The sequence below is a fragment of the Sus scrofa genome, chromosome 14, assembly GCF_000003025.6.
Source record: "Sus scrofa isolate TJ Tabasco breed Duroc chromosome 14, Sscrofa11.1, whole genome shotgun sequence".
Taxonomy (NCBI): domain Eukaryota; kingdom Metazoa; phylum Chordata; class Mammalia; order Artiodactyla; family Suidae; genus Sus; species Sus scrofa.
The window spans coordinates 101,023,822-101,267,614 of record NC_010456.5 but is presented as its reverse complement, the minus strand read 5'-3'; the positions used below and the strand labels follow the sequence as shown (position 1 = coordinate 101,267,614).

General features: G+C 40.8%; 6 protein-coding genes and 1 long non-coding RNA gene across 17 annotated transcripts; 2 read left to right on the top strand and 5 right to left on the bottom strand.

Annotated features, from left to right (window-relative positions):
- LOC100151816 (interferon-induced protein with tetratricopeptide repeats 5) lies at positions 1,510 to 12,797 on the bottom strand. Its single transcript, NM_001315572.1, is given in 2 exon segments — positions 1,510 to 2,992; positions 12,777 to 12,797. Coding segments are annotated over 2 exon segments (1,449 nt in total). The 5' UTR covers positions 12,782 to 12,797; the 3' UTR covers positions 1,510 to 1,548.
- LIPA (lipase A, lysosomal acid type) lies at positions 12,876 to 136,243 on the top strand. 4 transcript variants are annotated; one of them, XM_021071782.1, is made up of 10 exons: positions 12,876 to 13,097; positions 105,497 to 105,608; positions 107,537 to 107,654; positions 119,099 to 119,297; positions 120,372 to 120,481; positions 121,983 to 122,119; positions 124,310 to 124,456; positions 125,551 to 125,622; positions 133,924 to 133,995; positions 134,772 to 136,242. In XM_021071782.1, exons 2-10 carry the CDS (start codon positions 105,498 to 105,500, stop codon positions 135,003 to 135,005), a joined length of 1,200 nt encoding a protein of 399 aa, XP_020927441.1. In that variant the 5' UTR covers positions 12,876 to 13,097; position 105,497; the 3' UTR covers positions 135,006 to 136,242.
- On the bottom strand, positions 18,129 to 30,212 carry IFIT1 (interferon-induced protein with tetratricopeptide repeats 1). Its single transcript, NM_001244363.1, has 2 exons — positions 29,995 to 30,212; positions 18,129 to 20,007 (listed from the first exon to the last, which is right to left on the bottom strand). Exons 1-2 carry the CDS (start codon positions 29,997 to 29,999, stop codon positions 18,576 to 18,578), a joined length of 1,437 nt encoding a protein of 478 aa, NP_001231292.1. The 5' UTR covers positions 30,000 to 30,212; the 3' UTR covers positions 18,129 to 18,575.
- On the bottom strand, positions 42,446 to 52,885 carry IFIT3 (interferon induced protein with tetratricopeptide repeats 3). Of its 2 annotated transcripts, XM_021071929.1 has the most exons (3): positions 52,726 to 52,885; positions 50,165 to 50,276; positions 42,446 to 44,442 (listed from the first exon to the last, which is right to left on the bottom strand). In XM_021071929.1, the coding sequence occupies exons 2-3, from the start codon at positions 50,167 to 50,169 to the stop codon at positions 42,918 to 42,920; spliced, it is 1,530 nt and encodes a 509-aa protein (XP_020927588.1). In that variant the 5' UTR covers positions 50,170 to 50,276; positions 52,726 to 52,885; the 3' UTR covers positions 42,446 to 42,917. The 2 variants fall into 2 exon arrangements, with proteins under 2 accessions (XP_020927588.1, NP_001191324.1); NM_001204395.2 differs by lacking the exon at positions 50,165 to 50,276 and having other exon boundaries at positions 52,726 to 52,838.
- Positions 63,323 to 74,194, bottom strand: IFIT2 (interferon induced protein with tetratricopeptide repeats 2). 2 transcript variants are annotated; one of them, XM_005671264.3, is made up of 2 exons: positions 73,914 to 74,194; positions 63,323 to 66,574 (listed from the first exon to the last, which is right to left on the bottom strand). In XM_005671264.3, the coding sequence occupies exons 1-2, from the start codon at positions 73,967 to 73,969 to the stop codon at positions 65,173 to 65,175; spliced, it is 1,458 nt and encodes a 485-aa protein (XP_005671321.1). In that variant the 5' UTR covers positions 73,970 to 74,194; the 3' UTR covers positions 63,323 to 65,172.
- LOC102164066 lies at positions 130,163 to 172,926 on the bottom strand. Of its 4 annotated transcripts, none has more exons than XR_002338591.1 (6): positions 172,093 to 172,926; positions 152,444 to 152,549; positions 139,844 to 140,041; positions 138,776 to 139,007; positions 137,406 to 137,461; positions 130,163 to 130,309 (listed from the first exon to the last, which is right to left on the bottom strand). It is a non-coding gene; the product is annotated as an uncharacterized LOC102164066 (long non-coding RNA). The 4 variants fall into 4 exon arrangements; XR_002338590.1 differs by lacking the exon at positions 130,163 to 130,309 and having other exon boundaries at positions 136,484 to 137,461; positions 172,093 to 172,244; positions 172,368 to 172,926; XR_002338589.1 differs by lacking the exon at positions 130,163 to 130,309 and having other exon boundaries at positions 135,941 to 137,461; positions 172,368 to 172,926.
- Positions 138,993 to 145,297, top strand: CH25H (cholesterol 25-hydroxylase). Of its 3 annotated transcripts, XM_005671263.3 has the most exons (3): positions 141,382 to 142,086; positions 142,180 to 142,395; positions 142,948 to 145,297. In XM_005671263.3, exons 2-3 carry the CDS (start codon positions 142,367 to 142,369, stop codon positions 143,717 to 143,719), a joined length of 801 nt encoding a protein of 266 aa, XP_005671320.1. In that variant the 5' UTR covers positions 141,382 to 142,086; positions 142,180 to 142,366; the 3' UTR covers positions 143,720 to 145,297. The 3 variants fall into 3 exon arrangements, with proteins under 3 accessions (XP_020928748.1, XP_005671320.1, XP_020928747.1); XM_021073089.1 differs by lacking the exon at positions 141,382 to 142,086 and adding an exon at positions 138,993 to 141,358 and having other exon boundaries at positions 142,180 to 144,235; XM_021073088.1 differs by having other exon boundaries at positions 141,383 to 142,086; positions 142,180 to 145,297.

The window sequence follows — 243,793 nt, the reverse complement described above, 5'->3', positions numbered from 1 at the left end:
ATTTATGTATGTTTGAATATGCATAGAAAAAATATCTGGAAGGATACATATCAAATTATTAACATTTTACCTTGGGTGTGCGGAAATGGGTTAGGGTGAGGGGAGTGCTCTTACTTTTAAATTCATATACTTCTTTATTGTTTGAGATTTTACAATGAGAATTACTTTTATAATAAAGCCATAATAAAAATTAAAAAAATAAAAGCAAACAAAAAGTAAAAACCCACACACATATACACAGTAGTTTTAAGAGCTACACTGGTGGTATGGAGAATTAAATCATATGGCACATTTTTCCACTAATACTATGGTGGTAAATGTAATTGTGTAATCTATAATCAAAGAAATAACATTAACGAAGCCACTTTTAGTAACATCCCAATGTAAAAACTCCTCTGGGATATAAACCCTTAAAGCAGTGACCCTTCAAGGTGGATATTAAAAGTCAAAACAGGGCTAAACTATCCTAGAGGACCTAAAGGAAAACATGTCAATCTGAAAACTTCAGACAAAGGAAAAGCCTCACAGAAGTAAACTTTAGAATACTAAAGCAGTTAACCAAAGGCCAGAAATTGTAGGCAAGAAAACTCTACTCAGTTCAGACCCCAAACTAAAGCACTGAGATCTTGGTAATCTAGGGATATAGGTTAGGGACATCTACCTCACCCATCTGACTATCATTTCTCCCAATTTCGCAACTGGTATGCTATTTACCTCAATGATTTTAACCCCAAAATACTGCAATTTTAATTGGAAGGAATGAAATTAATTCCACCTAGATTCACTTCAGGTTTACTCTTCTAGTTAAAAGAACTAGTAAAATTTGAGACCAATGATTTTCCATTATTCATTTTTTTCTCATCACTATTTCTATCTACTTAATGAACATTCTAGCAGATAATACTTGAGATTTCTCACAGGTCCCTTAAGTTCTATATCTGGGGAAGTTTTTTTTCCCTCATTTTCTAGTCTTTTCTCCTTTTACTGAAGTCATCAAAGATGACAAAGTTATTATTATGAACTTTTTTCTTCCAACAAAGAATATTTTTTAAGTAACTGTCACATTGATGGCTAAATATCTTCATCAAAGTCAGAACATCTGTAACTAGAAGTTTCCATCTTTTGCAAGCTACATAGTTAAATGCTTAATAATATAATTTTGCACTCCTGAAAGAGTGTTTCTGGCTTAGATGTCAAGGGATTATGCAGGATTATACTCATGGCATAAGTGAGTAATATGGAAAATATGACAAAATTTAATCAGGAAATTATTATGAATAGGAGAGAAAAAGGATATAAAGTCATGACCATATGATTTTAAAAAGTTACAACAGCTGGAATGTTGCAGTTTCTCAATGGATTATTGTGTTTTAATTAAAAACAATAGAAGAGTCACCATAATGTATATATTTAGCCATGATGCTTGGTACACAATAATCATTCAATAAAAATGAACTTTATAATGAAGAATGGGTTAAAACAATAAACAAAAATGTAACAACCCAAAATGGAGAGAAACGCTCAGAACTAATTTCCTAGAATATGTATTTAAATGGAAAGTCGAAGCTCACAGAGAGCAGTAAGAAATTCTGCATTTTCTGGATCTATCTTTTGGGCCCGCTCATAGTACTCAGCAGCCTGCCTTTTTTCTCCTTCCAGCTTGTAAACAAACCCTAGGGCACTTAAACTCTGCACATCTGAAGGATTGTGAGCAAGTCTCTTGGTAGCCAGTTTCTTCAGAGCACTTGTCAGTTTGGTACGCAGAGAAGACCTGTCTTTGACTTTTAAGGCTTCTAAATAATGGTGGATGGCTGTATTTTCTGATTTACGGTGAAATTCCTGAAAGCGACCATAGTGGTAGTGGATTTGATGTTTGTGATCATCAGTTATGTTCTCCAGACGAAGGGCTTTCTGAAAAATGTCTTCAGCATTGTTGTACTGGCCTCCCTCAGCATACATGTTGGCCAGGTCCGTGTAGGCAAATGCAAACATAGAGTCTCGCTCCACGGCTGCTTTGAAATGAGATATAGCAGATGTAATCAGCTCATCCACTTTCAGTTTATCCTTTCCTTTAGGTCTGTTTCGAGTGGCCTTCTTGATTTGGATCATTTGTGCCCTATAGCAAAGTCCCATTTGGTGATTCAGGAAAGAAGAGGTTGGTGTCACCTCCAAGGCCTTTTTCAAAAGTTCAAGAGCTTTGTCCCAGGAATTTTTTCTCCTATAGAATTTGGCTGCATAACGGAGGACATAAGGTTGGGATGATATCTGGTCCAGGATTTCTTCAATATACTTTTCCCCTTCAGCTTCTGCATGCACATCTTGAAGCTTCAGCGCCAGAAAAACCTTGATGTAGGAATTATCTGGATTCAGGGTAACAGCTTTCCTCAGGGGGCCCAGAGAGAAGCTCTTTATAGACCCTTCTCTATCAGAATCATCCAGCCGATACACTGTGATGGCATAGCCAATGTTAAATTCTGGATTGTCAGGTTCCACTTCCAGAGCCTGCTCAAAAGCTGCTTTAGCCTTTTGGTAATACTTTCCTCCAAATTTCAAGAGTGCCCACCCTTTCTCACAGTCAATCTCTGGACGCTCCAACTTGTAGTTAGAAGGACTGGAAAACTGCTTGCAGACATTTCCTACCTTTTCTATATAATTCTGAGTTTCTTTAAGCTGGTCCATATGATAATACACCCAGGCATAGTTTCCCCAAGTGACCAGACTTCGTACTTCTTCTTTATCCGAGTGTTCCCGCTGTATTATTTCTTCTGCTTGTTTCAAACAATCTAGGGCATCTTTATTTTGGCCCTTTAGGTGTTTCACATAGGCCAAGAGGTTATAGAGAGTGAGTCTGGATTTTGTGGTAAGAAATTCAAGCTGTTGCCCAATTGTATCTTCCACATCAAACAGATCAATGTCTTCCTTAAGTAAATTCCATGTAAAGTGACATTCTAACTCCAACAGAATGGCCTTCAAGGAGTCCTTAGGAATTTCACTGTCAAAGATAAAATACTTTAATTTTTGAAGAAAAACAGGAAATAATAAATTTTTAAACCTTAAATACAGTTCTTTGCTTATCAATTCAATTGTATATATCCGATCTTACAGTTAAAGCACTAGGCTCCTATAACTTCATACTAGTTTCTTTTGTGTATAGTTAAATCCTAGAAATATTTCATTAAATTCACATTATTTATTATAAAACCAATTCTGGAAAGTTGATGGTGTTTTCTATATTACAGAGTACCTATTTCTTTTGGCAGTTACTACCCCACAAGGACCAGCTATTTTTAGAGGGGGGGATTTAAAATACTGTATTTATTAGCTTTGAAAATTAATAGATATATGCAAGGTAATAAATAAAATTAAAATTTCATTTCTGTATTATGAGCAGTGAAGGGAAAGAAAAAGTGAGAAATGAGAGAAAGAAGTACACTGAAGAAGACAGAGAAGTCACATGAATATATAATTTTTGCAGAGAAAGAAACAAATAAACAAAGGAAACCCTACAGAGAAAAAAGAGTCAGACAGGAACAAGTATACCAAGAGATGGGGAGAAGTATATGTTTGAGATATATATATATATACATATATAGAAAGTAACAAAAAGATTTAGAGAAAACAGGGCAAAGACCAAAGGAAGTTTAGCAGGTTTTGAGGTAAATGCCACATCCTTCTGACCTTTAGGGCTGTGGGCAACAATAAAGGCTAACACCTATTATTAACTCATCACCGCCCTTAATATTCAGTTTACAAATATTTGTTGAACTCCCTTTGTGTGAGGCACAATGTGACCTCTGCAGGACCCACTGGAACCACTGTCTCTGAAATTAGGAAGATGAAGGGGGAAGGAAGGGATAGGAAATTCATTACTGAGAGGCTTTTGTGTGCAAGATCTTCTGAATAACCTTGGGAATGTTAACTATGAAGAAGACACAGCCCTACTTATACAGAGCTTGTAAGTACACAGTCACTTACAACTCAGCATTCCAATAAAGTTCCATAGAAGTGACTCAGGAAGGGCACACAGTCCAGAGCTGTGCACTTGGTGGAGCAACATTTCCCTCTACTCTCAGTCCATGTGATTTGAGACAGGCCGTCTGTGCTTTCCTCTGGTCTGTGGGAAGGCACACAGCATTCCACCATTCCCTGGCCCCAGTGATTTATTCAGAGATAATCTAACTATAATATAATTTTGCTAAAATGAGGTTTTGCTGGAACTATCTCTCTTCATTCTAAAATTTTTAAGCTGGTTAAATATAAGCTGGAGTTGCTGGTGGCCATCTTTCCAAACTCTTTTGAGGAGAAACTGCTGGAGAAAGAATCAAACATAGAGGAAAGCAGAGCTTAGGAATAAAGACAGTTGCTTATGATACTGACTAAATATCTGGATCCAGGTATTGCCTGGATCACCCTGTCCAACCCTGGACTTCTATTTTTTAAGGAAATAATCTTTCTCTTTTTGCTTAAGCTAGTTTGAATTGGGCTTTTCCTGTCTACAGCTGACAAAATCCTGGTCAATACACCTAGTTTTGTTTGTTCTGCTGATGGTAGCAAGGAGGCAGTTAGGAAAAACTTTCTTTATCTACTATTGGCCATTATTAAGGGTTACAAGAAATTTGCAGGGAAAAAAAAAACCCTACTTCTCTTAAATAGGGAAATGTTCCAATTATGGAATGAACAGCATAATTTCCCTTTCTGCTGCACATAGGACCGTCCTCCTTGTATGTATGTATATACATATGCATATTTGTGTAAATGTTTAAGGAAACTACAGTAATATTTCTATCAATAAACATTTACTGATCACCTCATGTCACACATGTCAGGCAATATGCTAGCTGTAGTGGATACAGTGGTGAGCAAGATAGATAAAGGAAGTTGGGAAACTGGGCGGAAGTTATTTATTCAAAAATATTTATTGAGAACCTCATAAATGCAGAGCACTGTTTTAAGTGTTGGGGATATACCAGTGAACAACACAGGAAAAAAAAAAATCCTTGATTTCATGTAGCTTATATTCTAACAGGGCTACAATTGTGTCATAAAAAGACTCCCCCCCCCAAAAAAAAAGCAAAGAAAGACTATATGAGATTATATATAATAAGTGCTAAGGAGAAAATAAAGCATGATAAAGGAGTGGGAGGCTAGTAGGGGATCTGGGAAGTAGTTAAAATGTAAATAGCATGGCTAGAGCAAATCTCCCTGAAAAAAACATGAGGGCAGCAACTGCTGAAGGAGTCCAGAGAAAGAAGATGCAAGATTACACTCAGGTTGTAGCAGAGGGTTAGTGAGGACTGGATGGTTATATTTTGGAGGCAGAGCTGACAGGTCTTTCTAATGGATTGGTTATGGGGACAGCCATGATGGAAAGAGGGAATCAAGGGTGATTCCCATGGTTTTTTGACTTTAGGAACTGAGTGAATAAATGTTAATTCTGAGGTGTCTATTAGACATGCAAGTGAAGATGTCAAGTATAAAGTTGGATACTAATGAAGAAAATTCTGGAGAAGAGGAGTGAAGTTAGAACTAAGGATATAAAATTTAGAGGCATTAGCATGCAAATGATCTTGAAAACCACGAGATCTAGAATGAAATTACCTAAGGAGTTAGCATAGACAGAGAAGGTTAAAAAACAGTCCAGGTCAAGTAGAGTAGAAGGACCAGGAGAGGAGACCAAGAAAAAATAATCAGTGAAGGGTAGCTAAACCAAGAAACCTGATATCATGAAGGCCTAAGGAAGAAAACATTTATGTCAAGAGAGATGAATGTTCAATGTGCACAACAATCTTAAGAGAACAGACAAGAGGTCACTGTTTGGGGAGAAGTAAAGTTCAGGGGGATCTTGATAAATGTTTTAATAGAATGGAGGGATAAAAATATTACTGGAGTGGGTTGAGGGGATAATGGGAGGAGAAGTGGACACGGACAATACAGGCCACTGTTTCAATGAAGGGAGTAAAGAAGTGGAGCTAAACCTGGAGGGAGGAAGTGGGGGAACTGTCAAAAAATTAATCATAATATTTTCAATGACTTACTGATATGCCAATGTGAATGGTCCAGTATCAAGGGAGAAAATGATGCTTGTTGGAGAGGGAGGGATAATTGTGAGAAAGATGGAATTCAAAGCAGAATGGTACTATACATTGTTAATACGCAAATCTTTATTTCCAGCCCCAAACTCTTAACCTTGATTATTTTGCCTTTCATCATCTGGCCCATGTTTACTTTTCCAACGTTATTTTGTAACACTGAACTCTTGCTCACTGCACTTCAGTCATACAGGACTTTAAAAAAATTTATTGTTTATTATTTCTTATGCCAAGTATAAACCTACGTCAGGGTATTTGTCTCTGCTTTTTATTCTCTCACTCTGTGAACTCTCTCTAAAAGAGTACTAGGAATTACTTACTCTTATAATTCTGTTCTTGGTTCAAAATTCAGCTCTTCAAAGCTCTTCTACCCCAACCACCTTAGCTTAAGCTGTACTTCCACCTTGCCAGTGATCCTAAAGTCTAGTCTATCACATTTTCCTATTCTTCACAGTACTTATATCAATATTTTGGGGGAGGCTGGGAAGGAGAAGAGTGCTTTGAATCAAATATGAGATTGCGGTTTTAAAATGAAATGGGCTGAGTCTTTAGAAACTGAAACAAGGCTGTCCTAATAGGTAAAATTGGCAGAAGAGTTAGAGAACTGGATTAACTACATAATTAAAAGCAGTGACTAGAAAAATAAAACCATTTTGCAGCAACATGGATGGAACTAGAGAATCTCATACTGCGTGAAATGAGCCAGAAAGACACAGACAAATACCATATGATATCACTTATAATTGGAATCTAATATCCAGCACAAATGAACATCTCCTCAGAAAAGAAAATCATGGACTTGGAGAAAAGACTTGTGGCTGCCTGATGGGAGGGAGAGGGAGTGGGAGGGATCGGGAGCTTGGACTTATCAGACACAACTTAGAATAGATATACAAGGAGATCCTGCTGAATAGCATTGAGAACTTTGTCTAGATACTCATGTTGCAACAGAACAAAGGGTGGGGGAAAAATGTAATTGTAATGTATACATGTAAGGATAACCTGACCCCCTTGCTACACAGTGGGAAAATAAAAATTAAAAAAAATATATCAAAAAAAAAAAAAAAGAAAGAAAAATAAAACCATTTTGGAGTTACCATTGTGGCGCAGTGGAAACAAATCTCGCTAGTATCCATGAGGACACGGGTTCAATCCCTGGCCTCACTCAGTGGGTTAAGGATCTGGCATTGCCATGAGCTGTGGAGTAGGTTGCAGACGCCACTTGGATCCCACGTTGCTGTGGTTGTGGCGTAGACCAGCAGCTGTAGCTCCAATCAGACCCCTGGCCTGGGAACTTCTATATGCCATGAGTGTGGCCCCAAAAAAGCAAAAGAAAAAGAAAACCATTTCTCATTTATAATCTAACATACTACTCCATGAAATGTTTTCCAATTTTTATAAATACTAAATTTAAACATTAACAGCTAACTAATATTTGGTAGACATTTGTTCACTTCTAATTACTAACTTTAATTTCATAATTTTTCATTATTCTTTCTCTTGTCTGTGTATATACATAAACACATATATAGAGATCCCACATTTTAGTGATTGCAGGTTCTATACCAGAGCATTCCAGCAGAACTTCGTGCCATGATGGAAATGTTATTACTGTGCTGTACAAAATAGTAGACACTAGCTAGCCACATGTGGCTACTGATCACTTAAAATGTGGTTAGTATGACCAGAGAACTGAATTTTATATTTTATTTACCTCTACTTAATTTAAATAGTAACACATGATAAGTGGTTACTGTATGGGACAGAAAAGTTGAAGACATGTTTTTATAACAACGCCTTATTATTTTCACAATTTTATGGATGGGTACTGGAAAAGAGAGTTTAAACTATACGTCCAAGTAGGAGTTCCCATTGTGGCTCAGAGATAAGGAACCCGACTAGTATCCATGAGGATGTGAATTCGATCCCTGGCCTAACTCTGTGGGTTAAGGATCCAGCATTGCCATGAGCTGTGGTGTAGGTCACAGAAACGGCTCAGATCCTGAGTTACTGTGGCTGTGGTTCAGGTCAGCACCTGCAGTTCTGATTCCACCCCTAGCCTGGGAACTTCCATATGCCATGGGTGCAGCCCTAAAAAGACAAAAAAAAAAAAAATTATACATGTATATGTTCAAGGTTACACAACTATAAAATGGCTGAGCATGGATTCAAACCTTGTTCTGCCTAACTCAAACAAAAGCTTATGCCTTTTAACCATAATGCTATACTACCTCTTTAATATAAAAATTGGAAGGTTTTATTTTTTAAAGATAGTTTGCTTTAAAATATAGGATATGGACAACCTTAGAAGAAATGGACAAATTTCTAGAGACATACAGCCCCTCAAAACTGAATCAAGAAGAAACAGATCAACTGACAAACCGATCACTAGAAATGAAATTCAATACTAATTAAAACACTCCCTACAAACAAAAGTCCAGGACCAGATGACATCACAGGAGAATTCTACCAAATATACAAAGAAGAACTCATACCTACCTTTCTTAAGCTTTTCCAAAAGGTTGAAGAAGGAACACTCCCAAAGACATTCTATGAAGCCACCCATCACCCTAATATCAAAACTAGATGAAGATATTACCAAAAAAGAAAATTATAGGCCAATATCTTTGATGCGTATAGACGTAAAAATTCTCAACAAAATTTTAGCCAAGTGAATCCAAAAACTATAAAAAAGATCATACAGCATGACCAAGTGGAATTCATCCCAAGTTCACAAGAATGATTCAACATATGCAAATAAATTAACATCATACAGCACATTGACAAAAGAAAAGTTGGAAACTACATGATCATCTCTAAGGATGCATAAAAAACATTTGATAAAATCCAGTATCCATTAATGATAAAAACTCTTACCAAAGTGAGTATAGAGAGAACATACCTTAATAAAATATATTTAAAATCTTTAGGCTGTGTCATACATGGCTTTTATTATGTTAAAGATATGTTACTGTATTAACAGAGAGAAGCTGAAAGCCTACATACATACACACAATGGAATACTACTCAGCCATAAAAGAACAAAATAAAGCCATTTGCAGCAACATGCATGGCACTAGAGACTCTCATACTAAGTGAAGTAAGTCAGAAAGAGAAAGACAAACACCACATGGTATCACCTATACCTGGAATCCAACATAAGGCACAAATGAACCTACTTACAGAAAAGAAACAAACTCATGGACATGAGAACAGACTTATGGTTGCTAAGGGGGAATGGTAGGGAGTGGGATGGACTGGGAGTTTGGGCTTAGTAGATGCAAACTATTGCAACTGGAGTGGATAAGCAATGAGATCCTGCTGTATAGCACAGGGAACTATATCTAATCACTTGCGATGGAACATGATGGAGGATAATGTGAAAAATAATGTGTATATATATATGTATAACTGCATCACTTTGCTGTACAGCAGAAATTGACAGAATACTATAAAATTTTTTTAAAGATAAAATAAAATATAGGATATGTCTAATGTATGTAAAATTCACTTTGCCTGGGAAGGCCCTAAAGGAAAGCATTATGGGATTTTAAAGCAGCTTAAGAAGCAGGTCAGAGGTGTGTGACTGTCCATTGGAAAAGACATGCCAGATAGTTAAAGGTCTCAGTTTAAGAAAACTATTTCAAATATAAGCCATCAATCTAAAGTCACAGCACTCCACATTGCTGCAGCTGTTTTGAGATGGAGCTCCTTCTTCCTGGGACATGCTATGGAGCTGTAGAGAGATTTATTTAAGGATGATTAATGATTCTTTCAAATAACAACATGGCTACGTAGAAATGTATTAGAAGTGATCCGAAGGAAGGATGACGATCTTAGTTATCAAAGATATAATTATCATCATTATTAATGTAAGGGATTTAAAATACTTTTTTCCCCCATAATCCATTTAAAGACTTTCTGGTATATATCCTGATGATCTTCCAAAGTATTTCCTCTATCTCTATCTTGCCCCTGAATTCCACATTTACCTATTTTTTTAGTTTACATCTTCAATTAGAAGTTCAAGTAAATATATCCAATACAGAATGGGTTCCTTGACTCTGTTCATCCCTTAGTTTTCCCCACTTTGTTTGGTATCTCTTAGTCCCATAGGCCAAATAACCTAGGAGTAATCTTTGACTCCTTTTTTTTCTTTCAAGCCCTCATCCAATCCAATAGGAAGTCCTATTTAGTCTACCACCCAAATATATCTCAAATCCATCCATTTTTCTCCATTTCCACTGCTGTTATCCTGGTCTAAACCACTACCTTTCCTTTGAGCTGGGGCAAAAATATGGTCTCCCTGTTTCCACTCTTGTTCCTCATAGCGTATTGGTAAACTTTTTGAAAACATAAACCAAATTATGTCAGTCTCCTTGTTTAAAATCTCCCAATGGCTTCCTGACACTCTTAGATCTTAACCTAGCCTTTTCCATGTCTTACAATTCCTAAAGGAGATTAAACTTCTCTACCCATCCAACCTTCTCTCCTACTCTCCTCTTCATGCACTACGTTTAAGACATACTGACCTTCTTCCTATCTTGAACATACCAAGTTCAAGGACTTTTACACTTGTTTTCAATTCTACTTGGAAAGCTCTGCTCCTTAACCTTTGTATGAGTAGCTCCTTCAACTCAGCTCAAATATTTCCTACCCAAGAGGTCACCTGTGGCAGACCTATCTAAAATAAGCCCCTCCCTCCATTCTAGGTTGCTCTCTTAATTCATCACACTGTTTTATTTTCTTTATGGCTCTTATCACTTCCTGAATTATATTATTTACTCATTTATTTCTGGTTGTCTATTCCCCCATTTAAATGAGAATAGGGACCTTGTTCTGGTTTTATATTTTCACCCCAGAATTTATTATTTCAGGCATATAATAAATATTTGTTGAATGAATGAATGAATGCAGTTACATACTAGTAGCTTCTGGCATTTCCAGCCCAGAGGCATGGGCCTGGCATGAAAAAAAAAAAAAAAAAAAAAAATCACCTGAATTTCAATTCCTGCTAGTTCCTCACATCCTGCTAATGGCTCCAAACTTTCTGCCACTTCATTCTTCCTATTCTACTTGTTTTTCCATCTTGGCATGCTCTCTCTCTCTCTGGCTCTGTTTAGATTTTGACAGATTCTGAAAATAGGTTTTGAACTATTTCCTAGAGTCCTGACTGGGAAACCTAGTTATAACTGTCCCTTGATAGTTGTTCCTTTCGCCGGTGTAAAGGCACCAAAATCAAAGGCAAGACATGCCATGCCCTTAACAGCCTGGCCAGATCCACGACAATATGGGCTTCTCAGCCCTCTGCCCATCCATAGAGTAAAATCTGCTTCTGCCCAAGGATAGTGAGGAGGGAGGGCTGCCCCAGGCATTAGGAACCTGGTTGTGAGATCTCCAAGGGACATTCAGTCAGCCACTCAAGTGCTATGCCCACACTCTGTAGAATTTATGCACAACTGGATACTATGGGAAGTTTCACTTTTTCAAAAGCTTTGTCCACTTAATTTTTTAACTTTATCTCTGGGAAACTAGCAGAGAGAGGCTACTGTGTTTGAGGATGGAACATTTATCTTCAGATGACTTTGAGGGTTTTGTTTTGTTTTGGCGTTTTTTGTTTTTTTTTTTTTTGGCCAGGAAGGAGCGGTCTTTCATTTTCCTTGGGAGAACAGTTAGTCCCCAGTGGAGTCCACCCCTCTTCCACCCCATCCTGCATACATAGACAGTGCACCTAACTTTCCCTCCTTGTCTCTTCAGGCCCCTTCCTGATACCTCTCACCTCCCTCCCTTCTTAAAAATGGTAGAAGTGAGGCACTTATTACATTTTTAAAAAACATATAATGATAGGCAACATTTTTGCAAATATCGTGTGCCAAGCAGTCAACGGACCCTGTTCACACTCCTAAGAGATGAAGCCATCACCTTTCACAGATAAGAAACAGACTCGCCGAGCTTAAGAAACTTTTGCTTTGGGTTACCCAACTAGTACGTGGTCAGAATCAGGATTTAGAACAAAGGGCTCCACTGGCTTCAGGTGCCCAAGATCCGAGCCTTCCACTCCTCAACGTCCTAAATGCGGACGGTTCCTTACCCAGGTGCAGGGCAGGAGCCAATAAAACGGGTGAGCCAAGGTCCCCCCCACCCCACCCCATCTTCCTCTGAGCAAGAAAATCTCAGAAAACGTTGGATGGGGTGAAACAAGAAATATCCGTCTGCGGTACAAAGGAAGTGGGGAGAAGTCTGACCCAGGAATCAGAAAGGCAAAATGGCAGGAGCCGACGCGTGTGACGCCGGGGGGCTGAGGCCTGCGGGGACCCGGCCACGCCGAGGCCAACCGCACCCGCCCGGGGACCGCGGCGACGGGAGCCCCAGGGAGGTAAGAGGCCCAAGAGGCGCGTCGCCTGCCCCCCACCCCCCACCCGGGGCCAACGGTCCGGACTACAGACGCCCGGGACTCACGGGTAGGGTCCGCTCGGCCAAGCTCCCGGGGAGGCCCGCCCTCGGCCGCCCCGACCAGGACGGGGCTGCCCGGGAGCATCCCCAACGCAGACGTCCGCCCGCCGGGCTCAAGGGGCTCCGAGCCCATTCCAGGGCCGCAGCGCAGCGTTGCAAATGGAATAAGAGAAACACGGGTGGGAAACAAAGGCCACAAGTTGCTGGGGAGGAAAAGAGGGGAGAAGCCCTTACCTCATGATGGTTGGGTTCCGCGGCCGTGCAGGAAGGCGCCGGTCCCCTCGGGCTTTCTCCTCAGCACTCGGTTCCTGCGCGGCCGAGCGGCGGGCTCGCGGGCGCGTGCTCGTGCTGTACGCGTGCGCGTGGTCATGAGGGGACCGCGGCGCTACCTCCGCTCTTAGGCTGCAGTCATTGTCAACCGCGGACCGAGCGGGAAAAGGAAACTAGAAAGTGAATCTGATCCCCGGACAGGCGGAGTCCAGCTTGGGAAACAGAAAGTTCTGGAAGCGCTGAGTTGGGGGGGCCCCCGACCGGGCTGAGGAACCGAGGCAAGAGGTTTGCGCAGCGCGCGACGGGGTGGAGTTCATCCAGGGTGAAATTTGCAGCTGGGCTTTAGGACTTCTCTCTTCGCTCCTACCTGCCTCATTAAATTCGCGTGTCTCTCGATAACGTTTTTTTTTGTTTTGTTTTATGTTTTTTTTTTTGGGGGGGGAGGTGTTTTACCTAAAATGGAGATTGTTAAGCGTTATTTTTGTTGGGGAACGGCGATGCTCTTGACAGCTTTGTGCATCCTAAGCTGAACTGAAATCTTGATTCAGCAAACATAGGTGCAATGCTGTGCACTTGAGCCATAATTTCTATTGGGTAAATCTAGAGAAATTGTGGGATCAAAATGTGTAAGCATTCAGAGTTTTAGTAGCCATTGCTGAAAAGCTTTGTGAAGACATTTCTGCACCCCCACCCAAAATTGTGTGAAAGTTCCTTTGCCTTCCATGTCCTTGCCAACTGTGTTTCTATAATAAGGTCCCAGTAAAGATGGGGTGGTATTAGGAATCTAAGTAGAAAGTATCAAATGCCCATACACTAAAATTTTTGTCCCTTTCAAATTCAGTCATTCATTCAAGTTTTATTAAACAACTGCTAAGAGCCAGACATTGTTCAAGGTCCTGTCAATACAGCAATGAATAAAACAGACAAGCGACAAGTCCTGCCTTCTGTCTTCTGCATCTTGTTTCTGGTTATGCAGAGGGCGAAGACAACTCTCAAACCTTGAGAAAAAGTATTCATCATCAAAAAGACACTTATTACCACTTTTTTTTTTTTTTTTTTACCATTTAGTGACTTTGATTTTTAAATGAATGGGCAACGATATATAGTTTTTACTATTTGGTTAATTAAGAAACACTGACTTTGATTTTTCATTCAGTTTTGCTAGAAAAAATGGCTTGTAGGTCAAGTCAGTTTCTGCTCCTCGAGAATCATGTTAAATGTGGCTAACATTTAGGTACAGAACTGGCGTTAGTTGTGCATTTGGGACTTTATTATTCTCTTGTTTGGAATTAATTTCTAGTGTGAGAAGTAAAGATAAAGGGAGTTCCTATTGTGGCGCCGGGCAAACAAACCCGACTAGTATCCATGAGGATGAAGGTTCGATCCTTGGCCTTGCTCATTGGGTTAAGGATCCAGTGTTGCCATGTGCTGTGGTGTTGGTTGCAGATGAGCCTCAGATCTTGAGTGGCTGTGGCTGTGGTGTAGGCTGGCAGCTGTAGCTCCAATTTGATACCTAGCCTGGGACCTTCCACATGCTTCAGGTGTGGCCCTGAAAAGAAAAAAGAAAAAAAGAAAAGAATGAATAAAACATTTTGTCAGATGGCACTATGGAGAAAAAGCAGAGAGAAGTTTGGAGTGCAGTGTGTTTTGTGTTTTAAATTTTTTGGTGAGGGAAGGTTTCACTGAAAATGTGGCCATTGAGCAAAGATCTGAAGGGGATGAAGGAGTGAGCACTGTGGATGTGGGGCTAGGAAAAGGGTTCCAAGCAGGGAAGCAGTTAAGTGCAAAGGCCTGGAGGTGGAAGCATACTTGGCATGCATAGATGGTGTAGTTGGAGTGGAGAGAGCAGGGAAAAAAGTCATGAGGTTGGAGAGGTAATGTGGCTGTGGTAGGCCTAGACGCTATTGTAATGTTTAAGTAGGAAACCGCATTTTAGAAAAAGTACTGAATGGTTTATTTGGTGGTAGGAAAAAAGCTCAGAATTCCCCCCTTCCTACAGATGTAGAACAATTTAATAGAGCTCTATTTGGAAACATTTGCAGTATATCAATCATGTTTTTTTCTTCCTTGTTCCTACTTCTTTCCTTTCCTTTCTTTTAGCTGTATCTGGGCCAAGAGATAGTCTTTGCTTATTATGATTTGGATGGACCGCAACTAAACAATCAATGGTAAAAATCAAAGGGACAAAATCCTGGTTATCTCCCTATATTATTTAGGAATTCAAATTCATCAGAAAGACAAAACCCATCTGTAAAAATTTTAAAGAAATATACATTTTCAGGATTGAGTAGAAACAAGGACCCAACTGTTGAGTAGGTGTTGAACATGCTGAAGTTACCAGATGGAATTTGAGTGTCACCCTTTTTGTCACAGACTGTCAGATTGGGTGCTTCTTGGGAAAATTAATAGTGTATTGTCTTTTGAGTTTATTTTTATTAACATGTAAAACACAGCAACTAGAGACAAAGAGAAATAGAAAAAATGAACCATGGAAACTGATTGAAAATATGCTTGGGAAACTGAAGCTTACTTAACTCTTCCAAGGATTAGGTATAAGCCAGACTTTCTCAACTTTGGCCCTATTGTCATTCAGGCTATGGGAAACTGTCCAGTGCATTTTAGGATGTTGAAGCAGCAACCTTGGGTCTGTCCACTAGATGTCAGTAGCACCCTGCAGTTGTGGCAAACACAATTGTCTCCAGCTGTTGCCAAATCCAACTTTTTTTTTTTTTTTTTTTTTTTAATCCTAAGGAGCAAAATCCTCTTCTCCCCTCTGCCCCACAACGGAGAATTATGTAAGTAATACCCTCATGTAGCTAACCTAATTTATTTGAATTAGGCTTCACAGCATAGCCTGCAAGCAATAGGAGGTGAACTTCAGGTAGAAGAGGAAAAGTTGAATACAGATCAAGGGAAGTGAGGATGGTACTGGAGTTCAGGAGGAAGCCTGGGTAAAAGGGTGGATATCCAGGGGAATGTCAGAGAAGGCCTCCTCCTTTTAGCAAGGGCTCCAGAGTGGAGGTGGCTGTATCACAGTTGGTCAGGCTGGGGACAAGATACAGAGCTGTGGACACAGACTGAGAGTGGGCAGTTCAAGCTGGGGCAGTCTGTAGGGTAGAGGCTCTTAGTCCCAATGCAGTTCCAGCTCTAGAAGTATCATGCGAATGGAGACATTGGTGGCCAGGATGATCCTCAAAGAGATGGATCTTGTGGTGGCGTGTAGACTGCAATTAGCAAAGACCTGGGCTGGGGCACCTATAAGAGTAGTGAATGGCTGTGGCTGTGGCTGGGCCTGATCTAGGGTACATGAGGGTCACTCCCTGGGCACTTGGGGGGAACTCTAAATAAGGCCACCAACTGAGGTTCTGTCAGTCATTTACATAGGGAGTAATAATTGCCTGAAATTCAGCTGTCAATTTAAAGAGTTTTGGTAATGCCTGGGGATATTCATTTATAAGTTCAGCAGCAGTATTTTCAACACCAAGAATATCTCTTTTCCTGGATTTCCTGCCTGTTGTTTTTCTCTGCAAACATCCAGGCTGTCCCACATTTTAGTTTTTCTGAGCTCCAGGAAGTGCAGAGATCTTTTCCAGAGTTGGGAAAGATGGGTGAGAGAGATGGTATTACATTATAAGACACACTAAGTAAATATGCTTTCTGGAGATTGTCAAACCTACCTCACACAAATATATTACATAATCCAAAAATTTATTTTTCATAAATGAGCTCTGCCTTCTGGGTACAAATGATATTTAACAATACCTGGGAAGAGTTTCCTAATAGAGAATCCACCAACTATCCAACAGTTATTTACTTGCAATATTTCTGACTCTCAGGGAAGTTGGCAGTGGTTAGACTTATTTTGGTACCATATAGTTTCCTCCCTCAAACATAAGTACTTTAAATTATATTTTTGTTACTCTAACAAATCTCTTGTTTTAGTGATAAGTTGGGCAGATTGCTTCTATGTAACTGGTGCCTGCTCCTCAATGATATAAATTTCGCTCACTTCAATTCCTATAGAATTTTAGTAGGAACCCAAGCGTTGACCAATATTTCTGTGAATTCCTTGGGGATTTATTTGTGTTTTCTGTGGATTAAGGATCCTCATCAGGAAATACAGGCAGCCTCCAGAATCTGGAAAAGATACCAAAAGGACTATCCCCTAGAACCTCAGGAGGGAATTTGGCTGTACCAACACCTTGATTTCAGACCAATGAAACCCACTGCTGATTTCTGATGTCTAGAACCATAAGCTAATAAATTAGTATAGTTTCAAGCCACCAAGTATGTGGTTATTTATTAGAGCTACAATAGGAAATTAATTCTCCTCCAAAACACATACAAGAATGAAAAAACAATAATATTTTTCTTTATATTTTCTTTTAAAATTATTTGCCATGCATTGCCCTTTAATGCATCATAACCGAGTGATTGCTACAGGTGGTCTCTCAGCTCATTTAGCATCCTTTTCATATTTATTGATCTAACTAAATCACTACCAGCAAATGACTAAATAAATAGTGCTTCAAACAAAATGTCATAAAGCAAGAGAGACTGCTTAAACTGACAGTGGATTAAATTTCAAACATCTTCATGGAGAAAGCAGACTGTGTACTTGCTTTACTGCTTGTCTCTCACTAGATTGTAAACTGCATGAGGTTTAGGGAAAACATCTGCTTTGTTTACTGAAAGGTAGCAGAATATGCCACCCTCAACTATGTCACCTTGGCACGAGTATTGTTTTGAGCTGAGAGCAATTAAGAAGGAGCAGATAGAAGAAAAACTCTGGGCCCTCCCCTTTCTGCCTAAAAAAAAAAAAAACTGTCTCCCTTTCTCCCAGCAAGGATAGATGTTAATCAACCAAGACAACTCTAGGCCCTAATCGCCCCAAAGATACTAACAGGAAAATGTACATAACCAACCTCATTAACTAGCTCTTACCTTCCATTAGGTTCCCCCCTGTATGTGCCTTCCTACAACTTGCCACTTAGAAACTCAAAAGTTCTTTCCCTTTGCCTTATCACTTCTCTAAAAATGTATTCTTTGTTTGTTAAGATGCTGTATAGGCCCAAGTTCTAACTACCCTTTTGAGTTACTCAGCACTGGGTACCCCCATGTGTATGCACCATGCCTATGTTAATAAACTTGTTAATTTTTCTCTTGTTAATCTGTCTTTTGTCAGTTTAATTTGTGGCCCTAGCTAATGACCCTAAGCTGCATAGAGGAAAAAGAATTTTTCTTCCCCTTCATCACCATAGTATTTTTGGTACCTAGCACTGAAAACTACTTGTTGATTAATGAATGAATTAAAAATTTTATTTTATGTAAGTCCAGAGTTTTATTTGCCACACAAATATGTTCAACAAACTATTTTTTCTATTCAATAGTGTAACATTCACAGAGAAAGTTCTTCTTTCTTTTCCTTTTTCTCACACACAGAAATATACACTGTTTTCCTATTTTCTAAATACAACCAATGTTTTTTTTATCAGGTTTGAAAAATTGTCCAAAAATTACATCATTGCAGTGAATTACATAGTATGTTTCTGAAAGCAGCTAGCAGAAAAGATGATTAGTATATATCCACCTAAAATCAAATGAGGAGTTTCCACTGTGGCACAGCAAGTTCAGGATTCAGCGTTGGCACTGCTGTGGCCTAAGTTCGATCCCTGGTCTGGAACTTCCGTATACCACGGGAGTGGCCAAAAAAAAAAAAGAAAAAAATCAAATGAAGTGTGAGAGTGGTCCACATTTTGGTGCTTAGGGATCAAGTCCCACAGATTTTTCCGAGTTAGAAGCCAGCCTCAGGGCCTGCTCATAATACTCCAGGGCTTCATTCATTTGTCCTTTCAATTTATAGACAAACCCAAGGATGCTTAAGCTTTCTGCATCTGACTCATTTCTTCGAAGTTTCTTTAAAACCAATTTCTCCAAAGAAAGTATACTTTTATCCCTTTCGAATGATGCCGTTTCTATTTGTACTGCTTTTAAATAATGACTAATCGCATCCACTTCAGATTTTTTTTGAAATTCCAGAAATCGGCCATAGTGGAAATGTATCTCTTGCAGTATCTCTTTTTCAAGTGATTCCATACACAACACTCTTTGAAAAGTATCTTCTGCTTTGCTGTGGTCGCCTGCTTCTGCATACATTTTTGCCAGGTTTATATAAGCAATCTCAAATGTGGGCTTTTGTTGCACAGCAAATTCAAAATGACCTGTGGCTAATTTTATTAGTCTGCTGATGTTTTCTTTGTCCTCTCCTTTAGGCTGCCAATTTGTAGCTTTCATTATTTGGGTAATTTTTGACTTGTAGCAAAGCCCTGTCTGGTGATGCAGGAAAGAAGAGAAGGGTGTTGCCTTCAAGGCCAGTTTTGAGAACTGAAGAGCTTCATCCAGAGAGCCCTTTCTTCGGTAAAACTTGACTGCGTGTCGGAAGACGTAGGTCTTTGAGGACTCCTTGGTCAGTGCTTCTTTAATGTACTTTTCTCCTTCATCTTCTTGTCCTAATTCTTGAAGCTTCAGGGCAAAGAGAGCCTTAATATATGCATCTTCTGGATTTAGCCTGACAGCCTGTTTTAGAGCATTCAGACAAAATGGCCCATCGAAACCTGCTACTTTGTTAAGGTGGTCTAGGCGATAGATGGTGATTGCATACCCAGTGCTGAATTCAGGATTTTCAGGGTCTGCTTCCAGAGCTTTTTTGAAGCAGACCTTGGCCCGTTCATAATTCTTTCCTCCACATTTTAGCAAGGCCCATCCTTCCTCACAGTCCATCTGAGGACACTCCATTCTATAGCTGGAGGGATTTGCAAGCTTCCTGCAAGTGTCCTTCACCTTGTCCAGGTAAATCTGGGCTTCTGCCTTTCGATACGTAAGGTAATACAGCCAGGCATAGTTGCCCCAGGTAACCAGCCTTCTCACCTCTGATTGGTCAGTATGTTCTTGTTGGGTTAAATCTTCAGCATCTTTCAAACTCTTCAGGGCTCCCTCATTCTGGCCTTTCAGGTGTTTCACATAGGCCAGTAGGTTGTGTATTCCCACATTGTATTTGGTGTCGAGGAACTCAATCTCCTCCAAGACCCTGTTTTCTAAATCAGGTATTTCAGTGTCTTGAATGACCAACTCCCATGTAAAATGACATTTCAACTGTTCCAGCTTATCCTTGATCTGATCTTCATCAGCATTATTACTGTTTAAAAAAAAAAAAAAGCAGATTTTCTTTGTTAGTGACAAACAGCCAATAGAAAGAAGCCAGATAAAACACCTCATATTTAGAGCTTAGCCTTGAAAAAGGTATACCTGCTTTCATTTTCCTTCACGTTCCTGTATTTCTAAGATTCATGTGGCCTTTGAACGCAGTTTGCTTGGCCCCACACACCAGCACTAGCACTGTCTAACCATACCATCTCTCCATGCTTCAGAGCCTCCTTTGCAAAATGGAGGTAATAATAGACTCATCACCCTGGGTTTGGTGAGGATTCCGAAGCCTGTATGTGTAAGGCACTTAAAGCATACATATTTCATGCTATATAAGAGTCTCCTATTTTCCTATTACTATTATTAGGACAGAGACCAGTTAGAAATGCAGAGCCAAAAAAAAAAAAAGGAGTTCCCATTGTGGCTTAGTGGTTAACAAACCCAACTAGGATCCATTAAGATGAGGGTTTGATCCCTGGCCTCACTCAGTGGGTTGAGGATCTGGCGTTGCCGTGAGCTGTGGTGTAGGTCGAAGATGCACCTCGGATCCCATGTTGCTACAGCTGTGGCATAGGCTGGCAACTGTAGCTCCGACTGGACCCCTAGCCTGGGAACCTCCATATGCCATGGATGTGGCCCTAAAAAGCAAAAAAAAAAAAGAAGGCAGAGCCTGAGGAAATAGTGTTGACTTCAGGACCTTAGTCTACAGATTATGCAACAAATTAAGACCAACTAAATGAGATAATATCTGAACAATTTTTTTCACTTATTATTTGGAAATAATCATAGATTCACAGAAATTTGCAAAGGTCCAGTGTACACTTTACCCAGTTTCTCCCAAAGGTTGTATCTTCTCCAAGTGTAGTAATATGAAAACAGGAAATTGGCAGTGGTACACTATGCATATAGCTTTATGTCATTCTATCACATGAGTAAATCCATGGAATCATCATGTCACCTTGATCAAGTTAGAGAATCACTCCATCATCACAGACATCTCCCTAATACTATTTCTTTATAGTCACAATTCTTACCTCCCTCTCCAAACATCCCTAGCTTCTGGTAATATGTTCTTCATCTCTCTAGTCTTACATTTCAAGAATGTCATATACATGGATTCACATATTATGTAATCTTTTGAGATTGCCTTTTTCACTCACTGTAGTGCCCTTGACATCTATCCGAGTTGTTGAGTTTTATCAGTAGTCCATTCCTTTCTTTTGGGGAGTCATTTCCCACAGTGTGTGAGTATCAAGGTTTATTTACCTGTTCATCTATTGTAGGACATTTTAGTTATTTCCCATTTTGGCTTATGACAAATAGAGTTGCTGTGAACAGCTGCGTACAAGACTTTGCATATAGACATAAATTTTCATTTCTCTGGGATAAATGCCCTGGAGTGAAATTGCTAGGTCATATGGTAAGCGTGTGCTTATGTTTTTAAGAACTGCCAAACTATATTCCAGAGTAACTGTATCATTTTTCATTCCTACCAGTAATGTATGAATGATCTATTTCTTTGCATTCTTATCAGCATTTAGTATTTTCACTTTTAAAAAAATGTTAGCTCTTTTAATAGTCATGTAGCGGTATTTCATTATGGTCTTAATTTGTATTTCCTTAATGGCTAGTGGTGTTGAACATCTTTTTGTGTGTTTTTTCATCATCCACATATACTCTTTGGTGAAATATCTCTATATCCTTTGCCTTTTTCTAATTAGATTATTTTTTATGGTTGGATTTCAGTAATTCTTTATAGATTCTAGATATGAGTCCTCCGTGAGGTATTTGGTCTTCAAATATTTTCCCTCAGTGTGTGCCTTGGCTTTTTATCCTCTAATAAGGTCTTTTGAAGAGCAAAAGTTTTTGTTTTGATGAAGCATAATTTATTGATTTTTTTCTTTTTTCTCTTATGGATCATGTGTTTGGTATCATGCTTGGGAATGCTCCACCAGGCCCAAAGTCCTGAAGATTTTCTCCTATGTTTTTTTCTACAAGTTTTATAATTTTACATTTAAATCCGTGATCCATTTTGAGGAGTTTCCCTCATGGCGCAGCGGAAATGAGGTTGCAGGTTAGATTCCTAGCCTTCTTCAGTGGGTTAAGGATCCACGAGCCTTGGTGCAGGTTGGCGCGAGCTGTGGTGTAGGTTGCAGACATGGCTCGCATCCCACATGGCTATGGTGTAGGCCGGTGGCTACAGCTCTGATTCAACCCCTAGTCTGGAGACTTCCATATGCTATGGGTGTGGCTCTAAAAAACCAAAAAAAAAAAAAAAAATATATATATATATATATATATATATATATATGTTATCCATTTTTAGTTAATTTTTGCAGAATATATGAAGATTACCTCATATATGTGGTTCATTTCTCAGCCTATTGATATTCAATTGCACCGTTTGTTGAAGACTATTCATCCTCCATTGAATTACCTTTGTACCTTTATCAAAAATCAGTTGCGTGGGATTATTTCTGGGTTCCTTGTTCTGTTCCACTGATCTATATGTTTATCCCTCCACCTTACAATCGTGCTTACTGTATATAATCAGTCTTAAAACTGGGTAGGGTGGTCCCTCTCTAGTCTTTTTTTTCAAAATCATTATGCTAGTTCTTATGCTTTTTCATTTAAATTTTAGATTAATATTTTCTATTTCTCTAAAAAGTCTTGCTGGAGTTTTGATAGGAATTTTTTATCAATTAGGGGAGAATTTGCCCTTTCTGCTGTGTTGAATATGCTATATCTGTTTATTTAGATATTCTTGAATTTCTTTCATTAGCATTTTGTAGTGTGAGACATTCAAGTCTAATATAACATGTTATATTAGATTTACACTTAAGGACACTTAGGTGTTTCTTTTTGAGCCATAAAAATTGTATTTTTAACTTAATTTTCACATGGTATTGCTAGTATGTAGGAATACAATGGACTTTTATATGTCAGCCTTGTATTCTGCAACCTTGATGAACTGACTTCTTAGTTCTAGGAGTTGTTTTATAGATACCTTGGGGTTCTCTGTGTAGACCATCATGGCATCTGTAAATAGGGATGGTTTTGTTTTTTCTTTCTGTTTGTATTACTTTTATTTCCTTTTTTGCTCACTGGAAAAATTCCTTTAGCTATTCCTTAAAGGTTGGTCTGCTGGTGACAAATTCTCTTAGTTTTCCTTCATCTGAGAATGTCTTGATTTCCTGTTAATTCCAGAAGGATATTTTTGCTGGATATAGGACTTTAGGTTGAAAGATCTTTTCTTTCAGCACTTGCAAAGTAGTTATGCCCCTTCTTCTAGACTCCCTGGTTTCTTTTTCTTTTTTTTTTTTTTTTTTTTTTTTTTTACTTTTTAGGGCTGCACCCATGGTGTATGGAAGTTCCCGGGCTAGGGGTCTAATCGGAGCCACAGCTGCTGGCCTACACCACAGCCACAGCTCATGGCAATGCTGGATGCTTAACCCACTGAGCAAGGCTAGGGATCAAACCCACATCCTCATGGATGCTAGTCAGATTTGTTACTGCTGAGCCACAGTGGGAACTCTGACTCCCTGGTTTCTAATGAGAAATAAGCTACTATTAGAATTGCTTGTATGTTCCCCATCTCCACCCCCCTTATAGCTAAGGTGTCATTTCTCTCTACTAGTTTCATGGGGTTTTTTTGTCTTTAGTATTCAGAATTTTAACTGTGATGTGTCTTGGATTTCTTTGGGTTTATCATATTTGCACTTTGGTCAGCTACTTGAAATTTGTATCACATTGGATAATGTCTATCTTCTTTCTTCAAGTTCATGAATTCTTTCTTTTGTTCTCTCCATCCTGTTTTTCAGCCCATTCATTGAGTTTTCATTTTGGTTATTGTACTTTTCAACTCTGAAATTCCCATTTGGTTCTCCTTTACATCTTCTTTTCTTTGATGAGACTTCCTATATTTTCATTGGTTTCAAATGTGTTTGTAATTGCCCACTGAACAATTTTTATGAGGGCAACTTTAAACTCCTTTTTAGGTAATACTGATTAATATTTGTGTCTTTTCAGTATTTTGGTTTTTCTTTCTCATTCAAGTTGAGATGTTCCTGGTTCTTGATATGAGTTTTTAATGGAAATCTGTACATTTAGGTATTATATTATGGGACTCTGAGTCACATATTAGTCTGTTTTAGCAGGCCTTCTGTGATATTGTTGTTCTAGAGAAAAGGGAAGGACACCTCCTTCCACACTGCCAGATCAAGGTGGAAGCCTGTTTACCCACCTGTCTTTTGATAGCACTTTATGGGGAACCTGGGCTCTTCATTACTGCTGGATGGGGATGGGGGTTCAGGCTCCTTCCAGCCTCTTCTGATACCACCCTGGCTGGGAGGGGCAGGTATGACTTGTTACTCTTTTCTGTGTGGCCTATACTGATGCTGGGAAGGGAGGTGAGTGGGGAAGAGTGGCCTTATTACCTGTTGATGATGGTGAAAACCCTGAACTTGATGGGATCTCTCTGACAGCACCTCAATGGGGAATTGGGGGGGGGTACCTCATTACCACCAGGTGGGGGCTGATGTCCACACACCCTTTGTGGTCCTCACTGACACTATAGAGAGAGGGACCTTTGTTACCACCCTAGAGGGAATGAAAGTTTGTACATTCCACCTGGTCTTTTCTGGCATCATCTGTTGGAGTGGGATGTGGAAGAGAGTTGGGGTGCCTAGCAGTAGCCTGGTGAGGGTAGAAGCCTAAGCTACCCACTTGGCCTTTGCTGGCAGAGTTTGAAATGGGGCTACAGTTTTTGTTTGATTGTTCCTGTGGCATTTGGCTGAAGTAGAATGGTTGTTTATTAAGTTTTGTTTTGTTTTGTTTTTTGCTAGGCTGTCCCTTTCTTGGTCCTTTGGCCAGAGAGAGCAGGCTTTTCTATCTATGCCTGCTGGCATTTCTAGGTTGTTGGTTCCTCCAACACCCAGTCTGAGACATATGCAGAAAAGAGGAAGCCCACAGAACTCACTACAGTGTTGTTCCTGGAGTCCCAAGTATCTTAGCTAGTCTGCCTTTTATCTAACATTCATTGTGTTCTTATATTTGTTTTATATTTTACATATAGGGTTTTAAACTGTACTTAGTATGAGGAAAAGAGAAATAACATCTACTCTGTCTTTCTGAATTAAGAAGTCCTTGGCCCAAGTATTACTATGGTTTATCCCACTCCCATCACTATAATGGTGTCAAGAGAAATGAGAGGAGTTCCTGTTGTGGCTCAGCGGTAACAAACCTGACTAGTATCCATGAGGATGCAGGTTTGATCCCTGGCCTCACTCAGTGGGTTAAGGATCTGGCATTGCCATGAGCTGTGGTGTGGGTCACAGATGTGGCTCAGATCCTGAGTTGCTGTGGCTGTTGCATAGGCCGGCACCTGAAGCTCTGATTCCACCCCTAGCCTGGGAACTTCCATGTGCTACAGGTGCAGCCCTAAAATGCAAAAAAAAAAAAAAAAAGAAAGAAAGAAAGAAAGAAGGGCAGGAAGGAAGGAGGGAAGAAAGGAAGAAAGAAAGGAGCATAACAGTCTGCTTGAAGGCATGTGTGTGTGTGTGTGTGTGTGTGTGTGTGTGTGTGTGTGTGTAGTAGCGTATTTTCCATTTGGTCCGTTGGTAAGGCAGTTTCTTTTGTAACTCAAGAGGAAAAACACTTCCTCTTACTCCTTCTCTCTAAGATACTGATTTCCTGTATAAAGAGTTGGGCCTAACCAAGGTTTTAAATGGTGGCACTGGATCAAGGAATGTAAGATGCAGTGATCTGACATGTCCTATTGAATTGATCCAGCCAGTCTTTGGACAGGGTACGGAAGAGTGGTGGAGTTCTCTCAGCATAGGCAGGCACTGCCCCAACAGGCCTGCTGCGCTGGGGAGAGGAGACTGAGGAGAGCAAAACATTCTGCATGTCCAAGTCAGAAATAGTTGCCTTTTACTGAGTAAAAAATTTGGCCCCTATGGTGGTTTCTGACCATCTCGATTACATTAGTAATTCCACACTTCCAATAGGAAAGAGGCCGACAGGGTGGAGTACCTTCCTCTCAAATGAAATGACGCAAATGCAAAAAAATCAACAATAAAACAGATGCTTATCTAGGAGATACTAGATATATTACTATATAAAGCTTTAAAACCCTTTCCACAAAGAAAAGCTCAGGACCAGGTGGTCGCACCAGTGAATTCTATACATTTTCAGTGTCAGGAGCACAGATGAGCTATAAGATAGAGAGCTGAGCTACCAGGTGTCAAAGCAGCCAAGTAAAACAACATGTCAAAAATAAGAGTTAAGCCTTTAATTATTACAGTAATGATAGAAGCAAGAGGCTAAAACTGGAAAAAATGCTGACTCTCATGCTCTGTTTTCCCCCACAGAAAACACCAGTGCAAGGTCAGGTAGATCAGTATAGATTTGGCTGAAAGTCCTAAACAAAACTCTCTTGGGCTTTATGGATCCTGGAGTAGAGGGGAAGGGTAAGGGGAAAGGGTAGGAGGGGAAAAGTACTGGATAATGAGTCAGAGTGGGGAAAAGTGTCTTCAAATTTTCCCTCTCCTTTCCCTTGTAAGGAAGTCTCAGCAGAGGTGTTTAAAGAAGACCTCTGCCCATGGACTCAGAGAGACCAAGGAATGAAGGCCTCTGGGCTAGGAAGCAAACACGTGAAGAGTGTGATGACAAAAAAAAAGGTGGTGGGGATGGCTAAGTCCTTGACTACAAGTCCTTTCAGACATTGCAGTGTATTGGCTGTGCACCAAGTCTGGTGTAAGGAAGACACTTTCTCCTGTGAGGCCTATCAGGTAAAGTCATTGTAATTTGCTGTGGTCAAGCCTGAAAAATCATGTGTAGATTTTAAACCAGGAGTTGGACTTCTTGCAAAAATGAATTAACACTAATTCTTCTAAAACTCTTCCAAATAATTAAAGAGGAAGAATACTAAACTTCCAAACTCATAAATTCTGTGAGGCCAGTATTACCCCAGTACCAAAACCAAAGACAAAAATTAAAAAGTTAGGGAGTTCCTGTCATGGCGCAGTGGAAACGAATCTGTCTAGTATCCATGAGGATGTGGGTTTGATCCCAGGCCTCACTCAGTGGGTTGCCATGAGCTGCAGTCTAGGTCACAGACACAGCTTAGATCCTGAGTTGCTGTGGCTGTGGTGTAGGCTGGCAGCTGTAGCTCTGACTCGACCCCTAGCCTGGGAACTTCCATATGCTGCTGATGCAACCCTAAGAAAAAGCAAAATAAATAAATAAATTTTAAAAAATATATGGTAGTTCTATGTATAGATTTCTAAGGTATCTCCATACTGATCTCCAGCTGTACCAGCTTACATTCCCACCAACTACCATATGACCCAGCAATCCCACTCTTGGGCATATATCCAGACAAAACATTCCTTAAAAAAGACACATGCACCCTCATGTTCATTGCAGCACTATTCACAATAGCCAATACATGGAAACAACCCAAATGTCTGTTGGCAGATGATTGGATTAGGAAAATGTGGTGTATATATACACAATGGAATACTACTCAGCCTTAAAAAAGAACAAAATAATGCCATTCAGAGCAACATGGATGAAACTAGAGACTCTCATACTGAATTAAGTCAGTTAGAAAGGGAAAGACAAATACCATATGATACCACTCATATCTGGAATCTAATATAAGGCACAAATGAACCTTTCCACAGAAAAGAAAATCATGGACTAGCAGAATAGACTTGTGGTTGCCAAGGGGGAGGGGGAGGGGGAGGGAGTGGAGTGGTTGGGGAGCTAGGCGTTAATAGATACAAACTATTGTACAGTAGAACAAAAATTGTATTGGGGAAATAACTATTAGAAATAATAATAATAATAAATTAATTAATAAAATTAAAAAATAAAAAAGTTAAACTATAGGCCAGTTTCTCTTATGAATAGTGATATAAAATCTTCAACAAAATACTAGCACACCAAATTTAACAGCGTATTAAAAGGAATATATGCCATGACCAAGTGGGATTTTTTTTCCTGGAATGCAAGAATGGTCAGTGTATGAAAATCAACCAATTTAATATATCATATTAAGAAAAGAAGGGAAAACCCCTTACATTCTTATCTCAATGGATATAGAAAGCATCTGGCAAAATTTAAAATGTTTAATGTTTAAAAAAAAAAACACTCAATAAACTAGAATAGAAGGAAACTACCTGAAGGTACTAAAGTCCATCTATTGAAAGTCCATAGTTTGGTTCATGCTCAATGGCAAGAGATTGAAAACTTCTTCTCTAAGATCAGGAGGTGGGCAAGGGTGCTTGCTTTTCTATTCAACGTAGTTCTTTCTTTTCTAGCCAGGGCAGTTAGTCAAGAAAAGGAAATAAAATATATTTAAATTGAAAAAGAAGAAGTAAAATTATCTCTGTTCACAGGCAATATGGTTTTGTGATAGAAAATCCTAAAGTTTCACGCAAAAAAACTGTTAGAACTAATTTCAGCAAAATTGTGGTATACAAAATCAACACACAAAAATCAGTTCTGTTTTTCATACACTAACAGTGAACAATCTAAAAAGGAAATTGAGAAAACAATTCTATTTGCTATAGTATCAGAAAGAATAAAAGACTTAATAAACTTAACCAAGAAGGTGAAAGACCTGTGCACTGAAAAGTACAAAACATTGCTGAAAGAAATTTAAAAAGACACGAATAAAGGGAAAAGCATCCTGTGTTCGTGGGGTGGAAGACAATATTGTTTAGATGTTAGTATCATCCAAAGCAATCTACAGATCCAATGCAATCCCTATCAAAATCAAATGACTTTCTTTTTTTTTTCTTCTTTCTTTCTTTCTTTCTTTTTTTTTTTTTTTTTTAGCAGAAGTAGAAAAAGCCATCTGAAAATTCATATGGAATCTCAGGGGATCTTATATAGCTAAAATGATCTTGAAAAAGTACAAAGTTGAAGGTTTCACACTTTCTGATTTAGAAACTTGCTACAAAGCTACAGTATCTGTGGCTGTGTCATAAGCCAGTCACAAAAGCCATGTGTTATATGCTTCCATATATATGAAATATCCTCAACAGGCAGATCCATAGAGACAGAAAGCAGATTAATGGTTGCCAGGACCAGGGATGAAGGATGAGTAGGAAGTGACTACTTAAGGGTATGGGATTTCCTCTCAGTGTGATGAAATGTTCTTAAGATAGATAGCGGTGATGGTTGCACAACGTTGCAAGTGCACTAAATATCACAAAATTATATACTTAAAAATAAAGTAGTAAATTTTATCTTACATGTAATTTAATCACAGTAAAAATCATATTACTACCCTGACTAGAAGTTCTACAAATTATGTGTACGTATATATGCATATATATGTGCATATATATGTGTGCGTGTGTGTGTGTATATATAAAATTACATCCAGACAGATTGACAAGACCTGACGTAGGAACCTGTGTCAGTGCAGATCATGAAACTGGAAGCTGGCAGAGAAAGGTCTTGTTCTCTAAGCAGTGAGCTTGTCCTATTCATCCCCCCACAGTATTTCCCTCAAGACATCTGAGAGACCCCACAACTGTGGCTCACACAGCTGTGTGGGTCCTACTTTCCCTCCTGGTGGGGAGCTGGAAAACAAATATCTCTATCTAGGAAATTGTCCATCCTCCTAGGTCAGACAGAAGTGAGGTTGGTAGAAAATTATTTCAGAGATTGGAATCCTTTTCTCCCATTTCTTTCTTCCTACTTCCCTGCCCTTCTTTGGGCTTTAACATGAGGTAAGCTTCCTCAGGGCAATGCTAACAAAAGTAAAAATGTCTGAATTAGTAAGACAGTTTATGTATGTGTATGAATGTGCATGAGCACACACACACACTCAGTCTAAAGAAGATGATCAAATAGAAGAGTATGGAAATGATATCGCTGAAACTAAATCTGTTGAAATAGTATGATTAACATTTTTAAAAAAACTTTACACCGAAAGACAGAGAAGCAGAGAAATCCTTACCTCATGGTTGCTGTGAGTCAGGCAGCAGTTCTGCGGTGTTTGGTTTAGCTGGATGGGCTCCTCTGTGATCTGTCTAGTCTGTCTTGTGGATTTCCAGATAAATTTAAGCCCTAGAGCAGGGCTGTACGTATAAGTGGGGTAAACAAGAGCTAGTGATGTAATCTGTGGGTGTGTTGTTGCAAAGATAAATTGAAAACCAAGATGAAAACTGAAAGTAGAAAGTGAAATTAAAGTAGGCAGTGTTGTGAAAAACGAAACTTAACAGGCATTGCTTCCTTTGCTGTTTTGAAAGCTGATTTAGAAGAGGCTGGTGGAAAGCAATTTAATTGATATGCTAATTCTGCTCTCAAGGTCATTAAGGCCTTGTAGGAACCTGAGAGCCAAGAGGTGCCAGTAATGTGGAGTCTATGGAACCTGCAGCCAGGGACACCTGTAAAACTTGGCTATGTGAACTTGCCAAGGTCATGCCCCCAATCTGTGCCTTTGTTTGCTCATCTGGAAAGAAAAATTGTTCTTTTTATGGTATTAAAATTCTGCAAATCACTAAACTGGTGTCTTAACCCAAATTTGTTTCTGGGAGGTTGTGTCTTGCTAATTATTTTGTGCCTTTGCATACCCTTCTTTCTGGAGAATGGTCTGTGATAGTAAAAATCCTATAATCTCTTCTTTATTCATAGGAACAAAGAAAATGTAAGTGCTAGCATTCTAAGACTTCAAACAAAACATGATAGGACTTAATGAAAATATTTCCTTTTTAAAATATTTTAATATTTTATTTACAAAATATTTTCTCTAAACTTAAATATTTTAACAGTCTCTATTATAGTCATCTAAAGTGTTCTTATTCACTAGATGTGATTATTATACCTGTGCAGAAGTGTTGTCCTTTTGGTGCCCATGGCATCCAGGTTTGGCCTACCTCAACCTGGTCTGTATTGTGTAGTCATGGTACTTGTGGTAAGAGGTTGAGAAGAATAAGAGATGAGACTAAGGTCCTGGGTATAGATTAGGCTCCTGTTACTGATCTGCCAAGCTGTTGTTGGTGTCTGCCAAGCTCTTGTTTTCCATACTTTGTGTTGGAAATTGCCCCACTCTCCCGATGCATGTAATAAAGTGGTGATTTCCAGCAGCTTTTACAAAGCAAATTTCTCCCCAATCATGGTTAAATTATTTATTTATTTGTTTGTTTGCTTTTTAGGGCCACACCCGCGGCATATAGAGATTCCCAGGCTAGGGGTCAAATTGGAGCTGCCCCGCCAGCCTACGCCACAGCCACAGCAATGCAGCATCCGAGCTGCATCTGTGACCTACACCACAGCTCACGGCAGTGGTGAGATCCTTAACCCACTGAGTGAGGCCAGGGATCAAACCCGAGTCCTCATGGATACCAGTCAGGTTCATTACTGCTGAGCCATGAAGAGAACCCCCATGGTTAATTTAATTATTGGAAAGCCCCCTCCCCCTTATTGAGAGGAGACTGTTAGACTTGCTTCCTGGCAACTGTTGAGCCTGAAACATATATATTTGGCTACCACTGTCATCTGTGTTTTTCCATGGGGTCTGGCAATAATAAAAACAGACGAAGCTTATTCACAGAGAATAATATCCAGTGGTTGAGATGAGAGAAATAGGGCATTTGAGATAAGAGATGGAAAGTTCTGATGGTGCCTTCTGTCCATAGCTTCAACATGAGGAGTCAAGGGGTAAGCAGTATCTAGGGTTTCCAGGTGAGTACTGAGTTGCATAAGCCCACACTGCCCATGACTGTGGACCTGGGACCAAATTGAGGGGTGTTTACAGAATTGCAAAAACCCAGTGACTATCAAGGGCTTAGAACCAGATGTGCCTCCTACCCTAAAGGAGAGCTTAAGCCCATTGTTGCCAATCATGGAGGTTGGTGGCTGGGTTCTAGATGACTGTACAGAAAAGGGAGAATGGAAGGAGGTAGCCTCATTTTTAGTTAGCCTCCTGTATATAGAAGACTAGGAAATACAAAAACCTACTCCTAATTAAGTGACTAGAATTCTGGTTGTTAATTTTGGTTTCAGGTTGACAGAAATAAATAATCTACCTAGTTCAGGAATAAAGGAAATATGCCAAATATGAAGAAAGCTTCCTAATATCTGATCACTTGGGCAGGAGGTAAAAGCAAGATGCTGTAGTCTGGTATAGAGAGCCTTCTATGGCCCTAGCATAGACACTCGAGTCAAATTCCAGCTCAGTCTTAACTGTATGTAGTTCATGGAACTTGAGTTCAAATATTTAGCAACTACTGGGCACATAGAGGCATGCAAATAAAAGGTGACTATTGTTAGTAGTAGTAGTAGTAGTAGTAGTATTTTCAGTCATCAAGTTTAAACAGAGCTTTCTTTTATAAGAAAGCTGCCTATATTTGGTCTTTTAAAATAAAAAGCAGAAGGAGTTCCTGCTGTGGCGCAGTGGGTTAAGGAGCTGGCATTGTCTCTGTTGCAGTGCTTGTTTGATCCCTGGCACAGTGGGTTAAGAATCTGGCATTGCCACTTCTGTGGTGTAGGTTGCAGCTGCAGCTTGAATTCCATCCCTGGCCCAAGAACTTGCATATGCCACAGATACAGCCATAAAAAAAATTAATAATAATAATAAATAAGCAGAGGAAGAGCAGCTGCAAGAGAGTTTTCCTGTTAGAAACACTTTATCAAACACTGCCAGATCTAAACAGTTTCTGCTCAATCCCTCCTGTCCAGCTCACTTCCCATTTCAGCCCTTACCAATTCTCTAAGCTTCCACTGTGACATACTAAACTAGTTAGACGTCTCTGCACAAATAAATTTTTTTTTTTTTGTCTTTTTGCTATTTCTTGGGCCGCTCCCGTGGCATATGGAGGTTCCCAGGCTAGGGGTCGAATCTGAGCTGTAGCCACCGGCCTACGCCAGAGCCACAGCAACGTGGGATCCGAGCCGTGTCTGCGACCTACAGCACAGCTCACGGCAACACCAGATCGTTAACCCACTGAGCAAGGGCAGGGACCGAACCCACAACCTCATGGTTCCTAGTTGGATTCGTTAACCACTGCGCCACGACGGGAACTCCACAAATAAAAATTTATGAATAAATAATACAGTTTTATCCATGTATTCTAATATATTTCAGGCTCTAAGAAACGCTGAAATAAATGGATTAGAAACCTCTTTTTTGGGGGGAGCAAGATGTATTTGGAATACTTATGAAGAAAAGTAGTTGGATTTGTAATTTTCCAGTGCACTGGATAGAAAGTAGAGAAGTAGACGAAATGTTTATCTTGTTGTTGCTGTGAACCTGGCAGGGGTCCTGGTTCTATGGGGCTCTGGCTTGAGCTGATTAGGTATTCGGTATCTTGCCCAGTGTCTCTATGGGATAAACAGACCTATGAGCAACACAGGACAGAACAGCATTAAGGAAAGAGGAAATAGCCAGCAAATTGTGTGTGTGTGTGTGTGTGTGTGTGTGTGTGTGTGTGTTCGTGCTCGTGCGCACACACAAGTGCACTCACAGAAAAAAACAAGAACTGGAGAAAATGAAACTTAAAGAAAATGAATTTTCAGCAGTAGGCTATTAAGTCCATTCCCAGGATTCTAGGACCAACTAGCTCCTTGAGTGACTGGCCATCTGTAAAAAGCTACTTCACCTCTGTGTGCCTCAGTTTCCTCAACTGATACATTGCTGGAGGCCAGCTCCGGGGGCCAGGAAGTGTACACTTTTTCCCGACAGGGGAGGGACGCGCATCAGCAAATGTACAACACGGAGACAACCTCTTTGTCCCTTCTTTCAGGGTGCTGGACTGCTCAAATTTTATTGGCATAAGTGGTTGATTATATAGACAGCTTTTTGCTACAGATTACATCACAGTGTTAAAAGTACATTGGTTAACTATTACATGGTATAGCAGCTATACATCATGTTTTAAGATCTTTGTTTTAACTAAACTTAGTGGGTACAATTTAGGGGCAATTAGGTACAATACATCATGTTTTAAGATTGCTATCTTAACTAAACTTAGTACAATTTAAGGGCAATTAGGTACAATACATCATGTGGAAAGGAGGAGACAGAACAAATCATCCCATAGCCAGCCAGTCTTTACAATTTGAAGAGTTTATAGACACAAAAATTTGGCATTCACAAACCTTGTTGTAGACTGGTGCTTATCTTCAAAGCGTTATGGCAGGGAGATAGTGTAAGTAAGTATAAACCCCAACTTAACTAAACTAGCTATCACTTAAAAGCTTTTAAAATCAAGGACAAAACTCACAGCTAGGTTTCTTGGATAATATATGTCTAACTTCTATGAACCTCATTAAAATCCTAACTCTAAAGTTTACTATATAATTAGTTAATAGATAGGCACTATGTTTTAACTAAGTTGGATTTAAATAAAGGAAAAGTCCTTCAGGATGAAATTCTTATTATATTATTGTTGTAATTTTGTTAAGTCACAAATCACTACAGGAAAATAAGAATGGGAAATAAGAATAATAAGTAAATAATCAGAAAAGACTGGGTAAAACTGAATAGCAAGTGAATAACAGAAAATACTAAGTTATCCATGGAACAATCCCCACTCAGCAACGCAAAATGGAAATTATTTCCTGGGAAATTTAGTTTTCCACCTATGTCAGCAGGCGAGCCTTATTGTCTTCTGGGGCCTGTCCTCGGAATTGTACCATTCAGACAGGTCCCTTTTCTTTATTAGGAGCTTGTCCTCAGAACTGAACCGTTCAGGCAGGCCTCTTTTTCTGATTAGGAGACTGCCTTCGGAATTGCACCGTTCAGACAAGCTCCCTTCCTTGGCTTCTTGTATCTTCTCGGCTCCCCGCAATACATAGTGATTTGGAATGGATTATTGAACAATGGGTGGAAACACCTCACAAAGATGCACTCACTTATATGGGATCAGAAGTATAGGAATAGTGAACATAGTGTGAAGTCAGATGTGTCTATGCAAAGAAGCAGTATGTCTTGACCTGAGTGTTATTGCTTCAGAGCGTGACTGTGGTTTGACTGCTGAGGTGAGGTGTTCCATGACCTTTCATTTCACTACCCAACCATGACCCAATGAAACGTGTGTGTTGGGGGGAGGGGGGCGAGATCAGACATGAGTAAAATCAATACTGTTCCTGAGAATGCTCACTGAAAACAGTCACTAGCCCAAAGGAGATGGAATCAGGAAAAACTTTGGATCCATATGTTCTCCTCTGCCCACTGCAGTCCATGCTGTGATGAGGACAGTCATTGCCCAGGAGAGATGGACCACACACTATGACCTGACCTCTGGGACCTGCTAGAATATTTGAGGATGAGTCATTTCTGGTTTTTAAAACTTGTACTCCAATCTCTACGCCTCTGCCCAGCCAGAACATTTTGAGAAGTAGAAAGGGCTTTTCTTCTTCGGAATCATCTCCTCAGGGCCAGGGTGCCATGCATTAATGGATGTAAAGTGTGCTGGATTTCAGCCTCTATGGCATTGTAGAACTTTGAATGCTCAACTAACAACCTTACAGAGCTGCCCTGCCAACCTGCTAGAAGAGAATTCTTGTTATTTCTTATACATAGTTGGTCATCAGCCTGTGTTATTTTTCACTTTCTTCTTGGCTTGAGGTCTAGGCAGACTGGAGTAGAATGTCACCACAGAGTTATCCTCACTGAAATAGGATACTGAGTCCCCAGAGTCCTTCTGTTACCTGGTGAACACACAGGGTGTACTGATAATGGTCATATGAGTATGATTATGAAATAATAAATACGTGTGTGTGTGTGTGTGTGTGTGTGTGTGTGTGTGTGTGTGTGTGACCTAACCCTCCTTTGGGTGTGTTTAGTTGTCAGGCATTTTCCTAGATCCCTTTTCTTTAAGCTATTTTGATCGGTGGGCACGAGTGCACAGAACTGCTCTATATGATTCTCTGTCCCTGTCCCACTGGGATGGGGGCTATTTTCTTTTTCTTTTTTTTGGCCACGCCCATGGTATGTGGAAGTTCCCAGGCCAAGGATCAAACCCACGCCACAGCTGTAGCTAGAGCCTCAGCACTGACGATGCCAGATCCTTAACCTGCTGAGCTATTAGGGAACTCCATCAGGGATACTTTAACGTGGGTGTTGTTCTAGGATAATCCAGAGCCCCCTTAGGCTGTCTTAGGTCAGGAGGGTCTAGAAACATAACTAAAACCACTGCAAAGTCTCTTTGGGAGCCTTGCTCCTAGGGCTGGGGGAGAGGAGGGGCTTGCTTTCTGTCAGCCTTGCAGATTCAGACATCACTAACATCATTTCAGGACCAGAAATCCATTTTATTAAAAGAAGGGATCTGGAGACTCTCGTGGCGAACTCCATTGCATTCCCTCACTTGCAGTCGCTTCACCAGCCAGGTACAGGTGTGTTCTAGAAGAAGAATCCTGACACAGGGGCTCTTGTCTTACATTTAAGTCTTTAAGCCATTTTGAATTTATTTAAGTGCATGGTGTGAGGGTATGTTCTAGTTTCATTGATTTGCATGCAGCTGTCCAGGTTTCCCAGCAATACTTGCTGAAAAGATTGTCTTTTTCCCATTTTATGTTCTTGCCTCCTTTGTCAAGGATTAATTGACCATAGATGTCTGGGTTTATTTCTGGGTTCTCTGTTCTGTTCCACTGGTCTGTATGTCTGTTTTGATACCAGTACCACACTGTCTTGATGACTGTGGCTTCGTAATATTGCCTGAAGTCTGGGAGAGTTATGCCTCCTGCTTGGTTTTTGTTCCTCAGGATTGCTTTGGCAATTCTGGGTCTTTTTGTTGTTCCATATAAATTTTTGGATTGTTTGTTCTAGTTCTGTGAAACATGTCCTAGGTAATTTGATAGGGATTGCACTGAATCTGTAGATTGCTTTGGGTAGTATGGCCATTTTTACAATATTAATTTTTCCAACCTAGACGCATGGAATACCTTTCCATTTCTTTACATCTTCTTTAATTTCCTTGATTAATGTTTTATAGTTCTTGGCATATAAGTCCTTTACCTCCTTGGTCAGGTGTATTCCTAGGTATTTGATTTTTGGGGGGTGCAATTTTAAAAGGTATTGTATTTTTGCATTCCTTTTCTAATATTTCATTGTTAGTATACAGAAATGCGACTGATTTTTGAATGTTAACCTTGTATCCTGCTACCTTGCTGAATTTGTTGATCAGTTCAAGTAGTTTTTGGGTCGAGTCCTTAGAGTTTTCTATATATAGTATCATGTCACCTGCATACAGTGATAGTTTTACCTCTTCTCTTCCTATTTGGATGCCTTTTATTTCTTCTGTTCATCTGATTGCTGTGGCTAGGACTTTCAGTACTGTGTTGAATAACAGTGGTGAGAGTGGGCATCCTTGTCTTGTTCCAGATTTTAGTGGGAAGGTTTTCAGCTTTTCTCCACTGAGCATTATATTTGCTGTGGGTTTGTCATAAATGGCTTTGATTGTGTTAAGGTATGTTCCCTCTATATCTGCTTTGGTAAGAGTTTTGATCATGAATGGATGTTGGACTTTGTCAGATGCTTTCTCTGCATCTATTGAGATGATCATGTGGTTTTTGACTTTGAATATGTCATAAAAACATTCCCTACAAATAAAAGTCCTAGACCAGATGGCTTCAGAGGTGAATTCTACCATACATACAAAGAGGAACTTGTACCCATCCTCCTTAAACTTTTTCAAAAGGTTGAAGAAGAAGGAACACTTCCAAAGACATTCTATGATGCCACCATCACCCTAATTCCAAAACTAGACAAAGATACCACCAAAAAAGAAAACTACAGGCCAATATCTTTGATGAACACAGATGCAAAAATTCTCAACAAAATTTTAGCCAACCGAATCCAACAACATATAAAGAAGATCGTACACCATGACCAGGTGGGATTCATCCCAAGTTCACAAGGATGGTTCAACATACGCAAGTCAATCAACATCATACATCACATTAACAAAAGTCAAAAACCATATTTATAGACTTTTGATGATACCCATTCTGACCAGTGTGAGGTGGTACCTCATGATAGTTTTGATTTTCATTTATCTAATAATTAGCGATGTGGAGCATCTTTTCATTTACCTGTTAGCCCTCTGTATGTCTTCTTCGGAGAACTGTCTATTTAGGTCTTTTGCCCTCTGTGTCGGTTCTTGCTTGCCCCTCTGGATCTACTTTTCTACATCTTTCTCTGTTCTGTGTTCTCATGGAAGCTGACTGTATGGGTTTCATTAACTGGACCTCTTCAATTTTTTTTTTTTTTTTTTTAACTTCCTTTTGTATCTGGCCCACTAGGGGGCACCAGCCAGAAGTTAGAAGTGGGGGAGGAGGGTGAAGGTCATTGTGTTAATTCCCAGGCTCCCACTGTGCCAGGCTTTGGATTTTTAGTGGTTGCAGTTTTCATCAAAGGCCTCTTGAGTAGCCCTTTCCCTACAGCTACTACTCTTTCCAGGTCTGGTGACTGACTGCCTGGAAAGCACATTTCATTGAGGAGCATGCAGTACTTGTGGGTGTTGCTTTCATGTTCTGGGACAAGTGTCTCCACCTGCTCAGTGGCCAGTCTGTAGTGACCTCCAGCCAAAGCCCTTGCCTATTATAATTATTTTTTCTTTATTTATGGCCGCACCTGTGGCATATGGAATTTCCTAGGCTAGGGGTCAAATCGGAGCTACAGCTGCTGGCCTGTGCCACAGCCACAGAAATGCTGGATCTGAGCCAGATCTGCGACCTACACCACAGCTCAAGACAATGTGGGATCCTTAACCCACTGAGCAAGGCCAGGGGTGGAACCTGCATCCTCATGGATACTAGCCAGATTTGTAACCTGTTGAGCCACAACAGGAACTCCTTGCCTGTTAAAATTTTTCCAAGTGGGCATTGAGGGCTGCCTCATGTCATGATTTAACTGTGCGGCCTCTGAGACAGGGTGCTCTGCTGGGAATTTCAGGCCAGGGCAACCTAGATACTCCCACCTTAAGGCCCAAGTCAGGGATCCCTGGACATGCCTATGCCCAGAGCCTGGCAGTAGGCATCTAGCCCTTCCCTAGAAGGGACTGAGAAGGGATTTTGGAAGGGGGATCATTTCCTCTCAGCCCTCTGCCTCTAGTTCTGTATCAGATGGAAGGCTTCTAGCAGGCAAATTGCGTTTTCAGGTGAAGATATTTTCTGCAAGGCACCAGCCCTAACCCAACTCTGATAAAAGGGAATGGAAACGCAAGCAAATACTGAGATGAAGTTTAGGAGAAGTTTGCAAATACTGATATGAAGTTTCCCCACACAGCAGTATGGCTTTGGACTTTTTGTGCATAAAGTTAAAGCTTAGTCACCATGTGTCAGAAAACATGATCACCATGAATTTGGCTCTGGCGCTGGTTGTGTGAGGCTCTGGCTCAGCTGATAAGGTAGTCAGAATTTTGTCCATTGTGTCTCTGGTATAAACATAACCATGAACCATACAGGACAGAGCAGCATTAAGGTGAGAGGAAAGAGCCAACAAATTGTGTGTGTGTGTGTGTGTGTGTGTAAAAATAAAAAAGAACAGTGGAAACTTCAGAAGGAGGCATTTCTAATGGATGGCATTCCTGCTCAAAGAGATGAAACTTAAGCACCGAACTGTGCGTTTGGTATCAGGATTTCAGGACCAGCTCTGTGTTTAACAAGCTGAATTTGATTTAATTTAATCTCTATTAGTTTCCTTATCAGATAAGCACAAAGATTGACTTTGGACAGTGGTTTGCAATCCTGGCTGCAAACTGGAAAATCCCATGACAATCTTAAAAATAATACTGATATCTGAGCTAATCTCTAGTCCAGTGAATCAGAATCTGTGAGAGTGAGCCCCAGACATCAGAATTATCATTACTTAAAAAAAAAAAAAGAAAGCCCAAGTTAATTTTATTGTGCAATCATGGTTTAAAGCCACTGAGCTAGGTTTTTACTACTCAGAGTATTGGTCTTTGGACCAGCAGCATCGGCTTTAACTAAAACCAATTCGAATACAGAATCTCAGGCCCCTCCACAGCCCTTCTAAATTAGAGCCTTACTTTTAACACGACAGCCAAGTGATTTGTTGCCGTGTGAAAGTTTGAGAGCTACTCTCTTATATGATTTCCAACTCTCATATGATTTCCAGGTCTTTCTCAAATCTAAATAATACGGGAGCATGGACAGGGACTCATTCCCAATATATAGCTATCTTTCTGTGAGGCTCTGAGACAGTAAGTTCATTTCTCTGCACCTTGGTGTCCCCGTGTGCACCTTGATAATCCACACAATATGATAAAGGAGTGCAGGTCAAAGTGCCTTGACCTCTACACAGAGTGTCTGATGTTTCTTTGAGAAGACTCATGTTCGCAAGCCTGTGCCAGTCACATCCTTAGAGAAAATATGCAGCCACCAAGAACTGCTCTGCTTTAAGTTCCAGTCATTTTCATTCCATCTCAGGGGTCTTGATGGCTGTCTTTGACCCACTGTGACGTACATTTCTTGCTGTATTCCAGTTCTAACTGAATTTTCATGGTTTCATTTTTACATGTCAATCATTCATTCACTTGGAATGGTCAGTGTAAGTTCTCAAGGAACATGTACGAAGCTCCAGACCTTGCATAGCCTACTTCCGTAATGGGTATGAGGAAAGTTCCCAGGTTCCTGGGAGGCTAGTCATGTTTAGGCTTGTCTGAAATATCTTGGGACTCGGAGAGTTCATTTCTACTAAGAGAAATGAGAAGAGGTGAAGATAGTTTCTAGTTGCAGTGGTGGATTCTAAAGTGAGCTGAAAAAGTAAGTTCCACTCTTCATGTCGTTTCCATGGAGATGGAGTCCCTGCCTCCTTGGGCAGACACACTTGAGGGGAGAAGCCCCTGGTTTCTCTTGTGGAGACTTATCCCCACTTCTCCAGCTATCTTTTTGTGGACAGGCCTGGACTCTCCTGGGACATGCTGTGTGGCTACAGGTCAAACCTGCTCTACAGATATTCACGGCAGCCAGGATGGTGAGAAAGTGGAATCGAGCTGGAAGCTCTAATTAGTAACCACTGGGTTACTAATTGGGTAAGGCTGGGTATGGCCCTGGGTGGTAAAAAGGAATAGATGACTGTGGAAACCAGCAATTCATGTGGGTCCCTCTGAGTCTTCAGAGGCAAAGCTGAGTGAGATCAGAGTTACACACCAGGAAATGCAGATTGGGGCTGTTCTCTCAGGCAAGGGTAGGTGGTAAATGTACAGGCATCTTTAAAATAAAATTGTCCAGACAGAAAAATAAACCACAGCCTAGGTGTGTATGACAGAATCCGTCAGCTGCATCTTCCGGGAAGCCTCAGCGCCAGGTGAAGGGTGGATGGAACTCTGAGTGTGGAGGGACAGGGTTGGGCAGGGTTCATGATCCTTCTGTGAGATAGCTGTTTGTATTTCTAGGGATGGGACCAGGTACCCTTGTGTAGAAAATCTCCAGTTTCCCCCTAGTACTCAAAATCTTTGTGTCCTTGGGCATGTATATTTGCCTAAAAATAGTAGTTCCTCACCTACCCCAGAGCTGTGGCTGTCTTTGAGGGTAAGAAATAGCCAGTCCCCCACCATCACCCCATACCACCCTCTGCCTCAGCCAGGCTTTCAGTATTGGTTTTCATGTTAGTATCCCTTATAGTGACGACTCTGGAACTAGTCGCAAGAGGCAGTGCTACTCCAGATCAAAGCTGGCAAGGAGTCGAGAATTCACTGCTGGCCACCCAGTGGCTCCTCAAGCCTTGCTGGAGCTAGCAGATAACTCAGGGGTGGGGGCACCTCACCAAAGTCCGCTGCTCTTACAGCCAATGTAGCTCATTAAGCAACTTTTTGGGATTCCTCTGTTGCATGAGAGTCAAATTTCTGGCTCTCTGTACACCAGCTAGATGGAAATGCCAGTCCCTCTGTCTTCTCTGGGATCTGGTGTACAACAGTTTTCACCTACACACAGACAATCCGATGATATCACTAGAAAAGCATATGAGTGCAGGCCTCAGAGTGGGTTGAGTAGAGGTTGATAGGACTCTTGATGTACCACTTGGTTGCACAGAGCAAACAAGCCTTGTGGATTTCCCCAGCTGAGAGGGACTACTTGAATATTTTTATTTGCCCTGGAGGGTGAAGATCTTTGTCTCTATGGCCAGTCTAGTGCCGGTGCTCCTTACACTCTGTCTGGGAGGCAGATGCCCAGGTATTCCTAAGTGCAGGGCAAGCCTGGTTACCTGCAGCAGCTACTAACTGGGCATTGGGCTCAACTGAGGCCCCTGGTCAGGAATGGGAGTCATAGTTCCTGGGGCCCAAGGATGGGCTGGCTGCAGGGTCGGGGTATTAGTGCCAAGGAAGAGCTCCAATGGATATGTTGAGAATGGCATGGTATGGCTGTAACAATTACCCATCCTCCCCACCAAGAGAAACTTTGGGAATTAATCTTATTCTTAGATATACAAGTCACACGATTAATTCTGAATTGAAATTTTAGAATTTATTGTAGCATTACTGTAAGAATATTTATTGTAATATCACTATCAAAAATACATATACGTACATGGCTGAAGCCAAGGATAAGACTTAGGGAATATTCCAGGATTCCCCAAAAGCTAGTCTTCCAGAAGGCGCAGAAGGCTGGAGAACAGTTGGGTGAAAGACATGAGATTCTGTTTGTTGGTAATCTCCAGTTATGACCTTGGCAAGAAGGGCAGAAATGAAGGCTTTCTGGAGAACTGAGTGCATCATGCAGACCTGAAGCACTGATTCTAGTAGTAGTTCTTTCTAAAACCTGCAGACTAGAGAACTGTGTAGTGGCTGATAAGGACAGGGAAGACAGACATGAGAAAACAGCTCTCTAAAAATATGCCTCAAAGCAACAAGCAGGACCCTCTTGCTTGGCAATTTCAGACTGGGGAACTCCTGCCTTCCCACTCTCCTCCCCTTCTCAGCCACTATTCCAGGCGCCCTGACTCTCTGTTCCTTTCCTTTCCTTCCTGTCTCTGTCAGCCCCAGGGTCAGGAAGCTCCCTGAGAGTAGAGCCATCTGCACCCTGGTCCATTTCCTCAGTGCCTTCTTCCAGCTCAGATGCTGGCTGGAAAATGCTGCCTATGCCTGAAGGGCTGTTCCTTAGTAGGTAGCCCAGTTCCTTCTCATAGCATGCGGCTGCTTGCAGCAGGTCTCCATTCATCTTGTGAATTAATCCTCGGAGATACCATGAATTTGGTGCACTTTGTGGAAGCTGATTTGCAGCTCCATTCTGTAGTTGGTATTTCATCTTTTCCTTCTCAGTTGATTTCGTGTTTATGGACAAATTTTCTAAAGACTGTTGGGCTGCAGTGTCTTCAGACTTCTCGTGATACTCCTGAGAGTTGCAAGAGCGCTGATGAAGTTGTTGCGCCTCAGTGCTAGGGAGCTCCTTACTGAAAGCTGTCTGATGACATTCTCCTATTTCCAGGAGCTCAGTGCTATCAGAATATGCATACAGAGGATTTAGTCCCTTTTCAATAGCTTTATTCACATAGTCCTTGGCATATTTCCGTAGTTCTTCAATTATCTCTCTATTCCTGCTAGCTTCAGATTCTCCTGCATCCAGAAGTTGTTTGACTTTTGCCCTATAGCAGCATGCAATCTGGTGATAGAGGTAGCCATTGTTTGGTGTGGATTCCAGTGCCGTTAGAAATAGTTCAATAGCTTTGTCTAGATCACCCTTTACTCGGTAAAATTTGGCTGCACTGCGGAGGACATCTGTTTGGCGAGGAGCTTTTTCCAGGGCCTCTACAACCAACTCTTCCCCTTCAGCTTCTTCATTCATCTTCTGCAATGTCAGGGCCAAGAGAACTTTGATATACTGATTGTCAGGGCTCAACTCAATGGCCTCCTTGAGAATATCCACGGAGGACTGCTGCGCTGGTTTGCCATTCAGAAAGTACATCGCGATGGCCAGTCCAGAGGAGAATTCTGGGTTGTCGGGTTTCTCTTCCAGAGCCTTCTCAAAATACACCTTTGCCTTTTCAATTTGTTTTCCTCCACACTTTAGCAGTGTCCATCCTTCTTCACAGTCAAGCTCCGGACACTCAATACTGTAAGGATTTGAGAACTTCTCACATACTTGTTTCACCTTGTCTACATAAATTTGAGCTTCTGAGAGTCTTCCCAGGTGATAATAGACCCAGGCATAGTTTCCCCAGGTAACCAGGCTTCTGATTTCTGCCTGGTCAGTGTGTTCTTGCTGGATAAACTCTTCAGCTTGCTGTAAGTATTCCAGGGCAGCCTCATTTTGACCATTTAAATGTTTTATGTAAGCCAACAAGTTGTACATTGTCGCTTTGAACTCAGAGTTTAAAAGTTCAGTCTGGTTACACACTCTGTCTTCTAGATCATGCCAGACATGTTCTTCCTTAGGTAAGTTCCATGTGAAATGGCATTTCAGCTGTGGAAGGATCTTCTCCAGAGAATTCTTGTTGACCTCACTGTGGAGAAAATAAACATAGTCACTGTGATGTGCCCCTGCCAAGCACTGTTTGCTGTGATGCAGTTTCAGGTTATTTTGTATGTCAACCTGCCTGAGCCACAGGATGTCCCGCTATCTAGGTAAACATTAGTTCTGGTCATATCTGGAGTGGTGTTTCTAGAAGAGATTAGCATTTGAATCGGTAGACTGAGCAGAGCAGATTGTCCTCACTAGTGTGAATGGATACCATCCAACCTATTGAGGGCTGAATAGAACAAAAAGTGCAGGAAGGGCAAATTTGCTTCCTCTGCCTGGCTGCTTGAGCTGGGACACTGGTCTTCTCTTCTCCTCAGACTGGGAGTGACACTGTCAGTCCTCTAGTTTTCAGGTCTTTGAACTCAGGCTAGAATTATGCCACTGGCTTTCTTGAGTCTGCAGACAGGGGATCATGGGACGTCTCAGCCTCCATAATCACGTGCACCTCTGTTTCTCTCATTCTGTCTCTGACATTGTGTGTGTGTGTGTGTGTGTGTGTGTGTGTGAGCAACAGGTAAGTCTCTATTTTAACAAATAACTGTAGTATAAAAAATCTGACCTAAAAAGTAAAAAAAAGCAGATAAAAATAAATGTTTACAAATTTTTGTAGAAATAATGCAAAAGAAGATTTAAATTGTGCATGAGGAAAAACCAAAATGTGTCCAATTACATGAAGGCTCTTCCCTTACAAGAAATTGGGATAAAGCTGAAGACCCATTTTGGTTTCACTGTTGAAAAACATACAGAATAACTTAGAAAAGCTAGTTGAGGTCAAATGTTGGGAGCTCATTTCCCAATACCTTCCTACTTTTTGCTCTGGGGAAAGTTGACGACCACAGTGCAAGGCAGAGCTGATAGTAGAGCATCTGAGAATTCTCCATCTAGGAGTCCATCCTACATTAACCTTTAAGTGAAAGCTGAAGAAAATAAACCTTTAGTGAGGTTGGCTGAATGAATTTCTACCATTGCAGTGCTGAAAATAGTTGACTTCTTAGCCAGCCAATGCAGGGAAGAGCCTGGAACAACTTCTCTTCACAAATACCTCCTGCCTCTGCCCAGCCTTCATGGGTTGGGCCTGATGTCAACCAGCAGTGTGTGTGTGTGTGTGTGTGTGTGTGTGTGTGTGTGTGTGTGTGTGTATCTACTATTGGTTTTGTTTCTCTGAGAACCCTCACTAATGCACACCTCTAAATTTTCCTAGGCAGAGGAGGAGGTACCTTCCTCTTGCTTCCTGGGTTCACCTTTCTGTATCTGTGGTCTATGCAAGAAACCCACAAAGCACATCCCTTCTACTGTGTGGGCAGATATGCAGCAGGTGAGGTAAGGTGCATGAGGAGAGCACGGCAGTGGGAGGAACTGGGATCTCTCTTGTCCGGTTCAATTATGAAGTCAGGTTTATTTAGCCAGCCAGTGACCCTTCATAAAGCTACTTCTTTGTCTCACGTTGTTAGGTTTTAGAGATACTGAGAAAAATATAGGTTATCTTGGCCCTCCCTGACCCCCGGAGCCCACAGTCTGGTTAGGAGCCATGTAAAGAAAGAGATGGAACCCCAGGGGTGTTTGTCGCTGAGCTATGTGATTTAGTTCCTTTCCTCTCATCTTCTCCGCCTGTCCCTACAGTCACGCATATACTCATGAAGGCTCAGTTTCAACTGACTGAAGCAGTCACCCTGACCTAGGCCAGATCCCCAGAGAGAGTGAATTTGTTTCAAGAAATGAACAAACATGAGTTCCTATCGTAGCTCAGTGGAAACAAATCTGACTAGCATCTATGAGGACACAGGTTGGATCCCTGTAGCCTTGCTCAGTGGGTCAAGGATCCGGTGTTGCTATGAGCTGTGGTGTAGGTTGCAGACATGGCTCAGATCCTGCATTGCTGTGGCTGTGGCATAGGCCAGCAGCTACAGCTCCGATTTGACCCCTAGCCTGGGAACCTCTACATGCCACAGGTGTGGCCCTAAAAAGCAAAAAAAAAAAAAAAAAAAAAAGGAAATGAACAAACAAAAGGGATATATTTGTGTTTTGTGGTTGGAAGATACCAGGGGAAATCACTTGCCATATTTAAATAAGTTTCATAAATTCCTCAAGTGTGTTCTCATATCTGCATTTGCCTGGGCTTGCTGATTTTGTGTTCCTCCTTATTAGTAGATTCTTGGCACCATAAGAAAGAACCTCCTGTTGTCCATATTTTTGGATTTCATAGGCTTGCAGCAGTTTCAGAAAAATGTTATGAGCCAAATAGGGCTGCCAATTTATTTGGCAGTACAATGACATGGGGGGAAAATTCATCTCAAAAGATAACAGTCTGTTTTTACCAACATTTTATTTAAAAAAAGAGAAAAAGAATCATTTTTTTAATCACTGAAGAAGTAAAAAGAATATAATCTTAGAATAAAGGAAAGCTCTTTCATTGTCAAATATGTTTTGCTCAGAGGAACCCCTCACTTTATTTGCAGTTTACCATGGACCAGCACCAGGCACTGCTGCAAGTGCCCTGATCTACTTCCTGTCTCTTTCTCTGGCAATGCCCAACTAAATCATTTCTGATACAGTGTGATTGGATGTCAAATGCTTTATAGTGAAAGATGCAGAGGCAAGGGAATCAACCCAAGGCAAGGAGAGAGGGAGAAGTTGTCTATGCAGATATCTCTTTGTGTGTGTGTCTCTTTTCTTGGTGGTCTTTTTCATTCTCTTGGTGTGGCTAGAGTACCGCAATGCTAATAAAGTCTTTCCTCTCCATTTAGGGTTTTTCAGTTTTGCCTATCCTGGGGATTCTAGCTGCCCTGTGTGAAGAACAAGAGGTCAAAACTCAAACAATGTTGTGAAATAAATACTAGGGATAAGTTAGAAAGATGATCACTAAACAAATCTATAACTGTTGTAGCTAAAAATGTCACAATGGCATTTCTGTGTTTCAACTCATGTTAACTTTGCTGATTTCCCAATTAAGAGGTTGAGAAAGAGAAAGGAAATCATGGGTTTCAGATCAGTGGACTGTGTCTGTAGATATGTGGGTGTATATAGGTGCCTGAAAATAATAAACACTCTAAGGATTGATAGAGAGTATTTGTCCAGCTTCTCAGTGAGTCTGCAGAAAGACAGGCAAATTTGGATGTTTTTACTTCAACAAAATCAGAAACCACCTTGCCAATTTAATAACACTATCTTTTTTTCTAAGGGGGTTGGTGAGGAAAGGCAGGTCTTATCAATGAACTGGAAAGAACTTTGCCAACAAACTTTTAAGCACTTATTGACAAAGATTCTTCTTCCAAGATGAAACACATGCCAACCCTGTCATATATAAGCTTCAGGAGATGTCAGTTGCTCAAGAAAGTGCAGGGCAAGCAGAAAAGTTCTCAACATTCCTAAATCTGTGAGAGAGCCCTTAATATGGTACTCCTGGGGACATTCTATCTATGCCACCAGTTCACCAGTGCTAGAACTGGCCATGCTAAGAAATGTATGGTAATGCTGAACAATTTATTCAGGAAGATAGCCAGCTGTGTAAGTGGTGTCAAGATTGTAACACCTATTGAAAATTGGTGTTTTGTTTTTTTAGGGCCGCACTCACAGTATATGGGGGTTCCCAGGCTAGGGGTCTAATCAGAACTACAGCTGCCGGCCCATGCCACAGCCACAGCAACTCGGGATCCAAGTCATGACCCGTGACCTGTGACCTACACGACCACTCAATGCAATGCCGGATCCTTAACACACTGAGTGAGGCCACAACCTCATGGTTCCTAGTTGAATTTGTTTTCTCTGCACCACAACGGGAACTCCCATCTTAGTGATTCTTGTCACCTTCTAAGTAGTTAGAGTATATAAATTACTATGTTTTTCCACTCCTTTGGATTTTCATTACTGATTTAATGTATACTAATTGACAATTAAATGCATCATATGTAATTGACATGTCTATAGTAATGTTAACATATTTGACTCAGTAGATCAAAATGAAACGTGAAGATAATGCTGATCTAATAAAAAATTTAAAAAAGCTATTGCCTTTTTAAAAACCAGTGCTCCACTTGACAGTTTCCTCGCTGAGTAATTTATCTCCTATATGCTTTTGAAAATTGCCCTACATACTCTTTAAATGCATAAAATTTAATAAATTATTGAATAATAATTATGTTTAGAAATTTCAAGGGAGGACAAGCAGGTAGGACGATGGATTCAGTAACTTGATAAGAGAATGTCTAAGTTAAGGTGGGAAACTTGGGGAATTGAACGCTCTTCCTACCTGGAGATTTGGTATCTAGTAGAAAATATGGGGAGGGATTGATTGTTTCATGACCGTAAGTTATAGCCATGAGGTTTTTGCTGACCAAAGTAGATAAAAACCAGCACTGCTAATCCTTGGGACATATCCAGAATCAACCCATTTCAGTCTTTCCCCTTCTCCTGCTGATCTGGAGGGTGACAGCCTATTGCCACATCTCCTTCCTGGGCCTATTCAAAGCCAGGTCTAGAGTAGAATCTTGAAATTTTGCAGAAAGAGGCGCTGTTTAAATGGTAAGCATAGGAGCTTCCAGGGAAACCTCTGAGACAGCTTGACCCTGGGTGTTCTGGTTATGCTCCAAGGGAGCAAATGACTGTGAAGGGACAGGCAGACCTCATGCCCAGTTAGCTGTTCAGAATAGGCACAACCTGAGGAGCCCATCACTTCAAAAGTGAGCCAGGGAACCCACTAGAACAGTTCTTCTCACCCTTAAGTGTGCACAAGGACCATCACTTGAGTATCTTGTTGGAATGCAGATCTGGATTCAGCGGGTCTGCAATGCTGCCTTTGTAGCAGCCTCCTTGGGGTGTTAGATTCAGACCACACCGTGAGTAGCAGGGTGCCAGGAGGACTTCATTTTTTGGCAGTGATTTCCAATCTCCAGTTTCTCATCCCTAAAAAACCCTTTAAAGGGGCAAGCCCCAGCCAGCTTTGGGCTTCCTCCATTCACATTTACACGCAAACAGTGCAGGTAACATTTAGTGTGTTTATGGAGTACCTTTCAAATTTAAATTGGTATTTTTTTCTAGGCCTTATTTCAGATCTATTCAATTATGATTTCAGAATGCAGGACCTGGGAATTTGCATTCTGGTAGCACACTCAGGTTAGGTGTAGTGCACGGTGTCTGCCACCCAGTTTGAGAGACCTTGCAAAACCTGCTCCCTGTTCATAGTTCACACAGGAGGGCCAGCAGGTCAGTAAGAAGATGGCTTAGGTAGACATGTTCCCCACTTCTGAAAGAACAGATTTCAAGGCAAAAGCAACCTCATTATGAATCCAAGTTTTATAGTGCTGAATAAATCCTTAGCAATCAGAACAATACTCGCAAACCTCAGATTTAGTCCTTTCACATATAAGAAACAAAAGGGGAACTGGGACCCCCAGCAACTTTCCTCTAGTCCCCAGCTTTCATTGACCAAATTTTGCCTGAACAAAACCTCCTGGGCTCTCCCAACATCCCCCATCTCTTCCAGCTGCCAGCAGCCAGCTCTAGATCAGTGGCTGTGACTCTAAATCAGCAAGAGCCACAGAACTAAAAACGCATGAGTCAGTAAGATAGATTTATGATCAAATTAACGAAATGCACATTTAATCAATCTATCAGCAAACACTGAAAGGACACTCTTCCGGAAGCTGCACTCAAGAACGAGATTTTTGAGAGAGTCTCAACTTTCTATTAGAGAAGCAGTGAGTATTTACCTCATGATAGCTCCTTCCCTGCAACCTGAAAAGCTGGGATTCAGGCGGATTTGTGGATCAAAAGCAAATGCAGAGGAGGTTCCCACTCAGGATTCTAGCCGTCAGGTCTTTGCTTTTAAAAGGAAAACAAAACTGAGGCAATGCTGCCAAGATTCCTGCCGAGGAGAAACTGAAACTGAATGTGTAGCCCTGAGCTCAGTTCTCTGCTGGGAGTACCGTTCTACACAGATTCCGCAACTGTGTTTGCCAGTGTGAAAGAAAGCATTAGGGATGTAGTACATATAGGCCCTCCTCCCGGAGATTCAGATGCAACCTGGGGGTGGGCTTGGACTCAGGAATCTGCATTTTAACAAGCACCCTGGATAGTCTATTGTAGGAGTTCTTGTGTCACATTTGAGAAGCACAGTCCTGGAGGTATGCTGAAAAGCAGTTTCCCATTTACTTGTGAGACATGCTGTGGTGTACCACACAGTACCACACAGTGAGTCAGACAGTCTGGAGTAAAGGAAAATAACCGCAGAAAACCTGCATTTGATTATTGCTTTGATCAGCTCTGGGATGTTTCTGGAATCATATCACTTAGCCGCATGTCCTCACTTCTGAAATGGTCTGGAATAAATTGCCTTTTCCCTTTCACCCAAGTGATAGGAAACTGTGCCCTAAGGAGATCCACTTTTACGTTCATCTTGGGTGTGGCTCTGGGCACTCTAAGGAGGGGTCCTCACTGTCTAAATAGGGGCTCCGAGGCCTGAGTCTTTCCTGTCTCTGTCTCTTCTCTCTAATGAGAGTGTAATTAAAAGCCTCAGGATATTTTGCCCTTTGGACCTTTGTACCCAGAGCCAACACTGGAGATTGGCATCTTAGTAATGACCCTGCTCTGACACCTACTTTCTATATGACCTCTTGGCCAAGTAATTTGCCTTTTGAGCCCCATTTTACTCATTTAGAAAATGAGGCCGATAAAAGCAATAGGTTCCTTCCTAGGGCTGCTGGGAGGCTGATAGAATATATGACAGAGTGTGTCTCCAACTACTGATCACACAGGAAATGTTACTGCCATGATTACTGGTCTCTTGGTATTGTAATTTTAAGTGAATTCTGAGTGTGTGAAGGGGCAACAGAGTGTTTGAGTGGATGGGTCAGAGAAATGCACTCATCACCCAGCCAGCAGGTATGAGAGGTTTCCCGAGGTGGCTTCCCCCTTTGACAATGCTTAGCACAGCTGGGGAGGGGCAGCCCAACCTGCCTCTGTCCCTATAACCTCTGAGAGCAGGGCACCTTGATGTGGTGTCAGGACAGTGACTCTGGACACAACCAAGCACAGGTCATTGCCAAACTCCCTAGACAGGCTAGCTACCAAGATGCTGGGCAGAGCTAGGTTTTTCTGGTCAACCTACTCATGCAGACACAATTAACATCATTTGTAACCAGGAGACTATCATACAGGAAAGGGTGACCTGAGGCACTTGGCAGTGAATTCTTCCTATCCATCCTATCTTCAGATACAAGCCTGCAGAGCATTTGGGAGCCCTTGAGTCTCCCTGTCCTCCCTCCCCCAGTGATCACTAGGATGCTCCCTCTCCAGGCAATCAACCCCTCAGTCCCCATAAGTGTTTGATGGGAAAGTTTTCCTTTTCTCTCAGCTCTGTCTTTCCTGAGGCTCTATCTGATGGTAGAGCTGGAGCACATCTATGTGCATCTTTTGAAATCAAGTTTTCTAAGATTATGCTTTAGATTCTAACAAAGTGCACCCATTTAAAGAATAGCTTGATGAATTTTGACAAATGTATATACCCATGTAACCACCACCACCATCTCCTCTTTGCATCATCCCCAAAGATTTTCCTGTGTGCCTTCCTAGTTAAGCCCAATCCCACCCTCCACCATCCCATCCCCAGGCAACCACTGCCCATTGCTCTGCTTTCCTTCACTAGAAATTAGATCAGTATTAGGAAAGAGATTAGGTCGTTATGTTTTGAAGAGATATGATTTTCTGCTGCTCACCAGCCCTCATTACAGCAAAAATAAGAAGAAACACCAAGCTTTGGGTTTGTTTTCATATGAGAAATGGAAAAAAAAAGTCCATTTGTAAAAATGGTTTTTTCCACTTCCCATCTTGAAGTGATCAAATTTTCAAGGCAAAATTCCCAACATGAGTTGGCTTTGTACTACTAATTTCATCTTTAATAGCATCTGCTAAAAAGAAATGCTTACTTTTAAAATGGTAAGAAGAAAGCCTCTTAGTCCTTCCAAAGAAAACAACAACAGAAACTCCTCCTCCCCACAAGAGTAAGTCCTTTAGATCTAACTTTGACTCAGCAAATGTTGTGCCCAACTGGATATGACCACTCCTGCCAAGCAGCTCTTTCATCCGGTTCCTGGCTCCCACCTCCACCTGGGAATCTTAGGGAATTTGAGTCCATACACCAGAAAAAGTCACAAAAATAGCAAGTGCCCATATTGAAAAGGCACGTTTAGCCCACAAGCAGCAGGACGCACCGGAGAGGCTCGGCTTACAATTTGCATTGGAGAAAAAGGATGCTCGCTGTTATCTCACTCACCTCATGATGGCGGTCTGTTCTCTGCTGTTCTGAAAGCTGGGGTCCAAGCTGATTTGCCCTTCAGAAACGTGCCTCAAGTAAATAGGAAGGAGCTATATAAAAGGGAAATGGGGCGGGGAGGATGCATCAGCTGATGCTTTCTCCCTGTGTGTGAGTGATTGCCTTTATGAAAGGGAAGAGGAACTGGAAAGTGAAACTGCTTTAACATCAAGAGGAAGAAAAGGAAACTATGGTTGAGATCTGCCATGACTCAGTAGAAGAAAATTGTTTATTTATTTTTTGGGGGTAGTTTTTAAAAAATTTTTTATTACTCAAATGAATTTATCACATCTGTAGTTGTATAATGATCATAACAATCTGATTTCACAGGATTTCCATCCCACAGCCCAGGCACATCCCCCCACCCCCCAAACTGTCTCCTCTGGAGACCATAAGTTTTTCAATGTCTGTGAGTCAGCATCTGTTCTGCAAAGAAGTTCAGTCTGTCCTTTTTTCAGATTCCACATGTCAGTGAAAGCATTGGATGTTGGTGTCTCATTGTACGGCTGACTTCACTTAGCATGATAGTTTCTAGGTCCATCTATGTTGTAAAAAATGCTGGTATTTCGTTCTTTTTAATGAATGAGTAATATTCCATTGTGTATATGTACCACATCTTCTTGATCCACTCCTCTGTCGATGGACATTTAGGTTGTTTCCATGTCTTGGCTATTGTGAATAGTGCTGCAATGAACATCAGAGTACATGTGTCTTTGCGAGTCGTGGTTTTCTCTGGGTAGATGCCCAGGAGTGGGATTGCTGGATAAAATGGTAGTTGTATGTTTAGTTTTCTGAGGAATCTCCATACTGCTTTCCACAGTGGTTGCACCAATTTACAATCCCACCAACAGTGTACTAGTAGAAGAAAATTGTTTAAACTCATGACTCTGAAACTACAGCTTGAGGTGGAAGCAGTCCCAGAAATCTGACCCTAACTCCAGGGTGGATCCTGGGAAACTGCATTTTTACTAAAGTCTGCAGGAGATCCTGAAGTCAGGGTTTCTGGGAGCACATGATGTGGAAGACTGCTCCAGAAATACGTCATAAAAAGTAGCTCATCAAGTAAATTTACTATAGAGAGACAGTTTGCACCTTGAGACCTGGGTTTAATTGTGTGTTCACTTTGCTAACTCTGGAATTATCTATGAGTCAAATTCCAGAGCCTAAATTTTTTTTCCCCTGGTGCTAAATATAGGAAGCCAAGCCCTGGAGTGACTCCTGAGCATGTTACCTCTCTGAAGTCTAAGGAAATCATTAGTTTGTCCAGCCGGAAAAGGGGAAATAGTAACATGGATAATATTGTTGGCTAGCTGCCTCGTTGATAAATTTATGTATTTAAACTTTGAACTCTGAAGGAATGATAATACCCGGAGAGATTTTTTAAAAATAAACATTTCTATGATGTAAATAGCCATAAAAACATCCAGAGCCACCATCTGGCATCTGCCAATTTTTCTAGCTGACCCATTTCCTACCCAGCACTTCCCTTCCCCCTTTCCCAAAATCTTGACGTCAAAACAGCAGCTTTCCCCCATTTTCTCTGAGACCCAGGAGGGCCAAAGCAACAGCCTTTTGCTTTTTTTCTGCCTGCCTTACCCAGGGTTGAAGGAAGGGATCCATCCTTATTGTTCAGAGGCAAAAACTCCCTCCCCTAAATCAGGTTGAGAAGGAACCAGCCAGCTCTTACATACTCCTGACTGTTTTTCTCTCCCACTGCAGTTTATTTTTTGTTTCCCTGCTTCCTCCTACCTCTGAAGTCATTTCATGTACTGTCCTGTGCCACCTGAGCCTCGCATAAAAACAAACAAACCAGCAAAACACTATCATGGCTGATTTGAAGATGACGGAATTGTCATTAATAGGAGAAAGGCTCCCTTCATTCTGAAACTCAGAAAGTAGAGACTCTTGAGTAACAAAACTGACAGTTGTACACCCCCCCCCCCCCATAATGGGGGTATCATAAGATACTTTAAGTTCAGAGATTGTGTTATGTCTGGTGAAAGTAACCTATGACTGGGAAAGTCTGTAATTCTTTTGGCTGTCTTAACATTTGATACCCTGTTAGTAATAAAGTGACCTACCTTTATATCTTTTATAGTATCACCCAGGTAAGAGGGGCCTCCACTTTGGGCCATGTGCTTTAATGGACCCCACATTCCATAGACACAAAATGTAAATTTTTAAAAGAACAAATGGCATCTCTGTTACTGAGAATCAAGTGCTTAATCCTGGCATAGTAGAACTTGAAACCCTAAACATCCTACCTTCTTCCCTCAAAGAAAAGGAGAGCGTATAAGCGTGAACTGGAGATGGGCACTTGCCATCTGCCTCTGCATGGATTGAATCATGAACCACTGCAGCTGCCGCCCCTCACCACTCCCTGAAAGGAGCTCAGGGTGGGGGTCAGGAGTGAGGCATGCTGTGCTCTGGGAAAACTGGCAAAACAGGTCTTCGGATATATATTTTCAGGAGACGATTTTATGAGCCCAATTCTTGCATCTCCTCATATCTTGAAAAGCGCTAAAATCCTTCATGGTGACCTCTTCTTCTTGGGACTGGCAGTAACGTTCTGTTGACCAGCAGTGACTTTCTGTAAAAATGTGTGCTTGGTTGCATGTACCTCTCCTTCACCAAAATCACATATATGCTGACATTCCCCCCTACCTCAAAGGAGAGGTATTTTAGAGCTATCTGAAATGCTGCCTCTGTAGTCCTTATTTTGCTTCGGATAAAACTTAACTCTCAACCTTTAGGTTGTGCATATTTAAGTTGACGTAAGTTTCTGTGTTGTGAGGGTGTTGATTTTACAGATTCACAGTACACTGGAATGCAGAAAGAATCAGAAGTGGTTAAATCAAAGAAAAGGCAAATATACTGAACTGGTCAAAGCCTTCATCTCAGCCTGAATGCAATGCATTCTTACATTAAGAAGTTATTTTCCAGTATAGCGTCGCCAGCTGTCTGCTTTCTTGCTTCTCTTCTTGTTCTAATTCCTGGCTTATGAAGCACTCAGGAATTAGCGTGGTATTTGCAACAGCTGCATAGAGTGGTTGAATAACATTCTGTGTAGTAAGAAATTCATAATGTGCTTAAACTTGTACACATGTAGTTTTAGACTTACAGTTTGAGTCCAATTTTCTTCTGCTTTTGAATGCTTCCTTTAAGATAATTTGCTAATGAATGGTTATTTGGAATGAGTATTTAAAAATAAAATCAAGGAGTTCCCATTGTGGCGCAGCAGAAATGAATCCGACTAGGAACCACAAAGTTTCAGGTTCGATCCCTGGCCTTGCTCAATGGGTTAAGGATCTGGCATTACCGTGAGCTGTGGTATAGGTTGTAGGCACTGCTCAGATCTGATGTTGCTGTGGCTCTGGCGTAGGCCAGCAGCAACAGCTCCGATTAGACCCCTAGCCTGGGAACCTACATATGCCGTGGGTGCGGCCCTAAAAAAGACAAAAATAAAATAAAATAAAAATAAAATCATGAGGAACCAGATTTTCATATTTATACCTTACTTGGAAAATAGAATACGGAATTTCTCTAATATGTGTCTTGAGTGCAAAAGTAATGACTATACTTAACATGCTAGTATTAAAAAGGGCATAGCAGTACAAACAAACTGAGCTTAAAAATAGGAGGTGGTAGGGAGCTCCTGTTGTGGCTCGGAGACAATGACTCTGATTAGTAACCATGAGGACACGGGTTTGATCCCTGGCTTTGCTCAGTGGGTTAGGGATCTGGCATTGCTGTGAACTGTGGTGTAGTTTGCAGATGCAGCTTGGATCTGGCATTGCTGTGGCTATGGTGTAGGCCAGTGGCTACAGCTCTGATTCTGTCCTAAAAAGACAAAAATAAAATAAAATAAAGAAGGTGATGAAAGAAAAACTCTTTTTTTCATTTTAAAAGTTTTATTGAAGTATAGCTGATTTACAATGTTGTGATAATTTCTGCTATACAACAAAGTTATTCAGTTATACATATACACACAAACATTCTTTTTCAGATTCTTTTCCCCCATTGACCTTCACAGACTATCGATTGGGTAGAGTTTCTTGTGTTGTACAGCAGGTCCCCATTGACTTATCATTCCATATACCATAGAGCGCATATGCCTATCCCAAACCCCCGGTCCATCCCTCCTCCCACTACCTATCCCTTTTGGTAACCATAAGTTTGTTTTCCAAGTCTGTGAGTCTGTTTCTGTCCTGTAGATAAATTCATTTGTATCCTTTTTAAGATTCCACATGTAAGTGATATCATACGGTGTTGTCTTATTTCACTGTCTGACTTCACTTAATATGATAATCTCTAGGTCCATCCATGTTGCTGCAAATGACATTATTTCATTCTTTTTCTATGGCAGAGTGATACTCCATTGGATATATGTACCACATCTTCTTTATTCCTCTGTCAATAGATGTTAATATTGCTTCCAAGTCTTGGCTATTATAAATAGTGCTGCAATGAACATTGGAATCCACATATCTTTTTGATATGTTTTCTCTGGGTAGATGCCCATGAATGGGATTGCTATGTCATATGGTAGGTAGTTCTATTTTTAGTTTTTTGAGGAGCCTCCATACTGTCTTCCATTGTGGTAGTAACAATTTACATTCCCACCGACAGTGTAAGAGGGTTCCCTTTGCTCTCCATCCTTTCTAGCACTTATTGTGTGTAGACATTTTCATGATGGCCATTCTGACTGGTATAAGGTGGGACCTCATAGTAGTTTTGATTTGTATTTTCTCTAATGATTAGTAATCTTTTCTTTTCTTTTTTTCTTTTTTGCCTTTTCTAGGTCCGCTCCTGTGGCACATGGAGGTTCCCAGGCTAGGGGTCCAATCAGAGCTGCAGCCCCTGGCCTATGCCAGAGCCACAGCAACTCGGGATCCGAGCCGCGTCTGAGACTTACACCACAGCTCACGGCAATGTTGAATCCTTAACCCACTGAGCAAGGGCAGGGATCGAACCTGCAACCTCATGGTTCCTAGTCAGATTCGTTAACCACTGTGCCACGACGGGAACTCCTTCATGTGTTTTTTTTGACATCTGTTTGTCTTCTTTGGAGAAATGTCTCTGTAGGTGTTCTGCCCATTTTTTTATTGCGTTGTTTTTTTGATATTGAGCTTCATGAATTTTTGTATATTTTGGAGATTAATCCCTTGTCAGTCCCATCATTTGCAAAGATTTTCTCCCATTCTGTGGGTTGTCTTTTCATTTTGTTTATGGTTTCCATTGGTGTGCAAAAACTTTTAAGTTTTTTAGATCCCATTTGTTTATTTTTGTTTTTGTTTTCATTACTGTAGGAGGTGGATCTGAGAAAATATTGCTGCAGTTTATGACAGAGAGTGTTCTGCCTATGTTTTCCTCTAAAAGTTTTATATCATCTGGTATTATACATAGGTCTTTAATTCATTTTGAGATTGTTTTGTGTGAGTGTATGTGTGTGTTTGTACGGGGTTAGAGAGCATTCTAATTGCATTTTTTTTTTTTGCATGTAGCTGTTCAGTTTTCCAGTCACCACTTATTAAAGAGGCTTTCTTTTCCCCATTGTATATTCTTGCCTCCTTTGTCACAGATTAGTTGACCATGAGTGCATGGGTTTATTTCTGGGCTTTCTATCTTGTTCCATTGATCTATATTTCTGTTTTTGTGCCAGTACCATACTGTTTTGATTACTGTATAGCTTGGCAGTATAGTCTGAAGTCAGGGAGCCTGATTCCTCTAGCTCCAGTTTTCTAAGGACTTCTTTGACTATTTGAGGTCTGTTCTGTTTCCATACAAATTTGAGAATTTTTTGTTCCAGTTCTGTGAAAAGTGCCATTGGTAATTTGGTAGGGATTGCATTGAACCTGTAGATTGCTTTGAGGAGTATAGGCATTTTGACAATATTGATTCTTCCAATTCAAGAGCATGGTGTATCTTTCCATCTGCTTATGTCATCTTTGATTTCTTTTATCAGCATCTTGTAGTTTTCAGCATACAGATCTTTGGTCTCTTTAGGTAGGTTTATTCTTAGGTATTTTATTCTTTTTGATGTGATGGTAAATAGGATTGTATCCTTAATTTCTCTTTCTGATCTTTAATTGTTAGTATATAGAAATGCAGTAGATTTCTGTGTATTAATTTTGTATCCTGCAGCTTTCCCAAATTCATTGACAAGCTGTAACAGTTTTCTGATAACAACTAGGATTTTCTATGTGTACTGTCATGTTATCTGCAGACAGTAATAGTTTTACTTCTTCTTTACCAATTTGAATTCCTTTCATTTCTTTTTCTTCTCTGATTGCCATGTCTAGGACTCCAAAAGTATATTGAATAAAAATGCTGAGAGTGGATATCCTTTTCTTGTTTTTGATCTTAGTGGGAAGTCTTTCACTATTGAGAATGATGTTCTCTGTGGATTTGTCATATATTGCCTTTATTATGTTGAGGTAGGTTCCCTCCATGCCCACTTTCTGAAGGGTTTTTATCAGAAATGGGTATTGGATTTTATCCAAAGCTTTTTCTACACTTATTGTGATGATCATATGTTTTTTTATTCTTTAGTTTGTTAATGTGGTGTATCACACAGATTAATCTGTGGATATTGAAAAGTCTTTGCATTCCTGGGATAAATCCCACTCTTTCATGGTGTATGATCCTTTTAATGTATTGTTGGATTTGGTTTGCTAGTATTTTGTTGAGATTTTTTTTTCCCTTTAGTCTTTTTTTGGGGGGCCACATCAGCGACATATGGAAGTTCCCAGGCTAGGGGTTGAATTGGAGCTGCAGCTGCTGGCTTACACCACAGCCACAGCAGTGCCAGATCTGAGCCATATCTGCACCCTACACCACAGCTCGTGGCAACACCAGATCCTTAACCCACTGAGTGAGACCAGGGATCAAACCTGTGTCCTCATGGATGCTAGTCAGATTTGTTTCTGCTGATCCATGATGGGAACTCCTGTTGAGGATTTTTGCATCTATGTTCATCAGTGATATTGGCCTGTAATTTTCTTTTTTAGTGGTATCTTTGTTTGGTTTTGGTTATCAGGGTGATAGTGCCCTCATAGAATGAGTTTGGGAGTGTTCCCTTCTCTGCAGTTTTTCTGAAGAATTTCAGAAGGATAGGTGTTAACTCTTCTCTAAATATTTAATGGAATTAACCTGTGAAGCCATCCAGTCCTGGACTTTTGTTCATTGGAAATTTATTTATTTTGTCTTTTTGCCTTTTTCTAGGGCCGCACCCCGTGGCATATGGACTTTCCCAGGCTAAGGGTCTAATCGGAGCTGTAGCTACCTCACTGGCCTATGCCACCGCCACAGCAACCTGGGATCGGAACCACGTCTGTGACCTACACCACAGCTCATGGCAACACTGTATCCTTAACCTATTGAGTGAGGCCAGGGATCGAACCCGCAATCTCACAGTTTCTAGTCGGATTCATTAACCACTGAGCCATGACAGGAACTCCTGTTGGAAGTTTTTAAATCACTGTTTCAATTTCAGTACTTGTGATTGGTCTGTTCATCTTTTCTGTTTTTTCCTGGTTCAGTCTTGGAAGATTTACCTTTCAAAGACTTTGTCCATTTCTTCTAGGTTGTCCATTTTATTGTCATATAGTTGTTTGTAGTAGTCTCTTAGGATCCTTTGTATTTCTGTGATGTCCATTGTATATTTTTCACTTATAATTTTATTGGTTTGAGCCCTCTCCTTTTTTTTTTTCTTGATGAGTCTGGCCAAGGGTTTATCAATTTTGTTGATCTTTTCAAAGAACCAGCTTTTAGTTTCTTTGATCTTTTCTATTGTTTTCTTTGTTTCTATTTCATTTATTTCTGCTCTGATCTTTATGATTTCTTTCCTTCTAAGCTTGCTTTCTTGATATACATTTAAGCAAGTATATATGAGCAAGAGTGTTCATTCTTTTTAAAAATAGCCATGATTAAATGTAATTCACATAGCATACAATTCACGCATTTAATCCATTCAATTCAGTAGTTTCAGCATTTCACAAAGCAGTGCGAACATTACCCCGGAAAGAAACCCTCTACCCTTTTGCTATCACCTTCAAACCTCTCATCCTTCCCAGCCCTAGGCAACCACTAATCTACTTTCTGTTTCTTGTAGATGTGCCTACTCTGCACATTTCATATAAATATATATTATACATGTCCTTTTTGTGACTGTCTTCTTTCATTTAGCATAATGTTTGCAGATTTCATCTATGTTGTGGTAGGTTATCAGTAAGTGCTTTATTTTTGTTGTCAGTAATATTCTACTGTGTGGATGTACTTTATTTAATACCTCAATTCATTATTTGATAGATCCACCTCTTGGCTATGGTGAATAACACTGCTATCTACATTGATACAAGTTTATGTGAATGTGTGTTTTCATTTATCTTGGGTCTATGCTAGGAATAAAGTTGCAGGGTCACATGGTAACTTTCTGTTAAAGAATTTGAGCAACTACCAAAGTGTTTTCCAAAGGCACTGCACCACATTTACAGTAAGGATTTTAGTCAATTTTCTTCTGTGTGGTCTCCCAAGAAGATGTAGATTATCAGCAATAAGGCAGCTGTGCTGTAACTTATTTTTAAAAATTTGTAATTCATCAAATCAGGTTACTCCCTTCACAAAAAAAGGTGATGGGGGAAACGAAACAGGAGCCTGTGGAGCATGAAACAGGAGCCTGCATTTTCCAGGTTGGCATCCAGAATTGATCATGCACATGGTAGGGATCCTAAAACAGTTATTGTGTGTGTGTGTTTATCTTCAGGAAACTAACACTTCCATGCTTCCTGTTGTGCTGGACATAGGTTGTGAAAGTCACAGCATGAAGTGGGAAGAAAGATGAAAGCTCTATGGAAAAAAAGGGGCTGGGAGCAGAACCTGATAGATTTTTCACTGAGGACTCTGAGAATGAGAAATTATTAGTACTAATTAGAACCCACACAGGAATGAGAGAAGTTCTCCTCACTCCTTCATGGGCACCAAAACACTTGAGAACATCTTTGGCAGGGTTATTAGTACTTACCAGGTGGCAATTAAATGTGGAGAATGATGAGATGTGTGAAAGCAGTCTTTTAGTGGGCAGAGGACATTGAGGGGTGTGGGTGCTGGAGCAATACAAACAGCAGGTGTGGTCAGATAATTCTGACAGACTTGGCCCCCAACACTTAGGAGACACCTGTTGGGGGCTTGTTATTTATCTGCGTGAGTGTTTGATAGGAGGGAGATGCACTGAGAGGTGTCGTTAAGGGCCAGGGAATTCTAAGTCATTCCAAATAATATGGCTTCATTTGTTATTCCTGGAGAATGAGATTTCAGGAAACATGAGCTACATATGTAATTTTCTTTATTGGTTTCCAATAATTTCCGTTAGCTTTAAGTCCTCAAATAAATGCTAAGTGTAATATGACATACATCTCATCCTTACCTTTTCTACCTGTTTCTGTTTGGTCTCCTGTTCCAGCAAGGGTTTGGGTGGCATGACATGCAAGGTGTACCTTTCTCTGTAAGTGCCCATGGTCCTCTCTCAAGGTCAGTGTACTTGCCCATCTTACCTTCCATTTATAACATTCCTGGTTCTTCTCCCCAAGTACAAGATCCAATAACAGGTTACTCAGGCAAAATGAGCTAAACTTTCTCTTGAAATGGATACTTGTCCAATTCATTCCAATAGAATGTTTACCTTTGTAGCCAGTGTGAGTTATAGCTGTATAACTACATAGATAATCATAACTGTTATATATATTATGTATATATATGTTATGTATATATATACATACACACACACACACTCTACATCCATTATTGATGTCATTTCCCAAGATAACTGTATCTCTTAACCACCAACTAATTCCCCTGTCCTGCCACTTCCCTATTACCTTGAACCTGGGTTCATCAGAGCACTTATGAATAATGCAGGTCTGCATATTATAAAGAAATTTTCCCAATAATGGCTAAAAAAATGAAGTTTTCTCCCTATGACTATAATCTATGGTGACAAAGCAGCATTCTTCTCACCTTCTCTTTTGCCTACTCTTTCCCCATCCTGCTGGTGAGACATTTATTTTCCCATACAAGTTTTAAAGAGATGTATTATTTTGGCTTCTAGTATGTTGTACAGAATCCACTTTTTTTATCCTCCACATGCTGTGTCATGGTTACAGGGAGGGCAGAGAGGAGATGAAGTCTCCCCACGTGTCTCCTAAAACTCTTGGACTATGGTTGCCTGACCCCATTGCTTCTCCTAGATGTGCTCCTTCTAGATTTGACCTATTCTTCACTCTTTTTTTTCAAACTATCTTCCCCTCTCAGTTAATGGGGCACTGAATACATGTTGTATAGAGTTTTTATAGACAATCCTAGATTCAGGTTTGTCTGGGGAGAGGCAGGGAGAAGGCAGAGGGAGAAAGAGAAGATACCCAGCCCTGGTAGGCTTTGGTCCCCCAGCCTTTGGGTGGACACAGCACATTAGTGTCTACACAGGTGTTGGGGAGGAGAAAATTTCCCCTTCCCCTTCTGGGGACTTCCGGCTAATGGCATAATTAAATTGACACAAGACAAATTAACAGGAGAAAATCAAATTTAATTTCATACATACAGAGATCTCATAGATACAGCCTAAGAAGTGACCAAAAGCAAGCACTTTTTATACCTTATTTTAGGTAAAGAAATAATAAATGTGTAAGGAATTGACAAGATAAAGCAACAGGTTTGGGTACTAATTAATTAGTGGAGAGTGTAAGCAGAGCTGTTTACATAGCCATCTCAGCCCTGAGTTCCCCATCTCTAGCCACAAGGATTCTCGATTTCCTGGTGCGGGGAGTGCTGGAGGCCAGCTCTGGCGGCCAGGGAGTGTACACTTTCCCAAAGAAGATGGACGGCGTTGGCGAAAGAATGGAGACAGCCTCTTTGTCCCTTCTTTCAGGGCGCTGAACTGCTCAAATTTTATTGGCTTAAGTGGTTGATTATATAGACAGTTTTTTACTACAGGTTACATCACAGTGTTAAAAGTACATTGGTTAACTATTACATGGTATAGCAGCTATACATCATGTTTTAAGATCTTTAGTTTAAATCTAATGAGTACAATTCAAGGACAAACAGGTGTAGCATATCATGTGGGAAAGAGGAGACTCAGCACAAACCATCTCATAGCCAGCCAATTCCCACAAGCTGAAGAGGTTACAGACACAAAAATCTGGCATTTACAAATCTTGTTTTTAGACTAATGTATATCTTTAAGCATTATGGCAGGAAGAAAGTATAAGAAAATATAAATCAACTTAATCAGCTACCACTTAGAAGCTTCTAAAATCAAGGACAAAACTCTTTTGATCAAGAATAATATATGTCTAACTTTTATGAACCTCATTAAAATCCTAACTCTAAAGTTTACTGTAACTAGTTAGTAGATAAACACTATGTTTTAATTAAGTTGGATATGAATAGGGAAAAGTCCTTCAGGATGAAATTCTTATTATATTATTGTTGTAATTTTGTTAAATCACAAATCACTACAGGAAAATAAGAATGGAAAATAAGAATAATAAATAAACAATCAGGAAAGACTGAGGAAAACTGAATAACAAGTGAATAACAGAAAAGACTAAGTCATCCATGGAACAATCCCCATTCAACAACACAAAATGGAAATTATTTCCTGGGAAATTTAGTTTTCCACCTATGTCAGCGGGCGAGCCTTATTGTCTTCTGGGGCCTGTCCTCGGAATTGCACCGTTCAGACAGGCCCCTTTTCCTGATTAGGAACCTGCCCTCGGAATTGCACCGTTCAGGCAAGTTCCCTTCCTTGGCTTCTTTTATCTTCTCGGCTCCCTGCGGGGGAGGGTACCTTTCACATGGGATATTTATTTCCTGCTTTCAGAAGAGAGTCAGAGTGTTCTTCTTGCACTGGCTGTTTCTCAAGTAACAAAATCAGAATAATCAATATGCCACTTTGGCATATTTAGGGGCAGCCTGCTCTGAATTCCAACACAGAAGCTAAGATGACTCCAAGGATGGAAAACCTTTGCAAAAATGGACCACTGTGTTACAGGTGTGAGATATCTGGCTGCTTTAGGGAAACTTAGAAACAAAGCCAAGACATCACCCCTCAGAAGATGGCTAAGGAAATGTCACCATGCAAACTGCTTTCAAGAGATCGGTTGGAAAACAGCCCCTTTACCAAACCTCAGAACTTACCCCCCACTCTAGTCCCTCTCCCAGAACTCCCTTGAGCAATTCAAATGTTAACACTTGGCCATAGTGTTCCTCTATAACCCGATGCAGTTCTGTGGCCGGAGTCTTAGTATACCTCGGTCATACCAGTTGTTAAATGTTTTGAATACCAACTCGGTTGGAGGGGTTTCAGCTCCATTCCAGCAGTAGCCATATGGGCTCCATAATTCTGATTCTTTATTCCTCAGCTAAAGATACTAGAGGAATGAGGTTTCCAGAGTCCAAATCCCTCTCAGAGTTTTCCTCTGCTGGCTGCATCTCTCCATTCAGATCCTGAAGAAACTCCAAGAGGTGCAAAGCCACAGAATCTGCTTCATCTTTAGACAGCCTGATTTTGACAATTTTTTGCAGTTTGTTTTTCATCTTTTCGCTCTCCTTTGATTCCTGGTTTATTTTCACACCCTCTACAAAATGGTGGATGGCCTTTTCTTCACACTTCATATTATACAACTGAAAGTTGCCGTATCGCAGATGGAGCACTTGTTTGGCTACAGGAGGAAGCTCTTTGCTGAATTCTTTTTGAAAGTAATACTCTGCTTCTTCATACTGACCAGCTTGCACACAGAGGCAGGCGAGATAGGAGCAGACAAGGAACAAATTTCCATTGATCTTTTCAGCTCTCCTTAAATGATGGAGAGCGTGTCCTATTAGTTCCTGTAACTTCTCTCTTTTCCCACACATTTCATTCTCTGCCGTCTTCTGCGTCTCGAGGACTTTGGCCCTATAGCAGGACCCAATATGGAAATGTAGGTGGGCATTATTTGGCATGAATTTTAGAGCCTGTCTAAGGAGTTCTATAGCTTGGTCCAGGTCACCTTTACTGCGATACAGCTTTGCTGCCCTGCGAAGCACATCTGTTGCAAACGGCGCTTTCTTCAAAGCTTCTTCAACTAACCTCTCTCCTTCATTTGCTTCATTCATCTTTCGAAGTTTCATAGCCAAGAGGACTTTGACATATTGGTTGTCAGGATTCAGGCGAACAGCTTGCCTCAGAGGGTCAATGGAATTCCGAGGAGGTGGCCAGTTATCCAGACGGTAGCTTGCGATGGCCAGACCAGAGGTGACTTCTGGGTCCTTAGGGCTCTTTGCCAGAGCCTTCTGAAAACACATCTTTGCCCTTTCATTTTGGTTTCCTCCACACTTGAGCCGGGTCCACCCTTCCTCACAGTCCATCTCAGACCTCTCAATTCTGTAGGGGCTGGAAAACTTCTTGCAAACTTGTTTCACCTTGTCTACATAAATCTGAGCTTCTGCAAGTCTTCCCAGGTGATAGTAGACCCAGGCATAGTTTCCCCAGGTGACCAGGCTTCTGATTTCTGCCTGGCTAGCGTGTTCTCGCCGGATGAACTCTTCAGCTTGCCGTAAGCATTCCAGGGCGGCCTCATGCTGGCCCCTGCAGTCTTTTATGTAGGCCTGTATGTTGCACATCGTGGCTTTAAATTCGCTGTTCTGAAACTCAGTCTTGTTACACACTCTGTCTTCAAAATCATCCAAGGAACTTTCTCCCTCTACCAAGTTCCAGGTGAAATGGCATTTTAGTTGCTGTAGGCAGCTCTCCAAGGAGTTCTTTGTGGTCTCACTGTGGGCAGAAAATGGAAAGATGAACATTTTGAGCCCTAGGACAGACTCACGAGGCAAGAAACAGGGAGCATAACAAATAGGATTCTCCTCCTCCTGCAGGGTGTTAACCCCGATTCCAAAAGATTATCCTTTTTTTTTTTTTTTTTTTTTTTTTCTTTCTATATTTTGGAGTATGTGTAAAAAAACACCAGGAAGCACAAATTGGGTGACTGCGGGGAGCAGAAGAATTAGGGAGAGGGCGGTGGGCAGGTCTCTGAGTGAGAGGCTAGGTTCCCCTGACCCAGGCAGTTTTTGTTAGGTGTTCTGGCCCCCTTACTGTGTGCTTGTGAGGGCCTCTGCAAGGGCAGCCAAATCCCTGAGAACTGAATTCAGGGGAGGTTTGATTTTTTAATTTAATTTTTAAGAACCGAGACATTGAATTGATTTTCATCTCTGTTTTTCCTTCTTACCTAGCACTTACTTTTGCATTTTTAAATTTTAGATTTATATTGTTTTGCCATCCTGATTTTCATCTCCTTATTGTCCTTCTGAACTTCAATTCCATTTTATCGTCTATGTTTTAAATTCCTTAGTTCTCCTTAAAATTTTAAAAAATCTTATATACATCCTATTTCCTGCCTAATTATCTGAGCCTGTCATACAGCCTTAATTTATTTTTTTTGTCCATCCAAACTTTTGGGGCTTTTCTCAAATCAGTTTTGTTGGGTCTTTTTGTTATTTTGACAGTCTATATTCTCTTCTTTTTTTCTGATCTTCTCTATTTTAACCATTCAGATCTTGTTTTCAACCATTCTTAATTACTACCTATTTCCCCCTGTTTTTTTTTTTATTATTCTGCCTCTTAATTTTATTGTTACGATTATGTATATTAGTAATGTCTTAAACTTTTATTTTGGAGTAAAATGCTACCGTTCTCCCCCAACCCTACTTCTTATGAAACTGGCATGCATTTATCACTTGGACCTAGCCAGAACCCACATGCCAGGATTCGAATACAGCCTAAATCCAGATTGGGACTTGAAAACACGGTTTTTAAATGAGAATCACTCACCCGATGTCTGGACTTATTGAGGTTCAGGTTCTTTGTGCCTTAGCACAGAAGGAATTCAATGAAAGACAAAGTGTTATGCAAGAAATAGATTTATTAGGATAAAGCACTTGTGAGAGATACAAGTGGGCAGGCAAGGAGCTCTGCCCTGAGGATTAGGTGGGCTACAGTTTTATAATCAAAGGGGAGTGGGAGTAGGAAAAGACTGCCTCTTCCTCTTTCTTGGTATCCAGTAAGAGAGTATTTGACTCTATAAGGTCAAACTAGGACTGTCTTGGGGCTTATTCAAATCAGCAGAAGGGTGGTCCTTAAACTCCTGCCCTTGGTCTGAACCTGAGTACAGGCCTCACCCCATCGCCATCCAGTGACCTGAGGCATATCGCACGCCTCCACTAGTCAAGCCAGCCTGCCTTGTTCTAATGGCCCTCGTGAGCAGTTATTAATTTACAGTGATCTTCCAGAGTTCCTGGGTTTCCCTCTCTGTCTATGGTCCCTTAATGGGACTCCTACAACTACCTGTGTAACCGTCCTACTCCATGCCTGTCATTTAGACTGGTGATATCTGTTCTTAACGTGTCTCACTGAGTTGATGTATTAATAATTTTTTCCTTGTTTTTTTTCTTCTGAAATTTGACTTTTCCCCTCCTATGGTTTGCTTTTGAAAGAGCTCAGAACAAGTCTCCCTCAAATGTGCCACTTTGACAAGTGGACTCTTTTAAGCCGAAAGCAATTAAAACCCAGTAGCTTCAAGAAAAACTTTGACCTTTCCTTCAATTGCCCAGAAGAATTTAAATAGAGAGCCTAGTTCAGGAAGTGAACTATCACCAAAGATAACTGCAAAGAATATGGGCTAGGTGTGGTGAGCTGAGGGGACTTTAACAGGCCTGAAGATCAGATTCCTCTCTGTGTCCTATTATCTCTGATAACATGGCAGTCATTTGTTTACCTAGTTTTTGCTCTTCTCATCTTCCTATGAATTTCTTCATCTCTTTTGAAGTCCGACCCCTACCTCCTTCTCCTTAGCTCAGAACAGCATATAAGCCTCATTTGCCCGAATGCCTGTGGATCTCATGTTCTTATGGGATCCCCATGTGTCTGTAATTAAATTTGTTTTTCTCTTGCTACTCTGTTTTATGTTAATTTGATTATTAGACTGCCCAAAGAACCAAGAAGGGTATGAGGAAGAAATTTCCTCCCCTACACTTTCACCAAAAGGGACAAGAAGTACAGGTAGATAAGGAGGCCCACAGGGCAGCTAGCCTCTTTCCTAATGGAAAGTGCTCTTTGGAGTTCCCTTCATGGCTCAGTGGTTAACGAATCCAACTAGGAACCATGAGGTTGCGGGTTTGATCCCTGGCCTTGCCCAGTGGGTTAACGATCCGGCATTGCCATGAGCTGTGGTGTGGGTAGCAGACATGGCTTGGATCCAGTGTTGCTGTGGCTCTGGCATAGGCTGATGGCTACAGCTCCGATGAGACCCCTAGCCTGGGAACCTCCATATGCCGCGGGTGTGGCCCTAGAAAAGACAAAAAAAAAAAAAAAAAAAAAAAAAAAAAAAAAGCTCTTTTCCCTTGAGGGTGCCTTTGCAACTCTTCTGGAAAGATTTTTCATCCTTTCTGTTGGTCTCCTAAATAAATAAGCAAAAATACAACCAACAGAAATAGCAAACAGACAAATGAAACATCTATGTTATTTGGAAATGAGTAGATTAAAAAACATTCATTGCTCAAAATTGTTTTTCAACATTGCCTTTGTGAACTGGAGTTTGGCACTTGCCATCAGCCTCTACGTGGATTAAATCATGAGCCACTGCAGCTGTCAACCTGCAGCACCCCCTGAGCAGAGCTCACGGTGAAGACCAGGAGTGAGGCACTCTGTGCTCTGGGAAAAGTGGAAGAACAGGTCTTCAGATAGTTAGATATGTTTAGGAGAAGATTTTATGAGCCCACATCTTACATCTCCCCATATCTAGAAAAACACTAAAACCCTTCATGGTGGTGTGTGCTCTTGGTGACTAGTAGTAACCTTCACGAAATAAGCAGCAAACTTTGTAGACTGTGTGCATGGCTGCATGCATATCCCCCTTCACCTTTATCAGTTATATTTTGTTATTTCCCCTTTTCTCTTTGGGACAACTATCTGAAATACTGCCTCCTGGGCTGTAGTTAAGTGGACAGACCAAAAGATGTCACGGTCATCTGTCAATGCAGTGACTCCCAAGGGTGGGCTGGTGAGCCGCAAGGGAACTCAGGAAAGAAACATAGAACACTGGCCCATAGCTAAGGTGCATATCAAAGGAGGGATTCCAGTGAGCCCAGACCTTTACATCCTCCCATAGAAACTTTTTCTGTAAATCTTTTTCCATAAATCTTTTGTTCCTACTACCTTCCCTTTGTTGCAAAAACTTATATATCCTAGCTCCCACCTCACCTCCTGTAAGCAGTTTCTCAGGGCTACCTGAGATGCTGTCTCCCAGGCTAAGTCCTAATTTTGCTTCCTTCCCTGCCCCCAATTTAACTGTCAACTGTCAGGTTGTGCATTTTTTTCAAGTCAATACCTATGTATTGGAGTCCCTGAAATATTGCTTTTTGCTCACTTAAACATTTTTTTTTCATGGTATACACTGATTGGCTTTTTTCGGCAGGGGGTTGTACCAGCAGCATATGGAAGTTCTCCAGCTAGGAGTCTAATTGGAGCTGTAGCTTCCAGCCTAGGCCATAGCCACTGCAACACCAGATCCAAGCCACATCTGAGACCTACACCACAGCTCACAGCAATGCTAGATTCTTAACCCACTGAGCGGGTCCAGGGAATCAAACCCATACCCTCATGGTTCATTTCCACTGAGTCACAATGGGAACTCCTTGACGGGCTTTTTTTTTTTTTTTTTTTTTAATCAGGAGCTAACATCCTACATATTATGGAATCTGACATAGACAACCACTAGAAACCTGGGAAGTGGCAAGGATCACTTTTGAAATACTTGTCTAAAAGGAAGGTTCTATTCCCTCATTTTCTTCCTGCCCCCTATCACTTTTTATACCTCTCTCGAATTTGATTAGAGTGGGACTGGGCATCCAAACTCAAGTGGAAGTTGGAAATGGAACTGAGAGAGAGTGAGGGAGCCAGACCGAGTCTTCATATCCTAAGAAGAGGGCTGTGTATGCTGGCGTCTGATGGTCGCCGTATTCTGTAGCATACACAGAGAGAGTGACACAGATGCACATGGAAAAGACTCAGAGAATGGGTCCCCAAGCTCCCCAGTGTCCTGTTCTCCCTGGGTCATTATTATCCTGTGCATGGGTCCTGTGAGCCATTCTAGGAACTTTAAATCAGTTCCTGCTGATTTCTGTCACTTGTAACACATGGAAATGTCATTACCTCAAGTGGAATAAACAAAAAATAAGAGGGAAATTACGTAGGAATTTCTGCTTGGGGTACGGGTGGAGGGAACACTCTGTCCTTTCCAAGCCCAGGCTGGTCTTAGGGAAGAGTCAGGTTATCTGAGCCTCTTGATGTAACATGGGGGCAGGCGGTGTGGGCCAGGAGAGTGCTCCACTTGGTATCTGACATTATAATGACAGCAGCCTCCCCTTGAAAAATTCATGTCCGATTTGGTCACTTCCTTCTCAGCAAGGTTACAGGAAAATTCCCTTAGCACATGAGCTCTTTAGCTCCTCTCTCATTGTACAATTGTACAAGGAACAGAGAAAGTGAACACAGTTGAGGTTATCTCCAACATAGAAAGCATATAGTCAGTTATACATTTGCAGGAAAAAAATATTTAATAGGCACATTGTGTAAAAGTCCTTTGAAAAGTCATTCAAAAGGCATCCAATTTTACTGTATTTCTATTGGTAAATCAGAGACCGATCCCAGGTACTTGCTTCCTAGACTCAGACTTGTGAGATTTGTCCTCCTAATGAAATCAGACATGGCCCTGTGGGGCTCCTGGGCACAAGAGCCTTTCTGTGTCCCCTATTTCTTGTTTTTAGGTGGGCCTCATTCAGCCATCATGATCTTCCCTGAATTCCTAGGGACGGTTTCAGACAGTTGCTGATCAGGGAAGGGAAGAATAGTCAAGCAACAATAGTACACCCTTGGGCAGGATCCTGGTTCCCTCTCAAGAAATACACATAATAATAAAGGCATCTTAAACACCTAAGAGAAGAGTGGTATTCCTTATGCTTCTTTTAGAAATGAATACGTTAAAACTGAACGGCTTAGAGTCCTTCCTTGTTCTTCTCCCTGGCTTAATTGCACCCTAAACACAATCACCCATAAGCTAAAGATTAGGCACCCTGAGCATAATTGCCTGTGGGTTGAAGATTATCAGCACATGGTGTTTCAGGAACGTTCCTAGTTTGTTCTGCTCTCTGATCAATATGCCCTTTTTGCAAGTATTGTTATTCTAGGCAATTACCCAGGAGACCACCATCATGATCGTCTCCTGACTTCAGCTTCGATAAGCTTCCCCCAAAGAAGGAAGAATGCATGTTTGTCCCAATCCTGATTCCTGTCTGAAAACCTGTTTTTCTCCTTTTTACTATAAAACTCCTCACAATTCTTTCTTTTTTTTTTTTTTTTTGCTATTTCTTTGGGCCGCTCCCGCGGCATATGGAGGTTCCCAGGCTAGGGGTCGAGTCGGAGCTGTAGTCACTGGCCTACGCCTGAGCCACAGCAACATGGGATCCGAGCCGCGTCTGCAGCCTACACCACAGCTCATGGCAACGCCGGATCGTTAACCCACTGAGCAAGGCCAGGGATCGAACCCGCAACCTCATGGTTCCTAGTCGAATTCGTTAACCACTGCGCCACGACGGGAACTCCTCACAATTCTTTCTAAAGGGGGAGGGGGGTGCACAGTCTTTAAGGCATTAACCTGCTGTGACCCTCCTTTGCCTGGCAAAGCAATAAAGCTATTTTTTTTTTCCTTTACCCCAAACTCTGTCTCTGTGTTTCACTTTGCCACCAGCAGACAGAGGCTGAATCCCAGCAACACTAGATACCTCTAGAAATTCCAAATGTTTACACAGAAAACAATTTCTTCCCTTGCCTCTTATCTGGATGAAAGCCACAGTCACACTCTCTAGCAGTCTCAGAGCCAATGCTCCTGCCACAGGGTCTTAGAACAGTACCAGCACTACTGGGGAGCCTGGTAGAAATGCATGTCCTTTGATATCAAGCCAGGAATACCATATCTGAATCTTGGGGTCTGGGGAGTGGTATTTGAGCCCAAGTATCTATCTTTAACAAGCTCTCCGGGTAGATTGTATGTGTGTTCAAACTTGAAAACCGCTGTCTTTGAGCACAAGGGCAACACCTGATGACAATCCCTATAGCTAAAGAATAAGAGAAAATGAGAAGGACTGGATGGGTCTGTATTATTGTGGGAAAGATTCTAAGAGAAGGCCTTGCTAAAATTCTAACACACAGGAACAAGCTTCCTAAAGATTCTAAGTTACCATAGAAACAGACATCTGAAAATATCTCAAATTATTATTATTTTTTTCCTATCAGGCAGATGTGCAGACTGGCAGAAAAAATAATCATACTTCCTCTAGGAAGTAAGTAGTGAGGCTGGTACCCCTGGATTCTGGAGCTCCCAGGACTGAGGCTTAGGCATCCAGGCTCACCACTATACCCTTTAGCTGGAGAAAAGATAATAGAAAGCTCCCTTCTCACTCAATGAGCTAACACTTCCTCCTCATGGAAACCTTCTATTTCTGGGATATGAGAGGCGGGGATTATTTTCTCCAAGCCCTCCATCTCCAATTCATATTTAAGATAAGAGTAGAATTTTGGGGTGAAATATATTTCTGTTATTTTATCACCCTAATGCAAATCTGCGATGAATGAACACATTAAAAGTAAAACCCACCTTAGCATGAGGTGAGGTTGCTATCCTGAGTACACTTTTAACAGTACTTGCTAAAAAGAGATCCTTTATTGAGTAATAATGTTGTTAAAAAGCCCCTCACTTACTCCTTTCAAATAAGAAACAAAGGAGAGACAGTCTACAGGAGCAATTCCCCCAGTCCCATTTTTAAATAAAGCACCTGCCTGATAAAACATCTCTCTGCTCTCTGCTTTCCTGTCTCACTCTTCTCTGACGACCTCCGTGCTCAGCTTCCTGGTGAGAGATGTCTCGGTAGGAAGCTTGACTGTGTGAGGCAGGACATAACTTAGGAGTAAACAAGCCAACAAAAAGACAAATAAACCACCTACAGAGATAGATGCATTGTAAGGCTACAAATAAACACTAAAGCAGAACAATTCAGAAACTTGCCTTTTAGGTACATGACTATTTAGGTCTTGCTTTCCCCGACAATCTTGATTAGACATTTTCAGCACAATCAGAGGAGAGTCTTACCTCATGATTGCTGTGCACATCTCAGCTGTTCTGAAAGGCTGCAGTTCCAGCTACTGTGCTCTTCAGAAATCCTCCTCTGTCCCAAGTAAATATTAAAGAGACCTATATATGGAAGCAGCACCTGATTTCTTTGCCTAAACAGGCTTTAGGAAAGAGAAATTGAAACTGGAAAGTGAATTGGCAGTACTCTAAGAGGAAATGAATCTTAGTAAGAGCTGAATAAGAGCCAAGCCCATGGGTTACCCTCCTCCCCCACCCCCTGCAGTGAGTTAGAATTTCTTTGTGAATTTCCTCTGCCATCAAGGGAGCCCAACTGGAAGAAGGATACTTTTACTAAGCACTCTGCCTCATTATTGCAATGTTAACCCATCTTTACTCTGTCCACCCTTACCACCAAGGTGACCTGCAGGCACCTGTGAGGAGCAGTTATATAACTTCTACACAGCAGGGGGTTTTCATCTGTTTCACTTACTGCTGAATTTCCAGTCCCCGCAATAATAATACTTGGCACATGATAGGCATTCAAAAAGTCGTTGAATGAATACATACATGATTAGAACCATGGACTCTGATGCCAATCAATCTGGATTTGAAACCAGGCTCCGTTTATATGCTGTGACACTAGAAATTACTGAAGGTCTCCCTGCTTTAGTTTATTCTGTGAAATGGGAATCCTACCACTATGTATGTGGTGTTGTGAGGATCAAAGGGGTTAATACATGAAATGCCATTAGAATAATGCCCAGAACATAGTTAAAAAGTTAGTTTTTATAATAATTAGTGACTAAAGTCATTAACACAAGGGGGCCAGAAGGTTTGCTTGTGATATTTGCCTCTTTCAGAACTTTGGTTGACATTCCACAATCTCTCATGATCGCTAACCTAAGCCAAACATTCCTAACATCTCTACACATTCTTGGCTTCCCTGAGCTCAACTTCTTAAATTCCCGTGGGTCACCTTGGGATTTAGCATCTGCACACCACCATCTGCAGCCATAGTGGTTTGTTTGATAGAGGAAATTTGCCTTATCCTTATTTATATCCTTAATCACAAGGGGATTGTGATATGCATAGATGCAAGAGAGAAGAAGTAACCACACCAGGTGTCTTGGAGGTCAAGAAATTACACAGAGTGTAGGCTAAACATAGTCTCTGTAAAAGTGAGTTTCTAAGGCAAATTATTCAGTGTTGGGAAAAGCATTATTTATCATGGATTTTTACAGGTTCTATGTACAAGTTCTCTGATGTATTTATAGAAATGCAAGTTAGGTGTACAAGAAGTGTTGAAATAGGAAACTAGAACACTGTGGGATTTGTTTTGTTTTGGGGAATGCACACTCACTCAATAAGACTATTGGTTAGAAATGTTTAAATTTTGTTAATAAAGGTTCTGGCTGGGGAGCACAGAGAGAGAGAGAGCCTGGTCACTGTGTTTTGAAGTGCACAGAGATATTGATTTATTCTTCAGAACTTTGTGTGGCCAGTGCCTGTGTATGATGTGTCCACAATAGGAATGAATCAGCTGATCTGGTAGCTGGGCTGGTTTGAGAATACAAAGTGTAATTGCAAAATAGAAACTGGGAAGGAAAATCAACTTACTCCTAACGGTTTTCTATGAGAGAATTGAAACTTACTCAGTGAGAGTTCTGATTACTCTGCTTATTACCAGTATTTATGTGTCTGTGTTCTAAAATATGGGCCTGAAACTGCCCCTGTTTCAGTCCAAACTAAGGGAGAGTCCTTACTTGCTGTTCTCTGAGATGAGGAAAGCCACCTTGAGGGGCTGCATCAGTTGCAAAGTAGTTTAATGTGCTAGTTCTCACATTGTCATCAACCACCAGCAGTATCAGCATCACCTGGGAACCCACTAGAAATGCAAATTCTCAGGCTCCATTCTATACCCAGTGAATCTGAAATTTTAGAGGTGGGGCCAAGCAATTCATGGCCCAATTAGATGTAAGGGGAGGTTGGGAAATGTAGTTCCAGACTGGGAAGCCCCTTCCCAATGACAGCTTCATAGTACGGAAGAGGGAGCACTAATTTGGGTGAGCCAGGAGCTATTTCTATCCCAACATCCTACTCTGGCCCCAAATATCTACAACGTAACGTTCTTCCCAAACACAGAGCATACTCAGAACTTTCCCAAAGGAGTCATCCCAGAGGCAAGGCAATAGTTGCACCCAGCTCATGATTAGGGATTTCTGGGTGATATACTGAAAGACTATATAAGACCAGATAACATATATGTACCACATGCCATTGTGGGGTGTGGTAACTGTAATCAATACTCTCAATTGAAAAAATAGAACATGGAGGAATCCCAGAGGTCTTAAGTCTGTAGCCATGATGAAATTCTGCTGGATAGGCATTTTGAAGGTCCTCTACTCTGACAATGGTGGCAGTTTCTTAGATAACTCTGATTCGTTCTCTGATGGGAACTATTTTGTCATTGTTCTCCATATCCCTGCCTTCATTCTCCACGAGGGTTTTTTTTTTTTTTTTTTTGACATTTGCTCTCTTATCCTCATCTCTTCCGCCATGGGCCAGTTCTGTTTTTACCTTGTTCGTCCCAGAGATAATAGTGCTCATATAGCATCTTTTGATCAAAACCTTTTTTGATAGCATCTCTTAGGAGAGTTGCCATAGTGCAGGTGAGTGCTTGTCTCTCCTCAGGAGGGACATATTTATTGAATTTTTTCTGGAAGTAATACTCTGCCTCATCATACTGACCCATTATGGTGTGGAGGCAGGCAAGGTTCAAGCAGGTACAAGAAAGTTAATATTCAACTCAACAACTTCCTTAAAATGATTCACAGTGTTTTTCATCATTTCCTGTAGTTGTTCATCTTCATGATTTGAGCACTTTGTTGATTTCTGTGCTTATCTGACTTTTGCTCTGTAATGGCATCTAATTTGGAGGTTGTTGGTTGATGTTTTTTGGCACTGATTCTAAAGCCTTTTAAAGTAGCTCTATAGCTGTGTCCACAGTGCCTTGGTTTTGGTAACATTTGCTGCACTGCAGAATACATCTGTTGGGCTTGGTGTTCTCGTCAAGGCTGCTCCCACTGGCTTGTCTCCTTCTGCTTCTTTCTTGATCTTTTGAAGATTCAGAGCCAGGAGAACTTAATATACCAGTTGTCAGGATTCAGCTGAATGGCCTGCCTCGGAGGGCAGATGCTTGTCCTCTGCTGGTGCTTTGTCACCCAGGCAACAGAATGTGATGGCTAGTCCCACGGAGAACTCCATGTGATGGGTTTCTTTCCCAGAGCCTTCTCAAAACATTTCTTAGCCTGTTTGTGATGCTTTTCTCTCCATGTTGAAAGTGCCCATCCCTCTTCACCATCATCTCAGGGCATTTAATTCTATAGGAGCTTGCAAACTTCTTGCAAAGTTTTCTCATCTTGTCAATGTAAGCCTGTGCTTCTGGAATCCTGCCCAGGTGATAGTAGACCCAGACATAGTTTCCCCAGGTGGCCAGACCTCTCATTTTGCCTTGGTGGTCTGTCCTTGCATGATAAACTCCTCCGCTTCCTCTAAGTATTCCAGAGTCACCTGGTGCTGGCCTCTGAGGTGTTTAACATAGGCAATTGGATTGTACACGATTGCTTTGAATTCTGTGTTTAGAAACTCTGATCATGCACTCTGTCTTCTAAATCATCTAAGGAATTTTCTTCATCATATAAACTCCAGGTAAAATGGAATTTCAATTTTGGTAAGATATTTTCCAACCAATGTTTGGTGATTTCACTGGAAGGGCAGAAGAGTGAACATTTGGGGATGGGAGTGAGCAGACATAAAAAGTAACAGGTTTAGGGTTTGGAAGTTTGATCACTTCTGAGAATAGGTCAAACATACAGAAAAGGCACCAGTTCACAATCCTTTAGAGTTGTAACATAAGCCATGAGCGTTGTGGCCTCTTTTGCAGGCTGTTTCAACCTGTCCTAGAGGAGGTAGTGTACAGATATTACCTGATGGACCAGACATGGGAGAAGGATAAATCCTTGCCGTACTGATATGGGGAGCTGGTACTCATCCCGAACCACACTGGCTAAACATTAGCTCAGCAGGACTGCCCAGACCAATCTATGTGCAAGAGACCATTAGACCTTTTTTTTTCCCACCCAGATTTGATTCATTCCTAGATTTGACTGAACAGTTAATTATTCCTGTCAGTCTTTCAAAATGCATGTGTATCAGTCCAGGGTCAAAAGAGGGAGAGAGAAAAAAATGGGAAACAAACACATGTTCTTACAGAGTAAGGAAGAGAGGAAGGAAAGGGGAAGAGGGCGAGAGAGAAGCATTTGCTTTTGGCAGGTGATCATTCCCAGGGGAGATGAGCATATTTATCTTAAAGAGAAATAGCTCGCAGGCTCATTCTATGCCTAGTAAAGATTTTGATTTTTAATGTTATTGTCAAATCTAGTATGTTTTATAGTGATTTTGAATTCTTTCACCTCCTAAAGTTACCCAGTGTGGTCTCTTCTCACCAATAGCAGGTATGCTTTTCAAAGATATTTATTAACCATGCAAAATCATGTTAATTGGTGTGAGGAAATGATCAAGGTCTGTAGCTAAGAAAATTCAGTCTATTATGTGTTCTATCATATTTAAAATATAATAGGACCTTGAGAAAGAAGATAATGCTGTTTATGATTCTCTTCTTCGGCTCCTGTAACTTCCCCTTTGTCTTGCCCTTTTGTGCCTAGTGGTTTTTAGTCCCAGGATATTACAATATCTATTCCTATCTCTAAACCCAATCTACTTCCTTATTCTTTAATTACACAACTTGAGTTCAATATCAGTTTCCTGCTAGGATCATGACTTGCACAGAAAGAGAGGGGAAACTTAAAAATCAAAACTCAGGACCTGAGAACTAATTGGCAAGTGAAATTAGAGCATTCTTTTTGTGACCATGTGCAAGTGTTTAGCCTTTCTGAGTTAGATTTCTCATGGCTTTCGTGAGGATTCAATGAGATACCTTAAAAAGTGCTTATAACATTGCCTGGCACACAGTTAGCATCTTTAAATGTTATTTGTTATCATTATGTGTAACAATAACCTAAACTAATCAAGTGAGGCCACTCACAGGGATCATCTTATTTAGTATTCATAGAAGCTCCAGGAGGTAGGTGGTTAGGATCCCTGTTTACAGATGAGGAACTGAAAGAGCTAGTTCTGTACACAATATCACATTGCACTCACTATCAATTAACCAAATGTCTATATATATTTCTGTGTGTGAGGCTGTACTCCCTGATCCTTTAACCACTAAAATTTTAAACCATTAAATTTTAAACTTATGGTCTCTAAAAATATTTAAAGAGGGAGTTCTCTTTGTGGCTCAGTGATTAACGAATCTGACTAGAATCCATGAGGCTGCATGTTCGATCCCTGGCCTCGCTCATTGGGTTAAGGATCCCGCATGGCAGTGGCTGTGGCGTAGGCCAGCAGCTATAGCTCTGATTGGACCCCTAGCCTGGGAACTTCCATATGCCATGGTTGCAGCCCAAAAAAGCAAAAAAAATAAAAAAAATAAAATAAATAAGATATTATGAGACTATCAGTTGAACACATTGAGTCTGTTTTGGCTCTCTCCTCAAATCCTACTAATATGACAAAGTTCATGAAGGTTTACATCTGTAGGAGAATAGAAGACAACACGAAGGCAATACATTTTTGGAAATTCTGAAAGAACTGAACAAGTAGTAATTGCTCATACCTACACCTGAGAAAGTCAAATCTATTAGCAGTGAGTTAAATCCAAGAAGCCACCTAGTTTAAGATGTAGAATTCCCCAAAGACTCAGAAATTAGTGACACAGGGTGCTGCAGAAGTGTGTGTGTGTGTGTGTGTGTGTGTGTGTGTGTGTGTGTGTGTGTGGTGGTGTGACCTAGAGCTAAGAATAGGAGGGTTGATGAAAAGTTAGTTTAAGAAAAAACTATACCTATGACTCTGTCTCTAGTCTTTGCAACTCTCACTCCCCAATCTAGGTAGAATATGGTAGGTTTATTCTAGAAAGAAGATAAAATGGAGGGACCTGGACTGGGGTTATAGGCAGTTGAAAGTCTAGGGTACTACACTGAAAACAAGAGTTAATGTTTGCATACTGAATTTTGAGACCACATCTTCTTCCCAAGTCAACTTCAAAAATGTCACAGCCAAGCTTATTCCCTCCAGGCAAGAAATTAGAAGACATTTATGAAGGAGATCAAAGAAGGCCAGGAGAAAAAGCCTGAAGATGCTGACAGCAGGGTGTCCTCAATAAAATGGTGCAGTGAGATCACCTTCTAAGGAAGCCCACATCAAGCCCCACACCTGCACTTCAAACTTCTGGTCAGTATTTTAATATTTCACTCTTACTAAATAACTGGAGTCAAAAAAGCCCCAGATATTTTAGGAAAGCCTCTAACATGGAGGACAGGAGCCAAAACAAGCAAATGGCAGAAGTGATTTGAAGGGAGAAGAAGAGTTAACACAACAAAACAATAAACTATCATCAATAAATTGAGATATTGGAGAAGACATTGCATTTATAACAAAATCAGATACTATAAAAAAACATTTAAAGAATTTGGAAGAACTCTTGGAATTTAAAACAATTAAGTGGAAATACTTAAAGATTGGAACCAAAAATAGAAAAAAACATTTCTTTCAAATAGTAGAATAAACAGATAAAGAAAGGAAAATAGAGTGTATAAAATAAATATAAAATTAAAGGATCTGTCTATGAGGATCAGCATCCAAATAATAAGAGCACAAAAGAAAGTGAAAGGGGGAGAATTATTCAAGAAAAATCCAATGATAAGTAAGATAGAATAATCAGACATTGATTACAAATTATAAAATTTAAAGTTTATTGCTTTGCCTATTTTTATAAGCTATACAACTAGAACTTTACATCATGTTAATAAATGTGTTCATTTTAAAGTGTAAAAAAAAAAAAAGAAAAATTTTAATGAAATTTCCCTAAAGTAAAAGTGATGGTTTCTAAATGTATAAAAATAAACCTTTACCAAGTACATGATTGTAAACCTTTAGAACATTGATGACAAAGAGAATTCTACAAGTTCTAGGAAGGAATATGATTTATATAAAAAAACAAGTACCTAAATATTGTTGGACCTCTCAACAACAACCACTAACAGTTAAAAGACAGTGGAGAAACACCTTCAAAATACAGTGAGGAAATACAACTTCTTGTTGGTTACGCAATAGACAATGTGAATTTTCCCCCTTGTACCAGTTGGTATTTTTCCAAAGTTGTTTATTATGCTGATAGCATTTTTATCCTGAAAAAAGTCCTTCATGATCCTAGTTGGTTTTTGTTGTTGATGTTTGGTTTTTAAAAGAGCGCTAAGGATTAAAATCAAAACAAAAAAGGCGAGGGTGAGTTCAGAGGGTGAGTCCAGAGAAGCCTAGCTTCTCTGGAGGCTTTGTGGTCTTGGAGATATCGATTCTAGTTTAGATCCTGACTGTGGTTCTTTAGAAATCAGTTAGCTAACTCCAGCCCATCCTTTACCAGGATAGTTCTGATAAAGAGTATGCTTCCCTTAAAAATTATAATTAAATAATGTCAAGCTCCTGACTTCCTTTCAAATGAAAAACAGGAAAACAAAGCCTTGTCAGGACATTTCTGCATGGTTTGCATTCTTGACTGATGAAAATTTGCCTGCCACAGAATGAAATAAATTTGCCTCCTCCCCATCCCCCAGTGCCTCCAGTGTCCTTCCTTCCTTGCTCCAGCCTCTGGCCACTTCCTGGCCAGGATTTCTAAAAGCTTCCATCAGGGAGAGCCTTTCTGAGTCTGGAAGTGCTACAGAATTTAAAATGCCTGAAATAATTATTATCTAGATTAAGGTATGTTATATATTTAAGCAGGTGCCCAAATCTACCACTTCAGAAAAATCTGCTTTGAGATTTCCAAAGAAATAAGACACAATTTCAAAGGATCAATGCAAGAAAAACCCCTTTACCTCATAGTTGTAGGCTGAGTCCTGCCCAGGAGTCCTGCAGTATTCCGGCAAAGGCTGATTTGCTGCTCAGGAATCTGCCTATGTGGACTGCAGATTCTTGAGAAGAAGATGCATGGGGCTGTTGATGAAGAGCACTTTTATGTGCACTTGCAGATATGACATGGAAGTGTGTCTTGGCAAGCACAGCCAGCTTTCAACTATACTAGTTTCCCGCTAGAGGAAAAGGAGACTTTAGCAAAGAAAGCTTTCACCTTTCTGATTGGAAATTCAAATGGGATGAAGTGTTCTGGACAAAGCATGTACTAGGAGGTTCAGGGTAGAGGAAAATTTACTAGAGGGAGGACCAGAAATGTAGCAGTCAAAGAACTAGAAATCTAAATGACCAACTGGATGTGGGTGACTTTAAGTGAATTGCTGTCATCAGTAATACCACTAGCTAATACTGATTGAGAATCTTTGATCCAGGCTTTATGGAACTCATCTAATTTATTCCATTTTACAGCCATATGAGAGAAGGCCATTTACCAGATGAATAAGAGAAGACTCAGAATTGCCTTAAAGGGGCAAGTCCAGATCCCACTTATTAAATTGTGGAGCTTAAGAACAAGGACTCTGGACCTCAACTGCATGGGTTCACTTGTATAATGATGGGAATGTAAACTGATACAGCTATTATGGAAAACAGTGTGGAAGTTGCTCAAAAAATTTAAAAAATGAACTATGATGATTCAGCAGCCCCACTTCTGGGTATTTATCCAAAGGAATTGGAATCAATATTCTTGAAGGAATATCTGCATACCCATGTTCATTGCAGCATTATTCACAATAACCAAGATATGGAAACAATGTTAGGTGTCCATCATTGAAGAATGGATAAAGAAAATGGAATATTAGTCAGCCATTAAAAAGAAAGAAGTCCTAATATCTGGAAAAATAGTTGGATCTTGAGGGCATTATGCTTAGTGAGATAAGTTGGACAAAGAAAATTACAGTATGATAATACCTGTATGTGAAATTAAAAAACAGAATTCATAAAAACAGAATAGAATTGTGGTTAGCAGTGTCAAAAAAACAAAATTCAACTGAGTAAATTTTAAAGATCTTGTTAACTTTATTCAATGATTCATGAATCAGGCAGCATTCTGCCTAGCATATAAAAATGAATTCTAGAGAGCTGTACAAAATGAAAGACTTTTGTAGGCAGAAGGTGGAAGGACAAGAAAGTTACTAATAAAGAATAGATTGTTTCAGGCAAGGTCATCTTCCTTTGGGGGACTTTGGGGAATGTCAAGGTCAATCAGGCAGATTGCCTCACGAGTGCTACCAAGTAATTTCAGACCCACTGATTAAGATTATATTCCTAGGAAAGCCTGAGACTGCAATTAGGTTAGATATTAAGAGTGGATTTGGTGATGTGGGTTTAGCACAAGTGACTCCTTTGGGCCTATTGTCTCTTTTTGAACACCAGAGGATGGAAGTGTGGAGGAACTGGGGAGATGTTGTTTAAGGGCACAGACCTGCAATTAAGTAGTTAAATATATTCTGGAGACCTAGTGCACAGAATTGTGATTGTAGTCAACAATACTGTATTATTAACTTCATGGTTGCTAAGAATTGAGGGTTTTAGTTGGTTAAGAATGTGCTTCTAGAGAAAGAATGTAAAAGATATTATCTATCAAATTGAGGAGAGTTACACTGTGATCTGTGTTTTCTTTCTGAGTTCTCACATAATAGAACTGGTCTTGGGAGTTCCTGTTGTGGCTTGGCAGTAATGAACCTGACTAGTATCCATGAGGATGAGGGTTCAATCCCTGGCCCGGCAGAGTGGGTTAAAAATCCAGCATTGCCATGAGCTGGGATGTAGGTCACAGACCTGGCTCAGATCCTGAGTTGCTATGGCTGTGGCACAGGCAGACAGCTGCAGCTCCGATTTGACCCCTAGCCTGGGAACTTCCATATGCCATGGGTACGACCCTAAACAGCAAAATAAATAAATTAATTAATTAATAGAACTGGTCTTGCTGAGCAAAATAAGACTTGGCAATAGAGCATCTCAGTTCAAGGCATTTGTGTATGTGTGTGTGTAGAATTACCTACCTACCATCATCATGCTAACTGAACTATCCATGATACCCAAGAGTATATGAAGAGAGTAAGACAGGTACTATATATATATCATATATCTTTGTTTCTTGCTCTCTGAGAAACTTTAGCTTAAAGTCAAGTAATTCTTCCAGTAAATTACTGGACATCTTTACCTGGGTAGTGACCTAATTTTAGTGATTAGGAAACAGACTCAAAGGGATTAAATAACTTGCCAAAGATTGCACACTTGCAAGTGGTGGATATTTTCTTTCACCTTTGGTAGTTTGGCTCCAGAACCAGAGATAGGACTAGCGTGAGGTAAGTGAAGGATCTAGGACGTAAAACTTAAAGAGACACCTGCTCTCAGGGTGTATCAACACTGACCCTGCATTTGCATATCTTGAGAGTGAGTATCTCTTTAAATGAGGTGCCCTAGGTGCCAGATTTTCTTACCTGCCTTGTCTCACTACAGGTGACCTACAGCTCAGGAATATCTCACTCAACATGCCATCCCCTTCTTTACATTGGATAAATCTTTTGACTAAGTTATCAGTAAAGTCCTGACAATTATGGCTTACTCCTCTCCTTAGTAGTTTCCTTGCTGCTCCCCACTTTACAGTGTTTTTCTTAGAAGACCTCTTTCCTGGGTGTCAAAAATGTTATTAGTCATCAGCTCTGTTTTCTTAGAGTCTTTATTGATACTTCAAAGAAGTATAAGTGAATTGGGGCGGACATAGTTTCTTAAACAGGAAACAAAAAGCATTAACCATGGAAAAAGTCTTGGTGGCAAAACTTGCTACAGTTGATTATAAGGTGCAGAGTTCTGTGAAGTTTTAAATGAAGAAGCGATCACATAAAATTTCTGTGAAGCATGAAGGGTTAGAAGGCTTTGCTATAGAAGCAGCTCTTGGACCCTCACTGAAGGATGCTGGAATGTTATTGAGGTGGGAGCAACGCTGGAGACGTCCAAAGACTTACAGGTAATGCGAGAATGGTGAAGGCTATATTGGGGACCAGAGGTCACTCCATTTGGCTGCTTATCATTGCTTAGAGCTAGAGAGAAAAGTTGGAGCAAAGGTGGGAAGCCTTGAATCATCCATCAAAAGCATTACGAGAAGATTGGCCATAAGCCAGAATGAGCAGAAAGTTTCATCTTGAGTATTCAACTCCCATGAACTCCCAAAGGATTGGATTGGTTTGCTGGGAAGTGTTCTGAGCTCATGTCTGCACAGTGGAAAGAATACTGCAATCAGTTAGTGATGTCTGCCATGGTCACTGGAAGGAGTAATGGTGTACATTTCCTGAGTGTTTGGATAAGTGATCTCTGTGGGCCCTTCAGGTTATAAGATTCTAAGATTCAACACACCTGAAAAGCATGTGTTTTTGTTGACATCATTTGTTTCTCTATTCTTAAGGTTAGTTTCCATTTTTATTTTGTTGAAAGTATAATAGCCATGCAGTTTGTTTTGTCTTGAGTATCTTAACTCATTGAAATTCTGTTACAGTAAGAAGAAGGAGAAAAAGAGAGAGAGAGAGAAAAATTGGGAAAGGCCAACTTGGGTTGAATGAAATATCTAAAAGCACTCATGGTTTCCTTTCTTTCTGAGCTTACATGCATTGCATTATCTTCTGCAAGTGGAAAAAAAGGAAGATAAAAAGAATCACTTTACTTAGTGGCCACTCCCTTTATTCTGCTTGCTACTGAAAGAAACCTACATGACACAGTTACCAGGCTTCACCTTTTCTAACAGACTTCTAAGGAAAAAAAAAAAGCAAAGGAAACACTTATTTCCCACATAAAGGATGTCCTGGTTCTAGAAGGTACTTAGCTGCCAGTAAAAAAGCATATATTTATTGAACAGCTAGATACTTCATTATCAGAAATGTTAGAGACTATAAAATCTGCAAACATGGACTAGCTGAAACTGTGTGCATGGGCATTCTTTTAATCACTCAAATTCAAAATAGCAAGGCATGGGTTTTGGTTCTCACACTTTTCCTCTAGAGGTCTTAAGTTCTTCTAGAATTGGAATGTGATCTTTAAAGTACCCACTGAAAGTCAAAATAATAATCATACATCAAGGTAGGCCAGGGAACAAGCTCAGCATGTCCCCTCTTTCCTCATCTCCTCTACCCCTCACTTTCAGCTTCAGAAAGCAGAACAGTGGACAACACAAAATACTCTTGGGAAAACTCATTGGATGTCACATATGAAAAGAATCTATGTAACCAGTTACCTGGATGCAGGAATCATGAAAGCTCACCTCCTCAGGGCTCATCTAAGCCATGTAGGAGCAGACTGAACTGTCAGCTTAGAATGCCGCTTCACCGGAATGGGAGAAACGTATTGGGGGTGTGTGTCCGCCAATGATTTGGAAGAGGGGATTGTATGCTTGTTGACTCAACACTCATGTTTATTTAAAACACGTCCTGAACCTACACAGCATGCTTGACATGGTGCGGTGAAGGTGAAACCTGAGGTGACCTGAGATCAGGGAGCTCCTGGTGTAGTGGAGGAAGTGGAAACACACACCTGAAATAGCCCAGTGCAGTGCTAGAATGTCACCGCTGTGCCTGGGCACTCCAGGATAGTCTTTGGGGTCAGGAAAGACTAGAGCTGTAGAGGATATTTCAGAAGTGAATACCCAGCCCCTCTGAACTCAAAATCAGGTTGGGAAGTATTCTTTAATACTCACTGGCCATAAAAACATGCTCAACATCCAAGCTGTGGGATCAGAATTTCATCTACATGGTGAATGATGGCAGTTTTTGAACATTTTAAGTTTTATATATGTAAATATAAATATATATATTTACACGTGTATATATGTTGTATGTAACAGGATAAAAAAGGTTAAGCTGTAACCCCCACACACAGTTTTTATCCTGTTATATACACAGTTTTTATCAGGTTATATATCACACACACACACATATATATATATCATAATGACAGTATGATCCCACTGATATGTTTCCAGCATGACACTTAGAGCTGCCCAAAAGCCAGGTCATCCAGCTTCCCCCAGCCCTGGGGAAATCCCTTTTGTCAGAGGACACCCCACCCTCACACCCCATTTCTCTCTTTCCTATACCCAAAGACAAGATGTCCTCCCACACTGAATCCAGAAAATGTACCATTTTATTTTTCTCAGAAAAAAAGAGAAGGAAATCCCAAGGGGGATTGTGATGCCAGTTGTTACTTTACAAAGGAAAATTCAGCTCATTCCATACTGAAGTGCTAGTGGACCCAGTGTTGTGAGACTATGGATAATTTTTTGTTCTCTCTACTTTTCTGTATTCATTTTATGAGTATTCCTTTTCAAGTTAGTAAAGAAAACAGCAGTATTTTTCAAGCACTCATTTCTGAAGGGGATGTGGAAACCTTTGTAGGGAAAGATGTAGGGACCGCCACAGTCCAGCTTAGACGGGGCGGGTACTTTGGCCAAGCCTGCCTCCTAGTGGGGAAACCTAATAATGCCCTCTATTCCCAGGGTCTGTTAAAATTGCCCTTGCAGAAAAAGCTCCTTGACATCAGTCTTGACAATGATTTTTTGGATAGACACCAGAAGTGCAAGCACTAAAAGCAGAAATAAATGAGACTACGTCAGGACATGGACACTACATGACACTGACCTGTTTTTTTTTTTTTTTTTAATTTCAATGTGTGTTCTCTCTCCTCAAACACACCTGAGGGTGGAGGCAGTGTATGGAGCCCTGCAGATTTCCCCAGTCTTCCCAGCACAGTGCCTGGTCCGTGGTAGCTCAGTAACCACAGTATTTGATTGAAAAGCCAGAACATGTACCCACCATAAAGATGACCCAGTGAGAGTCCCTGATCCCCAGTATTCCCAGCTGCTCCAGGAAGGGAGCAGCTAATGGGTCAATGGAGACCTGAGTGGAGATGCTGAGATGATCCCAGATACTGGACACCTCCTCACTAATAGGTCTAAGATGGATGAGAGAGACAGAGGGGAGGGGGGAGGGCCATCCAACCACAAGTTTATGATGGAAATAGAAGCAAGGATACTCTTAATGGAGTCTAATCCTGGAGATTTCATAGTTCAAATTTATTATCCACATTTATGCAAAGTGAATTATTTTTATTGATCTATTTCATTAAATTATAACAAGTCTTGTAAATTATTTTCATTGGCTTTGTAAAATAAGCTTGTTTTCAATGAGTTCCAGTAATGACAGACTTTCAATAAATGTAACTCGGAGTTCCCGTTGTGGCTCAGTGGTTAACGAATCCAACTAGGAACCATGAAGTTGCAGGTTCGATCCTTGGCCTTGCTCAGTGGGTTAAGGATCTGGCATTGTCATGAGCTGTGGTATAGGTCACAGACGTGGCTTGGATCCCGTGTTGCTGTGGCTGTGGTGTAGGCTGGCAGCTACAGCTCCGATTAGACCCCTAGCCCGGGAATCTCCGTATGCCATGGGAGTGGCCCTAGAAAAGGCAAAAAGACAAAAAGACAAAAAAAAAAAAAAAAAAAAAAAAAAGAACGTAACTTGTTTCATAGTCTTACTGTCACAGTGTTTCCCAGATCATTCCAATCTGGAGTCAAAACCAGCATCTTCATAAAAGAAACAGAAGTAAAACATAGTTTCTCCGGCTCCATCTCAACTCACAAGAAGTAAAACATAGTTTCTCCGGCTCCATCTCAACTCACAATAGCAGAACCCAGACCTGCCCGCATCCACTCTCCACTCCCAAATATGTCTGGAAGCTCCATGGGGTGTCCATGGGGGTTTCTTCTTCCTGCTCCATGTGCCATGGTGACACTCCTGCCACAGCTCCCTCCAAAGCCCAAGCCATACATAGTGTCAACTGTCTTGTCCTTGGCCAGGCTGTCTGCTCCCCAGTGAACTGGGACAATGGTCTGCTTGGGTCCCTGCATTATAGCCAGGTTACCACATATGGAAACTGCAGCGACTGTAGGCTACAAAGTGCCTAGGATGGGAAGGGAAGGGGGATAGATCTAGAATGAAAAATACTCCTAAAGCCTCCCCTCCCTGTCTCACTGAGTCATGCTCCCCAGACCAAATTTGCATTTTCCCATTCCCTTCTCTTGCCTTAATTCTTTCCTGAGACTCCTAGTCATTTCTGTGAATGGCCCCCTGAAGGGCACCACCCCATACAGTGACACACCAGTAACAATTGGTCCCTGAATGCTCCAATGGCATGGTGGAGTCAAACTCAGCCTAGTACCACTTAAGTTTTGAAACTGAGATCCTGATTCTCTTGCCTAGAGACACCTGCACATTCATACATATCAGGACACACATGCGCGCGCACACACACACACACACACACACATGCACATACACAAACAAGTGTATACACACACACACACACACACTGATTTGTCTCCTATTTGAAATATTTCTGTTGTCAATCAGTCTTGACATTTCTGTTTGTCACTCACCAGTCCCACCCTCTGACCTTTCACAGGCTGATGGAAATGTTTTTGTACAGCATCAAATCAGATAAGTGGAGTCACTCCAGTTGATTTTTGTCCCATTGCCACAACTCTCTGAATGAGCCAGAAAGAAATCATTAGATCGTTTGCTGCCTCTGGCTCCATCATAAAAATAGGAGAGTGGGGTGAGAGATATATCTAGAATAGTAAGAGAGATAAATGAAGATCGAGAACCCATTTGGGCTGGACTTCAAATCAATTGAAAGTATGAAGCTGCTCCCAACTGTCAGATTGGTTGAGCCCAGGCACGGTACTCACGGTACTGGGTCAGAGTGGGAGGAATGTGTGTTAGGTCCCGGTGGCCGTTATTACAGATTATCCCACCCTTGGTGTGAGACAGAAATCCCCAAACAACAGAAATGTGTTCTCCTCTGTTCTGGAGGCTGGAAGTCCAAAATCAGCATGTTGGCAGGACCATGCTCCCTCTGAAGGCTGTACGGGAGAATCCATCCTTGCCTCTTCTGGCTTCTGGTGGGTCCTATGTCACTCAATTTGTGGCTGCATTACTCCTATCTCTGCCTCTTCTTCGCATGGTCTTCCTTGTGTCTCCCTCTGTCTTCTATTTTCCTCTTATAAGGACACTGTCATAGGGTTTAGGGCTTACCTTAAATCCAGGATGACCTCACTTCAAGATCTTTAACTTAATGAAAAATAAAAAATAGTGTCTTCACAGAGAGTGGGCTGCATGCTGAGCACTGTACACATATCTTTTCTATTTCTCACAACAACCTTGCAACCCTGCAAATAGCCCTGGAAAGTTGATATTATTAGTCCCACTTCACAGATGGAAAAACTGAGGCTTGGAAAAGTTGTCTAAAATTTCAGAGGTAGAAACTTACAGATCTGACCAGGCTTATGCAGCATACCCCTGGACTGTCACATCCTTGTTGCCAACTCCATTCATTCATTCCACAAAACCTTTCTAGATGCTGAAAATACTGAGAACAAAGAACAAAACAAAAATCTCTGCTTGTTCAAAGTTAAAATTCTAATTGGAGAGACAGACAGGAAGCAAATATGTAAAATGTATAGTATTTTACATGGTAATATAGCTATGGAAAAATTATAAGGCCATGTGTTTACTTTGTCAAAGATGTCAACTGTAACAAGACATTTTGGAAATAACTGGAAGATTTGAATATATACTGGTTTATGATACTGTTAGATTTGATAATGGCTGTGTTTCTAAAATACAAGTATTTATTTAAAGATACAGACTGAAGTGTTTACATATTATCTAAGGTTGCAAAAGTGTTGTGAATTATTGATATTGTATGATTGGATAATACATGAAGAATATACTTTAAAATTTTTACGTATGTTTGAAAATTTCCATAATACAATGTTTTGAATAGGGATGGCAGATAAGACATGCAAAGGGTTTTGTAAGCCCCAATAGGTAAATCAGGGAAGGTCTCACTAAGAAGTTGACATTGGAGCAAAATTTGAATGAGGTGGGGGAGGGAGCTGTATGGATTTCTGAGAAAGAACATTCCGGGCAGAAGTAGAAGCTAATACAGAGCCCTGAGTTGGGAGTATGGAATGGAAGAAGTGTACTGCGGGGAGCCAAGAAAACGCAGGGACTCTAAAAAAGGACGTTGCCTGATGGCAGAAAAACCTGAAGGTGGGTTCCTAACCAAGGAAGAGAGCTCACCTGAACGGTACAAGCCGAAGGTGGGCCTCTGGTCAGGATGAAAGCCTGCCTGCACGGTACAAGCTGAAGGCAGGCCTCAGGTTACACAGCTCTCACTTTGATGTTGATGGGGAAGAATTGGGGCTTTCCTGGGAAAACAATTTCCATGTTTGTGTTGGAGAACATGGGTTGTTTCTCGGGTGACCGAGACTTTCCTGTTGTTTTATTTGTTACTCAGTTTTCCTCAGTCTTTCCTGATTATTTACTTATTATTCTTATTTACCATTCTTATTTTCCTGTGGTGATTTGTGATTTAACAAAGTCGCAACAATAATATAATAAGAATTTCATCCTGAAGGACTTTCCCCTATTTAAATCCAACTTAGTTAAAACATAGTGTTTATCTATTAACTAGTTATATAGTAAACTTTCGAGTTAGGAGTTAGGATTTTAATGAGGTCCATAGAAGTTAGCCATATCTTATCCAAAAAACCTAGCTGTGAGTTTTGTCTTTGATTTTAAAAGCTTTTTAGTGATAGCTAGTTTAAGTTGGTTTATATTTACTTACACTGTCTCCCTGCCATAATGCTTTGAAGACAAGCACCAGTCTACAAACAAAGTTTGTGAATGCCAAATTCTTGTGTTTTATGGCCTCTTCAAAGTACTCACTAAGTTTAGTTAAGATGGAGATCTTAAAACAGGATGCATAGCTGTTATACCATGTAATAGTTAACCAATGTACTTTTAACACTGTGATGTAATCTGTAGTGAAAAACTGTCTATATAATCAACCACTGTTGCCAATAAAGTTGGAGCAGTCCAGCGCCCTGAAAGAAGGGACAAAGGGGCTGTTTCTGTGTTGTACATTCGCCGACGCCGCGTCCCTCTCCGATTGGGATGTATACTCCCTGGCCGCCGGAGCTGGCCTCCGGCAACAGTGTACTCCAGAGAAACTAGGCAAAACTACGATTAAGAAATCAAAATCTGATGACTGCTAGCTTCTCCTCAGCTTTATAGATATTAATAGATATTAATAGTATTTATTGTGTCTTAGGCAACAGAACATTTTGTATAGTATCATAATGCTAATTAAGTTGTGACATCATCTTGAGACCATTCAGATTGTGAAGAAAGAATGTTAAATATTTGAAGTGTAGACTTTATGAAGTTTCCAGAAGCCAAAAAACTTTGCACCTTTCCAAATGAGAAAAGGCCACTGAAGCAGTTTTCAATTTCTAATAAGGAAATGTTACTTGCTATAACCTGCATAAAGTGCTCTCTAGGGTCTTTAATATTTTTAAAGGAGTAAGTGGGTTTTGAGATTAAAATAATCACAATGGATTATCTGTAGCCTTGTTGATAGGTTCATTTCTTCCCATGACTTCATATGAAACTCCTGCTTTGGAGTTCCTAGCACCTAGGTCCCTGGCTGGCCTAAATTGTAAGCTTCTTTCCAGTTCTTCCCAAATGCAAGCCAACCTTGTGACACCTTGACTCCAAGCCCAGCAGCGAGTCCAACATGCTTCAGGGACTCAGCCATCTCTGCCAAGGAAAGCCTCAGATTTACAGTCTCTTCCAGTGAGAACGCACGGCTGTTTACTCAAACCTTGCAAGAGGAGTCACCTCCAACACTTGAGTTTTGCATGGACCCCAGGCAGGCAGGGTGGTGGGAAGCTTCCAGTGGAAAGGAAAGGCTTGGGGTGCAAGGACTGGAGGCTCTTGGTACCAGGAAGCTGGAGGAGGGCTAACTAGAGATGGACACCTTATGTGATTGGTTTGAGAAGCATATTTGGCTTTCTCTGGTTGGACTTGAGTTGAAAGGGAAGTGTAGATGTGTGAAGAAAAAGAAAAGCTGGCAGTCATTGACCCAAATTCTGATGTCTGTTGCTTTACTGGAATAAGGAGCCCAAAGTAGTGACTCATCAATTTCAGCTGCCAGGTTAAAGGAGCCACAATCAATGTAGATCCATTAATTCTGGACATCTCTCCTTCTTATAAAGATTAACATATAGGTTAGCTATTCAAAGCTGTTCCACCGGGGGAACTTCGCATAATCACTGTCCTTCATAACCATCCCTAAATGGAGCTAGAGTACAGTTGTCTAATTTTGGAAGGTATCAAGCATATCATGCAGAACCATGTATAAACCTGTCCAAATTGTCTCTTCTCAGTCAGCTAGTCACATGGAACCCCCCCCCCCTCCATGAGGACATAGGTAAGGACTGAGAGAGAAAAGGCAAAGTAGAAAAAATCTGGGTCATGGAAATCTTGCTTGTGGGACTTCCTTGAGTCTTTAGGTCCTACATGGCCTCAATTTCATCTACAGCACTTCTCTTGATGGACAGTTCCTGTGCACACCCAACTTTATAGTTTGATTGATCTTGCTACACCCAATTTGTGATGGGTAGTCAAGTCATATATAGCTTGGTGGCTCATTGTCAAGTATTCATTCAATCTCCACTAAGAGTTCTGAACAAACTATTGTTCCTCAAAGGAGAATGGTCATTTGGAGAAGATGACATAGCTGTTCTCCAAGATACTACGACCAAGTCAGCATCGTACCATCAGCATCAGAGTGGACCAGTTCAACTGTCAGAAGATGACTTTCATGTGCTTGAATGTTTAATATTTGAATTTTATGTTTAACTACATTGTGTTAAAGTTTTGCACTATGTCATGCATCGGTCTGAGTACTCCTTATAGAAGAGCACTTTCCTTTTTTCTTCAGGCCAGATGAAAGCGGGTGACTCCTTTCTTGTCTTATTCTTAGCTCTACCAAATAATACTTGCTACCTGTCTTTCAGTGAAATACTAAGTTGTGCCAGGCATCACCTAAAATGAATTAAGGAAGACATGCATCCTTCTTTTTTGGATAGAGAAGTGAGCTGTCTAGAGAATTTTATGCTTATTTGCAAGGGAGTATTGAAGTACTGAATGTGAAGTTCTTAGGAAGACATTAATAAGAAATGTTTAACCAATTTGTGTTTCCTCCTTCTGCTTTCCTTTCAGAAGAATGTTATCTTTCATCTTGTTGGGAATAAGGAGTACTAGAAACTAGAGGGGAAGGGTCTTTCTAGGTGACCACATTTTCCTAGAGCGACCTAGGGTCTAGGAATAGTCTCAGAAGTTGGATGGGGGTGAAGGGAATATCCATGCTTGTACTTTTCCTGTGTTGAGTTCTTTGATCTAACAGGAAATATGTTCATTTATCCAAATGGATAATAACATTTGGAAAGAAAATATTTTCCAAAGCTACAGTTGAATTGTCATCTTGTCAATATGTCCCTTTAAGATTTCCCCAAAGAGGCAAATATTTGGGCTTCAGAAACCTCAGTGTCATTTGTACACATTTTCATGCAATCTTAAAGGATTATATGGTTGTCTCTAGAGAAGTTAACACTTACGTTACCAAAGATTTCTTTGTCTAATATGTTGGCACCTTTAAACAATATTGAAAGAAGGATAAAATATTGATTAGAATAAGAAAAATCCTCAAAGAGAAGCTATGTTAGATCTACAAGTTTTTTATTTCAATAATTTTATCTTAATGGAATTACCATAGGTATATAACTGATATTGGTTTAAAAAATGGATATAACCTAAACATCCAACAAAAGGGATTTACTAGTAAAGTATTGTACCTCCAAATGACAAAATCATAAATGTACCCACTAAAAACTATTTTTTAAATATTGAATGACATAGAAAGATTTCCAATGTTAAGTGAGAATAAAGTAGACAACCAAATAATGTATATAATATCAGCCCATTTTTTTGTAAAATTATGTATACAGAGGAGAATAGGGCTGGATGTATACACCCCAAAGCAGAAATTATGTTTAATCTATGTAATAAATAAAGTCATTAATAATAAGAAAATAAATTGAATTTATAGAAAGGAATTTACTATATGGAAAAAATGTTAAAAAAAAAAAAAACCAACACATTTATTGAGTACTATGTGCCAGGCCTATTATAAGTGCTTTACACATATTATCTTGTCTAAACTTTCAAATGGGCTTAGATACTACTAATTTTATTTTACAGATGAGAAAACTGAGGCATAAATAAGGTAAAAATGTTGGGAGTTCCCATCGTGGAACAGCAGAAACAAATCTGACTAGGAACCATGAGGTTGCAGGTTCGATCCCCGGTCTGGCTCAATGGGTTAAGGATCCGGCATTGCCATGAGCTGTGGTGTAGGCTGCAGATGCGGCTTGGATCCTGCGTTGCTGTGGCTGTGGCTATGGCTGTGGCTGGCAGCTTTAGCTCTGACTGGACCCCTAATCTGGGAACCTCCGTATGCCACAGGTGTGGCCCTAAAAAGCAAAATAATAATAATAAATAATAAATGAAAAAAAAAGTTAAAAATCTTGCCCAAGTTCTCATTTTCACAGCTAGCAAACTGTAGATACTGGCTTGAACTTGGGTGGTGTGACCCTAGAGTCTGCCCTCCTAACCACAATTTTGGACTTCCTCCTACATCCCTCTGCCAACACTGAGTGTAGGAAGATCATGTGAACATTATCTTGAACTTCCCCTTCTGGATCCATTGTTTATCTTGTTACATCCTTCCCTAAGAAGGGTGAGGATTATGAAATAGACTACATGAGCAGATTCCTCTGCCCTCCAGCTACTGGTTAGGTTTTATACATGGGGAAGGAGCATGGAGGGAGGGAGACAGTGACGGTAGAGGGTTTATTTCTCTGGTTCTCTCCCTGATGAGAGGCTGTAGACTGTGTCACTCTACTGAAGGGGATACTGCTCCTTTCAAGAGGACTTCTATGAGACTCCTTCCTTCCATTTTCCGGTAACCATCTCATCTCTTTGGGCCTAGGGGTGGTTAACAGCTGTGCTATCATGTGATTCCCCTACCCAACAAGTGTCAAATAGTTCCTTTGTAAATCAGCTCTCTCAATCATCTCACTCCAATTCTTGTGTCCTTATTAGAGTCCTGACTGATACGAGTTGCAATTCCTCTTTTCAAAAAGCTGACATTGAGCATTTTGAGTACTCACCACATGAACAGGAAAGTTGAAGATAATATAAAAATACATCTGTAGGATTAAGGTTGGTGGTTATAAACTAATATATTTTAAGTTTCATGTTCATAGCCACCTGCACCTTATTCGCCATTCCTTATTTCTCCTTTTTTAGACAGAATTAGATTAGCTGTAGAGATGTCTGTGAAGCATTTCACATGGTGATCAGGATATAATCTTGCTCTTGTGATTATGTCAAAGTAATTCTCACTGCAGTTCTCAGAGCAGTTTACAGAGCTTGTGACACACATGGACATTGAGTCATAGAGCATTTTACAGATAGTTCTTTACCTGGAACAGATTTATGGGATAATTAGATAGAACCTCTTTAGAAACTGAGAAATAGAAAGTAGGAGTTCCTGTTGTGGCTTAGCACGTTTGATCCCTGGCCTCACTTAGTGGATTAAGGACCTGGCATTGCTGCTGGTGTAGGTTGCAGATGCAGCTCAGGTCTGGTGGTGGTGTTGTGGCTGTGGCATAGGCTGCAGCTGCAGCTCCAATTAGACTGACCCCTGGCCACAGAACTTCCTATGCCAAAGGTGCAGCCATAAAAAGGCAAAAAAAAAAAAAGAAAAAAAAAAAAGAAAAGAAAGAAAGAAAATAGAAACAGACAGACTGGAGTCAAAATGTCTGTATAGACTCTCCTTATCTTCTATTCAAGATAACAAAGCTATAACACAGTTTGTTCCCTGCTTTCTCAGTCCTCTAATGTTGAGGCCTTTCTCGTTAACTGTTGACTTATTTTACAAGTCAGAGGAGAACAGATATTTGAGTACTTGCAATTTAGGAGAAGCCAACAGAAAAGGTTTGTCTATGGTCAAGCACCACAGATGTGACCTGGTTAGTGTTCCACTCCCTTGAGGCATCTGCCTCCTTCTTTTGTGCCCCACATGATTGATGGTGATGACATACAAAAGTTTATATATATATATATACTATATATATAAAATATATATATATATATTTAAACTTTGCAGCAAGGAGAGATGTCTAGCAAAAGTATTCCACAGTAGCAAGGATACAAAAATTATCATGGCATAATGCAAGACCAGAGGCAATCTTTTGCTCTGTTCTAATATCTTGTTTATATTTTCTTAAGTTATAGCTCACAGAATGGATACCCTCACAGACGAAGGAAGCATTGTAACATGATAGAGGAAGTACCTGATTGGTTCCCATAGGCCTGCCCAGGATATACCTAACACAGTAACTCCGGCAGCCTCCCAGTGAAGGGGAGGAGGGGCATAAGAATCCATGGGGATTTGTACCATGTAGAAAGTGAAGCTCCTCAGCCTTACACATTCTTCACACTCGTTAAGAACATCTTGAAGGAACAAGCTGGTTTAATAGTTTAATCCACTGTATGCTATCGATCCGATGTTAATACTGAAATGGCCGTCAACCACTCGTTCATATCAGTTTCTGTTGCACATTGGCTGAGTCCTTTCACTCTGTCATAAATGGAGCCTTGCCAACTTCATCTTTATCCTTTCTAAATTCTGTCCTTTCTCTGTAAGATATTCTTATAGGACCTCTTTCTTGGCTGTCAAAAATGTTACCCTACCCTATTACAGAAGTTTTTTTTTTTTTTAATTCCATGTTTGCTTCCCATTTTTTTTTTCATGAGTTTCAAAGATGTGGATGTCATCATCTTGTTCGGAAATTCTGTGGGTCAGGCTTAGGATAGTGGGATTGTTGATGGGCTTGCCAGTGTAAGATGGGACACTCCACCCATAGAATAGAACATAAAAAATTGAGTATTTTAAGGTGAGTTAGTCCAAGTAGAGTAAGATAAAACAGAGATGCAGGAAGTTAGTAGATATCAAGGGCAATTGGGAGCAGAAGTGGCACCCCGAGAAGATAGACAAGTAGAAAATATCTAGACCAATGTACGGAGAGGAAAACATGAAAAATATAGGTGGGGGGAAGCATAAGAACTATGAACCCGCTAACAAGATCAATCACATGTTTACCTGGAGACCAAGAAGTAGAAGAGTTAAGATGAATCCATACTTTCCTTTATTGGAAATATACTATCCTTTTCTTGATCTATCTCAATTCTCAATTCCCTATTCAAAGTTCTTCCCTTCCTCCCTGAGATGGAGTCCAGCCACAAGAAGAAGAATGTGATCTGCTCTTCCTCCCTTTCCTTACTCTGCCCTACCCACCTACCCCAATTCCTGTTGCTGGCTTCTCCAAGCTAGAGTCAGATGAGAAGCAGGAAAGGGAGATTTATTTTTTAATGTGATTGGTGCTGAGGAGGTACAAACCCTTTGTTTCCTGGATAGGCAAGCATACAATTGCTAGCCTCTCATTTAACACACATCATTGGACTGCGCTTTCAAAACAAAAATTAGAACACACCATCTGACAGCTGCAAACCATCATGTAGACAATGAGGCATTAATTCAATGGGACTGGGTCTCTGGTGATCCTTTCCTTGGTGGCCTCAGTCCAGCCTTGGACTCTGTTCACAAGCTGTTCTCTTGGCCCCTCCATTCTCCATCTAGCACTTGTTGTGATCTCTCTTTCCTAGTCTGTCTGCTCATAGTCTAAGGCTCCTATAGACCCCATAATGAGCAGAGAATTGTGGAATCTCAATGTGTTTTTTTCCTGCCTAAATCACAGCTTTTCCAAGTGTGTCTTGATTTTTTCATATCTCCATCATGCTGGTGTTTTATCAGACTATCCCATCCTTTATAATCTTGTTATGCAAAGAGTGGGCCGCAGACCAGTGTAGTGATATCTCCTGGGTGCTTGTAAAGAAGTGCAGAGTCTCAGGCCTCACCCCAGACCTACTTGATCACAATCTGCATATTAACACACTTCTGATTCATATGATTCATATGAGGAATGAGGACCATGCTTTTCAAGATCCATTTCAGAGGTTCATTTCTATACTAAATATGTTTTTCATTTTCTTCTGGTAAATACCATTAAAACAATTCCAAACTCTTGGCTCACATTTCATAAGAAATCCTACTGGACTTCTGTCTAGTGTCTCTTCTCAATTGACCATCACTTTTTGGGAAGAAAACAGTATAAATTGGCAATTGCAAGCAAAACATCTTCAGTTACTGAGGTGACTTTAAAGTACGCTCACATGTCACTGTTGGCAGCTGAGACACCTTAAAGAGAAGAGGCAGTAAGAAATTCCACTGTCTTCGAGAATTTCTCCTCCCTTTTCTTCCTAGAATTGTTCTTCCCATGCAAGAGAGATGGGGTATTGGACTAATTTGGCTTCTGCTTTCCCTTACCTTCCTCCTCATCGTCCTCCATCACCACTAAGACTCCTTCAGTGAACTGTCCTAAGTGAAAGGCAAGCCCATTTGATCCAGCTGTATTTCTTTTCTTTCTTTTTTTTTTTTTTTTTTGTCTTTTTAGGGCCTCACCCATGGCATATGGAGGTTCCCAGGCTAGGAGTCAAATTGGAGCTGTAGCTGCTGGTCTATGCCATAGCCACAGTAATGCGGATCTGAGCCATGTCTGCAACCTACACCACAGCTCACAGCAACGCCGGATCCTTAACCCACTGAGCAAGACCAGGGACTGAACCCACAACCTCGTGGTTCCTAGTCGGATTCGTTAACCACTGCGCTACGATGGGAACTCCCAGGGTTTGTTTTATTTTTTTAACCATGAATCATTTTTAAAATGATAATTTGCTACAGAACTCCAATAGAAACTTATGGACTATAATGTGACAGGGGATAGAAGGCCCTGCAGACAAATTGTTTAAAGATATAAACACAATTTCATTGTTTTAAAATATCATATATATATATACTAGAGCAACCACAAACTCAATAATAACCAGTACTAAAACAAAGCAATAAGGAGTTTCCATTGTGGCACAGTGGGATCGCCAGTATCTCTGCAGCACCAGGAGGCAGGTTCAATCCCTAGTCAAGCACAATGAGTTAAAGGATCCAGCAGTGCTACAGCCGAAGCACAGGTCACAACTGCTGCTCAGATCTGATCCCTGGCCTGGTAACTCCATATGCTGAAGGGTGGCCAAAAAAGAAAATAATAAAAATAATAAATAAATAAATAAAATTTCAAATCAGTAAAAGGCAAAGTTCTCACAAGGATTTATGTGGCCATACCTGATGGACTCCCCCATCTTACCCTGACCCTGCCATCCTCTAAATCCCTACCTGGCATGCTCCCCTGCCCCAATATTGACATCGTGAGCTCCCCCATTTCCTTCAGGGCTTGACTCAATTGTCCCCTTGTCTGTGATAAAGTGAAAAATGGCCTGCTGGAAGTTAAACTATTAAGGGAGAATGGACTAGAGCCCAGAAATAAAACCACATACCTGTGGCCAATTAATCTTTGACAAAGGAAACAAGAACATACAATGGAGAAAAGAGTTTCTTCAACCTGTGGCCAATTAATCTTTGACAAAGGAAACAAGAACATACAATGGAGAAAAGACAGTTTCTTCAACAAGTGGTGCTGGGAAAACTGGACAGCTTGCATGTAAAACAATGAGATTAGAGTGTTTCTTCACTCCATATAAAAAAATAAACTCAAAATGGATTAAAGACCTAAATGTGAGACCTGAAACTGTAAAACTCCTAGAAGAGAACATAAGCAGAATATCTTTTCACATAAGTCGTAGATATATATATATATATATTTGGATCTGTCTCCTATGGGAAAGGAAACAAAAGCAAAAAATTTTTAAATGGGGCATAATTATACCTAAAAGCTTTTGTACAGCAAAGGACATCACTGACAAAATAAAAAGACAGCCTATGGAATAGGGGAAAATATTTACAAATAATATGACTGACAGGATTGTGTTGCCTTTCTCCTGAAAAGCTTTCAGTGGCCTCTCATTTGGGTCAGAAGAAATAACAGAGGCTTACAACTGGCCCCCAAGGCACCCCACTACTTCTAGGACCTCATGTTCTACTACTCTCCATCACCCCCTTTCTGTTCCAGTCACAATGACCAGTACTAAACCCCACTAAAAATACTGCTGCCTCAGGGCCTTTGCATGTGCTTCTCTCATCTCGGAATGATCCTTCCCCAGTAGCCACATGACTCAATCACACCTCCTTTTTGTTTGTTCTCAAATATCACTTCGTCAGAGTCCTTTCTTGATTAGATTGTACTGTAGAATCCTCCTTCATTATCCTTCTACTGTTTCATTCCTCATTGCACTTTCCATTATCTCATTTTTATGTTTACTCACAGTGTCTCTCCCCATTAGAATGCAAGCATAGGAGGACTCCTGTTTGGCTGCTATATCCCTAGCGTCTTAATAATGCTAGGTGTTTTAGTAATAAAAATAAAATGTATGGCAAAATTCTTTGCCTCAGGCATAATGCTAAGCGCTTTATTCGGAGAATGTAATTTCTTTTCATTTGTAGAGCTTATTGCTCTGTGCCAGGCAGATGGGATGGCGGCCCAGGGGCAGAGCTGTAGGCAGCCACTAGGAACGAGGCGGCCTGCAGGTGGAGCTGTTGATCCGCCGGGCGCCGCTCCTCTGGGTCCCGCCCAAGGCGCATGCTCCGCGTCAGCTGCTGGTGGGCTCGGAAGCTGCCGCACTTCCTGGAGGCGGGCTGCTCTGATTGGGGGCGGGAGAGCCTGAGTCGGAGGAGAGTGCAGGCCCCGGCGTCCTGCTGTCCCCGCCCCCTCCAGGTCCCGTGTCAGTGCTCCGACCCTGCGGCTCTGGACAGCGGCTGGGGAAGACAGCTCCAGGTGAGTTCTGCCCGGGCTGCGCTGACAGGTGCAGGGCCTCCGGCCTCCCTCCACCGGCTCTGAGGGCAGAGCCCCGCACCTCTCCCGGGTGCTCAGTCCCGCCGCCCCAGAGGACCTTCTGCGTTGGTCCTCGGCGAGTCATGGAGCACCTGCGGTTGTTTCTTCTGCCGGCGGTGTCCCGAGGCATCTCCCATTGACCCAGGAGTCGAGGGCTCTCTTGAAGTTGCCCACCCTTCCCCGGGCGCCCTTTGATTTCCCGAGCCGGCGCGGTCGCGCTCGTAACGCTGCCCATAGCCCCCATAGACCCCGGGCTGCATCGACACCCAGCATTTCTGATTCCTACCTCTCCTCCTTCCTCCTCGTCCTTTGCTTCTGTTAGCTTCTATAGGCAGCCTGCCCACCCTTCTAGTTACAAAGGAGTGTCCTCTAGTTACAAAGGAGTGGTCGGGAATGGTTTGATACTGGTCCTGGCGAAAGTTTCGGCGATACTATTTAACCAGTTAGCATTTTGCTTCTAATACTTAACCTGGGCGAGCCTGTTTCCTGTAAAAGGGCTTAACGGTACTGCCTAGAGGTGGTAAAGGCGTAATTGACATGGGAAGTCGGAAGCGCTGCCAGCGGTGTCTGGCTTAAACGGACGCCGAAATTATTCCAGGATTCCAGGAGCTTAAACGGGAGACGAAGTTATTAGTGTTGTGATTATTAGAAAGCTAAAAGACAAGCTGCTTTGGAACTTTTCTTCAGCCACTGAACTCTGGACCGCAGCAGTCCCATTTTTTCAAAATGTGTTGTGCATCTACACTAGGTCCTGGTGGTTCAGAGTTGACTCAGACACTGGCTGTACCCTGGGCTGGGGTAAAATGAAGACAGACTAGCACTTACAGTAGAAAAAGAATTGAGATAAAGTTGCCCAGCAAAGCATACTGAATCCAGCTTAGAGGGGGCTTTTTCTCTTTTAAACCTCTCAGTCATCATTCTTATGATAATCACTTGACTGCTAGGTTGAGAAACTTCCTAGTGTTTTGTTGGAAGAAAAAAATCAACTGGGTGACATTTCTGATTAAGTAGCTTCAGCACTTACCTCTGGAGCTTCCTCTGGACAGTTGGGCTGCAAGTCCTGGAGGAAACAGCTACTGCCAGAGGCTTCAGTGTTTCAAATTATGGTTACAACCTTTCATTTTTCCTTTTCTGTCTACTCCTTATTTCCTAGTAATCATGGGCTTTTGGCAGGTTGTATTTATTTATTTATTTTTGTCATTTTAGGACCACACCTGCAGCATATGGAAGTTCCCAGGCCAGAGGTTGAATCAGAGCTGTAGCTGCCAGCCTATACCACAGCCACAGCAATGCTAGATACGAGCCGTGTCTGTGAACTAGGCCACAGCTCACAGCAATGGCAGATCTTTAACCCACTGAGCAAGGCCAGGGATAGAACCTGCAATCTCACGGTTCCTAGTGGGATTTGTTTCCGCTGTGCCACAACAGGAACTCCTGGCAGGTTGTCTTTATGATAAAAAGTACCCTGGAACTATACTGCCCTTCCCAACCACCATATGGAAATACAAACATGTGAGTAGACACGTGGGCCTGCTTTGTCAATACAAGCTCAAGATAACATCCCTTCTATCTAGAAATTCGGGGTTCATCACTGTTAGGAGAAATCACTCCAGCACCAGAAGGAGCTGCACTGACAGAAGAGTCAGTTCACTTTTGCAGTCTTCTGAGAACCAGTTTCTTAAGACTTGTGGAATACTCAGTTTAAGACAAGTCTTAAAAACATCTGTATTGTATTATACACAATAGTGAGGCATATTTAGAGTGTATAGTTACATAAGTTTTGATATGTATACACCAGTGAAACTGTGATATTTGATACAGATAACCTATCCATCACCCTCAAAAGATTCCTTGTGCATTGGGTGTCCCATTGTAGTGCTTACCTCCTGCCCCTTATCTCCCCAGGCAGCCGTCGGTCTGCTTTCTGTCATTGTAGATTAGGTTGCATTTTCTAGAGTTTTATAGAAATGGAATCATTTATTTATTTGGTCTGGCTTCTTTCACTCACTGTAAGTATTTTGAGATTCATCTGTATTATTTTATGCAGATTCTTTTTACTGCTGAGTGGTGTATTTGTTTCATGATATATTGACCCATTCACCCATTTGGGATATTTGAGTTTTTCCGTACAGTGCTGTTATAAACATTTTTATACAAGTCTTTGTATGGGTATACACACATGCAGCTTTTAACAGGATTTTATTTATTTATTTATGTATTTATTTGGTCTTTTGTCTTTTCCAGGGCCGCAGTCACAGCATATGAAGGTTTCCAGGCTAGGAGTGCAATCGGAGCTGTAGCTGCCAGCCTTCACCACAGCCACAGCAATGCAGGATGTTAGCCATGTCTGTGAACTATGCCACAGCTCACGACAATGCCGGATCCTTAACCCACTGAGTGAGGCCAGGGATCGAACCCCCAACCTCATGGTTCCTAGTCAGATTTGTTTGCACTGCTCCACAACGGGAACTCCTATTTATTTATTTTTTAATGTGGGAGGCCTGGGCTGTGGTCCCAGCTTTGCCTCTAACCATCTGGGTGTCCTTGGAAGAGTTGATTCATTTTGCCTTTAACATCCACCCCCAAGGTCTTTGCTGCACTGTGCTTTTGTGCCATCACTGCCAGAAACTAGATGGTCTTCGTTGATGAATGGAGGGTCTCAGAAGCAGAGAGGGATGCTCTTCTTTCACTCTGTTTCTCCTGCACACTCTCCTTTTCATTTCACACTTATTTCCTTGGCTGCCAAATTTGAATCCTAATGTGTAATTGTTAGAAGAAGGGAAGTGAATAGCTAGTGGGAGCAAGAGCTCGAAATAGCTGAACTTAAAAATATTTAAATCAAAATTAGAGGGCAAAGGTGGAAGATTCACAGGCTCCGGACTTTTGAGGCTCTTCCTTTTTCTCAACCTGTTCTCTTCTGAGTCCTCTCTTCTGTTACTTCTCTGGGAACATTATGTTTAACCTGGTGGTAAGGAGGCGAGTGGGAGTTCTGGGCTCCGAATGTCACATATTAACTGGGGGTGGCCAGTGGGAGGTTTCATGGTAAAAAAGAATTGCTCTTTTTTTTTTTTTTTTTTTTTTTTTTTTTTTTTGTCTTTTTGCCATTTCTTGGGCCGCTCCCACGGCATATGGAGGTTCCAAGGCTAGGAGTTGAATCAGAGCTGTAGCTGCCAGCCTACGCCAGAGCCACAGCAACGCAGGATCCGAGCCGCATCTGCAACCTACACCACAGCTCACGGCAACGCCGGATCGTTAACCCACGGAGCAAGGGCAGGGATGGAATCCGCAACCTCATGGTTCCTAGTCAGATTCGTTAACTACTGTACCACGACGGGAACTCCACTTTTTTTTTGTTTTTTGTTTGTTTGTTTGTTTTGTTTTGAGAATTGCTCATTTGTGGCTTGAGTCTGAACTTAAACCTGGTTCAGAATCAGAATTTTATATGGGAGCTTTATCTGCAGCATAACTTCGTGTAGTAAAATTCAGGCAAATAATGACAAACTGTTTTATACAGAATGGGAATGTGGCTCTTGGGTTTGGTGGTCTGTTTGGTCCTTGGACCCCTGCATTCTGAGGCATCCAGAGGAAAGCCGGCACCTGTGGATCCTGAAATAAATATGAATGTGGTAAGTTTCTCAAAGTCACTGCTTTTAAAATGCATCTGTGATAAATGTTCATTATTTTCTGAAATCCAGTTATGTAGCTGCATGGAGCCACAAACTATGGAGCTATCCTCTTTATATCTCATTGTGTTTTTTGTGTTCTCTGAATCTTAGGTTCAGTTTAATAAAGTGTCAGGACTTCGGAAGAATGTTAATACTGAAAGCATTGAACAAGGACAAGAATTAACAGTGTCCATAGTTCAATAACAAAAATCAAAATATCTGACAACATTTTTTTAGTGCAAATAAGGAAAAATAATCCCTTGAGTAAGCGAACATTTCAGAGTTATTAATCTTAAGTAAATAGTTAAATTTGGAGATAGCTCATTTAAGCATAAAATATCAAGAAAGTGCAGATTACTAAAGAAAACAGCAGCTTTTAAACAGGTGATGCAGTGACACAATTGAAGATTCAGGCAGGTTTGGAGACATAAATTTATAGTCAGCCAAGAGAGTGTGATCTGATATCAGAGTCTTAAGATTAAGTTTTATTTCATGCCCCAAATCTTTTCTAAGTTTTTAAAATTAAAAGCATTTTTCTCTTTTTTTCCTATAAGAATGTTGAACTTAAATTCTTTCAGGTATTGATGGTAGAGAGAATAATAAGTGCTTATTAACTTTAAGTCCTCTGGATAATTGAGTTATCCCTATGCTACTGAGTTTATGATTAACAATTGCCCTGTAGATTGAGAGGCACAAACTACCATACATAAAATAAATAAGTTACCAGAAGTTCCTGTTGTGGCTCGGTGGTAACGAACCCAACTAGTATCCATGAGGATTTGGATTCAATCCCTGGCATCACTCGGTGGGTTAAGAATCTGGCATTGCCGGCCCTAAAAAAGAAAAATAAATAAACTACAAGGATGGATTGTACAACACAGGGAATATAGCCAATATTTTATAAGATCTATATTTGGAATTAACCTTTAAAAATTGAAACTTATGTAATATTATACATCAGCCTCAGTAAAACCAAAAGAAAACAACTGCCACATGAGTCTTTCCATATGGAAAGATCATAATTCCTTTTTCTTCCTCCCCGTTTTACTGAGATATAACAATACATATTGTATTAGTTTAAGGTATACAAAATACTGATTTGCTATATGTATTTATTGTGAAATGATCACCACAATCATTTTATCTTTTCTTGTTCAACTCTTCGCTGACATTCTCCTGCAGTTTTATGGGTCCATTGATTAGCACTTGTATTAATAGAGTAATACTAACAGTATTAACAGATTAATACTTTTTATGCTTCATTTCCTAGGATGGGGCCTCTTAAAACAGTAGATTACAATATTAGCTGGCATATTTAGAAAAGAAAGAAATAGGGAGTTCCCGTCATGGTGCAGTGGTTAACGAATCTGACTAGGAACCATGAGGTTGCGGGTTCGGTCCCTGCCCTTGCTCCGTGGGTTAAGGATCTGGCGTTGCCATGAGCTGTGGTGTAGGTTGCAGATGCGGCTCGGATCCCACATTGCTGTGGCTGTGGTGTAGGCCAGCGGCTACAGCTCCAATTTGACTCCTAGCCTGGGAACCTCCATATGCCGCGGGAGCGGCCCAAAGAAATAGCAAAAAGACCAAAAAAAAAAAAAAAAAAAAAGAAAAGAAAGAAAGAAACATTTGTGCCTGGGAACCAGGGTGGAAACAGAGGTCCAAAGGTATAGTAAACTAAGACACACATGGTGTAGAATGTACTACAACAGTGAGAGCAGGATTAAACTAAACATCTGTGAGTAGAACACATGAGTAGAACAAGTGGAGGATTTACTCTTGTGTTGGGATGTTGCACTAGATTGCGCAGCCTAAGATTTCAATAACAGTTGATTTCCTCAGTAAAACCTGGAGAGTGTCATTGACCCTTTGCCTTCTCCTTTGCTCCGCAGAGTGAAATTATCTCTCACTGGGGATATCCTAGTGAGGAGCACTTTGTCGTGACAGCAGATGGATATATTCTGTGCCTTAACCGAATTCCTCATGGGAGGAAGAACCACTCTGACAAAGGTATGGGTGTTTTCTGTGGTGAGATAAGAAAGCTCTGAAAATTTAACTGCATTTCTGGAATTTGGCTGGTATTTATGTCAGAAACCAAGTTCAAATTTTACTTGAGAACATTGAAATTGGATTATTTTTATTTTTATTTTTATTTTTATTTTTTTTGTCTTTTTTGTCTGTTGTTGTTGTTGCTATTTCTTGGGCCGCTCCCGCGGCATATGGAGGTTCCCAGGCTAGGGGTTGAATCGGAGCTGTAGCCACCGGCCTACGCCAGAGCCACAGCAACGCGGGATCCGAGCCGCGTCTGCAACCTACACCGCAGCTCACGGCAACGCCGGATCGTTAACCCACGGAGCAAGGGCAGGGATCGAACCCGCAACCTCATGGTTCCTAGTCGGATTCGTTAACCACTGCGCCACGACGGGAACTCCGAAATTGGATTATTTTTAGACCAAAGTACCAAAGGTGTTCCATTTATGCAAACTATGTAAAAAACACTTCTTTTAAAGAAGCAAGGATAGGGAGTTCCCACTGTGGCTCAGCGGTTAATGAACCCAGCAGGCATCCATGAGGATGCATGTTTAATTCCCTGGCCTGGGCCTCGCTCAATGAGTTGGGGATTCAGCATTGCCATGAGCTGTGGTGTAGGACACAGACGTGGCTGGGGTCCCGTGTTGCTATGGCTCTGGTGTAGGCCAGTGGCTGCAGCTCCAATTCAGCCCCTAGCCTGGAAACCTCCATATGCTGCGGTACAGCCCTAAAAATAAAGCGGGAGGGATTGGGAGCTTGGCGTCAACAGATGCAAACTATTGCTCCTGGAATGGATTTATAATGCGAGCCTGCTGTGTAGCACTGAGAACTATGTCTAGATACTTAGAACGTAGCACGACAATGGGAGAAAAAATTATGTGTACATGTATGTGTGACTGGGTCCCCATGCTGTACAGTGGAAAAAAAACTGTGTTGGGGGAAATAACAATAAAAAATAAATTAAAAAAAAAAAGACAAAAAGACCAAAAAAAAGAAGTAAGGATAGGAGTCGTCTAATTTCATAATTTGCTTAAAGATTCAAAGGTCAGGTTTGTTTGAGCAGATGCTAAAATCTCTGGTTTCTTTCTTCTTTTTTTTTCTTTCTCTTTTTAGGGCCACCCTCTCTTCCCTAACCATGTTTTCTTTTTTCTTTTGTCTTTTTGCCTTTTCTAGGGCCACTTCCTGCGGCATATGGAGGTTCCCAGGCTAGGGGTCAAATCGGAGCTGTAGCTGCCAGCCTATACCATAGCCACAACAACACCGGATCCAGACCGCATCTGCAACCTACACCACAGCCCACAGCAGCAGTGAATCCTTAACCTACTAATCGAGGCCAGGGATTAAACCTACATCCTCACAGATACTAGTCAGGTTCATTTCTGCTGAACCATGATGAGAATGCCAAATCTCCAGTTTCTTTCTTATAAGGAAGGATTTTATTTAATAAAATGTTTTGAGCATTAAGTAGATAGCTTTTTCTATTTGAAAATGACTTAATTTTTTCGAATAGGTAATGTGTATATTCACAGAGTTCAAAAATCAAAGAGGATTAAAAGATGGCAGTGAAATACCTCCCTCCCATCTCATTCTCAGCTCCCAGTTTTTTATGTGTCCTTCCAAAATCTCTTTATTTTGAATTTATCTCTTAAAAAAATCTCTTCAGAAACAAATACAAACATAGATGATTATTTTTCCCTGCTTCCCTTTTTAATCTAAAATGTGGCATATAATGCACATTCATTTGCTCCTTGAATTTTTTACTTAATATTTTGTAGATTTTTCCATACAATATGGAGAGTACTTCATCATTCATCTCTAGTGCTACGTGGTATTCCACTGTGGAACTGTGTCATGATTTATTTAACAAGTGTCCTATTAATGGACATTTGGACTCTTTTTGGTCTTCTGTTAACAAATATTAACAGTATGTGTACAAGTCTATTTATGTGATTTTGATTATTTTAAAATTGCTTGTTCTGGCAATAACTCTCATTAGGAATATATGAAAGATAGCTTCGGCTTAAAAAGTATACATATTTTTCTCTTTTTCATAATTTGAGCAAAACTTTGGTTTCCTATGCAGATTGAGACATTTCTAGATAGCCTACTGGAAATTGTTAAACAGATATCGGAATAAGGATCTGATCTTTAGTCCAGTCATCTCTCCAGATATAGCTTATTTTATTTTTTGGCTGTACCTGCAGCACCTAGAAGTTCCCAGGTCAGGGACTGAACCCATGTCGCAGTTGTGACCTGCAGCACAAACTGTGGCAACATCTGATCCTTGACCTGCTGTGTCACAAAGGAACATCCTATATATTTTTTAATGTTTTCTGTTTTTAGAAACTTTATTTGGGAAACTTAGGTGAGATTATGCTAGTTGGATAACTGTCTCTTCTTCAGTTAAATTTTTATGTGACTAGAAGGGCCTTCTTTGCCTTGATTCCTTCACAGATTATTCAAAGCAAACTTAAAAGCCCTCTGTGTTAATGTGGGCTTTGTATCATTACCTGTTTCTCTTTTAATATAATCTGATTTATCTCTGTTTTTCTCCTAAATTCTAGCTATAATGGGGCTTTTGGTAAGGCTTAAGTGGTCCAGACAGCCAGTGCTCTTTGTGAAATTTACTTTCTAACTCTTGAGAGTTTTATGATACAAAGTGAGTAGTGAATTACAGTGAGGACTTCTATTTTTAATTCTGCTCAAGACACACAAAACATTTTATTTCGAAGTGAACATATGATCTTGATTTCAATTCCTTTTTTTTTGTTTTTTGTTTTTGTCTTTTTGCTATTTCTTTGGGCCACTTCTGCGGCATATGGAGGTTCCCAGGCTAGGGGTTGAATCAGAGCTGTAGCCACCGGCCTACGCCAGAGCCACAGCAACTCGTGATCCGAGCCGCATCTGCGACCTACACCACAGCTCACAGCAATGCCAGATCCTTAACCCACTGAGCAAGAGCAGGGACCGAACCCGCAACCTCATGGTTCCTAGTCGGATTCGTTAACCACTGTGCCACGATGGGAACTCCCAATTCCTTTTTTAAAAAAAGGAACTGTGTGCTGACTTCAGATCCCATATAAAAAAAAAATTATTAATAGTGCTTATCTTAAAAGTGGTTAGTTGACTATTATAATTAATTATGTGAGCCATTGTTAAAAGATGCAGGGGCCCTTGGTAAGAACATGCTTAGAGAATGTGCCTCTTCTTCTTTTTCCATATCCACCTCCAGGCTTCTGGCTCCTACAGCAGTTAAAGCCAGTAGTGCCACATGTCCTCCGTTGTGTATCTTGACCATTGCAGGTGAAGGTGCTGTGGCCTGGAAAGTGAGCAGCCTTCTTGATTTGCCCTCAGGTGGTAGAAGGAAGTCAGGAGACCTCAATGCATCTGCCCCATAAGTACTTCTGTGCTTTCACCTCTGCAGGCCTTGGATCCTTCATCTATAAAAACAGTCAATTGGCTGGGATGATCTCAGAGTTCCCCTTTAATTGCTTAATAGCATTAAGTCCCCATCTTCTTCCTCTGTTTTGCAGAGGCCTCCTGTAGAGAATCAAGGATATGTATGTACCACCTGCTGTGAGTGAGGCCAGTTTTAGAGGAAATCTGTGGCAAATAACTCTTATCTAAAGGAATTTGTGAAAACTGCAGAGGTGTTTCTCTGATGGTTTGCATTTCCGTGGTCCAAGGCAGAGCCTGGAGCTGAGGCTGTCTCTGCACTGTCCTTCATTCCTGTTCAGGAGCAGTGTTGTCAGTGGTGCTACTTTGGCTTATTGAAGCCAGACAAACGAAAAGAGTACACACAATCCTTCACACCCAACGTGGAACCCAGCTCATCCTTGCCACTTCCCCTCCTGACTTCCTCCTCTATTAATGACACCCTCCTCCTCCTAATGACCTGGACCAGATCTGCGCAGTCTCTCTTGACTCCCAACCTCAAGGAGCTGTCAGGTCCTCTCTAGTATCCCCATGGTCTATGACTTCAGTTCAGCCCTTTCTTCCCTTTGCCAGGCCACCACCCTACTTTATGCTCTGGTGACCATTTACCTGGTCATCTGAAATAAACTCAGAAGCTGAGAGAAAGGATTTTCAAAACAGGAATAAGAAAGTTCAGTCTGCTTATCTTTTAAGAAATTAATGCTTGTAAAATTTGCATAAGAAGATAATGCCAGATATCTGTACTATTTATAAGTCACTGCAAGATACATTAAAACTTTATTCATTTATCAAGGATGAGAAGAAACTATTCCTCTTGCCCTTTTTAGTGTCATTTTTCTCAGTTTTGTGTTCTACTGTGGTGCTGCAACCTCACCCCTGGGTTCAGAGATGCTAACAAAGGCATTCTTGTCTCTGAATAGTTGCTACATTGGAGTTTCTGTGAGGGAACTAGGCTGGGGACCTGCTATTCTGCCATCTCTATTATTTCTTTATCGGCACCACATTCCTTGTGGAACTCTAGTTTAAAGCTGCGTGCTAAGCATCCTTTTGTCCTGTCACAGGGGTCTCCTCTGATTGTACGTAGAGCCTCGCTTGAGTGTCACTGGAGGTTTTTTAATGATGGCAAGGCTAGGCCACATGGCTCCTCCACCCATGCCAATTGCTTTCCTTTCTGCCAGCCTCCCTCTTCTTGTCCGGCTCATGAAGTTTTGCAGGATTAAGCTTCTTAGAGCCCAGGTGTAATTCTATGATATTGCCACTCAGTGGTCTTCATGAGCCTAATCAATGAAGATAACACTCTTCCTCGCTGTTTTGTTCTAGCTGTTGTCTGTCCTGTTTACCCTCACTTTATACAGCAGTGGACCTTCGAAGTTCACCATGGATATGTGCAGAGAACTTCATGATTCCCCAAACTAGTGATTACAGTTAGAAGCCGTGAGGTCTGTGGTATCTTTTGTAGAATTGGATAGAATACCGTATTCTCCTCATATCCCTTTCACAAGCATGAGGAGTGCTTGAGAACCATGGTTGCCAGCTACCCGTACCCACCATTTAAGAAACATTTATTATTTCCCAACTGTCCAGGTTTAAATTGGTGCCATAGCCAAATCAGGAGTGGTATAACTGATGTTGTATCTGTTATGTTAATACATATCAAAGAACTACTCTTTGACATACTCAAATCCAAGTGAGTTATTTCCCTTTTGTTAAATTCTCCCTGGGCCTCAGCTGGTCACATGCCCCTCTGGAATGGTGCTCACTCTGGCCACCGTCTTTTTTTGGGGGGCTTTTCTGGGGCGGCTCCTGTGGCATATGGAGGTTCTCAGGCTAGGGGTGGAATCGGAGCTGTAGCCACCCACCTACGCCAGAGCCACAGCAACACAGGATCCGAGCCGCATCTGTGACCTACACCACAGCTCACAGCAACGCTGGGTCCTTAACCCACTGAGCAAGGGCAGGGACCGAACCCACAACCTCATGGTTCCTAGTCGGATTCGTTAACCACTGCACCACAGCGGGAACTCCTCTGGCCACCATCTTCATTGCTATACATTCTAAAAACAATCCTTTCCATCCTTCCAGCTTAACTGCCAACTTCCCCGTTCGCTTGTGCAGGAAGGAGATGCACTTCCTCAGAACTCCCAAATGCCTCGTCGCCTCGAGGTGCTTTTCTTACTCTGCGTTGGGGTTGACTTTGTGTACTCCTCTCTCCCCACCCTCCCTCTCTGCAGCCACTCTGATGGCAGAAGCTGCATCTTTGCCTGCTTTGTATTTCTCACAGCAACCAGCAGCAACATGCCTTCTGAGTGGCTGGCCTAAGTAAGAGTTATATGGGGCAGTCTTCAAAATTGGGATTCTAAAGTGGATGAAGGCAATGGATCCTCTCTCTGGTAAGAAAAAAAGAGAGAGAGGGAGGGGGTTGGGAAGGAGAGAGGAGGGGAGGAAGGGAGGGAGGAAGAAAGGAAGGGAGGAAGGAAGGGAGGGAGGGAGGGCACCTGGGCACACAAATATTTTATATTCAGCTGCCGAGAGCTTATGGACCCAGTAAAGAATCCCCTGATATAGATAATCATTTGCCTGTCTGGTCAGACCTCTACTAATTAGGCAGCTTGAAATGTGTATTTAGAAAACTCTTGGCAACGTATGGAGTAGATATATGTTTCTAAATGTTAACAAACTTATCTATCGAGTGTTGAGCTACCCCTCATTTGCACTAACTCCACAAGAGAATTGAAGTTCAGAATCTGTTGCTTAGGGAAGTGGTTATGTTTTTCATCTGCTCAGCCTGATTTCAGAAAGTCATGGGGTGGTAGCACTAGAAGCATCTGAGTCCTGCCAGGGCCAGGGATTTAGAGAGTTTGCTTTTTTCTTTTCTTTCTTTTTTTTTTTTTTCTTTTTAGGGCTGCACCTACAGCATATGGAAATTCCTAGGCTTGGGGCCGAATCAGAGCTGCAGCTGCTGGCTTACACCACACCCACAGCAACTCGGGATCTGAGCCACTTCTTTGACCTGTTCCACAGTTCATGGCAACACTGGGTCTTCAACCCACTGAGCGAGGCCAGGGATCGAACCCACATCCTCATGGATGCTTATCTGGTTTGTTACCACAATGGGAACTCCTGGAGAGCTTGCATTTTTAGCATAACTCCCCAGTGTATTCCAAGGTAAAATCCCTGGGTTTGGGAACCCATGTTCTAGAACAACACTCTCATTTTACTGGACCAGACAGTGAGACTCAAAGAGGGAAAGGGATTTACTTGAGGTCAAAGGATAGTGGCCCAGTCAGTCTGCCATCAGATTCACTGTTCTTTGCACTGGAGTATTCGATCTTACGTAATAAGTATTGAGCAAGCTATTAATTCTGTGATAGTAAGAATATTTATTTATTTGTCTAAAATAGGGAAATAAATAAAGGCCTTGCCTAAAATACATAAAGTACCAATGATCACTTACTTCTTGCCAAACCGGGAAATAAACTGTAAAATAAAGCAATTAGCAAATGAAGCACCGGTATTGGAATACTTATGTCTGAAGAGCATTGTGTGTTTGATGGTCCAATAAGTAAAGTGCATTTTAGGCTGTTAAGTAATTGCCTTCTTGCAGAAACAGGCTATTTGAACTTTGCCTTAGGAAAGAATCATCAGGGGTTGCCCAATGAACTTTTTGTGAGTCATATTTGAAAATCTACCACGTGGCTTGTGAGCTAGGTCTTTGGGGGAAAAGTCACTGGCCTGTGGTTTTAAAAAAACATTTTTTTTTTGATTGTATATTTTAGGATTCTGACCAATTTCTGGTTTTTCTCCTCTTCCCTTTTATGTGGTTCCTAGGGAAACCATTTCCTAAATGCAGAGGCCTTGATCAGCTTGGATATAATTCCTCGCCTCCCGAAGGCCCTGGACAGATGGGCTATTAAGCAGTGCCGGGCTTGCTTGGACCTTGATGGCACTCTGGGTAGGGAGCTGTGTTCAGACCCTCTGCCTAATGAGTACCACAAGGCAGTGTCCGCTTCACAGCACAATTTGTCTCCTAACTGCAGGTGAGGGCTGGAGCAAAGCGTCAGAGTGGAAAGGAAGAGAGCACTCTGCTCAGCACCCCTCCTTCCTCCAGGGCTCCTTCTCCTCCTGCTTGAGGGCTCTTCCCTGGTCTCTGTCCTCAGCCTCAAGGTTGCTTCAGGGAGGATTTCCCCAGCTGCCCACACTCAGACAGGCTCCTGGGTGCATATTCTCATAGCTCTCTATGCATTTACTTCATAGCAGTTAAGACAGTAAATAATAAGTTATTATGCTGGTGGTGAGGTCTGTAACCTTGGTTTTCCGCAGTGGGCCTTGAGCTTTCTTCCTGCCCAAGGCTTCAGTCTACCCGCTCCTATAGTCCCGGGACCTCCTGGGGATTGGGTTGGCCAAAGCTCTGCATGTTCCTTGTTCAAGAGCACTTTGAGGCTGGACACCCAGTGGTTAAATGGGAGCACGCTCACAGCATTGGCCTTGGGTTTAAGTCCTGGCTCTGCTACTTTAACTAGCTGCATGACCTCGACAGTGTACTTGAGCTCACTAAGTTTTAATTTCTTCATCTACTAAATGAGAAGAATAATACTTGCCACTTCATAGGTGGTTGTAAAAGTTAGATGAAATAAGGCTTGTAAAGTGTGGAAAGTGCTTGATTTTGATAACCTCAAGTGTACCAGCTTCCATTGCTTAAGTTTCTGGGGATAAATACTTAGGAGATAAGCCTCTCCTTATTTCTTCTTCATGTGCATGTAAGGTGGCTGAGGCTTCCCACTAATGTGACTTGTTTATGGTGTTTGGGGCTGGTTTTTGAGACCAATTCTTCAAACTAGACATAGACTACAAAAATTCACTCAATCGCCCCCTGCTTTGGATAAATGAAAGTCTATACTCAATAATTCTTGAGTAGGGGGCCCTAGAACTGCCTCCAGGGGTCTGTTGGATGCAGACCCAGGATCTCCACATTCGATGGGCCCGCCCAGCACTGCAGAGGACTGGACACACTCACCTTTCGATGGATCCACCTTGAACATGGCTATAGATGGGCTCTATCGCAAGAGGCAAGGGAACGTCTCAAAAATGATTTCCAGGCTCTGTCCCTGGAGTTCCCGGCTCCTTAAATCAGGACTAGGGCCAGAATTTTTTTTTTTTTTTTTTTTGTCTTTTTGCTATTTCTTTGGGCCGCTTCCGCGGCATATGGAGGTTCCCAGGCTAGGGGTCTAATCGGAGCCACCGGCCTACACCAGAGCCACAGCAACTCAGGATCTGAGCCACGTCTGCAACCTACACCACAGCTCACGGCAACGCCAGATCGTTAACCCACTGAGCAAGTGCAGGGACCGAACCCGCAACCTCATGGTTCCTAGTTGGATTTGTTAACCACTGCACCACGACGGGAACTCCTTTTTTTTTTTTTTTTTTTTTTTTTTTTTTTTTGGTCTTTATAGGGCCACACCTGCGGTATATGGAAGTTCTCAGGCTAGGGGTAGAATCGGAGCTACATCTGCCGGTCTATACTGCAGCCACAGCAACACTAGATCCAAGCCATGTCTGCGACCTATACCACAGCTCATGGCAACGCTGTATCCCCCACCCATTGAGAGAGGCCAGGGATAGAACCTGCAACCTCATGGATTCTAGTCTAATTTGTTATTGCTGAGCCACAACGGGAACTCCTGAGAAATGTGTAATTTTTTTAAGTGACCCTAGATGATTATGATATAGAGCCACTTTTGGGAAATAGTGCTTGGCTTGCTTTGAAGTGACTGGGTACAAACAGGGTATTTCTCAGCACTCTTCCTCTCCCCTGCCTCTTTATTTTTGAATGAAGTTTTCTTTAGAGTTGTGATTGCAAGCAAGGACTTTGGAATGAGGCTGACTTGGGTTCTAGTTCTGGCTCACTGCTAGGTGAGTGTTCTAGGGCAGGTCACTTAACCTCTCTTCAGACACCAGTCACCTCATCTTTAACATGGGGGTGGATCTTAATAGCTCTCTGGCAACAGTGTAGTCCATGTAAAACACAACGCAGGATCAGTAGCTGTATGACAAATACTAGTAATAATGACAAATCGATCAGATGCTAGAATGCTCACTAGGGTTTATCTTAAGTAGTTGACACAGTTTCAGGAAGCTACTGGGGCCCTGGCACTTTGGGTGATCTACAGCCTGTCTTTCAGATACTTGAACCAGCTCTTGGACTTAGGGTTGTCCAGTCCCGTGGATGGTTGCAGGGAGGCCTAAAGTGAGGGGTGATCCTGACTTTGATTACTTAGCATGGGGTGGCAAGGATGCACGTGCACCCTAAGCCAGGTCCTTGTTTCCAATTTGTCTAGAAATGACTTCTGCAGAAAGACAGGGGGGCCCTTATGCCATTTACAGGCTGTCGTCTTCTTGTTTTTTTGTCTTTTTAGGCTCTACCTGCATCATATGGAGGTTCCCAGGCTAGGGGTCCAATCTGAGCTATAGCCACCAGCCTGCACCAAAGCCATAGCAATCCTAAAGGGTTTCATGTCTAGTGAGAACCAAAGTCTGTTTCATGCCAACGCCCTCATCCTTGTGATCGCCTCTTCCTCCTTCTGGTTCTTGGTTGGACCTCCCCTGATTTCGCAGTTTTTGAGTGTCATGGAGACCCCTCCAGTCACTCCCCTGGCGGAAAGGCCCAGTGCCTTGGGAAGCAGGAGGAACTTCCTCATACATCGGTCTTCTTCCTCTTGTGAGGCCGGCGGCTCAGCAGATTGATTTTTGGAGCCTGAGTAATGGCCTCCTGCGTTTCACCCACGTTGGTCCCATCAGGCTGCAGCGCCCGGGCGGGCCATCACTGGGCCGCGTCTCTGCCAGCTCTGTGCTAACTGCTTAGGTGACTGTGATGGTGGGACCAACATGGGTGAAGGTCAGTGTATGGTGCGAATATAGGAGCTTTGAGAAACCCTTCCATGGAATGTAGAGGAAGGGGTCTGGGGGTGTTTTAAGCCTTGTGCAGGAGTGAATGGCAGGTATGGGCTGAAGTAGGGGTGTTCCTAGATGTATCAGAAGCCCCTCAGCTACCATAATTGGCACACGTGCATGGTGGGCACATGCCTGAGTTGGCTGCTTGCACTTTTCTGAGCTTCCCGCTCACCCCCTGGGAAAGAGTCAGGGGCTCCTCATTGCCACTGAGAACCCAGGAGTTAATTACTGGTGGGGCTTAAAGAGTTCCCTGGTTTATCTTCAAGTTGCCAACTCCTGCATTTCTCCTTTGAAGCTTCTGAGGAGTCAGGGAGGGATGTGCAGAGAGATTTCAGGGGAATTTGAAATACTACCCATTGAGAAAAGGTAGGGAGCTGACTCCCAGCCCCCCATGAACTGGCACCTTCCTCCCCTTCGAGCCTCAGTCCTGGCCTGGCCGCCCCACTCCATCCTGCTCTCCTCTCTTTTCTTCCACACCTGTCAAAGCCCATCCTCCCTTCTCAGAACTCCGCCCTGTGAAGTTAGCTTCACGGTTTCCACTCAGTGTCTGAAAAGGCACAGGTGGCCACACCTGCAGCATGTAGAAGTTCCCAGGCCAGGAATCGAACCCGTGCCACAGCAGCAACCTGAGCCCTGCTTTCCTTCTGTCTCGCTCTAATTCTCCTTTCCAGGGAGACAGTGCGGTGCAGATGCTCGTGCCCCCGTGTCCCCACGGGGGGTTGTCTGGGTTATTCCTTGGTCAGCCTGACCTTCTGATCTTTTAAGGTCAAATCTCCTTCCTCATGGCCTATCCCCACAGCACCTTTAATGGGTGAGAAGTGTCACAATGTGCCTAAGGAAAACATTTGCACCATTGTACAGCTCCCGGGCACCCTTCACGCAGTGTACTACACTTGCCGCTCAATGACAGTGCTTCCCCAGTCTTTTGTTTCTGTTTCATTACTTGCTTTGTGATCTTTTGTGACTTACCTGGTTAGCAAGATATCGTTTGTTTTGAAGCTTGGAGCTGCTAACTCCTAAACACAAATGCTTTCCAGGTCCCAAACCAGTTGTGTTCCTGCAGCATGGCTTGCTGGCAGATTCCAGTAACTGGGTCGTAAACCTGCCCAAGAACAGCCTGGGCTTCATCCTGGCAGATGCTGGTTTTGACGTGTGGATGGGAAACAGCAGAGGAAACACCTGGTCTCGGAAACACAAGACTCTTTCAATTTCTCAGGAAGAATACTGGGCCTTCAGGTATATTTGAATGGGTAACAGCAGGGGTCTGTTTCCTTGGTACCCTCAACACAGACCCTGGGAAGGCAAATAGATGGGTAACTCGAGATCGTATGACAGGGAAACTGATGGTTTCTGAAAGGTTTTACCCCTTGTTAGGAATTTAATAAAGAGCAGCACGGTAAATTATAAATAATGATTACATTCAAGAGTTAGATTCAATAAGGAAATTTTGGTTACGTTGACATTCCTGGTGGTCTGGATGCTCCTAGGTAAACTGCCCCATACAATTCCTCCCTTCCTCCATAAGCAGGTACTCCAAATATTTACTTTCCTTATTTCTAGAAGTGATCCTCTTCTCTCTTACTTACGGCTGCACCGGTTAATCATTGCGTGATATCAGGCATGTGGCATAAAGCCCTTTGTGTCTGTTTCTTTTTAGTAGAATGGGGATAATACATATCTATCCCATAAGGTCACTGGGGCTTAACGGAGAGGATATAGGAAAGAGTCTGGCATAGAGCCCGGCCTTCATAAGTGGTGGTAACAGCACAGACGCACACAAGTCCAGGGCTGTGTCTCTGTGCCAGGCACTAGAGAACGTCAGCATCATGGACTCCTTTGGACTTGCTTCCCATTTGTGAAATCAGAACCTGCCTGAGGACAGGAAACACAAGAATGAGAGCTTTTACCAAAGGTATGTCCCAGAATAGATCTGTTGTTACAGAATTTGTAATAGCAAACAATTGGAAACTACCAAATGCCTATCAGCAGTGAACAAATAGAGTGTGATGTATTTACACAATGACCAACTGACACCTTTATGTGACAGTGGCAAAGATGAAGTCAGATGCAGAGGGATACACACTGTTTGATCTCGTTCATAGAAAAGTTCAAAAATGGATCAAACTAATTTATGGTGTAAAAAGTGAAGATAAGGATTCTTTTGGGGAGGCCCAAGGGGGCTTTTATGGTCCTGTTCCTTTTGTGCACTCAGGGCTGGCTTACCCAGCTAGGATCCGTTTGTGATGAAACCACACCTTTGTTATTTTTATGCAATGTCCCAATCAACGGTTTCCTTTTTTTGGATTATAGCTACGATGAGATGGCAAATTATGACCTACCAGCTTCAATTAACTTCATTCTGAATAAAACTGGCCAAGAACAAGTGTATTATGTGGGTCATTCTCAAGGTACCACAATAGGTATGTATATGATAGACGAGAGGGTGATAAAATGTCTTATCACAGAGTTTGTGTTTGTCCTTAAAAGTGAACTATAAAAAGAGTTAGTTCAGATAGAGTTTTGTGTTTGTTTTTTAATGCCAAGCAGAAAGAATGAATAGGGGCAAAGAATTTTGGTAACATGTGGTCTTCTCTGGAAATTCAGGCTTAAACATAAATAAATAAATATGGCGTTTGGTTCCCTTGATTGAAGGAATTAATGTAAACTGCAGCCTATTACATATTTTCCTAGTTAAACAATAGGGGGACGTGAGAGGATAGAAAACAAGAAGTGTTATAAGTGCAGAGACTTTTATAAAGAAAACAAAGAAATACGCTGACTTTTTTTTTTTTTTGGCCACACCCACAGCATGTAGAAGTTCCCAGGCCAGGAATTGAATCCGTGCCAAAGCAGCGACCTGACCCTCTGTCGTGACAGTGCCAGGTCCTTAACCCACTGTGCCACAGGGGAACTCTCGAAGTGAAGTGGAATAAAGCCAACTACAAGGATGTCATAATACACTTTATTTTCAAATAGTTTTAAAAAATCGTATGCATTTTTAATTTGTGCTAATGATAAGAGTAATATATGTTTATTGTAAACAGAAACAGAAAATTTAGCAAAGTTTAAAGAAAATAAAAATTTTCTGTAATTTCCTTGCTGGAATAGGGACTGTCCCATAATTTAATTCTCCCTTTTAGTGTTTACTTTGACTAATATCCTTGTGTTCCTGTCACACAATCACCTCAGAACACATTCCTAGAGAAAATTATGATATGAAAAGTACAAATACTTTGAAGTGTCTTGATTTATGATGTACATGGTTAAGTTATGTTGCTCTCATCACCATCCCTCTCTCTTTGCCAGCTTGAGAGGCTCCAAAAAGAAAGGAACATAGACACAATTGCCTTTCTTATTAATGAACTTAAGCATTTTTCCTCTCTATATTCCTCCTTCCATGACTTCTCCACTTGTGTCTTTTGCCCCATTGCTTTCAAAACTGACATTCTGGGGCCAAGTTTAAGGCAAGAAGTGACCTGAAAGGAAGCTAAGATATTTTAAAGCTAGAGGATTCTAAATGTGTAAGTTCCTTTTGAGTCCTTGGCGACTTTTTTGAATGCCTTTGTATATCTGTCTTAGTGATGGAGGGGGAGCAGTGGGGTGGAGCTGCTAGGAATACAGCCTTGGATCCCTGTCTTCCATTATTAAAAGAGCAGGAGACTTCTGCATTTCCTCCAGTCCATATCTAGGTATAAAATTGAAACAAGCACTTAAAAATATTTCATGTACTAGTTTAATCCAACTCCATATTTGCATACCCAGAAGTTCGGAGCCCTCATTTCAAGTGTTTTGCCTCCTGGCGGTGGCATTGCTTGCATGGTTCTCGGGTTGCCACTAGAGGGCGTCGCTCATGCCCGCCATTGCTTTTTCAGAGGAAGTCTCAGAAGATGGAATTCTATTATTTTCCTTTTGTTCCCACAGGTTTTATAGCATTTTCACGGATCCCCGAGCTGGCCAAAAAGGTTAAAATGTTTTTTGCCTTGGCTCCTGTGGTTTCAGTTCAGTTCGCTACTAGCCCTCTAGTTAAATTAGGACAAATTCCAGATCATCTCATCAAGGTACTTGGATTCCCCCCCTACCCCTGCCCTGTCCCCATCTCCCTTCCCTCACAGATTTCCTTTTTGGTTCTAAAGACCTGACCATTAGACAGAGAATGTGTGCCTTCCTCCTCTGTGTTTTGCTATCAGTGGAACAGTGGAATTTCTTCTCTTCACAGTTTTTCTTTCCCCTTTTACCCCAGCTGGGGAGTCAGAGAAGGTATATCATTAACCTTACACTGGGGCCCCCTGTTCTCATGGTTAGCACATCCGGGCCCCTCCTCATCCACCACACAAAGAGAGCACGAGGAAGGCCAGGAGAAAGCAGCTGAACCTCTGTGGAGTTGCTATTTATTCCACACAGTGAATCTGTACATAGTAGTAGGCGGGAGCTGGGGGGCAGGAGATGTGCCCACATGCCTGGCCCTGGCCACCCGGAGGGTGATCTAAAGACACTGTTGTTGCGTATCTTATTATATGACCCGAAAGCACAGGCCAGTAACTTCATTGGAGGTCAGTCCTAGAGCACTGTAAACCTGCCACACTCTGCTCAGGGAGGTAGCAGTTTTTACGAGAAGGTGGGAGCCAGCTGAGGCCAGATGGGCCATTACACATGCACTGTATTTGTTTGATGTATGTTATATTTATATACACACACACACAAAATCCCATACAGGAATGTATACTTAAGGTATATGTAACATGTTGATTGGCCATTTAGGAAATATGTTCACAGGAAATACAGACGATGCTCTGACCTCCAGTCTGATTCATGTGAGATGAGATTCTCTGTACCATGATCAGACATGCAGATAAATTGGGGGCTCCTCTAGGAGAATTTGTTTTAAATATCTTGGATAAGAGACGCTTTGATTTTCATCATAAACAGTTCAGAGATTACAAATAAGGTACCCTTCAAATACCAAGGCTTCTCCTAGTGCTTTCCTCAAAATTAAGCACCATGCTCAGTTTGGGGTTTTTTTTCCTAGAGACCTTGTGTGTGAACTTACATACCTATATAGGTCCAGAGAGAAATCTATTGTTTTGTTTTAGTATAGACAGGATCCAACAGTGTAACTCGAGTGCCTTGAGAAAGATGTATTTCCAAATAAGGTCACCTTCTGAGATGTAGGAAATTAGAGCTTCAACATATCTTTTTGGGGGAGGGCCACAATTCAGCCATAAAACTGCCTTTGTAGACATTTGAATTTTTCATTGTTTTCTGCCCCTCTATAGAGTAGGCATCAGCAAAAATGTAAATTATAAAGGAAAAAATGGGGGTTCACCATAAAGATCTCTTCCCAGTTTCCTAATGTAAAAGTACATGAAGATCTACCTGGAGGGCATCGTGATTGCCCCAGAAATACTAGAGCACAAGTCCAGTTGCTATTGAGGTCTGGTTTGATGTAGACCAGTAGTCAGCAAACTTTTTTCTGTAAAGGTCCAGATAGTCAATGTCTTTGAGTCATTTGGTTTCTTTTGCAGCTACTGAACTCTGCCCTTGTCATGTGAAAACAGCCAGAGACAAGGTGTAAAGAGATGAGCATGGCTGTGTTCCAACAAAACTTTATTTATAAAAACAGGCCATGCTGGCAGAGGGGGAATGGGGAGTTAATTGTTTAATGGGTACAGAGTTTCAGCCTGAGACCCTGAAAGAGTTCTGGAGACCAATAGATAGTGGTGATGGTTGCAGACCACTGAACTGAATACTTAAAAATGGTTAAAATGGTCAATTTTGTGTTACATGTACTCTATCATAATAAAAAAAAGTATTTAAAAACCCCAAAAGGCAGCAGGAGGGATATGGCCCAATGGCCAGTAGAATTGGATTAGATGTATGTGTCCTAGGCAGATGCATTGCTGACCAACTGACTTTCTCAGAAGTCACTACCAATCCACCACAGTCAGATGAAAGTCTGTGGGGAGGCCCTGGGTTGGGCCCTCATTAAAGCCCTCTCCTACTGTAAAAGTCTTCTGTGGACCTCTTTGATTTTCTGTCTTCTTCTCTTCATTGGAGACTTTGCACATCTACAATGTCTGCTGTTGCCTCAGTAAACAGACCACATGGGTATCTTAGTTTGAATGACCACCAGTTGCTGTTTCTCTTCTGAGGCCATCCACGGAGACAGCTGGCATGTGTCTCCTTCTGAGGGGGGTCCTGGAAGCCAGTGTACCAGAATGAAATGCTGGGATGTTCTTTTTATTTTGTAGGACTTATTTGGGGTCAAAGAATTTCTTCCCCAGAGTGCATTTTTGAAGTGGCTGAGTACACATGTTTGCGCTCATGTCATCCTGAAGGAGCTCTGTGGAAACATCGTTTTTGTTCTGTGTGGATTTAATGAGAGAAATTTAAATATGGTATGTATGTTTATAATAAGATTTGCTTTAAGCTTTCCGTGATTTGATTTTATCTGTGAATGTTGTTTGTGTTGGAGGATGTGGGAAGGCAGGAATGACCTCATTAGAGCTCTAAAAGTTCTTGCATTTAAGAGGCACAAGAATCAACCTTGCAAGTACGGGAATACTGCTTGTGTAGCCTCAGGCCAGCCGTTGTCAGCTTCCTACGCTGTAACTGGAAACAGTTAAGTGAGGAGATCAGTCATCACTTAAATTTCGATATTTATTTTTATTTGAGTGCCTTTTTTTCTTTAAAGAGGGGGAGGTTGTGGGATGGACTGGGAGTTTGGGGTTAATAGATGCAAACTGTTACATTAAGAATGGATAAGCAATGAGGTCCTTCTGTATAGCAAATGGAACTATGTCCAGTCACTTGTGGTGGAACATGATGAAAGATAATATGAGAAAAAGAGTGTATAGATGGCTCGCTCTGCTATACAGCAGAAATTGTCAGAATGATGTAAATCAACTATAGTAAAAAGTTTTTAAAAGTAAACAGCTCCTGAAAATTAAAAAAAAAATTACTGTGTTTAAATTTGGAGTGGCCATTTATATACACACACACGTGTATGCATTTATTTATTTATTTCACAAAATGTAAACCCTTGGCTGGCACTGCGCTGGTATTTCTAAATCCATTTGTAGTTTTTCATATTGTATTTTGAGAACAAATTTTTAAAATCCTAGAATGAAGTCTCTAGGGAATTTTCAAAGGGTTGTTAATTTCTCTTGTTTCTGATGACCAAAAGCAAAAAAGCAAGGTGTGATTGTCATATAAAACCTTGAAAATTCAGAAAAATATGAAAAAGAAACTAGTAATGACCAGTAATCTCAACCCATACAGCCCCAGTTATGATGTTGTGGTATTTCCTTCATCTGTCTTCTGTGTATTTTTTTCACATGTGTTTGTAGTGAAAGAATTTGTTTTTCTGCTCTCTCATGTATTTGTGATTGTGGCTTGGTAGTTTTTAGTGATTTAAAGTATAGAATATATTTATCATCAGTTCCTCCTTCATGCTGTTTTCATTCTTTAATTCTATGTATTTATTTTACAGTCTAGAGTGGCTGTGTATACAGCACACTCTCCTGCTGGAACTTCTGTGCAAGACATGTTACACTGGAGCCAGGTAGGCACTCTGGGAGTGCAGTGGGGGTTTGTGGAAAATCAGCTTCAGAAAGCTCTGTGTATTCCATGAAGCAAATGGAAAGGTAGTCAGTCTGCTTACACGTCTGAGCTGGTTTCCTTCCCTACAGTCTTGGGCTCCTGTTACTATGTTCACGCTGCTGGTGTTATCCTCCCTGTAAACTGTACTACAGGGGAGTTCGCCGAACAGCCACTGGGGTTGACTTGTTTTTTCTTTTCTTCCCCCTCCCTTCTGTCATTTTTTTCATTGAGATCCAGATTTATTTTATTTCTGTGTTGCTTCAGAAAGCAAGATTTTAGGAGTTCCTGTTGTGGCCCAGTGGGTTAAGAACCCACTCAGTGGGTTAAGGATCCAATGTTGCTGTGAGCTGTGGCATAGGTCACAGATGCAGCTCGTATCTGGTGTGGCGTGGCATAGGCCGGTAGCTGCAGCTCCAATTTGATCCCTAGACTGGGAACATCCATCCTATGCTGCAGGTGCGGCCCTAGAAAGAAAAAGAAAAAATAAATAAAAGAAAGCAAGATTTTTAAAACAGCTCTGGAGAGAGAAGCTGCTGTTTCAGCATTGATCCATGAACACAGTATGCCTGAAACATCAGTGGATAAACCAGAGTGTCATGGATATAAATCATTTATATCATGGATATAAATGAGAGACACTGACTTTTAAAATAGAGTTCTGTTTGATCACATGTCACAAAAGTATGCATGTTCATTCTAGAAAATTTTATAAATTACATACGGGTATAACAATAAAAACTTAAAGAGAATTTTCTTAAAGAGAGATGAAAAATAAAATTGTTCTGTAATCCCACACAGATATACACAATGTGTACCCAGGGATTTGCATTCTCTTCTACATCTCTTGCTGCATATTACTTCAGTGGTTAGAGATAGAAATAAAAATTGTAGAGGTTGATTGATTGATTTTCTTCTTACTCTTTTATAGCTTTCTCTTGTTCACCTAACAATATGTCAGGGACTTATTTCTTTCTCTCTTTTTTTTTCCTTTGCTTTTTAGGGCTTCATCTGTGACATATGGAAGTTCCCAGGCTAGGGGTTGAATTGGAGCTGCAGCTGCCAGCCCACGCCACAGCCACAGCAATGTGGGATCTGAGCCGAGTCTTTGACCTACACCAGAGCTCCTGGCAACACTGGGTCCTTAACCCACTGAGTGAGGCCAGGGATTGAACCCATGCCCTCATGGATACAAGGTGGTTTGTCACTGAGCCACAATGGGACCTCCTGTACTTTTATTTTTTGAGGCCTAAGTGAAGCTTTCTTGAGGCCTAATTAGGTGAAGTGTACAATGTAGTATATTTTAACATAGATACACATCTGCAAACCCATCACCAGAATCAAGATAGTGGACATATCTGCCATCCGCAGAGGTCACTTTTAATACCCTCCTCCACCCTCTCCTGTCTGTTTCCTGGCACTATAGGTCATTTTGCACTTTCCAGAGTTTTAAGTATAATCATTCAGTATACATGCGTTTTTGCCTGACTTCTCTTACTCAGCGTAATAATTTTGAGATTCACCCAGGTTGTCCATGCATCAGTAAGTAGTTCATTTCTTTTTGGTACTGAGTGAGGAGAATTGGTATTTTTATTATTTTTATTTATTTAATTTTTGTCTTTTTGCCATTTCTTGAGCCACTCCCGCGACATATGGAGGTTCCCAGGTTAGGGGTCTAATCGGAGTTGTAGACACCGGCCTATGCCAGAGCCACGCAACTCGGGATCTGAGCCGCGTCTGTAACCTACACCACAGCTCACAGCAGCGCTGGATCCTTAACCCACTGAGCAAGGCCGGGGATTGAACCCACAACCTCATGGTTCCTAGTCAGATTTGTTAACCACTGAGCCATAACGGGAACTCCAGAGAATTGGTATTTTTAAAAGCTTCTGCCCAATAGATTCTTCTGCCCAAACAGATTTGGGAATCACTGATCCAGAACATCGCTGGAGCTTTAGTATCCTCCTCAGTTGTCCCAGGAACCTGCCGGTTGGCAGTGCCCTCATTCTCCTCTCCTTGGCTCATCCCTAGGGAACCAGGCAGGACTGTGCCTGAGGCTTTTAGCCCCATAGTGGCTGTAAAGCCCAGTGTTAACTGTCAGGGGGCTCAGTGCCAGAGTTCTGCCTAGAAGAGGAGCATCTGAAAGGCAGGTAGCTCATGACATGCTGGAGAACACACACTTGGCCCTGAGGCCACTGTCCTGAAACCTTCAAAGGCCCTCAAATGTGCATTCACAAGTGTCCATTCAGGCCCCTGCTTTGCTCCTCGGCCACATGTCTGTTAACAGTCGCTTGTTTTCTCTCTATACCCTGCCATCAAAATACCCTATCTTTTTGAGCAATGTTACCCTCTTACCTTATGGACATCTTTCAGAAGGACCTAGTTTCTGTCTCAAGCAGTCAGTGCTCCCCTGTGTGGAAGATGACTGAGCCAAACTGAGGGCAGACACTGGCTGCCTACATGTGGCACCCCACACCCCAGCACAGTACAGGTGACCACTAGCCCTGACCTTTCACAGGCCCTTGGGAATGTGATGGCCAAGGCTGTCACAGCATGCATGGCATTCCCTCAGCCTTTCCTGCAGTGGGCCTCCACTGGGTGCTGGTTTGTCCTGGAGCTCTTGGGCTGGCCGCAGTCCAGGCTTCTGCTCTTGTGCCAGCCCTTTACTCAAGCAGCTAGCTGGGATCAAAGCCTGCTGGCTGCAGTTCAGACCGCTGCTCTCAGGCCCTGGGGTGACCTTTGTGGTTTTAAGTCCTAAGACATTGGAATGTGCCTCACAAATGCTTCTGAACCCAGATACACTGCAGAAGGCAGCCGTGCCCTTTGCTCTTCTGCTCCCTAGGTCATCCCTTTGTAAAAAAAAAAAAAAAAGTTGCTTTGTGCAACTGTGTCATAGGATCTTCCTGGCCTGTGCCCTCTGGGCTGTTGGCCAAGGACTGCCTCTCTTTGTCTACCCAGGACAGGCTGGTGAGCAGCCGGCTACCTGTTGGGAGAAGTTTCTGCTGAAGGCCTGTGGGGCCTGGGTGCTGGCAGGCTTGAGCACTATAACTAACTCAGTTTGAAGTTGGGAAGGGGTAGAGTTTGGGGGTGCCTTTAAAGGCCATTTTACTTATAGTATATTATAGTATACTTTGAAGTGGATATTTTGCTTAAGTAAATAGCATTCAGTTCTCAACAGTTCTAATACCTAGTTCTTCACTGGGTTTTTTTTAATTTAGTTTACAAATCTTCTTATTCTCTTTATAAACCTCACACATTTCAGAGACCCTGAAGAATCTCTAGCCCTCTTGCCAGCTGTGCCCCAAAGCCCAGGTACTTGGTCCTATTTGAAGAAGGCTGGTCCTTATCTTTACAGTGATGCTCAGAATTACTGAAGGTGCTATAAAAAATGTAGATTCTTGGGTCTACCCAAGACTTGTTGAGAATCAGAATTCCCAGGGGTATGTCCCTGGGATCTGCTTTTATTTTATTTTAATTTATTTTATTTTAGGGCCACACCTGTGGCATATGGAGGTTCCCAGGCTAGGGGTCTAATTGGAGCTGTAGCTGCCAGTCTACACCACAACCACAGCAATGCCAGATCTGAGCTACATCAGCTACCTACACCACCAGCAACACTGGATCCTTAACCCACTGAGCAAGGCCAGGGATTGAACTCCTCATGGATGCTAGTCAGATTCATGTTTGCTGAGCCACAACAGGAGCTCCTGCCTTTTTTTTTTTTTTTTTTGGCTACACTTGCAGCGTACAGAAGTTTCTATGCTAGGGATCAAACCCAGGCCACAGCAGTGACAACTCTGGATATTAGACCCACTGTGCCAGCAGGGAATCCTTGGGATCTGCATTTTTAATAAGTACCTCATATGGTCTGATGTTCGTTCTCTATTGTTCAAAACCTACAAAATCCAAAATATACTTTAGGTAGGCTCTTTAAAACACTGTAGAAGTTCCCGCTGTTGCACATCAGGTTATGGATCCAGTGTTGTCTCTGTGGCAGCTCAGGTTCAATACCTGGTCTGGTTCAGTGGGTTAAGAATCCAGGGTTGCTGTTGCTATGGTGTAGGTCACAGCCATGGCTCGGATTCGGTTCCTGGCCCAGGAACTTCCATATGCTGTAGGTGCGGCCAAAAAAAAAAAAAGAAAAAAGGCTATAAAAAGCCTAGTTAGCCTAGTTTTTATTATACATATAATATATGGTCATTATGAAATTTTTAAAAATATGTGAGTACAAAGAAGAAAACACATCACCCATATGTCTACCTCCAGAGACAACTACTGTTATTAGTATTTGGGTTTTGTAGGGGAGGCAGAGTTTTTCCTCTACCCTCTTAGGGTTTCTGACTAGGACTGCCATAGGACACATTAACAGGAGCAAAGGATACAAGTTTTGTTTACGTGTACACCGGAGCCCTCCCAAGAAAAATGAAGACCCAGAGAAATAATTAGGCCTGAGGCTTATATACGGGGTTGAAGAAAGAGTAGCAGTTGTGGAAAAAGTAACTAAAACATAGGGGAAACTTATACGACGTAAGTGTTATTTTATTTTCACGCTCTTGTACAGATTTCTCAGCCTCCATTCTCAGAATCTGGTGGTAATAATGTTTCTTCTTCCTGGTGTAGGAAGGGCTTCTTTCACAAGAGAGTTTTGTCTCCTTTTAGAAAGAAAAAGGAAGGTTAATGTCCTCCTTGCATCTGCTGTTATGCAAGGGCCTTTAACTCAAAAGAATCATTATGCCAGAGAGGCGTATTTTGGGGTGGCATATCTTGAACTCTGTCAGTGTAGTCTTGTAATTTTTTGGTGTAATTGTTTTCATTACAAAGGTAGGATTATGCTATGTGCACTTTTAAATATCTTTCTTTTTTATTTAGCTGAACAGCCTTGTATTTGTTAGCTACAGGTTGCTGTACCAGAGACCCCAAATACAGCCTCTAAAGACATCATTTTCTTTCTCAGAATCTAGTTGAGACATCAGTGGTCCAGGATTGTGGAGGAGGGGGTGTAACTGTGCTCCAGGAAGTCATGTAGGGACCCATCCCCTCTGTCCTGTGGCTCAGCCATCCCTAGGGTGCTGGCCTCTTCTGCCTGGGTTGAAGCTGTGTCACCTCCACGGCAGTTCCAGCCTTCAGGAAGGAAGCACCTGAGGGATGTGGTTGCTACCCTGGCAACCACATGCTTAGCAAAGACCTGAGGAATTTTATTACTGAATGGAAGAAGGCAAGAAGGGGTATTGGAGGAGCAAATAGCAGTCTCTGCCATAATCAAAAATACTTTTCCAGGTCAATAACTACATTTTAAAATATTTGTAACTGAAGACAGTTTTTTGTTGTTTGAATTACTATTGTTACTATTATTATTACTATGATTTTTTTTTTTTTTGTAGTAAAACATCCTGGGATAAATATTCTTGAATTGGAGGTCTGTCCTTATACATCAGGCAGACTACTTTCTTAGGACATAGTCTTTGTAGTCTTCGTGATCAGAGGGTAGGCGTGTATCTTTAAGACTTCCACATATGTATGATACTTTAGAAAAGTTAAAACTATTTATATTTGCATTACCAACAAGATGTAAAAATAATTTTAAAATAATTTAAAATGAATTTATTTATTTGTTTAGCCTTTTTGCCTTTTTCTTGAGCCACTCCCACGGCATATGGAGGTTCCCAATTTAGGGGTCCAATTGGAGCTGTAGCCACAGGCCTGTGCCACAGCCACAGCAACGCAGGATCCAAGCCGCGTCTGTGACCCACACCATAGCTCACGGCAATGTGGGATCCTTAACCCATTGAGCAACGCCAGGGATCAAACCCGCAACCTCATGGTTCCTAGTCGGATTCGTTAACCACTGCACCACGACGGGAACTCCCTTGAAATGAATTTAAGTTTAAAATCTTCACATGTGGAAAAAGATCAGGTGGAAATCGGGAGGAAAAGTCTTCTCACATTATAAGCATTTCCACCTGATTTTTATCTGTATGTGATTATCACTTAAGCATAACCATAGTGCATGTTTTTTTCTCTGACTTTTCTCCACTTAATATTATTTAGGAACAGTTTTCTATTTTATTATATTTACACTTATGACAGTAACATACTGTTGTGTGAATTAATGTGATACAGTGTATTTTTCCAATTATCTGTCATTGAATGTTAGCTTATTTCCAGGTATTTGTTACTAGAAATAGTCATGGTCATGTTTCCTCTCCTTCTGAAATGCCCTTTCAAGGGGCTGAAGTCCTATGACTCTTAGCACAACAGTCAAATCTGAAGTTTAGTCTGAACCCTAGGCATGTTTTTCCTCTGTATTCTGCACTCACTCTTAAGTGCTTTGTATAAATGCTAAAGACATATGTGGGAAAGCGATAAACTGATGTCTGTCTGCAGGGGCAGACCATCTTGCATTGATATATTTTCACTGACAATTAAGAGCTAGGGTACAGATGCACTAGCAGGTGCTGTAAATTCATACCTTCTGCTTGTTAAATGTGCCTCAGTTATTAATATATGTCATTTGCAATGTAAAAAGCAGATGTTAAACATTTCCCCTGTAGTACCCAATCTCACACTGGTTTTTTTATTGCATAAAACAGTAGAATTTTATGCAGTTGATAGAGACTGAAACTTCACTTAAATCAAAAGCAGTTAAAGGGTTTTTCCCATTTACCAGGCGCCACCCTCTGGCCAAAGCTGGAACAGATTCCAATTCATTTAGTTCTCCAATTTTGTTTTTTTTTTTTTTTTTTTTTTGTCTTTTGTTGTTGTTATTGCTGTTGTTGTTGTTGTTGCTATTTCTTGGGCCGCTCCCACGGCATATGGAGGTTCCCAGGCTAGGGGTTGAATCGGAGCTGTAGCCACCGGCCTACGCCAGAGCCACAGCAACGCGGGATCCGAGCCGCGTCTGCAACCTACACCACAGCTCACGGCAACGCCGGATCGTTAACCCACTGAGCAAGGGCAGGGACCGAACCCGCAACCTCATGGTTCCTAGTCGGATTCGTTAACCACTGCGCCACGACGGGAACTCCTTTTTTTTTTTTTTTTTTTTTTTTTTTTTGTCTTTTGTTGTTGTTATTGCTGTTGTTGTTGTTGTTGCTATTTCTTAGTTCTCCAATTTTGGATTTAATTCTTGACATATTTTTATTTTGGGCGTATAAAGAGGGTATGGATTTGCATTATTTCAAAATTTATGAGTGAGTAAATTTTTGTTAATATTTTTATATCATGCTATTCTAAATAAAGATACATTTAAATTTCATATACAATTTGTATAGGTTTCTTATACATTTCATGACTCTGGTATCTTCAACTAATAAGAATTGTTCTGGTGTGCAGTGTGATTTGGTGATTATACTGGTACTCAAGAAAAAGTGTTAAATAAAATTAAAATATAACATAACTAGTCAAATAGAATGGATATATGGGTAATATAGGGATTATATGTAATTATATATAATATATTCATGTCTGAATATAAAATATATAGTGTTAATGTTAATATGTGTATGCTAATACATAAGTAGTACATTTATATACTAATATGTTTATCCATATAAATCCATATTAATCCATAAATATAAGTATACATTAATCCATATATTACATGTAATAGATATTTCTTTCCCAAGTAAGAGAGTTAACTCTGAAAGAGTTTTAAGATTCAAATTTCAGTAAGAAATGTCAGCATAAATTTTATCCAGTGAATGCAGTGTTGATTCAGCATCATTCACAGCACCTGCGTATAGCTGCTTTATTGTGTCATGTAATAGGTACTTTCCCGATCTTACAGTGAAAAGTTGTGTCATTTAGGAAAGGAGAGCAAAATAATGCCGTGTTATTTTATTTATTTATTTACTTGTTTATTTATTGTCTTTTTGCCTTTTCTAAAGCCAATCCTATGGCATATGGAAGTTCCCAGGCTAGGGGTCGAATCGGAGCTGTAGCTGCTGGCCTACACCAGAGCCATAGCAAAGCGCGATCCGAGCCGCATCTGCAGCCCACACCACAGCTCATGGCAACGCCAGATCCTTAACCCACTGAGCAAGGCCAGGGATCGAACCCGTAACCTCATGGTTCCTAGTCGTTAACCACTGAGCCACGACAGGAACTCCTGCCATGTTATTTTAAATTACAGTTTGGAAATGAACCATGAATCTGGGTATCCGTGTAAACTTGACTTCTGAGGATGTGGTCAACTCTAGTGACCCATGGTGTTACCTCAGACTTCTGTGTTAGATAACTGTTTTCCCTCGAATTACCTTTCTTTTAGGTTGTTAAATTTAAAAAGTTTCAAGCCTTTGACTGGGGAAGCAGTGCCAAGAATTACTTTCATTACAACCAGGTAAAGACTTCAAAGTCTTTAGAATTAAAATGGGCTCTGAAAACTCATCCAGGAAATTAGCCTGACTTACGAGGATTCTAGCTAGGCTCAAGTGCTAGGGGAGATGTTTGGGAGGGTTGACTAGACAGCCTTTGTTTTCCAATTCCAGAACAGCTGAAGCTTTGCAGTTTGCATGTTGGACTTTGTCCTTCCCCTGGCTCTGCATAAACAAGAGTCTCTGTCACATGTCATCCATCCACAGTGATCAGGAACGCAGATGTTAGAGTCAGACAAGCTAGGACTGTTACAAAGTAGCTGGGGGGGCTGGGGTGGTGGGGAGGGGGTCTTGGCCAAATTGCATTGCCTAAACCTTTTTTTTCCACATGCAAGTAGGTTGGCCATTTTTTGAGTGCTCAGGGCTCTGAAGTGTGAGGTACTCTGCCCAGGTTTTTCCTATTTAACTTTCCCAATATCCTTGTGACATAGATATGATTATTATCATTATTATTAAAGAGGAGGACACTGAGGCTTAGAGAATTTCTATAACATGTGTCATATCCTGGAGGGTGGGAAGGCGGTGGTATGACCCACTAGGTTGGGCTCTGCATTGTGAATCTACCTGGGAGAATGATACCTGGGGAACTAGCCTTCCTCCCTTGAGCTGAAGCTCATCACCATGCTGGGCACAGGGTAAAGCGCCTTAGCTAGCAGTTGTTATTACTAATCAATGTTCATGGAGATTGTATTTTGTCATTTAAAACAACAAAGACAACACTTTCCTTGGGTTTTCATTACAGAGTCACCCTCCCCTTTACAACGTGAAAGACATGCTCGTTCGGACTGCTATCTGGAGTGGGGGACGGGACTGGCTCGCGGACGTCCAAGACGTCAGTGTCTTACTGACCCAGATCCCCAACCTGGTGTACCACAAGCACATCCATAAGTGGGAGCATCTTGACTTCATCTGGGGCTTGGATGCCCCACAGCAACTCTATGATGAAATGATAAATCTAATGAGGAAATATCAGTGAGAGCCAGGCTGGAGACGTTCACTGTCAGGTTGTTTGTCAAAACTTGTCTGCTTAATGTCTCTAAAATACTTATGTTTCTTTCTCAGGCCTTTTGTATTTTTAGATCCAAAAAATGATACCTTTGAAGATGCCCTGTTCTCTCCAGTTAGAACTAGAAATGCTTTTGAGTCGTGGCCAAATATGAAGCCGATGCTTCAACCAGTCTTTCAGAAATGTCACTGACTTGTGAAAAGTCGTGACTACTCTGTTTATTCTTATAATTTAGACCATACAGTATTGCTTTTAACCACTGACACAGGACACATTGGCACGTGTCGGGATTTTTAAGCTACTGTCATTGATGGATAATCTGACACTGACTTGAAGGGTACTCATTGTCTAAGTACCCAGTTCTTATCCTTTTGCTTTAAAGGGCTCTTGACTGAACAGACTTGTATTTAGGGGTCCAAAGGAAACCTTCGCATGTTCTCATGCCGTAGGTAGAGTCCAATCCAGTGACACTCCAGCCGTGCCAGTTAGAATGACCCCTCTGATGAATCTTATCAAACCTCACTGGGAGAGCCACTATTTCACAAATGTTTAAATTGCTCAGACCAAGCGAAGTAATTTGTTGGAGTTTTCAAAAATAAATTACATTCATCAATGACAACAAGAACAACCATATTTTAAATAACTTGAAGATGGATGCATTCAGCCCTCTGTATTCCTGAACTCTTAACTGGGTGGCAGACCTTGAATACACTTGTTTGAGAAGAAAAGTCCTGTGGAGAGATGATACCACTATTTTTCCTGAAATTAATGTACTCTCTACACCCCCTCCCCTTCCTGCTTCGGCTCAGAGGCCCTTTGTGAAGCTGAGACCACTACGCCACTGAGGAGTAGCATCCTAGTTCATTTTCACACAAAAGAAATGCTGATGAAAGCTCAGGGATTCATTTTGGGGTTTTTTTTCTCATGTTTGTGTCCAAATTTTAATACTTCTGATTTGCATCTCTGTGTCAGGAAGCCCATGTTTGCCTGCTTTTCTTGCAGCCCTGTTTCCTCATAGTGCTGTCAGAGCGACAGTGACAGTTGCTACGTTTTTTGTTGTTGTCGTTGTTGTTTTTGATAGAGTTGCTTTGCAGTGATGAACAATACTTGGTTAATTTGTGCAGACAGTGTAATCTTGTGCAGACCTTTTAACATTTGAAAGGTCTCATTTAAACTTTTCAATAAAGTTCAGTCTCCTAGAGCTGAAGGATTGTGTGCACATATGTGTTCTCCTTTAATCATCATTCTCAACTTCTCTCTCTCTTCCAGCAGGACTTACTCTTGTCTTTCTCATCTTCTCCCCCTCCTCCTTACTCCTTGTAAACCTCCCTGATAACTGCCTTGCGAACCTTTGCTCCTCTCCCTTGGGGAGGAGAGTGGTCTTAAACCTCTAAGGACGGGCAGGGGATGGTTTGGAAAATCCTTCAGTGTCCAAGGCTGTGAAGGGAGACCAGGCCATGATAACCCCATGTAAGGTAGTGGCCGGCTGCAGGCGGAACCCTGGATTCAAGAACCATCCATCCAACTCTCTCCTTGACAAATGAAGCAACTGAAGCTGGCAGAGACAACGCCATAGGGTCCCCCAAACAGATACAGGCATCTAATACCATCTGCCCCATCACTCTGTGAGCTCGACGAAAGATCTCACTCACCTCTGTATACCCGGAATCTAACACAAAGCCTGGGATATTAGCACATTTATGTGGACTGACAGAATGTGTGAAAAAGGATGGACTTCTGTCATGGAGCTAAAGGAAATTAGATGTACAAGTTAACATCTGAGAGGAACTGAAGTGGAATCTGATTTTTCATGGCAACTAAAGTGAAATTGTAAAGAGTAAAACTGTGCTAGCTGCAAAGGATACACGTCCCCAGGAAGATGCCACTCTCTCTGCTGGCCCTAGGTCCCCATAAGAAAGAGTGCTTCTTTCTCCTTTGACCAAGGCAAACTTGTTTGGCCAACCAGTGTCCCAGAAACAATGGGACACTGAGTGGATGTTTCTGTTTGTGGTTTTCACCAGTCGTGGAAGAAAGCTGCTCGCTGGAGAATGGTGACGTGGTTTCTCTTCTTTGCTTCCTGACCTGAAGGCTCCCACACATGCCCTTGAAAGCTTGTGTGGGTCAGTACATCTCCCATTCACCAGACCATGGGAATGAGCAGGGGCTACATTCTATAGAGTCATCCTTTTACTGCAGTGTTTTTCTTTTACCACCTTCTCAAACTTTGGGGATTTTTCTTCAGTACACCAGTACGTGGGCTAGTCTAGAGGTGGAGAGGCTACATGGTCGTTCTCGTTACTGTTGGGTTATGTGGCACCCTTGCCTTTATTGATCCCCTCTTGCTCCTGACACAGCTGCATAGGCTCTTACCTTAACCTTATAACCCTAGCTGCATTCTGGGAGCGTCGTCTCATCGTCGGCGGAGCCTGCAAAACAAGTTCGGAGCTTGTGCCTTAAGAAATTCTGTAACAGGTTCTAGTTGTGACTCTGATTCCACTGGGTTTGATATATGTTTTTTTAAGAAGAACATAAAGATCTCCACAGACCTCTAGGGCAGGGAGAAGACTGGTTAATATTCTGTCAGCTTGGAACTCCAAGAGCCTGTGTTTACTTGAGCAAAGCTGCTAAATGAAGTCATGACTCAGAGTGAAGTCATTTCTTCAGTCACCATAAGGGGGCACTCTCAGCTTTGACTTCAAACCTTTTCTGGGCCAGGCTGAGAACTGGGTTGATTTAGGACTCACTTGGTAATTTGAGGATTGGTAAGGCCAACCATGTCTGTGGTCCTTCTTATCGCAGATTATGACTAATTCTTGCCTAATGCATAACATCTGAAAAATATCCTCAAAGAATAACTGTGCCTCAAAAGGGACTTGAAAATAAAACCTTGCCTAATAGGTAAGAATGATCGGAACCTCAGCCATGAGGGAGGAAGTGGGGAAGGCTTTAACCAAGGCTTCACACTTATTAAGACTGTTGATATTATCTCCAAACAATGAATATTTTATGTTTGTGGGTATTAAAAGTGTTATTTTGTTAAATGTAAACATTTGAAATATCCTGTAATTTGAACTCTTGCCCCTTTTTTTTTTTTTTTAATTGGTATATGGAGAGATTTTCAATATATGACCCCTGAATGGCAACATCAGGTTATACTAATTCTCATTTTTTAAAAATTTGTCAGTGATCCATTCACAAGTACTTATTGTACTGGGCTAGGTGCAGATTTCAAGTTTAATTCCAAACTAAGTAAAACTCTTTGCCAACTTGTTTCAGCAGTACTAAAACAAATACTTCTGCATTTTTACACTGTGCCTTCCGGGTTCGTGACGCCTTCTCATAAGACTGATCTCTGCAACACCCTTTTGATGCGTGAGCAAGTGTTTTCTCTGCTTGACAGGCAATGGTGTGCTTTTAATGGGGATGATTTTATATGCTTTAAATATTTTAAGCAGGTTGAGAGTTCCAATAATATTCGTATAAGCACCACTTACAGGTGACGGATGGATCAAAACATAAAAAAAGTGTATAAAACCAAATATGCAGTAGCATCTGTGGCGGATAGGGCATCAAGAAATCTCTTGGGGGGTTAACAACCACCCCCACCCCCCATATTCATCAGCATCCTCCACTGTTCTGGTGTTAATAATTAATGTTTTCTGAGTCTTTTGTAAACAGCCCTATAAATGCAACTTTGATGCCCCATTTCAATACCAAATTCCTGTAGTAGAGATACCTACCTTGAAATTGACACTGGCTGGGTTTTGCTCTCAGTTTGGCTATAAGTTTCTATCGAACCTTAGTTGGTCTTGACTCTTCTGAGATGGAGTTTTCATCTTTACAAGGGGTTAGATTTTGATCTTTGAGATTGTTTCTTGAGTTTGATGTGTTACAGCTGTAAGCTGTTATGACATGTATCTCTGATACCCAGGAATAAACATTTCGGTTAGATAGATGCCAAGACAGTCTCACCTAGATTTGGAAAGAAAAAAAAAAAAAAAAAACCATAAAGGTACAGAAAAAGAGATGATGTCACTGGTACAAGGTTTTTTCAACTACCTTTTCTATTTTCTGGGGGGTGGGCATTATCCAAGATCTTTTGGTGAGGTGGTACCAAATAGCTTTGAGATTATGTTAAATATGTACAGACCTGATTGTTGTACTCTCAGAAAAGTGATTTGATCTCTACAGCAGTTAGGGAAGAAAGAATTCCTATTCTCCAACACTGTCAGAAAGACCACACCACGTTAAAAATACACAGGGAGTCAAAATCAACTGGAGAAGCACAAGAAATAATGTGGCCAAAATTCTGATACCACCAGAAGTCAGTTAAAAAAAACCAAAAAAACAAAAAACTCTTCCATGGAAAACCATCCCAGTGGGTAAGTAGAGCTAAATGACATCAACCAGTGCCCCAGGGGAAAAAAACAAAAAAACACACTCTTTTTTTTTAGCCTTGATCTAAAGCCAATATCTTCTAAAATGAGCATTGAGTCTACAGATACCTTCTGAACACTCATTATATGCAAGGTATAATGCTTGACATTGTGAGAAAAAAATCCTAGAAGTTAGACTCAGTGCCCTAAAAAGGTCTATTCATCTATCAGGTTGTTAAATAAATTTTGTGTAAATTCAGAGTGTTTTAAAGGCACATGTTTGCCAATTCAGGAAATGACACCCCTTTAGTCAAGACTAAATAGGGCTGTTTTATTTGGGTCCATTAAGTGGATGCTGGTTTTGGTTGGCCAACATGACGTGCCCACTTTTTCAGCATCTTCCATGACAGTGGACAGCTGATGAGAGCTTACCTGATCCCTGAGACAGTTGCACTTGCAAATTGGACACAAACTTCTGTCCTAGATGGTTTCATGGGCCGGAAAGGCGGAGAAGCTGGTGGCTATTTTTCAGAGTGCTGTGAGTGAGAGGGGAGAGCCTGGGCCAAGGAGGCTGAAGCTGTGGCTTCCAGGTCTTGCTGCACAGGATTTTCTGGAGAATATGCTGACAGGCTTAGTAATAAAGGATGGAAGAATCAAATAAGGAGAAGAACGAGTTGGTTGGGGCTGGGGCTCAAAGGAGTCAGTCCTGATAGCAGTCTATTAGCTAATTAAGCCACCCACTTAAAAAAAATCTGAGAGCATCCAAAGCATTCAAGCATGAGAGCTGAAACCACAAGAAAAGAACAGCATGTGCTAGAAGGAAATTTGAAGGTTGACAATTTATGTTGAGGGCGAATTTGAGTGAGTGAAATTTTACTTCTGAGCAGAATTCATTTGTAAGTCTGAGAAAGTGAACTGGTGATGGTCTCTCTCTAGAACACTGAAGGGTCCAAGAGTGAAGGCTTAATAAATGGCCTAAGATACATTCACTAGTGTAGTGTAATTCTCAAATAGACTTTAAAAAAAAAAAAGAATAACCTCTCCTCTCTGAGAAGCTGCTTGAATTATACAAAATTCAAAGGTAGGGTGATATCTGTGAAAAATGGGAAACAAGAAAGTGCCTGGGTTGCCCTAAAAGTGAATTGCAAAGAACACTGGAGGAGGAGAAAGATTAAAGAGGAACCTAGAAAGGACAGGTTGACTAACTGGACGAAACCCACCAGCAGGGAGGCCAAAGTCCTCTGTGGTACCTGTCTCTGCTAACAAATATCCAAGCAACGTTAGAAAATTCACCCTCTTTCCTTTTTTGCCTTGACTGTCAAGAAGCTCAAAGCTGCTTTTCAAACTTTATCTCATCAAGACACATGCAGAATATTATCATATTCTATGGCAGACTGAGGTTTAAAAAAAAAGTCTGTGATAGGGCCAGAGACTGAGGGCTCTAGAGAATGGGCATCTACCAAGGAATATCCATATTCCATCAGCGGCAGTTCAATGAGGTTCTGAAATGTGAATTGACTTATAGGGGTGTGTGTGTATGTGTGTGTTTGTGTGCATATACATAAAACATCCTATATATTCCCTATATATCCTATATATTATTTATTGGACTATTATATGTCAATTCTAGGCCCATATGTTGGTCTATATTTTCATTGTATTATTTCCTCATAGTACATGTCTTTATATCTCTTATTTCTCTTTGCAAAACTTTCTTTGATTTTAATGGCAAACTTCCTCAATTATTCTTTAGGTAAAATGTGGAGCACACATTTAAAGATGTGTCTTATTTGTATGTTTACTGTGTTCCAGGCACTATACTTTATTTCTGGAAGACCACAGCAATACTGCCTATCTCTTGGCAGTGTGACAAACCCAGCTCTTCTAAGGACTGGATGAAATCAGTTGGAGTAAAACATTTAGCCAGTACCTGACCGACGTTGCAAGGTACCTTTTTGCCATCATTGTCATCATCACCACCACCATTATTTTCTCCTTTAATGCTTGCATAGCCTCATGAGATAGCTACTATTGTTAATTCCCTCTGGGAAGGCGGGGGAGGTAAGAAAACGCAAAGCTTCGTGGGGTGAGGCTCTAGCCCCAACTTCATAGACAGAAGAAGCAAAGCTAGCACTAGGAGTGATAACTGGCTTCAAAATTTCCATCCCAAACTTCTATCCTCTGGGCGTCTCTTGTGTAGCGAGGCAAGTCCCCCGATCAAATGCGAAGGTTGCTTTTCATGCTAGTCCCGGGGTTCCCCCAATCTCTCTCGGCACCGACTTCCTCAGGCGCAGGTCCCCACCAGGTCGGCTCAGTGCCAAGAGTGGTTGGGGTGAAAGCGAATGGAGGGCTCGCGGCGAATTGGCCCCGCGAAGCCAGCGGAGGGACGGTCTGGCTGGGTGCAACAGCATCTGTCCCATAAACAGCCTCCTTTAGCTTCAGGAACGCACAAAGTAGAACAAAGTGGGTGGTTTACTGATGTCATTGCTTCCACACCAAATTGAGATGTAGCGACTTTTAGCCAGATCTGGGCAGGCTGTGGATATTAAATCCAGCCCTTGACTTTTTTTTTTTTTTTTTCCTTTTCTTTTCTTTCGTTTCTCTCGAAGCGAAGCCTAACGATCGCAGATCGCAGTCCCCTCTCCCGCGGCTGTGCCGCCGGGTTTCTGTCGCAGGTTTGTGAGACCCTAGCGCGGGGCCGCTGGGACTCCGGCTTAGTTTGGGGTCTTTTTTGTTTATTTACTTATTTTTATTTTTGGTCTGTGCAGGGGTATCTGGAGCTTTCAGCGAGCCGGCGGGGATAGCTCCTCACTGGGAACACTGAAACGCTGGGAACACCTTTACTGTCAGATTTCCTGCGCTGAGAGCCTCTGTACGCTGCCGGGGACCTGCAATTAGTTCTCTCTGCAAAAGGTTATTTTGTGAATCGCTGCTGGTGAAATCAGTACAGCGCGAATGGAAGGAAAAGATCTGAAATACGCAAGGTACGTTACTTTAAAAAGTTTTTTTTTTTTTTAAATGCAGTTACACGTGTGTCTTTATTAAAACGCAAGACAGTTTTAGGTATGCACTGAAAAATACAAATAATTCTGCATTTGATTGCAAAGGGGCTCTTTTCGATGGTGATGTAAATATTCTCCATCTTTTTTGGGAGTGGTGATGACCTATGAATTGAGTTGTCAAAACTCGTAGAAACTCTACGCTGAACCTCTGTGCATTGTATTCGGTAAATTGTACGTCAATTAAAAAATCAGAACATAATCCTGCAGTTACTACGTGCCATTGCGTAATTACATACATAAACACCGACTAAATGCAGCTGTAGGTGTATATTTATAGCAGCTAAGCGAGACTCTGTGGGGTTATTTATTTATGCAAGCTCTGAGAAGCCGGGAAAGGGAAAAGAGGCTTCTGACATCACATGGGGCGGGGCCGAAAGCCCTAAGAAAAGTACGTAGGACCAGAGCAGCAGCTGCCGCCAGACACAATCTCACCATGAGCGGCCACAACAACTCCGAGCTCCTCGTCCTCTGCAGCTCCGGCCAGCTGTTCCTGCAGCCCCTCTGGGACCACCTGAAGACCTGGGAGACCCTCATCCAGTCGCCCTTCTTCCCAGTCTTCTTCTCCATCACCACCTACTTGGGCTTCTGCCTGCCCTTCGTGGTACTGGATGTCTTGTGCCCGTGGGTGCCCGCGCTGCGGCGCTACAAGATCCACCCGGACTTCTCGCCGTCGGTGTGGCAGCTGCTGCCCTGCCTGGGGCTGACGCTCTACCAGCATGTGGTGTTCGTGTTCCCGATGACTCTGTTGCACTGGGCAGCAAGCCCGGTTCTTCTGCCCCCAGAAGCCCCCGAGCTGCTCCAGCTGGTGCGCCACATCGTGCTGTGCCTGCTGCTCTTCGACACCGAATTCTTCATCTGGCATGTGCTGCATCACAAAGTGCCTTGGCTGTACCGGACCTTCCACAAGATGCACCACCAGAACTCGTCCTCGTTCGCACTGGCCACACAGTACATGAGTGTCGGGGAGCTACTTTCTTTGGGTGTCTTTGACATGGTGAACATCATGCTGCTCCGGTGCCACCCGCTCACCGTCCTGATCTTCCACGTGATCAACATCTGGCTGTCGGTGGAGGACCACTCCGGCTATGACTTCCCCTGGTCCACTCACAGACTAGTACCTTTCGGGTGGTATGGGGGCGTGACACACCACGACCTACATCACTCCCAGTTTAACTGCAACTTCGCCCCTTACTTCACACACTGGGACAAAATACTGGGAACGCTGCGGTCTGCTCATGCCAAGTAACATCCACCCCTCCCAGGCGCTCAGATCCTGTGCATTTCACACTTGAATCAGCAGAGACACTTGATGTGTTTTGTTTTGTTTTGTTTCTTTCAGTCAGTAACTTATTATCTGATAGAAATGTATGGGAAAAACCTGTATTTTTTCACAGTTTGATAAAGTAATTTATATAAAGTTTGTATATAAACAACTGTATTCTTGATGTAGAATTCTAGCTAACTTCAATAGCCTTGATTTCTGGTGTAAAGTACCCAAAAATCACTGTCATATTTAAATGATCTCTAAAAAGATTTGTTTGTAGAACAAGGAATTTACTATGTTTGACAGTGTCCAAGAACTAGGCTAAAATAACTTTTTTATGGAGAATCTCATCTCTGACTCTGTAAACAATGAAACATGTTCCTGCTGGACAGTGACCAAGATTATTATACTTTTTTCTATGTTTTCATAGAACTGTATATTTATATTGAAAGAAATGTTATTTGTGCTTAAAAAAAAAAAAAAAAAACACAAACCAAACAAGCACTGGCTTCTGGCATTTTCATTGGCATTTTGACTGATAACAACTGCAATGGGAAGAGGGAACTGGGATGGCAGCTTCTTGTTGGAGCCTCCATCAGTCCAACCTTGGAAAGAAAGGAATCTGGTGGCCGGTTTGGGGGCAGGGGCTGTAGGAAAGAAAGAGGCAGGAGGAGGGATCTGTTTGTTGGTTTTGGTCTAAGGATTTCACGGAGGGAAAAACACTGTTGTTCTGAATGAGTTTGAGCTGATTTCCTTGTAACAGGCAACTGATTTACTCTGTAACGTTTTACAGAGATTTAACACTGGACCACTAGTTCATTATTTGGGGGGAGGGGTCGGTTTGGGGGTGATAGAATTAGTGAAGTACCTTACTTTGCAAAGCTGTCAAGCGTGTGCTTTAAAGGGGCTGAGAGATGTGGCTTTTTCATAAAGCCAGCTAGTACAAATGACCATCATGCACTTTGTTTCTGCAATCTGAGATGTCTGTACGTTCACTTTTCTTAATGAAGACATCCGTGCAAACTGCATATTCCTTTCTAAAAGAAAGAAGAAGTGCACTTGTGCTCTAGATCCCTAGTTCCTCACCTGTAAAAGAAGAATGATTGTGTCCCAGATGTTCTTGAAGGTTCCTTGTGACAGTAAATGTGCCTTTAACTGACCACACACCTGTCACTCATGTGTCCCATCCTGCTGCTGCCTATTGTTTGAATATTATCTTTGGGATATAATTTAGATTGATAACGTAAAGTTAAAAAATCAAGGCAATGTAGACAAAAAAGTATAAAGAAAGGCATTTTTCTATATAATTCTAGGCTCATTATACATGCACCAAACTATCCTGTTTAAAGATGGAAAAGTCCGTCTAAAGATCAGGTATCCACAGTCAGCCAAATAAACCTCTTGAGAAATATGTTCCTATTCTCCATTCTGGATGGCAAAACACAATCAGAGTGCCAGGCTGTCTGGCAATGCCTGGCATATTCCTTCCCAATGCGTGTGCCCCTCTTGGCTTCTATCAGCCAGCTGCAAACCCTGCAACACCAATAAATGTTCTCCTCTGCTATTCCTCTCCAGGGAAACACAGCATCCCTCCTGAATTCAAGGCCTCTGCTTGGCCAGGGAAAAGCCAGGCCGTCTCAACAGGATTTGGGAAAGCATCAAGCAGGTCAAAGGCTCTGTTTTCTGTATCCCTCATTGCACGTCCGTTAAGAGAATACATGCTAAAGCCAGACTGCCTGGGGTGCAGGGTGGGGGTGGATCTTGACTTGTGATTTACTAGATGAGCAACTCTGGACAAGTTACTTAACCTCTCTGTGCCTCATCTGTAAAATGTAGATTATTGTAGAAACTACCTCCCAGAGCTGTTACGAAAGATTTGTGTCTGCTATGTGTGAGAGCTAGATGGGTTAGAGGTCTCGGCCGTATTTGTGTTTGTTGTGAATGAAGCTTTTCAAAGCAAGCACCAGGACAGCACCAGGACCACAACCTTCTGTCCACACACATGTTGATGCTCTCCTGTCCACAGGGAGCCAAATAAAGCCAAATTTTCAATCCTCCTTTTATCAAAGCTGCTTCTCTCATCATCCTTTCAAGGCCAAAATGTTGAAAAGAGACAGAAGTCTGTGTTTGCCTGATTCTACTTCCTCACCTCTGAGTCATCCCACCCCCACCTCTTCCTGAGACTTTTGCTCCCTGTTCACTGCTATCATCCTATTGACCAAATCCAATGATTTTCCCCCTTACCCCTTGCTTTTCCATTTCCTTGGCTTTTTCTTTTTTCTTTTTTTCTTTTTTTTTTTTTATTGCCACACCTTCAGCATATGCAAGTTCCTGGGCCAGGAGTTGAATCTGAGATGCACCTGCAACCTATGCCACAGCTGTGGAAACCCAGATAGTTTAGCACACTGCGCCAGGCTGAGGATCAACCCTTGCCTCCACAGCAACCCAAGTTGCTGCAGTTGGATCCTTAAGCCACTGCACCACAGTGGAAACTCCTCCTTGGCTTTGATTTTTAAGGTATCTGTTTCGGCTCACCAGCCTCTTAGAATGTGGTTCTTGCTGATTTGAGTGAGGTTTCTCTAAGCTGTTTTCCTTCCTAAATCTCTAGTTGTTTCTTCTTCCTTCAGGCGCTCCACTCTTTCCTTAGCAGGGAGGCAAGCCTCAAGGTGTTTTTCATTTTATTAAAAAATATCTGTGTTTCTTGTAATGGCTATCTTTCCTACCATCTTCTGGTGCACCCTCCAGATCTCTGCTCAGATTGCATTCTGGTGCACACAGAGGCATCACATACATGCCAGGCCATATGTATGTGCATATATACACAACACATGTATACACACTGTATATACACTCTGTATGTACCTACCACACAAAACTATATGTCCACACACTGTTATATGTACACAGACATGCATTTGCATACTATATATTTGTATATGAACATACACAATATATGTATGAACACTACATATGTACAAACATAGCTTATACACACTATACATGTATATATGTACCCATAGTATATATACACCATGTATATACATGCATGTATATGTATTATGTGTGTATAGAAAGGGACACTCTGTGATATACTCACCATATTTATAAGAATATAAGGAAAAATATATATCCTTCTCCTCTTTCTCTAAATACCCCCACACACACTACCATTTCAGTATTTATCTCTGCCCTAGTACAATGCTTCATTCTTGATAAGTATTGATTCAGTGTTGCATGAATCCTAGGAGCAATAGAAACAAAGATTTGCCACTTATCATATTGGTCTTCATTCATTCTATCCTCCATCACTAGTCCATCCCAGCTTCCTAAGGCCATGTTCACAACCCTCTGTTGTAGAGAAGGTCACAGTCTACTGGGAAAGCGGATCAGGCAAGCAAATGCATCTAATCTAGTGCAGTTAGTACAGAAATGGGGCATGTCAACAGGTTGTTAAGGGAGCCCCTAAAAGGCAGGTCATTTGAAAACTAGAAATTACAAAGGATTTGTAAGCATTCACTGGGCAGGGTGCAGGGCAGGCCTAGAAGAAACAGCACTGCAAATCAGAAAGGGATAGAATAACAGGATATGCCAAAAACATGGTGGGAAGTTTCGAGAACCGGCTGGACAAGGAAGGAATGTCAAGGCATATTGTCCTGACACTCTACAAGCTATTGAAGCTGCTTAGAAGTGTTTGCTCTTCTGCCTTTGTCACAGGGATATGGGGAGACTGCATGAAAAATTGCTTTGAAACAAATGTTAGGGCTTGCTGTTATTTGTTGACTTACAATGAGCACATGGATGAATGCATTGAGAACTGGTCTTGGGAATGATGTTCTAAGAAGCTTAAGTTGTGTTCTTTAGGCAGTGGAAGGGTGGGGGTAAGAACTCACAGATTTTAAGCAAAGGAGTGATGTCATCACATCTGGTGTAAGAAGATAACTGGCAGCAGAGAATGGTCGAGGTTCTTCCAGTTAGGACCATTGCAAGTTCTGCCTGGATTCTAAGCCAGGCTCCACTGTTTGAGCAAATTACTTAATCTCTCTAAGGCTCAGTTTCCTCATCTATAAAAAGAGGGCACTAATACCCACTTTGAGCATCGTCCTGAGGAACGAGGAAGATATTTAGAGAATTTAGCCTCTACCCTACATATAGCAAAAGCTCTGTAAAACAGCAGCTCTTTTGTTACAAGTTGTTATGAAAGGGTTATGACTGCAGGTGAGAGATAATAAGCCTACTGCAAAACAAGCTGAAAGAGGTGGAGAGGAAAACATGAATTTCTCTTTTGTCATAAGAGTAACACATCCTCATGGAAAAATGTCAAACACAGAGAACAGGGTAAGGTAAAAAGTAATATCCATCCTCATTCAATGAACTTATTCCCACTGCAGATTTAATGAAAGTTAACCTTTTTTGGACACCAAACCCAAAGTCAGTCATCCGGTGTCTTTTTTCTTTCTCCCTTTCAACTGAGATGCATTAAATGGTTTGCATTAAATGAATGCATTAATAAAAGAAAGTTAGTGTGAAGAGATATTTTTTGGACAAAGGCCCCAAAGCATTTCCTCCCTTGAAATATCTTTTGCTTATTTCTTTTTTCTATTCCTTGTGATCACTAATCAAAACAAGAAGAGAAATTCCAGTTATCTCTCTTCCATGGAAGGTTTGTTTGGTGTTGGGACTTATTTGTCTTTGAACCCAGGGTCAAAGGAGAAGCAAGATTTTCCTTGCTTCCCCTTCTCATACCTACAGCACTTCTTTGGGTGCCTCCTGCAGTGACTTTACCCTCTGCCTTCTACTGAAGCAATTGCTTTCTCCACCTGGTAAAAAGTTATCCAAAAGAAGGGATCATATCTTAGAAATCTTTGATTCCCTCAAGGATCTTGCACTTGAGTAGTTCTGTCATGGCTCAGCATGTTAAAAATCCAGTGTTGTCACTGCAGTAGCTCTGTTTACAGCTGTGGCTTAGGTTCCATCTCTGGCCCAGGAACTTCCCCATGCTGCGGGCGCGGCCAGAAAAAAGGTATCTTACCCTTGAAAAATGCTCAATAAATGTCTCTGGAGTATAGGCTCCAGGGCTCGAAGGCTGAAGAGGCAGGGGTCGAGCTGCCTGATTTTCTGTTCTGGGAGAAGTCACTGCATCACTCTGAACATTGGTTTCTCTCTCTGTAAAATGGGTGGAGGTTGGGGCCATAATAACTGGTCTTGCCTACTTTCTCAGGCTGCTGAGAAGCTTCAGTGAGATAGAGCAGCAAGTTGCTGAGCGGATGGGCAAATGCTCTAATATGCTGAGTGGGATGAGGTGGTCCTTAGGCATCTACGAAGCATGAAGGTGCTATGGCTTCTGTCTCTCTCCATTTCTGCTGTGAGCACACTCCTTCAGGGCTTCCTCCATCCAGCCTGCCTCTTGGGCTCCATGCCTTCCTTTCCTTGTCCTCCTCTCTGCACACCCTGGCTCTTGCTGCCCTGCTGAATCTCAGGAGAATAGAGAGGGGCCCCTCAGAAGGACCAGAAGTAGAGGAAGCTGGCTCCAGGGCTGTGCGCTTTGCAGAAATAGTTGGAGTGGTAGCCTTTGTGCCAGAGTCAGAAGTAGCATCAATCTGAGATGTGCCAGGAGAGGGCTCTTCTTTCTGTGCCAACGACAGGCTCCAAGCCAGGAACTGCAGCCTGCTGGATAGGTTGAATTTGTCAGCAAAAGGCTCTTGAAAGAGGAAACCTCTGGGAGTTGCACGGTAATTGGAAAGAAGTCTGCCTCCACTAGGCAGCGTGAATTCCCTGTTAGGAGGTGAAGAGGAAGAGTGGCCTAGGCTTGGCAGTGGATTTGATCTGCCTGAGATTCAGCATTGCCGAGGGAAGACAGCTCACGTGATAACATGGTCAAACTTTGAGATTCTGTGAATCCTAAGGCTGAGACACCACTGTCCAATTTTCCTATTTAATGAATAAGGAAACTGAGTCTCAGAGACAGGAAATGACTTTCTCCGGGTCACACAGCTGGGTTAGAACTCAAAGACCTGTGCTCTTCCTGCTTTTCCCTAAGGCTTCCCTTGCTCCCTCTGGGTCCTCAGACCTACTGGTGGCTGTCTCACTGAGCAGCAGAAATGCAGTTATGGGACACTGCTTAGAAATTGTTACAATCCATTTTCTTTGTTAATCATTTGCATAAACACAGCATAAAAAGCTCTGGTGATTTGAAGAAAAATGAGTAAAGTGATTATTTCAAATTTTGCTGAGATCTATTTTTCATACCTTTATGGGTAGCTGGTGTGAACTTTGATTCTGGTGAATTCTGCAAATCTTTTCAAAGAAAATGTTTAAGTAAGCACCTTGATGGAATCTATATAATGGAATACACCTTGGCAATAAGCAGAAATGAACTATTGATGCTACAACAATGAAGATGAATCTTAGGAAGTTGCTGTGTGGCTCAGTGGGGTTAAGGATCCAGTGTTGTCCCTTCAGTGACTCAGGTGGCTGCTGTGGTGGGGGGGTTCGATGCCTGGCCAGGGAACTTCCACATGCTGTGGGCAGGGCCAAGAAAAAGATGAATCTCAAAATAATTATGTTGAGTAAAGGAAGCCAGACCAAAAAAGTATGTATTAATTGTTCCACATATATAAAATTTAGAAAATGCAGATGAATTCATGATGATAGAAAGTAGACCAGTAGTTGTTTGGGGGGGAGAGAGTGGCTACAATGATGGATCGCTAAGAGGTGTGAGGAAACTTTTAGGAATGACTGTGTTCAATACCTTTGATCATAGGACTGGTCCCATAGGTGTATACATATGTCAAATTTTTTTGAATTACATGCTTTAAATATATGTAGTTTACTGTGTGTCACTTATATTAGATGATGATGATAGTGGTGATGATAAGTTAATCCAGGATTTCATGTTTTTAATTTGAGCTTTGAAGAGAATTTAACATGAAAAAATACGGCAGGGGATATAATGATAACATCATAAGCACGTGTACGTGCACACACACACACACACACACGCACACACAGTCTAAGGTCCATCCTTTGCTTTTTCTGTATTCCTGACACATCAGCGACAGCTTAGGTGGAAAAAGACCTGTGTGAAAGCCTGAAAAATTCAGACCATTTTCTCTGAGGACTTTCCATACTCTCTCTCTCTGTCTCACACACACACACACACACCACACATACAAACACATTTAGGAACAGCCATATTAAACTATCTAATTCCTCTACTGTGGCCACAGCTTTATAGACCTGAGTTGGAATCTGATCCACATAGGAACATAAATATTATTTCCCAAGAACTTAGGGTATTAGGCAAGGGGATCAAGGAGTTTCCTGGCAGCCTAGTGGTTAATAATTTGGCATTGCCACTGCCGTGGTACTGGTTCAATCCTCCTAAGTCTACAACTGTGGCTTGGATCTGATCCTAGCTGGGGAACTCCATATGCCATGGGGCAGTGAAGCAGGGATTAGATTGTCATCAAGGGAGGCTAGACTGTGAATTCATGCAAGGGGACATTTCCAGTGGTAGCTTTTTCCTTTTCCTCTATTACCCATTACTGAGCTTGCTCCGTGGGATGTTTAAAGACTAGATGGGAGAACCAACATAGCTAGTGTTCATTGATGAAAGGGAGAAGAGGATCATAGATGAGAAAGACTGGCAAAGAAAAGCTCTGTGTGTAGCGGAAGTATGACATACACTATTCTGATGAGATGGGCTGATGACCCCATCTGGAGGGCAAAGAAGAGGGAACTGGTAACAGACTGCAGAGGTTGGACCCACAAGTGAGTCCTGGTCGCTGAGCAGCCAGAGAGCTGTGCAGACAGCTAGGAACTGTAGTCTGGTGGTCCAGGGACTGACCCTGGTTTGACTTTCTTCAGCAGTCTGCTTCAACTGGGGGCTTCTTTTGACCATGTCACCAAAACACAGTCCAGCACATCAACCCACTCAGGACTGCTCTGTGTGCCTCCCTGGCCTCATGCCCAGCTCGTCAAGTTAATCAACACTTTTATTAACACTTACGGTGTGATAACAAATAATGATGATGATAACGATAACAATGATAATAGCTCTTAGAGAACAGTTGCTTACTATATCTCAGGCATTTTGCACATATAATTTCTTTCTGTCCTTTTGCATCCTTAAAATAACTTTTTTGTCTGAGCTAACAATCTGCTTGCTTAAGTAATGACTTTATTAACTGATCTTGAAACACCACCCTAAACAAAGAAGTAAACCAATGAATGAACAAATTAACTTCAAGTTGATGTAATTGAGAGGACCTGGGGATTTGGGGGAGGGTTCCTCTAGAGAGAAGGTAAAAGAAGTCCTCTTTGAGGAAGTGAAATTTAAGTGATATTGAATAACCAGAGAGAGCCAGCCAGGTGAAATACAGTATGTGCTTGTACCTATTTCACAGACAAGCCTGAAAGGTTAAGTAAATTGCTCCAAATTAAACAGTTTTATGGTGAGAGCTAGAGCAGGGACACAGGCTGGTCTTATTACATTGTTCATGTCCTTTCCAATGTGTCCATTCGGTATATCATGTCCTGAAGTAGCTGCCACCACTTCACCTGGCTGTAAATCCTCCCTTGCTACTGGCCCTTGCAAGTTCTATCCCTTTCCTCTGAGCTCTGGTTTTCCCAATTCAAACTCATTAGCCAGCTGTCAAGTCAAGTTTTACCTTTAGCTGAAGACCGTCTTCTAAGATGATAACTCACCTCGTCCCAGCAGTTGCTATGGAATGGGGGCTGTGTGTCTCTTGTTACTGCAGTCTGTCTGCAGGATGCTGCATTTGAGAGCTTCCACTGTATTCCAGATCCCAGGCTGCAGAATAAAGACAGTAGTCAAACTCTGACTGGCTGGGATCCAAAATGGAGTGGAAATATGCAAAGAAGATATGAATACAAATAGGGATATGATGCCTTTTATTCCTTACTGCACTGGCTAGAAGGCTAGAAGCTCCAAAAAATTATTGAATAGAAATAAGAATAGAGGACATCTTTGACTTACTTATGATATTAAAGGAAAAGCATTCATTCTTTCATCATTAAGTATGATATTATCTCTAAATTTTTGATACATGATTTTATCAGATTAAAGAATTATCTTTTTTCCTAGTTTTCTTTTTTATATCATTTTTCTTTTTAGTCTATTAATACGGTGAATTAGATTGAGTTTCAGATGTTCAGCCAAGCTTGCATTCTTGGTATAAATCCCACCTGGTCATGATATATTATCCTTTTATTATATTCATATATTAGACTGGCTAAAATTTTGTTAAGAATTTTTCATGTATGGTTATGAGGAGTATTGTTCTATACTTCTTTTTTTATAATGATTTTTATTTTTTCCATTATAGCTGGTTTATAGTGTTCTGTCAATTTTCTACTATACAGCAAGGGGACCCAGTCATACATACATGTATATGTTCTTTTTTCTCACATTATCATGCTTGATTATAATCACTGGGACTAGACATAGTTCCCAGTGCTATAGAGCAGGATCTCATTGCTTATCTATTCCAAAGGCAATAGTTTGCGTAAGTTAACCCCAGACTCCCAATCCATCCCACTCCCTCCCCCTCCCCCTTGGCAACCACAAGTCTGTTCTCCATGTCCATGATTTTCTTTTCTGTGGAAAGGTTCATTTGTGCCATATATTAGATTCCAGATATAAGTGATATTATATGGTATTTGTCTTTCTCTTTCTGACTTACTTCACTTAGTATGAGAGTCTCTAGTTCCATCCTTGTTGCTGCAAATGGCATTATTTTGTTCTTTTTTAAGGCTGAGTAGTATTCCATTGTGTATATATACCACATCTTCTTAATCCAATCATCTGTTGATGGACATTTAGGCTGTTTTCTTGGCTATTGTAAATAGTGCTGCAATGAACATATGGGTGCATGTGTCTTTTTCAAGGAAAGTTTTCTTCAGATATATGCCCAAGAGTGGGATTGCTGGGTCAAATGGAGTTCTAACGTATGGTTTTCTAAGGTACCTCCATACTGTTTTCCATAATGGTTGTACCAATTTACATTCCCACCAACAGTGCAGAAGGGCTCCCTTTTCTCCACACCCTCTCTAGCATTTGTTATTTGTGGACTTATTAATGATGGCCATTCTGACTGGTGTGAGGTGGCACCTCACAGTAGTTTTGATTTTCATTTCTCTAATAATCAGTGATGTTGAGCATTTTTTCATGTGCTTGTTGGCCATCTGCATATCTTCTTTGGAGAAATGTCTCTTCAGGTCTTTTGCCCATTTTTCAATTGGGTTGTTGGCTTTTTTGCTGTTGAGTGGTAAAAGTTGTTTACATATTTTAGAGATTAAGCCCTATATTTCTTATAACTTTTTTTTCCTGGTAATGTATCAGTATAATGCTGGCCTCATGGAATGAGTTGTAAAGTATTCTTTACTCTTTGATGCTACAGAAGAGTTTATGTCAAACTGTACTATATTTTCCTTAAATATTGGCAAAATGAAGCCATGAAGACCTGGAATGTTCTTGTGGGAAGAGTCCCCCTTCTCTCCTTCCCCTGCCCCCACCCAATTCAACATCTTTAACAGATACAGGGATATTTAGGTAATCTATTTCTTCATAAGTGAGGTCAGGAAGTATATGTTTTTCAAGAAACTTCTCCATTTCTTCCAATTTGTCAAATTTATTGGCATAAAACCTTTTATGATATTTACTTATTAACCTTCTAACATCTGTAGGATATATATTTATGTCACCTTTCCCATATTTGATATTTTGATAATTTGTGTCTTTTTTTTCTCATCAGTCTAGCTAGAGGTTTATCTGTTTTATTGGTCTTCTCAAAGAAATTGCTTTTGCTTTCATTTATTTTTGTGTTATTTTTCTGTTCCTACTTAATTTATTCTATTCCCATCCTTATCGTTTACTTTATTCTGCTTACATTAGGTCAATTTTGTTCTTCTTTTTCTAGTTTCTTAAGGAGGGAACTGATGTCATTTATTTGATACATTTTTTTTCTAATATAGCTATGTTAGTATAATTTTCCCATAAGCACTGCTTTGGCTGTATCCCATGACTTCTGTTATGTTTTCACTTTAATACAATTCAGAAAAAAATATAACTCCATTTTTTATTTATTTCTTGACCTATGGCTATGTCTAATTGTCTTATTTAATTTTTTTTTTTGTTTGTTTGTTTTTTTTTTTGGTCTTCCTGCCTTTTCTAGGGCCGCTTCCACGGCATATGGAGGTTCCCAGCCAGGGGTCTAATCGGAGCTGTAGCTGCCAGCCTACACCACAGCCACAGCAACTCAGGATCCGAGCTGCGTCAGCAACCTACACCACAGCTCATGGCAACGCCAGATCTTCAACCCACTGAGCAAGGCCAGGGATTGAATCTGCAACCCCATGGTTCCTAGTCAGATTCGTTAACCATTGCGCCACAACAGGAACTCCTCTTATTTAATTTTTAATGTTTGACAATTTTTCGTGTATCTCTTTGTTATTAATTTCAGATTTAATTCCATCTTGGTTAGAGAATGTACTTTGCATTTTTTTAAAGTGAGATAAAACTTAATGTGAAATTCGCCATTTAAACTATTTTAAAGCGTACAGTTCAGTAGATTTTAAGGTAGTCACAAAGTTGTGCAACAATGATCACTATCAAATTCTGGAGAATTTTCATCACCCATAAAGAAAGTCATACCCATCAGTAGTCACTCCTCATTTCCCTTTCTTTCAGCCCCTGGGAAACACTAATCTACTTTATATCTCAATAGATTTGCTTATTCTGCTGTTTCATATAAACAGGATCATATAATATCTGACCTTATCCCTCTGACTTCTTTCAATTAAAATGACGTGTTCTAGGCTCAGCCATGTTGTAGTATTGATCAGTACCTATCGGTTTTTTTTTGTTTTTTGTTTTTGTCAAATAGTATATCCATTGCATGGATATACCACATTTTGTTGTCAAGTCATCATTGATAGCCTTTTAGATTGTTTCTACCTTTTGGCTGTTATGAATAGCACTGCTATAAACATTTATGTACAATATTTTGTGGAAACATGTTTTCACTTTTCTTGGGTGTAACTAGGAGTGGAATTGCTGGGCCAAACAGTAACTCTGTGTTTAACTATTGAGCAATGGCCAAGCTTTTTTCCGAATGAATGTAATACTTTATATTCCCACCAGAAATGCATGAGAATTCCAGTTTCTTTATATCCACCTAGTACCTGTTATTTTCACTTTAAAAAATTATGGTGTTTTGTGCTGGTCTCAGCCTATCAATAACCAATGTTGATACTGAACTGGCCCTTCTCGTTTTTACTATGATTTCAAGTTGCCTTTCAGAAATAGTGATCAGGAAACTTTGAAAAACTATTATCACTTACAGAACCTGGAAAGTATGCAGCAAAACCTGGAACCACACAGTGAGGTCGGGGACAGAGAATAAGAGAGAGAGAGAGTGAGCCCACAGGCCTGGGGTTTGGCTTTTACTGGGGTCAAGGGTGAGAGCCTAGGGCTTTGTTTGTTCACTCTTTATTGATGAATTCTAAACATAATGGTGGGGGGGGGGTTGGGGAGGAAATGAGGACAAGTGGCCCAAATGGTCAGTTATTTAAATCAGCCAAGATCTCTAAAACAAAGAAAGTTCAGTGGAGGGTGGAGGGAGGCAGCCTGGCTCTATCTTTATCTGATCATGTGACTAGCAATGTCCTTATTCAAAATAGCCAACTTTGAAGTGGATGCCTCAGCAATTCAAATTTAAGTCAGGAACTTACATCACAAAAAGGGAAAATCCCGCTGTCAGGGTTCATACTACATATGGCTAGTTCTAGTGGGTGTGAAGTGCTATCTCATTATAGTTTTGATTTGTATTTCCCCAGTGACTAATGATGTTGAGCATCTGCTCCTGTGCTTACTTGCCATTTGTACATCTTCCTTGAAGAAATGTCTATTAAAATCCCTTGCCCTTTTTAAAATTTTTATTTTTGGTCTTTTGTTATTGAGTTGTAAGGGTTCTTTATTCTGGATACTAGACCCTTATCAGATACATGATATACAAATACTTCCCTCCATTCTGTGGGTTGTCTTTCTTCTTACTTAAATCTTCTATTGATCCCCTCTTCTAAATTTATTTTAATCTTTGAACTCTTTAACCCCAAAATTTCTATTTGGTTCCATTTTAAAATTTCTGTCTCTTCGTTGATATTTTGAGTTTAGTGAGACAGTGTTCTCACCGTTTCCCTTAATTTTTGGTTCATGGTTCTCTTTAACCCTTTGACAAAACTTAGAACAGTTGATTTAAGGTCTTTTGTCTACTAAGTCCACCAATGTGCTTCACTAGGAACAGTGTCTTTTCATTGGTTTCCTCTGCTGTAAATGGGTCATACTTTCTTGTTTCTTTGCATGGATTGTAATTTTTTGTAGAAAAGCAGACATTTTAAATAAAATAATGTGGCAACTCTATAAATCAGGCTTATGCTCCTTCCCAGGCTTTGTTGTTCTTGCTTGTTGTGGCTGTTCAGTATGTTTGTTCAGTGACTTTTCTATAAACTGATATGCCTGGAACCCCCCTCCCCCAAAAAAAGCCCCAGTCATTGCGCATGGGCTCTGTATATGTGTTTGGTCACAATTTCAATGTTCAGCCTAGAAGTTTACAATTCTGCCTTAGACTTCCATGTCCTACTTGCATAGATCCTGAAGGTCAGTTTGAAGTGAAAGTTTAGGGTCTTTTCAGGTCTTTCTTGAGTACACACACAGCCCTGGGTTTACATATGGCTTTTAAATTTCCAGGAACGTTTTGGAGTTCCCGTCATGGTGCAGTGGTTAACAATTCTGACTAGGAACCATGAGGTTGTGGGTTTGGTCCCTGCCCTTGCTCAGTGGGTTGACAATCTGGCGTTGCCCTGAGCTGTGATGTAGGTTGCAGATGCGGCTCGGATCAAGCATTGCTGTGGCTCTGGCGTAGGCTGGTGGCTGCAGCTCCGATTTGACCCCTAGCCTGGGAACCTCCATATGCCGTGGGAGCGGCCCAAGAAATAGCAAAAAGACAAAAAATAAATAAATAAATAAATAAATAATAAATAAATTTCCAGGAACGTTTTGAAACTTTTAAAAGCCTTTTTCCACCAAAGCATCTTCTTTTCTTCTAGGCTTTTGGCTAGTTGATTGCTTGCCAAACAGTTGTCCATTTCCCTAAGCAGCAGTGACTGATACATTTACTGTCACTGTTTTTGACAAATCCCTTCTCCTCCCTACTCCTACCCTGGCATTGGCTCATCACAGGGTAAGTTCCAAGTTAGGATAGATAAAGGCATGTATTTTGAGCCTATCCTCCAAGGAGACACAAGACTGGTCAAAATAAATAAGCACAATTCTTTGAGAATGAAGTCCATTCGTCTCCTCCCAGTACCTGTACCTGTACCTGTACTGGGGATGTGGGCTGGTTCTTCAAGGCCATTGCCCAGCTAGGGGGTGGGAGATGGGACCAAGGTAAGTTAAGATTCAGCCATTTTTTCCTTGATTAAGCATTTTCTTCATTCCTACAAGCTTTTGGTTAGTTTCAAGTGTTCTAAAAATGTTTCTGATACCTTTAAAGAGGGATAATTTGGGGGGTCCTCTACCCTCCATTTTCATTGATGACATCCACTTTGTATGTTTTGAGTGGTTTTAAAATCATGGAGGCTTGTTTTGTGGCTCAAAACCTGGTCTATCTTGGCAAATGTTTCACTCGGACTCATGTGAGTCAGCTTGGGCTACTGTAATACAGTACTACTATAGACTGGGGCAGGTGGCTTAAATAATACATTTATTTCTCACAGTTCTGGAGGCTGGGAAGTCCAAGATATCTGGCAAATCAGTTCCTAGGGAAGGTTCTCTTTCTGGCTTGCAGATGGTCACCTTCATATGTCCTCAGGTGATGGGGAATAAGCTCTGGTCTCTATTCCTCTTCTTGTAAGAACATTAATTTCATCATGGGAGTCCCAGCCTCATGACTCATTTAAACTTAATTACCTTCCTAAAGCCCCATCTCCAAATACGATCACACTGGGGGCTTAGAGCTTCAACAAATGTCTATAGAGGGTGACTATAGGTACAGCTTCAACAAATGGTATATGTGTTCAGTCCATAACAGTACTTGAAAAGAGTATGTGTCCTACCAGGTTGAGTGTTCTGTAATTGTCAATTACATCAAGTTGATTAAAGTGTTATCCAAGTCTCCTATATATATATTCTCTTTCTACTTGTTCTATCCATTATTAAAAGTAAGTTTTTAAAATCTCTGCTTATAATTGTGAATGAGTCTATTTCTTATTTTAGTTTTATCAGTCTTTGCTTTGTGTACTTTGTTTTTTTTGGCCACACCCACAGCATGAGAAATTTCCCAGGCTAGGGATAGACCCACCCACAGGATGTGAAATTTCCCAGGCTAGAATTAGACCCAAGCTACTGCAGTCCTTAACCTGCTGAGTCACATGGGAACTCCTGCTTCATGTTCTTTGAACTCTGTTATATGAGGTATAGAAACTTTTATGATTATTATGTATGCCTAATTTATTGAGTACCTACTATATGACAAGCATTCTTGTACCTGCTTTCTATACATTAACTCTATTATTAAAAGTGTATTCAATAATCAGTATCTGAGTTTTAGAGAGGAGAAGAAAACTGACAGACACACAGTGGTGAAGGGGCTTGCACAAAGTTTTACACAGTAGGGCAAAAACCCAACTAGTTAGATCCCAGAGTCCTCAGTTTTAACTGCTATGCTATCTGAGGTATGAAGTAGGGATTTGAACTTTGGGCAAGGTCAAGTTAGGGAATACGATTGGATTATAAGCTCCCTTGACATTTTTGCCTTGTGCAGTAGTTGTTGAACTTGTTCAAATCTTGGCATATCATGCACACCTATTATCAGATGAGAAAACAAAACACATTTCCTGACAAAATAGAAGTAATTTAGGTTGGAGACAACTTTTAAATTCCACATATTTCTGTTCCTTTCCCCTGGTTTTTCTGCATGGCTTGAGAGTTGATCTCTCTCCTTGTCCCTGGGTTGTACCAAAGCAGTTTTAGGATGCCCGGTCAAAAAGAATGGAGGTATCTTAAATAGACTTTATAGAGTCCGTGAGCCTATTGCCAAATAAGCTTAGTAGCCAACTCCACTTTGCCAGCAGAGCTTCCTTCAAGGGCTTCCCACAATACCCCCCCCCCCCACATACTTTGCCAGCTTAAATTTCTCACAGATAAGGCATTGGACTTTTAAGGAAAAGAAGGATTTGAGGTTTAGCTTTTTCACTAATTTTGTGACTTTGGAAAGTAACTTAACTAATCTGTAAAATGGGTTTACTAATAGTACCTGCCAAAAAATTTACATGGTAATACATAAAACACTACTTAAGTGTGAGCTATTATTAGTATAATTATCTCTCTTTATAAATACTATACTTGATCTTAGCCAAAAGGCCGAGAAGCGGCAATTCTTTGTAAATAAAGAGGTCTGTTTCCTCCAGTATCTGCTTAGCAGTTTGAGTCAATACTAATAATTGTTAGTAACTGGGTCTCTTCCATACATCAAACACTTTTATCTATATAGTCTCATCAAACCCAACAACACTGGAGAATCCTTTATGTTATCAGATCTTATAGAGGAGATGAGACTCAGAAAGGTTGTATTACTTGCCCATGACCATGCCTAATGTGTACGTGAAAACAGGGATGCAAATTCCATCTATAAGTAAAACCTCTTTCTTCCACACATCTCGTCTCTCCTCCCTCCCTCATATGATAGAGGGGCTTTCCTAGGCCATCCATGTACAGCCATGCAGGTTGTATGTTGAACAAGTCCCAGAGAGTGTCTTTTTCATAAATATCAATGTGAATGGTGCACTCTCCCCCTCCCCCGGGGAGATATGCACCACGCACCTTGCAGATACATATGAGGAGGCCCTGGAGCAGAGAATGTGTTTTATTCAGAAAGGAGGGAAGATTTTGCAGATAATCACATCCTCACACCTGTATTCCTCCTTGCAGCAATCCTTGGAGGGGCTTTCCCTGATTTATGCATCTGTGTAAATGATGTGAAGGGACCTGATTGCACCACCTCTTACCATGTGGTGTGATGTGGTTTCTCAATGTGATGGTGACTGATAGGCCTGCATCTGTACACTTTGGGAATTTACCTTCCACGTGCCCCCACAGGCCTGCCACCTTCCAAAAAAACTACTGTGAAAGAAATTGCCTGGCTGGATTTGGTAGTGTGATGCAAAATATAGGTGGGGTGAGCTATTTTCTTTGAGTTCATCTTAGAAGATTTCCTTCATGTACTTGTGTGTGCTTAAGCCACTAAAAGTTTGAGAGGCCGTCTTTCATGAAATGAACCCTTTTGTGTCTCACTTTCCAAAAAAATTGCTCTCTTCCTTTGGCTGTAAGATACGTCTTTACCCATATATGAGTGAACATCTAAGTTTAGGGATAAGTTAGAGGACATGGATAGTTTTCATTCGGGCATGTTTTCTTCTTCTCTAGGACAATTTCTTAAGTGCTCTGGTCCCCAGAGATATTTTCCTATGAGCTAAGTTTTAACAATGATGTTTACACTCGGGGAAGCTGGAGGCAGCAGAAACATTAACCATTAGTGGATCTGGGGAGGGTCTGCAATCTGAGCTGGTGATTTCTTTTAATTAGTGATTAGTGATTTCATTTAATTACCTCAGTATTAGTTACAAAAAGATTCTTATACTGCCCCTACATTTATATAGAGCTTTACAGAATGCTTTCACAGTCAGAAACTGATCTATGCTTTACCCTTGGGAAGTTGTAGAGAGAATTTTGCCTTACAAAAGAAGAATCCAGAATTATGAGGCTAGAGATGTCAAACAAAAGGTCCAAGTTCACAAATAAAAGTCAGAATCCTATTCAAGCTTTCTTCCCAGAATGCCCTTAGCCATCACAGAAGCCATGTAACGGTTACAGAGGCCTAAATCCTTTGCTTTTTCTCTGTTCCTAAACTCAAATATTTATTGCAACAATGTGGGGAACATTAAAAAACCTTCCCAAATTATAGATTTTAAACTAGATAGAGTTGAGGGATTATTCCAGTGGAATAAATCCTTGTTTTGGCAAATTGCCTCATCTAGCAAGAGCCCTTTATGTAATCCTTTATCACATCTACAAGTGCCAACGTAAACACTAAGGAACAGAACTCCATGTGCTGTCTATTAAGAATTGCTTCCACAAGAATTACCACAAGGCCAAGCAGTATTCATATCCCAAAGTAAACATGTGGTCCCTGTTGGCCTATAGAGTTACAGGGAAGTAGAGTATGGATAGCCCAACTGACTGATTGTCACTCAGCCAGATTAGGATGCTCTCTCCATTCTCAAGGACTTGGAAATAACTTTATTCTGTCAGAAATCTATGATTACACTCCTCAAATTCTCCTCTATGACTTCGGTCTTCAAAAAGGGCCTCCAGGGGGCCATGAGTCTTTTGTGTCTAAATATGGATGTTGATACAACCATGTGCATTAATGTACATTGTTAAGTGATGATGCATAAAGAGGCTTTTTTGGTTTTCTTTCAACATCTGGGTTCTAGTAAATAATTGAACACACTTGAAGGTAGGATCTTGATGTGTATGAAACATGTTATTTTTGAAAATGGAAGTATCTTTTGATTCGATGCAAGCAGGGCTGATCCACAGCTCAATGGGGAGTTTAGCAAAAGAGATCAGCCTAGACCAAGGTTGGAGCAGGTTGGAATGAGAGAGAACTTTCAGAATGGGAGAATTAAGCTCTGTGGTTCCAAATTTCCTTGTGGGCTTGACAAGTTTCCAAAAACTGCTTCTTCCGAGTGAAATAACAAAGCAATAGTTCCTCTGAAATTTAGTGTTTCTAGCTGCCTTAGCTCCCTTGAGGGCAAACCTTTATCAAATCTTAGCTGGTGGGGAAAGACTTTATGACATGTAACACATCCAGATGTGTTCCCTTTGACCAACCAGAAACATTAAAAAGGACAAGGAGGGGAGAGTGGAATATAATGTTAGAAACACTTTGTTGGTAATAAATATTTGGACATGTACTATTCTGAGTAATATTTTACAAACTTTCCTTCTTGACTCACCTGAAAATTCACATGCACATGTAATACCAAATGTGTAGAGACATGTGGAGCTGTTATGGTTGAATGGGAGGTTGTTATATGGAGCCTACTTGATCTGCCACCTACACATATCCTCTGGGGTAGAGGATCTCTTAGGAACAGATCTCTAAGGAACACAGTGAAAAATCAGTGGGCCATTGCTAGAGGAGGTCAAGACTCTGAACGCTTTGATGGGAAGGATCGTAATTTATTCATTTCTATATTATTGATGCAAGCACAAGACCTAGCTCGTGGCAGGTGCTAATTAATTTTGCAATTAGTTATATACTATTAAATAACATTTTAAGAAATCTATATCTGAATGACAAAAATACTTAAAACCAAGTGAGACCAGGAAAGTAAATATATTAAGGAGAATAAATGTAGGTGTTACATGACTTGATGGCCTCATAATTGCCTCCCTGGAGAAGTACCTCTTACTGTTTAGCCCCAGTGAGGAATGAAATATGAAACACTAGTGAATCTTCCAGCTTACTAAAGCTTTATTCTGATACATTGTCAGGTCTGGTTCATATACATCCTAGAAGTCAGATGTAAGAACCTCTAAAACCACAGCTCTCAAATTTTAGAACACATAAGACTCACTCCAAGAATTGTAAAAAACATAGTTCCTGGGTTGTGTTTATAGGGGAGTAACACTGGCCACTTTGAAATATCTCTTTGGTATGTGGATTTTGGCGTAATGAAAATAAGCAAGCCCAAAAGACTCAGGAAGAAACTTTGATCTCCCCGCCTAAAAGCTCAAAAAATTTAGATAAAAGCCTTGTTAAAAAGAACTGAGCTATGACTAGAGATATCTGTAAGAATACAGGCTGGGTGTATGGAAGGAAACAGTGCCTAGAGATCACAGTCCACTCTGTGTCCAGCAATCATTTATTTACTAAACATTGTCTCTGCAGGTCCAGCAATCATTTATTTACTAAACCTTTGCTTTTCCATCCCCATGTGAACGGCCTTCCTCCCCTTTAACATCCTATCCTCTACCCCAGCTTCTCCTTTTGTCCTTAGCTAAAGACGGTTTTGAAGGTGAATGTTTTAGCTACTTTATGAGATACTTAGTGTTCCTGGGTCTTTCCCATGAATACATGCAGTTACACCTTGTTTGATTTTCTCCTGTTGGTCTGTCTCAGGTCAATTTAATTTTTAGACCGGCCAGAAGAACTTAGACAGGTGGAAGAAAGTTTTTCCCTCCCAGACATGCTCTAGATGTTCTGATTTAGCAGGTCTAGTATAGGGACTAGAAGTCCTATTACACATGGTTCACAGGCCACAATTTAAGAATCCCTGACTGCCCTGGATGAAAGGTGGAGGAGATAAAAGGTAATTGCTTGTTCTTGGAAGTGACAGCTACACTTCTAGATTTTGTGAATTCTAGGCAAACTAAGAACCCCAGCACCAATCTTGAAGGCAGCTCTAGAATCACCCCCATTCCTCCAGAGGTTCCCAGAGTGGTAATTTTCACCTTGCAGGTTTTCCAGCTCACCACCAGCTGTGAGCCTTCAGGGGTGGGGGCCTGGGAAGATGACCCCAGCTACAGCTGTAGCCTGGATTTGCTCTTTTGACATATTTCTATTAAAAGCCTGGAATAGCCCCGAAAGTGTCAAGCAGTCGTCAGAATGTGTTCAAAATAATGTGGAAAGAATAACAGAACCACACAACCCAAATTTCTATAACCACATTCTTTCAAAGAGAGCTATCATATTAGCAGAGTCTATGGAAATCTACAGAATTCTGAAGCAGGACAGAATGGAAAATCCAAATTCCTTTGTGATTGTGGTATTTTCCTCATTGCTAAATATCATGACCAAAGGTCTGGCTTTGAGATGGTGATAACAACTGACATTTGTATATAGGGAGCATTTACAAAGGGTTATTCTAACAAGGAGTCTGCAAAGAAGCCTTGAGAGTTTGGTACGGCAGATTTGATTTTAGAATATTAAGTAATTTTTTTTTGAAAAGAGAAACATGATTTGAAATGATGTCAGTTCCAAACTTAGTTCCAAGGTTAAAAAAATTTTTTTAATGCCGTTGAGGATGATTGAAATAATAAGCAGACAAAGTCCTCTGAGGGCAAGGAACCATTGTACCCCTCCCCCCACTCTCTCCCCAACACCCCCTCCAGATTGTTTGAAGCAACACTGCATCTTCACAGGAGCTGTAAATTAGTCTCCTCATGTCACATTGATCAGTTATGGACCCCTTGTTTCAACAAAATATTGAACAGTCTTTTACAGCTGAAGTATCTCCAGACTATTGATGAGGTCTGTCATCCCAGCTACCCCTCAATCCCACCAGCTCTTATTCAGAAATAGCTGAATGGGAAATACCACAACAAAATTCATTAAAATATGTAAACATAATTTGCAAACATTCTAAGGAAACTGAGGATGTCTGCCAAGAAGCCTTTTAATACTTCATGAGTGTTCTCTTACGGAAATATGTTTCTCAAGTTTGGGGAATATTTGTCTCCCTTTTATTTTTTTAATTTTTATTTTATTTATTTTTTTGCTTTTTAGAGATGCACCCGCAGCATATGTAAGTTCCTAGGGTAAGGGTCGAATTGGAGCCATAGCTGCCAGCCTTAGCCACAGCCACAATAACGAGGGATCCGAGCCACATCTGCGACCCACACCACAGCTCCTGGCAATGCCAGAACCTTAACCTACTGAGCAAAGCCAGGGACCGAACCTGAGTCTTCCTGGATACTAGTCGAGTTAGTTAACTACTGAGCCACTATGGGAACTCCATTGTGGATTGATCCCTGGCCTTGCTCAGTGGGTTGGGTTTCCATGTTGCCATGAGCTGTGGTGTAGGTCACAGACACAGCTCAGATCCTTCATTGCTGTGGCTGTGGTGCAAGCCAGCAGAGCTGCAGCTAGCTCCAATTTGACCCCTAGCCTGGGAACTTGCATATGCTGAGAGTGTGGCCCTAAAAAATAAAAGATGGGTTTTATTCATCCCATGGTCCTACCCCACAATGACAGTTATAAATTGTGATCATGCCTGATGGGACATGTAAAGTAGCTGCCATGAAAATAAGAATTTTTACTAGGGTTTCTATATTCTGGAGGGATCAGTTAGGGAGAGAGAAAAAATTTTTCAGTTCTTCTTACAAAGATATAATTTACCAAAGTGCTATTAAGTCATACTATAAGAGGAAAAGTTTCCTTAAATCTGGAAAGCAGGATTTCTTATTGTGGCTCATTGGGTTAAGAACCCGGCATAGTGTCCATGAGGATGCAGGTTTGATCCCTGGCCTTGCTCAGTGGGTTAAGGATCTGGCATTGCCACAAGCTGCCACACAGGTCACAGATGTGGCTTGGGTCTAGTGTTGCTGTGGCTGTTGCATAGGCCCCAGCTGCAGCTCCAATTTGACCCTTAGCCTGGGAACTTCTATATGTTGCAGGGGTGGCCCTAAAAAAAAAAAAAAAAAAAAATTCTGGAAAACGAAGATTAAAAAGCCAGTAGTATTTTAGACAATAAAGTTTCTTTCTATGACTCTTCTTAAAGATGAAGCATTTTTTTCAAAAGCATCAGAGTAAAGCAGTAACTGTCTATAAATGACAAGACTTAAAATGGCATGGTTCAAGATCTGATTATAATGCAACTGACAAAGAAATTTAGTTATCTCTGTGACATACAAAATGTTAAAATAATAACTAGAATGATTACTGATAACATTATAGTAGGATATATCTAAATTTAGGGAATTTCCCATAATTTCTAGAACATTTATCTCAACATTTACTCATCTGATAGAACTAAAGTTTGTTGTCACTTATTTGACAATGTTTCCCATGTAATTTAAGACACCAAATAAAACTAATTATTTAATATCTCTCTTTGAGACATTTCAGGGGCCCTCTGAAACATCGCAAAGTTAACTAGAGGTCAAAAGGACTTCATTTAAAATTTGATTTAGGAAATTTGTCAAAGGCATCAAAAGATATCAAAAATAGGATTATAGGTCATTGTGAAAGAATACTAGCTTAACTAAAGTGACAATAGAAGATTTCAGAGGCAAATACAGAAAGTTACAACAGATTACTTTTTATAATGTTATCAAAACAGATCAATATTCCAAGACAACTTTATCCCTTAACAGAAAATGAAAACCATATTCTAGTTTTGCACCAGCCTACTTTTAACATTAAAATTGATTCATCTCTCTTTAGGACAAAATTACTTTTTCCTTAACAAAATGCCTTTCCATTCCTTATACCTTTTCCCCCCCTTGTAAAAAGAGATTTTTTTTTTCCTTATTAGTTTTAATACACATAGTAATTAAAATTTTTAACCTTTAGAAACTTTAATTTCTAGTGAAAAGTAAGCAAGCAATTATCAACTGTTTGTTATAACAACATTTCTGGATTGACAAACTTATGAACACATTTCGTAACTTCTAGAGACATACTCAAATAGCATAATAATTTTTTTCAATGTAGTATATGACATGTTTCTAATTAGACCTAAGCATCTTTAGTTTTTCTGTAATAAGAAACTCAAGTAGGTAAACTCAGACTTGTTTAACAATTAATGTTTCAGTATTTTATATTTGGAAATTATCTAGACATTCAAATATATTCTCATCAATTTAGGTTAACTTGACAAAATTCTAAAGTTTTAAGTTACCAAAAAGATTTGGAGAAGCTACTTTTCAGTAGACATACCATAAAACATAATTATTCTTAAAGAGTTTACTTATAAACTCTTAGCCCATTTAGATCTAACTAAATCACTTATTTCCAACAATTATGTTTAGATTACTCACGAAAACCTCATGAGTCATTAGACATATCAACCATCATTTCCAGCTATTTTTCTTGCTGGTAAATTTTGTAAGAGATAACATGATCTTCTACTAAACCTAAGTACAATAAAAGTACTATACTTAATGTTGACAACTCTAAAGACAGGCCTTTATTAATTAAAACAGTAACTTTAAAAACTGATTTTATTTAGAGATCAATCCTAGATCACAGGAACTTGGAAAACATTTGGATTTGTTTCTATTATATTTAGAATTATTTAATTTATAGATGTATACATTTAAGCCAATAAAATAGAGCTCTTTTACAAATTAATTTTGGTAATATTTTCCAGGAGTAGAAAAATACCTTTTCTGTAATGTACATACCTTTACAACCAGAGATTTCATAGCTTTCATTTTAAAACGACAGTCACGAATCAAGTATAACAATATAAAACTAATTTATAAATAACAGGTTTATCACCTCAGATGGCCAAGGTTTTTTACTATTTGTGGGCAAGACTTAAGATTTGTATTTGTCCTTGACAAATCTTTAAGAAAGGTGTGAATTAGATTTTGGGTGAGGGCATCTTTTCAGCAGTTTGTGCTTTTAAAAAGCTCTCTCTCTCTTTTCTTTGGCTTCAGGTTCTACCTGATTGAGTCACTCTGGGCTCAAGGGTCTTAGTCATGGGCTGTGTTCACACTTCTGATTTTGTAGAGATTTGCAAAACAAAGACAGCTGCTTTCCATTCCCAAAAGACTTGGGCTTCTGTCTCAGTTATACCTAAAAGCTGATCTGCTCATCCTACTACATTTTCTGTAATTTACTGCTTTATATCAGCAAGGAGATTTTCAACTAGAATGGAAATAGAGTTTTATGTTATAGAACTTCAGGGTTCAGGGTATCATGCCTTCAAAACATTTGCATAAGACTTTCAACAAAGACCCCGCCTTCAAAACATTTGCATAAGACTTTCAACAAAGACCCTCTTACTGAGCCTACAGGTCAACCGCAAACCAATTCACCCTAGGGGCCAAAAGCCTCCACTATTGTTCCCATTAACCCCTGAATATCAGCCCGCATTTTTTACCTTACAAGGTGTGGGTTCAAGCCACTCAACTGGCTTCCTTTAGCACATTCAATTAACATTGCCTGAAGGCTGGCTTTGCATGCTCTGTCTTATAGCACTCGGCTGGGAAAGTATTTCTGCTGAGATGCAAGTGCCAATCTTCACAATACAATTACACAGAAGAAATGTAACCATCTACGTAAAGCCTGTTCAAATACACCAATTTTTTAAATAAATTTCATCTCAATTCCATCAACTCATACCTTTACCTTTAGCCTTCACTAGGACCCCATCAGTAAGTGGCAGCCTTACAAGGAGTCCCAGACACTTTTTTATTCCTCACCATTTCATGCATTCCTGTATAAAAGGCTTAGGGTCCCCAGTGAGGGGAGAGCCGAGGAACCTGGGCTCTTTTGTCAATTTTTAACTTGATTTATTGGCCTAACTATTGTCCCAAGCACTTGTTGGTCAGGTTTCTCAGTGTCGTTTTTGCCTTCATGCTTTTAAAATTTCTCCAAACCTGTGTAAATAGAGCTTATTTGTTTGGGCCCCTTTAATGATGGGGGGGGGGCAATAGCAGGTCCCTTTGGCCCACCCAATATCAGACAGTGCTGTATTAAAACCTTTGTTTTAACCCCATCAATCTCTTGTATTTATCCCATTAATTAATAACCATCTATAAAGATTTCCATCCTGCTGGGATAAGTCCTTAACTCTTCTGATTTCTCTTTATTCCATCACTTTTAATATTTGCTTTACTTATTTTGTTTCTTAATAAATTTTTAAAATATCCTCCTTGCTAGGAAGAGTCTCTTGACTTCCCCCTCAGCTTCTTCCCATTGCCTTGTTAATTAATATAATGTTTTTATTAGCATTCATAAGACCCACTGAGGGGAAGCTGAGACCACAAATTCTATAAGGCTTCCCAAATTGATTTTTTTTTTCTTCTTATAGGCTCACCTGCAGCATACGCAAATTCCCACACCTGGGGTCAGTCGGAGCTGCAACACTGGATCTGAGCTGCATCTGCAACCTACACCAGCGTTTGCAGCAATAAAAGATCCTTAACCCACTGAGCAGGGCCGGGATCGATTCTGCCTCTTCATAGAACATTAAGTCCTTACCCCGCTGAAACACAATGGGAACTCCCAGACGGTTGTTTTTTTTTTTTTTTTTTTAGAAAAAACAAAACTGTGCAAGTCCTTAAGATTAACCATTATATTTCTTTGTACCCACCTTTTGATTTAGCCTTTCCATAGGTACCAATAAACAACGGTTTATGGTGAGAGCTCTCTAAAAATGTATCAGTTTAGGAGTTTTTCCAATTTAAAGATTCTGTCCTCTGGCCATTGAGAGTAGGGTCCTAATAGCGACTCAAACCAATAAGCCTATTTATGGAAAAAGCCTGAGAAATAAAATACTGCCTGCTAGGAGTGGCTCAGTGGATTAAGAACCCAACTAGTATCCATGAGGATGTGTGTTTGATCCCTGGCCTTGCTCAGTGGGTTAAGGATCCAGCATTGCCCCAAGCTGTGGTGTAGGTCACAGATGAGGCTCGGATCCCACACTGCTGTGGCTGTGGTATAGGCTGGCAGCTACAGTTTCAATTCACCTCTAGCTAGGGAACTTCCATATGCTGCCGGTATGGCCCTAAAAATGAAACAAACAAAAAAAAAAAAGGTAAGAAAATACTGCCTACCATATCAGTAAACAAAGGATGTCAGAGTAGTGATTGCAGCCAACTCTGGTGGAGAGCCAAGCCTCGAGGTAACTCGGGAAGGAAAGGAAGAATACCTGCCATCAAGTAGCCATCAGACTGCAGCCACTCCCCAAGTTGCACCCTGAGGGAACTCAGGATTTGAAAATGCAGGATGCTGGCCCCAGATAGTTGAGGTGCAGATCAGTGGAATGATTTCAGTGAGCACAGACCCTTGTATCTTCTCATATATAGAAAAGAGCTAAATTTCTTGAGATATATATAGCTTTCTTTTATTAACATAATCTTCAAGGAGTTCCCATTGTGGCTCAGCACATTAAGAAGCCAACGTATTGTCTTTGAGGCTGTGAATTCAATCCCTGGCCTCCCTCAGTCCCTGGCCTTGCTCAGTGGATTAAGGGTCTGGTGTTGCCACAAGCTGCAGTGTAGGTAGCAGATGCGGCTTGGATTCTGCGTGGTTGTGGCTGTGTCGTAGGCCTATAGCTGTAGCTCCAATTGGACCCCCAGCCTGGGAACGTCCATATGCTGCAGGTGCGGGGGTAAAAAGAAAAAAAAAAAAAAACCCTGTAATTTTTTGTTTCTAATATGTGCCCTCTGTTGCAAAAACTCCTATGTATCTTAGCTCCCTCCTCGCCCCCCTTGGAGCAGTTTTCTCAGGGTTACTTGAGATGCTGCCTCCTGGGCTTAAGTCCTCAATTTTGTCCACCAAATAAAACATAACTCTCAACTTTTAGGCTGTACATATTTTTTACATTGACAACCCAGAGGTAACTTTCCAGGCTTAGTACATTGGATGCAAGAGGCATTCCTGGTGAGACACACATGATGGAGTCCTCATAGTCCAAAGCCTCAGTCCCAAAAAGAGTCTACAGAAGTTTGAGAGGACAGAGGCCCCTTATGGACTGAGACTCCTCAGAGCTGGCACAGCTGGACAAAGAGATGCTTAGAATCCCAGATGCACACCTTCTAGGTGGCAAAGGCCTGAGAGAATATTCTCACTGGTTAACAAGCCAAGCACTCAAGATAGAACAAGACAAAAGGAAAATCTAATCAGACCAATCGATTTCTTCCCAAATGACACAAAAGACAAGAGACAGAAAAGCCAGCCATCTCTAGAGAGGAAAAGAACCAACAAATTAAGAGCGCTTAATCAAATTTCAAACCCAGAGTTGCTGAGTCTGAGGAGCTAGACCTATGAATACTTTCTCCTGCTAATTTAATTTAATTTAATTTTCATTTATTTATTTATTTTTAGGGCTGTACTCTCGGCATATAGAAGTTCCTGGGCCAGGGGTTGAATCGGAGCTGCAGCTGCCAGCCTACACCATAGCTACAGCAACACCAGATCCCAGCCGCATCTGCTACCCACCCTGCAGCTCACGGCAACACCCAATGAGCAAGGGCTTAACCCAATGAGCAAGGCCAGGGATCCAACCCAAATGCTCACAGACACTATGTTGGGTTCTTAACCCACTGATCCACAACGGGAACGTCTTTTTCTTTCTTTCTTTCTTTTTTTTTTTTTTTTTTGCTTTTTTGCTTTTTTTCTAATCTAATTTTAGAAAAAGAAACAAAACAAAACAAAACAAAAAAACAAACAAGCCCCCCTTATCACACTTGTATCCAACAGACCCTGCAGGCAGAGATCCAGGACACTGACTGAAGAAGTAAGAATTCTCACCTTCTGCCTGCTTTTATCAGGTGTCCCAGGATCTCTTAACTGCAGCATCTTTGGGTCAAGGAGTGTCCAGCCAGCAAAGTTACGTCCCATTTTTGTCACCCACTGTTGGCAGGAAGAAATTTCCCTCTACCCTCTAAGTTCTTTTGGCTGGTCTAAGAATTAAAATGACAGGAGACAGGTTAACAGGAGAAAATCAAATAAACTTTTAACGACACATATATAGGAAAGAGACCCAGAAAAACTGAGGAACTGAGCCAAGTGGCTGAAACTCTCACCTTAAACAACATCTTCAAGCTAAAGACAAAAGGGGATGTTGGAGATGGCGGTTTGGAACTTCGAAGGGGATGAGGGCAGTTCACCCTGAGATGGAAAAGCAAATGTTTGATAAACAAATGTTTGCTGGGCTCTGCAGTGCAAAGGGACACGGAGTGGACCCTGACCTCTAGGCCCTGCTGAGTTTCCCTCACAGACATGGCCCATATTCTTTGCAGATCATCTCTGCTGATAGCTCTATTCTGGGTACAGGCCCTTTATCTAAAAAAAATTTTTTTAGTCAAGGGAAGGTCAGAATTTCTTCCTGAGTCTTTGGGGCCTTGATGTTTTCAGCTTGAAATCATTCACATGCCAGAGACATTCTGGGGTGGCAAGATTTGCTCTCCTACACAAGCATATTTAAATGAATATAAATTGCTCCAAGAGGAAAATTGCTATTTTCCTGCCTGGAAGACTCAGAGCTCTGCTCAAATCATGCTACTAACAAATTCATCCATAATGGAGGACCCACTGCAATGGGAAGGGCCTGGAAGTATTTTTTTTCCCCCCTGGCACATAGGTGGAGACAATTTATAACTGTTCTCTGGCAGAAAATGGATGTGTGTGTGTGCATTATGACAAGGATTGAGTGGTTTGTGTCCCTTTAGAAATGCCAGCCGGACAGTCCTCTTGTAGCTGTCTGATAAGACAAATTGGAATGAGACAATGATGATAGTAAAGGCTGATGGACCTGTGGAGACAGGAAACTAGTAGGAAGAATCATAAGGCTAGAAGTTCCTTCTAGATTATTGTTAGATTTGTATGAGATTTGGCCTTGACTGACACCCCCTTCCAATTCTTTTTGTTTGTTTGTTTGTTTGTTTGTTTTTTAGGGCTACATCCGAGGCATATGGAAGTTCCCAGGCTAGGGGTTGAATTGGAGCTGCAGCTGCTGGCCTACACCACAGCCACAGCAACATCTGTGACCTATACCACAGCTTGGGGCAATGCCAGATCCTTAAGCCACTGAGCAAGGCCAGGGTTGGAACCACGTCCTCAGGGATACTAGTCGGGTTCATAACCACATTACCTCTGAGCCACAATGGGAACTCCAGACTTCCAATTCTTAACACAAATACTCCACAGCTAAACATCACTTTAAAAAGTTTTCTTTTTATACTAGGAAGCATCAGAAAACCAATTATTCTCCTCAGCAAAGAATTACATTATATGTTTTTTTACCATTAAAATTACCATTACAAATGTTAGAGTATCTACATTTGTAGATACTTAAGAAAAAGGATATGGTTTTTAATATATTGTCTAAAACAATATACACCAAATTTTGGGTTTGGCCTCATCTGTGGTATATGGAAGTTCCTGGACCAGGGATCAACCTGCACTGGGGGTTGAACCCCCACCACAGAAGTGACCCAAGCTGTTTCAGTGACGATGCTGGATCCTTAACGCACTGTGGCACAAGAGAATTCCAACCACCAAATTTTTAAAAGATGTAATTTCTGGGTGTTAAGATCAAAATTTTTTCAAACATGTGCATGTATTATTTATACATTAAGAGAAATATAAATGTTATTCAAAATCAATGTAATGACACTTGCTAACAAATTTGGAGATTTTTTTTCTATGCCAGGTTCTAGGCTCAAAATTCTGCATGTATTGTCTGCTTTAATTTCCCCAATATCCTTTGAGAGTGGAACTTGAATTTCCCACTTTCAGCCAATTCAGAGGCAGGCTTATCGAGGTTCAGTGACTTAGCCAAGTTTGTATATGATAAGTGCATGGCAAGCCAGGGTTTAAACCCAGCTATTTTGTGACTCTATGCCCTTTGGCATAAACTTTATTAATAAAACAGGACTCCTCTTGAACTTTTCATTGCTGTCAAATCCTCATGCTCTCAATAGGATCTAACCACTAAACTAATCCTTCTAACATGGCAAATTCTGGATTCTTATCTCAATAATGGGATTTTTTTTTTTTCGTACTTCTCACCATTTTACTCTTGCTCTCTCTCTCTTTTAAACTTAGAACCTCAGGAACTTAGTATTTGAACAAACCACAAGAAAAATGATTCTGAAATTCAGTCATCTTAGTTGGGACTGTAGATGGCCTAAGGGAGTGGCTGAAAATTCATGGATGGGAGAAAATGAGCTATTTTCACAAAATCTTTTATTTTTCTTATGAGTTGTCTCTGCCTCTTTTTTTAAAAAAGGAAAAAGCTCACACAATATTGATTGAATAAGTTATTCTAGTGAGTTCTGGCAGAGGACTTATAGTCCCTGGGGAAAAGCAGAGGTACCAACCAGTCAGAGTGGGAGTCTCCGTGCTAAGGAGACCATGGCTGGGCCTTCAGCTGATAGATAATGAGGGAGTCTAGACAGGAGGGTGGGCGGAAAGAGGACAGGCAGCCAAGGAGTACATGCAGGGTGTAGGACTAGAAGCTATTAGAGAATATGGAAGTACAGTTGATTCTCATTCTCTGTGGAACTGAGTTATGTGCTGTAAAGTTTCTATGAACACTGAATTGCAGAACACTGAACCTTTGCTCCCAAGAGAAATATGAAGTTTGGTTTCTGAGAGCCTCTGGTCACAACATTTTTGTCAACTGACCCAAGATAACCTGGTTTTATGCATGTTTCTGTTTCAAGATTTTTTTTTCATGTATATTAATTGATCTGTTAACATTGAGTTCCCATCAACATCACTGCAACTCATACCGCAACTGAGCTTACCTTCTCCAAAAGGCATATCACAACCTTTTTGTACTTAGAAACATTGGAATAATAGCCTAGAAGAAATGAGTGGGTCATGGACCTAACTGGAGGCAATCCCAGTTAGAGCGATTCCCAAGGGTAATGAATGGCTTAGGATAGACACAAGCTTAGAGTGGAGTAAGTGGCTGGGAGTTTAGCGGAGGGAGGGTCAGAGAGGCCAGAGCATGTAGATCCTCGGAGGCTGTTGTGAGAACTCTAGGCTTCATATTCCCACGGGAGGTCAGGGAGGAGTTTGTGCAGAGGGGTGACTTTGCATTCTAACTCCTTCACCCGCTTCCTCTGGCTGCTGTGTGGACAGGAGACAACAGAAGCAAGTTTGGAATTGAGTCAAGAGTTAAAATTGCTTCTAGTTTCTTAGAGAATAGAAGTCGAAATTATCAGATGAGAGAGAAAATGAGGGAAGAAGGCCTGGAAATTTGAGGAAAGAGCAGAAGTGGAATAAAATAACCATCTGAGAGAGTAGAAAAGTGAATGGATTGGGGGGGGATAACATCATTTCCAAACAACATTAGATTCGAATTAGTGGTTGTGAAGTTAAAGCATGGCCATCAGGGACCTAGAGATTATTATATAAGTGAAGTAAGACAGAAGGAGAATGACAAATACCATATTATATCACTTATATGTGAAATCTAAAATATGATACAAATGAACTTAGCTACAAAACAGAAAGAGACTCACAGACATAGAGAACAAACTTATGATTACCAAAAGGGAGAGGGGGTGGGTAAGGGATAAATTAGGAGTTTGGGATTAGCAGCACAAGGTCCTACTGTATAGCACAGGGAACTGTATTAAATATTACAGAAAAGAATATGAAAAAGAAGATGTATATACAAATATGTAACTGAATCACTTTGCTGTACACCAGAAACCCAACATTGTAAATCAACCATACTTCAATAAAAATAAATAAGTAAATAAACATGGCTATCAGCATGATTGTATCTTTTTCTCCAGTCCAGGTATTTGTGTGGGAGCAGGTGCAAAGTAGGTGGAGATTTGGGTTGAACAAAGCTGGGAGCTTTGCCAAGCAACTAGATCAAACAATAGAGAACAAGGAAGGTAAGAGAGAAAGCAAGGAATAGTGTAATATTTGACCATGGCATTGAGCCTGGGGAAGGAGAGTGTGAGCCAACAACTGGGTAAGACTATTGAAAAATGGAAAGATTCCGTGGCTTATAGGTCTTGGTGGGAATCAAATGACTGATGGAGCTGGGATTTTAGGGAGAGTTAGGTGCAAAGATAGGGGAGTGGTCAAAAAATGGGATGCTTGAAATTAGATTCTGGTGGGAAAGAAGTTCTTGGTAATGACGTTGTATAGGTTATGACTATGGAAGTGAATGACTAAAATAGTGTGGTGGACAAGATCACTGATGGACAGAAAGTCATGAAATTCAGAAATTGGAGAACTGGAAGGATGATTTTCTGTTAGTAATTTGGAGAGAATGATAGCGAGCCAGCAGCTAAAATCTTCAAGGAATGAGAAAGAGTGCCCCAGGGATCTTTAGGTAATTGTAAGAAAAGTTGAATACAGAATGGAATAATCTGAGGGTGTGAGAATCAAAGCTAGGTGATTTTAAGGAGGAGAAGGGAGGAAAAGATGGTTGCAAGCAGCATTGCAGGGCAAGAAAGGGGTCTACTCACTCAAAAGCAGAACCAATATATAGGGTTGGGAGGATGGCATTTAATAGAAATGTAAGAGAAAAGAGATTCCCAGGGGAGAGCCAAGTTTCAGTTTGAACATGGAGGTGAATGGAATACTCACAGAAAAGAATACAGATAAAGGAGATTTTACTGATAATAGATGATAAGTCCAAGAGTTGATTTTCATTTTGGTCTTTAGGAGATGGGGAGGGAAAGGCAATGGAGTCAGAATAAATGGTAGGGATTAGAACACAACATATGGAAGACTGGTGTAGCTTTTGGATTAGCCCTAGAATTCTCCTTCTTGCGACAAACAGTTTGGTCCTATTTTGTTCAAAGTCTCCTGCTCCCTATTCAGGACACAAACTAGAACCTCATCTTCATATTAATAATGTACCCATCAGAAAAGGCATGAGGGATTCAAGATCAGAAGGTCTGTAATGAGTGGAGGGAAAGAGGAAGTCGTGTTTGCATGCACATTCATTTACCACAATTTTCTCTGTAAAAAATATGCACAAAATAATGACAAGACACTGACATTTCTGCAAAATGAAGCTCCTCCAGAGAGTGGATCATGCATTGCAAACCAAGCTAAAGAAAAATGAATTTCTGACAAAGTTGTGTCAGAGTTAAAGTGCCAGAGAGGACTGGCCCACTTTCAAATCTGCTACTTATTTTTAAAGAGGACAAATGCTCTCAAAACGTTACCTCAAGAGCACAGGCTAGATTGTGAGAATGGATTACAGGTAGTTCCTAAGGATATCTGAATAGCAGGGTCTAGGAATTCCCGTCGTGGCACAGTGGTTAACGAATCCGACTAGGAACCAGGAGATTGCGGGTTCGATCCCTGCCCTTGCTCAGTGGGTGAAGGATCCAGCGTTATTGTGAGCTGTGGTATAGGCCATAGATGTGGCTCGGGTCCTGAGTTGCTATGGCTCTGGCATAGGCCAGTGGCTACAGCTCAGATTAGACCCCTAGCCTAGGAACCTCCACATGCCATGGGAAGTGGCCCTAGAAAAGGCAAAAAGACAAAAACAAAACAAAAACAAAAACAAAAACAAAATAGCAGGGTCTAGAGTGGCCAGGTCAGTGTTGCCAGTAGCCAACCTCTGCATGGTCTCCTACTGTCTCCCTGTGTGGTCAGGGGCCTGGAGTAGACTCAGCAGTATTTGTGTCCTTCCATCTCCCTCTCTGTGTCCACTCCTTTCTTCTTCCCACATATGTTCCCTCTGTGTGGGTGTCTACCTACAGTGCTTGGCACTGGCTCCCAAAATGGTTTAGTTGGATCTGAACCAAGTTCTCCACCCCCATCAATAGCACCCTCTAATGAGGAGTTTAGATGTGTCCCCAGCAGAGGCAAGTTGGGGAAGGCATAGTGTCACCCTGCAAGGGATCACAAGTCTAGCTGCTCTCGGCCAACTTTCCTGTGCTCTGATGCGAGGTAACTTCTCTGAGATTTGAGGTTCCTTCTGTCTGTTAAAAGTGACACTCTTGGAGTTCCCGTCATGGCTCAGTGGAAACAAATCTGACTAGCATTCATGAGAATGCAAGTTTGATCCTTAGCTTTGCTCAGTGGGTTAAGGATCCAGCGTTGCTGTGAGCTGTGGTGTAGGTCACAGATGTGGCCTGGATCTGGCATTGTTATGGCTCTGGGTAGACCAGCAGCTGCAGCTCTGATTTAACCCCTAGCCTGGGAACTTCCACATGCCTCGAGTGCAGCCCTAAAAAAAGACTGGAAAAAAAAAAAGTGACACTCTTGTTTGCTTAACTATTGTACCACCTTCCCCTCAATGGACCCCTGGCCTTGGTGTGTGAATGTCTGTGCTCTATCTAACCCAAACCTTGGGGTTCAAATGCTGACAGCATTCCCTACATCCTCTCCATGTTCTTCCCACTGGGGCAACGAATGGGACACATTTGTAAATGAAGCCTGAACCAGGAACCTCTTATGTCTCACTTTGGACTGCAGTGTCTTACTCCTTTCAAGCTGCTAGAACTAAATCATGACTGGGTGGCTTATAAACAACAGAGATTTCTCTCTCCCAGTGCTGGAGGCTGGAAATCCAAGATCAAGGCTTCTGCATGGTTGGATAAGAACCCTGTTCCTGGTTCATAGTTTGTGCCTTCTTGCTGTGTCCTCACATGGTGGAAGGGGCCAAGGTTCTCTGTGGGGTCTTTTTGATGAGAACGCTAAAGCCATTTATGAGGGCTCATGAACTAAAAGCCTCTCAAAGCCCCCCCCCCAATACCATCATCTTTAGAGGGTTAGGATTTCAACATATGAATCTGGGGGGAGGCAGTATTTAACTGAAAATTATAAGAAAGGATGTTTTGTGTGTCCTTGGAGGAGATCTGAGGTTTTGTTCAGAGACTCATCTTCTTCCACATTCCTCACCCCCAAGGATCAAGCCTTCTTAGGGAGAGGAAAAAATGAACTTGGAGCGTCACGATGGTGGTGGTAATGCACTCATTTGGTGTGACTTCTCAGAGGTGACCTCTATTCAGTCAGGACATCTGTCTTGCTGTTAATGGAAGAAATAGTGAAGGCCGTGGTGAGGTTCATGAATATTTGACCTTTGTGAGTTGGAGAGCAAGACTATTTTCTTTTTCTTTCTTTCTTTCTTTCTTTCTTTCTTTCTTTCTTTCTTTCTTTCTTTCTTTCTTTCTTTCTTTCTCTCTTTCTTTCTCTCTTTCTTTCTCTCTCTCTCTCTTTCTTTCTTTCTTTCTGACTTTTTTAGGACTACAACTGTGGCATATGGGGGTTCCCAGGCTAGGGGTTGAATTGCAGCTACAGCTGCTGGCCTACACCACAGCTACAGCATGGTGGGATCCAAGCTGTGGTCTGCAACCTACACCATAGCTCATGGCAGCCCCAGATTCCTGACCCACTGAGTGAGGCCAGGGATCAAATCCGAATCCTCATGGATACTAATTGGATTTGTTTTTGTTGTGCCACAATGGGAACTCCTAAGACCCTTTCATCCTAGTACTTTTCAACGACTAGGCACACATCCCTCACAGAATATGGGAGGGATTAGAATGAATTCAGCAGAATCAGTGAAATGGATTTGCTTTCCTGTTAGCCCCATTTTTAAGGAAAGACATGTACAGAAAATTGTTCTAAATACATTGAATTTTGGTCTCAAAGTCTTCCTTGAATATTGCTGAGAATGTTTGTCTGAGTGTTGTCCAGAGATTCCTCTCAAGATTTTCATTCCCATGCCCCTAATTTGCTTAATTAAATTAATTAATACTACCCTTATTAATTGCTCTGCAGTAATACAACCCTGGAATGCATTTATCGTGAATAAGGAACAAACCTCCTTCATGATAAATGAACAAACGCATGATTCCATCACACTTGGCATTCCTCAGGCTAATGCAAACATATCATTACTTGTTGAAATGTCTGTGTCTTTTCTTCTTCCAGAAATTATTCCAGCTGGTTTCTACATGAAAGTGAAGGGTTGCACTGGCTGGCTTTAAAGCTCCTGATATCTTTTGAGAACTAATAAAAATAACTAACATTTATTCAGCACTCGCTGTATGCTAGGGAGGCTGCCAAACACTTTAGTATATAGCACATTACAATATTTAATCTTGACAACTGTTAGGGGAAGTTCCTGGTAATATCATCTTTGTTTTAGAAGTAGAGAAAACTGAAGCTTGAGAATATTACTCAGCTCACTCAATGCCACACGGTGAATAAGGGGCCAGAACCAGGATACAGATCCACATATACTGCATTCCAGCCACTTACCTATGTTCTCTATCTACTTCTGTTCTGTGGTTCGTCAGTTTCAACTGAGGTTACCTTTCACATAGTTTGAGATGAGTGTATTTGGGAGGCAAACCAGCTATAAACCAGAGCAGGTGTTATTTTATAAAAAAATTTTTATTGAAGTATAGTTGATTTACAAGGTTGTGATAATTTCTGCTGTACAACAAAGTGATTCACTTATACATATACACACACATCCATTCTCTTTCAGATTCTTTTCCCACATAGATTATTACAGAATATTGGGTAGAGTTCTCTGTGCTATACAGAGGGTCCCTGTTGGTCAATCATTGCATATACCTCAGTGTGCATATGCCAATCCCTCAAGTATTACTTAGTATTAGGTCACACATAGGAAAAGAAATCTCACTTTTAACTTTTAAAGTGGCAGCTGCTAGAATTCAATCTTTTTGAGGAAAAACTATGCTCTAGCCAGTTTTACATAATTGGGTGTCAGGAGTTCCTAGAAATCAAAAATGAATAAGACAGAGGACTTGTTGGATCATATAATAATCTGCAAAAATACGAGATCTCTATGCTATGCTTCTGAACTAACACAATATTGTAAAGCAACTATATTTCAATAAAAAGACAAAGTACTTATATTCTTTGTGTTTATAATCATGTGCAAAAGAAAACACACTATCAACTATGAAAGGTGGTTCTTTCTTATGTATGTGTGTGGTGTGGCAGGTGTGCATGTGGGTGGTGTGGTCTGTGTATGTATGTTGTGCACATGTGGATGTGTTCCTCTATTTGAATGTTTGGGGTCTCTGTATGTGGTATGTGTAGAGTGTCATGCTTGCATTTGTGTGTGATATGTGTGGGGGGTGTGTATGTGAGTGTGTGCCTGGGCGTATGGACATACTCCTGTGAAATCATGCACATTGCAGAGTTATGCTGATGGTGGTGGAGTGTAATTATCCCACTAAGGAATCCTGACTCAATTTCTTCTCGACCTTCAGACTAGGCTTAAAGTTTTACCATGACCTGTGCTGTTAATAACAGAGAAAACCATACATACCCTCAAGGAAATGATCACCCATAAAAGATGTTAAGGAAATGTGACAAAAACTCACCAGTTTTTCAGAGAAAGCAATAATGGAATCACATCATTTATAAGGAAAATTTAGCTCACCAGAAATGTTCTGTGGTCAAAAACTGTCTTTAGGAGTTCCCATTGTGGCACAGCAGAAACGAATCCAACTAGGAACCATGAGGTTGTGGATTTGATCCCTGGCCTCCCTCAGTGGGTTAAGGATCTGGTGTTGCCCTGAGCTGTGGTGTAGGTCACAGAGTGGCTCAGATCTGGCATTGCTGTGGCTGTGGTGTAGGCCAGCAGCTGTAGCTCCAGTTCAACCCATAGCCTGGGAACCTCCATATGCTGCAAGTATGGCCCTAAAAAGCAAAAAAAAAAAAAAAAGGAAAAAAGTGTCTTTAGCTTGTGCATATAAAGCAGAGAGGAATCTGATGTCATTTCTCTCACCGGTAAAGCACAAATGGAGTGACCTCTGCTGTAGCATTCAATTCATTTGGCTACTCAGTGATGGCTCTTCCTGAGTTTTGAGGGTAATAAACTGTATTATGTATAGGGCTGGAATTCTTGTGTGTGATAAATGGACTTTTGAACCTTCCTCTCACAGACATCAGTAATCCATCACCAAACTCCTTATGCCCAGGCAGGTATCCGTCTGCCAGTTTTTGAACATGTGGCTCCTTGGCCTCAACTTTACTTTCGGCCTTTCAGATTTGCTGTTCTTTGCTGTGTATCCAGGCCTGAGAACAATGGCCATCTCTTATACTCTGTCTTGACTCTTTTGTCTAAGCATCTTGTATTTTCTCACTTGGGAAGTTTGTGCTCCAGTCCAGGAACTGAACAGAGCATCACAAATTTTTTGGTCGGCATTATATTGGGCCAACCCTGGCTTTGGCAATATATGGATACCTGGTTCATTACATATCTGTTGGGTTATATCTTACCTGCCCATCTACATTGGTAAGTCTCTAAGGCTGGCATGAAGCTTCGCAGTGCCTTATCTCCCAAAGGCTTTAGCCAGCCTGGATCCTGTCTTATAGGTATTTGCATTCCTTGCAGTGACTGGTAGAGGTATTGGCACATTTATGCACCTGTAGGTACCTCTGTACATGTACTTGGTGGCTACCTAATAAGTGTTAGTTCCCTTCTGGTTCTCTGGATGAGACCCTCCCTAACTGGACTGGCTTTCCTTGAGACAGTCCATTCAATGGCTGTTCCTTAGACATTCAGGCTTTGCTGCTTGAACACTCTCTCTTTACCCTGAATCATTGCTGTGTATTCCCCATCTGAAAGACCTGCCTTCTGCCTTCTAATGTAACAAGATAGTCATTTGATTCAAATATTATTGAGTACTACTGAGTGGACACTTAGTTAGACTCCACATGTCAAAGACACTTTATTTACAACTCAGAAATTTACAATCCAGTGGGTCAGTCAATTAATTGTCTCAGTGGGATTTGCCAGGAGATTAGGGACTATGGATATGATGAAACTGGTGATGGAAACAATGACACACAGTAGATTAGTGAATAAGATGCTACTTTTTGTGTAAAAGTGAGGGAAAATCAGTGAGGGAAAAATATATATATATTCATATTTGCCCATATATGTGTAAAGAGAGTCTGGAAATATTCACAAGAAAATAATAACAGTGATTATCTGCAGTGGAAAGGCAGAAGGTAGGACATGGTCTGGTGGGGGTAGGAGTGGGTAGGAGATTTTACTGTATTCATTGTTAAATATTTTTGAATCATACAAATGTAATATTGACTCAAAAATTAAATTAAAAACAAGACAATGCATTTACTATAAACACAATAAAGGTAATTTAGGATATGAAAAAGAAAAAGAGAAAAAAACATTTCCTACACATAGCATTCTAATAGACTGATGTGACTGATGTTAACTCACTATATTACCTTTCTCTCGCTCTCTCTCTCTTTTTTTTTTTTTTTTACTAATAATGAGATTTTTAACACAAATTCTCTTAAACTGTGACTGGAGCGTAGTGGGATTACCCCCTATAGAAAGAGATTTTTTCCTATTTCCTCATCGGACCTATGTATATTTTATTATTATAGAATCTCAAGATTGGAAGATATCTTTGGAACATGTCATCCGATACCAACCCAATTTCTTTTGTAATTTTTTAAAGTCTTCAGCACTTTCCACTTAAGATTTCATGTAGCCTTTTAAATTCATATCAGTAAAAAGTTAAAGGTCTAAATTCATCTTTTTTAAAGATACCTAAACAACAATTTTCTCAGTGTTATTAACAAACTGTTTCTTCTAGTGATGTGTGTGTGTGTGTGTGTGTGTGTGTGTGTGTGTTTTAGGGCTGTACCTGGGACATGTGGAAGTTCTCAGGCTAGGGGTGGAATCAGAGCTGCAGCTACTGGCCTATACCACAACCACAACAACTCGGGATCAGAGCCACGTCTGGCGACCTACACCTTTCAGCAATGCTGGATCCTTAACCCACTGAGCAAGGCCAGAGATCGAACCTGTGTCCTTATGGATAGTAATCAGGTTCATTACTAAGCCACAATGGGAATGCCTCTTCCATTGATTTTAATGAGAAGTCAAGGTCCATAGCCTGCCCAAAGCTAAGTGTGTATCTTCGCATTTGTAATTTTGACAAATCATGGCAGTTACTTTCCATAGTGGTGTACCAACTTGCACTTCTGCAAACAATGTATAGAAATACCTGTTTCCCAACAAACTCATAGAAAAAGAGATAAGACTTGTGTTTACCAGAGGCATGGGTGAGGGGTAAGGGGACTAGGGGAGGGGGAATTGGATGAAGGCAGTCAAAATGTACAAATATTCAGTTATAAGATACATAAGCACTAGGGACATAATGTACAACATGGCAAATATAATTAACTTTGCTCTATGTTATATATGAAGTTTGTTAAGATACTAAATCTTGAGTTCTCATCATAAGGAAAACTAATTTTTTTTTCTTTTCCTCTTACTTTCTATCGATATGAAATGATGGATGTTCACTAACGTACTGTAGTAATCGTTTTATTATGTATGTATGTCAAGTCATTATGCTCTACACCTTCAACTTATGCAGTGCTATATGTCAATTATGTTTCAATAAGAGTAGAAGGAAAAAAAAAAGAGAGAAATGAAGCCAAACATCACTCTGTGAGGTCCTCCCAAGCACAAAAGCCTTTTTGGTCCCCTGTTTCTTGTTTGTAGGAAAAATTCTTCAGCCTCCTACAACTTTCCTGTGTTCTAAAGGGCAGATTCAAATAGTTACTAATTAGAGGAGGAGTTCCCATCGTGGCTCGGTGGTTAATGAATCCGACTAGGAACCATGAGGTTTCAGGTTCCATCCCTGGCCTTGCTCAGTGGGTTAAGGATCTGGCGGCATTGCTGTGAGCTGCGGTGTGGGTCGAAGACTCGGCTTGGATCCGCGTTGCTGAGGCTCTGGTGTAGGCTGGCAGCTACAGCTCCAATTAGACCCCTAGCAGGGGAATCTCCCTATGCCATGGGAGCAGCTCCAAAATGGCAAAAAAGACAAAAACAAAAACAAAACAAAACAAAAAAACAAATAGTTACTAATTAGAGGAGTGAGGGAATGCAGAAACAGAGGAAAAGCAGTCAAGAAACAATCACAGCATGGATGGAACTAGAGACTCTCACACTAAGTGAAGTAAGTCGGAAAGAGAAAGACAAATACCATATGATATCATTTATATCTGGAGTCTAAAATACGGCACAAATTCCGTATTTCTTTTCCATGGAAAAGAAATGCATGAACTTGGAGAACAGACTTGTGGTTGCAAAGGGGGAAGGGGAGACAGTAGGATGGACTGGGAGTCTGGGGTTAGTAGAGGCAAACTATTGCATTTGGAGTGGATAAGTAATGAGATCCTGCTGTATAGCACTGGAAACTATATCTAGTCACTTGTGATTGGACATGATGGAGGGTAATGTGAGAAGAAGAATATGTATATATATAAGAGTGACTGGGTCAATTTGCTGTACAGCAGAAAATTGACAACACTATAAACCAACTATAATGGAAAAAAATCATTACAAAAAAAAAAAAGAAAAGAAAAGAAACAATCATGGGAGTTCCCACTGTGGTGAACAAATCCAACTAATATCCATAAGGATGCGAGTTTGATCCCTGGCCTCACTCAGCGGGTTGGAGATCCTGTGTTGCTGTGGCTGTGGTGTAGGCTGGCAGCTGTAGCTCCACTTCGACCACTAGCCTGGGAACTTCTATGCTAAAGGTGTGGCCCTAAAAAGCAAAGAAAAAGAAAAAAGAAAAAAAAAAAGGAAACAATCACTCAGGAAAAAAGTAGAGTCTTAGCTCCTCCTCGAGGGCTGTGCATAGCAATTTGATATATACCTCTGAGTTCTTCTATAGGAACAAAGGCTCCCACCCAGGTAAAGGATGGTAACTTCAGCCTGAGAACAAGCCTATGGTTGGAACCAGAAGGCTGGTGATTGAAATTCCTAGAACACACCCTGTTACCTTATTACCAACCAATCAGAAGAAAGTCACACATCCTGAAGCTCTCACTTCAAGTTTACCTATAAAAACTCTTCCTTGAAACTCATCCGGAAGTTTAGGATTTTTGAACGTGAGGCATAGTTTCAACTTTCTTGGCCCTGCAATAAACTTTCCTCTGCTCCAAACTCCAGTGTTCCAGTTTGTTTGGTCTCACTGTGAGCTGAACACACATGAACTTGAGTTCAACAGCAGAAATACCTGTTTCCCCTATAGCCATTATAAACTTATAATTTTCTAGTCTGATAGCTTAAAAAAATGGTATTTCAGTGTAGTTTTAATATGCTATTTTTTGTTAAGAGTAAGGTTATGAATTCTTTCATAGGCTTGCAAGTTTTTTCCCTCATAAACTGTTTGTATCTTTTGTTTTTTGTTTTGTTTTTTGTCTTTTCTAGGGCCGCACCCAAGGCATATGGAGGTTCCCAGGCTAGGGGTCTAATCAGAGCTGTAGCCACCGGCCTACACCAGAGCCACAGCAACTCGGATCTGAGTCACATCTGCAACCTACCCCACAGCTCATGACAACGCCGGATCCTTAACCCACTGAGCGAGGCCAGGGATGGAACCCGCAACCTCATGGTACCTAGTCAGATTTGTTAACCACTGAGCCACGACGGGACCTCCTCTGTTTGTACACTTTATCCATTTTCTCTTGTGTTGTTGTTCTCTTTCTTAATAATTTCTAGGGATGCTTTATATTTTAGAGAAATTAGTCTTTTGCTGTGATGAATTGTTAGTAGCTTTCCCAGCTTCTTAATTTATTATTTTGTTTATGGTGAGTTTTACCCAAGCAAAGTCATTAAACAAAATTTTTTGTAGAATTGAACTTCATTTTTTAATGGTTTTTGATTTTGAGCCAAGCAGCAAAGGTCTTCTCCATTACTCTAAGGTTTATAAGAATTCTTATTTCCTGAGGTCATTCATGATTTAATATTTATATACACATATACTATATCCTGACATTTTGTGAGGTATGATGTCAATTTTACTTTTTTCCAGATAGCATTGCAGTTATCCTGACTCCATATATTGACACTTATTAAATTATTATATATTTCTTTTATTTGTCTGTCAGCCTATTTAGTACCCATTAGTTATTATAGCTTTATAATGTGTTTTATTATTTTTTATTTTTTAATTTTTCTTTTGCTTCTTAGGGCCACACGTGCAGCATATGGACGCTCCCAGTCTAGGAACTGAATTGGAGCTGCAGCTGCCAGCCTGCACTGCAGCCACTATAATGCCAGATCCGAGCCACATCTGCAACCCACACCATAGCTCACGGCAATGCCGGATCCTTAATCCACTGAGCAAGGCCAGGGATTGAACCCGCATCCTCATGGATACTAGTTGGGTTCATTTCCACTGAGTCACAGTGGGAACTCCCATAATGTGTTTTATTATCTGGTGGTGCTAGTCATCTCTCATTGCTGCTCTTTTTTCAAAAAATTTTTAATGAATTTTGTTTGTTTATTTTTCTTTTTAAACTTCCAAAAAATTTGTTATGGGTCTCTTCAATCTCCCCAAAACCCTGTTGGCATATTATTGCTATTATCAGAAATTTAAATTATCTTAATTAGAACAGATATCTTTATTATAATGACTCTTTCTCTTCAAGAACATGGTGTCAGGGAACAAAATTTGCCACCCCAAAATATCTCTTTGGCATGTGGATTATTTTGAATTGAGAACAATCAAAGCACAAAAGACTCAGGAAGAAACTTTAATCTTCCCCTCAACTGCCTGAAGAATTTAGATTGAGGACCTACTGCAGGAACAGATCTACCACTAGAGAGATCTGCAATGAATATGGGCTAGGTGGAGCAACTCAGAGATTAGTGTCCACTCGGGGTCCCATTGTCTCTGGAGGCCCTGCCAACAATTGTTTGCCAAACAACTGCTTTTCCATCTCTGTGTGAATTACCTTCCTCCCCTTTGACGTCCCAAACCAGCCTCCTGACATCCCCTTTTGTCTTTAGCTGAAGGTGGTATTAAAGTGAGAGTGTCAGCCACTTTGGTGAGTTAGTTTTCTGAGTCTCTCCACGTACACATGTTGTTAAGCTTTTGTTTGATTTTCTCCTGTTAGTCTATCTCACGTAGATTTAACTTTTAGACCAGCCAGAAGAAACTAGAAAGGTAGTGGGACATTTCTTCCTACCCAACAATGGTGTGTCTTTCTAGTTCTTCAAGTCATTGTGTCTCTCCTGTGTCTTACATCTTTCTTTATATGGAATTGATGAAATAAAAAGTACATTTTAAGGCAAGATGAGAAAAATTTACACACAAAACTTTTTCCTCTGCCCTTTGGCCTCCTCCATCCCCTCTATGTCCATCATGCATCTGCATTATGAATTAACGAGACCTCTCCAATGACAGAACTACCTGCTCAACCACAAAGATCATTTTTTATTCTTCTGGTGCAACTGTGTAACTCCTTAAAAGGTAACATTCCTTTCTCAATTTTGAAAGGGGGTAGGATGACTCCTCTTCACCTACATAATGTTCTCCAAAAATGTAGGTACAAACAACTTTAGTGAACTTTATGTGCAATGCCATATCACTTCCCTTAAAGATAGTGATTGGAGCAGAACCAACTGCTCAGATTACCTGAGAGGAAATTAGGCTGCACCTAATGGAAGTTCTTAGCTTAAGTACTTATTTATGACCTTACAAGTGTTACTAGTTTTATTACTTCTATTTTGCCTCTTTTGCAAGACTATTGTTTTTTACATTACCAAATATGTCACTGAGCTGCCAATAAGAATAACAATGACGAGGCAACTTGAAATGATTGATCAAAAACATAGTTCTAGGAGATTAATGATTATAATAGTGTAACTCTAGATATGGCAAGAAGCAACAAGAGGGAACCATTTCCTGGACCATAATAGACTAACAAGATAGGTAGCCCAGAAGCCTTTGGTTGTTGTTAAAAGGGCCTAGTCTAGTAATAACACATTGAATGGCCTATCAACAAAATCCTCACTTGACTTGAATGATCATACCTAGCTCCATGGGCCAGATTAGTCATGAGACCAAAGGCTGGTTGAAATTAAGATGGAAAGGGAAGGGATTGTGGAAAAATGTTGTCACTGTCCAGTTCCACAAGAATCAAGTCATTAGCCACTGCAATTGCTGACCTACAATGTACCCTAAAAGGAATTCAGAGCAAGATCAGAATGAGGTAGTTTGTGCTCTGGGAAAACTAACAAAACTGGTCCTCGGATAGTAAGATATTTTCAGAAGATTTTGTAAACCCAGCTTCTTGCATCTTCCTACACTTAGAAAAGCACTAAGGCCAATGACCAAGATATCTGTTCCTTGTAAATAGCAATAACCCGCTACCAAGAGGTGCGCTTGAGTGCAGTACCTCTTCACCAAAATCACACATATACTGACCTTCCTCTTACTTGCGGATCAGTTCTGAGTTCTCTGAGAGACTCTCTCCTGGGTTATAATCCTCGATTGGCTTGAATAAAATTTTTCATTTCCTTCTTGGAGTGACTATGGATTAATGTTTTGTCAGCAGGATTACGCACAATTTTTGTAATCGTATTCCTAAGTATTTTACCATTGCTTTTGCTACTGCTAATGTCCCCCCCCCCTCCGCTTTATATCTTTCTGTGTAATCTTGTTTGTGTCAGAGAAAGATACTGATTTTTAAACAAATATATCCTGGTCACATTCTTATTTCATTAATTTGCTTTTCAGTTTATTCTCTTGTGTTTTTATTTGTATGGTGATATTATCTGAAAATAATATGATTTTATTCCTGTCCTCCAATTACGTCTATAATTTCTTCCTTGTATAATAGATTTGCTAGTACCTCCAGTACAATGGTAAATAATAGTGGTGAAGGGAGACATTCTTGTCCACTTCCTGTCTCTTGTAGGAACTTCTCCAATGTTATCCTACATTAAGCATGATACCAGTGGGGTCTGAGATAGATTTTCTTTTATCATATTGAGGAATGATTCATCTTTTCCCATTTTACCAATATTATTATTTTTAATAAAGAAAAATTTGTCAAATGCCATTTAGTGTCTACAGAGATGATAACAACCTATTAATATGATCTACTCAAAACTCTTCATTGGAATGCTCTTGTAGCACAGCAGGTTAGGGATCTGGCATTTCCACTGCAGCAGCTTGAGTTGTTGCTTTGGTGTGGGTTTGGACACTGCCTGTGAACTTTCACATGCCCTGGGTGAGGCCAGGGGTAAAAAACCTTCATTAGTGTGATCTCATTACCTGATAAGCTAAATGAATAGATGTCATCATACTGAACAATTTTTACATGGCTAGAATAAAAATTATTTTGTATGCTATATTATTCTTGCAGTATGCTACTCGATTTGGCTTGCCAATATTTTCAAAGAATTTTCCTCCAATATTTATTACTGAGTTTGGTGCATTTGTCTGGCTGTGTGTGTATTGGTATGTGTAAGAATGGGGGTGGGGGTGGAGAGAGAAAAGAAGAAGAAGGCGAAGGTGGAGGAGGTCAGTCAGAGGTCTTTATCAAGTTTTGGTATTGATATTACATTCATGTCATAAAAAGAATATAAGAGATTTCCTTCTTTCTCTGTGCTCTGAGACAAATTAAATGAGTGGAATAATCTGCTCCTTAAAATTGTTGTTCCCCACCACCACCACCCAGAAAAAAAGAAGGAAAGCATTCAATATGACCTGGTGTGATGCTCAATAAGAGGAACAGGTAAGGAGTTCCCATTATGTCACAGAAAAAAGGAATACAACTAGGAACCATGAGGTTGCAGGTTCGATCCCTGGCCCCCTCCAGCGGGTTAAATATCTGGCATTGCCGTGAGCTGTGGTGTAGGTCGCAGTCACTGCTCAGATCTAGAGTTGCTCTGTCTGTGGTGTAGGCTGGCAGCTGTAGCTCTGATTCAGTCCCTAGCCTGGGAACCTCCATATGCCACAGCTGTGGCCCTAAAAAGCATAACTAACTAACTAAATAAATAAAATTGTTGTACCCTGTAAAAATGTATGGTCCTGGTATATTTTGGGATGGAAGATAGAGCAAGTTTTTTCTGCTTGCTCTATGTATACCTATCAATTAACTAAAGTATATTTTAAATTATACATAATATTTTCCTAGAAAATTACTTATTTCAGCCATGTTTACAATTTTATTTGAATTAAGTTCAGCAAAATAGTCTCTTATGCTTGTCTCATTGTTTCCATATTTATTTTCTTCTTCTTTATTTTGTATATTAAATATCACTTCTCATTTGTAAGAAAATTTTGGGTGGATATAAAAGTTTTGGTTCTCATTTTCTTAAACATCTTGCAGTCTTGCTTCACCCTCCTCTGAAGTTGAAATTCTGGACAAATTTAAGGCAAAACCAATTTTTTTTTCCCCTCTTAGGAACCTGATCTGGCTTGGAGGTCTAAAGAAATGTTTCTTCTTCTTTGAAGTACAATAAATTTATTAGGATATGTCATCACACCCAAATTAATTCTGGGTCACTTTTTCAGGGCATATGACATTCTTTCAATATGAAGAGTTGGAATTTCTTTTATTTCAGAATTTTTAAAAAAATCGTAATTTTTAGAATTTATGTTTGTAAATATTTATTCTGTTTCATTGTTCCTGTCTTCTTTGGATTTTCTTTTCCTATTTCAATATCTATTTATCCCTCAAATCTTGTTGAAAACAAAGGATATAGCTTCTGCCTTTCCAAGTGAACACTTCTTTTTTAGGAAATTTATTTTCTGGGATATTCTAAGATCTACCACTGCTCAGCCCCCCTACAATTGCTTATAATTCCTTTTGTGTGGCTTCTTCCCAATCCTATCTATATTTTAAGACCCTACACATATGGAGTGTTTTAAAATCTATCTCTTAATTCTACTAAAAAATATTTTTGCTGTTTTGTCATTATTGTTGTCCTTTCTCCTCCCCTTCCCCTCCTCCTTTCTTTGCATGATTTTGGGAGTAGAAGAAAATGCTGACTTATGAATCCATTTCCATGGCAAGGTCATATTAGTTTAATAAATTATGTATTACAACAGTCTTCAAAAACATCAAATATGGTTTCACTTTTCTATTTTAATCTTCTAGGGACACGTGTTAATAAGGAAGTGTCCCTTATATTGTGGCCTCTAACCTCACAAATTGCTCTTTTCTCTGATTTTCTTTTAACCCTTGTGATCTGTTCATACCCCTCAGCCAATTAGCCACCGGGGTGTTGACTTTGGAGTGAGACAGACCTGGGTTCAGAAACAAGTGCTTGCAGCCCTGGCACTTCACATCTCTGCTCTTCGTACCCCCCTTTCTCTTCCTCTCCTTTGTCAAAGGCACCAATGCAGACAAGCTATGGGGTCACCGGTGTTGTTTCATCCCCAATAGTCATTCCCATCCTTTTTGTTCCAGGCATAAGAGGTTAAAAAAAAAAAAATCTAGATGCTCACCTCTCTCTTTCTCTCTCAGCTGCTGCAAGCTATTCTTCTAAGTGATCATGGGAGTAGATGGGAACCCTCTGACCTTTACAGTAATTGTTGCAATTTAAATCAAAACCTTGCAAAAGTACACAAGGCACATATGATTTCAGTTTCCTTCACACTTTTGATCCTTGCCTTTTATTGGCAAATAATGGGCGCTATTCCTCTTCTTTTAATATAGTAATGACTTGCCACAGGAGACTAGAAATCAGCAAGATAGTTCTGGGGACAAAGTTGTGACACAGGAATGAATCATGACACCCCCACCCCCACACTCTGCCTCTGCTTCTACTTTTCAATTCCCTTGCAGTACCCCCATACTCTCTTCCTGTGACAACCATCCCCCACATTCCATCACTGTAAGAATGATGATGAAGATGGAAACATTGGCAACAGAGTCATGACTTTGCCACGTACAAGATGTGTGACCTTAGGCAAGTTACTTGACCTCTCTGAACATTGATAATATTGAATTCCCAGGCTGGGTCAGAACATTAAGACAATGTGTGTGAACAGTCTGGCCCTTAGCTCCTACACAAATGCTGGTTTCATGCAGAGTATAGTAGTTGGTGATAGGAGACTAGGGTCATAAGGTGTCAATTATATTTATGTTAAACTAGCAGTGGATGGGGATGGAATAGTAGAAAGACAGTCCACTGAGAAGTAGGCTATCCCATGCTCTGTAATAGAGATTCAGACACTTGACAGATCTTATGCTGTAGTTATCCTTCTGAGAAGACCAGGCCCTGGGTCACTTCTGCCACTTTGTATCCATGAACATATGTGACACAGAACTGAATCAAACCCACAGTCTGGAGCCAAACCTAGACAGCCTGGCCTGAAGCAGAGCCCCCAGCCACACCCACTCTAAATTAGCACATCTACCAATGACCTGCAGATCCAGGGCAGAGAATAAGCCTTTGTTATTTTAAGCCTCTCTGTTTGGGGGTGGTTTGTAACTCACAACTCTTCTAGGAAACCATTGGTGAATTAAACTGAGTCCACAAAGGACATGACCCTTTGCATAAAGGAGAGTCAGAACTGAATTCTGCCCTCACTTCCTCAATTTTAGGATACTTTAGAAAACAAGAAAGGAGTAGAAAAAGAACAAGAAAGAAATCCCCGAAAACTGTGGTTGTAGACCAGCTGTCACATGGGTTTACATCCTGGATTTATATAACTTACACATGTCCGGGAAACTTGAGTGGTCTACTTAATTTGAGGATGTCATCCTCTGGTAACACCAGATGTATATTTGTAAAGACCTTCTGAAAAAGGCTGTATTCAACTTCGGGCCTCTGGAAACCCTCACAGTTAATGTTTTCAAGAGGGATGACTAGCACTCAGGTAAATTTAACACAAATACAAGGAAAGAAGGCTACATGTCTAACAAGCAACAGAAACAACAGACAGCAAGACTTACTGGCTTCAGACATTAGAACTCTGCTCTAGTCTGTGGTGATAAATGCACATGATAAGGGCTTCTTGCATAGCTGTTAGAAGCATCGTGTGAAGGTATAAACTTTAGCACCAAAAAGTACACAGGGGACACCGAATAAGTGTTGATTCCTTCCTCGGTCTGGGATCTAGGTCTAGTTTGCTTTTCCTTGTGCTTACGAATGTCATGACTTGGGCAAGCCAGTGCACCTCTGTAGGCAAATGTTTTCACACAAGAAAATGTTGAAACTGAATATTATATTCCAAACTATATTATATGAAGCAGTGGATATCTATTCAACAATTTATTCACAAGCACTTAATGAATGCTAAGCTCGTGCCAGTCTTTGGATGAGGAGACCAGGGCTCAAGCTAATAAAAGGTAGGACTTAAATTTGAATCCTAGTCTGAGGATCACTGAGTTTGTGATGAAAGAGACATTATGCTGCACTACCCCTGCCTCTGTAGATTAGAAGAATCTGCCATGGCCTTAATTATCAGTGGTAAAGAGAGGAAGCGTACACCTTAACCAAGTGGACTGCAAGGTTGAGAAACGATTCTCGTCTATGGTAAGTTCAAGGAGAAAAAAAAAATATGAGCCCTGGGATTTAAAAAATCACAGTTAATCAATCTCCTTTGGAATCATCCACAAGCAATCCTTCAGCAACTCATCAATCATCATCAGGGCTTTGTTTTCAAACTCTTTTCGGGAATGGTCAGGAGAGGGGAGTTTTAAAACCCCAGAACTGGGTGTCTGCCGAGGGTATGGTGGATTCCTGAAGCTATTTATTTCCATCTGTTTTCTTCCTCTTCTCACCCCAGCTGAGCTTGTGCTCTGCTGTGATTTTTTTTTTTTTTCTTTTTTTCTGAAGACTCCTGCATTTATGCCCAGCCATTGTGGCAGATTTCTGCAGAGGGGAACAGACAGTGATTGTCCAAGGAGAATGGAGGGGGTAAGGCAAGAGCAGAACTTACTCTGCTTTTCTCCAACTGATCTTCTCACAGTGCCAAGCACCCTCTACCCGAGGCTGAAGCCATCATTCTCTGCCCTGGCCAACACACACACACACCCCAGTTTTCTACCTTCTAAGGGTCCTCTTTCTTTCTACGCGCCTCTCCTTTTCTTCTCTTCTGCCTCCTTTCTTTCCTCCTTCACTCCTCTCCCCTCTGTTCCTCCTGCTCCTTCTCTTTTTTCTTCATTTCCTCTTCCTCTTTAGCCTCCTTCTTTTCTCCTCTTTAGACTCCTTTTTTCTCCTTCTTAATTCCTAAAGTCTACATATTCTTCTATAGTTTCCTTGAATCAGATTTTGCCAGCATCCCAGGAAAATTCACTATCTTTGCTGGCATCCCGTCACTATGACGGTGACAGCAATAATTAGGCTGGCTATTTTCAGTGTTATTTATTTTAGTGAATCTCACGCAATCGATCCCTTGATGATCAGTAGAGTTTTGAGCAGTGTCCCTGCAAACAGTAAAAACACAACTTTTGTTCTGTTCTTCTGGCTCTCTTCACTTTATTTTTCTGAACAAATCCCTGAGGTATAATTGACTGTTTGGAACTCTTGCTGAGAAATATAAAACAATAATTTAACCAAAGTTAAGACACACAAAAAGCTTTGGCTACTTAAGAGATTGTGACAGTTAATTTTTTTTTTCCCTTTTAGTGACCACACCCAAGGCATATGGAAGTTCCTGGGCCAGGAGTCACATTAGAGCTGCAGCTGCAGCCTACACCATAGCTCGTGCCAATGCCGGATCCTTACCGCACTGCATGAGGCTGGGAATTGAACCTGCATCCTCCTAGAGACAACATTGTGTCCTTAACCCACTGATCCACAGCAGAAACTCCAGTGACAGTTAACTTTATTTGACAAGTTGGTTAGGCTATGGAGCCTATTTATTTGCTCAAACTGGTCCAGCTATTGCTGTCAGGTGCTTTGTAGATGTGATTATTGCAATAAGTCGACTTTGAGTAAAGGCGATTACCCTCCATAATTGAGTGGGTCTCATCCAATCAGCTGAAGGTCTCAAGAGCAAAGGCAGATTTCTGGGAGAAGGAATTCTGCCTCACAACTGTAACATAGAAATCCTGCCTGAGTTTCCAGCCACCCAGCTTGCCTTACAGATTTAAAACTTGGCAATGTTGGTTAACAGATGAAAACCATTGCCTTTGGAATGTATGACCAATGAGATCCTGCTGTACGGCACTGGAGATTACACCTAGTCACTTATGATCGAGCATGATAATGTGAGAAAAAAGGATGTGTGCATGTATGTGTAACTGGGTCATCTTGCTGTACAGTAGAAAATCGACAGAACATTGTAAACCCCCTATAATGGAAAAAATAAAAATCGTTATAAAAAATTAAAAAAATTAAAAAAAAAATCTTGGTAGTGTCCACAATCACAGGAGCCAATTCCTTAGAAGAATGCTCTCTATAAATATTCACATACAGGTAGCTGCTGCTTTTCAAAAGTTTTCTATAAGTCACTTCGCTCTTTACAAAAGACCTACATTAGTACCTGTTTTCACTAGTCAAAAGAAATCTAAAGATTTTTGCTGTTTAGAAAAAAGGCAGAAAATGAATACAGCATTCAGGGCTTGTTTTGCAGCAAGTGGAGAGGCGGCCCACTTCGGGTAGCGAAGCGTGGCACCACCAAGCTCCTTCTCTGGGAATGACACTCAGCATCTTAGCATCCAGCCACCTTAGCTTTGAACTATGTCTGGAAGCATCTGTGCTTTACCTCAACTTATTTTGTGCATCTGTTACAAGATGTGTCCTAGGTAATTGCTTCTTCGTGTCATGCTATTTACACTTAAAAAGACTTCACAGGAACATGCTATTATTCAGATAGTGGGAGAAACCTGTATCCTATAGGTTCTGTTTCTGGAGAATCCTGACTGGTCCAGAGGTCATATTACAACTTTTCTTGAAAGTGAAGAAAGCTTTTAAGTCAAACATGGTTAGAAAAATTTCTCAGGTGTCAGTTTACCAGGGCTGAAAAGAAGCAGGTGGTGGCTGATGCTTGATTAGACCTGTCCTGTTAAACAGAGCTTTCTTTGGAACAGAACACGAAATCAAATTTACCTGAGGTAGATGGACACTTAGACGAGAAATAGTGAGGTAATCCAATGCTTTTTCCCAGAAATATGTATCTTTTTTTTTTTTTTTTTTTTTTTTTTTTTTTTTTTTTTTTTTTGCCATAGTGTACATCTCTTGAAGCAGAGCCAGCAGCCCTTGAGGCTCTGCACATCTTCAGCTGTATTTCTTCATTCCTATATTCTTTCATTCATTCATGCTTGAAACATTTATTAACTAGGGCAAGGCCTCTGTCCTGTTCACCACTGTATCACCAGCATGTAGCCCAGTTCCTGAGATGTGGCAAACATTCATTGGGTATTTGTTATATATAATGATAGACATCTTACATTGTCATTTATGTGTCAATTGAATGGAGAATTAAGCCAGAATATCTGCAAAGGGTTTTTAGCTCAGTTTGCTCCAAGCCACCTTTTCTTGTAGGTTTTCTTTTCTTTCTTTCTTTCTTTCTTTCTTTTTTTTTTTTTTTTTTTTTTTTTGCTTTATAGGGCCACACTCACTGGATATGGAGGTTCCCAGGCTAAGGGTCCAATCAGAGCTGTGGCCGCTGGCTTATGTCGGAGCCACAGCAATGTGGGGTCTGAGCTGTGTCTGCAACCTACACCACAGCTCATGGCAACGCCGGATCCTTCACTCACTGAGCAAGGCCAGGGATTGAACCTGCAACCTCATGGTTCCTAGTCGGAATCGTTAACCACTGAGCCACGCCGGGAACTCCTGTTGTAAGTTTTCATGATGACCTGCCTTGTTTGTTGCTCTCCACATTAGAAATCTTCCAAATAGGAGGCCCCGAGGTCCTGTCTACTGACTAATCCTGACGCTAGGTTTGGGTCCAGGTTTGAAAGGCAGGGCTTAAGAACATAAAACTCAGCAGCTTGTTGTTGGGCGTGCTCTACTTTTAGGCTTCTCTGCCCATAAGGGGGGACTTGTAGTCCATTTGGTTAAGACCATGGTAGATTCTTCCACTCCACAAAGGCAGAGGTACTGCAGCATAATGTCACAGGCTTTGGGCTCCCTTGGACTTGGGTTCAAATTTAATTCCTGCCCTTTATTAGGTTGAGCCCCGGTTTCCTCTTCTGAAAAAAATGCATGAGAGGATCCCTCTTGTACTAAATGTGTTTAATGCCAAAAAACCACATAGGAGTCACTCAGTAAATATTGATTCCTTCCTCATTCTTGGATCTAGGTCTGCCTTGCTTTTCCTTGTGCTTACAGTGCATGCTATGACTTAGCAAGCCAGTGTACCTCTGTGGGCAAACATTTTCTCACTATACAAGAAAAGGCTAAAATTGGATATTATATTCCAAACTATATTATATAAAACAACAGATGTCTATTCAGCAATTTGTTCACAAACACTTATTGAGTGTTAAATTTGTGCCAGACACTTCTATGCAATGGGGAGTCAAAAATGAATAGGAAAAAAAATCATGATTGTATGGAACTTACTTAATTTGCAGAAAATTAAAATAGGTAGAAAATTCATGCTTGCATGGAACTTAATTAATATCCAGAAAATTAAAACAGGTGTGATAAAAATATGATAGAGTGGACGGATGGCTGGTTTAAATTTGGTGGTCAGGAAAGTTTCTCTGAAAAGTGTCCCTTAACCTGAGGTCCTAATATCAGGGAGGCAGTCATGTGATGATTAGTAGGAAGACGACTCTAGGCAGAAGAAATCTTGAACATCCTAAGGTGTGTTGGTTAAAGAACTGAACATAGGCCACTGTGGATCAAGTGTGGTAATTGAGGGAAGGGCCTTAATGTGCTCTTGTGAAATGTGAATATTCAAGGAGGTAATTTAATTTGCACTATTTCCCAAAATCATTGGACCAGAAAATCCTTTTTGCATAGGGTATCTATTAACAGCTTTTGGCAAATACTATTCCTACACCAGTTTCTGATTTGTTTCTACTTCCAGACCTCCCTGCTCCAGATCCAGTTACAATTCCTACCAAACACTCTCTAAAGAGAAGTCACATAATGTCAGGCATTAACAGATTTTGTGTCTTTCTCTGTGGCAGGCACTAGACCCAGTTTCCCCAGCTGAGTGTTTGGAGGCTCTGGTCTGGTCCAATCAGGAGTCATTACAGGCTCCTTCCACAACACCAATGATAAGTCATCTTGTCCTCAGTGACAGCAGCCTGTTAAGGATTTCTTCCCAAGTGTAGATTGCCAACACTTTTGGACACACATGCTTAATTTGAGGGATTTGTGGGACAAGTCTTCAAACTGAGAGAGGTTTGCTTGAGTCTCCGGCCCTGATAGTCTACCTCCCTCCTTATCTCAACTCCATGCAACTGTTCAGACTCAGTCTCAATTGTCCTAAGAGAGAAGACAACTTATTTTTATTCTTACTCTTGTGTAAGTACAATGCCTACTTAGGTTTAGTTTAAGTACGAGGTATTTGCACATGAAGAGATCCTCAACAAAAGCTTTAGTACCATAGTGAGTAATGATGCAGCTGAACCTTAAGCCAAGAATTTTAATTCCAAAGTTTATTTTCCTATACCTTATACTCTGCTACTTTCCTAAAACTTAAAAGCACCCTTACTAACCAGACTCATGGTGTATCCCTAGTTTGCAAACTCTTTTTTTTCATGCCTCCACATACTCTGCAAGTCCAACACATCCCCTGGCAGTAACTTTTAATTTTCATTTTACTATTTTCATTACACAAAATAAAGGATGAAGGCAGCTTTCATGAATATTTTATTTGTAGAAAGAAATATTTGTTTCAGGCATGAAAAGTAACATTTAAACACTATCCAAAAATTGTGCTCAGCTTCGCAAGTATAAAATAAGATTTGGGAGTTCCCTTCACGGCTCAGTGGTTAACAAACCCGACTAGGATCCATGAGGATGCGGGTTCGATCCCTGGCCTCACTCAGTGGGTTAAGGATCCGGAGTTGCCGTGAACCGTGCTGTAGGTTGCAGATGTGGCTCAGGTCTGGCATTGCTGTGGCTGTGGTGTAGGCCAGCAGCTGTAATTTTGATTCGACCTCTGGCCTGACAACGTCCATATGCGGCGGGTCTGGCCCTAGAAAGCAAAAAAATAAAAATTAAAAATTAAAACAAGACTTGTAACAAAAAGTTCTCATACACCTCCACCAGGAAAGCTTGCCTTCATCCTTTATTTTGAGTAAAGGGAGAATAAAGCCCTTACTGATGATCCCTGGTGAATCCTACCCAATATTCCACTTCTATGCATTGAGATGTTTGAAGAGAATATTGATATTACCCACCAAAAGAGGCTGCTGTTTCTCCCTCATCCCCCACCCCACCCCACTGTAGGAGCTTCTTATAGACTCATCACCTAGGATCATGTCAAATATATTTATTTCCTCCAATCTCTTCCTGAATGAAGTTATCTTTTCTCTTTTGCCGTAGCTTTGGGCTATAAAATACCATACATTTATGACCTGACACTTAAAAGAGCTCTCTGCAAAGTAGGAGAGTGTAACCTGGTTTCTTATGATTGGTCTCTGATGGGTCGTCAGTGCCCTGGGAAAGTTTAACCAGATTTAACATCTTTGAGGGTCTGGAAGAAGATGGTTGGTATATGGAGGTGGCTTGGGGAGGCAACCGGTTGCCTGTGATAAAATTGGATGAGAAGCTCTATGAGAACAGTATCTTTGTCTTGTTCATCATTCTGTTCTCAGAACTTGATGTGATGCTGGAAATACAGGGCTCAATATTTTTGAGGTCAAAGAGAATCACCATTGAGTGGCTCCAATTTCAGCCAGCACCTGCACTTATACTGTAAATCCAGACTATTGGCTTTATTGACAACCCTCATGGGTTAAGTACCCCATGTTTTATTTAACAGAGAAGGACAGCCCTTGCCCAGGATGCACAGTTTCCCTAGTATTTCAGTATCTAGGGAGCTGATCTAGTGCCAGGTGGTTGTTTGCTTAATTCTGAGACCACTGATCCCAGTGAGCCACCTTGCCTCATCTGTGCTTCTCCAAACTGGGGTACCACTTTAAATTTTCCATCCCATTACTTGCTACATTCTTGCTTTGCTTGAATTGTCACCCCCCTCTGTCAAGATAGCTATTCTCACCCAAGTGGTTATTTTATATTTTTATGGACTTAGCATATTTTCTTCCTCTTCATCCTAAAAGTCAAATTTATCCTCAAAAAGCAACTTAAATTCCCTTATTCCCTAATCCTTGGAGAGAATGGAATTGTTGCATTCATGTAGCTCTGAAATTACCCTGAAGAAGCTAGTAATATTCTTCATTTTTGGCATTAATAGAGACTTCTATGGTTTGTTTCTTAGCTCTATAATAGCAATGACATTTGCTCACCCATTATTACAACTGCTCTCAGAATTTTTTTTCAGGATTTTAAGTCTTGTTCTAAGTGTCTTTCAGGCCCATAAGAAAGCCTTTCTTAGGAATAGGAGACTCACCAATGAGGACAGAACATGCTGCTGTATCCTCTGAGTCATCTTGGCCGTGTTATGTGAGAATAGCCTAAAGACATTTGAGGAAAATGAAAGAGGCTGTTCATCTATTTGAGTCATTCAAGCACAGACTTCATTTTACTTTTCTCATACACTTAAACACAAGCTAAATTACCAGATTTCATGTAGTTGAGCTTGGCTGAGTGTTCGCGTTACAAGTTAGTGTAAACCATATTAAAAATACAATTTTCAGCATATTCATGTAAAGTGTTTTCTGTTTGTAAATGGAGGACCAGAAAGGAATCTTAGAAGTATGTTCTCTTAGAAGTTAGTTTCTTCAGGGGAGTTCCTGTTATGGCTCAGTGGTTAATGAATCTGACTAGGAACCATGAGGTTGTGGGTTCGATCTCTGGCCTTGCTCAGTAGGTTAAGCATCCGGCGTTGCTGTAAGCTGTGGTGTCGGTCGGCAGCAACAGCTCCGATTAGACCCCTAGCCTGGGAACCTCCACATGCTGTGGGTGCGGCCCTTGAAAAGGCAAAAAGACCAAAAAAAAAAAGAAAAAAAAAAAAAGAAGAAGTATGTTTCTTCAATCTAGGTATGATGTCTTTGCATACTTGAGTTGTTGGAACCAAGTGTAGGAGGTTATACTTACTCTTTTATATTATATCTCTTGAATTTGACCTTTCCCTTCAGTGGACTAGGATCGTTTTGGATTGTATTCAACTTGACTCTTTATCTCCTGTACAATTTGATATGCAGGTTCTCTCTGACTGCATATAAGTCATTGGAGAAGAAGTAGAAAACAGGATAGTGCTAGAGGTGCTGCCCTAAATGCTGAGAGTGTGGCCCTAAAACTATGAAGAAAAAAAAAAAAGAAAGAAAACAGGACAGCACGGAGGGCAGGTCCCAGTGATAGGACAAATCCCATTGATGGGTCTCTCCAGTTCTCCTACCATCTGTAAAGCAGCTGTTCCTTCCTAGTTCATTCTTCTTGAACCCCAACTAGCTGAACAACAACAACAACAACCACAAAAAAAACCAAAAACAAAAACAAAAAAAAAAAAGGAAAGAAAAATAAAACCTCTGTGCAACTGAGAGGGAGAAAGAGAACAAATATTTTAGTGTCTGCTACATACTCTGAGACTTCTGGTCTGGATGCTTCATGCTAATTCATGTTATTTAATCTTCATTTCAACCCAAAGAGAAAGGTATTATGCCTACTTTGCAGATAGGGAAACTGAGGCTACAGGAGATGCAATAATTTGCTAAAGCCCACTTGGCCAGTAAGTGAGGGAGCTGGGATTCAACCTAGATCACCTGGTGCCATATCGGTCCTCTTTATACTTCTAGCTCCTTTAATTTCCTCTCTTCAAAACTCACTGTCTCTCAACTCAAACTCTTCTGAGCGAGTTCTCTGCTCTATTTCAAATTCAACATCAAGTTTTCAGAATTTACCTTGTTCATTCTCTATCCTTGCTGCTCTTCTTTCATTCTCTACAGTTTCTCAAGAGTGTGCAAACACCAGTTTGACAATTATATCTGTACTTTCTCTTAGCATCCCTAGACCTATTCCAACTCCATGAGAAGACCTGGTTCATTTTGAATATTTTTGTAATTTCTAATGGACTTTAACTTCTCCTGAGCCATTTTTCTTCTATTTTACTAGCCTAAAAATCCTTCTCTTTGAAAGAGAGAAGCAGAATCTGTGTCAACAGCTTCATGATCCTTTTGTGTCTTCAGCTGAGGGGTTTACACTTTTCTTAAGTATCTTCTTGTTCTAAATACAGCATTATAGGCTCATTTGAGGACAGAAACTTTCTGGAATGTATTTTGGCATTTTAAATGTAGTATATCCTTTGATTAAGCAATACAGCTCCAAGTGTTGATGTTAATGAGATAATCACACATGTGACAAGTTTTCACTTCAAGGATGTTCGTTGAGGGATTACTTATAATATTAAAAAGTTAGAAAACTCAAAAGTTCAATAGTAGGAGGTTTGTTCATTAAAATACAGTAAAGCCACAACAATAATAATCAGTAATTAAAATTCACATTGATGCTTGATGACATACATTGTATTACTGAATGAAAAAGTACTTGAAAATCTACTTTGAATAAACTCACATTATTTGTGAAAACATACATTGAAAGAGACTTGTAAGGGAGATATCAAAATGTTAACTGTGATTATTGATGAGTTGTAGAATTGTGAGGTGATTTTGTTTTCCATTTTGCTTATGTAAAAATTCAAAATTTTCTACAACAAACCTGTATTACTTTTTAATTAATAAAATTGTTTTTAAACTTTAAAAAAGTACTCAAGTTCATGACCATATATTTCTTTATTTAACCCAAGGTTCTGCCTGAGTGTTAGCTTTTTGAAACTTTTCTTCAGAAGTCCATTATATACCTTAGACATGCATTTTCCTTTCATATTTTCTACCTACCCTCTAAAAATCAGGACATGGTAAAGATATTTCTATCTAGCCCCAGAACTTTCTATTTTCTTTTGGCCACACCTACAGCATGTGGCAGTCCCCAGGCCAGAGATCCTATGCAGTGACAATGATGGATCCTTAACTGCTAGGCCACCAGGGAACTCTGCCCAGAGCTTTCTTTAGTTACTTTCTCCTTTATTTCCCACATGACTTTCTTGTCTGAATTCCTTTAAGACTGTTGCATTTTTCCAGACCATCTTACATTTTAGATTATCTTTATTCCTCACTTTCAAAAAAAAAAAAAAAGAAAACTTTTAATTTTTAGAACAGTTTTGTTCACAGCACAATTGTGAGAAAAGTACAAGGGCGTTCTCATATACCCTCTGCCCCTCCCCCAGTCTCTCTTTCCATCAACATCCCGCACCAGAGTGGGACAGTTTTACAATCAGTGATCTACGCTGACACATCATTATCACCCAAATTCCATAGCTAGCATTATGTTCATGTTTGGTGTTGTAAATTCTCTGGGTTTTGACAACTGTATAATGACATGTATCCATCATCACAGCATAACACAGACTAGTTTTACCATCTAAAAATCCTCTGTGTTTTGCCTGTGCATTTCTCCCTCCCACACAACCTATGAGGATCACTGATCCTTTCATGGTCTTGTTTCACCCTTTTGGCTTTTCCAGAATGAAATAGAGTTGGAATCACATAGCACATAGCCTTTCAGATTGGCTTCTATCATTTAGCAATATGAAATTGAGGTTCCTCCATGTCTTCATGGCTTTATAGCTTTTTTTTTTTTTTTTTTTTTTTAGTGCTGAATAACATTCTATTGTCTGAATGGAACACAGTTTATGTGTCCATTCGCCTATCAAAGCATTTCTTTTTGTTTCCAAGTTTTGGCAACTATGAATAAGCTGCTGTAAAGATTTTTGCGTAAACATAAATTCTCAACTCATTTGAGTAAATACCAAGAGCATGAGTATGTTTAGTTTTGTAAGAAACAGCCAAACTATCTTCCAAAGTGGCTGTACCGTTTTGCATTCTCACTAGCAGTTAGCTCCTTTGCTCCACATCCTCATCAACATTTGGTGTTGACAGTGTTTTGGATTTTGACTACTTTAACAGGTGTGGATGGTATCTGGTTCTTTCATTTGCAATTCCCTAATGACATATGATGTTGAGTATCTTTTCAAATACTTAATTGCCATCTGCGTAAATTATCTGGTGAGGAGTCTATTCAGGTCTTTTGCTCTTTTTTTTTTTTTTAAATAATTTTACTTGTTCTCTTACCATTGAGTTTTAAGAATTTTGGTATACTCAAATAACAGTCCTTTATCATATATGTCTTTTGCAAATATTTTCTTCCAGTCTATGGCTTGTCTTCCCATTCTCTTGATAGTATCTTTTGCAGAGCAGAAGTTTTTAAAATTTTAATGAGGTCCAACTTATCAATGATTTCTTTCATGGACTGTGCCCTTGGTTTTGCCCTAAAATTCCATTGCCATCCCCAAGATTATCTAGACTTCTCCTCTGAAATCTGGGGGGTTTATAGTTTTGCATTCCAAATTTAGGTCTATAATTCATTTTGAATTAACATTTGTTAAGGGTATAAAGTCTGTATATAGATTCACTATTTTTGCTATATGGATGTCCAATTTTTCCAGCAACAAGTGTTGAAAAGACCTTCTATTCTTCATTGCATTGCTTTTGCTCCTTTGTCAAAGATTAGTTGACTATATTTATGTGGATCTCTTTCCTCTTTGAGGGAATAGCTTTCACTTTTTTAGTTTTAGTTTCTCCAAAGCTGAAACTGAGTTTCAAAACTATGTCACAAATGTATTAAGTTCTCTGATTTTAGCTAATTTAACCAGATATCCAGCTAGGAGAGTTTTTCTGTTGCCACTGTATCTCATTCCGTGCTGATTTAACTATCTTTGTCAGAAATACATTTTTAGGTCCAGTAAAAGTGAGAATTCTAGAACTTATTCACTAATTTCTATACCTCTCCCACTTTCTCCAATTCCTCACCATCAGATTTACACATTCCTTTTAGGTATAGAAACATTTACAATCTTCCACCTTTATATCAATGCCAACATCTTTCAGAGATTGAGAGAGGCCCAAGTTGCTAAAAAATTTTGAAGTTAGCAGATTATTTTAAAATGAAAAAAAAGTCAAGGAGTTCCCGTCATGGTTCAGCAGAAATAAATCTGACTAGCATCCATGAGGACATAGTTTCGATCCCTGGTCTCGTTCAGTGGGTTAAGGATCCTGCGTTGCTGTGAGCTGTTGTATAGTTCGCAGATGTGGCTCAGATCTGGTTTTGCTGTGGCTGTGGTATAGGCCAGTGGCTACAGCTCCAATTCAACCCCTAACCTGGGAACCTCCATATGCCTTGGGGGCGGCCCTAAAAAAACAAACAAAAAGTCAAAATACAGTGTTAAAACTTGATGGTATATTTTAACCAGTTACCATTTTTAAATATAGTTTTTCATATAGAGAAAATAATTCAGTTATTTAATTACTAAATAATAATTGTAGGATTTATTTAAAATATTAATTCCTATTGTTAACTCAGTTTGTCTGCCCAGTACCCTTTTTCTTCTTCTTCTCTAACATAATAATTTTTTTCAGAGCAGAAATGAGCTAGCTGAACAACCAGATTTCCTCAGCAGTAAGAGGTGGTCTATGACAGAGCTCTATTCACAGTGGATAGCAGACAGCCCTGGGGGAGGAAGTCCCCTTTTCAATAAAACAAGCAGCAACCTTTGCTCTCTGCCCATCCCACTTCTGTTTCTTCCCACCTGAAACTTGGACAGGAAAGCTCCAATTGCAAAGGTTATGTTGCCAAATGCAGTGGAATGGAAAAAGAAGTAGGTTCTGGGAGGCAGATCTAATCTTCAATTGTCTAAACCACTGTTTGTTCAGTTTTTCTATTTGCAGCCAAACACATTCCTAAAGTGAACATGTGCACATATTGTGTCTTCTCTGGTCCTTCCACAAATCTCCTGAGACTGTTCATAAAACTCACTGCAGAGACAAGCCCCACTGGCCCCCCATCCATGCCCACCCTCCTTTTTCCAGCCAAGTGGCCTGCAACAAGCCTCATCAGACCTATGCTTTTGAAAAAGGAATAGCCTTCTTTTATTATCACATTTTGGTTGTAAATTCCATCTAATAAAATAGTACTGATTTTTTTTCTTTTTTTAGGGCCACACCCACAGCATATGAAAGTTCTCAGGCTAGGGGTTGATTCAGAGCTAGAGCTGCCAGCCTACACCACAGCTCACAGCAATGCCGGATCCAACCCGCATCCTCATGGATCCTAGTCGGGTTCATTAACCACTGAGCCACAAAGGGGACTCCCCAAACAGTATTGATTATTGACGTTTATCTTACTAGGCTTCCTTCTTTATGTTCAGAACTCCAGTGCACTCTATTTATGTCCCTTGTTCTGTGCCTTAGGACATCTGCAACAGGAGGTACTATTTCCAACTCCATTTGTTTTCATTCAACAAAAGCTTCCCAGTGATTGTTTTCTGCGACGACTTCCTGGAGTTTCTTCCACTGATAACCTCCTTCTCTACAAGTGATCCCAAGAGTTCTCCAACCACCATCCTCAGCCTGGACTACACTGTCCCTTCTTCATAACACAGAAGATACCATGACCAGAATCTCCTTTCTTTACATTTTTTTTCCTCTCTCCTTTTCCTTTAAAACTCTTCTTTTGCTTTTCCCTACTAAATGTTCCCATTCTTCTTCTATTTCTGATATTCATTTATAGCAGTTGCCATATCCCTGGCATAATCCAGGGAAAACTATCTTAGGCTTGATTGGCTCAACCCAACCCCCAACTCCCATTCGTTATGCACTTGCTGCAAATGCTCTTACAGTTAGTTCTTCTTATTTCTCCATCATGTTGTGTTTGGCTGGTGCCCACACCCTGTCCTCTGCCTCCTGTACTCTCTGAAATGCCTCCATGAGAATTATCTGCCCCTTCTAATCACCGTGAGTAGCTGCTGCCTCCTTTCCAGCATGGATTTCTCTCTCACATAGACAAAATTATTATTTTTTTTTCTTAAAGCTATCTTTAAGTTTGGTTTTGTAGGCATATTATTCCCAGAGAAGTTAAAAGACTCCAAATAACACAAAGTTACTGGAAAAACCTCAAATAGAATTTCCAATTAAGGACTTGTGAATAGATTACATGAAATCAAACTCAGCATTGCTACCAATTCAAATTCATGTCTGCACATAAATAGACAATTGTGTAAGTTGTGATGCTGACAGAGTAATGTTGGGACATGCTCTCTGGTGAGTGGCCTCACCTGTTTGGTTGCAAGTTTCAGTTTCCTGACAAGTCTTGTTTTGCTGCCCGTTTTGTACAAACGCACAGCAGGGAGCCAGGATAAGCAGAAATTCATCAGATACAGGAAAACATCACTCATCTAGCAGGTGGTGTGAGTGATTTCAAACACCCACTCTCTTTTTCCTTTTGGAAACTAGGTATAACCTATTTGTCAACCCATCAGGGAGTTGACCACCAGCCATATTGGAGTTCCAATCCAAATTTACAGAGAGTAAGTCTTGATTACCTGCACATAGGAAAGATGAGTGAATATTTTAGCTTCTCAGGCACATGCATAAAGCTTGTTGTCTTGCTTGGTACAGGACCCAGTTCTACTTTATGTGAAGGAAACTATTAAGATTGGACTTCCTAGAAAACATATTGGGCTGTTATCCCTGAGAAGTACCAAGTTGAGACCCACACTTACTATATATACCCATGCCGGGGCCAGTCCTGCCTCTCCTAACAGCAATAAATATACTAAGGCTCCGATTTAGGTCATGCATCTTCAGCTCATTAACTCTGGGCTCAATTTCTTCATCTCTGAAATGGGAATATTACCACCTACCCTACAAGATTGTACTAAAAGTTAAGTCATTTCAAGGCATATATTAAATGTCCAAAAATATTGCATTCATTATTCATAGAATATTTATTGAGCATATGCAGTGAGCCAGACACTGTACTAAGGATGGAGTCTCTGCTCTTAAGATGTTAATCTAGTCGAGGAGATAAAAATTTTACAGATACCCTTGCAAATAATGCTATAATTACAATAAACATTAAGGAAACAAACAGGGCACAATGTTAGTTCCTGCTACCACTTAACCCTAAATGTGGTACTATGGAGGAGATCAGTAGCTTTTAGTATAAGGCAGGTAACAAAACATTTTAGGATCTACCTCTTAGCAGAAAATTGGAGCTATGACATAATATGCATTATGATACATACTAGAAAAGTTGAAGGAGGTGTCTAGTAGATGATAATTTGTTTAGGTTTAATCCTTTTTTTTCTTTTGGTCTTTTTAGGGCCGTACCCACGGTATATGGACGTTCCCAGGCTAGGGTCAGATTAGAGCTACAGCTGCTGGCCTGCGCCATAGCCACAGCCATAGCAATGCAGGATCCAATTCGCATCTTCAACACACACCACAGCTCACGGCAATGTCACTGAGCGAGGCCAGGGGTCGAACCTGCAACTTCATGTTTACTAGTCGGATTTGTTTCTACTTTGCCACAACGGGAACCCCTAGGTTTAATATTTTAAGTGAAAATCAATCCAATTCAAACCAAATAAGCAAGCCAACTCAACAGCATATCAACCAACAAATCAACCAAACAACATAAAATAATTAAAAAGTAAGAAATTTCTAACATTTCAGAAAATTATTGCAGTGACACTTAATTCAAAAGAAAATAACGGGAGTTCCTGTCGTGGCGCAGTGGTTAACGAATCCGACTAGGAACCATGAGGTTGCGGGTTCGGTCCCTGCCCTTGCTCAGTGGGTTAACGATCCGGCGTTGCCGTGAGCTGTGGTGTAGGCTGCCGACGCGGCTCCTATCCTGTGTTGCTGTGGCTCTGGCGTAGGCCGGTGGCTACAGCTCCGATTCAATCCCTAGCCTGGGAACCTCCATATGCCGCGGGAGCGGCCCAAGAAATAGCAACAACAACAACAACAACAACAAAAGACAAAAAAAAAAAGAAAATAACAACAATGAGAGGAGTTTATATTTATCAAGTTATTTTCATGTCCAGTCCTGTGCTAAGTGATTTCATGGATGTTCTCATCTATTCTTCATGACTCTTCCAGATATGCAGAGGAATAGCCACATTTAGAAGATGAAATAATTAAGGGAAAAATAACTTGCCAAGAGTCACACTGCACAAAAAAGGCTGAGTTGGTTCTCCAGTAAATATCCTTGTGATCAAAAAACTCTTTGCTATCAACCACCATACAACAAATCAATAAAATTAAAATTAGTTATGAATTAATTCTGGAAAGAATTAGATTCTCAGACCATTCTTGAATAATTTCCAAGTGGGTGAAATATCTAACTAAAAATGCAAAACTACATGAAAAGGTAAAATGTAGAAAAATTATGTTTATATTATTGGGGTGGAGAAGCTCTTTCTAAGTATGGCCTCAGCCCATAAATTATAAAAGAAAGTAAAGACTCATAAGACTAATTTAAAATGTTGTTAGGGCAGGAGTTTCTGTTGTGGCGCAGTGGAAACGAATCCGACTAAGATGAGGTCTTGGGTTTGATTCCTGGCCTCACTTAGTGGGTTAGGAATTTAGCGTTGCCATGTAGGTCACAGACGTGGCTCGGATCCTGCATTGCTGTGGCTGTGGTATAGGCCGGCAGCTGTAGCTCAGATTCGACCCCTAGCCTGGGAACCTCCATATGCTACGAGGGCGGCCCTAAAAAGCAAATAATAATAATAATAATAATAATAATAATAATAAATGGTGTTAAGGCAAAAGATACTATTAATAAAGTTAAAGGGGAAATAACAAGGAAAAAATTTGCAATCTAGATAACAAAGAGTAAAGAGCTATCACATGTAAATAAATTAATAAACCAATAAAGGAGACAAACAAAGAGATGGAACAATAAATTAAAAATATGTCTGCCATGGTAAGATTAACTTTACTTAAAATTTGAAAAAACATCAAAACTAACTATAATTATTATTTATTAGGTATTTTCAAATTTAAAAAACATTAAATGTCAAACACACATAAATACCAATAATAGTTACCTCCAGGAAGTGAAAAGGATAGAAGAGCCTTCAGTATCTACTCTTATATCGTTTGTTTTGAACACGCATACACATACATATTTCTCCAAAAGTTTTAGAGACAAGTCAGAAATATTTAGTTGCTTTATAAAATACAAAAAGATATTGTTTATTTAAGATCCAACTGACCAAAGTATGATTTTATGCTATGGATGGTTGGATGGACACTTTTATTCTTCTATAGCTATATGGGAGAAATCCTTCAAGATTTTCTTTTTCTGCTTTTTAGGGTTGATTCTGCACATATGGAGGTTCCCATGATAGCAGTCAAATCGAAGCTGTAGCTGCCGGCCTATGCCACAAGCCACAGCAACGCCAGATCCGAGCCACATCTGTGACCGTACTGCAGCTCATGGCAACACTGGATCCCTAACCCACTGATAGAGGCTAGGGATCCAACCTGCTCCCTCATGGATACTAGTCGGGTTTGTTTCCTCTGAGCAATAATGGGAACTACTCAAGATTGCTTCTTATTCTTTCTGGGGGTGTCAAAGGTTTTGTCTGGATATTTTCCCTGGGGAAAAAAGACAATTCTCTCTAACTGGTGATGTGGACCTGTCTGTTGACCTAAAGAGGTGCAGCTCTAACCCCACCCTTGCTCACACTGCAAACACAGGCAGCCACCCTCGATGTGGAGGCTGCTGTTTATCTATATGACCACATCTCTCATTCTTCGTCTTCATTAACTCCCAAGGGAATCCCAGTTCTTGTTAGCAGCTCCAAAGTTTTAACTATCAAGCCTGAGGCAGAAGAGTTGTATCTTTTTAAATAGATAATATTGCTCATTGAAAGACAACAGAGCTTGATCGACCTTGGGCTGGATGATCATCAGATAGGATAGGAGGTCTTGCCAACAGAGGGACTATCATTCACACTGGCCACAGGGGCACCCACAAGATTCCCAAATGGAAGTCATTTACAATTATCTCATCATTGAAGTCAACATGTTAAAAGTGGTCTATGAAATGGAAAAAGTTAATGGAATTTGGATGGAATGAATGGCAAAGAGAGATGATTCTTTCCTCCCTGCCCCCCTGCCTCCCTTCCTTCCTTCTTTCCTTCCATTGAACAGATATCAGTTTACATAAAACATCCAAATTTCTTAGTGTATATGTGGAAACTGCCCATAACCAATTTATGATTTATTCAGAACAACTCAGGTGGGTCCATATTTTCTTGAAATCCTCTTCCACATGTTTAAATTATATAAAAATGTTCTTATAAGGGTCAACAGTTGCTGCCTGATCAATAGAACTCGGTCTTTCTTGGTTTGATGGTGCCCATAGTTCTAATGATGTGTTTTCCTTAAAGCTATAGGACTCTAAAACCTGGTAATTCACCTTATTCCTCCTAGAATCAGAAAAGCCACACTTGTTGAGAAGCTGGGACCAAATCACTTTCTGTCTCATTCATTCTCCGGTTAAACATATGTGGTCTTTTGGGAAAGCAATGAAAACCACATTCTGTACATTTTCAGTTTTGTTGCTTTGCAGGGCTAAGAATCATCCCTTCACCTCTCTTAAGGCTTTCCTCTAAATAAAGTCAACCTGTTTCCCAGTAAATATACCCATTTCTTTAAGGACATGATAAAAAAGTTAAATGTTGATGCTGATAATAAAATATAAGACTTATTAAACGGTGAATGAATTTAACCATGTCAGTTTATATTGTTAAAAATGAATAAAATATTAAAACACATAAAAGTAAAAAGGGCCTTCTAAGCCAGTCCTTCTTCTTAGAGTAAATAAATATATTTTCAAGTTTACTTTCTTTATTAAATATATTCATTTAATTAGTATCAACAGAATTTTCCCCTAAAGTTAGAAATATATGGAGCCCTACTATCTATTAGACTAATTCTTGGCATTGAGTCTGTTTTAGACATAAGGTAATAAAATGATTTGGAGTCTATCATTGTGTAATCCCAATTTATTTAAGGAAAAACATTTAGTATGTCTTTTACTCTTAGAATATTCTTTTATTATCATTGAGTTGATCATTGTTAAATACAATTACACTTTGAAACTCTTTGTTTCAAGAAGAAATACAACAGTCATAGATTTGATTTGATTTTTAACTTCTAGAAGTGTGGGAGAAAAGGGAGTTTCCAAATTAAGGTCTCACTTAACAATGGGAACTCAAAGTAGTTACTGCTTTCAGGGAATGAGGGTTACCAATCTAAATATTATTGTCAGGGCCTCATGGTAAGTAAGATAACCAATCAATAGTAAAGACTTTTTAGAGGTTAGGTTTCTTTCACAGGACATAGAAACAATCTCTGAAGTCTGTTTATCTCATAGGATTAGTTATCAGCTATCTTACAGAGAGAGAGAGAGACAGACACAGAGAGAGAGACAGGGAGACTGAGAGAGAGGTTCCGAGAAGATCAAAGCTGACAATGTGGAAAAGAAAAAGGTAGAATACAAAGATGAACAAATGAAATAGTGAGCGCATGATGTTTTGTATCTACCATTACTCAGTCCTCAAATTTGCTCAAGACCTATGAAATAAAGAGGTGTGTTTCATACATAATAAATTCCTGAGAATTATCAATATACATACACAGTAACAAACTAAATACTGTTAGAGAAAATTTCCTTAAAGATGAATTTTAATTAATAAGTTTGAAAAATTCCATTAAATGATGTCATCAACTTGGTAATGAAAATGTAACTATGTCACTGGCTAATGTTTTTACTTCATATAAGCACTGTACCACTAACTCTAAAAGGATATTTACTGGAGTTCCCGTCGTGGCTCAGTGGTTAACGAATCCGACTAGGAACCAATAGGTTGTGGGTTCGATCCCTGGCCTTGCTCAGTGGGTTAAGGATCCATTGTTGCTGTGAGCTGTGGTATAGGTCGCAGATGCGACTTGGATCCCGCATTGCTGTGGCTCTGGCGTAGGCCGGTGGCTACAGCTCTGATTCGACCCCTAGCCTGGGAACCTCCATATGCCACGGGAGTGGCCCAAGAAATGGCAAAAAGACAAAAATAAATTAAAAAATTAAAAAAATAATAAATAAAATAAAATAAAAGGATATTTACTGCTGACAGGTGCTCTTTTTAAAATTTCTCTAGTCCAATCATTTTGTCAGAATCTAAGATAACTCTTTTCACTCTCCTTTGATGTCCTTTTCTCTCTTTCCATTGAGAAAAAGGAAGCAATATGGACAAGTGTTTCCTATATTTAGACCACCACATCTCTCTACCCAGCTGCCTAATATTTTCCTTTCCTTCCTTCTAAGGATGAGCAGTCCACATTCCTGTCTCATCCCAATCACTCCATTTCTCTCCTGGATCCTATCTTCTCTCTCCCACTCAAAGACACTGCTCTTGCAATTGTGTCTTCTTTCTTCAGTATTACTCATTTTTCCTCATCTTACTGATCATTCCAATTAGCTTCCATACATGCTTTGATAGACTCCATCTTAAAAACAAAACAGAAGTTTCCGTTGTGGTGCAGCGGTTAACGAATCCGACTAGGAATCATGAGGTTGCGGGTTCGGTCCCTGCCCTTGCTCAGTGGGTTAAGGATCCAGCATTGCTGTGACCTGTGGTGTAGGTTGCAGATGCGGCTCGGATCCCGAGTTGCTGTGGCTCTGGCATAGGCCAGTGGCTACAGCTCCGATTCAACCCCTAGCCTGGGAACCTCCATATGCCGCGGGAGCGGCCCAAGAAATAGCTTAAAAAAAAAAAAAAAAAAAAAGAAAAAAACCAAACCAGTTCCTTGATCCCCAGCCCCCTGCCCCCCAATTCAGTTCTCTCATTTCTGTCCTTTATTTGGCAGCAAACTTCCTTGATTAGATTGACTAAACTCACTGTCTTCAATTCTTTTCCTTCCTTCTCCCTTGAACCCACTCACCAAGGTTTTCATCCCCATCCTTCTGCCAAAACAGCGCTTTGCAAGGTCACTGACAACCTCCCCATTGCCACATCCAGTGACTCAGGCTTCACCTTATGCTACATACTGCAACAGCAGATTGTTTCTTTCTTCTGGAAAAACATTCATCTCTTAGCTTGCACAACTCTCTTTCCCAGGTTTTTTCCCACCTCATCAGTCTCTCCTTCTCATTCTCCTTTGCTACTTCCTCATTCCGTCAAACTCTAAACTTTGAAATGTCTCTGAGCTTTATTGTTTAATCTCTTTACTTCTCTATCAAAAGGACTCTTTTAAGTAAAAGCATCTAGTCCTGTGATGGCTAACTCCCAAATCCGTATTTCTATCCTGAAATTCCCCTCTGACTTATATATCCAAATACATAATTGACTTCTTTACATTCATGTCCATCTCCCACCATGGTGTATCCAAAACCAAATTCTCCTTCATCTTTTTTTCTCTCAAGCCTACTCCTTTCCATGGTCATTCCCATCTCAGTAGATGCCACCTTTCTTCCTTCCTTCCTTCCTTAATTTCTTTCTTTCTTTCTTAGTTTCTTTCTTTCTCTCTCTCTCTCTCTCTCTTTCTTTCTTTCTTTCTTTCTTTCTTTCTTTCTTTCTTTCTTTCTTTCTTTCTTTCTTTCTTTCTTTCTTTTCTTCCTTCCTTCCTTCCTTCCTTCTTCTCCTTCTTTTTGGCCATGCCCAGGGTATACAGAAGTTCTCAGGCCAGGAACTGGACTCATACGATAGGAGGACCCATGCCATTGCAGTGACCATGCCAGATCTTTTAACCACTAGGCCACCAGGGAGCTCCCATAACATCTTTATTTTTCCACTTGCTCAGTTGAGAAAACAAACCCTTGACTCTTCTCTTTCATTAATCCCTTGGTAAATTCCACCAGCTCTTCCTTCAAAGTATATCCAGAGCCCGGGCACTTCTCCACTGCAACTACTATATTGCAAGTGGGCTCTCACAATTTTCTCCTCATTTGTCCCCTTCTTTTCTGCTGTGCCTGAAATGAAAATATGCCAATAGATTCTCATGTCATTTATAATAAAATTCCAGTCCTTTCCACAGCATACAAGGTTGTACATTGCCCTGCTCCTTGTTCCTCTCTGAGCCATTTTCTACAACTCTGTGCTTGTTCACTGTCCTCCAGCTGTGCTGGCCTCTGCTCTTCCTGGAAAATATCAAACACATTCCTGCCTCAGAGCCTTTGCATTTGCTCCTCTGTTTCTCAGAACCCTCTTCTTCTATGTAGTCCTGTAGCCCTTTCTCTTAGTTCCTTTGTGTCTCTGTTTAGACGGTGTCTCATCAAAAAGGCTGACCCTGATGATCTGACCCTACTGACACTTCTGTCACTCTCTACAATGCTCGAATTTTCTTCATGACACTTGTTGTGTCTCTACATAGTAGATATTTGTTGGTTTCTCTGTTTATTGTCTCCTTCCATTATAGTATGAATATTCGTTGATATAGTTTATTGATTATTAGATCCCTAATCCCATAATGGGGGCTCAATAAATAAATCCTAAGGAATAAAAACGTGAATGATAGATAGCTACCAGATTTTGAGTACTTGCTATATGACAGATACTAAACTATATCTACATTATCTGTATTTAATACTTTTAACACATTCTTATTGTTATTCCAGTATTATAGTTGAGGAAACAGGTTTAGGAAGATAAGAAACTTGCCCAGGGTTGTTCTGTAGTGAATTGGATTTGTTAGACTGTAAAGCTGATGCCTTAGATTGGTTTCTTTGTATCATCCATCCATGAGAAGTCATATCTCACTTTTATATTGAAGAACTCCATGAGAGAGGCAGGGAATATTTTATTATCCTTGTTATAACAATGAAAAAAATTATGATTTGGAAGGTTAAGAAATTTACCTAGAGTCACAGAACTAAAATATGTCATAGTAAAGATTTTGATAATTATATCCCAAGCACAACAAAGAAGTTATTTCAAATTTGTAAATTCATTTTATGAAAGAGCTTGCAAAATTTTAAAAATAGTTTACAAGGAACCAATTGCTTTTATTGATTCGCATGCAATTTTTTTTAATTGAAAAAAAATCTAGGATGCATGGATTTTATATTTATTCTCCAAGCCTGGCCTAGATCCTTGAGTTAATAAATGCTTGTTAATATACTTTCTTTCTCTTTTTTTTTTTTTTTTTTGGTTCATGTTTTGTATAGTTCTAGACCTCTGTGACAAAGCTTTTGGCTTGAACTGATGATGATAATGTATTAAGCATTAGGAGATTATTTTACAAGCCTAACTCCTAGGAATAATGATTGGGTAGAGGTGACTTGGTTTGTACTTTCTTCCTTCCTATTCCTCCCTTATCCTTTTTTTGTTTGTTTGTTCGTTTTGTCTTTTTGCCATTTCTTGGGCCGCTCCCACGGCATATGGAGGTTCCCAGGCTAGGGGTCTAATCTGAGCTGCAGCCACCGGCCTACACCAGAGCCACAGCAACTCGGGATCCAAGCCGCATCTGTGACCTACACCACAGCTCACAGCAACGCCGGATCCTTCACCTACCGAGCAAGGCCAGGGATCAAACCTGCAACCTCATGGTTCCTAGGCAGATTCATTAACCACTGAGCCATGACGGACACTCCCCTCCCTTATCCTTTAAAGACTTTTCTACCCGTCAAGTTGACAGGGTCTCCTCACAGTTCAGAGCTTCCATTTCACTCTTATTTTAGCTTGTAGCATCATTCCCAGCCAGGTACCACACCTCACCCCATCTCCACCTTCCTCTCTTATCTCCAGCCTTTCTTGCAATTGTTTTTCTCACGTGAAATTAGACAAAACTGAGAAGCAGGGGAAATAGTCTCTTGGGTCCCTCATTCCTCCTTCTGGGGTAACTCTTGCTCCTCCTTGGGTAGCCGATAACCTGATAACGTTTTTCTAAGAATGGGGAAGACAGAATGGAGAGGTTCTTCCCTGAACCACATATCAGGTGTGGGGTCTTGGGAATAATCTTAACACTTGGTGCTTCAATATCTTTGCCTGTGAAGCGGTGATAAAGCTAACACCCATCTCACAAAATGCCAGCACTTTGAATGAGGAGTGATAGGAAATTTTGGTGAAGCATCAACATCTCACAAGTGATTGCATCAGTTATGAAATTCAGATGAGCAACTAAAATGTGTAATAAGGACTATCAGAATGTATTATTATGGGGAGTTCCTGCTGTGGTGCAATGGGATCATCGGTGTCTCTTTAGGGCTGGGACTCAGGTTTGATTCCTGGCTTGGCACAGTGGGTTCAGGATCTGGCATTGTTGCAACTGCAGTGTAGGTCATGACTGTAACTCGGTTCTGATCCCTGGCTGGGAACTCCATATGCCATGGGGCAGGCAAAAAAAAAAAAAAATATATTATGATTAACATATCTAGAACTCACTTTTTATTGCACAACGGTATTCAATCCCATGAGAAAAGCAGATGAGCCAGAGCCTTACCTGTCATTTAAATGAGTGCTGGGAGATGTCAGGTAATATTGTACTCAACCAGTAATTTTACGTGAGTAATTTATAAATGTATATATTTATTACATTCTAAGTGCAGGATATGTCTATAGATGAATATTTTCCTATCTGAATCTTACATGAGTTGAAAAAATCCCTAAACTCTCTACCTACAGGTAGAGAGAGACAAAACTGTGGTCCACAGGTGGGCTCCTAGGCAGGACACAGTAAGAATTTGCCTTGATGGTGGATGAACAGGAGGTGTGAAATAGTGACCTTGAACTTGATTTCCTTCTGAAATAAACCCATGCTTTGGATTAGACAGATTTTTTTTCAATTCCCGACAACACTGCTTATTTTTTGTGTGGCACTGGGCAGATTACCTGGTAGCTTTAAGCTTTTTCTTATCTAGGAATGACAATAAGTTCTTCTGGTTATTTATCCAAAGAATCCAAAAAATAATTTGAAAAGATATGCACACCCCTATGTTCATTGCAGCATTACTTACCATAGCTAAGATATGGAAACAACTTAAATGCCCATGGACAGATGAATGGATAGAGAAGATGTACATACATACAATGGGCTAGTACTCAGCCATAAAAAAGATGAAATCTTGCCATTTGTGACAATATGGATGGATCTTGAAGATACTATGCTAAGTGAAATAAGTCAAATGGAGAAAGACAATACCTGTATGATGTCACTTATACGTGGAATCTAAAACAAAACAAAAACAAATGAACAAACACAAACCAACCAAATACTAACACATAGATACAGAGAACAGAGTGGTGATCATCAGGGAAGATGGAGATAAGGGGTAGAGAGAAATAGGTAAAGGGGGTCAAATGCATGGTCATGGATAGAATCTTAAATTTTGGTACTGAGCGTGCTATAGTTTATACAGAAGTCGAAATATAATACTGTTCACATGAAACATATAATGTTAAAAACCAATGCTACCTCAGAATGAAAAGGAAAAAGATCTTTCCAGTAGGATCATCGGGTGAAATAGATGAGATAATAAATGTAATATACCAATTCCAGTGTTTAGGGCCCAAGGTGCACACTTTTTTTTTTTTCTTTTTAGGGCTGCTCCTGCAGCATATGAAAATTCTCAGGCTAGAGATAGGGGTTATATTGGAGGTGCAGCTGCTGGCCTACAGCACAGCCACAGCAAAATGGGATCCGAGCTGCATTTGCGCCCTACACCAGGCTTGTGGCAATGTGGAATTCTTAACCCACTGAGTGAGGCCAGGGATTGAATCTGCATCCTCATGAATACTGGTCTGGTTCTTAACCCTCTGAGCCACAATAGAAACTCCCCAAGGTACACACTTAATAAAGGGATACAATAACTCTCAGTTACCTTTCAATACCTTGAAATCATTTTTACTCCCCAAAGAAGCCATTCAATGTAAAAGCTCACAGATAAAATCAAACTAACCATTACTTAGTGAGTCTCCCCATGTATAACAAACACAGTGTAGTGGGCTCCAGAACACGACCCAGGAGAGAATGGTTGTGGTGTCTAATTGACCACCAACTGCTGATACTAACATGACAGGAATTAAAGTCTTGCTTCATAGAGTTTTTCCCCACATTTTCTAATCACTTATTTAAAATGTGTGGTTGATTCATTTCTCCATCTTGCCAACAGAATTAATCCTTGCCAGGAGGCAACAAATATCTTATATTCAACTCATTTAACAGTCTGTTTGAAACTCACCCAAAGACAGGGATCTTCATAGCTTCATTTCTAAATCTGGCTCCCTTGTGTCTAATGAGTTTAGTTGCTTTTGTCATCTTTGTTTGTTTGTTTTCTCTGATCAATTAAACAAAATTTAAATACTTTCTTTTTTTTTGTCTTTTCTAGGGCCACACCCACGGCACATGGAGGTTTCCAGGCTAGGGGTTGAATCTGAGCTGTAGCCGCCAGCCTATGCCACAGCCACAGCAACGCATGATTTGAGCTGCGTCTGTGACCTACACCACAGGTCATGGCAACGCCGGATCCTTAACCCACTGAACAAGACCAGGGATCGAACCTGCAACCTCATGGTTCCTAGTCGGATTCGTTAACCACTGAGCCACGACAGAAACTCCGTAAATACATTCTTAATCTTGTGAGAAAATATCTGAGACTGCTGGGAACGCACAAATGGTCACAGTGAGTTTTCCTTATAGTTTTCTTGAGTCATTCTTTTTTCTCCCTCAGTGTCCCTCCTTTCAAAAGTGTCCTTTTACGTACTTTCTCCTGCTCTCCTGTTTTTCTGGGCCTTCAGCATGACGTTTTCCTTCCTCCTAGCCTGTCTTCTTTCCTTCTTTTATTATTAAATGTAAATTTCATCTTAGTTTCAATTATGTAAGTGAGGCCTGTAGAATTTACATGATAAAAGTTCAAATAATTCAGATAATCAAAATATCCCTCTAGGAGTTCTCATGTGGCTCAGTGGGTTAAGGATCTGGAGTTGTCTCTGCTCTGGCTCAGGTCATGGCTGTCTGATCTGGTCACAGGTTCGATCCCTAGGCAGGGAAATTCCACATGCCCCAGGTGCAGCCAAAAAGAAATTAAAAATGTCCCTCTGGAAAACAAAATATCCCCTTAAGCACCAATCCCTAGTCTCACTCCCATTCCCAGAAGTAACCATTTTTATTAGTTGATATATATCTTTTTTTTTTTTTTTTTGTCTTTTTGCCTTTTCTAGGGCCACTCCCTTGGGCATATGGAGAGGTTCCCAGGCTAGGGGTCTAATCAGAGCTGTAGCTGCCAGCCTACGCCAGAGCCACAGCAATGCTAGATCTGAGTCACGTCTTCGACCTACATCACAGCTCATGGCAATGCTGGATTCTTAACCCACTGAGCAAGGCCAGGGATCGAACCCACAACCTCATGGTTCCTAGTCAGATTTGTTAACCACTGAGCCACGACGGGAACTCAGGTATATATATCCTTCTATATCTTTTCCTTTACAATTATTAAGTTGAATCATATAAAATTGTGGTTTTTTTGTACGACACAGATGGTTAAGTATCAGCAATTTTATATGATTTATCCATCACTCTGTGATGTGTACTCTCTCTATATGTATATAAGTGTATATACAGAGTGTAAGGTATTTCATGGATTTTTAAAACATAAATTGGATCATTATCATATATTACATATTTTATTGCAATTTTTTTCACATAGTAATATATCCTGAGGATCTAGGTCATTTTAACTGCTGATAAAATTCTTTAGTATGGATCATTTATTTACCTTCTTCATTTCTCTCTCTCTCTAACTTACTTATTTGTTTGTTGCTATTATAAATCCTATAATACCTGCACATGCCTCTTTGCATATGTGAGAGTATTAAACATTTTAGTTTCAAAAGTAAAGGTTTCTGTAAGGAAACAAATTAGCAATAGTTTTGGTACTATTACCTAAAGAAGCAGAGCATAGCATAGGATTAGAGTAATCAATACTGGATCCACTCCTATATTTTTCCAAATGAACCTGAGGTTTAAGCTTGAGATACTGGTGGTAAAGCAAATGATACTTTTAAATTGTTTTTGCCCAACGATGTCCTCTATGGGTTCAACATTTTTTGGTCTGGCTTTAAGGGTCTTCTAGTTCTGTGTGTCTCCTCTGCTATTTGGCCCTTAGGAAGTTCTCCTTGGGGTTGCAGGTGGGCCATTCTTTTTGTAATAAACACAGAAATAATCCCAACAGCCGGATTCTGTGTTTCTTAATTTACTAAGCTGTTTGATCACACCATGACAGAACTGCCTGGCTCCAAACATTTCTATCACCAATGTGCTCCCCTCTTTGTATTTTTCCTCACAGTAGACCTCAGAATTTAAAAAAGTTCCTTTTGAATACCAAATAGCCTTTATTTATTTGTTTTTTTTTTAGGGCCACACTTAGGGAAGTTCCCAGGTTAGGGGTCGAATCAGAGCTGCAGCTGCTGGACTATGCCACAGCCACAGCTACAGCAACACAGGATCCGAGCAGCATCTTCAACCTATACCACAGCTCACGGCAATGCCGGGTCCTTAACCTACTGAGTGAGGCCAGGGATTAAACTCATGTCCTCATGGATACTAGTCAGGTTTGTTAACTGCTGAGCCACAATGGGAGCTCCCCAAATAGCCTTTATTAAGCAATACATTTTATTTTGCAAGTATTTATAACCGTTAGAGAAATATAGCTGTCATTCCGACCAGCAGGAGGGTACACGTGTGGTTGCACTGTTACTCTGATTCCAGTTCCAAGTGAGGAAATGTAATATTTGAGTCTGTCTCAGAGCCCTTTTGAAGGCTGGTGTCTCATCGCATTGGGCTATTCAAGAGATTGAAGAAAAGATTGGAGCCCCTCAACTACTTGCATCAAGTGAATAAAAGGGGGGCCTTCACATTGTCTCGTTGAGTCTCATTTGAAGAAAATCTGCCTAATGAAAGTGATGTGAAGCATTTCAAGTGCTTATTAGAACTTCCTGTAGAATATTTATGAGGACTCCATTTATATCCTGTGTAAAATTCTCATTTCCCACTCCTTCATAAAATTGTTGTTTTTCTCATTTCTCTTGCTCTCAAGATCTATCAACATATGGCTACCATGGAGCTTCTCTGTTTCACTTCCATTAAAAACTGCCTCCAGGAGTTCCCATTGTGGCGCAGTGGAAACTAATCCAACTAGGAACCATGAGGTTGCGGGTTCAATCCCTGGCCTTGCTCCGTGGGTTAAGGATCCGGCATTGCTGTGAGCTGTGGTGTAGGTTGCAGACGCGGCTCGGATCAGGCGTGGCTATGGCTGTGGCTGGGGTAGCGGCTGTGGCAGCAGCTGTTGCTCCGATTGGACCCCTAGCCTGGGAACTTCCATATGCCGCAGGTACTGCCCTAAAAAGACACACACACACAAAAGACAAAAACAAAACAAAACAAACAAACAAACAAACAAAAAACCCGCCTCCAAACCCAGCCCTGCATGGTTCTTGACTTCCTGCCCTGCATCTCTATGTCACTTAACATTTACCCTAAAAGTTTCCCTGCTGTCACTGTTACCAGATTTATAAGGTAAGGATCCTTTGATTTAGGTTATTCTCCGGTGGAGGTGAGGAAGACCGGCTTGGTGCCAGCTGCAGGGAGCTCAGAGAAAAGGGTTCCTCCTTCTCTGCTGGAAGTTGCCATCCTAGCAGGAAGAAGGAGCCGTGATGCGTGAGGCTTAGTGAGTCCTTAATTTTATAGTTCCTGAAAATAACATGTGTGTAATACACTTTTTGACCATTTTCTTGGCACTTAGGAGGAAACAAACATAGAATTCTATGCGTATTTTCTGAAAGTTACATAACCATTTCCTCCTTCTTGATCTGCAGAGAAGAACTACTGTGTGTTTCCTATAGGAGTGCAGGCTCAACCTCCTTCCACAAAGGCCTTTGGGTTCTTTATTGGGGGAAGGGAAGGCAGGGCTGAAAGGACTAGAGATTGTGGAAGCTTATGTTTCTGGGCACAGATTGATGGGAAGCTGAATGATGGTTTAGGGTCACTGCTGGTATTCTCTTACCCCTGCCTCTGCTCCCTCTGAAGTCCTAGTAGAGAAACACTGAGACCTGAGAAAACAATATTAGAACTTTTTTTTTGGCCTTTTTAGGACCACACTCACGGCATATGGGAGATCCCAGTCTAGGTGTTGAATCTGAGTTATAGCTGCTGGCCTACACCACACAGCCTCAGCAGCGAGGGATCTGAGCTATGTCTGCAAACTACGCCACCGCTCATGGCAATGCAGGATCCTTAACCCGCTGAATGAGGTCAGTATTTGAACCCAAGTACTCATGGATATTAGTTGGATTCGTTACCACTGAGCCACAACGGAAACTCGTTAGAACTTTTATTCTTACTTTTTTACCTCATTCTTTTTCATTTCTGTTTTGGTGTGTGTTTTCTAGTGTACAGAATATCTATTAATATAACAGTATACAAATATAATAACTAAGTATGTTCATGTATATATATACTAGGGGTGCTTGCTCAAATGTTTTTACCCACTGAGCCGCACTGTCAAAAATACCCTGTCCATTCATTCATTTATTCATTATTGAATTCCTGCTCTGTATTTTCTAGGTGATGTGGATGAAACAGTGAAAAAAGTTTGAGAATTATTGCTTCCTAGTGATGGTTCCACCACCCCTCCACCGGTAATACTGATGAATAGTTCAGTCAATAACTAATAAGACTCTTGCCTTCAACTCCTTTTGATAGATAGACTAAAAACAGAGTCAGCCCCACATTTCATGGAAATGTTTAGAAAATAGGTGTGAAATCTTTATGAGAGAAAGCATCCAAATCTAAACATCTGTTTTTGCACAGTGTAAATAGATGATCACTTCCCTTCTCAGAAGAAAGAGGAGCCTAAGAGTAAAAGGGAAGAGAAAATGCTCAGAGATGTTCAGAAGATGTTAGCTTTGGGGCTGCAAAGCAGGGAAAACTCTTCCTTCTACATCTCCTGTGGCAGAGTTCCCGTCATGGCTCAGCAGAAAGGAAGCTACCTAGTATCCATGAGGATGCGGGTTCGATCCCTGGCCTTGTCCAGTGGGTTAAGGATCTGGCCTTGCCATGAGCTGTGGTGTAGGTTGGACCCTGCATTGCTGTGGCTGTGGCCAGGAGCCGCAGCTCTGATTTGACCCCTAGCCTAGGAACTTCCATATACTGCAGGTGTGGCCCTAAAAAAAAAAAAGTTAAAAAAAAAATACAAATCTCCTGTGGCATCCATATTAAAGCATATAGCAACTTTATATAAATTATTCTGCCAGTTAAACATTTGGTATAGGCAAACATTGGTGAGAGGAAGAGGGTTAGGCTATTTCCGCCCTTCATCTGAGTACCAGGTAGGTATTACTATTCCATTCTCCAGACGAGAGTCAGCTAAATAAAGTTCCCATGACCCCACCAACTAGTTAGGGAGGCTGCCTTTACACTCAGGTCTGATGCCAACTCTGTATCTTACTCAGAATACCACGCCGCCCGAGGTGCAGAGAAAAGCTGGAGGGGTTAGAACAGAGATGGAGAAGGAAATTCAGAAGAGGCAAAATCAAGGAGCAGGGTGATTGCTGATCCTTCTCCTCTGGCGATGTCCTCTCATAAAGTCTTCCCTTCACAGAATGCTAGGAATCCTCACAATTAGGTCTGTGGTTGGAATGAAATCCAGAAGGAAGTCTTTATGATGAGGGGAGGGTTGGGGGGCCTGGCAGAGATGCTGTTCTGGGACAAATGCTGCAGTTTTGGGAATTAGGCTCGCAGTGGAATCTTCAGTCTGCCACTCACCGACTGCATGACGAAGGGTCTGTTCTTTAGCATCTCCATACCCGAGTTCCCACATCCCTTTTTGACAGAGCTAAGCTAATTCCACTTACTTACAGAGCTCATAATATATACAGAGTGTTTACACAGCAACCTAGCACACATTGGGGCTCTCTAAAGCTCTTTTCTTTTTCTCTAAGGAAGCCAGTCTATCTGCTTTACTACTGGAGTGAATAAGCAACGACAAATCCTACAAAGAAGACCAGGTTTCACTTCAATTAGAAGCAAGTAGTCTTTCACAACAGCCTGTAAGCCTTGCCCTAAACTCTTGTGCATGTTATCTTTAATACTTGTAGCAACGCTGCAAAGTAGCGCTGTTATTTCTGTTTCGAGATAAGGAAAAGGAAACTCTGAGAAGTTCAGAATGACCACTAGAAAACAGAAGAGCTGGGGAGTACTATTTTGCACAAATAGTGTTTCCTTTCCCTAGTCTCAGTCCTGTGACTGTTGTGGCAGGAGAGGCAAGGACATTGACCTCTGCCTAGTCAGAAGAAGCAAGCGTGTTCCTCCGAATTCTAAATCAGACCTCATTCTTTAGGGGAGCCAAAGAATGTGACTCAAGCCTTTACTGCCTATGTTCATTCTGGGGGAAGAATATTCCAGAGCTGTTTGTGGAGGCAGAGAAAGGAGGGGGTGACAGGAAGGAATGAAGCAGAAGTATTACACATTTCCCTTTTGACTCTGAATCAAGTTCTCTGAAACAGGACCACTTGGAAGCACGGCCCAGGGCAAGATGTCATCCTGACACTTCCTTATTATTTGACTATGTTCTAACCTGTCTTGGTAGAGAATGCAGGGCTGTTCAGGAGGAGAGCATGGAGACCCTTCCCAAATGCATCACTTACCAAAATGAAAGCTGAAGAATTCAACTGATCACATAAAATTCTTTCAAGAAGAGGCAATCTTGGATTTCCCTGGCAGCCCAATGGGTTAAGGATCTGTCACTGCTGTGGCTCAGGTTCAATCCCCAGCCTGGGACTTTCCACGTGTTGTGGGAATGGCCCCCCCCCACAAAAACCCAAAAACAGGCAGTCTATGTTTTTTACTTATTTATTTTTCTTTTTAGGACTGCACCTGTAGCATATGGAAGTTTCAAGGCTAGGGGTCAAATCAGAGCAGCAACTGCCGGCGTGTACCTCAGCCATAGCAATGCCAGATCCGAGCTGAGTCTGCAACCAGCACCACAGCTCATGGCAACGCCAGAGCCTTAACCCACTGAGCAAGGCCAGGGATCGAACCTGTATCCTCAGGGACACTAGTTAGGTTTGTCACCTGCTGAGCCACAATGGGAATTCCCGAGGCAGTCTATGATTTGATTAATAGCAAGAGATTTGGTGTTAGATAGACTAATATTCAATTCACAACTTTGTGATTCACTAGCCTGGGGACCATGAGAACTTGTGTTCCTGGAACTAGAAAATAGAATCAGACATTCATTAGGTGATTATTGAGCAACCGCTCTATGCCATGCACTATTTTTGGCATGAGGGAGCTAATAGAGGGAAAAGGAAATAGAAACCTCTGCCTCTTGGAGCTTACATTCAAGGCAAGGGAGAGAAATAATAAGTAAGATATAGAAATAAAAATATGTTAGATAGTGCTAAGAAGAAAGAGTAAAGCAAGAAAGGGAGATGAGAATTGTTTGGCAAGGGGAGTTGGAGTTTCAGAATGCTCAGGGCAAGCCTCACTGAGAAAGTGAGTTTTTCAGTAAAAAGATGGAAAAAGCAAGGGAGCAAACTCTTCAGATTGTGGCAGGTGGCACTAGTCAGTTGTATGCATGCGTTGTTGTTTAGGAGAAAAGTTCCAGCCTAGAGGCATAATTGAGAAGTCATCACCTAATAGATGACACTAAAATTAAAGCTGTTATATTGAATGAGTCACTAGAGAGTGATTGTAAATAAAAAAAGTGGTCCAAATACAGAGTCCTACAGCATGCCTTTCTGTACAAGCATGAAAGTACCTACAAAAGAAATTGAAAAAGATTAGCAGGCCATGTAAGAGTGCAACCAGGTGAATGTGGTTCTGGGAGACAAAATGAGGATGCATCTTAAGGCAGGAAGAATGATGCTGAGACAGTTAATAAGTAAGATGGGGACTGGGAAATGATCCCTGGATTTAGCAACATAGCAATCAATGGTGTTGGTGGTGGTGGAGAGCTGGGGACAAAAACCTACTTGCAGTGAGTGTAAGAGAGAAAGGTGGGAGAGAAACAAGGAGATAGTGTCCAGATAACTCTTTCCAGAGGTTGTGCTGTAAAGACAGAAAGTACATGTCACTGAGGAAGACAGAGTGGGATCAGAAGTGGGGGTGGGGAGCGAGGTGGGGTGTTATTTCTTTATTAGTCTGCTAAGGGGAAAAAAATCCCAAATAGGTTTGTATGCTGGTGGAAAAGAATCTTAGAGCAGGAATAACATTCGAGATTTCCAAATAATGAGAACCAGGATAATGATAATAGTAACCATAAAATTGTAATTAAGCTTTTCTATTAAATAACCTATGGTGAGTTAGGTTCTGTATCAGGCCCTTTGCATTTACCATCACCCTTTGAAATACCCTGCAGATCATTCCTATTTTACTAATGTGGAAACTGGGGCTTGAACATAAGTTTCCCGGCTTTGGATCAAGGACATTCAAGCTCATGGTGTATATGCAAATCACCTGGGCATCTTGCTTGCTAAAATGCAGATTTTGATTCAGGAGATATGGGCTGGGTCCTGAGATTCTGCATTTCTAACATGCTCCCAGGTGCTGCTCCCCGGTGCTAGAACCACGCCATGAGTAAGGAGAGTCTAGAAGAGATGGCCTGGAGGGTGCTGAACTCCTGGCCTGTCTGATGAAAAACTCAAGTTCTTCACACTGGTCGGGCCCAGTTCCCGGTTGGGCCACAGATTAGAAAACCAAAGTGAAAGACAAACCCAGAGAGGCAATGGAGAAAGGAAAAAACCATCTCTTCTGCTCTCTTGCTGGAAGAAACCTGAGGGGGGTGAGCCAAAAGATGTTTGTAGCACAAAATTTGTAGCTGCTTATTACCAGCCCAGATGAAACACCAAGATTCTCCCAGAGCCCCCTCCGGGTGTCTGGGCCAGACTTGCATTTCCAGTCATGATCGGAGTTGGTTCATCCAAATTCATTCTCTTGTTAAAATTTTTACTTTTTTTAAATTAAAGTATAGTTGATTTACAATGCTATGCTGGTTTTAGGTGCACAGTGAAATGATTGTTTTATTTATATATATATGAATATATAAACTTTTTCAGATTCTCTTCCCTTATAGATTTTTACAAAATGTTGAGTTATTTCCCTGTGCTATACAGTAGGTCCTGGGTGGTTATCTATTTTATGTATAGTAGTGTGTATGAGTTACTCCCAAAATCCTAATTTATCATTTCCCCCCTCACCCACCTTTCTTCATTGGTAACCCTGAGTTCGTTTTCTATATCTGGGGGTCTATCTCTCTTTTGTATATGTTTCCTCTCTATGATCCCGGCTTTTGTGGTATGTACAACATGTCAAAGTTAGTTCCAAGTAGAGAGCTGCATGGAAAAATAGACAGCTGACTTTCTTATAGTTCAACCTGAAAACTTGCTCTTTGATCAGTGAGATGTGATGCAAGGTGGGGCACCCAGATTTGGACATTAAACACAGCTGGGTTTAAACCCTGGCTCTGCTAGATATTCAGTGTGTGATCTGTGCACATTTCGAACCTATACTCTCATTTCTAAAATGGAGCTCTGAGCTAGGAGGGCTCTCCAGGCAGTGCTCGCCTGATGCTAAAGCAGCAGGTAAGACTTCCAGAGATTTCCAGGTGGATGTGGCAGTAGAGCTACTTTGCAGAAGTGTCTTCCAGGGGACGTTATTCATGCCATCCTGAAATGCCATTATTTCACCTCTAGGTCTTCAAATATTATTTGTACAGACATGTTTTAAAATTTTTCCTTTACTATGAAGAATAGAAAAATCATTAACATTCATGTCAAAGCATAATCTAATTTTATCATTAATAAGGGCGAGCAACATATCATTTAAAAATGATGTTTGGGCCTATACAGTTTCCTCTGGGATGGGCCTGGCAGGGCCTGCTCTTGTTGCATGAAGTCCATAGGTGCATCCTTGAAAATCACTGATTCCTAAAGACATGATGGACAGTCTGGTTCAGGTGGCACCAACCATGTGCAGAAGTGATGGGTGAGGGTGGCAGCATTGAGAAAACGCAGCCATGTGTGTCAGAAGGTCAAACCCTGTTTAAGGTCAAGTCCAATATTTCTCTGGGCTGACTGGGCGTATTTTATGAGCAAAGCCTCTATAAATATTTGTGTGAAAGTTTTTGTGTGGACAGACGTTTGCAGATCCTTCGGGTAAATACCAAGGAGTGAATCTGCGGTGTGTTGTATAAGGATAGGTTTAGTTTTGCAAGAAGCTGCAACACTGTCTTCCAAGGTGGTTGGTACCATTTTGCATTCTCACCAGCAATGAGTTCTTGTTGCTCCATGTCCTTGTGTGCTTTGGGGGTTGCCAGTGTTTTGGATTTTGGCTATTCTAATAGGTATGTAGTGGTATCTCAACATTGTTTTCACTTGCAATTCCCTAATGATGATGATATTTAGCATCTTTTCATATATCTGTTTGCCGTCTTTATATCTTCTTTGGTGAAATATTTTGTCTATTTTGTAATTGGGTTTTTTTTTTTTTTTTCTTGTTGAGTTTTAAGAGTTTTCAGACATTTTGGATAATAGTCCTTTATCAGATAGGTCTTCTGCAAATATTTTCTCCCAGTCTGTGGCTTGTGTTTTTGTCCTTTCAACAGTGTCTTTTGCAGAGCAGAAGCTTTTTAAATATTTTTGGTCTTTTTAGGGCCACACCTGTGTCATATGGAAGTTCCCAGGCTAGGGACCCAATTGGAGCTATAGCCGCCAACCTAAACTACAGCCACAGCAATGCCAGATCTGAGCCGCATCTGCAACCTACAATGCATCACGGCCAACGCTAGATCCTTAACCCACTGAGTGAGGCCAGGGCTATCCCTTGTCCTCATGAATGCTAGTTGGGTTTGTTACTGTTGAGCCACAATGGGAACTCCCAGAAGTTTTTAATTTTAACAAAGTAAAGTTTATCAATGGCTTCTTTCATGGATCATGCCTTTGGTGTTGCATCTAAAAAGTCATAATCATACCCTCTATATTATTATCACTTGGGACCTCCTGAGAACACAAATGCCCAGGTCTCATCCCAAACCAATCAAATAAAAATGTTTGGGGTGGGACCTAGGCTTTAGGATTTTTTTAAGCTCCCCAGGTGATTCCGACATAGATCCTAAGTTGAAAACCTCTACCCTAACAAGAGAAAACATTTTCACCAAATGTTAATATAGGCTGTGGGAAATTTCGGAAATCAATGAGAAATGAAAGTGGTTTCAGAAAAGTAACTTGATTTTCTTTCTTTTTTTTTTTGTCTTTTTGCTATTTCTTTGGGCCGCTCCCGCGGCATATGGAGGTTCCCAGGCTAGGGGTCTAATCGGAGCTACAGCTGCAGGTCTACACCACAGCCACAGCAACATGGGATCTGAGCCGCGTCTGTGACCTACACCACAGCTCACGGCAACACCGGATCCTTAACCCACTGAGCAAGGCCAGGGACCCAACCCGAAACCGCATGTTTCCTAGTCGGATTCGTTAACCACTGCGCCACAATGGGAACTCCAGTAACTTGATTTTCAATTTCAGGCTTTAGATGGTTTTGAAAACAGTAGGGCAAGCCATCTAACAGCTTTTCTATTTGGAAAGCATCATCATCCTCAGTAGTATGGATAGTCTGTATACATCCAATTAGCATCTGTAAACCAGGTGGTAATGGTAAAATACAAGACTGAAATGCAGTTAAACTTGCCTACAAAACAAAATAAAATCATTACCATACTCAGGTCATCTTGATTTTCTCCTATGTTATCTTTTAGGAATTTTATACTTTTGCATTTTTCACTTATTTCTATACATTTTGAGTTAATTTCTGTGAAGGGTGTAAAGGCTGTGTCTAGATACAATTTTTCATTTATATATATATATTTTGTATGAGGACATCTAGGTTTCCAGCACCATTCACCCCATTTTCTTTTAAGTTTACCTACATATTTTAAAAAATGTTTGTTTACTTTCTAGGTATTTTACAGTGGGAAGTTTTGCAGTATATCTTTTCTATCATGATGCCAGAAAAATAAGTCCCCATTAATGCTTGTTGAAATGAATAAATTACATGACTGAGAAAGTATACTGAAAGTTGAGCCTATTAGACAACCACAAAAAAAGATGCAGTAGTAAGTTCAGCAGTTTGCTTGTTTTCTCTATAATTTTATTTCCAAGATTTCATCAGCATTTATCCTGTTTTACATGAATGCACAGACACACCATGGTATTACTTAACCTTAGCCATGGGCATGACTTTCCTGGGTCAGACGCACCATGGTATTACTTAACCTTAGCCATGGGCATGACTTTCCTGGGTCAGATCCAAGCCTGACAACCCTGGTAAGTTCAGATCCTGTTTGCAGCTACACTGGGGCAGGTTGCAAGGGCAGTATGTGGTCATGAACTGGTGGCCATTTGGTAGAGAGAAGAGACTACAAAATAAAAAGACCTGCCTTGTTGTTCTAAAGAGGGAATTATCATGGTTAAAAGTTAATATTCATAGAGAACAGCCTTGTAGTTGTCCCAGGGGGAGGGGAGGCGGAGAAGGGATGAATTGAGAGTTTGGGGTTAGCAGATGCAAACTATTATATATAGAATGGGTGAACAAGTTCCTACTCTATAGCACAGGAAACTATACTCACTCTCCTATGATAAACCATAATGGAAAAGAATATAAAAAAGAATATATATATATATCACTTTGCTGTATAGCAGAAATTAACATAACATTGTATATCAAAAAAGGCATAGGATTGTGACTCTTATGGAGATGGAAAAGTGAACATGTGTTAAATATTTTATTTAATTCATGATGAGGAAATCACATGGATTTATAACTAGTTCAAAGGAGAAATTACAAAAGCACACATTTCTATGAAATAAAGGAGTATTGTATTGAATGCACATGGGCAGACAACACTAGCCTCTTCTAAGTAGGGGAAGAAAGTCAATTGCACCCCTCCTGGAGCGGACAGAATTTGCATGCTCCCAGACAAGCATTCATTTCTATCAGTTATCTATAATTTTCAGAGTTGTAAAATAGCTTCCATAGAATTATACTAAGATACCCTGGAAAGATGTGCTATAGACAATGCCTAGTATTCCACTGAAGCACATTTTTTTCTCTACACCATCAAGTCTGAGATAGTTTGTCAATCCATGAAATGGATCTAATTTTCTAAAATATAATTGATCTACCAACCCGGTCCTACGTGAAATAGAGAGGGAAGTGAGAGTAAGACCCTCTCGACTTGTTTCTCCTGCAGTCTCTGTCTGTTAGGACTCCGTCGTGGATTCTCCTCTACCTAAATCAATATTCATCTAATGTTCTGGACAATAACATATGCTAAGTGTATGTTATGTTACGTTGCAGCACAGTGCAAGCAAAAGTACACATGGCAGTGAAACCAAAGTCTTACTGAAACTTACCCTATCTTTATTATGCAGAGTACTCTCTTATATTGTCTTTTCCATTCCTCTCCTTCTTACAAGATGTTGGTTGTGACTCACTACATCACTAAAGATCCACTAATGATGTGGTATTCAACTTTGGTTGCACATATATGTCACCCAAAGAGCTTTCAGAAATACTGATGCCTGGGTGGCACTCCCAAAGATCATGGTATAAATGCTCTGGCTTATGGCCTGGGCATTCATATTATTAAAAGTCCCTTAGGTGGTTTCATTTCCAGCCAAGACTGAGAACTACACTTTCAGACAGAGCCACAACTTTTTCACCCTTTTCTTTTGATGCCTGGCCTGCATTCCTTGGCCAACCAACATGTCAACAATGTGTTGTGGTCATCAAATAAACCAACCCTTGTTAATAAGATGAGATAACCATTTTGCCTTAAGCAGGGCAAAGGGCAGCTATTCCTTAATATGATCCATGTGGAATAAGACTAGTTTTTGGAATTTTAGGCATCTAACAGCCTGAGGCAGCCGAAACAAAACTTCTCATGTTCTTTTCTTCAGAATTGAGGAACTGGTTATTCTTTTAAAGCCAGCCTTTTCATAGAGGCATTTTCTGTGATCCATTGATTACTGAAATTATGCTCTATATGCTTTCATAAACTCTCTGGGTCTATGTTATGATTAGAACCCTCAAATTTGCTTCAGGCTTGGGAGTTTATTCTCAAATCTTCCACCTACTGTTTTTATGACTTTGGGCAATCCCTTAACCTCCTGGTGTTTCAGTTTTCTTTTTTAAATTTTAATCCTTTCTGCCTCATTGTTCTCGTAATACTGTTGGATAAGACTTTTAAATGACAACTAAACATGAAACTAGTAATAGGGCATCTAACCCTCACAGAAGCCCTCTAATTTAATTTCATGCATCCAGGCTGTGCATCTTTACAGAACCTCGACGGCGCCTCAGCCACTATTTTAGAAACTGGTTCACAAAGATAAACAGGTCACCACCCTTACTGCCAAGTTGTTCACAGATGGAACAATAGACAGGAAAACAATGGCAATACAAGATGGTGTCTGCCAGACCAGAGTCTCGTTGCCAACACAATGGACCTATGGGAATGTCGCCTGAGTTTCCTTGGCAGCATCACTGAGGTTTCCCAGAGGAGCCTGTTTAGAAGTGGTAAAGACTGAGCTGATCACTCTGATTTCACACACTCATTTGCGTGCAGAAGCTGAGCTGCAGTCAGTATACTTTTATCCCCCCCACCCCCGCCCCGTTATCTATCCTTTTTCCTATTATCTATATCTTGTGAGGATTTTTCTTCCACCACTGGGTTTTCATCAGAACACTGAAGTTCTAAACCATTATCAGATCTCTTAATCTTAGATACCTTAAACAAACTAGCAAGGTCTTTCCTGGCAGGGAAAATAACTTCTTAAAGCAGAGGAAGAGGGTGGTGACCAAATACCATCTCTCCCTTTTAAGGCCGTCTTGTTCCAGGATGTTATCTTTTGGTTATCAACCCACTCTGTGAGTGGGGTTTAATCAAGCCAGCTGTGCTTTCCACATAATAAAAGATGACTGGTAATAAACGTGTCTAGAAGGACTTTTATTTAAAGACTTAAGTTAGTATATAAATGATTTTTAATTCTCCACAGAATTTAGTTTTAACTTTGTGCAGAGTGTCTGGATGAGGTTGTTTCTGTAAAAGTTTTTATTCCAAATTTGGTTTAAAATTGGGGTCCATACGGTGTCATTTTACCAAAAGACTCAGAGATAACTAAATCCTACCTTCTAAGTAACAGAGTGAATTACATCTGAGAATCAGGGGCATAGCACTTACACATTTATACATTTATTATAAAACTTTGTGATGTAAAAGATATGGAGCATGCAGTTTACAAATAACAATAAAATATGCAATATTCTTTTTTTTGGGTGTACAGCAAAGTGATGATTCAGTTATATATATATTCAGATTGTATGACATTGTAAGTTCCATATAACCAACTGATTCTCAAAGAATGCCTTCAATGGTTTTGGCTGAATCTTACATCTGTAGTCAAGCTGTAGTTACAAGTGATAAAGGAATGTAGTTCTGACGGGGATGTTTATTGATATTTTCATAGGCACTAAGGAGTAAGTTGAAAATGAAGCAACAAAGGCACTCATTCATCAGCTATGGGAGTGACTTTATTGCTGAACTGAATAATAGTTTTAGAACCCTGGAAGAACAATCTTCAATTTTTGGTATTACTCTCAATACAGCAGTTATGACACTGTTCAAACTTTTAGGTTTAATTTGCACTGTTAACACTTCTTTATTGCTTTCCTAAGTCTAGAGCAAGGGTTGCCAAACCACCACACCACCCCAAATTACCTTGATTTTAATTAAAAGAATGTTTTATTGGAATACACACATACCCATTTGTTTCCATGTTGTGTATGGCTGCTTCTGAGTTATAGCCTGAGTTGATTAGTTGTGACTGGGATGGTTTGTAATGTTTAAAATATTTATAATCTGGCTCTTTACAGAAAATATTTACTGACCTCTAGTCTAGACAATCAACAGAACAACAAACTGCACTCTATTCTGTAGTGTTTGCCAATTTCCATGTTGTAGAACTCCAAGGCTCATTTCAAGCTTCCAACATGACATCACTGAATGTGGAGCTGGGAAGAGCTGCATAGCAGTAACACAAGATTGTGTAATAGTTGCACCATACAATTGAAATTGACATAAAGAATCTCAAGGGCATGTATTATCATAAAACATAGTAATTAGGAAGTGAACAGCTTTGTGTTTATTATATTTGTTATTTTATTTTTGGGGGGGATTTAAATAAGTTTATTTTATTTTTTCCCTTTTTAGGGACATACCTGCAGCATATGAAATTTCCCAGGCTAGGGGTGGAATTGGAGTTATAGCTGCCGGCCTACACCACAGCCACATCAACTTGGGATCCAAGCTGCATCTTCGACCTACACCACATGGCAACACTGGATCCTTAACCCACTGAGCGAGGCCAGGTATTGAACCTGCATCCTCATGGATACTAATTGAATTCATTTCTGCTGTGCCACGACTAGAACTCCAGAAAGTGACCCAGTTCTTTCTCTCACATTGTCCTCCAGGAAGTGACCCAGTTCTTTCTCTCACATTGTCCTCCATCATGTTCCATCACAAGTGACTAGATAAAGTTCTCTGTGCTATATAGCAGGATCTCATTGCTTATCCATTCCAAATGCAATAGTTTACATCTATTAACCCCAAACTCCCAGTCCCTCCCACTCCCTTCACCTCCCCCTCGGCAACCACAAGTCTGTTCTCCAAGTCCATGAGTTTCTTTTCTGTGGAAAGTTTCATTTGTGCCATATATTAGATTTAATTAGATTTAAATAAATATAATTAAACTAAAATTTTAATATATTTATAATTAAACGGTATTTTAAATGTAGTTTTTTTGATTCCGGATTAAGATGGCGGAATAGAAGGATTGGGGCTCAACCTCTCTCCTAAAAACAACAAAATTCACAACTAAAGGCTGAGCAATCTCCACCCAAATGGAACAGAAACCTTAAAAAAGATACCCTACTCCAAAAGAAAAAGAGGAGGCCACATTAAGAGGTAGGAGGGACAATTTTGTGATATAAACAGCCCCATACCTCCTGGGTGGGAAGCTCCACAGACTGAAAACTAACTGGTTCACAAAGACTCACCTACAGGAGTGAGAGTTCTGAGCCCCACATCAAACCCTCATGTGCGGGCATCCAGCACTGGGAGAAAGAGCCCCCGGAGCATCTGGCATTGAAGGCCAGTGGGGCTTGTGCGCAGGAGCTCCACAGGACTAGGGGAAAGGAGACCCCAGTCTTAAAAGGCGCACATGGACTTTCACGTGCACTGGGTCCCAGGGCAGAACAAGGTCTCCATAAGAAGCTGGGTCAAACCTGACTGCAGTTCTTGGAGGACATCCTGGGAAAACAGGGGTGAATGTGGCTTGTTGTGAGGGATGGACATTGCAAGCAAATCTCTTGGGAATATTCAGCACCTTGCCTTCCTCTGGGGGTGGCCATTTTGGGAAAATGTGGCCCCACCTGTCAGTCAGCAGCTGAGAAGCTCCAGGGCAAACAACAATCCAGGTGGGATCACAGCCCTGCCCCTTAGTAAACAGGCTACCTAAAGACCCCCCCTCAGGCACACAGCTACCTATATTTTAAACGTAGGTTTTTTTTTTTTTTTTTGGTCTTTTTGCCTTTTCTAGGGCTGCTTCTGCGGCATATGGAGGTTCCCAGGCTAGGGGTCGAATCGGAGCTGTAGCCACCAACCTACACCAGAGCCACAGCAACGCAGGATCCGAGCCGCATCTGCAACCTTCACCACAGCTCACAGCAACGCCGGGTCCTTAACCCACTGAGCAAGGGCAGGGATCGAACCCGCAACTTCATGGTTCCTAGTCGGATTCGTTAACCACTGTGCCATAACGGGAACTCCTAAATGTAGTTTTTTTTATTTGATATTTATATTTGGAACTTTTAAAAATGGTACAAATGAGCTTAATTAAAAAAACAGAAATAGATTCTCAGAATTCGATATCAAACTTATGGTTATCAAAGAGGAAACTACTGGGGAGAGGGATAGATTAGGAGGATGGGATTGATATAAACACACTAATGTATATAAAATGGATATTTAACAAGGACCTACTTATAGCACAGGATAAATGTGGTTTAATTTCAAGTTTATATCATTAACTTTACTCAAGTTTACCAGCTGACTCACATAGCTCCTGAACATTTTTTCTTTTTGTCTTTTTAGGGCCACACCTGTGGCATATGGAAGTTCTCAGGCTAGGGGTCCAGTGAGAGCTGCAGCTGCCAGCCTATGCCACAGCCACAGCAATGCCAGGTCTGAGCTGCATCTGTGACCTACAACACAGCTCACGGCAATGCAGGATCTTTTAACCCACTGAGCAAGGCTAGGGATCAAACCTGTATGGATACTAGTCAGATTCTTAACCCCTGAGCCACAAAGAGAATTCCTTCCTAAACATTTTATAACTAGCTTTCAGGATCTAATCTGAGCCAGTGTCATTCAGCACACTGTTATAGTCATCCAGTCAATCAATAATTTCTTGCTCCCCTATTGTGCCACAGATTTAATAATAGTAAGATATCACAAGCAAATAATTATGATGCAAAATGTTCAAAGCTGCAACAGAAATATGGAAAAAAATATCTGGAAGGAGTTGGCAAAGCTTCCATAGAACCCTTAGGGTGCCTTCCACATTTAGGTAACAACGCCTTCCAAACTAGGTGTCTCGCTGCCTTGGAAAATGCTGTAAGTTTCTTATCTTTAATGCTTTTTACTCTTCCTTTGACCTTGTTTCTCTTACCCCATCTGCCTTTATAAATTCCAACCACCCCTTAAGACTCAGTTCAGACTTGACCGCTTTCTTGAAGTTTTCATGGATTCCTTCAGACCATGGTTCTATCTGCCTTCTCTGAGCTCTTGTAACATGGACTGATTGTAAAATTCTCTGGAGTACTTTTCAAATTGTTAACTATTTGCCTTCTTGTAAGTTGGAATGAGCATACCACAGTCGCAGATGCGGCCCATAAAAAGACAAGTCAGTGAATTTCAAAATTATAGGGCCATATTACATAAGACTGATTGAAATAAAAAGCTTGTAAAATTTTGCAAAGTCATGCACTCTCTTTGTTCCTGTGGGTATAAACATTTGATTGACTATGAGCAAAAACCCACCAAAGTATAAAATTTTTTTAATAAAAGAGCTTAAGTCCAGAGGAAAGCCACATAGTATACTGGGGAAAAAGATGGGCCTTAACCTCAAATGAATGTGTATTCAAATTCCTTAACTGTCATTTCTTAGCTGGATGACCTTATTAGCTGGATGAGTTATTTGAGCTTTTTGAGACTTTTTTCTTTTACCTAACAGTGCGTAGTGGTACATCTATCTCGCATAATTATTGTGAAGATTACTAGACCATGAGATCTTTGAGATTATGGGTTGATTGTCACTTCTCTGTCCTTTCAGGATCTAAGTTGGCTTGCAATATATATTTCTTAAAAGAATGATTGAGGCAGTTCTTAGTTACCATTATGAAGCCATTTTGAAATATCATTGGCGTTCCCACTGTGTCTCAGTGGGTTAAGGACCCAACATAGTGTCTGTGAGGATACCTGGCCTCTCTCAGTAGGTTATGGATCCAGTGTTGCCAAAAGCTGAGGTGCAGGTCACAGATGTATCTTGGATCTGGTGTTGCCTTGGCTGTGGTGTAAGCCTCAGCTGCAGCTCCGATTTGATCCCTAGAGCAGGAACTTCCATATGCCACAGATGCGGCCCATAAAAAGAAAAGAATACATGTAATTACTTCTTACTGCAATGGAATAGATCCATGGGCATGTCCTCTGTCCATGTGACCAAAATAACAACTTACATTGATAATTAAAAATGGAAATAAAAAACCCCTACTGATGTAAAAGGAGAAATGAAATTAAGTACTCAGTGGATTTGTAACATGATCCAGTTCCTTCTTGTGGTCACTCACTATAGATATGTCTGAACCATTTCCTAAAGTCTCAGTTTGTCATTCACTGACAATATTGCCCCTTCGAGGTTATTTATGCCTGCAGAATCCCTGAGCACTAAACCAAAGAGAATTGCCCACAGTATTCTCTCCTATGCTGCAGGTTTCTAGAATTGATATGTAAATCAGAAACAGGGAAATGTACCAAGAACAGTCGTTATGAGGAATGAACCCTGGTATTCTCTCCTGCTTAGACTCTTTGCATTACCATCAGCTTTAAAAAAAGCTGACAGTGATTTACTGATTCAAGGCTAGGATTCAGTTTCTGTACCATATGTGGTAGGCAGAATAATACTTCCCCAAAGTGCCAACATCCTATCCCCGGAACCTACAAATAAATATTCTACCTTTTATGCTGAAAGGAACTTGGCAGAGGAGATAAAAAAAAAAAGGTCTTAACGTAGAGAAAGTATTCTGGATTATCCAGATGAGTTCAATGTAATTACAAAGATGGAAAATAAAGGCAGAAGAGTCAGAGAAGGAGATGTAGGAATGGGAGTAGAAGTTGAAGTGAAAAGATTGCTGGTTTTAGAGAAGCAACACACCAAGGAATGTTGGCAGCCGTGAGAAGCTGGGAAAAGCCAAAGAAATGCTCTTTCCTAAAACCTGCAGAAAGAACAAAACACTGCATAAATTCTTGATTTTAGTCCAGGATGGCCCATTTCAGATTACTAATTTCTAGAAGTGTAAGATAATAGATTTGTGGGTTTTTTGTTGTTTGTTTTGCTCTTGAGAAAATAGTATTTTATTTATTTATCTATATTATAGTTGCTTTACAATGTTTTGTCAATTTCTGCTGTTCAAAAAAGTGACCAGGTCATACATATACATACATTTTTTTATCACATTATCCTCCATTATGTTCCATCACAAGTGACTAGATGTAGTTCGCTATGCTATACAGCAGGATCTCATTGCTTATAAGGCACTATGTTTGTGGTAATTTGTTACAGTGACATTGGAAAGTAACACATTTTAGCTGCATACATAAGTTCCCATGCTAGGGGTCAGATCGTAGCTGTAGCCACTGGCCAATGCCACAGCCACACCAATGCCAGATCTGAACTGCATCTGCAGCCTACACCACAGCTGCAGGCAATGCAAGATCCTTAACCCACTGAGCGAGACCAGAGATCAAACCCAGGTCCTCAGGGATACTAGTCAGGTTCATTACTGCTGAGCCATGATGGGAACTCCCTAGGTATACAATTTCTAAAGAATTTTGATTGTTGTATATAATTCTGTTTTGCCTGGGTTGTGAGTTTCTGGCTCATGGTGGATCTCTGCCCAACATGACTGTCAAATTGCTTCACAATATGGGAAGTCTAGAGTCATACACTAATTCTGTACAGATTGTGCCCCCAAAAACCTCTGTTCTCTCTTCTGTCTGAATTGTTTGCATCAGGCTTGCCATCTCCTTAAAACTGAGTAGTCATCCTAGTCTGGTATATTGTTGACCTGCAAAATATCATTAATTGATTTTGCTTCTGTAAGTAACATTTTCTTTATTTGGAATGATGTTTCGAATATATTTGCCCAACTGGTTTTCTTCCTACACCTTTCTCTCTTTCTGTCTCTCATGACAGTCAAGTATCATGTTTTGTGTTCTTTATATCTCACCAGTATTTTCCTTGAAATCTGACATTTGCAGATGTAAGACATGAACCTAATACTTTACTGCTAATGGGTGAATCCTTGTATTAGAATTATTTTTCAACAGAGTAACAATAAATGAAGGGGAGGCAATGGCAACATTCCCTGCTGACTACCCCAAAATTATTACAGGAAACACTTCTTCCTTGTGACTTACAGAATGTCTTTGCTCAACTTCAGCTATCACCCTACTGCCTCTAAAAGGGGAAATAACTGCAGAAATCTCCTCTTATGATGAAACAAAACTCTACAATTCTGCCCTGATTATATCAACTCATCGTCAAAAAGCTTATGCAAAGGAAGCCAGATTTGAGTTAATTAAAGTTTTTTTTGTTTGTTTGTTTGTTTTTGTTTTGGTTAGAATGTCAAATGGTACTGTCATTTTGGAAAGCATTTGGCAGTTTCTTTTTTTTAATTATTCAGTGAATTTACTACATTTATAGTTGTACAATGATCTTCACAACCCAATTTTATAAATTGATTCTGATCTCTTTAGAAGGCAACAAATGTTGCATTTGATTAAAAGCAGTTCCTGTATTTTTTCTTTAAAGCACATGGGAAAATGAGCAGTCTAGCCATATGGAGATGGGATGGCGCAAAGGCAGTGCCATCTCCAAGGGCACATTTACTCACCTGCAGAGGGACTATTCCTGTGCGGAGCAGAGTGGCTGTGTCACATCATTGGATCTGAAGATAGAAAGAAGGTACAAGGGCGTGTACCAGAATTTTTCAAGCAGATCTCTATTAAGCCTCTTGCTTAAAAGAGATGGAAACTCAACTTAAACAAGGTTAGAAAAAAAAATTTTTTTTAAAGGATAAATTGTATATCTTAGTCAAAAAAGTCAGGGATAGAACTTATCAGATATGCTTGAATATACACAAAGGATATCATTAAACAGTATCTCCTTCTATCTCAGCTCTTCTTTCTTATTTTTTTTGGCTTCATTCTCAAGCAGGCTATTTCCATCATGCTGACAGGATGTTTGCTCACTGCAAAATGGTTACCCTGGTTCATATCTTTACAGCTTAGCAAGCTTCATAGAAAGAGAGACTCTCTTTGCCAAAAGTTCCAATGATGATATAGGACTGGGTCTCATTGAACCAGTGTGGGTCCTGTGTCAATACCTGAACCAATTGTGATGTCCAGGAAGTCAAATAAGTTCATTTCAGTTACTATTATCACTTAGACTGAGCCATCCTGGATCTTTGATGAGGGGGGTAGAGCGTAGCATGCAGGCAACTCTATCTGGGAAAGGCAGGCTGAGATAATGGTATGGTTCACCCTTCACCAAATCTGTTTTCTCTTCTTCCTACATACATATTCTAATTATATTTTTCAGCCTCCTTAACAGTTGGCTATGTCCACATGACTGAGTTCTAGCCAATGGGAGGTAAGAAGAAGTAGGTATTCCTTATACATCAATCAAAACCTCTCAGCCAAATTTGGAATTCATGGCTAGAAGATGGCGGGGACACAAACAGAAAGAGTCCGAGTACCTAATCTTCACCACTTGGAAAAAAGCTGTTCACCAAAAAATAACACTCCTTGCGGATATTCTATCTTTTTTTTTTTTTTTTTTTTTTTTTTTTTTTGGTCTTTTTGCCATTTCTTGGGGCACTCCCGAGGCATATGGAGGTTCCCAGGCTAGGGGTCGAATCAGAGCCACAGCTGCTGGCCAACACCACAGCCACAGCAACACGGGATCCGAGCTGCATCTGCGACCTACACAACAGATCACAGCAACACCGGATCCTTAACCCACTGAGCAAGGCCAGGGATCAAACCTGCAACCTCATGGTTCCTAGTTGGATTCGTTAACCACTTCGCCATGACGGGAACTCCAAGGTTTACTCTCTTATCAGCTTTCAAATACACAATGCAGTATTATTAACTGTAGTCACCATGCTGTACATTACATCCCCAAGACATATTTATTTTACAACTGAGCATTTGCACCTTTGATCCCCTTCACCCGTTTAACCCAGCCCGTCATCCCCCCACCCTTTTAACCCAGCCTCTGGCGACAACCAATCTGTTCTCTGTATCTACCTATGAATTTTTTTGTTTTGTTAGTTT

Excerpts from the sequence above, each read along its gene's own strand:
- CH25H (XM_021073088.1), top strand. The coding sequence starts at position 142,784 with ATGCAAGCTCTGAGAAGCCGGGAAAGGGAAAAGAGGCTTCTGACATCA.
- LIPA (XM_021071782.1), top strand. The coding sequence starts at position 105,498 with ATGGGAATGTGGCTCTTGGGTTTGGTGGTCTGTTTGGTCCTTGGACCC. Across the intron at positions 119,298-120,371 it reads GAAGAATACTGGGCCTTCAG|CTACGATGAGATGGCAAATT; the intron begins GTATATTTGAAT and ends TTTGGATTATAG. Across the intron at positions 133,996-134,771 it reads ATTACTTTCATTACAACCAG|AGTCACCCTCCCCTTTACAA; the intron begins GTAAAGACTTCA and ends TTTTCATTACAG.
- IFIT2 (XM_005671264.3), bottom strand. The coding sequence starts at position 73,969 with ATGTCTAATCAAGATTGTCGGGGAAAGCAAGACCTAAATAGTCATGTA. Across the intron at positions 66,575-73,913 it reads AATAGTCATGTACCTAAAAG|TGAGACCACAAAGAACTCCT; the intron begins GCAAGTTTCTGA and ends TTCTGCCCACAG.